This window comes from Amblyomma mixtum, chromosome 1, assembly GCF_055824585.1.
Source record: "Amblyomma mixtum isolate Tamu chromosome 1, ASM5582458v1, whole genome shotgun sequence".
Classification (NCBI taxonomy): domain Eukaryota; kingdom Metazoa; phylum Arthropoda; class Arachnida; order Ixodida; family Ixodidae; genus Amblyomma; species Amblyomma mixtum.
In genome coordinates, this window is record NC_143012.1 from 27,900,697 (window position 1) to 28,140,119 (window position 239,423).

A 239,423-nucleotide genomic window follows, 5' to 3' on the forward strand; every position below is an offset into this window, starting at 1 on the left:
GTAAAAGCATTGGGAAGTTCCTCAGTACATCGAACTTCAATGTACCCGGTCCTTCGATATATCGAACGGCACGACGAGGGACCCTGCAAGTGGATCTTTTCCTAGCTGCACTCTTCGATCACTTTTCGCGCGTGGACACAGGTCGGCTGCCTGGCTTTGAGATGTGGACATTGGGTGTGTTTGAAGGTGACCTTCGATCTCTTGTACTTGTTTTCCCACAGCAAATCTCTGTGATGCAGGTAAGCCAACCTATCTTAAAGGGGTCCTGCGACGTAGATAAAGCATGAGGTTTTAATTCTTTGTATACAGAGTAAGGAACATCGCGACTCGTGAACGCCCAAAGAGACCGCCGAAATCGTAATATTTAATATTTTGATCTCCAGAAACGCTCGTTTTGAGCCGATGGTGTCGCAACGCAGCGGTCATTTGCGGCAGCGGAAATGAGATGGCATCCAGATTGGGCGCTGCCTTTCTGATTGGTTGGGCGTCCAGTTTGAATACTGTTCCTTTATACTTGCGAAATGGATCCAAAATATTATGTCTCTGAGTACTGAAAGCTTTTCGTATGCCACAAAAAGTGGAAAGAAGCAGTGAAAGCGAACGAAAACTCACAAGAATAACGCTACACGGGAGACACTTTCGATTACGCTACCAACCTTCGTGGGGGCGAGCGCTGTTCAAAAATAGGTTCAAACCGCACCAAAAGGCAGCGAAAGAAAAAGCTAGTGGACACACCTTGCTCAAAATTGTGAAGAGCACGTCGATGCAAGGAGCGCTTCACTAGCCTGAGAGCAATGTCTGTATTCTCGCTTTTAGAATAGGGTAGGCTTATCTACTGCCGTTTTCTATATACCGAATTACCATTATATCGAACTATTTCGCGATCCTCTCTCAGTTCGATATATCCGGGCGTGACCGCAATGGTTTCGTGACTGCTGCACTGCGCGCGACACGGGGATGGGAAACACCGGCTACTGCTAGCCAACTTGAGTGAAAGCAGTTTGCTTCGATATTCCTTTCCTTCTCGCTGCTCGAAGTTGGCTTAGATTGATGGGCTGCAACTTTCTAAAGACAGACAGGCTACTTTCGCAGAAATAAAATCAGATGAAAAAAAAAATGGCTGAGGCTTAAGGTTCAGCCTAGTCAGATGCGAAGCATATTGATGGCTAGGCTTGGTAATACATGGCTTTCCTTGGTTGAATACTTGGTCATTTTAATACAACCACTAGAAGCCTTCGTCGTGGGGGAAGACAACGGCATGGCTACAGCGGAACGCCGACTAACCCCGAGACGCGCGTTGGGTGAGCGCCTGCATTGCCACGGAAGCCGCGTCCGCCTGCCCGGTGGAGCGAGCGTTTCACCTACACCGAGTGTGAACGCGCGTTCGAAATGCGCGGGAGTGCCGCTCGAGGACATTCCGGCGTCTGTGCGATGGCATCGTTCTCCCTCTCCCAGCGCGTGACGGCGATCTGTCGCGACGTCATCGTGTCACGTGGTGTGGCATCATCGTGTCGCGTAATTTGGAGGCGCACAACCACAGCGACGGCGCGAGGTGGGCCCCCGTTTCTCCACTGTCGTGACGTCATCGTGTCACGTGGTGTGACGTCATGTATCACGTGATTTGGAGGCGCATAACCACGGTGAAGGGCTGAAGTGGTAGCTAAAGTAGTATGCTTCGCATAAAAATCAGAAATAAATAGAGGTACCGCCACCTCCGGCCGTTTTCGTAAGCCCACTGCAGTGGCGTCAGGTGAGCTTTCTGATGATGACGATAAATTTCAAGTACGCAAGGACGGCTTTTCCTGTCAAGTCAAGGTTCCTGCCAAACTAATGCCTCATCTCTTCCCAACGCTCCATAGTTGACATTCGATGACGTCGTGACGATGAGTTTTATTGGGGCAGGGCAGCTTTGGGTAAGGGGCGCCATGACACAATATATTTCTTTTGTGGAGTTCGAGACTAATTTTATCAGCATTTCGCCCCAGAGAAGCTGCGGGCCTCAGTCCAGGGGATGTCGGCACCCATTTGAAACCGGCGGGTACTTGTCGGGGCTTGGGATCGAAACCCGCACCTCTAGCACATGAGGCGGATAGCGGTTGCAGTAGGTGAGGTTTTTCTTGAACAAAGCAAAACACGACACGATGGACTTTATCCATCGACCATTTGACCAACACAGTTTCCACCTCGAGTTATTGATCAATTCGCTCTCGCCCTACGATGTACGATAAGCATGCCGTCCCGGTTAGCTCAGTTGAGAGAGCGACTGCTCCGGTGAAGCGGTTGTCCCGGGTTCGAGCCCCGGACCATGACGATTTTTTTCTTTAACTAAGAAGTTTCTGAGAAAGTTGTATAGCTTTCCTTTGTAGCTGTATGGCTGCGCTCGGATGGATGTCAATGAGTAATTACAAAATATTACAAATCTACTCCACCTTGGGGGATTCCCCTGAAAACGTTTGACCAACACAAGTGCTTCTGGTTTCTATGGCAGATACCGCGGCTGGCAACATCTGTTCCTTCAATTTTTATTTTTTTTATTACCAATACATAGCCACTAACAAAAACAATAATCACGCTCGCAAATGCTTTTGAAATCATAACCGAAGAAAAAAAGAAACGCTGAGATGTCAATGCGGCACAGTACCTTATGAATCTTCAAAGCATGGTCCAGAAGAAGGGAAGAAAAACTAGTTGCACTCACAGACGGTTATCAATACAGGAAGTTACGAATTTTAGTTTACTACGAGACCTACGTTCACGCAAATTCCCCACACAAGGTTATGTTATCGCTGTAGTGCTACTCCTTGTAACGCTGCGAAGTTTAACATAAATACTAATGCTAAATCTACTGACAAGCTCGCACGGCAGTCACCACCGTAACAGCAGTAAATCGACGCAATCCCAACAATCCGAGCGGCCGGCGCGCCGCGGAGCGATTTCGGTTTCGAAAGCCGACGCGTGATGTCCTCACACGCTCCCAGATGGCAGCACAAGCCAAAACGCACCCGTGACGTCAGAGTTGCGCCGCCAGTCACGTGGGAGGCGATTTCGCGATGCGAAAAACAAGCAGAAAGGCTGAGGAAGCGGCGAGTCGCGCTCCTCTTTCTCCATCACCGGCGGCAGCCGCGACCAGGAGCAGCGACGCCGAAGCAGTGCCCAGGAAACCGGCTTCTCTCCCGTGCATTCCCATCTCCCTGTAAAGCCAGTGTCTTTCACAAGTGGCCTGCGGAGCGGACTGCCGTCATGCTACCTGTCATCCTCATCGGTATCGTCGCGCTGCTGTGCGTTCAGGTTAGTGCCGCCTTTTTTTCTCATGTCAAGCAGGGACTCGTTTTCCCTTCAGAGCATCCGACACTACGGTCCGATGCTGCCCATTCAAATCGCGAGGCGTACGCTCGACACTAGAGGCGGGACTATCCTTGGCGGGAATCCGCCCTTTGTGTACACTCGGCTCTTCCTCGCACTTTTCCGAGCAACGCTTCTAGTCGAACCGTGTCCAGTTCTTGTTTGCACCCGGTAAACAGTGACGGCTCAGCGCGGAGCAGAATCGCGGCGTCGGAGAGGGAATCGGGATTACCCGGCGATGTTTACATCGCTCTCGGTGTGTGTTAACCTTACTCTTGCCCGCTTACGGAATCTTTGCTAGCTGTTACGAAAGTCACATGGTGCTCCCAGTCTTCCGAATCGTCGTCACAGCCAATGAAAAAGCACACGCGCACGTTTCTGTGGTAACCGCGCCGCTCCTCAGTCGAGCGGTCTTACCTTGACACAGTCTTCGAGGTAGCGTGAGCCAAGGTTCTTTTGTACCGCGCGTTCCGTCGGGCTGTGTTGTCGGAACGACCGCTTGCGAACGCGGTAATCATTAGTAGCGTGCTTCCTAGTTCCGTTCGCTCGTCAGTAATGAGAGCCGCTACAGCGGTTTTCGCAGCTTACCTGGAATCCGGTCCCCGTCGCTACAGCTGGGAAGTGTCGGATTGCTATTCTCGCGTGATTTATCTGTAGCCTTCTCATCCCCGTGTGCCCCACACACGGTCTTAAAGCCCGGCAGCTTTTTTTTTTTTTTTTCCTGCGGCCGTCGCCGTCTCCTTTGAAAACTGCATGGCTCATCTTTATAAAAAGCCGCTCTTATGCTTTCGAAGAACTGCCCACAGCTTTTCGGCACCACCGTCCTTAATTCAGAACTCAGGGGGGGCGAAGCCTCTGTCTTATAACAAAAAAACATCAGTTTATATGAGTAGCTGCTAATCCGCAGTGCATAGCCTTTATTGGCCGGTTAGAAGACTGGGCTCTCTAGGAGGGGTCGTATCTTAGGGAACAACGCGCTGTACCGGTGTACAACGGTAACGCGGTACACTAAAGGTGTCTAATGGCTAGGTGACACTTGTCACCACCCCGATACAGAGGGGAGGCTAATGACTACCCGGTGGGCTCTGAAACTCCCTTAGACGTGCTGTGGACGTCCTGCGGACGTCGAAAAGAGTTTGTATCCATTGGGTATCAATCAAAAATCACGTAACGCGGTCCCCTGACCTGAGCGTTCAGTGTACGCTCAGTTTTACGAAATCGACTGCCCGATAATAACTTTGCAAAGTATGTAGGTAGATATGGAACCCTCTTGCTGGCTGCCGGTTTAACGAAACCGTTTCAGAACAGCGATTGTTTCGTGCAGTAGCTTATGAGCTGCATTCCGGCCACTTTTAAGCGTAATCCGAGTGTAAGTTGCCGTCGAGCACAAGCCCGAAGCGATTTGAGTGTTTCCGTGCCTTCGTTGCCTGCTCAGCGCAGTAGCGGTCGAGACGTCGTTCGTTGAACGGGCGGTATCCTCGTTATCAGTAGAGGCGTTGTTCTGCAGTCATCTCTGCTTAGTAAGGGAACCTTCGGGTAAAATACGGCTGAAAAAAAAAGTGCGATGTGAAACTGAAAGTTGGTCCTTGTCTTGGTTGTAATTTCCATTGCTGTTTTTGTAAAATGACAGCGACTGACCTGAGTTGACGTCTTCGCCCCGCAGCAGGCAGTTACCAAGACAAAAAAAAAAAAAACTATCAGAACAGTGGTCCGTGCAGTGCACTTAAAGCGCACAAAGATTGGAATACAAAGGGACGGAGCAGCGGAAACAATGTTATCTTCGTTGCTTTCTTTGTCATGCAACTGTCGCTTCGTGCTTCGTTTTGACTCTCACTGCCAATCGATCGTTGCGTCGTCAAAAAAGCTGGGCTGCTGTTACAATGTCGGATTGCGTCTTCCTTTAGTGCTCGGTTCGTTTTGGCGTGTAAAACGACTTCGGAACTTAAAAAGGATTGCTAGAGACACTGGAGACAAAATCAGTCCAGTATCGGTCCTCGTAAACATTTCATTTTATAGGCACCTTTCTGACACTGCTCGACGTTTTTACGACGGCCAAAAATTCGTGCATATCTGAGAAAATTGGATTCAAACGGTTTTCCCCATCACTCGATTCAGACTCGTGGCGTCATGATTCAAAAGGACTCCGTGATCACCGTCAGTAAAGTGAATATCGATGTTGTCTAGCCTCAGGGATCCGCACTGTAAAAACTCTTGACGTCACCGCCGTATGCTTACAACACCGGCCCGGGGGTGGCGCAGCCTGTTCCCCCCTTTGTATAGCTTATAGAAACTCCGTTCCCGCGCTAATCTTGCGACACATACTAACTCAGTTTGTCCTTAGTTACCTTCATTAAGCCGTAACTAGTTGTAAGCGCGATCGGATGCACTGCCCGTTAAGTCTGCTCCATCTAACTACGCCTGTGCTCCGCTGAAAAATTCAGCGTAGGAACCCGGTTTAGCGACCCGTGTAATGAGGGAATCGATTTGCGCCACACTGCGCTGTCTCAGAAGAACCGCTCACCGTTGTTGCTTCACGCACTGACATCTCTCCGAACGCGCAGTCGACCCGGCGGCGTACAACAGACGACAGCGGGTCTTACTCAAGCACGCCTTGTTCACGGTTCACAAGACACGGGCCGCTTACTTCACGTCTGCTGCGTCTTGCGTTTTTGTCGGCGCGCGGTGGGGTCAGCTCCGTAACGAAGCCCCCTACAGCACAGGTCAATGGCACGGCCAGGAATCCAAGGACTAAGGGTCCCCGGAACGAAAGGCCTACGCCAAGGATTGCATAGGGCAAGTCCTTAGCGCTGCGCTAATAGGCGGAGTGCAGAGGTTTTTGTGTTCTCACAAAGTAGAATGTTTTGTGAACCGAATGCCCACTTGTAGAGAAGTTGAGCCAGCCGTGACTTCGCCTCGTACGGTCTGGGCTAGAGCGGATGTTGCGTTATTACAGGATTTCCTGCACTGGTCGTGGTGAAGAAGGGAAAGGGTTAAAACAAAAATAAAAGTCTGGGCGCGTGCTCACGTCGCCCGTGATGGACACGAACTTCTAGAGTTGAAAAAGTTATCATTCAAGTTGTTAACTCCGTGATGTTAGACAGGAAGTGTTTAGACCGAACGGCGGAAGAAAGCTGCTGTCTGGCGACGAGTCCGCCGGATCCTCAAAGTGAGAAAAGATCTGCGGGAATGACTAGAAGGAAGGACTTCCGTTTTTTTTTTCTTTTGTTTTCATCCGTTAAGAATTGTGACACCTCCGACGTTCCGTCCACGTCCACCGTTGCGTGCGAAAGTTGCCCTTAGATCCGGCTCCGTTGCGGATATCTATGCCGATGTTTCGCCAATGTCTTTCCGAGGTATGAAACCTAGTTCAGAAGAGCGTGTTGTCGGGCTAGTTGGTTCTGCATAGTATATCAGTGAATTGCGCAACAACTTAGACAGGACACAGGAAGAAACACATACAACAGTTCACGAGCGCTCGTGAACTGTTGTATGTGTTTCTTTCTGTGTCCTGTCTAAGTTGTTGCGCAATTCACTGATATACTATGAAACCTAGAGCTCGCGTTAGCAAACCGTGCCCCGAGTGAGGTTCTGGCCTACTGACGTCTAGTGCTTCAGCTGCACGTCGAAAAACAGATCGGTCGAAAAGTAGATCTTTTGAACGTGTGGGGTAAATTGACCATTTTTGTCGGCAAAGGGTAATTGGCTTCCTCTCGTACATACTTGACTACAGCAGCGCGCATCGCCACATTTATCTGTGCGATTTCATCGCGCTGGCAACGTATACGAAGTTTAGAAGTTTCTGGGAAAAGGACAGTTTGTGTTGGGTGCCACTTCCACAAAGTTCGCGACCTGCAGGCCAGAAAATACAATTCTCGCGCCCTCTTGTGTCGATATTTTGGATTTTCATTCGAATAGCAAGAACCGAACTGACCTTGGTTTGGCCTATAGCTGAGGCGGTAGAGGGCTGGCCAGCCACTTACATGTTGCTTTTACCCCAGCCTCCTATTTTTTTTTCGAATGGAAACAAGAAATAAATAAAAGTAGCTCACCCTAAACGACTTTATGGTTATGGGCGATGATACGAGCTCTTTGAAACAATAAGATGAAACAACAAGACTAAACAAGAAAGTGCTCGAAAAGCAAGACCGTATGTATGTACCGGAGCCGCAGTAAATCGAATCGGACCATACTCGATTTTTCAATCGATTCGCTGGCGTGCGTCGTGAATCGCCAATGGTCAACACGTTTTTTTCCTTGTCCGCGGTTCGAGCTCTCTGGTCTATGGTGGAGTTAATGAGTGGCCATACCGTTGACCTTGTCCCAGTTATAAGCAGGCGTACGTAATTTAGGCGCGCCATTAGCTGGACGCTGTTAAAGAAAAATCGAAAACCTAAATGCGATAAATATTACCCGCACTGCACGCTCTGTAGCATTGACAAAAATAAAAACCTCAAGCGGGAAGGTGTAATGTGCGGGAGCTATACTTTATATATATATATATATATATATATATATATATATATATATATATATATATATATATATATATATATATATATATATATATATATATATATATATATATATATATATATATATATATATATATATATATATATATATATATATATATATATATATATATATATATATATATATATATATATATATATATATATATATATATATATATATATATATATATATATATATATATATATATATATATATATATATACCGGGTGTCCCAGCTAAATGCAACCAAACTTTTAAAAAAGGCGAAGTGTCCTAGTCCAGTGAAACCAGCTGAGGGTTATTCATAGTCGCGTGGCCTAGTCCTGAGTATTTTTTCGCTCTTCAAAGTTAATTAATTAGTTAAGTTCAATTAGCTAACTTTTTAATTATTGGCTTCAGGAAGAAAGTGTCAATGAAAAAGTTTTAGATCGCCTCGAAAAACCCCTAGTAGTGCTGTTTCCGTCAAGTTACGATTTACGTAGCTTTATTTATTGGCCTTAAAAGAAAGTTATCACGTGACCAGCTGCTCGCTCACATCTCTGCCTAATGTGCACCCAAAGTCTCATCGAGGAGAGGACTTTAAAAAAAACGGATTTTATTCTTTAAGGCGCGTCTTGGGACGTGTAAGTGGCAAAGTTGTCATGTGGAAGCTCTTTCTTATTGTGCGGGTTATGGTTAAAGGCCGGCAAAAAAACTACTTTACGTAAATATTACTTTGCTGCAAATGTCTCAGTAAGCTGTTTCTCAAAGCGATCTACAACTTTTCCATTGACACTTTGTTCCTCAAGTCAATAATTAAAAAGTTAATTAAGCTTAACTAATTAGTCAACCTTGAAGAACGAAAAAAATACTGTAGACTAGGTCACGCGACTCTAAACAACCCTCATTTGGTTTCAGACGGCTAGAACAACCCATGTTTTTTAAAAGCTTGGTTACATTTAGCTGGGACACCTGGTATATTTATATACGTGCGGTCAACTTTCTGTGGCACTGCAACAGAGGCTATTCAGGAAAGGAAAGGAGACGGGCCTTTGTCCCCGTGTATTGGGGGGTGGGTTGTTCGGGCTAGTAGTTCGGAGGGGTAAGTCGGAGAGACGGTAGGGGGTCAGTAGGGCTGAGTGGAGTCGCTGGATAAGTTACCGAACTGTTACCGAAGTAGAGCTGAGGTAGCCAGCTCCCCACGACGTGGAGACGAAAGCCCGTCTCCTGCGCTTTCCTGTCTAGCCTCTGCTGCAGTGCCACAGAAAGTTGACCGCTACATAGTGCAGCATTGCACACCGAGACGAAGCTACAAACACGCGGAAGAGGAACGACTGGCGGACGCGACAGGAACAAACTCATCCCGAGGCTTTCTCTGCGTGTCTCGTAAACACTTCGCGGGAGCCGAGCGCCACGCGTTAACTTTGCCTTTCGCTGCGGAAGCCGTGATTTACGTTTCTTACGCCGAGTGATTCGTTGTTCCGGTCACGACCTCTCTGTCTCTCGGGCAGAGTACACTGACGTCAACGTTATGCGGGGGAAGCGAGCGTGGTCATATGGGAGCTCATTAGTAGGAAACGAAAGACGCAAAAGCACATGTGTAGTAATAGAGGACGTTTCGGATGTGTACTACGGCAGCCTTGTTCCCAAGAAGACGAATGACCCAGCGATATACGCTTGAGGACGAGCTGCTAGAGTGGCACGCTCTTACGCAGCTCTTTGAAGATTACAGCCGCTACGATTACAGGGCTTGCGCAATTGTCCGCGGACAATGCTCGCAGCGACAGTTAGTTGTTGCCTACGACGCGCAGGCAAGCGCGACGTCTTTGAAGATGTGCCGGCGCGGAGAGCAACGCCTTTATAACCGCGTTCGAGGGGGCCGGTTAAAAAGGAACGCACTATTCTTTGTCGTTCGGCGTCATTGTGTTGGGACTGCAGCGCTGGAGTTCCAAACGAAACGACTCTTAATTGCCCGCTTCTGTCTTGTGTTCCTCTTTTAGTATAGGCCATGCTTCTGTTTATTGTGCAGAGACGAGTTGTGCGCTTCGTATCTTTGGGGAGTGCGAAGCGATTCCGAGGTGGATACATTAGAGGTTCATTTCATAAACTGCATTGAAGCGTTCCTTCACAGCTTGTTTGTAGAAGGTTCAAAAATAAATACTCTCTCTTTGGTTATCCCATTCTGCAGCTCCACATTAACGGCAAATTGGCTCAGTTTACTAGCGTGAAAAGCTTATAGTAAGCCTTGTTTGACTGACTCGCAAATACAAACAAAGAGGCGTTATTTTCAGGCTGGTATTGGGCGCAGTCTTGCTTTAAGATGCGCATCAAAGGTGATATTTAGGTTGGATGTAGTACCGTAGTTCCCAGTATAGAGGCCGCAGGGCTCATTTTTGGTTAAAATAAATTTTTTTACTTGATTGTCTGCACTGGACACACATTCCTCACCTATACCGGTACATGGTCCTCACTCGGTGCATAGCCCGCACCAGGCTCATAGTATCGCTTTTGGCATTTCATCCTGTACTGTAGTCGGATCCAAGTCCAGAAAAGAAAGCGGCTTTTCCCAGTCAAATGACCCCCTTCCAGCCAATGGCGTCGGCCGATTCTCATGAACCTGCCAGAGTGACAATGCAGGGAACGGCAGATGAATGGGGATAGTCCCTAGCTCCCTGCATTGTAGGGGATAGTCCCTCGCTGCATTGTCCCGCTACCAGGTTCATGAGAGTCGGCCGACGCCATTCGCTTGAATGGGACCATTTGACGCGGAAAAACCGCTTTTTTCTTGAGTTGTATCCTACTACAGGCGATACTGAAAAAGGAAATGTCGAATAGTCCGCTCTCTTAGATAGTCCGTGAAGCCCGAAATTTTAACATGGAATCATGTAAAGTCTGCGGACTGTATACTATAATTTACGGTACACTTCCACAGAGCCCTCCGGGTCTTCGCTCGAACTGTTCGCAGCGAAGAAAGCGAAACTTGAGAACTGCTGGCAGAGGTGACGTGCCCGTGCCCGTGTCTGAGCTGCTTGTGCACTCTAAACACGTAATACACCTATGTGTGAGTAATACGGGAGTAAACTCTCCCTTTTACTCCCTTTTTTTACTCCTTTATAGTATGTATCGTAGCTACAGTGGCGTGTAAGCACTATTTCTACAGCCCAGCGATTTATAAGAGCCAGAGTCTCGTCACGCGTCGTTATTTTGCCGCGTATAGGGCATCGCTCGAGTTCTGCGCACAAGATTGACGAGCACTGTATGCATGGTATTACATGTGGCATTCAGAGTGATTGACGTCCTCTTGAAGGACAAGGGGTAATCAGTGTTCAATACCCAAGCAAAGGAGATGTGCTAACACTGGTGGCGAATAACAAAAGCTGTTCAGAACAACAAAGGCACGGTTTTAACATTCTCGAATACAACACTGGCAGCCTCTGTGACGTATGTCCCAAAGCCTTACTGAATGCCTAGCATTCGTTACCTGCAGAAGCTCCATGTAAAAGGGAAACTTTGCATGGACACTTAGGTACAGAGAAGTTTTCAGAACATATCTAAGAGCATATGTATGTATCATAACGAGAGCTTCAATGCAAGTCGTTTATTCCATCTAGGCTACCTTCTTGTTCCAGGCACATTTTGGGCAACATTGTGTTCTCTCCGGGGTGCACCAGATATCAGAACAGTGTCAATGGTTTAGGAGTCAAGGAAGAGTTATGTTAACGCGGATACATGCTTGAGGGAGTGTGCAAGAGGCATAGTAAGCCTAGCGAGGCCTATTCGTCATGATGGTCACACTTGAGTTAACATACATGCATAGTACAGCAGCATGTACTGTTTCGCACATATATGTTTATTTATTTATTGCATATTACATCCTTCCCAGATTCTTGCCCTTGAGATGCTTGCCCAGCCAAGGATGGCTGCTGAAGTTACCCGACCCTCTTGAAAAGCTTTTATTAGTAAGCCGCTTCTTAAACTTTTTTTTTTCGTTTGTCATCTAAGAAGTACTAACTATTAGGCGGCGCACCACCGATGATTTATCACATTTCTATAAGAGTCTGCTAGGAACTTTTCTTAAACCCTGAGCTAGGCGCATGATGGCCTTAATTGTCTGTGCCATAAAACCCAACACAATAACAACTTTCCAGGACTAAGGAGGGGAGGCGATCCATACAAAGTGAGAAAAATACAAAGCGAAATACAAACAAGCTTCAAACAATTGAAATGTATATGCTGTAGTACTACACAAATAATTATAGCAGCGACGAAAACTCGTGACTAGATGCTGCGCACGTTATGTTAGCCACAACGGTAAAGCCGCCGCGGTGGTTCAGTGGTTACGGTGCTCGACTGCTGACCCGAAGGACGCGGGTTGGATCGCATTTAGATGGAAGCGAAATGCTAATGAGTGCTTCGCCGAATAAGTACTTCACATCGCAGGCATTCCTAGAGAAAATGTGCGCTACCGGACCACAGTCATTTATCTCGCGAGGACTGAGGGATATTCGCTGTGCAACTTTCAGCCTCGCGTGAGCCGCGGACTTCGCTGGAGGGCTCGGGGCTGAACTGGGCCGCCCCTCCTCTCCCCTTTGTGTTTGCTCCGAGGCGGGTGTTCGACCCGGATACATCTGGGCCGGAGCCGCATATCTCATTAGGCACCCACTGGCCACCGAATTCGCGGGGGGGGGGTAGTTTGATCAGACGCCATCGGCGGGGGTCACGCGATGTCGTTTTCGTTCGCCGGTTGGCCTACGTCGCCGAAAGCGGCCGTGACGTCATTCAGCTCGCGGTGACGTAATCTTTATGTTCCTGAAGCTCCGTGCGTTGTAAGTGTACGGAGACTGCTCCCGTTTTCCGATTTCGCCTCTTAGCTCCTGGTCTCTACGGGCGGATGATGGGGGCGGGGTGGAAATCTAGATCGTGTTGAGTTGACCTGCAGCTGTGTGTGCGAGAGCTTCTCTTTTTATATTTTTTGGGCCTTGCACAGAGCTATTGAGAGGGACCATTTGCAGTTTATGGGGTGGCACGAAGCTGCTTTTGTATTAATTTCGTTACCTGCAACCTCGTGCTGATTCCAGGGCGTTTAGAAAGGCTAAGCAGTCGTCAGGTGCGGAAACAATGCACCGTTCCGGTTCGTGCCTGCCTGTCGGCTTTCTTTCCCTCAAAAACGGATATGGATGGGTTCGCGCAGTCCAAAAATTGGTGGGATAAAGAGAAGAAAAGAGCGGATGGTACAGATCTCAGCTCGGGATTGGATATTTGCACTCTTTCATCTTTTACCAGCCTTTCTCTTCTAGGCATTTGTTCGTTACTGCGTTGGAGGGAGTGAAATGAGAAAGAGGAACTGTAGTGAAGGGCTCCAGATTTAATTTCTACCACCTGGGGGTTCTTTAACGTGCGCTGTCATCGCACTGCACACCTGTGCTGAAATTACGGTGTTGGTGAAAAGTATTTGAAACTGGGAAGTTTGGGACACGTACTGAAATTGCGGCAAATACGTGGGCGTTATTGGCGAAGGAAAGGCGCCGTAATTGTCGCAATCCGGGCGGGCACCTGAACCGCCCCGTGTGAGAGAGGGAAAGAGAGAGAGAGAGAGAAAGGTGAGAGAGGACATGAAAGAAGGCAGAGAGACGAGGAGGATTCATTTCGCTCCGGATTAATTCTCTCGGCAGCCAAACGCAGCTGACCACGGAGCCACCGCGGCGCGAGTTCGAAAAGATGGCACGGATCGGGGTCTTGCACTGAAACCCACAAGGAAAAAATCGCAAGAGGAAAACAAAGCGCCTTCTTTGACAGAAACATACACGGCCGCGAACTGTTCAAACATTGCACGGTAACACCGTGTGTCCTTCCTTGCTTCCGTCAACGCAATTCCAGGAAACAACGGCGCGGGTATCGACGCATCTCTAACTGCGCTGCTATTCCGAGGAGCGGGGGGTATCTGGACAGTGTGTTGGCGGAGCCGCTTTTCCACGTCGATATCGAGCGGAAAGCACGAACTCTCCCGCCGACTCTCTTTGGAAGCGTGCCCGGTAAGAGATCCCCCCCCCCGCTATATACGCGCTGCTGTGAGGGAAACGCAAGATTAGGCGTTAAAACGCCGCTCGACCGGCGATGTCTCTTATATCGCGCGTGCATGCAAAGCACGACTTGTAGCACACCTGAGTGAGCACTCGCGCCGGCCCGTGTCTGTGTTGCGATGCATCCTGGTGGATGTCGCGCTCAAGTTTCAAAGTTCTATTTAGTGGTGCATCAACTCCCCGCAGCAATTATAGACGGATACCCCTTATAAAAATGGTCTATAGATAGTCTATAGACATCTTATAGACTATGATGCTTGGTTTAGGTTTGGTTGGTTTATGGGGTTTAACGTCCCAAAGCGACTCAGGCTATGAGGGACGCCGTAGTGGAGGGCTCCGGAAATTTCGACCACCTGGGGTTCGTTAACGTGCACTCACATCGCACAGTACACGGGCCTCTGGAATTTCGCCTCCATCGAAATTCGACCGCCGTGGCCGGGATCGAACCCGCGTCTTTCGGGTCAGCAGCCGAGCACCATAACCACTGAGCCACCGCGGCGGCTATAGACTATGATGCATTCCTATAGATATTTCTTTTTGTCTATTCACTGTCTATAGATTGTCTATAGACAAAAGCCTGCTATAAGTGTACGGCCATAAATCTATAGATTGCCTATAGACTGTCTATAGCATTTATATTGTCTATAGACTGTCTATAGGCGATCGTCGGCGGTGAAGGCCTCCAAGGCACTGCTCCGCTTCTTGCGAACGTCTGGCCTGCACGATAGGCTGTGACTTCAACGAACACTGACTTTTTAGAGTGACTTCAATTTTCTGTTACTCCCCTTTCTCTTTAATTTTTTTTGTATCCCCCCCCGCCCTTGTAGGGTAGCAAACCGATTATTCTTCCGGTTGATGATGATGATGATGTCCTCAGGCTTAATGTAACCTCCCATGCCTTTCCTCTTCTACCTCCTCCTCCATAGACAAAAGTCTATGGACAATCTATAGACTGTCTAAAAAAATTGTGTAAGGGAAAACTCAAGAACGAAGCGGCTTTTCCCCGTCAAAGCACCCCCTTTCAGCCAATTGCGTAGGCCGATTCTCATGAGCCTGCTAGAGTGACAATGCAGGGAGTGGCAGATGAAAGGGGATAGTCCCTCTCTCCATGTTAACAGAAAGGAGTAAATAGGGAGTAAGTTGTCCTCTAGCGCGCTCCCTTTTACAACTTACTCCCTTTAACTCCCTGTTTAGAGTATGCATTCCCGTGCGCTGATTCACATTTAGAGTGTACGTTTTACCTCATTGTGAACAGTTCCAGTGGTGGAGCCGAAACGTCTTTCCATCTCCTTTCTTTCGGTCGGCGCCAATTCTACTTTCGTATAGTGCTCCTCCTATTCGCCTCGGCACGGCCGTACGTATTGTTACGGGCGCGCGCGTTCCCACGTCGGCTCATCGCCTTCGTGTGTACAACTTTCCTCTCCGCTACTGTGCTACGCGAGTGATACCAATATTTCGTTGCCTGTAGCCATATCACCTCGCACGGCCTAACCGGTCCGCATCAAGTAGACGATCGACGAGCTTCGGACGTCCATGCCAAACACAACCACAATTCCTTCCTCGCCGGCTACTCCCGGAGAGGGTTAACTGGTGCAGGAAAGCGAAGACCCGTTGTGCGGAAAGTTGTCTGCGAGAGTCTGGGTGCGACAAATGGTATCGACTGTATGGGGAAACAAAAAAAAATAAAGCGGGGAGTGGGCGGGGAGACAGAGAACAAGAGAAAAAGAAGTAGGAAAGTCAAGAAGGAATAAAAAGATAAACAAATAGCAGAAATAAACAAAGAAAGAAGGAAAGAGACAAAGTGCAAAGGAAAGAATGAACGGAAAGGCCGGGTAGCACACTGCATACGCGGTCTAAGATTGACGGGTGGGAAAAAAACGAACAAACAGAAAACACGCCGGTGTATTCCGAACGGTAGGCGTGCGACCGCTACATCGCTCGTCCGTTTGCGGCCTCGTCTTCCACAAAAGGAGCCGTGTCCGAGAAGAAAAAAAAAAAAAAACACAGGACTTGGTGCTCGCTCGTCTTCGGCCCGCGCGACTTTCTCTCCGCGGTGGTGCAATTTTCTCGCGCACTGCGCGTCGTATTTTCCTGCTCGGTGAGAAGCTACGCGTCCTCAGCTCACCGCGACGCCTCTTGGCTCCGTCTCCTCCGCGTACTGACTCGACCGCCCCGTCAATAGAGGCTCCCGAACGGCCTGTGTACCATTAGTGACAGCTTTTCCCCCGTTTGCTTTCTTCGCTGCCGTGTCGCTCGCTCAGGTCCTTTCCAACGATGACGACGAGGAAGAAGTGTCGGTGTCAGGGGACCCCCGCTGCCGGGGGGGCCCGCGTAATTACGTCGTTGAGTTTTTCCGTTACACCGGCCCCTCTCACTTTGTCTTCACCTTGCGGTGACCTCCGTCTTTCAGGTCTCGCTTGGCGGCACCGGATGTTGCTTTGAACGGAGCGCAACCGTTTCCGCCCCTTTTATTGATTCCATTTGCTGCGTGCTTTCTTCGAGGGAATTAAATGACCGTCAATGCCTCGACAGGTGATATAGTGGCCTAGAGAGTTGCTTGTCCAAGCACGACCTTACAGCTCGTTTGTATCTTTTGTTAGCTTAGAGAAATGAAAACTGGTTTGGTGTGTGTGTGTTGGTGTGTGTGTGTGTGGGAGGGGGGATCTTTTGTATTGTTCGCTACCGAGGTGTTGGTGTGATTTATTATCCTACGTAGAACCGGTATTGATGTGGTCCTGAGTGGTCTCGTGACCTCGACACTGGAGCGTGAGCGAGGAAATACGGAGCACCAAAAACTATGCTTCAAGCAGAACGTGTGCACAGCTGTCTGTTCTAGTTAGGGTGGGCGAAGCTCCGTCCAGACGGGCTGTAACTGAACTGGTTAGTGTATTATGTTTGGTTATATTCGTAGGTCGAGTTTGTTAGAATAACACCGTGAAGGGCGAATAAAAAACTGAAGTAACATATACGCTGTAAGAGTAACATGCGTTGTCGTCCAGTTCATCCCAGCAAGTCGCGCTTTAGTGCGTTAAAGACCGTGCATATTAGTACACCATGTGTAACTACAGTAGTATACCCTGTGTAACTACAGTAGTATACCCTGTGTAACTACAGTAGTAGTATACCCTGTGTAACTACAGTAGTATACCATGTGTAACTACAGTAGTATACCATGTGTAACTACAGTAGTAGTATACCCTGTGTAACTACAGTAGTAGTATACCCTGTGTAACTACAGTAGTAGTATACCCTGTGTAACTACAGTAGTAGTATACCCTGTGTAACTACAGTAGTAGTATACCCTGTGTAACTACAGTAGTAGTATACCCTGTGTAACTACAGTAGTAGTATACCCTGTGTAACTACAGTAGTAGTATACCCTGTGTAGCTACAGTAGTAGTATACCCTGTGTGGCTACAGTAGTAGTATACCCTGTGTGGCTACAGTAGTAGTATACCCTGTGTAGCTACAGTAGTAGTATACCCTGTGTAGCTACAGTAGTAGTATACCCTGTGTGGCTACAGTAGTAGTATACCCTGTGTAGCTACAGTAGTAGTATACCCTGTGTAGCTACAGTAGTAGTATACCCTGTGTGGCTACAGTAGTAGTATACCCTGTGTAACTACAGTAGTAGTATACCCTGTGTGGCTACAGTAGTAGTATACCCTGTGTGGCTACAGTAGTAGTATACCCTGTGTGGCTACAGTAGTAGTATACCCTGTGTGGCTACAGTAGTAGTATACCCTGTGTGGCTACAGTAGTAGTATACCCTGTGTGGCTACAGTAGTAGTATACCATGTGTAACTACAGTAGTAGTATACCCTGTGTGGCTACAGTAGTAGTATACTTGAGCAACACTTGTTTTTGGGCTAGTTGGTAATACATACTTCTGAAGGAACCAGCGCACAAAACACAACGGACAAGAAAAAGGTGGTACACGACGGACAGGAGCGCAGGAGCACGACGGCAGCGCTCCTGTCCGTCGTGTACCACCTTTTTCTTGTCCGTTGTGTTTTGTGCGCTGGCTCCTTCAGAAGTAGTAGTATACCCTGTGTAGCTACAGTAGTAGTATACCCTGTGTAGCTACAGTAGTAGTATACCCTGTGTAGCTACAGTAGTAGTATACCCTGTGTAGCTACAGTAGTAGTATACCCTGTGTAGCTGCAGTAGTAGTATACCCTGTGTAGCTGCAGTAGTAGTATACCCTGTGTAACTACAGTAGTAGTATACCCTGTGTAACTACAGTAGTAGTATACCCTGTGTAACTACAGTAGTAGTATACCCTGTGTAACTACAGTAGTAGTATACCCTGTGTAACTACAGGAAGGAGCGGTAAAGTAACATAAATTAGTTTTTCTGGCTGTTTCGAAAGCTGTACTTGGCTATCTTCTGTGCCGCCTGCCTACATACATTTAGCCGCTGTGGTAGCTCAGTGGTTATGGTGCTCGACTGCTGACCCGAAAGACGTGGGTTCGATCCCGGATACGGCGGTCGAATTTTGATGGAGGCGAAATCCTAGAGGCCCGTGTACTGTGCGATGTCAGTGCACGTTGAAGAACCCCACGTGGTTGAAATTTCCGGAGACCTTCAATACGGCGTGTCTCATAGCCTGAGTCGCTTTGAGACGTTAAACCCCATAAACCAAACCAGCCTGCCTACATTGAATACCTCGTTCAGTACTTGCGTCGACGTTATCGCCTCCCACCAAAACATGCGGTCTCATAACTTGTGACGTCGTTATTATCGCGACTGAAAACTGCATGATTATCTAATGCGTGCACATAATCGTACGCTTGCTTCCAGCAGACAGCTTACTCACTTCAGGCCTGACGCGCTGTACAGGCCCGAAATTGCTAGTACACGAAAACTCTAACCGAGCGCCTTTTTTCCCTCCGATGAATAAAACGAGCGGACAGTCAGAAAGAAAGACGTCAGGCCTCAAGAGCGGGCTCAAGAGGGCCCCTTTATAAGCACGCGGGTAAACATCTCAGCGAAGAGCGGTGCGTTCGCCAACGAAATAGCCGCACGTTTCGGCGCTCGGCCGCCGGCCGCTACGGTGACGTACTACTTTTAACGACCGTTACATAAAAGCGGGCACTTCGCGTTCACAGAGCGAGTTGCTGCATGGCCCCAAGACACCGCGCCGCAAGGCATATACACTGGCTGCCCTGAGCGGCGAGCGGCCTGCAATACCGCCGCATGTGCGCATTTTTCGCGCTTGCGTTCCGTATAGCGAGATCTTTGAACTCGCTTGCCGACGAAAGGTGTGAATGAAGCTTTTATGCGTGGCGCTATGTGGGATACCGAAGGGATCTTTAGTCACGCGTGCCTGTTGTGGAAGCTGCGTGAAGCAGAACATTCGATCGCTCATGGGAGGCTTGGGAGACCCTACTGCGCTTCGAGGACCCGGCCAAGCAAGCCATCGCCACCGGCCGGGCTGCCAGCGTCATGAGCCTCCGGGACATGAACGTTTGAGTGCAGTGGGGCCGTGCGGGGGCCCAAGGACCGACGTGTCCAAAACTCCCTTGTTACAAATAAAGTTTTCATCATCATCATCATCGATCGCGTATAAAAGCTCTGTATTTTTCGGCCGATAGTAAAGCGCAGAAACAGAGAAGCTGCAACTTGTGACACCGTCGCCGCTTGCGTGAACTGATCGCCTGACGTCATATTATCTTGCAGGTGATTTTAGTCGTGTTGATTTCGATAAGCTAGCTTAATAACTGGGAGACCATGCCAATCACTAAGCCTGCATTACCGGGCCGATCAAAGCAGGCAGATTTTTGATAGTAAATCCGAAGCGTGTCCGCCAAGGTGTCTATAATGACATCACGGATTGCGTCAGGCACATAGGCAAGATTTTTTTTTTTAGGGGGGGGGTCTTAGGACCGTTCGTTGGCCGCGTTCCTTCACAACGCATTGCTCGCACTAAGGGAAAATACAAAATAAATCGATGCAGAACACAAGGAAAAAATCAGTTCTCCCATATTCGGTTTCAGTTCTTCAGTTTGTATTTCTTTTTTGTTGGAAAGGACCGGGGTTACTAACTGTTGAAACTGCTTGACAAGGCCCCTGACATCAAACAAACGGTGCAGTCATGTCAGTCATAAAACTTTATTACCAGCACTGCGAGTGATGAGTTCTGTCGACCCCAGCAGATGGCCCTGAGTCGGTAATAGAGCGGGTTTCAAGGTAACAGCAGTTTATAAATATAGATCAGTATACATGGAAACGCACTGTACAAAGCTATAGAAACTTATGCAGCCTTTTCGCTCGTGGACAGAGCTATCATAGTTCATGTCACATAACAGCAAACGACACTGAAAAACAGTACTCAGTATCGGAATAGATTTTCATGGTATAAACGACCGGTACACTTGTTAGATTGTCTAGATGGGTCAGTGTACCCTGTGATCGACAGGTGCCTGCAGAACATGTCTTCTGGAGCGCTATTTATTCTAACAGTCGGTTTGAATTTAACATGGTTCACAGACGGGCAAAACAGCCAGGAGTCTTTTAGACTGAAAGATTAGATAGCAAGGGATGGAAACGTAGCGGACGTCGGGAGAGGATCAGCTCGAATAACAAGACTGTGATTAAGGGTTGATGTACGCTACATTCCTGGGAGAATTTTTTGTCCTGTGCTTTGATGGGATGGCTTACGTTTGATGAGAACAGCGTACGTTGCTTTGACATCTTTTGACTCTGCATCGCATTCATTACGAGCTAGCGTAGATGTTATGCCGAGAGCACTTGTATAGAATGTCTGGGCTGCGAATTTCGTTTCCCTGTTGTTCAGTCGGACGCGGTGGTGACCCGTAACGGTCTGGCAGATTACAGCTTCCAATTTAGCTCCCCGTGAGAGCAGGTCTGCTGTGTAATTATGGGGTACCACGTCTACCCGAGTGAGGCTTTCCCAAAGTTACGAGCTTATTTACCCTGTCCCGTGTCAGCTGTGGCCACCGTATCTCCGCAAACTACTTAGTCTCATCCGCCCGCCTAACTTACGTCTCCACGTATTAAATCCTGAATCACTGCCGTACTGTATTCGTATACGACTCAAGCACCAAGCGCCAAATACCCTTCAAAGGCGGCCCTCTGGCCAGTGGCGTCGACCGATTACCACGACGTCGCGGTTATTCCAGTTAATTCGTTGTTAACCCCTCTTCTGCCTACCAGCGTTCTGCAATGTCACGCTAAAGCCGTGTGCAAGTCAAGAAAGAAGCGGAAATTACCTCTTAAAGGAGGGCCTCCAGCCGATATGGCGTGGACCGATTTTCGTGACGTCATGGTTAATCCGTGGCTAATCTGCTGTCACGCTAGGATTAACCCCTGATTAACTGCTAAGTCTTGAAAATCGGTCGACGGCGTTGGCTGGAGGGGCCTCGAGGGACATTTGCCGCTTAATCTTCCGAAGCGATCGACAGCCTAAGGCTTAAGGTGACCAACATCTAATTAGATGTTGATCGAGGTGCTCCTGCGCTCTGCTCTATGCTAGTTGCTATTTTTCCATTGGTACTACAGCGTTGGTTAAACGGCTCGTTTGTTCCCACTGTGATAAACTCTGCCAAGGTGGGCTTGGGAAACCACAAGACCAAAGATCAAAGGAACATGGAGCTGCAGCTAAGACGCGGCGTACACTCGCGTAAACGCGGTATATTTCTCGTTTCGCTGGCCACTCCGGGCGACTCTTCCACGGAGCGTCTATCGTCGTCTGCGATCAGCGGTGCAGCAGAAAAGGGGAGGGGGAGGGGGGAAGGCGAACTTTATAAAGAAGTGGGCTTGATGCTGCTGTGAGAGCGTATAGTAAATTTCCGCGTGCTTTCCGACCCGACAGCTGAGCCGTGGGCGCGCGCGCGCGCGCTTGCTCTCGACAGGCCGATTACGCTTCAGCCGGTAGCTGACAGCCCAATTGCCGCTCCGCACCTGGCAAACCCGTCCGTGCTCTAGTATAGCCCTCGTTGCAATTCCACTCGAGAGAAGGTCGCTGTAGTGGCTCGGGCCACGATTGAGGCGTCGATCGGACGCTGAAAGCCGAACAAGCAAGCCCACTCTTGTCGCTTGTCTGACTTGACACGAGGCCCACATAATCGCAATTTTCTTTTTACCTCCGAAAGCCACACGCACTGCGAAGCGAAGGTTCGGGATGGCTGCGCGCTAATGGTTCGCGTCAGCGTGTCCTCGTAACGGTGCTTTGACAGGAGCCCGCTTTTGTCATTGTGTGCGGTAGTTTTTATCGTTGAGAACTAAGAACTAATAAAACACGCACTCTAAACAGAAAAATAAAAAGGGAGTAAGGTGTACACCATTTTTACTCCGATAAAGGCGTATTTGTGTTCAGAGTGCATCAGATGATTTCCTGGGCTTCTCTCTGCACAACGGGAATCAACTGATGCGAGTACAAGCGGTTAGGAAGCCGAAAAGATGGGAGTGAAAAAAATGACAGGTGAAAACAGACCCAGCGTCTTATATCCCATCTGCCCGCCCTTTTGCGTTCACCGTGCGAAGCCGTGTCAGACGTGTAGCGTGTATACGTTCATCCAGTGCCGCAAAGCGCTGGTCCCTGTTTAATTTAAGCGACACAGAGACGGGAAAGGGTACACCGCTAATGGCGGATGTACAGGCCTTTCAGGATGAATTTTTAAGCCTGTTACCCCGACTAACCAGTGAAGACACTGACATCCTGTCTGCCGACTTAACAACAGCGGAATTTAGAATACGCTATTGATGAGCTCAACTTTGTGAAATCGCCAGGTCCCAACGGGATTACAGCGGAATTTTATAACGCGTTCAAACGCGAAACTGCTCTCGTTTTGCAACGCGTTTATGAAGAGTAATTTAGAATTGGTATTTTACCACCGTAATTTTCTCGTCCACATGCAGTACTTATACCGAAAACTGACAATCCTGCTCAGCTCATATCTGTGGCTTCCTTGCCTGAGTTGTGATCTGCGACATTTCTTCAAACGTGGTTCACTCTCCTAATCGCGCGTCGCCGATTCTTTCGCTAATGCTTGCTTCACAACCTTCGTGTTGCCTCACTGTGTCATGTTGCTGCTGATACCTCTCTAGATGTATCACTTTACCAATTTGCAAAAACTATGCGTGCATTGCTGAGCTGTATTAAGGCGAAAGCCTTTAATGGCTCATACTGTCGTCCGTTAGCCGAGGGTGTCACACCTTTGGCAGCGTGTTAACTCGGGAACTAAAAAAGATAGGAGAAAACAAATGGTTGCTTCAGGTAGAGGGGTGGAAAAATGAACCTAGAAGCCACGTTTGATGGCTGTAGAGTAATTAGTTAATTAATTGTAGTCAAAATTGCGTCGAAATAACGCAGGCGTCGATATAGCCACGGGAACGGCGTGACGTCACATCCACATGAAGTCGTCACGGCATAGTGAAAATTGTCACGAATGGTGGGGAAAAACGCCGGATTTGTGTCAAATTAGATGGAAAAATGTGTAATGAAGTGTAATTAACATTCAGGGTCGCCGAAAGATGTATAATTTGAGTGTCGATATAGCCACGGGAACGGTGTGACGTCACATCCACCCGAGGTCGTCACGGCATAGTGTCCTCGGCTTTCGCCTCTAAACACTTTAGTTGCCAAAGTGTCCTCGAAATTTTTCTCTGACATTTCGACAGTGGAGCGCCACCTTTTCTCGGAACGCAGTAAAAATTTCGCGGTCCTTTCACGAAGTGTGTGCGTTAACAAACGACGTAGATATCTTACGAGTCTCAATTTCGTTTACATCTTTTTATTCGCGCATGCCCACACCGTTGTTGCGTCCGCCCTCAGCTCGAAACGCACTCGCGGTGTCAGGTCGTTGCCGGCAACCATGGGCGGCGCATTTTTTCGGACGGCGGCGATAACTGCCTGTAGCAAACTGTGCGATATGGGTAACGTGTTCATCGACATGGACTTTGCCCGCTCGGTGTAGTGGTTTATAGTTTCGGAGACCGACGAGCGCGCTTGTGAGATACGCGGTCGGCAAACTTGTCCTTCCGATAGGCAATCCACTGCAATCCCATTCCCGATAAGGCTCGAACGGCGACGGCCCGGGAAGTTGAAACACCGGACGAGCTCGTGTCGTCCTCCGCTGACGCGTGTCCCTTCATGTCCATCCCTGTTACGCGATAGCGTATGCAGCTCGTTCGGTCGAAAAACCGTCGGCATAGTCGGCGGCGCGTGTCGGAAATATTTGGGGCTGCGTAAAACAAATCGTATACCACGGTAATTTGTAATTCTAGTGATTGATGATTGATTGGTGTGTGATAGGCGATGACGATTTAGTGAAATCGTTGTTATTGATTAATTAAAGAAGTGAGAAAAAAATGCAAAATTGGAAAAATGGCCGTTCAAAGGTGTCACAATGCTAAGAATGAAAAGCCAGTGGTTGATAATGGTAATTAAGAAAATTTAGAGTAATTTGCAATTAATTGAAACAATTGAATAAAATGAGAGGCGCATCAGCATCAGATGACGCACCAAACGAGCTATCGCGTCAACTCATAAGCGCAGCATAGGAGTCCAAGGGTTTTTTTCTAAATTCCTATCTGACGCTTCAATATGGTGCATGCCTTCGTAGTTTATTTGCTTTTTCACTTTCTCTTGCTATCCCTTATAAAAATGGTCTATAGACAGTCTATAGACTTCTTTCTTATTGACTCTATAGATATTTCTTTTTGTCTATTCATAGTCTGTAGACTGTCTATACATGAAAGTCTACTAAAAGTGTATGACCATAAATCTATAGATCGTCTATAGACTGTCTATGGCATTTGCATTGCCTATAGACTGTTCTCTACGATTTGTCTATAGACTGTCAAGAAAAATTTTGTAAAGTTCGTACTTATCAACACACGAATGTACCCTCTCATGCTTTGTCTGATTCGGTCTGCAATATTTTGTAAATAAAATAAGCAATAGTTGTGATTTACTACCCATACTTTTTTGTAAGGGATAACGGACGTCTCTTATGCTCACTGGATGGAAATACGATGCCGTAGGAACTTTTCCCCATCCAGCGTCTCCAAAACGCCTCGCCCAGTGTCATGTTGTATATAGCCGCTTCCCATCGCGGCCATACGCGCCGTGTGTGCGCGGTGCAGATAAGAGCTCATACCGTGGAGTACACAAACAGGCTCCCCTATTACGGATGTTGCTCGTTAGTGTGAGGCCTTTCAGAAAATGAAGCAATAACAGGGCTCGCGCTGGGAGACGGACAGATACCAGCTGCTGGCTGTCCCAGGCCGGGGTTTGAACCCCGCGTTGCGGCCCCTTGTGTGGCATACACCAGACCCTATTAGGCGCAACTGCACCTGACAACCTGTCTGCATGCGCGGGTGTGTGTCCGTATCCACTTTCGCGATTCGGATTCCGCAGTACGACTATAGATAGACATGTCTGTCGCTGCGTGTCAGCTGCAGCAGACAGACGCAAGAAAAATAAAAAAATAAATAAATGCTGGAACGTTTGTTCCATGTCGAGAGGACACAGATGTACAGGAGGAAGGCTTCTCTTTCCATCAACAGCAGTACCCAAGTTTCGTCTGTTTATTAAGTACGCTGCAGTCTTTTTATTTTTTGCCTGTTCCCTTATATATGAATGTATTTCGTTTTGTTTGTTGTCGTGGTAAACGCTTGTTTACAAGTAACAGGAGGTCCCGACACAGGCACTGACTCTAGGACCTCCTTCTGTTTCTGTAATGAAGGCAAGAGGGGATGGAGAGTTATTTCTGTATAAGGCGTATTTCGATCATAGTGAGGATAAACTATCAAAACGGTCTGGAGCCTCGGGAGAATTCTAATCAAGCGAGCTCGTGAGTGATTACCAGCTGTAATCACGCGGTTTAGGCTGTTAGCACGCGACTCGGAATATTTCCTTGTAAAAATTGGGCAATGCTGCAGCTTGGTCGAATTGGTCGGCAATTTTTTTGAATGAGGACAGGCGCATCGGAAGCCCTGGGACTTTATCAGCGCTTGTCTTTTTTTTTATTTATTTAGCAAATACTGCCGGCCTGTGTTACAGGCCTTAGGCAGGAGTGGGGTACAAGCATATTGATAAAAAATGACGAGTACATTGCAAAAGAAGCAGATAGCGAACAGAGCAAAAAACAGAACATACAACATAAAATTGAATACAAAGGCAGAGAACATGTAATTACATCGAACCCGGCAGCAAACGAAGGGATCGGACTTGGCCCAAAACAAGGATACATAAGAGCCTTATACATCCTTCAGAGCTTGTAAAAATAAATTTACCGATTCGCAATTGACAACCTCAGCAGGTAAACCATTTCACTTAGTGATAGTGTGGGGAAAGAACGAGTACTTAAAGTCATTTGTTTTACATGAAAACGCGGCAACTTTCTTAGTATGGTAAGAGCGTGTAGGGCGTCGAGATGTGTGCTCAACTAAAATTCCTTCCTCTATTGTTAGTTTATTGTGATAATACAGATAGAATAACTTTAATTATATCGCTTCGTCGGCTTGTCTTTAATGTCCCTATGTGTCTGGTGCGCTGTTCTTCACTTAAACATTTATTCTAAGTCGCGAGACGCCTGTTCCGCTGTTACATGTATCTTGTCTAATTTGGTGAACTGGGAATCAGCTGTTACTGAAAAGTGAATTTCTTCTGGGCTCCCTTAGCTGGTCACCACATTTTGCGTGTTCCGGCCAGCAGAAAGTTGCTACGGCAGTAAATTTGAAGTCTTTTCGACTAGGGAAGAAAAGTATTAGGACTAGTAACGCTATGATGCGTACCGTAAAGCCGTGCCGAAAGCCGTGCCGGAACTCGTTCCGAAAGCATATGGTGTTACAGCACTTCAATGTATTCGCAGGTTCGTACCCGCAAGCCCGTGTGTCTTTTCGCCCTCCACTGAAAAAAACAAAACAAATAAAACAAGAAGCCCGAAGGAGAGGCGGATAAATCTCTGTGCGTTCGCTTTCCTCGACCTCAATTGCAGAGTGTGTGTACGCTCAACAATGCACCCACCATTGCACGGGCGCTGGTCGAAGTGACGCAAGACAGATTAAGCTCAGATTTCCTCCAACATAAACCTTGAGTTGCGTTGGAAGAACTTTCCTCAGCTTTGCATTCGCGCGAGTGGTTTTGTGCTAAGGACGTTTATTGACCGCACAGCATCGCAAAGAATCCCGCGTGCTTTCCGCCGGCTGGCAAGGGAAGCCAGTAACATTTGAAAAAGTACGAGTGTTGTAATGAACGGCGCCAGCGGACCGGTCCCTGCCTTGTTTCCAGGACTGAAGGAAACAGAAACAAAAAGCACTTGCGCGAAACGCGATAAAGCAGTTTACCCTGAGTCACCGCCCCCTAAAAGGGCTGTACAGACACAATTTCGAACACACAAACAAGCGATATTTCTTTCATGGGCGTCTGGAGTGACGTCAAGGTACGCTTGCTCCAGTTAGTGTGACGTCATCGAACCCAGTGTTTGCTCTAAGTAAGACCCAGTGTTTGCCGGCAACTCTGACGTCATCAATATGTGATAGTCCAGGCCGGCCGGTCGACCGTGACGTCATAGCGCACTTCAGTGCTGGCGCCGACCGAAACCGAAACTGGCGATACGAAACCGTTTCCAGTTAATTATGAACTCTGCGCCCTGGTGTTGTGAGCTCATTTTCATGATTACTTAGCCCGCTAGCCACTTAATTGATCGCTTTTAGTTTATTAATATAGCAACCGTAATGTGGTTGACCTGGAGTCTATCCTCTCGCGAATTTGTTTCTGTTATCCGTAATGGCGGTAGCGCACGATAAGTACGTCTACGGTGTTTGAAAACAGTGGCACCGGTCGGTGTTGCCATTCGTCTCCGCTAAGTACTGCTTTTCCATCAATGCAACTGGCCCCGTACTGCGCACCTTAATGATGCGTCATGACACCAGCGAGCAATAAGATAAGTGAATTTCGATCGGCCTTCTTCGTCGACAGCTGCACGCTCCTGTTGACGCCCGGCTTCGCAGCACCTTTGTTTCACGGTTTTCTTCGGATATAAGCACCTTCCAGTGGCGACAATCACTGTTTAGCGGAGAGAGAGGGAACTAAACGTTTGACATAAAATATCCACGTTCCCTCGGCAAAGCCTCCATGGCTGTGGGGCGCGCCCAGGCTCGGTCAAGGTGTTCGGCATTGCGCGTATTGAACCGCCGGGAGAAGGTTTGCCAATACACGTGGCAGGGAGGCCAAACAACCCGGAGGGAAGCAGGGTGTGTGTACAGTCAGCGTAGGAAGCGGTCGTTGCGAAAGAAGCCTCGTCATCCGTGACGCAGGCAGCCAGCGAGCTGGTTTCCGCGGCAGCGTCACCCCTCCCCCCCCTCCCATTCTCCTCCCCCACTCCTTCCATGGCGCTGGCGGCAAGGTTGTTCGGTTTTCCTGCGTAGCCGCTTGCCTCTGCTGTGGGTCGGCGCACCGACACTCCGCCGGCAATAGTGTTGGTATAGGAGCCCAACGTGGCCTCCGGGATCTGTTACGTGTGGGAAGAGGTCCTCACTCTCACCCACTTGCGGAGGACGCGTTGGAGTAGGGCCCGTATAACAAGCTCTTGCTTCCCGCGCAAGAGAGGAAATACAAAACAAAGCAAAAACAAACCGTTTCGAAGGACCATTCAGCGGAATGCAGTTTCGCTTTTCCGGTTGTACAGACTAGAACGTGCCCTTTATTTTCTCTCAAAATTGTTTGGAATACTTCAATTCCCTTTATTTCTGGAGCTGCCTAAAATTTTTCACCGGTCTGTTTTCACCCAACGCGGTGGCTCAGTGGCCTTTGCTTCCGGCTGCTGATCCGAAGGTCTCGGGATCGAATCCACACTGCGGTAGTCGGAGTTCTATGGAGACGAAATGCAAAGGCGTCTATGTACTGCGCGATGTCGGCGCACGTTAAATAACCATTGCAGGAGGTGTGACTTAATCCGGAGCCCTCCACTACGGCGTCCCTCACAGCCCATGCGGCTCTTCGGGACGTAAGTTTTAATTAAACCTCACAATTTGAAATTTACCGGTCTCCTTATGGACAGGATCGCTCGGGCCAGCCTTATGGACTTATGAGGGGTTAACATATGGCAGACATCTCTCTAACGTACCCCTCCTAGGGTTTAATTGGAATTTGTACGCATTGTCTATGTGCCTCGTCCTTTTAATGAAGGCGTTGCACGCAGCGAAACCGGTGAGACCCATGCTACCGGACGGAAGACTGCATGCCGTAGAATCAACATGCTGACAAAAAAAAAAAAAAACGAAAACAACTTTGCTTTTTTTAGCTTCCTCGGCTTCATTAACCTTATCTCGCCGCTTTCCACGGCCTTCTTGGCTGGCATCCTGTTTCCTCCTATTACGTTCTTATAGCGGATGCATACATGCTCGACCGTTTCCGTATCAACAAAACGCACTTTCGTGTTGGCAAGCACCTCCTCGTGTAGCAGCATTCGCCCTTCCATTATATACAGGATGTTTCACCTAAGACTTTCTGCAATTTTTAAAAATAAGCCATTTGAAATTGATGCGCGCTTTTTCTGGCATAGCATTGTCAGCGGTGTAGTGCATCATAATGCAGCTAAGACGTGCTAACTAGCAGGCTTATTAACCAATATTTAATAGTTAACTTTTAAACTATTACCGTCGGGCTCCTTAATTATTGAGAGGCATGTAGCCTACCGTAAGTAATGTCCATATCCGTTTTTAGAATTTCGAGAACGCGATTATCCTCGGCGCTGTGGCCCAACAAATTTCGCCTACATCGCGCCAAAATACATGCGGTTTGAGAAGCTTGCAGGCAAAGCAACCTCTCCAGTGAACCTAACTCGTCGAAATAGCCAAAATTTGTTGGGCCACAGCGCCGAGGATAATCGCGTTCTCGAAATTCTAAAAACGGATATGGACATTACTTACGGTGGGCTGCATGCCTCTCAATAATTAAGGAGCCCGAGGGTAATAGTTTAAAAGTTAACTATTAAATATTGGTTACCAAGCCTGGTAGTTAGCACGTCTTAGCTGCATTATGATGTACTACACCACTGACAATGCAATGCCAGAAAAAGCGGGCATCTAATTCAAATAGCTGATTTTTAAAAATTGCAGAAAGTCTTAGGTGAAACACCCTGTATAGCCCCCACGACCACCTCTTACGTGCACTTTTCTAAATAGGCACTCGATTGGAAGAGAGTGGAAAAGTTGGTTCTTAGCGACGAGTTGGTTAAGAGTCAGAGTGCCGGCGACTGCTTCGTCCCAGCGCCTCCTATTCCCCAAGGTCGGAGTATCTGTAAGGAGGGAAAATGTATTCGGCACACGAACGGAAAATACACGACACCTCATAAGCTCGACGTCCGCTCTTGTATGCTGCTTTCTTAATCCGAAGCTACCGTTTACAGATGGTCGCTATTTGTATATTGTGTAGCCGCTAATCTCATCCGCCTACTTTCTGCCGCCTCCTGCTATTCTTGCCTTCTCTTGGGGTCCACTCCGTTACCCTTAACGACCATCGGTTATCTGTTATCTTCTTGATTTCGACTAAGGTGTCATTGACTCGCGTTTGTTCCCTCACCCACTCTGCCCTCTTCCTGTCTGTTAACGTTGCGCCCATCATTTTCCTTTCCATATCTCACTGCGTTGTCCTGAACTTGAGTTGAACCCTCTTTGTTAGCCTCCACGTCTCTAAACCATAGGCGAGTGCCATTAAGGTAGAGATGTTATATACTTTCGTGTACCATAGCTCTCTGCGTTATTCTCAATTTAACCCTTCTCGTTATCCTCCACGTCTTTACCATGGGCGAGTACCGTTAAGATACGGCTGTTATGTACAGGGTCAGTCAAAAGTTCCAAGGCCACAGGATTCGCTTTTGACCAGCATAGTCGGGCAGTTGAGATACCCTCGAAGCTCAATATATCTGTAGAGAATAGAAGGAGGATCGTTCTACCATCTGAGAACCTTGATAGCTTTATCAGAATCTTACGTGCCAGGATATACCGATGAAAAGCGGACCATGTGGCCTGGGAACTTTTGACCAACCCTGTACTTTCCTGTATTACTAATTGTCTTTCACTGTTCGTTACCTGAGCGGGAATGAAAACAAAGAAGGAAAACGATTCTGACTCAAACGTCGACGTTGAACGTCTTCGTCCGTAACGTATTGTACTATTCCAGCCTGCCTTGCGTGCATGAGCCATCCGCGCCCGCAGGTGTTTGCTCTGCGCCGCCCAAACGACTTCCTCGATCTTTTCAGCGGAGGGGCGTAAATCGTGCCTTCTCTGTTGCGGCGGAAATTACGGTACGCGCCAGCAGCTGCCGCGCGTGCCTTCGGCGGTGCCGTGAACCCCAGGGCACGCTTTCGCCCGGAGGCAGGAAACCAGCGGCATCAGCTGCGTGTGGTCATAGAGCGCGGAGGAGGGGAGGAGGCTTCGTGGCTCGCCAACCCTCGCGGCACGCTGTAATGACGCTGCCAGTAGTGAGAGTGAGTGGGAGAGTTTTGGGTCCCGTAATAAAGGAAAAGTCACCGCGCCCGCTTTACGGTCGTGGCCGGCCTACACTCGGGTGAATGCGGTATATCCACGGGCTTAGCTGCCTGTGGGTACACAGCGTGCCGGTCGTGTGTAGTCTCTCTCCGTTGTATGTAGCACACAGCTGCCCGCATGCGGCGCTGGACGCGTGCGCCAGTGTTTCACGCCGCGATAATGAGCTCGCTGTTGACTAGCGCGCGAGGAGCGGAACAATCGGACGTGTTGGCTAGCCTCGTTCGCTGACGTTTAATTTCGTCAGAGCCGCCGGTGTACAGTAAGCATAGGCGAGAGCTTTTTGCCTGTGCTAGTTGGTTTAAGTGAACCTGACAGTGCAAAAACAGACAGTGACAAAGACACACGTAGGGACACGCGTGTTATGGCACTAAATACGGATGAGATCGCGTATAATTCGTGGTTTACGAGGCGCTGACGCGCGTGTGAGAGCCTGAGACATGTACGAATGCTCGAATTGTGTGTGAATGTGAGCATTGTATGCTAACGCTGAAACGCCCTTTCGCGTAACCGGGTGAGGCGCGCCGTATACAGTAAGCACAGGCGAAAGCCTTTTGCATGTGCTAGTTGATTCAAGTGAACTTGATAGCGCAAAAACAGACAGTGACAAAGACACACGTAGGGACACGCGTGTTATGGCACTGAATACGTATGAGATCGCGTATAATTCGTGGTTTACGAGGCGCTGACGCGGGTGTGAGCCTGAGACATGTATGATTGCGCGAATTGTGCGTGAGTGTGAGCATTGTATGCTAACGCTGAAGCGCCCTTTCGCGCAATCAGGCGAGGCATGCCGTATACGTGACACGAAGTACTGAAACATGCATGTATCGCTGTCTGGACATCCGTTTTCGTATGGCTCGGATGATTTTAATCCCGTACCTGCCTCGTGGAATGGAGTCAGTGACTCAAGGGGCTCTGCTGAGCTCGGAACTGGGTTCTTTGCATCTGGCATTTCGTTGTTTCGAACTAGAGTTCCTGAGCCTGCGGGTGTGTGCATTACAAGGTTGCCCTGAAAAGGGCGAATGAATGGCTAAAGTCGGATACAACTTAAGTCTGCAGTGAAGCTTCACCCACATTCAGGACCGGCGCACAGAATTCCTCCACGACAAAAAAGTAGTCCGTTGTTAAGACTTCTCTTGTCCCCTAAACGAGAAGCTAATCACGAGAAAAAAGTTACGAGGCCTAGAATTTTGATTCCTGGCTTGTTTAATAAAGTTAATCACTAAAAATCCGATTTCGTTTACTTTTGTGACTGGCCGGCGGAGTAATACAGTACGCGGCGGACCGTAGCCCAGTGTTACCAACCGCTGTTTATTTTTTTTTTAAGTTGTATCCTATGCTATAGAGGTTGGTTGTGCGCTTAGTTTCAGGGTGCCCTTGAGTCTGACTACGAGGATGAAGTTGGATGTGGTGAGAGGGATAGCAACATAGAAACTTTGCCGGAATCACCATTACTCTTGTCTCTTGCTCTGCCTTTTGCCCGCAGTGTTCGCAGCCTTCCGCCCTTAGCAACAACTTATACATGGTGTTCACGAAGGCGCTCGGCAGATGTCTGTATAAGAGCAAAGCCAGCTCAGTCATGGCGGGCGCCAAAATTTCTGCACGTACCGTTCCACCCGTTGTTTTATTATCCATACGCTAAATGTAATGCGTTAACGTACTTGCACCGCTATATGAGCACCGCTATATGTAATGCCCCATACCAGGGGCCTTTGAGGTATCAAATAAAAAAAAAAATTAAGCGGGATGCCAGCAGGCAATCTTTCCCTGGCTCCTCTTGGCATCAGCACTCGTCGCGTACTGCGCGCTGTGGCCTCGAGGATGGCGTTGTGTGTTTTATAGTAGAAAACGCCCTTCCGTCGTTCGAGAGGCTATACGCCGTGCGGTTGGACGGGCGCCCGCAGTTTGTTTTCTTTCTGTTTATTTTTTTAGCCGTATCGTGTTTATGGACTTCAGAGTGGCCCGTAAGGAAATGGGTGTCCGCGTTCGTTTTCGCTGTCCCCGTCGTCAGCCGTTCTTCGCGAAGGTCAAGTGCAGCCCAGATTCTTATCAAGACTCGGCTACCTGCCCACTTTTCAGAAGCTGGTACGCAACTGCTGGGTCGCTGGTAGAAACAACTTAGGCTTAGGTTAGGGTTAAGTCCGCGGCTCCTCCTTTTTCAGTTCATTCGTGGTTGGTTATACGTAGTACTACTCCCGGTTTGCATGTTCGTGGTCACAGAAATGACCCTGCGTCTCGATCGTGTGGTAGATATTTGTTTCTTCGCATCTTCCCCCCCCCCCCCCCCCCCATACACACACCGCCCGCTTTATTTATTTTTCAGAATCAGAATCAGTTTATGGTAATAAAAAAGAAAATATAATGTGGACAGATTTATGCTGAACGAGGTCCTGTAGTCAGTGACTGTTCTGGGGCCTCCTTGTATTATATGTAACCAGCGCTTGGTTACATATTCCAATCTCACACATTCTTGGCACATTACTGGCACATATTTCATCTTTCGGTGCGTTGTCATGGTAGAGGAGCTTTGAAGCGCTACCCGCTGACATGCTTCGCAGCTACCACCCAATGAGTGACTATTTGACCATGAGTTCATTTCACTTCAGGGCAGTATACTCGCCTCGCTTATCATCGCGCGCTTAGCGTTGTAAAGCTCTTCACAGTTTAGTTCACTTTATGGAAAGTTAGTCTGCAGTTGGAAAACGGCATGGTCCTTCTGCTGAGCCACTGACAAAATCGGCTGTTTTGGCCGCCATAAGGCGCAGGCGACCAGTGTCACGTTATACATGTACAGCTGACACTGAGTGGTGACAAGAAACTGGACAGATCAATTGTGCAGTAGCTGTTATACTAACCCTTACAAAAAGTTTTAGAGACTCTATAGCGTGTCTATGGACTTCTGTCTATAAAGTCTATAGACTGTCTATAGACAAATCTTAGAGAACAGTCTATAGGCAATACAAATGCCATAGACAGTCTATAGGCAATCTATAGATTTATGTACACGCACTTTTAGTAGACTTGTCTACAGGCAGTCTATAGACTATGAATAGATAAAAAGCAATATTTATAGGAAGTCAATAGTCGATATAAGAAGTCCATAGACTGTCTATAGACCATTTTTATAAGGGAAAGATGAACGGTACGGCGAATCTTTAATCGAATGCCACCCATGGTTTGAAGCGGGTCCCTGTAAGTCAGGGTTGCTGATAGCTCGGAAGAGGAGTTCCTCCTAACGACCTTGGAAAATCGTCTGCGTTCACTTTCCGGCCTATTGTATGGACGTCAAGTACCGAGCGAGGTATATTGTCGTTAGGTTTGAAGTTGCGGGTCTATATATGTTCTCGATCATCTTCATCGAGAGGGCAAGTATATAACCTTGCACCTCAATCAGTATAGATCATTATCGAGACCATTGGAAACTCTCATAGGTTGACACGAACAGTGAAAGTATGCGGCGTTCTGTACGACCGGCTGCTGTCTCCTGCCCCTCTCCGGGCTGTCAGCAAACTGGTTATTTAGCACACCATGTCGAACTTGTATGAAAGGATGAAAGGCTTTAGAGAGCACAGCGCATTCCTCTCGGCACTCTAGAACCGTAATGTTCACTCTTTTCACTCGAACTTTCACTAAAGCCTGTCCCGCCCTTTTTTGTTGAGTTGTTTATGAACGCAATTTTTTCGCATGTCGTAAAACCACACCATAACAGTCAGGATTTATGCAGATCCCTCCTCGGAACGCTTGTAATTTTCTGCTGTTTATTTTCAGTAACGCACACCGTTTGTTTTCAACGACAGTGTTAACTACTCATTGCGGGCGCAGGGCAAACTGTAAAAGCAAGACTTCGCTGCACATCGCAAGGTTAGGCCGTTTCCATCAACATGTTCATAACAGCACCTCACAATATTCCACAGTTGCCTCACAATAACTGTCAACAACTCACCCATTTGCTTTAAGTGGCAGTCTTTAACTTCGCGTTTCGAGCTACCCTTATAAAAATGGTCTGTAGACTTTCTGTAGACTTTTTGTGCACTCTATAGCCATCCTTAGACTTTTCCTTTCGTCTATAGACTGTCTATAGAATTTCCTTTCGTCTATAGACTGTCTATAGACGAAAGTCTACTAAAAGTGTATGGCCATAAATCCATAGATTGTCTTAGACTTCATAGACCAAAGTCTATAGACAGTCTATGGACTGTCTGAAGAAATTATTTTGAGGGTATAGTCCGACACAACTCAAGAACAAAGCGGCTTTTCCTCGACAAAGGACCCTCTTCCAGCCAATGGCGCCGGCCAGATTCTCGTAAATCTGCTAGGTGAAAATGCAAGGAGAGGACTATCCCCTTTCATCTGCCACTCCCGGCATTGTTACGCTAGCAGGCTCATGATAATCGGCCGACGCCATTGGCTGGAATGAGGTCCTTTTCCGGGGAAAAGCCGCTTCGTTGTATCCAACTAGAGGAAAAACTTTAAAAGCGAGATTTTGCTACGCTTCGGAAGATTAGGCAATTTCCATCAGTATGCTCATAACAGGATCTTGCAATATTCGACAGTTTCCTGAGTTAAAAGTGCTGTCCAAGGAAGCCGGACTTGGTTTCGTGCAAAGTACGTGGCGACAAGATCATTTGAACAGCACACGCCACAAGCTCAACTTCGTCCACCGAGAGTCTGCAACTCCTTTTTTTTTTTTTTTCGATCAGTTCGGCGAACGTGGACGACACAGCCTGAAGGCAGGTTTCGGTGCTATATACCCGTCGGGAGCCCGAGAATCTAGCTCGTCTCAAGTGCGCAGCTCGTTTTTTTTCCTCGCCACCAGCTGTTTAAATTTCAAGACACACCACTCCAGACACACCGTGCTTGTCTCTCCAAAAGTCAAGGAAGGCAGAGTGCGTGGCCTGGGGGGCCATACGCTTCCGCGACTGACTTCGCGCTCGGCGCTCACGCATACATATATAGTGGAGCAGCTCAGCTTGGCGGGGGTGCCCGCATAATCTGCAACGTGGCGGACGACGGCTCGTGCTGTGCATCGGCGCGCGTCACGATATGCAAATGAGGCTCCGTTCGCTGCCCGATCTCTCGGGGAGAAAGGAATGAGAAGGCGCGCTTGTGATGGACGACGTGTTCGGGTCGTCTCTTCTGATAGCGCGGGCATCTCTCTTGGTCTAAGCCCCCCTCTCCTTATTGAGAAGGTATAGCTACCTGGTCCCCCCCCCCCCCTTCCCGCTTTCCATATTAAGAAGGTATAGCTACGTGGTTCTCCTTTCCTGCCGACCTCCTCCTCAAGCCCGTCATTGCGTGTGAGGGCTCCCTAAAGGGTCAAAACTTAATTGCCACCGCATTAAGAAAAAGCTCAGATCTTTGTTTATAAACCTTGGTTATAATCGGTTTTTGATGTCCAACTTGATTCCACTCTGGGTAGTGATTCGTGCAGTAGGCTACGAGGCGGCCTTGTATTGCGCATGTGCTGAAGTTGCTGTTTTTTTTTTTTTTACCCTTTAACGAAGAAAAGGAGAGCCACTAGCCGTACGATAAACCTTGTGGTCACGCTGGACCAATCACAGATGCGGCGGAGAGGGAAGGCGGAGCGTAAGTGTGGAGCGTAAGTGTGGAGCGTAAGTGTGGAGCGTAAGTGTGGAGCGTAAGTGTGGAGCGTAAGTGTGGAGCGTAAGTGTGGAGCGTAAGTGTGGAGCGTAAGTGTGGAGCGTAAGTGTGGAGCGTAAGTGTGGAGCGTAAGTGTGGAGCGTAAGTGTGGAGCGTAAGTGTGGAGCGTAAGTGTGGAGCGTAAGTGTGGAGCGTAAGTGTGGAGCGTAAGTGTGGAGCGTAAGTGTGGAGCGTAAGTGTGGAGCGTAAGTGTGGAGCGTAAGTGTGGAGCGTAAGTGTGGAGCGTAAGTGTGGAGCGTAAGTGTGGAGCGTAAGTGTGGAGCGTAAGTGTGGAGCGTAAGTGTGGAGCGTAAGTGTGGAGCGTAAGTGTGGAGCGTAAGTGTGGATACTGAGCGTGGATACTCAGTTTGGCCACCCTATAGGGACCTCACGTTGATCACTCGGCTTCATAGGCTGGATTGCGTCTGCTTTGGCTGTGGATTCTTATGGCCGTCGCTTCTGTAGTGCTTGTTGTTTTACACAGCCTTCGTAAGCGTGATCCTCCCTGACCAGCACGGTCGAAGCGAGGCTCATCGTTGTCGAACCTGCCGGAGCAGGTCTTATGGGGGGAGACAGAACAGGCTAGTTTGGTCGACGACCTTGTAGACACAACTCCGACGAAGGCCGAAGAGGGTGTATTTGTGATGCCTATCACCCGCTGAATAGAGCGCGAGAACTTTGTATTTATTTTGGATACGAGCGACGTTGTGCCCTCACATCATCGGATGCGCGTATCTGGGAAACTGTCTGCAAGTAGACTTAAAAAGAGTCTGTAGCACGAAGAACTGTAGCATGAAATGGCTAAAAGTGATAGTGGGTATCGCATGCGTACGTCTTGTCTGCCGGGTTACGTGCTCGTTACGATCACCATCGTCGTCTGCCGTGGAGTATAATCCAACGGAGGAATATATCCTCGGTTGGAGGATTTTTAACTCGATGATTTCATAACTCGTATTGGGCTGACAGTTTTATGCCCGAGGAATTATCAATTCATCCTTGTGTGTAAAGCAGGAAACCTTCGTAAAGCAGCGTAAAAATTCTTCGTAAAGCAGGAAAACCTTATTTCATGAAATTTCTCCTCGTAGCGAACACATTCTCACCTTGTATCAGCGATCCCTTGGGGTTGTGACCTTTCTCACCTTAACGAAGACAAAAACAGCATCTTCCATGCCGCGTGGTTAAAAGCTGCGCACCAACTTCGCTCACTTGTTGAGTCGCGCGACAACCGGCTTGAAACAAGCGGCCCGTGTCCACACGTGGTTATAGCGCACAGACTCGCGTTGCCGTTTTAGCAACGCATGTATTCTTTCGATTTTGTACACGACCCCCTGTTGCGTCCGTCCGGCGACCCTAATTGCCGACCATCGCAGTCCGGCGCGAACTGCACGCGCTGTATGCGCACAAAGCACTTCCCCGGCCGGCCGCCTCTGCGCGTTCTGCGAGCTTGCGTTAGGCTACGCGCACGTATGAGCGCGCTTTCAGGAAACGATTTCGCGCCGGGTCGGCACGAGTCGAGGCCCGTTCCGCGCAGGATGGGGCGTGAGGCGCGCGAAGGGGTCGGCTTGTTAGTTGCGTGCAGTGCAGTTGTTGCTCTGCCGGTCTAGTCTCAACGCCAAATTTGTCTGGCTCCATGTATCCACGAGCAACCAGACCGCTAACCAGGTTGCAGACAATAAACTGCGCGCCTGTCCTGAGCTAGCAGCCCTAGTTGATCTAACCAGGAAGACGGATACAAGATCCGCGTATACCGTTCCACCACTCGCTGTCGGCTTGGTTTTCGTGCTTAGTGGTCGGTTCGACGGAGCCTCGGAAACGGGCCTTAAGCGCAACACGGCAGTCGCTATAGTGTTCCACTTGGAGTTTCTCGCTCGAAACCACGCTCCAGTGAGCGGAAACCAAGCGATGACGAAAAGCAACGCGTGCGTATGGCTCCGTCTTGAAAGGGAAGAAACAGGCGCATTTCTCTCTCTCCGGCTTTGTGGACGTCCTTGCCGATGACAGGCTGGCTGTGTGCGTGATTGAGCGGACCTTGAGTCGGCATGGCTTATGCAATTGTGTTTGAACGCGCGCGGAAATGCGAGTCCGCTGGCGATTCGTTGCATTCTTTCTTCTGTGTAAATTGAGAGGCAAAACGTGACAGCGAGTGAGATACACACGCGCCATTTCTGGGAAGGCTCCTAGCGGGTCACGGTGTTGGCTGGTGAAACTAAAACGCGCTTGTTTGTTCTCTCGATGGTAAGAGCGATAGCGAGATTCCAGTTTCTCTCTCAATTTCACGCATCCGGTGACCACTGCGTCGCCGTAAGCTACTGTGCCTTCTGCGATCACGGGCGCGGTGGCCTGGTAATTGTAGATAAAGTAGTAAGGTGTGCTAGTTGACGATTTAGGAGGGGGCTAGTTGACGATTTGCGAATGAGCTAGTTGGGTTGCTAGCTAGCAGGCTATAGTTGAGTTTCGAGCGGGCTAGTTGATTACTTGCTCGTGAGCTATAGCTGATGACTTGCTGGTGGGCTATAGATGACTTGCTGGTGGCCTATAGCTGATGACTTGCTGGTGGCCTATAGCTGATGACTTGCTAGTGGCCTATAGCTGATGACTTGCTAGTGGGCTATAGCTGATGACTTGCTAGTGGGCTATAGCTGATGACTTGCTAGTGGGCTATAGTTGATGACTCGCTAGTGGGCTATAGCTGATGACTTGCTAGTGGGCTATAGTTGACTTGCTATGTAGTTGATGACTTGCTAGTGGTCTATAGTTGATGACTTGCTGGTGGGCTATAGCTGGTGACTTGCTGGTGGGCTATAGTTGATGACTTGCTGGTGGGCTATAGTTGATGACTTGCTGGCGGGCTATAGTTGATGACTTGCTAGTGGGCTATAGTTGACTTGCTATATAGTTGATGACCTGCGAGTGGGCTAATTGAAGCATAGTTCCAGCGTAAAACATGGGACGCAGAAGAGCAGACCAACGATTGTTCACGTCGACTCTGGTTCTGTGTGCTCTTTTACTTTAGTACAATGTTTCAGAAACCCTTCGGAGCGTTTACAACAAGTGGTGCTATCGCGCTAAGCGTTACCAGCAGCTCGCAAAGTACTGGCGAAATTGTTTCCTCAAAGCAGTGCGTAGGCGCCGTATATCGCGACGCATTCAGCTGACGTAAGTGCAAAACGCAGCACAGTCACCGCCGATGCGTTGCAGGTTATATTGGGCGCGGCCGTAGTATTACCGTAGTATTAGAGTAAATCACGACGTACTTTGGAAGTACACAAATGAAGAGTTGTACCAAAGAGGGGGGGGGGGGGGGGGGGGGCTGTACTATTTTAGCTCAGTCATCTCAGCTTTGACACTGAGATAGTGATGCAAAACTATCGGAAAATTGACTATCGATAGTATCGATAGTTTTTTGAAACTATCGATAGTGTAAAAAAACTATCGATAGTGCTATCGATAGACTATCGATTGTCTTGCTATCGGTAGCGGTACTATCGCTAGTTACACTATCGATAGTAATAATATTGATATTATGCATTTGTTGGCCAGCGATATATCCAAAACATTTGCGATAGCTGATTGGTTTCACGGTCTCATGAGTATTAACGGTCCTAAGATACTCATGCTCTGAGGGATGCCGTAGTGGAGGTCTCCGGGTAAATTTCGACCAGCTGTGGTTCTTTAACATGCACAGGGACAGTCCGGAAAAATGCCTGGAACTGCATCCGATGAAAGAACAAACAGCACAAGTTGTGCTGGCTTACAGGACACCATCGTGCACAGCAGACGTCGTCTTGCTGACGTAACCTCTGCAGAAATGCTTTTCGCACACATGCTTCGCAACTAGGACATTCGCACGCTAACATTTTATCCAACAACTTGCAAAACTATCCATAGTACTGTCGATAGCGCACTATCGATAGCCTTTCTTACCATCGATAGTTCGATAGTGAATCAACTATCGATAGTACCGGTAGTACTATCGATAGTTTTGCATCACTACACTTAGTCCCATCGTGCGAAACCGCCGCGGTGGCTCAGTGTAGTTACGGCGCTCGGCTGCTGATCCGAAAGACGCGGGTTCTATTCCAGCCGCGGCGGTCGCATTTCGATGGAGGCGAAATTCTAGAGGCCCGTGTACTGTGCGATGTCAGTGCACGTTAAAGGACCGCAGGTGGTGGAAATTTCTGGACCCCGCCACTACGGCGTCCCTCATAGTCTGGGTAGTTTTGGGACGTTAAACCCGCATAAACCATCAACCAAACCGGTACATTGTCATTCGTTATCACACCGCGATACCACCGTTAGCAATTTCTCCCCCGCCATCTGCAAACGGAAGTTGTAAACCATAAACCTAACCCTATTCCGATTTGAAGCACTGTCTTTACCATCGAACTCGGTACCATCGCACTCTTTACCATCGCACTCGGTACCATTGCACCCGATACCATTGCACTCGGTACCATTGCACTCGGTACCATTGCACTCGGTACCATTGCACTCGGTACCATTGCACTCGGTACCATTGCACTCGGTACCATTGCACTCGATACCATTGAGTAAGGCTGAGATCTGGGCGAGTTGGTATGCATTCATACTGGTGAACAGCGCAAAAAAGGCGGGACAACAACAAGACAAGCGCTGACTATCAACTGGGTTTATTGAAGGACGGAAGGGTGTATATACAAAAACATAACACAAAGAAGTAAGAGATAGTGTGAATTTGATAGTGTGTTTTGATTTTCACGGCCCTTTTCACACTATCTCTTACTTCTTTGTGTTATGTTTTTGTATATATACCCTTCTGTCCTTCAATAAACCCAGTTGATAGTCAGCGCTTGTCTTGTTGTTGTCCCGCCTTTTTTGCGCTGTTCACCAGTATCGATACCATTGCACTCGATACCATTGCACTCGATACCATGGCACCTGATAGCATTGCACCCGATACCACCGCACCCGATGGAACAACGTCTTCACTGCGCGCTGCGCGCAATTACTAGACGCGTGGCGGCTTTTTCCGTGAGCACGAATTAATACGGCGATCTCGTCCGGCCACTGGCACGGCGGCGGCTACGGTCGGTCGCTCCACCACGTGGGTCATCTTCCCGGCTGTCTAGCCAGGCCTGCCGGACGCAGTGCTAGCCACACGGGGGCTCTATACCTGGTTGCGATCAAGGCAAAAGCAAAGGAGCTAAAAGAACGGCCGACCGCGAAACCTGTTCCATCGCCGTGCCGGCGCAGGGGAACCGCGCGGCCGCACGCCGGACGTGCGCCGCAGTCAACGACTGTGAAGAGCGTTGCAGGCACAGGCGTGAGCCACAGACCAGGCGTCCACTTTTGTTGCTGTCCGGCCGACGAACGAAGCAGCAGATGGGATCGACCTCGCGACCTTCGTAGCGGTCACGGGAGGCCGACAGGGAGCTCTTTTTCTTCTTTTTTTTTCTTTACTGACGTCACGTGACACTGCTGCGCAGATTGCGTGCCGATTTTGCTGCATCTAGCGACCTCTGACGACGCACTGGCGTCTACTCAATTGATGTGCAAACCGTCTATACTCCGTCTCACAAGATGTTTGCGGGTGGCGCGCACTACATTAGTGTGTTCCTACGCGCCTGTCGCCCCGCCAGTTACTGACAGGTGGCTCCATCCATGTGAAAAAAGGCGTACTAGTAGGTGGCTTCTTTCTACCACTAGAAGTTTAGCAGTTCTATCACTAGCAGTTTTAGCACCGTTGTACAGTAAATATATATACTAACTACAGTAACTATACCACCGTATACGGGTGATTCGGCAACGGCAACGCGTTACAGTATTGGCTGTACGACTGCCCGCGACTGTGTTAGAATTCTCTACTGTCGACTCTCGTTACGAACGCGGCCGGAAGTACTACTCGGGAATTCGATGAGTATATAGTGATGGTTTAATTCAGCGTTGGAGTTGAGGCACCCGACCGCGAAGCAAGCGAGTACAACTTCTTCGGTTCTTCGTAGTTGAACAAGTATTCCTTCACGTGGATCGAGTCGTGCTGGTAGCTTCTGCTGGAGTAGTTTGTTCCGTGCTTCTGCCGGACTATACGGGATGTTGCCTTTGCTTAGCTCTTGATGTTCATCTACCTTTACCACTTTCCTTCCTTCCACTACTCGTCTCGGTCTGGGATTTGTCTCCGCAAACCCCGCAAGAGGCCGAGGCCCGAAACATGCTGGTGATGGGCCTTTCTTCGTATAGTTTCCGTAGCCGTGTATAGGAGCGTGTTTTTCCCTCCCGCACCGAGAAGAAAAAAAAAAGCTAACACAATGTAGATAGAGCGTTCAATCCGCGGCCACACTTAGGCAAATCGATTTCCTCCCAAAGTCCCGCGCCGACAGACGCCTCGCTCGCAACCACCAGGAAAGTAAGTTGTACGCCGCTTCCAACGTGCCGCGCCTATCGATGCTCTGCGCAAACAAAAGAAGGGTGGCCGATTCGTGCTACGTGCGGAGGCTGTAGCCAGTTTCCCCTGGCACGCGTGAAAGAGCCTCGAAAACGGCGCAGATTCCGTTAACCCGGTTTTCCCCTTTCTTTCTTTCTTTCTTTCTTTCTTTCTTTCTTTCTTTCTTTCTTTCTTTCTTTCTTTCTTTCTTTCTTTCTTTCTTTCTTTCTTTCTTTCTTTCTTTCTTTCTTTCTTTCTTTCTTTCTTTCTTTCGCTCTTTCCTTCTTTCTTTCTTTCGCTCTTTCCTTCTTTCGCTCTTTCTTTCTTTCGCTCTTTCCTTCTTTCGCTCTTTCTTTCTTTCTTTCTCCCCCGCGTTCCCTCCCATTCTGTCTATCTCTCTCTCTCTCTCGCATTCTTTGATGTTTCAATGCGTTGAACGACGGGAAAGTTTCACCGTTGACAGAAAGGCCTCTGCACCCGTGCGAACGTCTTGTCTTCGTGAAGGAAAAGAAACTAGGCGCTCGCGTTCGTCGACTTCGCTCCGGATTTTTTTTTCATTTCGGCGAGTCCTGTTCGCACGTTGGAGCATTGACTTCGAAGTCAGTGGCGCAACTCTATGGGTTTTTCATGTGCCGATTGTTACATCCAAGTGAACGAAGTGAGGAAAATATTTGACGTTGTAGGCGCTTTCCCTTAGCACTTGCGCAGCTAACAGTATTAGTTAGCAGTATTAGTAGACCTTCTTCGCTGGGAAGGTCAAATAGCCTTGCACAACCGCTTACACGTGCCCCCTATTCTGAATGTCAGACGCTGTAGCGATCAATGAACGAGGTGAATGCCACGGTGGTGCCCTAGGACTGGTTTGCGCCTCACATTGGGACGTGTCTCGCAACTCATGCCATCGCTGGACGTCGTTTAGACTCGAGAGAATTTACGTTACTTGGTTGTTTGTCAAGCGTGTTTTAGCATTAGTCCTTTGACGTCTGACTGCACCTGGACTGTGAGGCCGTATGTGAGGGGTCGTATGTTAATCACTTGCGGCTCATTAATCCTATCGGTCGCCGTTTATCGTTTCGATTTGAAGCAAACATTTTTCCCCCTGAATAGTGTGTCCAGGCGTCAAGAAAGTCAGTCCGTTAGTTTTCTAACGGCGCACACGTTTTTCACACGCACCTAAAAAATTTCCTACGAACTGTCACGATAGATGGAAACTGTAGCATTGAGAATTGTGAAATTAAGGCTCTAGGAACCGCATCTTTGGAATCATATGCTTATGGAATCGCATGTTTATGGGTCCACATGTTAAATTATTGTATAGATGTGATTTTATTCATAGTACTGTACACTGCCGCTGTATGCCGTTGAATAGGGGGCTCGAAGCTAGTCAAGTAGACACTGCCACTTTTTCGTGTTCTGCTCTTCCTCTTCTTCGTATAAGATCCGCCGCGGTGGCTCAGTGGTTATGGTGCTCGGCTGCTGACCCAAAATACGCGGGTTCGATCCCGGCCGCGGCGGCTAGAATTTCTTTGAAGGAGAAATTCTAGAGGCCCGTGTACTGTGCGATGTCAGTGCACGTTAAGGAACCCGAGGTGGTCGAGATTTCCGGAGCCCTTCACTACGGCGTCTCTCATAGCCTTAGTCTCTTTGGGACGTTAAACCCCACAAAACCAAACCAATCTTCTTTTTTTTCGGAAGAAATAAACGCGTCGATTAATTGATTGATTGATTGATTGATTGATTGATTGATATTAAGGCACGCCCAGGTAGGAACTTTCAAGAAATCGAACTTGACTGCGTACAGGTTTACCGAGGCATCGCTTAAGCACAGGCGTTTCTTTTTTTATTAAGATGCTTCCAACAAGAGCCTCGCCCTTTCGCTCTTGCTCATGCCCACAACCGTTGCCGTCTAAAGTCATGGCTCGCACCGACACGCGAGTCCAAATGCGCGCCTTTGTCCTTCGTAGTTCACTTTTTGCTGCGCTTCCTTAGGCGGTCGTCCTAGGATCGCTCCGTTTGCCCTACAAACACACGTCAAAAGTCAAGGAAATAGCATGTAAACAACTCTTATTGCGCAGTGGACGTAAGCGATCTCCTGTTTTGCCTTGCATCGCATTGATTCGTCGCTACATATGCGCGGGGTAAAGTTTAGACAACTTGTTTGGGGCTGAGAAACCAACCTTACCTTGTGTGCGTTCGCCACCTTCTTGAGGTTGTGGGAAACCTTTTACAGATGTGGCACAACTTGAAGCTATAGACTGTGGTGTGCACATCCTCGCCCACTTTTGGTTGAGAACTGCATTTGGAGAAAGGTTTCGGTGACGAAGTTTGCACCACAAGTCGCCCCAATATGATAGTCCAGACTACAGCTCATCTGGTGCTTACTGCAGTCACCCAATGTGACAGCCCAGACTAGCGTGCATCAGGTGTGGAGACGACTTGAGGAGCGCATCGATTTCGGGCACTTGCGTTGTTATGCATGGAGTTTGCGATGGCACATGTTAGTGCACGGTGACGCAATTGCTAAAAGCTTGGAGGGCTATGCTGAGCGCTGTTTTTTTTTTTTATGTTGATAGTGTGCTGCTTCCGTTATCTCTCCCGCCCCATCCTCCCGCGTTTTCGAGACATGCATCTGTGATGTCTGACTGCAAATGCTGCGTTCGAGGTATATGTGCACGCGTCTCTAAGCGGCTTGTGCCGAAGTGCAGCTGCACGTGGAAACCTATGTGTGGATGGCGGGTTTCGGAGTCGGTGCTGGCGCTCAGGTGCAGCCCCACGGAGATACGAAAGCCACGCAGACGCCAGAACCGCAGCTGGGAGCCGACAGCTATTTTCGGGTTTTCCGTCATTTGCTTCGCAGAGCACCGCATGCACACATCATACAGAAACGTGGCTGGCTTGTCTCTCTGCATGCGCGTGTCTGCTGCACTGGCCCTACCGAATGTCAGATTGACTGCTGATGTCCTTCTTAAAGCGTAAGCGGTATGAGTGCCATTCGACAAAAATCCCGGCGTGTGTCTCTGCGTCGCCGCGGAGTGAAGCCTCCGATGAGGTAGATGCACAGTGCTAGCATAGCTTGCGTAGACGCCCCTATGTTCAGAACATGACTGGTTATGGTGCAGAGGCAGCGTCACCTTTTAAGTGAGTGGGCAGTTAAACAATGACGTCATAAATTTTTAAAAATGTAACACCATAGCGTATGTGTCTTTTTGGCGGGAAACGGAAATGCTCGACTACTACCACAGCTGAGATAGCGATCATTGTGTCTTCCTTTGTCAAATCGCATCTTGTGTAGCTCTGAGTGCGAAGTATGATAAGCTGGTTGCGAGCTGTGCATAAATGGTATAAGAGTTCTGTAAGCGCTGTAAAGGCTGCAAATGTGAAGCATATATCATCAGCGAGCCATAAAATCCCGTAAATAGAAAAACATCATTCTAAAAGCCAGAGAATCATTCTGCCAGAGAATCATTCTGCCAGAGAATCATTCTGCCAGAGAATCATTCTGCCAGAGAATCATTCTGCCAGAGAATCATTCTGCCAGAGAATCATTCTGCCAGGGAATCGTTCTGCCAGGGAATCGTTCTGCCAGGGAATCGTTCTGCCAGGGAATCGTTCTGCCAGGGAATCGTTCTGCCAGGGAATCGTTCTGCCAGGGAATCGTTCTGCCAGGGAATCGTTCTGCCAGGGAATCGTTCTGCCAGGGAATCGTTCTGCCAGGGAATCGTTCTGCCAGGGAATCGTTCTGTCAGGGAATCGTTCTGTCAGGGAATCGTTCTGCCAGGGAATCGTTCTGCCAGGGAATCGTTCTGCCAGGGAATCGTTCTGCCAGGGAATCGTTCTGCCAGGGAATCGTTCTGCCAGGGAATCATTCTACCAGGGAATCGTTCTGCTAGAGCTATAGGGCTGCTAGGGCTTAGGTCTAGGGCAGGGAAACAATAGTATTGCACTGACTACGTGTACTGCTAGAAACGGGAAATGGCTGGATATGTACGGTGATTAACGTAAAAGACTACAAAGAAATGAAAATGTCCGGAATCTGTTCTTGTCACTTCGCCTGTTTCTTTGTTTCGTCCAACGTGCAGCTTTTGTCAAACCTCGTTGTTTATCACGGCCAGCTTACACTGCCCCTAACACGGTTCATGAGTTTGGGCGGTCGATGTTTTTATCGCTGTACAGCTTCGCTATAATCACGTATGGAAATCGTACGCCGACTACACACGCCCGCTGCAGCCTTCCTTTGCTAGTCAGGCTGGAGATCGAGGAATAACTGCAACCGCTTGGGGCGGGCGCGCGTACTGGCTTTCTTATGCATACCGCAGCTTCCGAACTATAGTCCGCTCCGCACCATGTGCATATACACAGTCCGCGAGGTTTAGCTCCAGCTTTGAAAAAAAAAAAAAAGCTTTCAGCTTGTCCACACCCGGTACGCGGTCCGGAGGGGCCAGGTGTAGTGTGTGTGCATAGAAATTGACGATGTACAATCATTATGAAAGGTTGCAGCGTATCTCGTTCACGAGAGTAGCTTTAGACTTGGAATGAATTGCAGGAAAGGCGTAACACTGTCTAGGACTCCTCATAGATGGCGGTAGCCGCACACTGGTATCGACTAGGTCCTTCGGACGCTGGACGGGCCGCCTTCTTCGGCTGCTTCATTCTTCGATCGGCAATATGCGCCCATGGCCTCCTTGGCTGCTTTCGAATATTGAAGAGCTTCTCGCCGTCCGCCTCCTCCGTTCAGCGTCCGGCTTCCCTCACCGTTTATGATGCTCATCTTCGTCTGCTCCTCTTCATGCCTGCTCTCCGACTTCAGCGTCGCGTTCGGCCGCCTTGGGCGCTTTCTCACCTTCGTGTGCGGATACATAAAACTTGCGTTGGACACGTGGCGACCCTTTATCTCTTAGCTCATTCTACTCTGTTGCTTGGCTGCGGCGGCAATACTATCGCCGAGTATTTAGAAACGCAGAACTAAGGAATGAAAGATGACGGAGGAATAATAATGGAGTAATTACTCATTGACGTCCACCCGAGCGCAGCCATACGGCCACAAAGGAAAGCTATACAGCTTTCACAGAAACTTCGTAGTTAAAGAAAAATTCGTCCTGGTCCGGGGTTCGAACCCCGGACCACCGCTGCACCGGAGCAGTCGCTCAATGAGTAATTACTCCCTTATTAGAAATCTACTCCACCTTGGGGGATTCCCCTAAATGTTTGGTCAACACTGTTCCCACTTCGAGTTATTGATCAATTCGCTCTCGCCCTACCATAAGCTTGCCGTCCCGGTTAGCTCAATTGGTAGAGCGACTGCTCCGGTGTAGCGGTGGTCCCGGGTTCGAACCCCGGACCAGGACGAATTTTTCTTTAACTACGAAGTTTCTGTGAAAGCTGTATAGCTTTCCTTTGTGGCCGTATGGCTGCGCTCGGGTGGACGTCAATGAGTAATTACTCCCTTATTAGAAATCTACTCCACCTTGGGGGATTCCCCTAAATGTTTGGTCAACACTGTTCCCACTTCGAGTTATTGATCAATTCGCTCTCGCCCTATCATAAGCTTGCCGTCCCGGTTAGCTCAATTGGTAGAGCGACTGCTCCGGTGTAGCGGTGGTCCCGGGTTCGAACCCCGGACCAGGACGAATTTTTCTTTAACTACGAAGTTTCTGTGAAAGCTGTATAGCTTTCCTTTGTGGCCGTATGGCTGCGCTCGGGTGGACGTCAATGAGTAATTACTCCCTTATTAGAAATCTACTCCACCTTGGGGGATTCCCCTAAATGTTTGGTCATGACGGAGGAATACGAGGAATTAAAACAGTGACCCGATGGCTACCAGTTACAACACACAGCGCGAGAGGATGCGGCGAAGACATCAGGAAACGAAGCTTCTCCGCACCGCCGCTGGTTAGGATCCCGCCGAGTTTTATTTTTTTCTTTTCTGCTGGATTCTATTGGGACGGAAAATTTCGGAATAGTTCTTAAAGGTTCGGCGCTATGTTCGGCTTCAGATTCACCGTCGTCATCGATTTCAGGTTCGGCTTAATGTTCCGCTTGAGGTTCGCTGCAGTTAATTCCGGACGATGTTCGCCAGGATTTGCCGAGAACGGGTGGCAGAAGCATTTCATGCTTAAATGTTAGTTATCATTTCGGAGCACACTGTCATTTCACGTTGGGTATGGTATACTCATGCCTATAACTTTCCTGGAATGATTCAGCAACTACGGTTGATCCTCGTTATAACGAAGTTAAAGGAACCCGACGAGTACTTCGTTATAGCCCGTGTCGATCGAGCTTCAAATAGGAATCATCATTCCTTCGTTATATCCATTATATAGCTGTAAACCGTTTCGTTATAAGGAGGTTCGACTGTAGCGCCATCTGTTAGTCGCCAGTAGCGAAAGTCGCGTAACTCAGTGGGGATATTTCAAAATTGTAATTTTGAGAAAACTAGGAAGTCCCGAGAGATTCTGCGTGAACATAGTGATTATCATGACCTACTTGTTTCCTTCGCTCGTACCAATTATTTCCGATGCCCGCAGAAAGTTAACGGGATGTACAGTCTTCGTCAAAAGTAACCAGGCTGCATGGTTTGCTTCTAGCTCGTACAGTGGAGCCCTTACAGCTTCCCTGAAGCTGAAATGGGCGTTAAAAGTAAGGACTGAGGGTATTCTTACCTTCCAACACCTTTTGATCTTTAGGAAAGCCACAAGGGCTCCACTGTACGAGCTAGAAGCAAACCATGCAGCCCGGTCACTTTTGACAAACACGGTACGTAACATACAAAACTCCCGCCGTGATTCTGAGTGTTCAGCGCCACGTGGTTCGCGGTGGCAGCCGTGCGGACTAGAATCGTTTGTCCAGATTTCCTTGGCTTGATCATGGTCGACTTGGAAGCTAAAATGCTCTGCACACCGTTCCGCACAGCGAGAGATTGAAACAGGTATAGTCCACGTACAGTATTCCGGAAAATGCGGTACTTCGCTTTCGGCTTCGACTGCAGAAACAGAAAAAAAAAGTCTATATCCCCGTCGCACCGATATCCGGCGCCCACCGCCGCCTGTTCGTCGGGCCACTGCGCGGAAAGATTGAAGTGGGCTGGAACGGAGAGAGGGAGTGCGGAGTGGAGATAGCCAACGAGTGTAAAATATACAAAAGGCTTCAGAAAAAAAAAAAAAGTGCCCGCTGTTGTTGAAGTAGGGCGAAAGATTGTTTTCGCCAAGCCAGAAAAGGCATCGATTCAGCCTCGCTGCGTAGATGGTTTCCAGATGACTGCACAGGCAGTCCCGTATGTGTGCGCGGATTTTGCCTTCCTCTCACTTCTTCCCACTTTTTTCCTAATTTATTTTCTACACTGACGCTGTGAGGGTTTCCCGATTGCTCAGCGTCCACATTGAGCGCCATGTTAGGCGACACTTCACCGTTTGTGAACTCATCATCGTAAGAAAGCCTTGCAAAAAAAATAATAAAAAATGTGGACATAGATATGTGAATGGACCAGACGACACAGAGCCCTAACTTTCACTGTTCCGTATGGTTTGTTCGCATCTTTATCCGTGTTTTCTTGCTCGGTTTATGAATAAAAATGCACTTTGTGTCGGGTCAGTGACTGCTCCACTTATCTGCGAATTGCTTTCGTCTGTTGTTCTGGTTAGTATGAAAATGACTGCGCTTGGTGCAGCCCTCAGAAGATTGAGCATGTGCAATAAAGAGCGTACTAGGACATCTATTTGGGTATTATGTTACACAGGGGAATTTATGGGCGTCTGTTTCGAAGGGCGGTGTGGGGGGTTGTGCTGACTTACGCCTTTCTTGAGCTGTCTTTGCCATAAAAAGAAAAAAAGCGTGCCAACAAGTTTCCACTACGAAAAATTCATATCTCGCATTGGGACGGGGTTTCGGTCGCTTTCCCAACGCCCATTTGAGTCTGCCATCGATAGAGCAGCGTCTTGTTTTATTTCAATGCGTGTTTGCTAAAGTTCTTACTGTGCACGTCCACAGCGTCTGGCGTATAGAAAATGTATTGAATGGAGAATGCGTAAAGTCTGGTTTATCGAGTGTTTTGTGACCCAGAATTGTTTTGCTTCAGTAAAGGAAGAGTGTGAGCAGTTAGCTGCTTCAGAATGGTGAGCAGACATCAGGCTTAGGCGTGTGCGAATAATTCGGAAATTTAGAAACCTCTGTGGCTTAAGACTAACCTGAAGCGCCAATCTGAAAGTCCGTCAAGAGTAAAAGGTTGTTTCTTACTCCCTGCTGCGCGACGGCTTGTACTACGTGATTGCATGCATGTGATTTCATTTCTTCTAAGGAGAGTTGCGGCCACTTAGTTCGAGTTGGAATGCAGTGCGCGTCCTAGGACGTGCAGATTCGACTGTACAATCTAAGTTATTACATAGAACCGAGAGGCTCGACTAAATCGTTGTGTAGTCGACTCTCGACAACTTGAACTTGAGCGGTACCGAAGATTTTTTCTAATTGTGCTTAGCTAGAACTAACGGTAGGTCTTTTAAAGTGCACTCGAATTCGCATTAACCGGGTTTTCGAATTAAGCGAGTTCAAAGCAACAAGATTCCGCTTTATAAACTTACTTTGAGGTTAATAACTTCAATCGTCCGCTCCACTGATAGTATGCGAACATGTGGGCTGCATTCCAGGCAGTTAGCCGGAACAGAAATGGGATAAAACGCCACCCCTCGAAGCGTGCGATGGTACTTGTACATCAGAAAGTGTTCAGCAAAGAACAATTAAAAATAAAGTGTGAACCGAAAGGCCGATTGCCGCATGTGACCCAACCCCGACTGCCTCGTGTGTTCTTTGCGTATGAGTGTGTAAGGTGGTCTCCTTATTTCTCTTGCAGCTCCTAGTCGTAATTTTTCTGATGACCTCGTACGGGTGTTCTCTCGTCGGGCTCTGCCATCCGAAAACGGTAGGCCACATATATATACGTGTATGCTGCATATTGTGCGTGTACACTCAAGGAAGAGGCAATCTTTTGTGCACGCATGTGTCGTCGTGCTCGGCTTCTGTAGTGCTCACTATATAAAACTGGCTTTGCTACCTTAATCGGCACCCATTCAATGTGTCTGCGTGCGCGTCTTGCTTTGTGTGGCTGCCTTAGTGTTAGGAACCTTGGCCTGTGTATGCTCGTGGCTATTTTCTGATATCTGCAGCATGGAAGTTGGGCATGTTTTACTATGTCCTCCTTTTTACGCACTGTGACGTCCGCACACTGTGACGTCCGCACACTGTGACGTCCGCACACTGTGACGTCCGCACATCGTGACGTCCGCACATTGTGACGTCCGCACACTGTGACACACGCATGTTTTGCGTGGATTGGGAGAGGTGGTGGACAACTCAAATCGATCAGTCCTCCAGCTTATGCCCAGTTACATACTCCAACTGATTATTCTCTCCTGATGCTATGTCTTCACGCACTGAAAATAAGTGAAATGCATACATATATAGACATGTTTGCTTACACATAAAAAAAGTAACAAAAACGGGTTAGGGTTCAACACCACGTAACTGGCACAATAACTGCCAAGATGCGGCGCATGGCAGAAGTGATAATTCAGCGTTGGGTCTACGCTGCATTAGGAAAACGTAGACGAAGCGCCAGTTTCTTAGTCTGCCGGAGATCGAGTCGATCGCTTTGGCACACGTAGTCCACTTGTAGGCAGAAATAATATTATTGCAGGCGACTGACACACCGAACATGGGCTCCCTGAAGATTTGCTGGTCTCTTGAGCTTCAGTTTTCGTGTGCTGGCGTGTAGGTGGCGACAATTCATCCTGGTACACGCAATGTCAAAATATAGCTGTATACTGCACTACGACGCACTGTTTTTATATATGCCAGATTATTCTACAGCTAATTCCAGTGCAACGTCCTGACGCGGAACCACCTTGTATCAACCGGCAGTGCAGTTCTTAGAATGAGCACGTATGTAGAGTCAGCACTTAGACGCTTGCTCGCGAGAATCGCAGATCGTGAAGTTTGCCGGGCCTAACGGCAAACTGCTTCCAAACAGCAGCTGGAAGTACCACGGAATTCGAGTACACAGTCCCGAGGGAGCTCTTGTTCGACGCGAGACACAGGATGACTTTTTTAAAGGACAGTCCTATAGTGGCCGCCCGTATGGCAGAAGTCGTGGCCGTGGTGTGTTGTGTTCATGTAGAGTTTTCTTCCCAGGTTGGAGGACGCGTGTGTGATAAAAGCGGGGACCGCGCCGTTACAGTGCTATATCTGTACTGTATTGGCTACAGTGGAACAGTTGGGACAGCTGGGATAGTGAAGTGTGTGTCTCATGCAGTGCGGTACTGAGCATCCAATGTGAGATGCTTTCCGCACTTATAAAGATTCGTATGAGTGATCAGGATCCCCGGGTATGTACCGGAATTAATCTAAGTGAGCTTGCAAATCAGTAATTTTTGCTTGTCAAGCAATCAGCCATGCTCATCGATACCGTGACCTCAGCCAGAGAGAGGCATGCCACCTCACTTAGACATGGCAGGAACATAAACAAAAGAAAACTTGCTATTCGACTTCAGAACAAACGCTTGCCCCCACCGCACTTCTCTCCATCCCTCACATAAGCACACCTTCCTCTTATCATTCAAACGTGTCCATTAGCACTGGAAACTCTGTCAGATCGTTCTCTTTGTTTTCCCTATAGTCGTTCTCTTTGAATGTGCACCCGGAGTGCGCGGAACACTTGGTAATGCAGATGGCAGGGATCAACTGTGCCAGGGAGGAATCCCCCATCTGGGCATTGAGCGAGTCGGCAGAGAAGCCGTAAAGGAGCAGACCACTCGTACCGCATGTGCCTCGTATACACACACGCGCAGTAGAGTCAAGGGCCGTGTGAAAGGATTTTACGGCAGCTTTTGTCTATACCGCTGTTCAGCCTGTGCTCAGGGTGGTGTACGCAACCGGTTTATTGCTGCCGACATAATGGGCCGTAAATTGTACTTTGTGTTCCTTCTCTCTATTCATTTCCTGTCTTCTCTTTTTGACGGTGCCCAGGCACGAAGCGCTCGTATTCAGTGCATACCACTCGTGGTCTGTAGAGGAACACGACGCAGTGTGGCATTCGTGCCGTACTCTGATGCTCTCAGGAGAAGTGTGGTTGTTTTTGTTGTCTGAGATCCTTCATTCGTGAGTCGCGGAAAGAAGCACTTTCCACGTCGGCCTCCGAGTATACTGCCCGCTCTGGGGAAGTTCCTCGGCGAGCGGCCGATAAGAACTGGTTCGTTATCTTTCGGCTGCCGTTCCCGCCGGGACAACACCGATATCGTACGCTTCCTTTTTACTTTCGTTCAGCCGCGCAGTGGGGTACGTGTTCGGGGTCCTCGTGGGAGCCCTTCCATAAACAGTGACGGCTTTATTTATTATTTTGCGCGCATTGTTCGGTGGGATGCATATGTTGGAGCATCTGAAAAGGTCATTGACCTTAGAGCCTTGAGCTAGACGGAGTTGTTGCTGATTGATTCCGCGGCGCCACTTATGACGCAATTTGTGATCGTTCGAGTTAATATTTTAGAGGTAGTTTCGTACTTCGTGCTCCGTGTGTTTACTTTCGGCGATGTAATAAACTTTAGAAAAGCTTTGCTGTGGGATATACGTACGGGGGTCCGACTTGGTTGTTGACACTGTCTCGGAAGTTTGCATCCACTGCGAAAGATGGCGCCTCTTGCAAATATTACGCCAACCAGTCGTGTCACTGTGTACTGCTCTAGCCTAGTAAAACGAAAAAAATTCGAGACAATGTATGTCACACACTCACTTGGGGCTTCCTTTGTTTTGCGGAGCTCCCAAGGACAGCTTGTACTGCTGGTAATACAACTTTTAAATACATCGCGGTAATACAGGTCTTGATTTCTTCTTATACGCTGCAATTACAGAAACAAACTTGTTCCAGTATTAGAGGTCAGAGATGGAAGTATGCAGGTTCTGTGTCTTTCTCGTCTCTAAGATATACATACTGCTCAACAGGTAGGCCACATGGCTTCAATCTGTCGTGCACGCCCAGCTTTCTTGGACATTAATTACTGGACACCACCAAGTAGCGCCATCTGTCATCCGACTGTGGCGAACACCGCCTTAATGAATGCGAATATCTTAATTTGTAATTGGAAAGAAAACTGCAGAGTGCGGTGAGATTGTGCACGAAGATGTTGGTACCGATGGCCTTCTCTTCCTGTGCATTGCAGAATCTAGCTGGCTTATAAAATGCTGCCTGCGCTCGCAAAAGCTGGTTCTAACAGCCATAGGAGATCAGTGCGGAGTACCAGTGATTCTAAATTCCCGCGATAATTTTTGATGATCCGCGCGATGCAGCACGTCGTGGCGGCCGTGCAAGCTATATAAGCGTTATTTAGCCCGGGTTTTCTTGGCTTTGGCTGCGCTTTAGTTCGCGCCAAATGCATTCACAAGGAACGCAACCGGGGAACCCCGCTCAGCCCAGATGCGTAGCGCAGCAGCGGTATAGCAGCAGGCCTGCGTAGCGAGCGGCGCGTGCAGTAAGTACTCCGCAGTATTCAAAATGAGTACCTGAATGCTCCCGCCTACTGGCGTAATCCCTTCTCTCGCACGACGACCCAATGGACGTTAAGACTCCCATGGACATCCCGCGGACGTCCAAGGTAGAAAGTTCCAGTGCCCATTGGGGAGAGGATGGCGGAACAGGTGTTCTGTATCTGTCTAGCTCATCATGCGCACGCATAGTGGGCGGAGTGGGTGGGGGTTTTGCAGGGAAATTAACTTTACTTATTTACGTGATAGCTATATCATCACTTGGGCGCTATCACGGGGATACATATAGCTAGCATTCCACACAACAACTTATTTGCTTAATAGATATAAATGAGTACAGCACTTGAAGGACACAGCGAAAAAACAAAAAAAAACACAAAAGCAAGAGTCCCATGCGCTGTGAGGACGAAGTGACAGAACAAGGATATCTTTAAGCGAGCACAGTAGTATAATATATATATATATATATATATATATATATATATATATATATATAATGTAGCGAAAGCCTGAAGTACTTGACTGCTTACAAGAGTATATAGCGGAGTATACGCTTCGTTCGATGATCACTCCTGAAGAATTTCCCATATATACTTCGCTGTATATATATATATATATATATATATATATATATATATATATATATATATATATATATATATATTGCAATTGACACACGGTGGAAAAACAACTGTCTATTCTAACGTTTCGGCCAGGGTCTGGCCTTCGTCAGAGTGATCACTCTGACGAATTGCAGACCCTGGTCGAAACGTTAGAATAAAAGCAGTTGTTTTTCTACCGCGTGTCAAGTCAATTGCGTTTGTGCGTGTCAGCACACAGTACGCCATGTAGCAAGAACTCGCGCCCTTGTAAGGGTGTCCGATGCTTGTGCCAGATCGTGAGCAAAGGGGCGGGTCGTTACACAGTTCGTGAGCGATGCGCGCTGTCAGGGCCAAGATCCTTCTCTTAAAAACCAGCTCAGTATCCCGCAGTGTGCTCGTGTACGTACACGACGACTGCCCGACACTTGCACACCACTTCACAGCAGGGAACCTCGGCCTGTGCTTTCTTTTTTCCTCTTTGCTTTGTTCCGGGCGATCTCTCTCCATTAGCTCCCTGCGAAGACAGCTGGTATTGGCGCGTGTGTGGGACAGCATCCAGCTGTGGCCCGAAACCGGTCTTCGGAGCTCCTCGGCCGGCACGACGCCCCGCGGTGTTTGTGGAAACAATGCCTGACCGAAGGGCGGTTTGAAAGGAGAAATACAAATGTCGCTACAAAGAAGAAAAAAAGGGGGGGGGGGGGGGGGGGGAATGCAAAGAAGCTTCCCAGCATGCTCCGAGCTGCATAGCCATGCATTTAGACGAACGTCAATTTGGGCTAGATGGTGCATTATTTGAGACAGAAATGGTAATAGCGCTAGAGCAAGACGCACACAAGAAAGACTGACACAGGACATGCGCTAAGGACATAGACTGACACAGGACATAGCGCATGTCCTGTGTCAGTCTTTCTTGTGTACGTCTTGCTGTAGCGCTATGACCATTTCTGTCTCAAATAGCCATGCATGTTGCGTCGGGGTGGTTGAACAAAATTGAAAACCATATATTATCATATCATACGTTATCAATCATAGAAGAAAGCAATAGTCGAAAAAGTAGGGGGGGAGGGGGGTAATGCGCGTGGTCAGAGTGTATAGAAGCCCAAAGATGATATGGAATTACCCATGTAGGGAACTTGCGATGTTGCGAAGACGTGTTGCTGCTGTTGTCTTTTCCTGCACAATCTTTTTCATGATGATGAATTTTTATGCCGCAAGGACAACTGTGGCCAAAGAGCACCACGACATGATTTTTTCTTATACTCAAGTTGAGGTCAGAGACCCATTTCCCAAGCATTTCACCCCAGATAAGCTAAGCACCAGGGGAAATCTTGTACCCATTGCGTCACCGGTGAGTACCGGCAGCACTGGGGATCGAACCCCACACCTCCCGCATGCGAGGCTCAAACACTAGGCCACCGCTGAGTCGACAAAAAAAAAAGAATTAAGGCATAGAGCTAGTTTTTTCAGCTACGGGTTTGGACAAACCGGAGCGTTAAGTGACACTGCACCTTGTTCATCGCTGTCGTAATGGATATAGATGAACATGCATAATTGTTGCAGTCCTCTGGATGCTCGACACATTGCCCTAATTTCGCATAAATTGCCGCCGCAGTGGGCAGTTTGTCCTGCAGCTCTCGCTGCGAGCAGCAATACGCTTGTGCCCTGTTAGTCTTCCATCGGTGCTTTTCCAAAGTCCACATCTTCCAGCCTACTTGTCGATCGAGTGACCGAAAGTGCAGCCGTAGCGGCGCGTCCTCCTCTAGGCCGGACTGGCGTTCTGCTCTCTGCGGTCTAGACTCTTTGAGCAGTTTTCGTGGCAGTCATGCTCACTATCTAATGCGCTAGAATCGTTACAGGAATCGCACGACACTTGGCTGAGACGGTTCTAATGAGGTACCGAGGCTGGGATTGTTTCAAAATCACCGTACGAATAGCTGTAACTTACATCCGATATTTCGATGCACGAACCAGTAATCCTCAATGATAATGGACAGGCGGACATAAGCAGAGAAAGAGAGACGAAGAGAAAAAAAAAATTGGACGGGACGCTTATAAATTCCTCCTATGACGCAACAGCGTTGAAGTAATGCTCTTATGTGCAGTACTGGTCATTCTCAAGTTTACGTTCGTATGTCCCTGGGAGTCCCCACACCAGTCCTTCAGCAATGGTGCAGCGGTTAAGGGTTGCGCCACAGCTCTGCGATGGAAGGTGCTGCCACCGGTGGGGCTTGTGCGACCTAGGTTCCTCTTCCCTAGTAACCACTTGCGATCAGTCATTAATTTCAGTCAGTGTGCTCACAATCCACTGGGGAAGGTTGCGATGACGCCACACGATCACATGACCTCCGTGGTTTATAACTAGGTTGCTTCTGGGTGGCCATCTGGGCCACCGTATACGCCACCGTATACGCCACCGTATACGCCACCCTATTCTTGGCTCACAACGCCGATTTAACACTATCGCGTTAAAGTAACGGTGCTATTTTGAGAAAACGCCAACTTTCCTGCGTCGCCTATAAGTTGTAACGCTATATAGCTGCGATCCTGAGTCCAGTTGAGCGCCTGCGGGTAGTTCATGCACAGACATCCGCTGTGTCCCACACAGGAGCCTTATACCGGCGCTGACGAACTTCCGAGACCGCCCCCGGAATAGACTAAAAAGCCCCGGCTGACCTGTCCTCTCTCTGAGGCTATTTCGTGCCTCGCGTTACTGAGCTACGCCCCTCACCCTCGCCGTGGAAGGAAGAAACAAGTGCGGATGCCCCCCCCCTCCACCTCGGGGCCTCCTTTGTTCTTGCGCGCGTATATATACTATACAGGGCTTCTTCTTCCGAGAGCTGTCGTGCGCGACCCGTGTCACGCGTCGCTTTGTTCCTGGCCGAGCGCTCCCTGTGCGGGCGGCGTCGACGTCGCCGTGGTGTCGCGGCATTGTCCGGCCGCCGTTGCCTTTCTTGGCCAGCTCAGTCGCGAACGAGCCGCGCACGGCTTCTGCACTGCGCTATGTAGTGCTGAGAAGCGCGCTTTTTTTATTCGTTTTGTTTGTAATTACACTGCGAAAGCTCTGGGAATGGTGACAAAAAAAATTGCGAGGTAAGAAAAGCCGGCAGTAAGTGTCTCACTCCTCGGTGGACACCTCAACTGCGCCTCGAGGAAAGCGATTTGGGGGGCTGGCATACTGGCGTCTAGCACTGCTGTCAGTAGTTCAGGGGAATACACAGCGCCAAGAAGAAAACATGGGCGACGGGAGCGACCGGCATGTTCAAAGGCTGGCGTACACTTGGTAGCTTTATTCTTAACGTTCCGAAAACATATACAGGTAGACAGAGGGCGCTAGAGGGCAGTAAGCACTAAGGTAAGCACAGAACGAAAAATACGGCATTAAAAAGACCACAGAAGCGCAAAGAGCGACGTGTCAGAAGATAAAGGTCACAGCTAAAGCCAAATCCAGAAGGTTCAAAACAAAACTTTTGACGGTTTGTGCAAGAGAAGGTCCGTTCACTCATACATATTTGTGCAATCTCCGAGGTCGTACGCATGCTAAGCTTTAGTCGGTGTTCTTATAAGTGAAGCAATTGAGGGGCGATCAATTGAACTGTGCTGTCGTTCTGCAGCCTGGCGCACTAACTGTACCATTATAACCACTACTGCAACATGTAACTTCACTAAGCCACTATCATCGCTAGAACCCAATCACTATCGCCTGTCACTGAACTGTCCTTACAAGGTTGTGTAGCCGGCGTTTCGTTGTAGCCGGCGTTTCGTTGTAGCCGGCGTTTCGTTGTAGCCGGCGTTTCGTTACAGCCGGCGTTTCGTTACAGCCGGCGTTTCGTTACAGCCGGCGTTTCGTTGCAGCCGGCGTTTCGTTGCAGCCGGCGTTTCGTTGCAGCCGGCGTTTCGTTATAGGTGGTGTGTTACTGTTTCATGGAGGTTTCGTGGAGATGGAGTCTTCACACAGGCGCCTGACATCGACGACGGACAGTTCTTGCCGCCACGGCCCTCCTAATACTCTTGCATTAATAGGTGAACGAACTGGGCGGAAGGAAATAAATGTGACAGCTGAAGGCTAACAAGCGGTTGGGCCGTCGGTCCGGCGGAGACAGCGGCAGCGCGTCTAATAAAGCAATTTTGCAACTGCGACGATCCTCAGGAACTTATCAGGTCCGGTTTACGAATGCACACCAGTACAGACACAAGAAACACGAGGAGCTCCTGCAGTGCATCCACACTGCAGGAGCCTGCAGTGTGGATGCAAAAAAAAAAAAGAAAAGAAGAAAACATTAAAAGCTAGCTCTCTAAAACGTGAACAGCCCCATTCAAATCTCCGGCGCGCTTACAACGTTTCGCGCAATTCATTACTCTGATTGATCGGCCTTCTTTTTTTATTCGAGCTCCTGCCCGCGTATAGTTCCGAATAGAGCATCAGCACAAGGATTCAAACCAGGTTTTCCAGTGCTTTCTTTAGTTCGTTCGGCCGGGAGTCGGCCTCTCGGATCGTGTTTACGAAAACACCGGCGGTCCGTGGCTTATCGCGCGATAATATCACTCGAGCCGTGTCTGGAACGAGTCGGCGGAGTTCGCGGCACCCGTGGAGCGTTGGTCAGCATAGAGGTCCCCTACCTACGAGCCATTTAGCGAGCTCTGCAGGAACAGCCGGCCTCAAAGCATTATCTCTATAAGGGCCTGCCCCCAGCACTCTCGTTGACAAGCGTGCAACAACGGACATGTCGGCCAGGTAATGTCACAGCGGAGGCACGGCTGCTTTGACGCAAGACCTTTGCGAAACTCGAGTGGTGAAAACGCTCGTATCGGAAGCGGCCACTGCGAGCGCTGCAGTGCTCTCGAAAGTAGATACGGCGAACCTATACGGGCCAGGGTCGAGCGCGGCCGGCGGCAAATTAATTGCCCCGTCCGAACAAAGAGCTCTCTCGGTGCATCAGTGTGATTGGCGCGGCGAGACGTGCCCAGCGTACCGCGATAGCAAAAATAAATAAAAAAAAAAAACTAAGAAGCAAAGGCAAGGAAAGAAGAAATAGGGAGAGGGGCAGGGAAGACCCGAAAGACTCTATATACAGACCTCGTAAACGGAAGTTTAGTGTGTCCTTTATGGAGTAATAGTTTCAGAACCGCGTCTCATTTAAGCGTGTTGACGCTGCGCTCTCGGTGAGTCTGTTGCAGCATCCAAACTGGTCGCCCATTTGGTATACCAGCGGAGCTTGGCAAGATTAAGTTCCGCGACTGACGCTATCGATATTGATTGAGTAGGCTATTGATATAACGGTCCAGTCGCTCCTTCCGTTCGAATCTCACTCACGTCAAGAAACTTGCCCAATAAGCATGACACTTTTTTTCATCGCACTGCTAGCGCCTATTTAGCAATCCAGCACAAATTATAACATAGTGATTTCGGCAAACGGAAGTCACCGGTTCAGCACTGACGCATTCTACATGACAATATCGTTCAGACTGTACGCGACATCAGTGGTTCAATATTCGTGAATAGGTCAGTCAGAAGCGATACCTGCAGAAGCCGGGTCGTCCAGACTCATCATCTCAGAAGAGGCTGCAGTCCTCGACATATGTCTTGGCAAAATGGGATTTTCTCGACCTCATTACTACCGAGAACTTTGTGTAATGCGAATGCAGGGCGCATGTGCTGTATCCACGATATGGTGGCTTTTCCTTCCCGCTATTGCTCTCAATCCTGTTCGAGCGAATGAACTAACGCATCCATTTCGTCGAGAAGTGCGTTCGGCGCCGTTTTGGCCAAGATCGTGCTGGCCTGGGAACTTTTTGCGGCTGGTCAAGCATTCTGGTACTCCCGTTGGGACTAGCTTCCACCGATTCGGGTGGTCTGACGGAAGTGCAAGACACTATCGTTGGCCGCTTCTCACGCCATTCCCTTACGAATTTTTTTAGACAGTCGATAGACTCTCCATAGACTTCTGCCTGTAAAGTCTATAGACTCCCTATAGACAAATCCTAGGGAAGTCTATAGGCAATACAAATGCTGTAGACAGTCTATAGACAGTCTATAGATTAGCGACCATACACCTTTATTAGACTTTTGTCTTTAGACTATGAACAGACAAAAAGAAATATCTATAGGAAGGAAATAGTCTATAAGAAGTCTATGGACTGTCATAGACCATTTTTATAAGGGCTGCGTTTGCAAGCGCATCGGCAACCAAGATTAAGAACCCCAGGCGGTCGAAATTTCCGGAGCCCTCCACTACGGCGTCTCTCATAGCCTTAGTCGCTTTGGGACGTTAAACCCCATAAACCAACCAAACCAAACGATTATAGTTCGTTCATTTTCTGTAAAGCCAAAGGGAAGCAGCGTATTGATGCGGCTCTTTCGCCGTGGTTATTTCAAGTACGATGGACCGCCTAGTGCACTGCACGGGCTCGGGCCGGCCCAAAAGCCCGGGCCCGGCCCGCGGGCCGGGCTGGGCCGGGACATGATCTGTTTTGCCGGGCCTGGGCCGGGCCCGGGCCTGAAGTTGCGGGCCCGGGCCGGGCTCGGGCTTAAAGCTGCGGACCCGAGCCAGGCTTGGGTCCGTACAGAAACGTCTGGTGCCCGACTATTCATTCACTATTGCAGAGTAAAGTACACAACTGCGGCATTGCAGCAACGACACGGATGAGCTATGGGTTATAGTACGCGCTGAGAAAAAAAACTAAGCTTTATTCATTGACTTATTTATTTCCTTCTTTCCACGCCGCGGTGGCTTAGTGTGATTACTTAGCCGGGGAACCAGGGTTTGCTCCTAGCCTTGGCGGCCGCATTTCTATTTAGGCGGCAAGCATGACAGCCATGTACTTTGTAGTATCATTGCTCATTGAAGAAACCCAGGTGGTTGAAATGATCCGGAGCCCTCTGCTTCGGTGTCTTTCACAGCCTGAGTCCCCTTGGGTTCTTAAGCCCCCAAAAACATAGCTATTATTTTATAGCTATATTTTTCTCATGTGAGAAAATTCACAAACTAAAGCGCGTTTGGTTTTCTTTTTGATCAGCTGACCGGAACGTTTCGTAAATGAAATAGCCACAAAAGCTCGCGAGAGTTTGTAAATCTCATCTCATAACCGCGTCTATCCCTCTTCGTTTCTTCAGCCTGGTTGTCATGACAAGTGTTTTGTCCTGTAAGTTATCACGTGGTTCGCGCGTTATCTTCTGCTCCACCAGTAAGAGTAAAAATTTAACCGGTCTTAACAGTCGTCGCCGTAGCTCAGAGGTAGAGCACCGGACGCGTAATTCGGAGATCGTGGGTTCGGATCCCACCGGCGGCATGTGGTTGCTTTTTCTTCTGCTTTTCAAATCAATTAGCTTTAAGCGATGACATATTCAGTAATATACTAAACTGATCAACACGACAAAATAAATAAATTAATTTAAAAAAAATCCCCTGGCCCCTTGGTTTCTGTGGCTGTTGGCTTCTGTCATATTTACAACGAGCCCCTCATTCCCCTTCCTTGTTTGCTTAATTGCTAAGCGAGGGCCTCGATTCTGGCAGCCTTGATGCCATAGGAAGCATAAGAGGGTTCTCACACAGTTTCCACCCTCTCCGTTCGATGACGTTCTACGTCACACCCGCGGTAACTCAGGACGTTCTACGTCCGCCGCTTATGGGCGTGGGTGGCGCTGATGAACACTCTCAAAGTTAGGTTACTTGTAAACATAAATACCCCCGAAAGCAGAAGGTTTGACAGCCGTCGCCGTAGCTCAGAGGTAGAGCACCGGACGCGTAATTCGGAGGTCGTGGGTTCGGATCCCACCGGCGGCATGTGGTTGTTTTTTCTTCTGCTTTTCTAATAAATTAGCTTTAAGCGATGACATATTCAGTAATATTCTAAACTGATCAACACCACAAAATAAATAAATTAATTTAAAAAATCCCCTGTGCCCCTTGGTTTCTGTGGCTGTTGGCTTCTGTCTGTTTACAACGAGCCCCTCATTCCCCTTCCTTGTTTGCTTAATTGGTCATGGATCGTTCGTAATCCCAAAACATACCAATACAGAAATGTTTAAGATGCTTATAGTCTTCAAACACCGTGAAATACTCAAGCCTTTTAGCTTTTCGTTTCCGCTGAAAGGAGTTCGGATATGAGTTCAACCTGTGAGATCGCGTTCACTAAAAAAATGTCATGCCACTGCTTGCTAGGCAGCTTTAATGTTTTTACTTCGCGGGCGGCAAAATATAACTGATTAAAATCATGGGGGAGTGCAAAGTAGTCTATTACGCGCGTATGCAGCCCTTTTTGTTTGGCTCTCAGAACTTCCGAGTTTATCATTGAATACGTACACGAGATCACTGACCAAAAGACAGGCCTGGCGAGCACTACCCTTAAACACTTCCTTCTGGGTTAAAAAGAACCAACTTTCTGCAAGCCAAACTGTGGTTTCAAAGCCTTTGTCGGCCAGTTTCTTATCGGTCTGGTAGCAGTCTACTTGCTCAGAGTGAGCAGTATAGCTCAAGCGTTACTGTGAAATGGGCCGGGCCGGGCCCGGGCTGGGCTTCACTCCAGGATTCACGGGCCGGGCCGGGCTCGCTAGAGCGATAATATAGCGGGCCTGGGCCGGGCCCGTGCTTGAAGCCGCGGGCCTGGGCCGGGCTCGGGCTTCAGGTCTCGGGCCCGGGCCGGGCTTGGGCCTCAGATTGAGGCCCGTGCAGTGCTCTGGGACCGCCATCGTATGTGGTCATCGTCCATGCACTGACTGAAAGCGACGCGGAGGGCGAGACCGACGTCCTTGCTTGGTCTTCGTTATCGGTCGCCTCCTGTGGCTGCATTGCTAAGTGCCCGACGGGGTTCCCCTCGGAAAAAACCGGTCGCCACGGTTATACCGGGAGCACAGCGACTTGCGACACGGGGACGGCAGCAGTCGCTTTCGAAACGAGGCTCAAGCGTGTGCATCGTTGACACTGGGGGGACGCATAACGACCGTCTGCTTTTCGTGGCTTTGACAACTGACGCGCATAGCAAGGAGAAAGGCTGCGTACGCGTATAAACGCAGCGAGTTTCGTTGCTTGCATGTAGTATAACCCTCTATGCTTATAGGACACAACCTCTCGCGGACGAATGTCGACGGACTGCAGGCACTAAAGAGCGGACTAGAGCTCCCTTCCCAACCCTTGTTTACTTTATTTTGCGTCTGCAGAACACCTACATTAGAGTTTTAGCCGCACCGTATACGTTAAACACGGCAACTACGGCAGCTGCTACCGTATGGCAACTGCCGTACGGTAGTACGGCAACTGCTACCGTATTTGAACTGCTACCGTGTTTGAACTGCTACCGTGTTTGAACTGCTACCGTGTTTGAACTGCTACCGTGTTTGAACTGCTACCGTGTTTGAACTGCTACCGTGTTTGAACTGCTACCGTGTTTGAACTGCTACCGTCTGGAGCTGCTACCGTACTGGAGCTGCTACCGTACTGGAACTGCTACCGTACTGGAACTGCTACCGTACTGGAACTGCTACCGTACTGGAACTGCTACCGTACTGGAACTGCTACCGTACTGGAACTGCTACCGTACTGGAACTGCTACCGTACTGGAACTGCTACCGTACTGGAACTGCTACCGTACGGAGACTGCTACCGTACGGAGACTGCTACCGTACGGAGACTGCTACCGTACGGAGACTGCTGCCGTACGGAGACTGCTGCCGTACGGAGACTGCTGCCGTACGGAGACTGCTGCCGTACGGAAACTGCTACCGTACAACAAACGTGGCTAGGCAAGCCGGGCAATGGTAGCAACGCCAACACATTGCACCGTCCCCGTGCTACGTCCCTGCACAGTTTAACCCTTTCATTTCGCTATCATCACAATATAGCTGTGTTGACGGATTAATGCACGTCTGGAATTAAACAGGCAGGAAAAAAATTGCGACAAGTCCTGCTAGCGGACTTGGCTTCGACGAATGGGTGGCAGTTCCCAGGAAGACACAGCCTTAGCAGTGCATGGCAAGACTGCGCGTTCGCCCTAGCGCGACTCTCTTCGCACCGGCACGCCCGCGTCGCGACAGCTGTTCCACAAAGGCAGCGAGCCGAGCACGCCCGTCATTACGGCGAGGCCTCCCCCGTTCGTCTTCCGCCGCCAGGCGCATTGTTCCCAGTCTCGGAGGCCATCCCCCCCTTCGTGCACGGTCGCTGGCCGCCGCCACGGCGCTCATCCCGAGTCACGGAGGAGAGGCCAGTTCGCGAGTGCGTGCCATCCCGAGACGAGATTACGGCCCTGAAATGAAAAGCAAGAGTAGAGGGCTCTTTCGCGACGGGCTGGCCTTGGGGAGACGTTGTCCTAGGCATTGCGTGGCCAGGTGGGCGCCGAGCGAAGAGATGGGGGTTTCTGAAAGCGCCAGGTGTCGCCGGGACGTCGGATGCCCGAAGGTGTTCTCGTGTTACCTGCTTGTAGAAGTATCCGCATATTTCGCATCCTTTGTTTGAACATTCTCGTTCTCGTAGAAATGGAGGAAGGGTCATCGGAAGGCGCGGACCTTAGCAGAAAAGAGGCAGTCTGGATTGCGCAAGGCCACCGCCGCCTCTGCTGCCGGTACGGGTCGGAACGGAAATTGAAGGTCACCGCGTGGCCGACATATGTCGCTGGAGCGTTGGAAAATTAATGTTTGGGCTTGTAGACGCGTCATCTAGTGCCTAAAAAAATTTCTAGTAAATTGTGGCTCCTCGTGCGTGAGCAGTGGGGAGAAATATCGGGGTGTGAGTTGAGTAGGGGGCCGGTTGTGGCGCCGATTGCGTGGTGTTAAAAGCGGGGAAAGCATGTTGCAGAACGAGCGCTAGCGTTTAGTGTAGCCTAGGGCTCAGATCAGACATCCGAGGGACGTCCAGCGGGCGTCCGTTTTGAAAGTCTGTTATCCCTGACTTGTTGTCGAATACGCATTAGGCAGCCGTCGGGCGTTCACAAGAAATGCATATCCACATAATTGTTCTCGTTTGTCGAAAACGTGCAGTATAGTTATGTGGTTTCAGTAGCGGAAATTTCAGTGCAACGTATGGCCTATTTGGTCATGTAATTATGTCTAGAATATGTGTTAAAAGGGCCGCCGCGGTGGCTCAGTGGTTATGGTGCTCGGCTGCTGACCCGAAAGACGCGGGTTCGATCCCGGCCGCGGCGGTTGAATTTCTTTGGAGGAGAAATTCGAGGCCCGTGTACTGTGCGATGTCAGTGCACGTTAAAGAACCCCAGGTGGTCGAAATTTACCGGAGCCCTCCACTACGGCGTCTCTCGTACCCTTAGTCGCTAACCAACCATATGTGTTAAAAGGGGCTTTTCTGGCCACCCATGAGGTATGAAACAGCGGCTTGAAAAGCTGCAGCAGTCATTTTTACTGGCAGTGCTTATATATCATGAAAAAAGGGTTGCAGTTGTATTGCCATCTGTTCTTGTGTGGCGTTGAATTAGTCACAATACATGGCTGTGTAAAGGGGAGCAGACTTGTTCATGTGCACCCTGTACATGTTTTGCTTCGATCCTATGTGCAGGCATGCGAGCATGACCCAAAGGTGTCGGTGGAAGTCTTCTACGAGACGTACTGCCCAGACAGCCGGAACTTCGTCCTTGAGGAGCTCAACGGAACGTATGCTGAGCTGTCCAACATAATTCAGCTTCAGCTTGTCCCATATGGGAAAGCGTCTGTAAGTTCAGCTGCGTGCTTTTTTATTTCTCTCTTGCATGTCCACAGTACCACTTCCCTCTGTCTGACCAAGTTTTAAGTCGCTCAGTGTTTTCTATCGCTTTCTCCGTATCCATGCAGTTGGTAAGCATTTGGTTCGTAATAAAATTTCAGTTTACTTTTCTCGTGTAAGTATGCCTCCTTTCAAACTTAACTTCAGGGATTTCATAAGCGAAGGACTTCGCTTCATTGCTGCTTTTTTTTTTTTTTTGCTCTTTGTATCCAGAGGAGAGAGCTTCCCAACAAGTGGTTCACCTTCGATTGCCAGCATGGAGATAAGGAGTGCTATGGAAACCTGCTGCAGGTGAGCGGAAGTTCCTTCATTGTTAATGGTAAAGTACAATGTCGCTCTATATAAAAGGGAACATGGGAGCTCGTGGCCGACGCTCTCCGCGAAGCGCTGCCGCCGAGAGCCAATCAGCGGCAAAGGCGCATGCTTTCATACTGAGCGACCCTGCACGTATACGTCTTCGTAAGCAGCCAATAGTCTGTGGTGAAAAAAAAAGAAAATGTCTGGTTTAATTGCTGCTTGAACTACAGTAAAACTTAGATAAACCTAAATCGGTTTATTCGAAATAACGGTTAATGCGATGATTTCAGGTATTCTCGAAATTTATTTTGCTAAATTTGTTGCTTAATTCCAGCAGCCAGAGTGCGCCCCTGATTGATTGATTAGTCAATTTTGAATGCAGCCTCCGAGACACCCCCTACGCGGGGTACGCAACGCGTGCTGTGTGCCGTCGCTGATCTCGGGAGTAACGCTCCGTCTGCAAACTGGCAACCACGATTAACGTAACCGTTTCCGGTTTCCTCGTTTACGCATTTCAGGGATTCGCCTGTGTTGGGTGCTCATGAGTTCGCCTATTTCGGGTGAAAACGCGACCATTTGTGCGCTCCCGTTTATTTTATCCGTTTTTCGCTTCCTGAAGCTTGCAGCGAAGTGCGTCGTTGCGCTATAGAAATTTCCGCAGCACAGACCTTAACCTGCGTCTAAAGCACAGATAAAATTGTACTTAACTAGGAAGCTAAACAGTCAGCCTGTTCGAAAAGGCAGCTTATCGGTCTTCGCATCCATTATCGAGCTTTTCGGTGCTGGAGCGTTGATGTGGAGCTCGCTGTAGGAATTGGGTCCGTGGGTGAGCTTTGCCGTTCATTTAATTAAATCGAGTGAGATTGGCGAATGTGTTCTGAGGAAGCTGAAACCACAACTGAAACCCCGGCGGCCGGCGACGACGGCGACTGCGTCTGTGAGCTCCCTTTGTTGGAGCAGTTAATAGCGGCTTTTAGAATAGGGGGACCCTATCGGTTCGGGGAACGGGGGAAGAGCGGGGCCCCAGTGCGCATGCTCAAAACAGAAATTCAAGGAGGCACTTAAGAAAACTTACGTGCGTTAACGCGAAAGCATTTCTGCTTCCATCATGGCGCCATCTGCTGGGCCAGCGTCGTACGTTGCGAGGGAGATTTTCAGTGGGTGCCGCATGATGGCGCTACGACACGCCAAGCAAGAAGTAAATTTTTCGGAAACGTACTTTTGTACTCGGTGAATTGCGGCATCTTAATTACTCATGTACGCTTCCAAGACAGCTGTGCATTCATTAGGCGCGCCTTTATTCGGCTGCAAACGTCGAATCGCCGTGGCGCTGTGGAATCGTCCCCGTGTCGCACGCCACAGGCCCGGTTCATATTCCCCGCCTAGACCCAAATTTTCTTTTTTCTTTATTGACAGTTCGTACCTTTCTGGATTATAATTATATTATGGTTCGGATTGCGGATTATAGTTTGGATTGTTGAATTATGGATTGGCTTGTTGCATGGTTATGGATTGGCATGTGGATTGGTGAAAGCGTGACACGCCACTCACGAGCCATAAAAGGCTTCCGCCTTAACCCGAGGGGCATTACTGTCCTGCGCCTGCGCACTGGCGCCCCGTTATTTCCCCATCCCCATAACCAATAGGGCCCCCATTCTAAACGTCTTCAATGATTAAACGTCGACCGCTGCTCTATTTTCAGCAGTGCTGATAGCTCCAAAGCCCTTGGAGTTTGCCTTTTTTGTTTTACTTAATTTTCAGATTGCTTGAAAACCCGTTTAATTCGAATGTTCCCTGCGCTCGACAGACTTCAGTACTGTATTAATTGTGGCATTTGCCATAGTATGCATTCACCTCCCTTAACACCAAATTTGTTGCGCGCTGCCTTCTGGACTTCATACCTGTGCCTACTGAGGCCAGAGCTGCGTGCTTGATGGCAACTGGTCAGTGATACCCGAAAATGCTCTTTCCAGCTGCAGATGCACACACCAATGAAATGCATTTCAAAGGCGATGTCCTTGCATGGATATCTGCACTGTTTTAATATTTTGCACATAATGTGAGGTTTTCGGCAATGAAGAGCCTTTCACTTCTATTTGGCTTCAAAGTCGAAGAATTCTAAATGTTCCAGCACAGATTTTTCAGTTGCATGCAGTGGTAAATGCTAGTGTCTGGCTACCTTTAGATTTCAGATCATATAGCAATTTTTGGTTGAAAGTTTTAGCAGCCAATAGCAGGCCACAAAATGTTCAGTGCTGATGCCTTGTTCTCTGATTGTCTGCTTTTTTCAGACATGTGTCATCAAGTACTATCCAGACCCCAGCGAACACTTGCCACTTGTAGTCTGCATGTTTTCATCCAAAAATCCTAACCGGGCATACGACGCGGTAAGTACCTCCATTGTAAATGTTTGCCTGCTGCAGACTGTCCAGTGTCCATTTCTCAGTCGTTCATACTAAGCAAAACTGTCTTTTACCTAGTGGCACAGAATACCGGTAAATTTCTGTTGGACCAATTAAAATATCACTGAAACACTTGAGATGTCACAATGGTTGAGCAAAGTGTTATTATTGGCTAGTCGGTAATGATACATTCGTGCAGTGCAAAGACAGGAAAAGGCTAAAACACAGATCAACACAAGTATTTGGCACGTACCCCAGGTGGTCAAAATTTCTGGAGCCCTCCACTACGGCGCCCCTCATAGCCAGAGTCACTTTGGGACGTTAAACTTCATAAACCAGCCTAATAATTTTAAACGCTGTGTTCGCTGTCCTTTCATATTTCGTTGCACTGTAGGAACCTTTCATTACGTCATTACTGAAATCAGTATTTATGATAAGAAGGAAGCTACAAACATAGTGCCTTAAGTATTACCCAGTTGAGGCTGCCAAGCTTCGAATATCAACAGTGTTGAATTCTTGTTTTTGGCATCGATTGGTAAGGTGCATTGCAAGTTAGTTGAGCGAGAGCTTGAGAAAACAAAAAGCAATTAATGAGATTTTCTTCTTTGGTCTTTTATTCTCCAAAATATGCAGTGTGCCAGGAAGCAAGGGTTCGACATTGAAACTCTACAAAAATGTGTGTCTGGCAAAGAGGGCAACGACCTTCAGCTGAGGTTTGCTGAGTGGACTGAAAGTGTGAATGGCAAAGGGCGGCTAGAGTTTGTCCCCTGGATTCGCATGAATGGGGTAAGTAGAAAGTTGGAATTCACAAATATATACTGATCATGCGTGAATGTGTATGCTTTGATTCCATGATTAGTTCTATTAGCTGTTTTTACAGGCATTGCAAATACATTTTGTAAATACATTACGTAAATTCATTACGTATTTACCATTGAGAATTTCTGCCAATATGCTAGTGTTTGTTCAAACTGGATGATTGGGTAAAGTTAACCTGTACTTCTGATATGAGTACATGCAAGGAAGTCTAAAAAGGTGTCAGTCAAGAAGTCAATGTCCACAAAATAATTTAGGCAGTGCATTTCAGGCATACATATAAACAAAAGTTGTCTCGGGATGAAGGGTACTCAGTGTTCCCCAGTACCTTCACGACAGAAGCTCGTTGCATGTTGAGTACTTGAGGAGCGTTATAGTTGTTAGTTCTGATACTCCAGAATAATTAATATGGGTCATGCTTGTTTGCTTTACAGCATCCAGAAGTAAGTGTTTGTAAGCAAAAACCACAAGTGTTCAGTGCAGACATCCACAAGTAATAAATCAGTAAGCTGAGAGTCAGCTTGAAAACCTCTGAATACTGTATTTCTCTAATGAAATCAATTTGTGGGCCTTCACTGAGGCCACTTTTTTATCATATTTTCTTTTCTTTCACACAACAGAAGGACAAGATGTATGATGCATTCAACAATTTCAAGAAAACTCTCTGCGAAGAGTACAAGAGCATGATAGACACACTGTGCACAGGAGTAAGTACATATGTTTTCGTTACAACTCTCATTCAGTGGCTGGACTTGCATCAGTAATTTTCTGCAGCAAGGCAACAAGTTAGCTATGGAGTTGGTTTGGGCTGCTCGCCAAATGCAGTCATGTAGGAACCCTTATAATAGGGTCAAGCTTTTTTCAAATGCAGAAATGATGTGAATTTATGAAATTGTCACAATATATTATCTGTCTCAGCTTAATGTGGACAATTTCTTGAGAAGTGGTGGCTTAGCGGGCCACCTGGCAAATGCCAACATGTAGTCAAAATTGGTCACAGCAAAGAAAATACGTAGTGCAGTGTCTGGCGTGCTGCCAGGTCCAAGGCTATTTTTTTCGAACTGCTTCCAAAAGTGTAAATTTTTGTTCCCTCATAGCTAGTTCCGAATGGTTAGGCCTTTACCTTTGTGAACTGGGAAGAATTTGGAGTTGAAACATTAGTGCATCACTTCATCATTGGCAGCAACAGCCTTGTTTGCCTACACGTTTAAGGCAGTAGATGAATGACCTATCAGTATGATAGCCTTCAGCAACAACTAGAATGGCAGTGGATGCTATCACTTGCATTGTACAAAATGAAATGCAACTGCTAGCAAAATAAAAAAAAAAGTTTTTACTGATCTTTTGTTTACTTATGAACTGATTGTAGTCCTATGTCTGATTCCTTGTGAACCATAAGGACCTGCACAGCCCTGAAATATCGGGAATATACTTGACTTGGCCAGTGTCCTTATTTCATTCAGTATTAATATGCAACCTGATAAGGAAAGTTTTTCATAAAACTATTAATTAATTAATTATATGAAACATTACATAACCTTACATTGCATACACTGCCTTGAGCTTTGGCAATGCCATTGGCATCATTAGCACACATTCTTTGGAATTTAAAACTGGCCACTTGGACTAGATTAGAAAGTTTTGCAATGTAGAATTATTTACCCAACAGCTATTGAAGAGCAGTACCAATTCAGAGTATGTTTGGTTCGCTTCGGTGTTTGTGGTCTGGTTAGTGTCAGAATGTGCGAGTTCCAGATGAGGTAACTTTGTTCTGAGGTGCTCAGAAATTGATTGTCAAATTCCACTGTTTTATGCATGCACGCTTAAAAGCACCCGAGCTTTAGTAATTTTGTGTTCCTTCATTTACCTCCTATGTTAAAGCACATTAAATGACAGAACATGCATTTTATTTTTATGTAGACTGCTACACATTTTTTTTTTACAGCTGTACATGTATGGTGCTTGAGTATGACAGTTGCACATTTCAGTCTATCACTTAATGATCAGTAATGATCATTATCAGTAATGATCAATGATGCAAGTACACGTGCAATAGCTAGCAATGTGGTAAACTTCTGAAACATTTAATGAACACAGAGCTTTTCTGTTTTTTGTCTCAACACAGGATAGCCCAAGGACGCAGCCAATTGAACTGCCACAAGCCTGTAAACTAGTCCTTTCCTAGGGGACAGTGACATGCCTTCTTAACTGCAACGACTGTTGATCATCTTGTTGACTATCTCGACAAAAACGACCTCTTTTTTTTGTCTGGATGGGACCAGTGGCAACAAGTATTTGAACTGAAACTGGGCATCATCGCACAATTTTGTTTTCATTTATATGCTGCTTCTTTTTTTTTCAGCAAAAGCAACGTACTTGAGCAAAATCCTTCTATTGCATTCATTCATTTATTCTCTTTTCCAGTCACACTCTTTTAAGCAATACAATGTACAATGTACTGAAGCAGTGAACTGTTACAAAGCCTTTCTTTGTGTTGACATTCCTTCACTGCTTAAAGCGCACATTGTAATGAGGATACATGAGCATGTAATAGCATGGTTAACCTTCATGTGAAGGTTTGAGAGATTCTGTGCATATCCATTTCTTGCACCTCATGTACTGGAAGCAAATTCTATGTCAAGCACCATGTTACAAAATGTGTTGCTATATTAAGACAACTGTGTTTGCTATGGCAGTGACTTAAGGAGTGTTGGTCTACCCAGAAATTGTAATGCGCAGTTCTTCCCAAAAGTACGCGGGCCACTTTGAGTGCAACTGATGAAGCCTGAAGCTGAAGCCTGAAGTGTTGCTTCCGACACCTTTAAAGTAATGGCTGTGCTACTCAAGAACTACTTCACACATCAGTGATTTTTGCAGTCAGATACTAAGTGTCCTTTGTACTTTTGGCAGAGACTGCGCATTGAATGCTTGTGATGTGCCAGTGCGTGCCCAGAACCACCTTTGCTGGCAATGTGGCTCTGTGTGCATGTGCATTTCCTTTAACTAACATACATGTGAGTTGTTCCAAGGTTGGTCTGGTTTTTCACATGACGCACATGTTGAAACCGCTTGTAGATTTTTTTTTTTTTGCTTGCGATGGAGTGCTCTCCTTTGATTACAGAGTAGCTTAGTAGCAGCAGTTTTGTTATAGTTGTGATCTCACTGTATGTGTTGGTATAGCTAGCCTGGACTTCAATATTCGTGTACATATTTAGCCCCCTTTACAGTGCACTTAGCAGTTTGCAGTGTTCATGTGCTGGTCGTTGTGTACTGTCTCTGTTAACTTCCTGCATGCCCAGCTAATCCGAGGCAATGTCAAAGCAAGTGGGATAACTGTTAGCAGGCCATGCACATCACTTACTACTCTGTTTTCTTGTTTATTTACTGCACATAAATGCAGGGCATGACTTACATGGATGCAAGTTTTAACACACCAGTTTCTAAGAACACATCACGTCCAGACCTCAAGGTTTTTGTGCCCAACTCTTGATTGTAATGCTACTGTAATCATCCGTGTTTTCAAAGTTATCATTGCACTGCAATGTTCTGGTGCATTTTTCAGATGGTAGCAATGCTTGTGATACATGCTTGCGTTTGTCTTACACTAGCGAACAAAAGTAGCAAAAACGTGTTGCGTGTTTTGCGTTCATGTTCTTCAAAACTGTCGAGCTAAAGCCACGCACTTGATTTGCACTCACCAGTGTGCTGTCACTTGCAGTGAACATACTCAAAGTAGCCCTTTACAGCATTTTTATTTTAGATGTGATTTTAGTGTTTTAGGTTTTTTAAGCTTTTCTGTGTGGTACCTGCATCAGACATTCCAGGCCGAACAAAACTGTTCCACAATATCGCAGTACTGTCCTGTACACGCACATTCACTGTAACATGCAGGGTGTGATTGGAAGATGGAATAAAACCATTTTACTTTGCTTTTTCTTTACACCGTGTGGTCTGTGAACTGCTTTTCAGTTCATAGAAACAGTGCTAAGAGACAAGGGACGAGCAAGAAGATGGGACGAGCGCTGTCATCCCTTGTATTTCAGCACTGTTTCTACGAACATGACCTACCAACTAACTCAAGTTTGTTTTACTACAGTGGTTCTTAGTTACCATTTTTTTCTTTAAAATTCGGCACTTGTTGACAGTAGGCTTGTGCGTTTTTTAGCTGGTCTTGTGACCACATTTTGAGGAAGGCGTGCTGTAATCTCTGCGTAATGCCTGTTTCACATGCAAGCGAAAATGCTAGCGAATCCTGTCGCCGCGGCGGAAAAACCTGTTTTGAGTCGTCGCTGCGATGAGCGGCGAGGTTTCAACAAGTTGGAAATTTTCGCTGCGACACGCTGCTCAATTGCTCAGTCACTTGCATGTGAACCGGCCTTAAGTTGTACAGAAATTCAGTTTGTTAAGAATAATTTACAGCCTTCACTGTATGAAAGCCATATGCTTCTCCTCTGATGCCCCTAGTGATAAAACATGCTGGCCCATCTCTGCTTTCTAGGAACCCACCTCACTTGATTACATCACGGGTCCCCAGTCTGCCAGGCGAGCATTTTTCTCTCTTATTGTTGTTCTAAAGCGTTGATATAACCACCCAGTAACCAATTTACAAAGACCGGCCCGTATATTTTCGGTATAGTCGCCGCGCGCAGGGAAGGGGTGGCGGACGGAAATAGTATCCGCGTGCTCCGGGGATAAATGCAAAATAGTTCATGCGGCCGAGCAAGCCTGCAGAGCGCGCAACGATGGAGAATGGGTGGACACATTAGTTTGAAAAGCTGTTGAGGGCGCCGCTGACCCTGGGCAACACTGTGACATTGGGCAACTATGGCTTCTTATCGGCGACGGCCGCGCACAGCAGCAGACGCTCCCCGCGGCGCTGGCAACCTTATCGCACGCCGCTGGCTGGCGTTGTCGCTCGGCCGCGGTGATAACGCTCTACCGGCTACGAGGGGACGCGGCGCTCGGGCAGCGGCGACGAAGCCCCGTCGCATCGACAGCCTCGGCTCGAGAAGGGGACGACGCTTCGACGGCTAAGCCGGATGATTGTGCAGCGTTGAAACCGACTGGCGAGGTAAGTGAACTGTGGTGTGGAGTGAATTTCGTCCTTTCTTTGGGCCGGGCCTGTGTTATATGCGCGATCGGCAACCAGCTAGTATAGACCTTTCCAAAAAGGGCTCCCTGGGCGCTGCCATATTGTTCCCTGGACTGCAGTGGGCACCTCCCGCTAGCACGGTGGAAGCGGCGAAACGCCTCCTCTCTGGACTGCTAGAAACCGGTTCCGCCGCCGGAAACAATATGGCAACGCCCAGGTTGGAAAGGTGTATAACGTGGTCGGCCACTAAAAGCAGTTCCCGCCAATAATGCGGTTAGTCATCGACCCGCACTTGCATGCTTTTCACGACGCAGCGTCGGCAAAGGCGTGTGACTGCTACACAAGTCAATGTGTGGATTCAGCAGCTATGGCATTTGCAGATGACAGAGAAAAGAGCAGCAGCAACTTGGTTGACACGTAAAATACAAGCAGAGCGGAATCAATTGTCCCGTTCGACAGTTCGGGATCATTCTGCCGTCATAACGTAGTGCAGCATGTATCCATGTCGCACCGTTTCACATAATTATGTTCAGTTTGATGTGATTTGTGGTTTATGGCGGTTTAACGTCCCAAAGCGACTCAGGATATGAGGGGCTCCGGAAATTTCGGCCGCCCGGGGTTCTTTAATCTGCACTGACATATCGCACAGTACGCGGGCCTCTAGAATTTCGCCTCCATGTTTTAATGAACACTGCAAACACGCGGCCGAATTTCTAAAAATTTGCAAATTCAGTTTGTAGCAGCAGTCCGTTCACGGATGAGAGCCTGCACCGAAGTGACTGTCGCCGAACCCGCGCCCTTGCGGTGGAAAGTAACTACGATGCCTGCATACGTAGTACGTCGGCTTAATCAACTTAGGTTCATTTCAGCGCGTGCTGTTTGCAAGGGAAGAGCCGACGCACAAAGCTCGTAAAAGTGTATGTGTCGCGACAATTGCGGCAATTAGCCGAGTGGCAGGAATGCAGCGATATGTCGGGTGCTCAGCATGTGAGGCGCCGTATATACGCACTCTGCTCACCCTCAATTTTTGTTGTTATGTGTGCCGACACCGGCGCCTTTGCCGCAGCCAGGGCATCACATGGAGCTGCGGCGATTTTACTATTAGCGCGCACGTGGTTTAGGAATGTCCTAAACAGCTAAATTCTGCGTTTAGCGAAACACGTCCCACTATAGCGAGCATCCGGAAGCTTTCAATTAAATGTCGCCAGGTAGCTAAGGCGTCCGTACGTTTGCGGCTATTCAGACGCTCAAAAGCGTGCTAGCTTCAATAAACGTCAGTTTGAAACGTTTGTAACGCATTTTAATTAGGCTATACAGATATTGTGAGTGTTAGGTTATGACGGTCTGCGCATTGTAGATAGCTATAATGCGCAGTGGCTTATATAGCCTGTTTTTTCACTTGGCGGCCCAATCGTAGGCGGCTTGCGACGATTAGGCCTTTCTTGTTTTCTTTGTCAGCTTCTGTGCAAGTAAACGGAGCTCTTGTTTGCGAGATAAGTGTTGACAGCTCCTTTTTTTTTGTTTTGCTTTCCTGCCAGTACAACCAGTGAAAGAAGGGAGAACTGCTCGTAAGCTGGGTAATGCTTTGACAGCGTTGCGAGTCTGAACTAGTTAATTTCTGCATCCGCGGTGACGCGATTTGATGCGGTCACTCTTATACAGTGAAAGTATTTGCATGTCTCCAGCGGCCCGCTACCTACGATCAGACACCGATCGTTTTTACTGAGTCAAAAAGTATTCCATTCTGGTTGACAGTTTTTGTAACGTACACGGCTGAGGTGCATATAACTCCCCTTCTTTGCGGACTGTGTTCGAGCTGAAATGGCGTGAAAATGGCGCAGTTCGAAAGCCCGTATGCAGCGGTCTCGATTTACCGCGCCTCGTGTCATCTTGATTCGTGCCATTCATTACAAAACAAGCGTTTTCGAAGTGTAATTCGAATGAACGCCTGGTGTATAGCCTACAGGCACTGCTTAACGTCGGCGGAGTTTAGGAGAAGGGGCCTCGACCCCCCCCTCCCTCCCATTAGTATTGACAAGGAATCTGAGACTTTCCGCGCTAGAATGTGGAGACTGCATGAATCCGAAGCAGGCAACCATTTTTTGTTCTTCTCGTCAATGGTGATCGAAGCATTCCGTCTGCATCTAACGTTTTGAAAATTTCACCGCGATTTTTGGCAACAACCACTAAGTGTCTTCTTAAACGTGAAACGGACAAAAATAAAAGGTGGACAGAATGTATTACTCAAAGGTCGGAAGAATAAGGGAAACCCGTGACCTCATACCACGAGTCAGTATAGAGCTGGCCGCTCAACTCCAAGGCTACCCAATAACATTGGGAATCACAGTGCAGTCTTCTCCCCCCGGCAATCTTAACGAATAAAGAAAACTGCCAGCCTCACCCATTCGCGTTTAGATTTTTTTTCTTTCTCTCTATCTTACCAGCCTTGAGGAGAAGATTAGTGATGTTTCTAGTTTGCGCTATATTTATTTATGCAGTTCTTTGCACACTATAACACCTCTTTGTCTAAAACGATGCGCAAAACATGCTGTCAGCCGATTTCTCCCTTTCCCTCTTTATTTTCCTCGCCACTTGAGCTTGAATCACCGGAGAGACCCCTTCGACAGAGCCAGACCTTAAAGGGGCCCAGAAACACAATCTTAGTTAACTGCCTGTTGATTGCATACAGTGAGTTATAATGGTGCTATTAGCGTTGGTAATGCCGCTTACGTTCCGTTTTTTAATATTTTAATGTCCTCCCAAAAACAACTTCATGGCTCTGATGGTGTCGCCACACAGTGGCGGGTTTTTAGCAGCGGATATGACATCACCTGGCGCGAGCTTGATGATCGGAAAAACAGTAAATATACTGCAAATTGTATGAATAAATGACACATTTTGCACCTTTCTGCGTTTTATAATAGATCAACAAAAACAACTTGTCTGTCTTAGATTAAAGCCCTGCGAAGCAAGTAAAATAAAAATACACCACCAGGGGCACTCTGGCATGGAAACGACGCTGCCAGTCTCAGCAAGAACGAGTTACAGAGAGCAGGCAACCATGGAGTACAAACTTCCGCGACGTGCTCTGGCTGGCTGTTTTGATTGGTTGCGCCCGGTGCCGTCATTGGGAGAGCGAAATAGGAGTGGGAAGCCCCGCCAAAATCGAGTTGAGGGCAGTGTTTTGTTTGCTTGTATTTTGAAATTTATCCACTGAATAACTCCCGTTCCTGTGCATCGATTCCTGTAATTCTTTTTAAGTCAGCATCTGTGTGACATAAAGAACCAACCTGAAGTATAGCCGGTATCCCCCCAAGCAGTGTTTCGCAGCCCCTTTAAGGACTGCCTACAGGGTATGCTTACGTTTGAAATCTCGAAATATTTCGGGACCAAACGTTCTTGTTGGTCTTTATTCTCAAAAGCCTCGACAATGTTCGCTCTAAGGGAAGGCGACTTGCGTTCGTACAAGCACTGCCTACTTATGTCCACACTAGATGCGGAGCAGACTGAAGTTCTCCCAGCCCGCCCGAGACCGATCCTCGGACCATTGACCAATTTTTATTTAGCTATGAAGTCGTAAGCTGTGGGGATTTTCTTGAAGCCGTATGCATGTCTGCGCTTGGGTGGTAGCTAATGGGCGACTATACTCACTTAGTTACGTCACATCTCTTTATTTTGGGCCAGACACATCCAAATCCCTCGCCCACATGTCCATTAGGGCTCACGGCACCTATAGAACGTGGATTCACTTAGAGTATGTGGAAGAACGCTACCTCTGTAGATAGACGCAACTCCACAAACTTTTCATGCTATTAACCGGCACGCATGCTGTCTTTTCCGCGCAATACCATAAGACCTGGCGGCTCGATTTTTGTTCGTGGTCTTAAGTAAGCGATACGACAACCGTTTTAAATCAAAGTTCACCTGAAAGTGTACAGATGCATTGGTAAGTTCACGGAACGCGGAAGCCACGAAAAAACTGAAGTTACGCTTTGTCGTGGCTTCCGTTAGCCGAAAACTTCCGACGCCACTTGTACGTACTCGGAACAAATTAAATGTCATAGGGTCCTCGTTACACTTGCGTTACAACTGCGGCAAAATCTGCGTGTTTCCACTGGGCTCGTAAACATGCAAGTGACACACACAACTTCCATTTGAAACCTTTGTTGAATCTAGGTTACTGCACGCTTCTACATAACACTACTGACGATGAAACAGACGGAGAAGCAATCATGTCTACTTCTTCGTCAGTAGTGTCGTGTAGTAGTTCGCCGTGACCAACACGCAGAACCAACTGGCACCCGTTTTAGCACTGCTTGCATTGTTAAGTGAGCACTATACAACATGGGCTCCAGCCCCAGAGGTCGCGCGTTGTACAAGTACCGTGTTTCGTTGTCTGAAGGAACTATTTACATGCGTCGACGAGCGATGCACAATGACAAGAAGAAATTTTTGCAAATTCACCTATCGCACTCCAAGCGCACGATAAGAATGGCATCTCGCACGCGCGTTGTCTGTTACACTCGTTGCTGTCGCGTTCTTATCGGACGGCCGCATAAATAGGGTGCTGCCCTTATCGAGTTGCCCGCGTCCGGCTTTCGCATATACACAGTTCGCGGCCTTATCCTTTGTCACGTGCGCACTTATTAGCCGCGGAGACTGCGCAATAATCTGATCCCGCAGAGCATTGTGAGTTCGGATAGAGCTCTGCCATGTATAGTGTTTTAGCATATTATAGCGGATGTACAGTCGCTGGCAGAATAATATCGACCACACTTTTGGGGTAGAACTCCTCACGCGTTATCTTCTTACCCGCTGCGCGTTATCGGCTACACATCGCTATCGACTACATACCGCGACCAAGTCATCTGATCCCAAGGTCACGAGATAGAATCCCAGCAGCGGCGGCCGCATTTCAAAATTAATTGCTCTTTGACACGCATGCAAACGAATGTGGGCCTATAGCATCTCGCCTACATAGGAATGCGACCGCCGCGGATGGGGTCGAACCCGTGACTTCCGTGCACTGTGCGATGTCAGTGCGCGTTAAACAACTCCGGGTGGTTGGACTAACCCGGAGCCCTCCACTACGACGTCCCTCATAGTCTGAGGCGCTACGGGACGTTAATCCTATACAGCCAAACCAAATTTGCCATAATCCTGCGTGCCGACCGATTGAAACCTACACACATTTTTCTATATGGATATTAGCCGCATTGAAAACAAGACAGAGGCCGGTGAATTGTACGATCTGTCCGGCCAACCCGCTGCTGTCAGCTTTTGACGGCCGTTATAGGCTCAGTAGTCAGGCTCGGAAACAGAGTGGGAAACACGTTGGGACATAAGTTGAAGAACAGAAATCCATCACAATGGCAGTTATTTTCTTCTCCGGCCATGTACCATTAGAGTCATGTGGTACCATTGGCATGCAGCGCCAAAGTGTGCGCAGCAGCATACTCGCTATCAGCACGCGTTAACGGGTGTGATTCGACCGTTCCTCTCCAGAGAAGTGTTTGTCAGAAAGAGGAAAGGAAAGGCAAGAGCAAAGAGTAGTTGTTCCTAAGTGCGCTGACAAACACTTGACAAGAAGCTGCCGTTGTCGTCGAGACAGAGCCCGTACTTGATGTCGCGCAGTTTCAGAGAAATTTATAAACACTGACATTGAGTGGTAGTGACATTGAGTTGTGTATACCGCGACCACGTCATCTGATCCCAAGGTCGCGGGATCGAATGCCAGCATGCAAAAAGTGGCAGGCTTTTAACGTAGTTAAACCGAGTAGACGTGCGAATGCACGTGTTCATTCTTCGCATCGTCTTTCTGGCGCCTGCGTGAGTACGGAACCGCGTTTCTCGCTCTTCTTCACATCCTTTCTCCATTAGGCGACAGCTGACGCGACGCCATCCTCCCATTGGCTACAGCTGGCGCGCACGCTTCTCCGAACTTACACGAGTTTCTTCCCATTGGCTGCAGCTTACGCGACGCTCTTCCGAATACTTTACAGACTAGAATGGAATTTTGCGGAGAGGCCACTGAACCATAGAGTTTCTTACTATTACCTAGAGGGAAAGCTGGCGAGCCGTCTATGGGAGTTTGCATGGCGACCCCTCGAGACCACTTCAGCCACCATGGGCGCTCAAAGCATCATGGGGCGGTGAGCTACTTGTTGCGGGACTGCAACTTTTGGCCAAAAAGTAATAGAAAAATAAAGCTGTTTGGTAACTACAAACGTCCTAACATTCAATATCTTGTCTAATGATTGCAACAAACGAGCAGAAAAGCATTTAAGTGCAAAGTTTGCCCAAAATAAGACGACTCGCTCTCCTATTGGCCTAGTAATGAACACTATAAAAACTAATATTTCGTACTTAACAGGCGCACTTTTAAAAGTAAATATGTTTTCAAAAAAGATGTTGTTGCTTAAATACTTTAAGAGGTTTTTTAGTGGCATTTCGGAAAAGTGAAACCTTTTATTGGCGTCGTGTGTCGTCGCGTTTTCACTACTATAGGTTTTGCCCACTGCGTTCGCGCGAAAGTCGTCTGCGCACACACGAACAGCGTTTTCGGAATGAAAAATCTTAGTAGTGCCACTCCGTGTTCCCGAAAAATTACGACTGTGCCGCAACAAGTAGCTCACCGCCCCATGATGCTTTGGGCGTCCATGGTGGCTGAAGTGCAGCGCCGCCAGCTTTCCCTCTAGGTAATAGTAAGAAACTCTATGCACTGAACGGTTGAATCGATTTCAGCTCGTCGCCATTTTATTACGCCAAGAGAACGGGCATAATTCCGCGGGTTGTAGCCGCCTCCTCCTCAGCGCGCTCTAGCGTTACGATGTACTTTGGTCCTTTCAAACTTTCCTAATCGTTATAAAAGTGTTGATTCCAGGAACATTGAGCTTTTCCCTGATCCAACTAGTGTCTATCCAGGTTTGATCAAATTTATCTACTAGTGCAAAGCGAGGGCGGATTGTGTGATGAAAAGGAAATCCTGAATGCAGCCGTTTAAAAGTGTACGCGATTTAGAACTGACTTCACTGACAGTAAAGCGACAGGCGGCGCTATTTATTTTATTTTTATTGATTTATTTAATTACATACTGCAGACCATGGTTAGGTCCTGGCAGGAAGGGCCCATAAATATAATGTAAAATCATGTCAACAAGAAATACGCTATTTTGATAAATTTTGAAAGCCCGAGTGTGCTTTCGGCGATTAGACAAGAAGCAGGCCGCGGTTGCTGACTGGCTACGGCGCTCTGCTGCTGAGCACCATCTCGAATGTTCGGTATCGGCTGCACCGTGGTGGATGCAGAATGCAGCAACGCTGGCCACATCCCGTGAAAGTGACTTGTGGTGATGTGGTCTGTGAATGGGTGGTCACGAGGCGGGAAGTGGGATGGGGCAATTGGTGTGGATGTCATATGCTTAATTACGTGCGTCACTGTGTAAAGATGCAATTTTAAGCCTCTGAATACACTTGAATTATTTTGACAGCCTGATGGATTCTGCGCAGGGGCGAATTTAAGCGGAGGAGGGGGAGGGGGGGGGGGATTTGCCCTTACCTCAGGGAGAAATTTTCTATAGGCAAATCACTGAAAAAAAAATTTAATGAAGTTCTAGAAATGCTTTGCGGAAATAGGACCGCCCCCTCCAAGAGTCATCCATGAACCCAACCCTAATACTGCAGCAAGAAAGTCAGTGGAAGCATATATAGACCGGTGGAAGCGGCGGCGGAACCGGTTTCTGACAGTCCAGAGAGGAGGCGTTTCGACAATTTCCTCGCCCGATGCAAAGGTCTATATGTATGCAACATTTTTTCTTTCGTTTGCGCTCCAGGTGAACCGAGGTGAATCAGCCACCACGGAAGAACATCTTTTACGTGGACCAGAATGGATGACGAACCAGGCTCGTCCAGCGCGGCGTGCAAGAGGAGAGGAGGCCGACCCTCGCCTCTGAGGCCCCGGAATAGTCGGTGCTTCCGCCTGAGGGCGCGACGCGCGGGCATTGACGGAAGCGACGCCTCGCGGTCGTCGGTGTCACCACCGCATTCATCGGCGGAGGAAGAACTGCCCGAGCGGGACTCGTACCCTCGCGAAGTCCTCACTACGCTCGAGTCGCTCTGGAGGGAAGGGAAGTTGTGCGACGTCGAGATCGACGCTTCAGGCGAGGGCACCATCCAGGCGCACAGGTACGGACGTAAGACTCAAACGGGACACTCAAGATCTGACTCCATTCGATTTTTTGTTCTCAGTAAGATATGCTTCATGGGTCCTCCTGGCTACGCTGGCGTTTGTCCAGATGCGAAACACGCACTTACTTTAAATTTAAAATTAGACTTGAAGGCGCATTTTTCTCTCCCCCCCCCCCACATTCAAATCTGTGACGTAAAGACTGGAAGGGACTCCGTGATCACCGTTAATGTAGCCAATGTCAATGTTGGTGTAGCCTAGCCTCAAGGATCCGCGATAGAACTGTCGCAGTATGCTTGTGAATGGGGCCGGTGGTGGCGACACCTGTATTTGAAAATCAAAAGTTGGTTTTTGAGGAAAGGAAATGGCGCAGTAACTGTCTCACATATCTCGGTGGACAACCGAACCGCGCCGTAAGGGAAGGGAGGAAGGTGGGATTGAAAGAGAGAAAGAGGTGCCGTAGTGGAGGTCTCCGAAATAATTTCGACCTCCTGGGGATCTTCAACATGCACTGACATTTGACCTTTTGGCCTTTTCTAGCTTATAAAACCTCCGTTTCCCCTTGGTCCTCGAGCCAGATCGATGCTTCCGCACTACTGTCCACACCCGCTCCACATTTTTTATAAGCGCGATGACAGCTGCTGCTGTCAAGTCCCTTTATAGCCAGATGTCTCACTGCGTAGCAGATAACTCAGTCGACGGTTACCACCGCGTAACACAAGATTCAACGAGAGCTGTTTGCGGTGGTGGTGAATGCAATATTGTTTATACATTATTACTTGTCTTCTCCGGGAGAGTGCGCGTGACGTCACTGTGCTCGGAACACTCGCACGGTACGTTGCCATGGCGCGTTGCAGTGGCGTCACTGCATTTTGACCAGTCGGTGTGGTCCGGTGTTACGCCAGCGCCGCGGAACTGAGACGTGCACTAAACAGCTGTCTCAGTAAAACAGGGTAAATTAATCTAGCAACAGCGACCTTTTCTTTTTTTTTTTTAAACTATGTGGGTCTAATCGGTGCAGGATGATGGCGGCTATTGGCTGTGAAAGCTTGCAGGCAGCATTCCTATGGAAGTACGAAAGTGTTAATAAGGTGAATTGTTGAGCTAGTTGGTGCATGATCACTTAAAATCGGCAGCAGAGAAGAAACAGACGTAAGGGAGAAGCACACATACGTGGGCGAGGCTGCACTGACAACTGAAGATCGATTAGGAACGCAGCATAATATATACCGGAAGAGTCAACGCATCGAATGAGTCCTTATCATTATCTGTTTGCACCACTGCGCAGGAAGATCTTTCTTAGATAGACACACCGATGGCGCACTGACGCATTGTTTTCCGGATTCACGGATTGCCAAGGCTTCCAAGATTTCTCGAGTCAGCTTGTCTCGGTTCTTTTTCAGTATCTGCACGTGATGTAGATCAGCAGGGCTGGTTTCTTCCTTGTGTCAGTTTTTTCTCTGCTGCTGGTTTTAAGTGATGGAAAGTGCTCTCTTTAAAAATGTGCCCCCGCTTCTTAAAAAGACGCTGAAATGATTCTAAAGGTCATGTTTTAGATCAACATATCTGCAGAAGAGCTCTTTGTAAGTATTCGGGTCAAATTTAAAACCTCTGCGTGGAGCCTATAATGTACAAATAATTTTAAAAATTGCCGCTCGTAACCGATTAGGGCGGTACCTCACCCGAGTCTTGATTTGGGCTTGTTGGTCAGAATGCATGATAGAAAGCAGCAGCGCGAATAGACTAGGACGAACACAAGACAACGGGACTGGCGCTTATATGAATGTTCGCACTTATATGGGTGTGCATAGAGGATTGAATTGGAGAAACTTCATTGATCCAAAAGATCAGTGGGGTGGGATTAATGGCCCCTAACGGAGGGCGACCTTTCCCACCCAGTCCGCAAGATTAGCTTGCGTGTCCTTGTCCGGCTCCCTCAGGAGGTTCCCGGTTCCTGGGAGGGAACCGGTAGAAGGTCTTTTGGAGGTGGCTTTTCCTTACAGTCCCGCGGGTTGTGTTCGTCTGTTGCTACGTTACCGCACTGTAAGCAGTTGGGATCGATGGGTTGCGTGGTAATTTTAGACAGAAAAACGGGGGTCGTGACTGTCCCAGTTTGGTATCTACGTAGGTTTCTGGCCTGTTGTCTGGTAAGGTCCGGCTGAGGTGCGCGTTGAAGTTTTCGGAACCTTAGAGGCACCCGTCGAAATTTCCGTCGCACACCGATAGATGGCGCCACCGTCCGCCTTCCTCCCAGGGTCGTGCTGGCGGCCGCCATTCCGTACTTCAGCGCCATGTTCACCAGCAACCTGCGCGAGTCGCAGACGCACCGGGTCCGCATCCAGGACGTCGGCCTGCGTCCCATGGAGCTCATAGTCCGCTTCGCCTACACCGGCCGCATCGAGGTCGACGAGAAGAACGTCTGCCAACTCCTGCTGGCAGCCAACATGCTGCAGGTGAGGGCCTCTCCTTTCCTTTTCCTCTGATGTACAGCGCGCGCGAAAACTTACCCCTTCCTCCAAAAGAGGCGCCCGTGTCCTTTGCGATCTTGCTTTCGGTGCATGATAAATAACCCCGTGAAGATGGTAGAAATGAATCCTTAGCCTTCCACTACACTAATCACCAATACGCCTATATGGGAGTAAACTGCCTTCTAGTGCACACCACTATAAAAGGGAGTGCGCTAGAGGAGAGTTTACTCCCTTTTTACTCCTGTTTATAGTGCACGGCGCCTCTTTCTCCCTTCTTGCAGTCCCTCCTTCATCCTTTCCCTCGCGGTGCATTTCGGGAAATTTCTTGAGCCTGGCATGTGCATCGTCTACCATCGCCCAGTATCCGTGGCGTAGCTTCGTAAACACAAAATAATAATAAAAAAAAACTCGCGGTGACGTTGCTTGATGAGCGCAGAGAAATTTGCTGACACACCATGACTTCTATAGGAGCCCATGATTCGGTGCAGTGACCGCTGTTATGCTGTTGTCTGTGGTCGAGCTGAACAGCAATTTTTTTGCTTAGTTGATACACTATAGTGTTCAGTTTTCGTGGCGAATTGAGCTGCCGTTGCAAACTAGGAAAGAGGGGGAGGGATTTAATTTTAATTTTGAATGTGGGTTATCAGTTTGCTTTTGGGTAGACTGAGTTGGCTTGTGCAGGTGTTTTGTTTGCCCGCAAGCTATTTTATCATTTTCCTCATGCGCTAGCGGGAATGCGGACTCCTGCTCCATTTAAAATTTTTGTCGTTGTGCCTAGGATAACAGCATGCGCGCCTTTTTTTTTTTTTGCTGTGTGCAGTAGATGTGCTATGACATGTACGGTAATTCCCAAGCAGCACAGATAATTGGCCCAATATTGGAAGCATATTGGCAAAGGACGGCACTACAAAGGACTGGAAAGAAACCATCCATTTGCAATACTGGACCCATTGCTTGCGCTGCTTGTGAAAGGAATATAGTCGAGGAAAAGGCACTGCATAAGCGGAAGCCATATACAAGCAGAACGATCCGGGTACAATGGGGCGAAGACTGTCCCGGTTCCGTTATACGCCAGCGCCTTTTCCTTCGGCTACACACTGTAAATATGAAGGGTTGCAGTTTGTCCTGCAACCCTTGCTGCTACTAGCAATACGCTTCTGCCCTGTTATTTATTTATTTATTTATTTATTTATTTATTTACAAGTACTGCGGTCTCAAGGAGACCTAGCAGGTGGGCATGTGTACAACATTTTCATTTCATTAACATCAAGTGATAAGTTATTCTCTTGTGTTTGACATGGGGGGGGGGAGCAGCAAAAAGTGAACAAAAATTAACAAGTTCGCATTTCAATTTTGCACAATAACGACCTTCGCATAATCAGAAAAAAATTGCACTTGCATGCGCTACTGCGCAGAAAAACACATAAAGAACACAACTGAATGAAAAGACGGGAAAATGGCACAGATAGAATATTACGTTACACAATACATAAGTAGCGCGTGGTCAAAATTGTCAGTGGAAAAAATTTCAGCCGGCAGGTCGTTCCACTGACTAACCGTACGAGGAAAAAAGGAATTTTTAAATAAATTAGTGCGTGCGTGGAAAGGCAGCAAATTGTGAGCGTGACGGTGTCTTGATGCGCGTGGCAGGTATGGTTCAATGTACGGCCGTCCGTTGAATTTCAGTGACTTATGATACATCGTGTAAAGAAATTTAAGTCGTGCTACAGATCTTCGTGACTCTAAGGTAGGTATGTGGTTGACAGCCATGAGTTGTGACGGGGAATCTGTGGACCTGAACTTGTTAAAGATTGAAAGCACGAGCTGATGGGCGAGTTGGTTGTACATGATATGATTGAAACAGCGCAAGGCCGAAGGCCAAAAAGAGAGCAGAGGAAAGGAGGAAAAGGACAACACAGCGCTGAACTAGCAACTGACATTTATTTGGCACGCTGCGCGTATAAATACATTCAGGCACCAAAATAGAAAACCACGCATAGAGCAATTCATACACCAGGATCCCTGCAAGCAAACACAAACTAAGAAGTGCGATTCAGGAAGCGAAGTTCTTTTTGTGATAAAGACACTGATGCAGCACTTACACATGTATCACCATACTTCTTGATATTCGAAGCCTCGATAATTTCCCGGCAAAGCTGGTCTTTGTTCCTAGCAACAACTCGGCAAAAATTAAACTGTGGGGTGCAATCACATTCACGGCAATGCATGCTAAGGTTACGAGACTCTTTGTTATCTACATTGTTGCGGTGCTGCCTGAGCCTATCATTTAAGCACTGTCCTGTCTGGCCAATATAAAACCTATTGCAAGTGAGAGGAATGGAATACACGACATTTTTTTGACACTTCACAAATTTGCATTCATGGTTTTTGGGGCAATCGGGGGAAGTTTTCCCTGGGTTGTTGACACGCGTACACAAGCTAGATAACTTAGCGGGGGCCGAAAAAACAACATCCACTCCGACTCTTTTACCAACACTTTTCAAATTATGTGATATCTTGTGGATATAGGGAATGGCTGCTACTCGCTTACTTGTTTGACGTTCAGAACTGGCGGAGCATTTCAGTATCTTCAACAAAACTTCGGCCACAGAAGAAAGCACGTGAAGCGGATAGCCACTAGCAGTAAGCCTCTCTACCTGGTTACTAAAGCTGCTTTCGGTTAGATGTAGACAGGATTTTGTAAGTGCACTCCTGAAGCTTGACATGACAATTCCTCTTTTAACAAGCTTCGAGTGCGCGGAACTGTAAGGTAGCAACGGTTTATTGGCCCTAGGCTCGAAGGACCAGCACACACTGCAAGGTGAAAACTTCAGGCTCAAGTCTAGAAATCTAATTGTGTCCTCTACAGGAACTTCATGAGTTACGTCCAAAGGGACAAGAACAGCGGAAAATACACCACAAACTTTGGACACTTCCCTACTAAAAGCTTCGCGGTCACAAGTCAGTAAAACAAGATAGTCATCCACAAAGCGACGAACTGCCGCAACAGCTGTGCCATTTAAGCGGTTACTTAATTCTCTGTCATGCATTGCTAAAAAGAAATCACTCAAAATTGGAGCAATGCAGGAACCTATGCAAATGCCCTTCTTCTGGATAAAAATTCGACCTTCCCACTCTGTATACGTGGATTCAAGGTAGGCTAATAACATTTCTAAAAAGCTCTCGACCGACATGCCGGCTGCGTTTTGAAAGCGAATGGCACCATAATTTTCAATTACGTCCCTAATGCACAGAAGGAGACTGTCATGCGGAATAGAGTAGTACAAGTCCTTTACGTCAATAGAAAAAGCACACAGTTGCTTGTCATGGTAGTAGTCTAGAGTGCTAATCACGTCAAGGGAAATTCTTAACCTGGAAGGGATCGTCAACTGGTAGTTGTGTTAGTTTTTCTTTCAGAAACTGTCCTAAACATTTTTGCCAAGAGCCTTTCTCGGAAACAATGACACGGAACGGCACGTCAGTTTTATGTGTCTTAACAGTAAAAAACATACTCAAGCTGGCTATTTTACAGGTATTTATCGAGGTAAACAGCTTGTCTAAGTTATTCTGTTTACACAACTTCTTGACCTTGCATTTAGACTTCGAAAGACTTGTTTTACTCCCCTCCCTACACACCGACAGGACGGCATCCATTGCTTTTTTGTTGAAACTATCCTTAGAGAGAACGACAAAACCCCCTTCCTTATCTGCAGTCAACAGAACCAAAGAATTGTCACGTAGGTAGTCCACAGTCTTATTGATGGGTAGGATCTTAGCCGGATTCCTAGGGCGCGATAGAACGTCGACACCTTCTGAGATGCATCTGCTGGCCTCAGGAGCTGGAGCATGTCCGGAAATATGCCTTACCATGGCAAGAAGTTCTGGTGCACTTTTTCGGGGCTCAACGGCGAACTTTGGGCCAAGATCCAGCACATGACGCACATGGGCCGGAAGCGGAGCGCCGCTCAAGTTGTGAACCTGGCCTACGAACCCACGATGTTTCTTCGGGACGAGGTTACGAAGCGCGGGAAGCTGCTGCTGCCACCAAACGTCTGTGGTGTTGTGGATAAGGCGCGTTAGTTCGCGCCACTGATTCTTCCAACCAGCTGGCTGAGTGGAGAGTTGAAGAAGAATCCGTAGGTGATCCTGGCACAACCTGGCCTGTCGTAGCCACTCCGCTCTCAAAAATTTGCACATCCTTGTGCCATGGCTGACTGAGGGCAAGAAGCCCCCAAAAAACGCCAGCACTTCGGGTGGAAGAAACTTTTTCCGAATGCAGAATCCTAGCGTTCTGGACTTGCAGTTGGCCACAGCGATGAATTGCACAAGGCGATGTGGTTGAGAAAACCATGACGAAAAAACGGGGCCCCTTGTACTAGAAATGAAGCTTGAAAGCACGAGCTGATGGGCGAGTTGGTTGTACATGATATGATTGAAACAGCGCAAGGCCGAAGGCCAAAAAGAGAGCAGAGGAAAGGAGGAAAAGGACAACACAGCGCTGAACTAGCAACTGACATTTATTTGGCACGCTGCGCGTATAAATACATTCAGGCACCAAAATAGAAAACCACGCATAGAGCAATTCATACACCAGGATCCCTGCAAGCAAACACAAACTAAGAAGTGCGATTCAGGAAGCGAAGTTCTTTTTGTGATAAAGACACTGATGCAGCACTTACACATGTATCACCATACTTCTTGATATTCGAAGCCTCGATAATTTCCCGGCAAAGCTGGTCTTTGTTCCTAGCAACAACTCGGCAAAAATTAAACTGTGGGGTGCAATCACATTCACGGCAATGCATGCTAAGGTTACGAGACTCTTTGTTATCTACATTGTTGCGGTGCTGCCTGAGCCTATCATTTAAGCACTGTCCTGTCTGGCCAATATAAAACCTATTGCAAGTGAGAGGAATGGAATACACGACATTTTTTTGACACTTCACAAATTTGCATTCATGGTTTTTGGGGCAATCGGGGGAAGTTTTCCCTGGGTTGTTGACACGCGTACACAAGCTAGATAACTTAGCGGGGGCCGAAAAAACAACATCCACTCCGACTCTTTTACCAACACTTTTCAAATTATGTGATATCTTGTGGATATAGGGAATGGCTGCTACTCGCTTACTTGTTTGACGTTCAGAACTGGCGGAGCATTTCAGTATCTTCAACAAAACTTCGGCCACAGAAGAAAGCACGTGAAGCGGATAGCCACTAGCAGTAAGCCTCTCTACCTGGTTACTAAAGCTGCTTTCGGTTAGATGTAGACAGGATTTTGTAAGTGCACTCCTGAAGCTTGACATGACAATTCCTCTTTTAACAAGCTTCGAGTGCGCGGAACTGTAAGGTAGCAACGGTTTATTGGCCCTAGGCTCGAAGGACCAGCACACACTGCAAGGTGAAAACTTCAGGCTCAAGTCTAGAAATCTAATTGTGTCCTCTACAGGAACTTCATGAGTTACGTCCAAAGGGGCAAGAACAGCGGAAAATACACCACAAACTTTGGACACTTCCCTACTAAAAGCTTCGCGGTCACAAGTCAGTAAAACAAGATAGTCATCCACAAAGCGACGAACTGCCGCAACAGCTGTGCCATTTAAGCGGTTACTTAATTCTCTGTCATGCATTGCTAAAAAGAAATCACTCAAAATTGGAGCAATGCAGGAACCTATGCAAATGCCCTTCTTCTGGATAAAAATTCGACCTTCCCACTCTGTATACGTGGATTCAAGGTAGGCTAATAACATTTCTAAAAAGCTCTCGACCGACATGCCGGCTGCGTTTTGAAAGCGAATGGCACCATAATTTTCAATTACGTCCCTAATGCACAGAAGGAGACTGTCATGCGGAATAGAGTAGTACAAGTCCTTTACGTCAATAGAAAAAGCACACAGTTGCTTGTCATGGTAGTAGTCTAGAGTGCTAATCACGTCAAGGGAATTCTTAACCTGGAAGGGATCGTCAACTGGTAGTTGTGTTAGTTTTTCTTTCAGAAACTGTCCTAAACATTTTTGCCAAGAGCCTTTCTCGGAAACAATGACACGGAACGGCACGTCAGTTTTATGTGTCTTAACAGTAAAAAACATACTCAAGCTGGCTATTTTACAGGTATTTATCGAGGTAAACAGCTTGTCTAAGTTATTCTGTTTACACAACTTCTTGACCTTGCATTTAGACTTCGAAAGACTTGTTTTACTCCCCTCCCTACACACCGACAGGACGGCATCCATTGCTTTTTTGTTGAAACTATCCTTAGAGAGAACGACAAAACCCCCTTCCTTATCTGCAGTCAACAGAACCAAAGAATTGTCACGTAGGTAGTCCACAGTCTTATTGATGGGTAGGATCTTAGCCGGATTCCTAGGGCGCGATAGAACGTCGACACCTTCTGAGATGCATCTGCTGGCCTCAGGAGCTGGAGCATGTCCGGAAATATGCCTTACCATGGCAAGAAGTTCTGGTGCACTTTTTCGGGGCTCAACGGCGAACTTTGGGCCAAGATCCAGCACATGACGCACATGGGCCGGAAGCGGAGCGCCGCTCAAGTTGTGAACCTGGCCTACGAACCCACGATGTTTCTTCGGGACGAGGTTACGAAGCGCGGGAAGCTGCTGCTGCCACCAAACGTCTGTGGTGTTGTGGATAAGGCGCGTTAGTTCGCGCCACTGATTCTTCCAACCAGCTGGCTGAGTGGAGAGTTGAAGAAGAATCCGTAGGTGATCCTGGCACAACCTGGCCTGTCGTAGCCACTCCGCTCTCAAAAATTTGCACATCCTTGTGCCATGGCTGACTGAGGGCAAGAAGCCCCCAAAAAACGCCAGCACTTCGGGTGGAAGAAACTTTTTCCGAATGCAGAATCCTAGCGTTCTGGACTTGCAGTTGGCCACAGCGATGAATTGCACAAGGCGATGTGGTTGAGAAAACCATGACGAAAAAACGGGGCCCCTTGTACTAGAAATGAAGCTTGAAAGCACGAGCTGATGGGCGAGTTGGTTGTACATGATATGATTGAAACAGCGCAAGGCCGAAGGCCAAAAAGAGAGCAGAGGAAAGGAGGAAAAGGACAACACAGCGCTGAACTAGCAACTGACATTTATTTGGCACGCTGCGCGTATAAATACATTCAGGCACCAAAATAGAAAACCACGCATAGAGCAATTCATACACCAGGATCCCTGCAAGCAAACACAAACTAAGAAGTGCGATTCAGGAAGCGAAGTTCTTTTTGTGATAAAGACACTGATGCAGCACTTACACATGTATCACCATACTTCTTGATATTCGAAGCCTCGATAATTTCCCGGCAAAGCTGGTCTTTGTTCCTAGCAACAACTCGGCAAAAATTAAACTGTGGGGTGCAATCACATTCACGGCAATGCATGCTAAGGTTACGAGACTCTTTGTTATCTACATTGTTGCGGTGCTGCCTGAGCCTATCATTTAAGCACTGTCCTGTCTGGCCAATATAAAACCTATTGCAAGTGAGAGGAATGGAATACACGACATTTTTTTGACACTTCACAAATTTGCATTCATGGTTTTTGGGGCAATCGGGGGAAGTTTTCCCTGGGTTGTTGACACGCGTACACAAGCTAGATAACTTAGCGGGGGCCGAAAAAACAACATCCACTCCGACTCTTTTACCAACACTTTTCAAATTATGTGATATCTTGTGGATATAGGGAATGGCTGCTACTCGCTTACTTGTTTGACGTTCAGAACTGGCGGAGCATTTCAGTATCTTCAACAAAACTTCGGCCACAGAAGAAAGCACGTGAAGCGGATAGCCACTAGCAGTAAGCCTCTCTACCTGGTTACTAAAGCTGCTTTCGGTTAGATGTAGACAGGATTTTGTAAGTGCACTCCTGAAGCTTGACATGACAATTCCTCTTTTAACAAGCTTCGAGTGCGCGGAACTGTAAGGTAGCAACGGTTTATTGGCCCTAGGCTCGAAGGACCAGCACACACTGCAAGGTGAAAACTTCAGGCTCAAGTCTAGAAATCTAATTGTGTCCTCTACAGGAACTTCATGAGTTACGTCCAAAGGGGCAAGAACAGCGGAAAAGATGAACCTGACTGCTCGTCTCTGAACCATTTCAAGTTTACGTTTATCCTTTAAGTGAAAGGGATCTCATACTGTATTCTAATTTTGGCAATATGTAAGTTCTGTAGTTCTGTAGCCGGGTCTTCCATCGATGCTTTTCCAAAGACCACATCTTCCAGCCTACTTGTCGAGTAACCGAAAGTGCGGCCTTAGAGCTTCGTCCTTCTCTACGCCGGACTGGCGTTCTGCTCTTTGCGGTCGAGACTCTTTGAGCAGCCTTCGTCGCAGTCATGCTCACTATCTAATGCGCTAGGATCGTTACAGGAATAGCACGGCACTTCTTGGCTGAGGCGGTTCTAATGAGGTACCAAGGCTGGAATTGTTTCAGAATCACCGTGCGTATAGCTATACCTTATATCCGATATTTCGATGCACGAACCGGTAATCCTCAATGATAAAGGATCCCATCAGATCGCTGTTCCATCATGCGGGGCGACGGCTAGTTGTATACTCCGGCCGCTCGATGGAAACGCATCATCGTGCGGCTGTGGTTCTCATCTGCTGACTTAATGAGGAAGAACGCGCAAGAAAAAAAACCGCTGTGGCTTAGCTTGGTTAAGCCCGGTAATTGCGAAAGCAATATCCGTACCTACGCCATGGTACAGCTGGTAGTATAGCTGGTGGTGGTGCTTGTGGTTAGACTTGTGGTGATGCATCGGTTATACAATCCAATCCACTCCAATGCAATATAATCCACTCCAATCCAATGTAATCTACTGTAATGTAATGTAATCCAATCCACTCCAATCCAGTGAAATCTAATCCATTGTAATCGAATGTAATCCAATCCAATCCCATCCATTCCAATGCAATGCAATCCAATTCATTCCACTCCAATCCAATCCTATTCACTCTTATCCAATCCAATCTAATTTAATCCAATCTAATGCAATCAAGGTCTACTGAAGGTGACCCCTGGTGCCCTCCATTTAACGATAAGCAATGTAGACAAGTCTGTTTAGCGTTCAACAGCTCAAGGTCAAATGAAGGTCAATGATGGTCGCCGCCGCGGCACGATGGTGGTCACCCCGCTAAGTGCAAGTAGTATTGCTTTCGCAATAAAAGAGAGTAAGCTGTCCTCTAGCGCGCTTCCTTTCCCCCGGGTAGAATATGCGGAACGCTCTCTCTTCGAAACGGAGGCATATTCCCACCGCAAAGCAGAGTAACTTGATCCAGCTAGCAATGGGGGGAGGCTTTTAAACCCGCTGCCGGAGGTCTTGAGGTTAGCAAATAGAGGAAATTGAAACGCCGGTTAAAATCTTCGTGACCGCTAAAAATTCGTATGTTTTGGACAAGGAATTCGTTTCCGCCGCCAACCGTGTTCCATATTTCTAGTGATGCAGATCTGCCCAAGTACTCGGCCCGCATACCCTGCCCCTAAAAGAAAGGGCTCTAGAGGACAGCTTACATTCTTTTTAGTCCTTACGGACTAAAAAGAAAGGGCTCTAGAGGACAGCTTATACCCTTTTAGTCCTTCCAGGCTAATTTCGTGTTTACTCCCATATGGGAGTAAAAAGGAAGTAGGCTGTCCTCTAGCGCACTCTTTTTGTCGTGTCCGGTCGCTGTGTTGAATGCAGCGAAAGACGCACACGGTACTTTAAGACTTCGTTTATTTAAAGCCGATGAGGGTGCGACCAGCGTCGACCGAGGCAGGAGCCGAACTGGCCGCCCGAAGAAAGGAGGGAGCGGAGAAGCGTCCACGGGAGGGAGTGGCTTCCCAAAACAGGAGGAGGATGCGGGGGGCGCACCATGGGGGGGCATCTGGCGACAGCGTGCGACGAAGGGCAAGTGGTCGTTAGGAGGAGGATGCGAGTGGTCGTTAGGAGGAGGATGCGAGTGGTCGTTAGGAGGAGGATGCGAGTGGTCGTTAGGAGGAGTGCGGGGGCGCACACACACAAAAGCAATAAGGGGACACAACACTTCCTTCCCCCTTAGAAAGTTGCCTGGTATCGTGCAGGGGGTCGGCGCTCACGCGTGGAGGCGCGCTGGCTTTGTGCGCTCGGGGGAGAAACACTTGTAGGCTGGCTGTTGTTCGCTGTGTCTCCTAGGTCTGTCCTGGGCGAAGTCTCTTCTTCCGGGAAGAGGTGCCAGGCTATGTGGGAAGATGGTGCACGTGTTCTCTCCGCTGGCGGACAGCTCTCAGACGGCGTCGTAAATCTACGCAGCTGGTTGAGATGTCGGCGTGCTACTGTGCCATGTATGTTGACGAGCCAAGAGCGCAGGCCTATGCGTCTGACAATTGTAGCTTCCTCCCAGCGTGGCTTTTTCAGAAACTGTCGGGCGAGGACGCGCTGCCCCTCATTAAGCGTGCCGCAGCGCGGAATTGCTTTTTCTTCCCGGAACGTCTCTGCCTTTGGCTCGGGGAGGATGGCTGTGAGCTGGGTTCGCATTTCACGCTCGAACATCATTTTCGAGGGGGTCTCGCCTGTTGTGCTCTGAACCGTCGTGTGCTGCTTGAAGAGAAAGCGCGCAAGGCGGCGCTGCAGCGAGCCTGTCTGATCTCTTTCAAGGGCGCGTTTTAGCTCGGCTACGTAGCGCTCGGCTTGTCCGTTTGTCGCTGGGTGGTAGGGGGCCGATGTAACTGATGAGATCCCGTTGTCGCGATAAAACTTGAGGATCTCCGCAGACACAAACGGTGTTCCGTTGTCCGACACTACCTTGCGCGGCAGGCCGAACGTTGCAAATAGTGATCGGAGGTTGTCAATGACTGCTGCCGAAGTCGTCTGTCCCATTTGCCTTATCTCAAGCCACTTTGTGTAGGCATCTACGACCACAAGGAAAGTGCAGCCCTCAATTGGTCCTGCAAAATCAATGTGCAGTGTGTGCCATGGTGTGTCTGGCTTTTCCCATTCTGGGACAGGAGCTTTCGGCGGGGCGCTCCGGCTGCTCTGGCAAGGCTTGCATTCTCGCACCACTGTTTCGATGTCGTTGTCAATGCCAGGCCACCACATGTAGCTTCTGGCACACTTTTTCATTGCAACGATGCCCCGATGTCCGGCGTGGATGAGAGACATAGCTTGTGCGCGTAGTTCTCTCGGAATCACAACTCGGGACCCAAATATGATACAGCCGCGATGGGTGCTGAACTCTGTAGCTCGCCTGCGGTAAGCGTCGAAGTTGTCCCCTTTGAGTTTATGCACGTTGCCTTGTTGAACAGCTGTGTAAACTGGCCGGAGAGCTGCGCACTTCTGCGTAGATGCTGCAACTGTGCCTGCTGTAAGCGGAGGTTCTGGCAGTGCTTCGAACATCAGAACGTCTCCTGGTGGAAATGGTTCGTCAACAGTTGCGTCTAGTGGCAGACGGCTTAGCGCATCGGCGTTTTGATGTTTACTCCCATTGCGGTAGACCAGAGCGTAGTCGTACGCTGAGAGTTTGATGCACCAACGTGTCATTCGCGGAGACAAAGTTGGTGGCATAGGCCTTTGTGGTCCCAGAATGCCCAATAGCGGTCGGTGATCGGTTATAAAGGTCACCTTCCGGCCGGCAATGTACTGGTGAAAATGTGTCGCCGCGTAGACGATGGCTAGCCCTTCTTTGTCAAGTTGCGCGTAGTTGCGTTCTGCTTGCGACAACGTACGTGAGGCGAAGGCGATGGGAGCTTCCCTTCCTTGCTCGTCAGTTTGCGATAGAACCGCGCCGACTCCGTACGGTGATGCGTCGCAAGCCAAAAGCAGAGGCTTCCTTTCGTCGTAGTGGCGGAGGACTGTACATCTTCGAATCAGGTCTTTCAGGGCATCGAATGACTGCTGATGGCGTGGCGACCATGTCCATGTCACATCTTTCCGAAGGAGTTGGTATAAGTCGTTGGCCACGGTAGCTCTTTGTTCCAAGAACCGGTCGTAGAACGTCAAGAGTCCGAGAAAAGCCTGTAGCTCCTGCTTGTTTGTTGGAGCTCGTGCTTCTGTGATCGCTCGCACTTTGTCCTCGGTAGGGTGAATGCCTTCCGCATCAATTCGGTGTCCCAGAAATTGCACCTCTGGCACCGCAAAACAGCACTTCGATTTGCTTATGCACAAATTAGCGTTTGCTAGCCTTTCGAGAACGAGCTCTAGGCGCACTGCATGCTCTTCAGTGGAAGTGCCACTGATGATGACATCGTCAAGGTAGACACAAACTCCTGGGATGCCCTGAAGCACTGTCTCCATGAATTTTTGAAATATGGCCGGGGCTGCAGCTACGCCAAAAGGCAGTCGCTTGACTTTGTACAAGCCTTTCAGTGTGTTAATTGCCAATAATTCAGCAGTTGACTCGCTCACCTTCAGCTGCTGATACGCCTGGGTGAGGTCCAATGTGCTGAAGACTCTTGCGCCACGTAGTACACTGAATACTTCTTCAGGTGTCGGTAGCGGGTAAGAGGACGCTTTAGTCGCAAGATTGACGGTGCTCCGGTAGTCTCCGCAGAGGCGTATGGTTCCGTTCTTCTTGCGAACTACGACAAGTGGTGTGGCCCATTCTGAATGCTGCGTCGGCTCGATGACACCTTGCTGCTCCAGTTTGTCCAACTCTTTTTCAACTGAATCTCGGAGAGCAAACGGCACCGGCCTGGCCTTCAGAAATTTGGGTTGCGCGTTGTCCAACAACTCCAGTGTGACCGGGGGCCCTTCGTTTCCTGGAATCTCTTCCGAGAATACTCTTTCGTATTTCTCTTGCAGTTGCTCAACCATGTTCTGGCTCGGCGTCTGGTGTATGCCGCATATCATCACGCCTAGTGGAGAAAACCAGTTTCTCCCTAGAAGGCTTGATCCTGTGCCCTTCACAACAAGCAGAGGTAGCGTATGGGTCTGGCCGTTGTAGTTAACCTGCACGTTGGCAGAGCCCAATAGTGGCAGATTCTGTCCTGACCACGTTCGCAGGTGCGTGTCGTCTTGTTGCAGGGCGGGTGCGTCAGATGGCCATGAAGTTCGGAACGTGTCCTCACTGATCAGAGTACAGGCTGCGCCGGAGTCCACCTCGAACTTAATCAGCTGGTGATGTACGCTTACTTCTGTAAAAATCTTCGGTCGCGTGCCGAGATTCATGGTGTTCAGGTCGTACAACACAGATGGTGTTGCTGATGTTGTTCCATGGAGATCAGATAGCGGCGTATTCTCTGAGGCGTTGACGCTGTGATTAGGCTGGGAAGGTGACTTTATCTTGGCAAGTCTCCGTTTCGTAATGCATGCTCTTTCGATATGCCCTCGCTTGTGGCAAAAATTACACGTGGCTGACTGGAATCGACATCCCTGGGGGTTGTGTTCGTTGTCACACCGCCAGCAGCGTTGTGCCTTTTTGACCGATTTTACAACAACAGAAGGCTTGCGCACCTGGTTGCTTGTCTGGTGTACCGGCTCGGTGTTCCGGCGAATCCCTCTCTGCTGGTGACCGGCGCTCTCCGCTCGAACGGCGATGTCGTAAGCTTTGCTGAATGTGAGGTCCTTCTCAGCGAACAGGCGCTGCTGCAGTGACTCGTCACTCAGTCCGCACACAAATCTGTCGCGTAACATCACGTCCAAGGGAAGCATGGTGGTGTTAGCAGAAGAAGCTGCGTCTCCCTCCTGCCCGGTAGCTGTTGTCGACAGCGTTCCAAAATTGCAGTCGGCAGCGAGCTTCTTGAGCGCGGCTACGTAGGCGCTCACAGTTTCTCCTCCCAGTTGATCTCGTCGTTGGAAGCGAGCCCGGCTGTAGACCTCGGATGGCCTTGGGTCGTAGTGCTTTTGCAGCGCTTTTACGATGTCGTCGTAAGACACTGCCGCTGGTGTGCTTGGCTGAATAAGGGCGCAGACAGTATCGTAGGTCTGCTCCCCGCACAGCGTCAGCAGGTTGGCCCTCTTCAAGGCTGGGTCTGTGATGTTGTTAGCTTCAAAGTAGAACTGAAGGCGTCCAACCCACGATGACCACGATGAGCCGTTGAACTCTGGTATCTGATTGGGAAACCCTCGCGTAGCCATGGCTTGTCAATAGCGTTGCGTAGCGCGGGTCGAATCCCATCCTCGTCGCCACTGTCGTGTCCGGTCGCTGTGTTGAATGCAGCGAAAGACGCACACGGTACTTTAAGACTTCGTTTATTTAAAGCCGATGAGGGTGCGACCAGCGTCGACCGAGGCAGGAGCCGAACTGGCCGCCCGAAGAAAGGAGGGAGCGGAGAAGCGTCCACGGGAGGGAGTGGCTTCCCAAAACAGGAGGAGGATGCGGGGGGCGCACCATGGGGGGGCATCTGGCGACAGCGTGCGACGAAGGGCAAGTGGTCGTTAGGAGGAGGATGCGAGTGGTCGTTAGGAGGAGGATGCGAGTGGTCGTTAGGAGGAGGATGCGAGTGGTCGTTAGGAGGAGTGCGGGGGCGCACACACACAAAAGCAATAAGGGGACACAACACTTTTATATAAAGGGGTGTTCTAGAAGACAGCTTACACCCTTTTTACTCCTTTCTGTTTAGAGTTGAGCAGGGAATCGACAGCAGCTTACTCCCTTTTTACTCCTTATAGACTGATTTTGTGTTTAGAGTTGAGCAGGGAATCGACAGCAGTCGCATAAGTTGTTTTCTCCAGCTGCTTCTTTTATCAGTGTGCCCTCTCTTTCCTCTGTGGCGTGGACAGCGCAAGTGACTCTCCGAGCGGCACCCTTTTAGGTGCAACGCGTAACAAACACCTGCTGCAGATTCCTCGAGCGGCAGCTGGACCCCTCCAACTGCATCGGCATCGCCGAGTTCTGCCAGCAGCACCACATAAGCGACCTCCAAGACCGCGCTGAGCGCTTCGCCGAGCAGCACTTCTCCATGGTACGTGGCTAATTAAACATCCAATGGATGGTTGGATGGGCACTTGGTATGACTGCACATTGCATTGTTGTCACGTGACATCGCTCTCAACTGACTGGTGTGACGTCATACGGATATGATGTCAGAACTGAATACTCTAGACGTTACCTAATTGCAATAATTAGCATTTAATGTGCATGTTAATCAGCGTTAATTACCGCAGCGGTGGCCTAGTCGTTTGAGCATCCTCCTCACGTGCGGGAATTGCGGGGTTCGATCCCCAGTGCCGCCGGGTACCCACCGGTTATGCAATCGGTACAAGCGTTCCTTTGCCTGGTGCTCGGCTTCTTTAGGGTGAACTGCTTGGGAAATGGGCCTCTGAACCCCACCTTAATACCTTGTGCCATGGCGCTCTTTGGCCATAGATGCCCTTGCGCCATAAAAAGCAATCATCATCAATTAGAGTTAATTACGTCATCTTCATCACGTGACTCGTCGGATTGTGGAGCCACATGGTGCCGTTTCCTGCGGACACTTTTTTGGCCATGTCCTTGAAATTTGTGAGCCATATAATCTGGCATTAATAATTTTACGCGTTGGGAAGAAGCGGGATGGGGTGGCTCCGGGGATATCCATACATTATAGACACGGGCTATGTGCACGATCGGTCACGTGATCCCCTCTTCCACGATGACGACAACATACTTTGCGCGGGAACCTTCACGTTAACAGCTAGCGGTGCAAAAGAAAAAAAAATCACCAAACGCTCATCCAAATGATGATCAGAATGTCAGGGCTAGCCGGTCGTGCGAAACGCTTCACCGAATGCGTAACCAAATGACGTCTTTATTAGCGGCCATACACATTGTTTTGCCATACTACTTTGCCTGCGCCACGTGATGTGGGCGAGCCTCCTGCATTGCAAGAGGAATTCGCGCACGCGGTGTGACAGGATACGGACCGTGAGATGTTGCTTCGAATTAGCGGTCTTGGCTTGCGGAAGTATCCCGCTAATCGCAAAGCGAAACCTCACAGTGTAAGCAGGATTGCTCACACGTCATGTTTTAAGCGCGGGTTCAGGCAAAGTCTAGGTGGCTTTGGTTCAGGCAAAGCGTTCAGGGCAGTAGGTGCGCGCAGTACGTTGTACACGCAGTCAGTCTTGCTCCGAGGACTATTTGTTCCATCCTTTAGCGCCAGCTCCATAATGCATTACTGGGCCTAAGGTAAATTAACGGCACAAAAAAGACGCGAAACTGCATCCGTCCTGTCTGTTTTTCCTCTTCATATCTTTCTTTCGCGCTGTTAGCTTTGAGTTCGAATAACAGGAACCAACTAGCCGCGCAACTTGTTTTATTGAACTACTGGACTACAACTTCGTTGCCACAGCTGCGTAGTACGGACTGTGAACATTACAACAATTCTAGATGGTCCTGTTGGGTAAAGTTCGTGGTGCGATCCAACAGTTAAGAGACGACGAGAGAACCGACTTAATCCTCTTGCCTCTGCGCTGTTGTACCGCGCCTGCCAAAGAATTTTCCTACCTGGGCGCCGCCATATTGCTCGCTGGACTGTGTTGTGCGCACCCGTCGCTACCACTTCCACCGTGCTTACGCCGGGTGCACACAGCAGTCCAGGAAGCAATATGGCGGCTCCCAAATTGGAAAAACTACCGCATTACTGCCTTTGCCTGCCTTTCCTCGATCCCCCCTTCCATAGTTACAGCGCAAAAGACAGGACAAGAGAGGACGACAGAACCCAGCGCTGACTCGCAAATGTTGGCAAACCAGCCAGTATAAATACTCCACTGGCGGCCAGAATTTGAAACGGGAAGATACAGTTCATGCGCACGAAACATCGACCTTAAAAAGCAACTGACACGAGTCGACATTCACATTCAATACAGGCTCTTTCTTTCTCTGACAAAGCTATCGAAGGTGCGCTAATACATTACGAGAACGTGGTCATGTACCGTGATAACGTGAAACCGCGATGACAACATGAAGCTTTCTTATCATCAGTGCTTCAGACAATGAAATAGCCTATCTTGAGTGTGAATGTTGACACGTGCCAGTTGCTTTTCGAAGGTCGATGTTTCGTATGCATGAACTGTACCTTATCGATTCCAATTCTGGCCACCAGTGGGGTATTTATACCGACTGGTTTGCCAGTCAAGACTTCAGTTGCGAATCAGCGCTGTGTTATCTGTCGTTCTCTGTCCTGTCTTTCGCGCTGTAACTATACAAGTTCGTCACCCGCTCTAACTATGGAAGATCGTCGCCAACTCGCCCAGCAGTTTGCTTTATCGATACCCCCCCCCCTGACTGTGCAGGTGTGCCGGATGGACGAGTTCCTGTCCCTGCCATGGGCGCGTCTCTTCGAGTTTCTCCGTAGGGACGCGCTGAACGTGCACAGTGAGAGCGAGGTGTACGAGGCTCTGGTGCGCTGGGTGCGCCACGACGAGGGGCAGCGCGCCGGCGACCTGGAGAGGGCACTGAGGAATGCCGTGCGATGCCACCGACTCGCGCCCAGCTTCCTGCGCCGCCAGCTGGACAACTGCGCGCTCCTGCGCGGCTGGCCCGCCTGCACAGACTACCTGGCCGACGTCATACGGGTGAGGGAGCCACACTCGAGAACAGCGCTTACTTTGACAAAGCAAAGCAGAAAGAGGGACGCAACATAACGAAACAGAAGGACGTTCAAAGTGCGAAGGAACAAGTCTGCCTGCCTTCTTTGCAGTGAAGACCTACATAAAGGCGAGTCCCGTCAGAGCCACAGTGTGACAACGCAGTCTTGAGTCCCTTCTTCAGTTCCCTCTTGTGTAAGCGCTTCTTTCACCTGTAGGTTATGCACCAGTCCGCGCACTTTTCACATTAATTGCATGCTCACAGGCAGCACATTAAATCGGCCCAATTACACTTGGCTCATTGCATTATCAACGAACACTTTCGCGCTTGAAACACAATTTAAGAGCAGGGAGCATGCCCCGAAGCCTGTGCTAGTCAGGAACATTCCCTTTTCTTTACGCCCCATTGCGTTCCCCCCCCCCCCCCCAACGTCCATAGCCCTCCTCCGCAGAGTGGCGGACCAGCTATAGCCTTGGTAGTGACAGGTAGTGCAGTTTGTTGGGATAGTTTTGAAGCGAAAAGCTTCACTATGCTAGTCAACACCGCGCTTCGCGCGAGCCGGCGTATGTCGGCGCACGAGTGACGTCACGCACGGCACAGGCTACTGCGCATGTGCGCCGCCGCTTCTCCTCCTCGCCACCGTTTGACCTTTCGCCGCAACCGTGCGCATTTGAACGGAGGGGTATACCGGGTGTTTTTTTTAGGTCCAAAATTTTTAAAAACGGTAAATTGCTTTTGATTTATTTTAGCACTGGGGCTATACTGGAGGCTACAGCGGGCGCCAGGCAAGAGGAAAACTGCTTTAATTAGTTCGCTGATTAACTAAATATGTTAATTAACTTTTCTAATTTTTGTTTTAGGGGATATGTTGTATTCGCAGAATTGGAGATCGTCCTCTAAACAGTCCAAGCGAGAAAAACAATTTTAATTAAAAAATTTTTCACGCACGTTACGAGGCGCGAAAAAGTCACCCTGGTAGGCATCTTCACACCGTAACGCAGCGGCGGAAGCGCCTCTGACGTAATTCACTCCGCCCTGCGCTTTGCGTCACGCGTTCCGGACTGGCGGCCTGGGCTATCGCTGCTTATCTCGCTTCGCTCCGCGGCCTCACGGAATGCCGCGCTGGAACAAAAACGCATTGACACAAAGTGCAGGGCGGAGCGAGCTACGTCACAGGCGCTCACAGACGCTGTGTTACAGTGTGAAGCTGCCTACCAGGGTGACTTTTTCTCGCTTCGTTACGCGCGCAAAAATTTTTTTCATGAAAATCTTTTTTCTTGGCTGGACTGTTTGGAAGACGATCTCCAATTCTGCTAATACAACATATCCCCTAAAATAAAAATTATAAAAGTTAATTAACGTATTTAGTTAATCAGCGAACTAATTAAAGTAGTTTGCCTCTTACCTGGTGTCCGCCGTAGCCCTAAGTATAGCCCCAGGGTTAAAATAAATCTAAAGGAATTTACCTTTCTTTAGAAATTTTGGACCTTCTAAAAAAAAACACCCGGTATAAGGCGCGCTTGCCCATAGAACAGGCGCATGCTGCCGCGCGCTATGCGTCATCGTTTGACGTTCGCCGCAAGCGCGTGTTTACCTCGGATCACCGCAGCTTTTCGTTTCGAGATATCCAGGCTTAACCTTAGCTAAGCCCCAGCCAATTTTATCAGTGATGCTTAGTGCTAAGTGATAATAACGTTCTTCCTCTTTCTCTCGAGAAACCCTTAATGAAAAAAAAATAAATTACGTTCAAAAGTGGCTGGCAGGCTACTCTGCATCTCTTGGCAGCTGTGTTTCAAGCGCTACAGTTATCACGAGCGACCAACTGGACCAAACAGCTATATACCGTGATCATTGCACTTTGTTTCGGCTGCACCTTCGCATGCACCGTACTTCATCGCGCTTGACCTACTCCCCCCTTTCAGGACCTGACGCTGTACCGCGGCTGCAACTGCTGCGACGAGCGCAGCCCCGGCGTTCCCTCTCTACTGTACGTAGCCGGCGGATACCTTCGCCGCTCGCTCAGCTCCGTGGACTGCTTCAGCGCCGAGTCCCAGCTGTGGAGCGCGCTTCCCCCGCTGCCCCTGGAGAGGAGCGGCCCGGGAGGCGCCTTCCTCTCCGGCCTGCTGTACGTGGCGGGCGGCCGCGTGCTCAGGCCCCCGCGGGATCTGGGCGAGGACGTGGCCGTCGTCCACTGCTACGACCCGGCGCGCAACGAGTGGAGCGAGCGCTGCCCCATGCAGGTGCCCCGACACAGGCTGGGCGTCGCCGTGCTGGACGGCCTCCTCTACGCTGTCGCCGGATCGCACGGCACCAACTGCCTCAGCAGCGTCGAGAGGTGAGAGCGATTCTAGCGGCCCTCGATGAAGACCACGCCACGCCAGTACACTCCACCCCATGGAGCACAGTTAATCGGCCCAGTATTGGAAGTGGGTGGTTTCACTCTGGTCTTTGTAGGAGTGGCCGTTGCCATACATTTCCGATATTGGGCCGATGAACAGTGCTGCTGAGAGCCACTCTCACGAGGTGGTAGCTGGCAAGCACTGTGCAGCTCTGGTTCCAGACTTTCCTTATGCACTGTCTGTATGCTGGAGGGATAATTATGCTCGTAGATGGCAAACCAAAACAGCGCAACGGGAACAAAACCGAGCAGACCGCCGAGCAAGCATATCAAATCGGTAGACTTGGAAGAGCACGTTGGTCACATCCGCCCGACGTCCCCGGGGGGAAAAAAAATCTCTGCCTCTCCCGTAACCGATAGTAGATTACGCATGAAACACGAAGCGTACGGGGACACGACGAGACACGCAGGCCTGACAAGAATGTATACGCAGCGCGTTCGAAACTTGTCGTGTCCGGTCGCTGTGTTGAATGCAGCGAAAGACGCACACGGTACTTTAAGACTTCGTTTATTTAAAGCCGATGAGGGTGCGACCAGCGTCGACCGAGGCAGGAGCCGAACTGGCCGCCCGAAGAAAGGAGGGAGCGGAGAAGCGTCCACGGGAGGGAGTGGCTTCCCAAAACAGGAGGAGGATGCGGGGGGCGCACCATGGGGGGGCATCTGGCGACAGCGTGCGACGAAAGGCAAGTGGTCGTTAGGAGGAGGATGCGAGTGGTCGTTAGGAGAAGAATGCGGGGGCGCACACACACAAAAGCAATAAGGGGGCACAACACTTCCTTCCCCCTTAGAAAGTTGCCTGGTATCGTGCAGGGGGTCGGCGCTCACGCGTGGAGGCGCGCTGGCTTTGTGCGCTCGGGGGAGAAACACTTGTAGGCTGGCTGTTGTTCGCTGTGTCTCCTAGGTCTGTCCTGGGCGAAGTCTCTTCTTCCGGGAAGAGGTGCCAGGCTATGTGGGAAGATGGTGCACGTGTTCTCTCCGCTGGCGGACAGCTCTCAGACGGCGTCGTAAATCTACGCAGCTGGTTGAGATGTCGGCGTGCTACTGTGCCATGTATGTTGACGAGCCAAGAGCGCAGGCCTATGCGTCTGACAATTGTAGCTTCCTCCCAGCGTGGCTTTTTCAGAAACTGTCGGGCGAGGACGCGCTGCCCCTCATTAAGCGTGCCGCAGCGCGGAATTGCTTTTTCTTCCCGGAACGTCTCTGCCTTTGGCTCGGGGAGGATGGCTGTGAGCTGGGTTCGCATTTCACGCTCGAACATCATTTTCGAGGGGGTCTCGCCTGTTGTGCTCTGAACCGTCGTGTGCTGCTTGAAGAGAAAGCGCGCAAGGCGGCGCTGCAGCGAGCCTGTCTGATCTCTTTCAAGGGCGCGTTTTAGCTCGGCTACGTAGCGCTCGGCTTGTCCGTTTGTCGCTGGGTGGTAGGGGGCCGATGTAACTGATGAGATCCCGTTGTCGCGATAAAACTTGAGGATCTCCGCAGACACAAACGGTGTTCCGTTGTCCGACACTACCTTGCGCGGCAGGCCGAACGTTGCAAATAGTGATCGGAGGTTGTCAATGACTGCTGCCGAAGTCGTCTGTCCCATTTGCCTTATCTCAAGCCACTTTGTGTAGGCATCTACGACCACAAGGAAAGTGCAGCCCTCAATTGGTCCTGCAAAATCAATGTGCAGTGTGTGCCATGGTGTGTCTGGCTTTTCCCATTCTGGGACAGGAGCTTTCGGCGGGGCGCTCCGGCTGCTCTGGCAAGGCTTGCATTCTCGCACCACTGTTTCGATGTCGTTGTCAATGCCAGGCCACCACATGTAGCTTCTGGCACACTTTTTCATTGCAACGATGCCCCGATGTCCGGCGTGGATGAGAGACATAGCTTGTGCGCGTAGTTCTCTCGGCATCACAACTCGGGACCCAAATATGATGCAGCCGCGATGGGTGCTCAACTCTGTAGCTCGCCTGCGGTAAGCGTCGAAGTTGTCCCCTTTGAGTTTATGCACGTTGCCTTGTTGAACAGCTGTGTAAACTAGCCGGAGAGCTGCGCACTTCTGCGTAGATGCTGCAACTGTGCCTGCTGTAAGCGGAGGTTCTGGCAGTGCTTCGAACATCAGAACGTCTCCTGGTGGAAATGGTTCGTCAACAGTTGCGTCTAGTGGCAGACGGCTTAGCGCATCGGCGTTTTGATGTTTACTCCCATTGCGGTAGACCAGAGCGTAGTCGTACGCTGAGAGTTTGATGCACCAACGTGTCATTCGCGGAGACAAAGTTGGTGGCATAGGCCTTTGTGGTCCCAGAATGCCCAATAGCGGTCGGTGATCGGTTATAAAGGTCACCTTCCGGCCGGCAATGTACTGGTGAAAATGTGTCGCCGCGTAGACGATGGCTAGCCCTTCTTTGTCAAGTTGCGCGTAGTTGCGTTCTGCTTGCGACAACGTACGTGAGGCGAAGGCGATGGGAGCTTCCCTTCCTTGCTCGTCAGTTTGCGATAGAACCGCGCCGACTCCGTACGGTGATGCGTCGCAAGCCAAAAGCAGAGGCTTCCTTTCGTCGTAGTGGCGGAGGACTGTACATCTTCGAATCAGGTCTTTCAGGGCATCGAATGACTGCTGATGGCGTGGCGACCATGTCCATGTCACATCTTTCCGAAGGAGTTGGTATAAGTCGTTGGCCACGGTAGCTCTTTGTTCCAAGAACCGGTCGTAGAACGTCAAGAGTCCGAGAAAAGCCTGTAGCTCCTGCTTGTTTGTTGGAGCTCGTGCTTCTGTGATCGCTCGCACTTTGTCCTCGGTAGGGTGAATGCCTTCCGCATCAATTCGGTGTCCCAGAAATTGCACCTCTGGCACCGCAAAACAGCACTTCGATTTGCTTATGCACAAATTAGCGTTTGCTAGCCTTTCGAGAACGAGCTCTAGGCGCACTGCATGCTCTTCAGTGGAAGTGCCACTGATGATGACATCGTCAAGGTAGACACAAACTCCTGGGATGCCCTGAAGCACTGTCTCCATGAATTTTTGAAATATGGCCGGGGCTGCAGCTACGCCAAAAGGCAGTCGCTTGACTTTGTACAAGCCTTTCAGTGTGTTAATTGCCAATAATTCAGCAGTTGACTCGCTCACCTTCAGCTGCTGATACGCCTGGGTGAGGTCCAATGTGCTGAAGACTCTTGCGCCACGTAGTACACTGAATACTTCTTCAGGTGTCGGTAGCGAGTAAGAGGACGCTTTAGTCGCAAGATTGACGGTGCTCCGGTAGTCTCCGCAGAGGCGTATGGTTCCGTTCTTCTTGCGAACTACGACAAGTGGTGTGGCCCATTCTGAATGCTGCGTCGGCTCGATGACACCTTGCTGCTCCAGTTTGTCCAACTCTTTTTCAACTGAATCTCGGAGAGCAAACGGCACCGGCCTGGCCTTCAGAAATTTGGGTTGCGCGTTGTCCAACAACTCCAGTGTGACCGGGGGCCCTTCGTTTCCTGGAATCTCTTCCGAGAATACTCTTTCGTATTTCTCTTGCAGTTGCTCAACCATGTTCTGGCTCGGCGTCTGGTGTATGCCGCATATCATCACGCCTAGTGGAGAAAACCAGTTTCTCCCTAGAAGGCTTGATCCTGTGCCCTTCACAACAAGCAGAGGTAGCGTATGGGTCTGGCCGTTGTAGTTAACCTGCACGTTGGCAGAGCCCAATAGTGGCAGATTCTGTCCTGACCACGTTCGCAGGTGCGTGTCGTCTTGTTGCAGGGCGGGTGCGTCAGATGGCCATGAAGTTCGGAACGTGTCCTCACTGATCAGAGTACAGGCTGCGCCGGAGTCCACCTCGAACTTAATCAGCTGGTGATGTACGCTTACTTCTGTAAAAATCTTCGGTCGCGTGCCGAGATTCATGGTGTTCAGGTCGTACAACACAGATGGTGTTGCTGATGTTGTTCCATGGAGATCAGATAGCGGCGTATTCTCTGAGGCGTTGACGCTGTGATTAGGCTGGGAAGGTGACTTTATCTTGGCAAGTCTCCGTTTCGTAATGCATGCTCTTTCGATATGCCCTCGCTTGTGGCAAAAATTACACGTGGCTGACTGGAATCGACATCCCTGGGGGTTGTGTTGGTCGTCACACCGCCAGCAGCGTTGTGCCTTTTTGACCGATTTTACAACAACAGAAGGCTTGCGCACCTGGTTGCTTGTCTGGTGTACCGGCTCGGTGTTCCGGCGAATCCCTCTCTGCTGGTGACCGGCGCTCTCCGCTCGAACGGCGATGTCGTAAGCTTTGCTGAATGTGAGGTCCTTCTCAGCGAACAGGCGCTGCTGCAGTGACTCGTCACTCAGTCCGCACACAAATCTGTCGCGTAACATCACGTCCAAGGGAAGCATGGTGGTGTTAGCAGAAGAAGCTGCGTCTCCCTCCTGCCCGGTAGCTGTTGTCGACAGCGTTCCAAAATTGCAGTCGGCAGCGAGCTTCTTGAGCGCGGCTACGTAGGCGCTCACAGTTTCTCCTCCCAGTTGATCTCGTCGTTGGAAGCGAGCCCGGCTGTAGACCTCGGATGGCCTTGGGTCGTAGTGCTTTTGCAGCGCTTTTACGATGTCGTCGTAAGACACTGCCGCTGGTGTGCTTGGCTGAATAAGGGCGCAGACAGTATCGTAGGTCTGCTCCCCGCACAGCGTCAGCAGGTTGGCCCTCTTCAAGGCTGGGTCTGTGATGTTGTTAGCTTCAAAGTAGAACTGAAGGCGTCCAACCCACGATGACCACGATGAGCCGTTGAATTCTGGTATCTGATTGGGAAACCCTCGCGTAGCCATGGCTTGTCAATAGCGTTGCGTAGCGCGGGTCGAATCCACTTTCTCGTCGCCACTGTCGTGTCCGGTCGCTGTGTTGAATGCAGCGAAAGACGCACACGGTACTCTAAGACTTCGTTTATTTAAAGCCGATGAGGGTGCGACCAGCGTCGACCGAGGCAGGAGCCGAACTGGCCGCCCGAAGAAAGGAGGGAGCGGAGAAGCGTCCACGGGAGGGAGTGGCTTCCCAAAACAGGAGGAGGATGCGGGGGGCGCACCATGGGGGGGCATCTGGCGACAGCGTGCGACGAAAGGCAAGTGGTCGTTAGGAGGAGGATGCGAGTGGTCGTTAGGAGAAGAATGCGGGGGCGCACACACACAAAAGCAATAAGGGGACACAACAAAACTGTACCGGCGAAAGCGTTTTCCGCACCACTTTCCGTATGTGACACTGGTGACGTCACCACTGGATTACGGCACACATAATTGAAGTAATGACAAATTATTAATTAGTAACTAATTATCAATTAATGACTAAATACCAATTAACTGCTAATTAACTGCGCTTAAGCTTCGCCTTTAGGAGTGGAACGCGACAGCGTGTTGTAGGGCTGCCAGGCAGTCCACGGAACGCCACCACCCGTTCGGCGCGATGCCTTGCCCTTTGAACGCGACGCTTTTTGAGGAAAGGAAACCACTACGTGACATCGATGGAGGTGCTGGCCTGCACAACGTTACTAGAACCAACTACGTAGTAACGTTGGGCCTGCAGTCCTGATATGCCTCACAATGTGGACCCTGGTGTACAGACAACGCCCGTCATGCATAGCCAGCATCGGTAGCCACTGACTTTCCATGGACAGCCGCACGAAGGTGTAGAAGACTGGCTGGACGTGTACGACAGCACCAAGCTTCGCAATTGGACGGCCCTACCAGAATGTGGTTTGAAAGCCACGAACCTATACCCTGTTGGGACTGGGTGTCCGAGCCAGGAAACGGTCGAGGCTACGGTGAGTCAAATGACTTTTATGTACAGTATGTACAAGGGCTTTTGCATGATACAAGGGCCAAGAGCACCACAGGCTAGCACAAAGAAGGGCGGCCCCGGCGGCGAGCGTAGCTCCGGCGTGATGGCTCTTCTGCTGCCCGTCTGCTGCGCGGGTTCAGCGCGGCTCCGTTTTTAAAGCCGCCGGTGTCGGTTGCGGCAGCCAGCAGTTCAAATCCTCCAATCAGGTCACGGCACTGGCCACCATTCAAATTAGACCAATGGTCGAGAGGCGACTGCCGGCGAAGCGCCGTAGGAGTTCGCACCGACGGAGAGGAGGGGAGGAGGAAGGGTCCGTGCCCGGCGCCGGCGTGGCGGATGATTCACGCTGCAAGCCGCGACATGTCCGAGAGTCTGGGCCTGCTTTGAGCGACGGCGGGCGCGCAGCGCTGGTTTAGACAGGCCAGCCAGCGAAATGTGGGCGACCGCACAACAACCCTCACGACCTGGGCGACCTTCAAAAAAAAAACTACTGGGAACGTTCACTAGCGCCGTGGCGAAAGAACGTAGGTCCTGCTGCAGTCACGAATTCAACACCCGAACGAGACCGTGAGTGCGTATGTGGAAGAAATGAAACGCCTTTTCAGGCGCGCTAACCCTGACAAGACGGAAAGAAAGCTCACCTTTCTGATGCGTGGCTGAAAGGAGCAGCTGTTCGCCGGCCTGATCCGGAATCCGTCAAACACCGTCGGAAAGGTTGCTTTGCCTGCAAGTTTCCCGGAACTGCATTTATTTTGGCGCGACATTAGTTAACCAGCCTGCCGCTTAGCGTGTCTTAGCTGTATTGATGTACCACACCACTGACACTGCTAGGCCGAAAAAGCGCCCGACTCAAAAAGCCTGTTTTTGTAGCGAGAGGTATACATTACCCGCAGACTCGCCGTATCGCTGTGAGCCTTCGGCGCCAATTGTGCGCATGCGCGAGGAGCCGAGTGACGTCACAGCCGCGCAGCTGGTGCGCCGCTCGCCTCCGACCGAGCAGCCGCCGAGTGACGTCACAGCTGCCGGCGCCACTCGCCTCTGACAGAGAGATGATGGTGATGCGATGGTGGAAAAAAAAAAAAAAAAAAAACATTGTCATGGAGGCCAAGGAGAGCGAGGCTGTGCGGCGTAGGAGACGGGAGAAACTCGAGTCGTCGAACCCCGGGGTTGTAGCCTGGCAGTTAGCCAGCCTACAACCAGGGAAATACCGTACCTGAGCTAAACCACTCCCATTTGTTTAAATGTGGAAAGTCCTAGGTGACACACACTGTATAACCCGGGTAGCTGCACAAAACTTGCCACGAACACTCAGCCGTTGTGTTTGCGTCGCAGGTACGACCCGGCAACGGACGAGTGGACCAGCGTGGCGGGCCTTTCGCTGGCCCGTTACGGCCTGGGTGCAGCGGTGGTGCATCGGCGGCTCTATGCCGTGGGCGGCTGCGACAGCGCCACCAAGTTCGGCCTCGTCGAGCGGTACTGCCCCGAGGAGGACCGGTGGGACATCGTCGCCCCACTCAAGGTGCCTCGCAGTGGAGCAGGCGAGTAGTGAATTAACAAGTTTTTAACTTCGTTTCGCGCCGAAACGTCGTTTTTAATTTTTTGTTGCTTTTCCTTTTGGTCGGCGTCCTTTTAAGTTTTATTAGTGCGTAAGCATTGTATGGCTATGTTTGCACGAGCTTGTCCGCATGATTACGTCCGAACGAATGGGCTTATCCGAAAAAGAATGGTACCATTGGATAGAACATCAAAAAATCTCGTACGGGAATTCGGGCGGGGGGGGGGGGGGGTTAAGGTGGGTTAATTAGTTAATTAGAGCCAAAAATGTCTGAAAAGTGGGCGGGGCCGGAGCCGGATTTTAAAACACCGGAAGTGTGGGCGGAGCCAACGCAGGCGCCAAATTTGAAAGCGAAGCGCGAAGTTTGAAAACTCAGAGGGGCATCTGATGGTATACTTGATTAAGACAACTAATTGTGGTATCGATAAGTGATCGACTTCCGGTCACGTGTCTCGACGGTCACGTGTTATGTCGACGTCTTGATGTGACGTCATGCTTCCGCATTTCTCCAATGCGGATGCCACAGTGATCTCTAACAATTTTGTGATTGGTCCCGACCAGATGAGATTTCGTCCAAATCTCAATGAAGTGGCAGACGTCTCTCAAAGGAGACGCTTCAGCAAATGGCATCGACTGATTTTTATGATGTTGAGGTTAGTCCAGGATAAATCCCCTGTAATGCTAGCATGACAGAGAATATGTGGACAGAGGATAGCGTGACAGGTGATCTTGGCACGCTACAGCACCCCTTGCTGGCCAGCTAATAAGTAGGCTGTGACAATGGGTAAGACGTTATTATACATGATTACCACGTGGTATTCTCCTATGACCGCTAAATAATTCATAATCAAATTTCTTTCTCGAGCTGTTTAGATTTCAACAGCCGACCGATAACTGTGACGTCAAAGTGTGGTTAGAGGTCATATGAGCCATTGTTCGGCTGTTATGAGACCGAAACAGCGTGATAGATAAATCCGATTATAAATTATTTAGCAGTCATAGGCGAATACCATATGGTGATTCATGCGTAATACTGCCTTCTGCATCATTTCAGAGAATAAGACATGTCACCATAATTAGGTGTCCACACTCCTTTAAGCAATTTCACCGTCATACAGTGGGCTTCCCCCACCCGTTTCTAGAAAATCTTTCCCAGCTCAACTGGTTCATAGAACAATTTCCAGTTGGTTCCAGTTGGTACCAACTGGAACCCAGTTAGTTCCAACTGGAACCATCTGGAAATTGTTCCATAAACCTTTGGGCTGGGAAAGATTTTCGCCAGGGTCGCGAGGAGGATTTTTATGGTGCAAGGGCATCCGTGGCCAAAGAGCGTCATGGCACAAGGTTTTTTTTTTCTTCTGTCCATGAACAATTTCCCAAGCACTTCAACCTAAAGAAGCCGAGCACCAGGCTGTGGAAAGCTTGTACCCATTGTATCACCTGTGGGCACCCAGCGACACTGGGAATCGAACCCCGAACCTCCCGCACGCAAGAAACCGGCCCTAACTGAAACCAAGGGAAAGCGTTGTATGCCTCATCGATAATGATGCCCAGCATCAAAGTTGACCAGCAGCATGCAGTGGTCCCAAAAACGCCAGATGACGTCACTAAGGTATCAAAGAAAAATAAAATTTCTTCCAAAGGTGCGGGAAATTGAATCCAGGACTTGCAGACTGCGAGGCGAGCATGCAACCCATTGAACACAAAACCGTCCTGCTTTTTGGCAAACAAGCATGTGTCGCCTTACGACTGTCACGCTAATAAGTACGTTTGTGATTAGAAAGGAAGGTAAAAAAAAAGAAAAACGAAAAGAAACAATGCTTTCGCATTAAAAGCATATAAGCAGTCTTAGTGCTCTTCGTATCTTTTTTCTTAAATGGAGGCGTTATTGTAGAAAGTGACTGGCAGTCATAAGATGTGATAGTCATAAGATGTGATGAAAGAAATCATTGTTAGCAGTATTGGTTGTGTACCGTCTTTGCTAAAAGTAACCAGGAAACAGTGGTTTGTTTCTTAGCTGCGTAGTTAAGCACTTATCACAACCCTTAAAGGGGCCCAGAAACACAATCTTAGTTGACTGTTTTGCCTGTTGATCGCATACATTAAGTTACAATGGTGCTATTAGCGTCGGTACTACCGCGTATATTCCGTTTTTTAATATTTTAATGTCCCCCCAAAAACAAATTCATGGCTCTGATGGTGTCCCCACACAGTGGCGGGTTTCAGCAGCGGATATGACATCACCTGGCGCGAGCTTGATGATTGTACAAACAGTAAATATACTGCAAATTGTGTGAATAAATACAGAAACATTTTGTCACCTGTCTGCGTTTTATATTAGATCAACAAAACTTTTTGTCTTAGGTAAAAGCCCTGCAAAGCAAGTAAAATAAAAATACACCACCAGGGGCTCTGGCATGGAAACGACGCGGCCAGTCTCAGCAAGAACGAGTTACAGAGAGCAGGCAACCGTGGAGTGCAAACTTCCGCGACGTGCTCTGGCAGGCTGTTTTGATTGGTTGCATCAGGTGCCGTCATCGGGAGAGCGAAATAGGAGTGGGAAGCCCCGCCAAAATCGAGTTGAGGGCAGCGTTTTGTTTGCTTGTATTTTGAAATTTCTTCATTGAATAACTCCCGTTCCTGTGCATCGATTCCTGTAATTCTTTTTAAGTCAGCATCTGTGTGATGTAAAGAATCCACCTGAAGTATAGCCGGTATCCCCCCAGCAGTGTTTCGCAGCCCCTTTAAGCTCTGCATCCTTGCAAAGTCTTTTGGTTTTTATGGTTTCAGTTTTTCATCAAAGGTAACCATCGAATCGAATCAAATCAACTTCAACATTTTTCAACATTGGCACAATGTTGGTGGCTTTCCTGACAAAAAGTTATGAACACAGCTTCGCGACACTTCGACAATTTGCAATGGCGACAACTTGCTTCAGGATTTATATTTACGAACTAAGTTATAGTACTGCGTTAAATGCTAGGTACAGGTATGACACGCGGCTCAAGCATTAGCTTTAAGGCCTATTTTGCAAATTTTTACCGCGTTTCAGTCCGAAAAAGTACTCAAAAGTACACAATACCCTCGGCCGCATAGGCGTATATCCAGCAAGCAGGGAGGCCTCCATGAATCGGAACTTTGTGCTGCCAAGGCCTTTGTCCTTAGCAGACTTACGTACTCGCTACCGTACCTTCACTTTTCCTGTGTGGAGATCGACGCCGTGGACGTTCTTCTGTCGTGTCCATAAATATGCTTTTGGTATTCCCTCCATGCATTCACCGAACACCTTCTTCTTACCAGAATCCTCAACACCCGCCCCGAGATGGTAGAGGCTCATCTCACATCAGTACGCCGGTCTTGCTTCTACCACCACTGGTCGGCATATACTTCACTCCCTAGCCATCGACTTTACCTCGGTTACTTTATCCAACCACACTATCCCCTACCATATTCATCAACACCTACACATCCCCTTTTTGCCCAAGAACTCATTTCCAATATCAAGGACTTGCTCTATGTCGATGCGGCCGAGTATTCCTCTGGCCTCTCATATGCCCTTTCAATTCGCACATGTACGAACATTTCCCCAACCAACCTGCCGATTATGCGGCAAACCAGGTGATTTCCTGCATGTACTGCTCACGTGTTCCATTTACACGTGTTCCATTTACACGTGTTCCATTTTCACGTGTTCCATTTTCACGTGTTCCATTTTCACGTGTTCCATTTTCACGTGTTCCATTTTCACGTGTTCCATTTTCACGTGTTCCATTTTCACGTGTTCCATTTTCACGTGTTCCATTTTCACGTGTTCCATTTTCCCCCCTCAAGAGGTGACACTCACTGGGAACAGCTGATGTCAAGCTCAGCGCTACAAGACCGAAGACTCACTACCACCAGTTCCAATAACAGGCTGGCCCTCCATGAGCTGGCATACCATTTGTAAGGGAGGGACCCCAGGCATTGAAGGGGGCTCTCCCTCACCTGTAATTTTAATGGCTGATAAAGTTTATACCACGACCACCGTCCAGCCCAGTCCCTCCTCCTAAAACACTCCAACCCACTCTATCCCTCTTCTTCGCAGCTCTGCACACGCAGGCCTAGCTGGTAACAAGGTGGCGGCTCATGCCTGTGCCCGAGGTTTCGCTGTCCAGGCGCCGGCCGTGAAGTCTGCCTTCAGCCACGTGGTTCCGCTTACTGCACGGGACCGCCTCCTCATCTTTCATGACATATGTCACCATTACTGCTTAGTCATCTTGTATACGCCCCTGCACAGCGCAAAACCTCTACGTATTGCCAGGTTCTGTGGCATCTGCTTCAGACTCGGACTTGTCCACCTCCTGCCTTCTGCCACCTCACCCACACAGCTATCTATTACTCATCAGCTTGTAATTTCTGCCTGGCCAGAGTCAACCTCGACCACATCATGTGGGGCTGTGTTCGTCACTCCCTACAAAAATTCCTCGGTATTCATCTAAAGGAGCAGTGGGAAGCTGCCTTGCACAGCACAGCCCAGTGCCTGACCTCCAGGACAATACCCTGGATTGGGCTCTGAGGGTGGTGGAGGCCAACCCAGCATTGGAACCCTCTCCCTCCCCCGCTGCCCCCTAGCCTTTTGGGATAAGCTTGTCACTCGCTCACTCACTAGAAATTAGTCAGTCCAAATGAGTTGTGAGTCGTAATGAGCGTTCCCTCTGGATTAGTCTTGAGTCTGAGTGAGCTCAAGTGAGTTGCAAGCTTACATGAGTTTGAGGTCATGAGTTCGAGTGAGCCCGTACAGGTTGACCAAACTTTTTTGAGCGAGTCTGAGTGAGTGTTCGTGACTTTGCTGATTATAGCCTTGACAGCATATCCAGCAGCCAAAAGACCAGGCCAATACCTGTATTAATACCAGTGTGCGGCTGCCACCCTACAATGCACCACGCTTTTCTGCAATGCATTCATGTCTACACCTACTCTGACGACGAGTAAGACCAAATTCTTTTCATTGATTAAACGACGATACTGATAGCTCTCGCTATCAAACACATTGCGCGACCACGTAAATTATTTTTTTTTAAATATAAATAGTCGGGTTGCTTCATTTAATTTGAGCCGTAGGACATTCGTAGAGCAGCGGTCGTACGCCTGTTTGGACTTCGGAGTATTCGCCTTTCAGTCTGCGCATCTCTAGGCAAACTAACATCTAATTTCTCCGACATGCTTAGTGGTTCGTCCTCGATGGAGGTGCAGGTGGACAACTTAAGCATTCTTTCAACGCCTCGATGAGCACACGGGACCTGATCATTTAGTCTCCTGGCGCTCGTATATTCGCCTCCTTCCATCAAAGGTGAAGGAGAATAGAGTTTTCACGACCCGTTTTCATTCAAAGGCTGCGTGTAAGTTCCTCGTGCTCTCCAATTTTTACTACTGTTTTATTCACGACTACGCCGAATTACAGTGGCCACTGAGTATGACGTGAGAAAGCACTAGGCTGCAAATTAGCTTGACTATTGCCTAAACACTGCCTTGGTCCCACTATCTTTCAAGCGGCACCATTTGAAACCAAGTGGTTTTTACAAACGGTCCCACTTGCTTTCAAGTGGTTTGCAAAGTGGGCTCAGCTGGGCACCAAGTGGAACCACGTTCCATGTGAACATTTGCAAATTCAACAAACAAGGCAGAACTACAATATGATTCTTAAAATAAGAGCTGTCAGTAGCATAGCCTACTTAATTGTAATGATCATTTGCTCAATCACTGCAGAAGAAATTGTATGAAATAACTGCACTCAAGAGGCAAGTGCCACTGACCCCAGTATGAGTCTCATAAGTAGGTCTCATATGCAGTTTTCAGTTTTAATTCTCCTGCGAAAATGTTGGCACCAGGCTCAGCACCATCATGTAATCCTCACAAATCGGTTTTCCTTTCGCCTTTTGCACCTTAGTATTACGTAAGTTGAATAAAGGCACAATTGGAACCATCTGAAAATTGCATGGTTCTATTTGAAACCTGCAATGTGGCCCCACTTGCGAAATTTTCATCTTGGTAACTTGTCCTACGAATTCGCTTGACTCTTGCCTTACTTTGTCCTTCAAGACAATTTCATTTAAACTTTCGTACAACGTGACGTTCTCCCAGCCACACCGTATCCAACTCATTTCATCTCAAAGGTCGAGGCTTTTGGTCTCTGAAGACCAAATGGGTATTCAAAAAAGACCCGCTTGTACGGTCCGCCTATTGCCAGCCAGCAATCAATCGCCGGAAAGGCGCGGCTTTTGACTGCACGATCTTAAGCGCGCCTTAATAAAATACACCGTCAACAATGTCCTTACCAACGTTACTAGAACCTACTCATTTGTTCTAGTAACGTTGGTCCTTACTACGAAAACCGACCAAGGTTCTTGGACCGACAACGTTCTGTGCTGCCGCAGCGACTGCAACACTCGCTCCCGAGGCGCATACGTGCCGGACAGCTTCCCATTGCCTAGTATTTCCGCGCGGACGCTGGCTATAACAAAGCTTTGTCGCCGGCATTTCCTCGCGGACACCACTTACGTCTTGTTACCGCCGTTACGTCGAAATCTCCGCAGCAGTCCACACTCCAAACAAATTCTCGACTCATTGACGGCACAAACTGTCTTCTGCCAATCCGCGCCTCCGCGCGCGCGCGCTGCCTCCATAGCCTCGAATGCAGAGGCTTCAGCAGCTATGGAAGATTGTTTTCGTTTTCGTATTCGCACATTTCGCTTCGCAGTCCCGTTAGCTTTGTTAAAATATTTTTTCTCTAAAATCACTTAATTGTCTACGAATAATTGACTGCGCAAATTAAAAGAATTGCGCAGAATGTACTTCTGCTCGACCTTGCCGCCTCGCTGGCCTCGCTAACAGACGAATATTTCGAGTTGGAGTGCGCTTGACGGTCTTGTCGTTTTGTGGTACTGTCGTACTGCTGCCAGAAAGGACCAGTTTGCTGTTTGGTTAAGTGTGTGAGAATTTGTGCACCCAAGAACTATGGCCACAGGTGGAGATGCGGCTACGCGGGCGCTATACAGTGCGATCGCTGAAGAGGCGGCGGCTCAAGAGGAGGCTCGTGCCGAGGATGTCAGACAAGCAATGCTTCAAGAGCGCTATGAAAAAGTTAATGCTGAAGTCGCGACCTACCGAGAACTCGTTGACAGAAAAGAGGAAGCTTTGCAAGCCATGGGCGAAAATGTAAGAGCTGAAGAAAAATGCCTCATCGCACTGGAGCAGAAAATTAAGGAACTGGAAAAAGAAGAACGCGCCATGGAGGCGCGGCTTCGAGTGGAACAAAAAACGTCATCCGTTGAGCAGTGGAAACGTAATGAGAGGGATTTAAACACATCTGACCGGCAAATGAGAAGGCTGGCGTTCAAACTGAAATCCCATCACGGCATACTGCGTTTGGAAAGAGAACTCGCGCAGCTAACGAAAGAGCGTGACACGAAGAAAGAGGACGTGAAAGCCATTGACGCGGAATTAGAAAAGGTCTACAACGCTGCAAGATTAAGTAAGGATGACCGTAATGCACTCGTTGAGCTTGCCAAACTTGGTCGTGACAATGCAAAACAAGGAAAGGAGGTTGAAAAATTGACAAACGACATAAAAAATTTGGAGTCACAGAAGAGACAGCTGCAGGACAGACCATGTGCTCAAGCAGAAGCCCCAAACACGGTGATGTCTTCGGCGCTTGTTCCCACCCCCCCTTCTACTCCGAGTACGCCCAGCCTAGTGCCTCTGGACAGACAAACTTCATTACACTTTGCATCATCCATTTCGTCAAACACTGCGCAGCAAAACTTGAGCATCAGGCCTGCAACGCAAAGCAAAAACTTTGCACCCGGCCTGATGCCACCTCCAGGCCTGATCCCACTGCCCAGACCGAAAGCAGCAAGAAGTGCTGTACGTCCAGTGAGACCTGTAACGTGCAGTACTCAGCCAGCACCTTTAGCATGCCTGGGGGATCTAGGTGCACTACTAAACACATCTTCTTCACTTCAAGCTCGAGAGAGAGAGTCAGCCCCACCTCGCACCAGTGCTGGCAGTCACACCCCTCCAGGTGTGCCAAGAAAAATGCCTCGAATTGAGCTTTCTCCAGTACCCAAGGTGCCACGTCTGCATCATCAGAATCGCCCTGGTGAACGAGCAGAGCTTTCGCCGATGGCTAGAATGGTCTCGGCGCCTGACTACCAGCGCGTCCCTCGTACATCGACGCAAACTACAGCCACTTACTCACACACTGCAGTTAGAGCTACCTTGCCTTTTGGACAGCCAGTGTCCACAGCAGCGCATCGTGGTGAAGGCTCTTTCCCTAGCCCTTCCATGGCTGGGGATCACCAGCAACGTCCATCCAGAGTGAAGCCCCCTGGCACAGATCGACTTGAACAGCGCCCCAGTAATATGCCGGCAATGGAGAATATCAGCTTTCGTGCTATTTCTCAGGACACGGAGAGCCTGCCTTCGCAGCTCCCGGCTTCGTCGTCTGCAGGGAACAGTCCAGCCATACAGTTTCTCGAGAGGGAAGAAGCAACAGGGCCCTCAGAAGTTTTGGAAGGCGGAGGAAATTCGGCGCTCTCGGGGGCTTCCAATAATGGCTCTGAACCAACCGGTTCCGTCGACACTGCCTACAACTTGTTCGGCGATGATGATGATACTGGCGGAACCAGCTTCTTCTTCAACATAGATGGCGTAGGCGGTGGTACCCCAAGATTTACCTTCTGATCATATCTTCATTGCCAAAGAGCCCAACAACTACTGACAACGGCAATTTGACTCCATGGCCTGCAAATTGCATTTTTATTGTTGCTACTGTCAGCTTGAGCAAAGTCTGTTGGAGTATAACTAGTTCACCTACTGTTCATGAGCAGGTGGAAAAGTTTATTTTCACCCACCTGTTTCGTTTCAACAGATTAAAAATTATTTTAGTTTCGAGCTCCAGCCAAGTCGGTTGGAGCACTAGTTTGTTCACTTACTGTTTATGCACGGTGGGAAATGTAATTTTCACACATTCGTTTTGTTTTTGTTGCATACTACTTTACTAGGCTGCCAAGCAATACATCCAAGTTTAGCATTAGAAATTATACCCAAATGTTTGTGTTCATATGTATGGCTAATAAACTTCATTAAACTTCCAATTTGCTTCTGCTGTCACTGAGTGGTGACAGTATTGCCTGGTGGCAAGCATATATTAATCACACTGAAACGTGAACATGTGTGTTCACAAAAAATGTGATGCTTCGTGGGCAAACTGTCACCACCCGAGTTTACTTTTTGCAGTGTTGTTGTTTAACAATGGCATTTCCTGCCTTGCTTCCAGCACTTAGCATGTATGCACACCAAAGCTGGATATAAATAAGAAATAATTGATTATGACGAGGAAAGGTGCAGTAACTGTCCCTTGGTGGACACCCCAACCATGCCAAGGAGGGAGCGAAAGATGGGGGTGGAAAAGGCTCCATAATGGTTGGTTTCGGGTCAATTTAGACTGCCTGAGCTTCTCCGATTTGCACTGACATCGCAGAGCATAGATGTAGATCACTGCCAGTTTCTTGCAACCAAATTCACTCTGTGATGATAGTGAGTCTTTATGCCGCAATGGCATCTGCGGCCAAAGAGCGCCATGGCACACGGTATATTTGTTTGCTCAAGGTAGGGTCGAAGACCCGTTTCCTAACCATTTCACCCTGATTAAGCCAAGCACCAGGTCAGGGGAGGCTTGTACCCGACCGGTGTACTGGCTTGTACCGGTGGGTACCCGACGGCACTGGGAACGCACCCCACACCACCCACATGCGAGGCGGATGCTAAACCACGAGTCCACCACTGTGGTGGACTCGTTTCTTACTTGGAGTGCTTTAGTGCATGGCAAAACACATTCTCAGTGGCCACAGAGTTGCTCAGTGCAGAGGGTCAATGTACTCAATAAGAGGCAGCTGTAGCTAGATCAAGGCGAAATGCAACACTTTTTGTCCACCATTTACTTACTTTGAGAATGCATGCGAACTACCTTCGGATAGCCAAACTCAACCCTAAATAGTTCATTACGGAGTCTTTTTTCATCCGAGACAGCTTTGAGATACAAAAGTTTTTGTAGCATTCAGTATGCGTCTATGAACATGGTGTAGCGCTCTTTACTCACACATCAAACCACTGTCAACGGCTTTATTCTGAAATCTTGAAACTGTGTTGTCTGCCAATTAAGGCTGCCAGTAGAGCATGGATTATGGGATACGAGTTTGCAAGGAAAAATTTATTCCTCTGGAGTCAGCCAAACCAACTTTAACTGTCCACAACTGTACATCTACGATGTGCATTTGGAGTTGACAGGCCTGCCGCTCTACAGGTTTCCGTGCAATTTCCCAACACTTGAGGTAGATAAAACAACCAAGGCGATGAAAATAAAAAGCTACAAGCGTATTACAACCAACACCTCCTTTTCGAGCCTCGAGTTAACAATTTGGTCGCCTCAGCAGCATGGAGTCTTCAAAAGGCTACGTAATTGAAACTGAACACCTGCATTTGCATTATAGAGCCTATTTATTTATTTCTGTTCTCTCAGCACTGCAGTATGACAGAGAGGGAGTGTTTAAACGAATGAAAATACAGGTAGAAAGAAATTCAAAGAATATTACTATTCTGGGATGTACAGTCGTCTACACACCTGCCTAGAACGCTTGAACGGCATAAAAGGGAGTACACTTGCATGTTTCACGAATGGCCTAGGGCTCGAAACAAGACCTTATCATGCATACACATTTCAATGCATTGTGTTTAACTCCTCATGTCTTTAAAATCTGTCGGGCTTGCCAGGCATCGGCGATGGCCATAAGTACACAACAGAGTGCGCCACTCGAGAGCTCAACAGGTGTGTGGACGACTGTACTTTTTCCCACCTCCAGTGAGCTTTTTGTTGGCTTGGAGAAATGCTCAGGCTACCTCGAATTGCAAGAAAAGCGAAGTAATTTGCAGTTTTCTACGCTCTCATGCACAGGAACTGTTGCCTTTGGCAAGCACATTTATGTCATCGGTGGCTACGACGGGCGGGGCCAAGTCAGTTCAGTCGAGCGTTACGACACGGACCGCGACGTCTGGGAGATGGTGGCACCCCTCAACACACGCCGAAGTGCTCTCAGTGCAGCAGTTTTGGATGGAAAGATCTACGCATTAGGTGAGTGATGGAGACCTTTGATGCCTTGTCAGTCTGCGAAGTCGAGGGCAGTGCCAAACCTAGAACTACAAGCTTTGCTAGCACAAAGGAGTAAGCGCTAAAAGTTAAAACAAGAGATGACGACATTTCATGTTTTATGGCACGTCGGCTGCTTGAGCCATCTCGTGCCAAATTGTGTGGCAGATTTAAGGGGGGACGAGGGTCTTAAAACGAACTTTTTATTTATGGCTAGAATCTCATGAAATTTTGTACACAGATGCATTTTTCTCTTCTGATTCCAAATATGTAATCATAATCGAGCTGGTGGTCTTAATCTTACAAAGTCTAGAATGTAATTAGGTAATTTCTTACGCAGCTTTAATGAACTTTCTCATTGCATTTTGTTGCTTTTATTTATATGAATTGATAGCCAGAGAGTTCCCATACCTGATGACATTCTTCATTTTTCTCTAAAGGCATGTCATTCTGACATACTACGTCGAGAGTAAAAGGTCACAGTATTTGACACTGCAACACGTAAAGCTAATTGTAAACTGCTATTTATACATGGCCTAAACAAAAAAAGTAAGAATGTCATCAGGTATGGGAATTTGCTGTCTATCAATTCATGTAATTAAATGCAACAAAATGCAATGAGAAATTTCATTAAAGCTGCCTAAGAAGTTACCAAATTACACTCTAGAATTCAAGATAACTACTGATCTAAGACCACCAGCTCAATTATGACTACATTTTTGAAATCAGAAGAGAGAAACATATCTGTGTGCAAAATTTCATGAGGTTCTAGCCACAAATAAAAAGGTCAGTTTTAAGACCCTCGTCCCCCTTAATGTTAATGTATTTATTTATTAAACTGTTATTTATTAACTGTAATTTATTAACACAGGATTATAAGCAGGATTAATATCCTGAGGAATCTCGAAAACTCATAAAACAAGGTTGTGGCTTGAACAATAAAGATAGTGGACATGATGTCTAGATCATTTGGGCTTCATTTGACCGCTGGCCCTCACATACCAAGGCCCGAAAAACAGCAGTCTCAGAAGGTCAACACAATATTTATTTATTTATTTATTTATTTATTTAAAACATACTGCAGTCATTGAAGACCAAGCAGGAGGGCAATACAGGTCATAAGTAAACGCAATTCAGCGCCACCCTTAGCAAGCAATCACACACACAAAAAAAAAACACAAGCAATCATAAGTAATCAACAGGTCAAAGCAGTCAAAGCAATCAAATGCCCAGCATGCAGTGCAAACACAGAAAAAGAAAGAAAAAGAAATGAATCAGCAAAAAGCGAAGAGTAACATCAACCCAGAGTTTTTCGTACTCGTTCTTCGAAAACATTTACATCATGCGCAGAAAAAACTTCTATTGGGAGTGCATTCCATTGTGAGACAGTGCGCGGAAAAAATGAGTTCTTAAACCTGTTAGTACGCGCAAAGATTGGTTCCAGGTTGTAAAGATGGGTGTGCCGAGTTTGACGACCCTCACGTGGATGAATGAACAATTGCGCGTTGATACCAAGTTGGTGATTGCAGAGCCGATACAGAAACCGCAGCCTGGAAATCTTTCTTCTGCTTTCTAAGGTCAAAATGTTGTTAGCACTCATTAGAGACGACGGAGAATCTAATCTGTGGTATGAATTGAATATGAAATGAACTGCCTTTCTCTGTACCATTTCTAGTTTATTTACGTCTTTTTTCAAGTGAGGGTCCCATACTGTACAGCCATATTCCAGTTGAGGTCTGATAAGGGTATTGTATGCAAGCAGCTTAACATTGGAAGGGGCCGACCTTAATTTGAAACGAAGAAACCCTAGTTTCCTAAGGGCTGATGTACAGATTTTATTAATGTGGCTGGTCCAGTTCAAGTTGTTAGTTATCGTAACACATAAGTATTTACACTCGTTGACCTGAACTAATGGATATTCGTTGATTTTGTACAAAAACTGAGCCGGAGATTTCTTGTTAGTTACCCGAAGAAGGACAGATTTTTCTCGGTTTAATTCCATAGAGGGTGTACGCCGTAGAGGGTGTAATAGAGGGTGTACGCCCACAGAAGCCCACATGCACGGCACAAGAGAAGGAAATAAGCCACTGCACATGTATAATCTGCTGTGTAGGCCAAAAAATTGGTCGGTTTGGTTGTTTAGCGCATAAAAATTGCAGAAACAAAAAAACGAAAGAGCAAACTAAACCAGAGACAAGTGGCCCACACCAAGCATGACATGATTGCTGGCAGCAACACAAAATTTGAGTTGCATCTATTGCATAAGAAATCTGCACTTCTTCCAGAGTAGAGCAGTTTTATATTTCAAAAGAACAAAATATTTGCGCCAGCTTACGACTTCCTTACCCTGGGAATTCCTCCTGTAGACCTTTACATGGCTATCAGGGCAGGCGGCTTTTTGACCATGGCGAGTATGCAGGGACCTGATATCCCAATTCCTTCCAGCTTTTATAGGAGGCATTGGTGGGAGCCTCTTACTCTTGAAAACAGCAGCCTTTGACTTCTTTTTACTGTAACTAGTATTTCAAACGATTACCTGGTGAGACTCGCCGACTCATGTGGTACAACGGTGACGTTGGACCGATTGTTGCAGGGGGCTACGACGGTCAGGAGTACCTGTCCACCGTGGAAGTCTACGACCCCTCCGCAGACACATGGACTACGGGTCCTCCCATGCCTTCTTGCAAGAGCGGCCAGGCATCATGCTCTTTCCCTGCCCCATGCGTCCTCCATAAGGTCTTGTGACCCCGGGCCAACCTCTAGTGTTCTCTTCCCGAAACCAGTGAACAGCACCAGTGGCTAAGCTGCTGAGCTCGAAACATGTTGGACACTTTGTAAAATTAAAAAGGCCTATTTTTATTGCTTTTTACCAATCGCAGCGACCTTTCACTTCCTTGGAGCAAGTTACGAACATCAGAGGACTAGCACGGCGCAATTGCTCTACCACTGTTTCCATCCTTTTCAGATGCTAACTCCACCTGTGCCATTTCTACTAAACAGAGCAACTGGGGATGGTGGACGCCGCAGTGACAGATTGATAAAAGCTCCCGTATGGTGTGTAGCCTTTGGGCACAATTACTTCTGCCGAATCCACACGCTTGACAGGTTTGTTCTCAGGTCATACAGAATTTAGTATGCCCACGCAGCTGATTAAATTGTAGGGTAATTGGTAGATCCATATCTGAATGTAACCAAGCATCATGCATTTTTATTTTTATTTAATTAGCGCGCTAAAACAGCAAGTATTATGTCATCCTGTTAAGCAACGTGCCCATAACCAACAATAATTGAGTTCAGTAGGTTATTGAGAACAACTATTCACTAGCAGTGCAACGATGCCGAACTTGGTAGTGCTAGTGAGAAGAATTAGTTATACTCTGGTGCCAACAAAATGAAATTTTATTAACTATCACTGGTCACGCTACTCGGGTTAGTATTGCAGCTAAGAGGATGGTTGAGAGCCGCTGGAGTCTGATGATGGTGATGACCGCCTAAACGGATTCAGCCTTGAGGCCCAACTTTGTGATTGCTCGCTGCAAGACAAACACAATGAAGACTTATTGAACCCACTCACAACAACAAATCCTGTTAAAGAAAATGAAAAAAAAAAAACCAGAAAAGTAGACTTACGTAGTTGCTTCTTCCTGCTGCTTCGCTTCTTCTTTTACTGTTAAAAAAGTAAAAAGGTAAAAATTGCAGCAATCACATTTTCTTTAAAAGCTCCGAGCAACTTTGAAAACAACTGCAGTACACTGGTGTAACAGATGCTGTTCTTCCTAATAGATCAGCATGACTTATTGATTCATCTTACAACCAGCCAATTAATGCTTCAGCTGCATTTATTTTCCATAGCGGTCAACTACTCAACGTGATAAGATCCAAGAGAGCCAAGCACTCTTAACACTCCAAACACAACTGCGACATGTTTGTTTTTGCATCCAAGTAGCAAAATGGTGATCGGTACAGTTTAACAGCATTGGCTGACTGCTATTTAGTTTTGAAACATTGGCCGTTGGTTTTATCGGCGATTTTCACAACCTAGAAGGGGCACCTCAAGTAATCCAATATGGCGACATTATGGAAAACTTCTTCTGTGGGCAGCCTAGGTACAACCTCGTTTGTTTTAAAACTTCGCTTTAAGAGGGTGTAAAGTAGCAAATTAGAGACAAGGAAGAAATCGCTGTCTGGCAGTTGAAAATGGGCAGCGTTAAAGCGGGGCAGTAGCTAGACTGTCGACTTGCGCTTCGGAGAGAATTTAAAAATGACACTAACAAAGGAGACAGTTGCACAGCGGGTGAATGGCATAGAGGAAATGAAAAACAAATTACTGGCTAAGCTAGGTTACGGCTTGGTTATAACATTTGACAATAACCTTCACGTCCATTTCTTTCTCTGACGCCATTCCGCCAATCAATCCCACCCCCCACTTGTCTTGCCTTGGCTGTGCCCCGATCCACTTGGGTGCCAAAGCCAAAGCAAGCCAAGGAAGAACTACAATGGGTTTCAGTTTCACAACATATCACGGTGGGCTACCATTTACTGCCTTCACCACAGAAGAAAGAAAACTGACTCACACTTCAGTTCTTCCAAGTAATCATTGAGGAACTGGTACTTGAGAGGTTTCGGCTTGGGAAGGGCGTCCTCATAGTCCATGAGCTTAGCTTCAGCTTTCCAGAGAGTCAGACCAAACCAGTCTGCCTCTTCTTCCTGCAAGCAAACAAAGGCGTGTTAGACTTCCTCCTGTACACATCATGCTATTGGGCAAACAAATCATACAGCTAATGCAGCAATCACATAAAACATAATCTGAACATTGCTTTAGTATGCTCATCAGCACACAAACTTCCAGTGCAGGACATCTACTGGAGCCAGTTTGGATGTGATGTAAAACTTGCATTCCGCTATGATACCACCTCTTTTAGCTGTCCCCATCAACAAAGAATGCTACTGCAGGATATTTCATCCTTTTTTTAATGTCACTTAAGGTTTCAAGTTTTTTTTATTCACAGAAATGCGTTGCAGAAATCAGTGATTACAAAAAAAATGAGTTACAAAAAATGAGGCACATTAAAATATCTAAATTATGACGTTCACACCATCTATATGATGATGATGACTGTAAAGCAACTGATGTACATTTGCTCACAATGCGCTGATACGCTTTCTGGATACCTGTCAGCCATGAAAAAAAATCTAAATGTCTGTGCCCTTCACATGAAAGCACAACAAATGGTATTCCAAAAATTTAAAGAAGACACTTGACCTCTGCCTTAAGGGTATGATGCGATAGCTTAATGGGTTTATGATCATATATACCGAGTCAGTCATTCTCTACTTTGCATTCGTAGATCCCTGGGAGTCCTCATGCACCTCCTGACGCAGTGGTGCAGCGGGTAAGCGATGTGCTGGTTGTGCAACCCGGCCGCCAATCATTAATTTAACTGCCACCCGCCACAGTGAGTAGTTTGCTTATTGATGGGTAGGTTGTAATGGCGCTGCAATGTCATGTGACCTAGTGGCCCCATCTGCCTCCTAGGTTGCTTCTCTGAGACTTTTCCATGAATTTTTGTTCACGGTCAATAACGCCAATGACAGCTATGACACCGGTCTGTGACACAAGCTCCTTAACACTATCGCACTAAGACGCCAGGGAACTTCGCTACATGGCTTGCTTGGAAAAGCAGCTCCCCTGTTAGTACGACCAATAATAATGATGCAAATGCTAGGCCTGCACATCCTCTCCCGCATTACAAGCACAGCATTATTTAAGAGTTTAAGTGCTCTAAAGAAAAGAATTACTCATTCTTTAGACATTATCAGCACCTCCACAGTCTGAAGGCAAATGATATCCAGCTGGCAGTTATATGCCATGCACAGAATCTAACATCACTTGTGGTACATTTGCCAGTCTGCTGGTCGAGTAACAAGTGCTGTTGCGGTGTTGTTGTTGTAGCCTTCCAATTTCGATGCAATGTCAATGAGTACACATTGACCGTGTGTGTGTGTGTAAAACAAAAAGGCTACTAAACAACTCAAAAACTTCTTTATCAAGATCTGGTTCTTGAGTGTGAATAGGGTATGGTTGTCTAGAACATTAGCCGCCACTAGCACTTGCAGCCTGTGTTTTGCACAGGTACCAAGGGTATCCAAAAAGGCAAGCCTACTCACCGATACAATGAAGTCCTTGTACTTCTCCAAGATCTCTTTCTGCTTCTTCTCGTCGTTGTGATACAGATCTTTCCTTGCCAATGCAAGCAGCATCTTCCGCCTCAAGTCCAGTGCCAGCTGAGAATGTAAGTCTTGCACCGGTGTCTAAAAAAAACAAAAAAGTCTGAATCTGAAGACACCTGGACATCTTGCACAGCACACTACACAGAAGGTGCAGACACATCAACCGCAAGATGCAAACACTTCAGCCCAATGAGCAAATGCAATGATGAAGACACCTGAGAATAAAAACATTTCAGATCTTTATTTTTTTCCTGCCAGTGCAGTTTTGCCAATCAGCAAGTGTCACGACCTTCCAGAGCCAATGTCATGCCATGCCAACTGTCCAGTGTCCAACAACAGTTAGAACTGAAAAAATGTCAGCGACTCTAAACACAAGTTGGCCTAGATTGATGGATTACCATCTCCTAACGACAAAGAGGTTACTTTCACAAGAAACAGAGCTTTTACAAAGGAACGGCAGGTCCCATCAGAACCATTTTTTTCACAAGAACACTTCTAACAACAAAGAGTTACTTTCATAAGAAACAGAGCTCTTACAAAGGAACGGCAGAGCCCATCACGATCAGCTTTTTGCACAAGGACACCAAGTCTGGTGAGATTTTTTTGTTGGTGTTGTATAGAACATGAAACAAATGATTACAGGCCTAAATATTGAGGTACGTCTTTCTCAGCCAGTGCTCTCTAACTGCACAAGAAAGAAGGCAAAAAGAAAGACAGATACAGAAAATTAAATAAGGGAAACCGATGACTTTATGTCATCAGCACCATCGTCACGGTGATGTCACCAGTAGACTATGAGAGAGTGACATCTACAGCAAAAAAATATGAAATTTCTTCCGAAGGTGTGGAAAATTCCACCAAGGACTTTCAGGATGTGAGGCGAGTACACAAACCATAGGCCTCAAAACTTGCTTCTTGGCGAATAAAGGGGAACATAGTGTATGTGTTGCCTTACGACCGCGCACTACAAGTATGTGTGTCATTACAAAGGAAGGAATCTATAATAAACCTCTCAACAGAGCTCACGATGAGACTCTGCTTTCACATTCAAAGCACGTAAGTAGTCCTAAGTGTGCTCCGTAATTTTGCCCTTTTCAACTGTGCTTGCACTGTGACGGCGCCAATAAACAAATTCCACGGGAGAGCTGTCCAGCACTATAGACAAAATGGGTTTGTAAGCTACATTCCTAACTTTTTAACAAAAGCATTACACATGACTCCACCTGTGAAAAAATAAACGTAAAAAGCAAGGAATGAATGCCAATTAGCTGTTCAGTGAAACAAAAACAGCTGACACAGGATATGTTGTTATTTGGACGAGAATTAGGCCTACATAGTAGGACAATAATGTCGCAAACCTTTGTAATGTTTTTAAAAAGTTCACAGAAAAATGGATATGCATATGACGAGTGCAATTGATTGAATGAACAGCTGCAGGTGCGATTTGAGTCTACGCTGTCTTTCCATGCCTGCAACTGTCATCCAAATAACAATGCGACCTCTGTTGTGCTATGTTCACTAGCTCGATGACATCGAAGAATCCAGTCTAAAAAAATGCTATGCATACAGCCTTTCGTCTAAGGTCCCCTCTCACCTTTAATATGTAGAAGTCGAAGCCATAATGCTCATTAATCAGTAGCTGTGTTCTCTGGGTGACTGTGACACGCATGTACTTGTCGAGGATCTCGCTGTAAAGCACAACTCGTCGCAAGATTGGTTCGAAGTACTTGACGTAGCAACCAGTGGCACAGGGCTTGTAGCCACGCACGATGCCCTCTCCGCCCCAGATGCCCTCTCGACACTCCTTTGGGTACAGCACGGGGATAGGTCGCTCCTCCGTCCTGAAGCTGAAAATGGCACCAATACATGCGGTCAGCCCTGTTCCACTTGGTAACTGTGTACTAACAACTTGCAGTGACAGGAGAACGGAGTGTTGTATGTAATCTTGCCCACTCGAGTCTTTAATCTACACTAATTCCCACAGCTTCTTGCCAAGACTCATCCGGCAACAGGTTTCGTACTACATTTAAAGAACAATCAAGTATTCAAGGAAGCGAGCGTTGTAGTTGGTTTAAGTAGTATGGCGGTCTAAGGTCACAAAGTTAACATGTCCTTATGATGAACAGCTACCGTCTAGCTCGGCAAAGTACTCTTTTGCAGTGCTTATGATCTTGCAGTGTTCCCCATGAATGTTAGTTCACAAGTGCTTCAAGTGGAGATCTCGCCAGCCTTGCAAATGCTACCTCCCATTGTCCAAGAATCTAATATCCCATCAAAGTTTCTATTCGACGCATTTATTAGTCTAGCCGCCTGTTAGTAGTCTATGACCAAACAGGCTATTAGTCCGGATATTGAAATTTTCGCTAGGGATATCGGCCATGAGAAACGACGCAGATTAACCTCCGGGATTAACCTTGAGAACCCGCGCACAGTTTCAGATTGGAATTTATCTCCCCACCGGTGTTTTTGGATCGGAAGCTTTTATGGACGCGTTGCAAAGTCATCTTCAGAGTGAAGCAGATGTCTGTTTTTAATGTTTTTTGGAAATTGTTTTCTTGTACTATTGCTTGTATGTCTGTATTGTTATGCATTACCTCTCCTATGACTAAGTGAAAAATAAAAATGAAAAATAAAAATCCTGGCCGCGGTGGCCCAGGTGCTGGTTCGGGACATTAAACCCGACTTGCAGCGAGCTGCTCTCGCTGTCAAGCCATCCAGCACCACACGCAATGTATACTTGTTGCTTATATAGCTTAAAACACAACCAGGTGGTTAAGCCTGCGCCGTACACTGCAACCACGCGTAATATCGAGAGAGATCACGTAAGGACATCGGCCTCCGCACTCACACTCGTTTCAGTCTTGGGTTCCACACATATTTTTCGGGAGGAGGTTTGTAGTGAACGGGCGCTGGTTTCCTCTTCATGTCCTCCAGGAATCGGCGGTAGTGGGCCGGAAACCGTTCGAATATGGGTACGAACTTCTTAGTTGAGGACATCGTGCCTTGGTAGTGCGCGATTTCACGGTCACACAGCCGCCATGTGCTGCGAAGCGAACAAAGTAAACAAAGCGCAAAAGATGATCATGGTTGTGGTTTCGTCATTGTGAAACTCGCTGTTCGTAAGTTCGTGTTCAAAAAGAAACTGCTAAACAAACACTTCGGTCTCGAAATAAGCCTTAAGGTTTTAGTAGCACTAATTAGGGGTATTTTTAAAAAGAAAAAAATTAGCGACGTTTATAAGTTATAGCCACAAGCATAGATACGAATATGCGCCTCACGATCTGACGGCCGACTTCATTTTGTAAGCCAAACGACCAAACCAGCAAACGACCAAACCTTTCGGATCTGTGGTGTTAGCCGTTCGTGCATCGTTTAAACGACTGAAATTTTTCATGTTACTGCGTATTTGAGTTCGCCGACCGCTCAGAATTGTGCTGCACTGCCGAACGCGCTGTCCGAGCTTCTGTGAACCTTCAAACGTCGCGCAAATTGCCATGGAAGTGCATCGTACCTGTTGAACAAGGATTGCAATGTCAAATATTTATGCACCTGAAAAATCGCCTTCCCATCGTGATTTTCGGGTAAGCTGCCCGGCTCGTTGGAGTCGTCATTTTACGTCGTACGTTGCAGAACAATACTGGCGGCGATGCTGTTAAGAGGTGTCGCCAAGCTAATTAGGTTACCCCTCTAAAACTTCCACCGATGTGACGACAGGAGTGCCGTGGGGCCCTTTCGGGTCAGCGTTTTGCTCTGGCGGTTTTTCGGAAGCTTGACCCCAATTAAACGCATGACGGCGCATGCAAAACTGCGCGACAAACAACTCGTGGCGTACCTACCTGAATACCGCTACCTCGTTCTGACCTTCGCGAAGGCAGTCTGCGATGTTTAACAGGGAGCTTAGGTCGGAAAAAACTACGTTCATCAAACAGCGTCGTTTACGAAAAGTTCTTCCTTTGTTATTTTACTTGAACGCTGTGTTGTTGCTAAGACGAGATCATCGCGTGTACTAATGATACTCTTATCGCCGCGGCCGAAGTTTTCTTTTTGTGCTTGTTTTTTTGATGAATAGAAAGGCGGCGACATTAGGCAATCACGCCGCAGGCTGATGACACCTGGTCCTAGACGTTTTCGTCTAAAAAAAGCACTGTCACGTTGCGAATATTTTTAACCGCGTCACGTAAAGCCAAGTGCGCATGGAGACTTACCTCGGTGCCGGTGAACTTCGAACCTCTTTCACTGTTTTCTTGAAATCCGGCCGTAGTAATTAGAAATAACAGCAAAAAATTGCGCCGATCGTTTGACTTCACTCATTACGCTCCGCGTGCTGCGGTTTAAATCGGTTTTATGATTTTCTATGCTATGGTGTTATAATAGAACAAACTTATGCAATTTGTTTTGTTCTTTGCAATGTGTTACATAGCGCAGTCATACTAACAAGGTTCTTTGGTTGTTACCCGCTTAGTTGTGCTTTAATGTCGTCTACGTTTTGTATGTGCATGATTGTCCTCTACTGCTGCATCACACTTGGACATGACTGAATGCCCAAAAGTGTGTTGTAATTTGCTTATGTGGAGCCAAAATAATGCTTTAAGGATTAAAATCTAGTCTTTGTTTCTTGTATGCTATCATTAGGTTTTATTTCAAGAGAATTGTTGATCAGAAAGTGGCAAATAATAGAGTGTAACCTAAAGACCCATGTTTATAACTTTGGTATCTCCGATTGCACTGCAGGCAGCAAGAAAGTGCAGAGCCTGAATTTCGGCTTCCCAGCGCACTGATGTTAGCAACTGTTGCATATGCTTTGGGCACTTGAAGTTACTTGGGAATGACTCATTGTACTGGCTTTTGTTTAAAGTAACGTTTACATAATTCTAGTTTATGAAAACATGAACCAGCCAAGCGAAAATTAAAAGTTGAGAGATTCTTATCCAGTGTGCATGTTTTGTTGGCAGACACCTGGATTGACATCCTTCGTCTCATTCCATTTGTTTTTGTTGTAGGCTAGAATCATCTTAGGAAAGGCCTGCGTAGGCTGTGCTGGGGCGCTTGCTGCCTTCATATTTCAAACTATACTTCCTTTAGTACGCTGGCACTGAGACTTCCAACTCACCGGTTTTGCCACCGTCTAAAACTGAAGTACTCGCACACCTAATTCTCACATGGCCTAACCATGCTAAATTGTCCGTCATTCTTTTTAACATTGCTGACGGTTAAAATACTGACACTTTGATGGTTTCTGCCTGTGTATGTTGGCACATCTGTTTGTGGAGCTTGGCAGATTAGGCTGCTTGTTTTTTTTTTTATGGTGACAGCTGTCTTAGTGACGTTGTCTGGGGCTTATGATCTCTGTTAGTAATAATAATAGCAATTATGACTGTTTGCATATGAATACATGATGCCAGAGGCCTGCAAAAAAGCTGCCACATTGACAGTTTTGAAGAAGCTGCAGGTCCCTGCTCTGGCAACTTGACGTAGTAATCAACGAAACATCTCAATATACATGTTGAAGCCGTATTCATAGAATATTGGTGCATACAAGGAAATGAAGCCATCAGAATTTTAAAACACCATTTTACGAAGGATGTACAAGTTATCTGTTATTGGAGTTGTTCATCAGTATCTTATGTTGTAACTGGAAAATGTGTATGCAATGTATGAAGAAGTTATGGTGATGGCCATGGCTTGCAGAGCACCCACTGTAAGGGGTGAACGGGCCGAACCGGGCAGGACGCATGCTTAATCGACAGAGTGAATTTGGGCTTCTTGCATTATGGGAGGGTTGCATTGAACGACAGGAGTTTAGAAAGAAGATATAAAGTGTGTGCTTTGTGTCCTGTATGCAGGAAAGAACAGCATATGCGCACACATGGCGCTGAGCTTATGTAGTTATTTTTTGCGTCCTTGTGTTTTGTGCTTTGCTTGTGAACAGGACTTTTCTTTGACCTTGAAGTACCAACTAGTCCATCATCTCACTCTTGTTTCATGTTCAGTGTTTTTTCTTCCTTAGTTCTTTAGTCTGGGTCCTGTGTTTCAGTGTAACAGTGCAGCTCTTATGTAACGCAAGTTATCGCTTGTGTCCGTTCCCCAGTCGCGCAGCCTTACATATTTTGGTTATGGCCTACTGCGCTGTCGCCATTTTACCCCAGAGGTACCATCTAGGAAACTATCGCTGCAGTATCCTGCATTCAGCTTGTCGGAAATGGAGGCATGGTCAGGATGGGCCGGGAATAAATGTTTTATGGGGAAAGGAACCATGATGTGAGGGAAGGAATGATGGAGGAAGTGGATGGAGATGGAGGGAAAGAGGTGCTGCAGTCTGGTGTCCAGATAAATTTCGACAACCTTGGGTTTCTTTAATCCTTTAATGCTTGCAGTTTCCCCTCCGAAATTTGATTTTCCTGCCTAAACAGATCGCGAGACCTCGAGAAAGGTAGTATGGTTTACTGTGGAACAGCAAGTGTTTTGTGGGCATGTACAAGACATCGTACTGATCAAAATGTTTGGAAATTGTAACATTGGTGCACCTGGATTTGTGTAATGATTACTCTATGGATGGTGGTGGTGGTAAAACTTTATTTCCCACTGTAGGGGTCCTGAAGGACACTCGGCTAGGCGCCGGGTGTAGAGGGCAGCTCCCACGTAGGCACAGAGAGCCCGAAGCTCTCCGCCGCCGCGCGGGCCTCCTGGACAGCCCGAAGCTGGTCGTGAAGTGAAGCACTTTTTAGTACTTTGTCCCACTGTTCCTTGTTCTGGGCGTAGGCGTCACTTGATGCACAACCACACAGCATATGGGTCAAGTCTACACGTTCACTGCACTGGTCACACACATGCTGTCCGTTGTAGTCTGGGTCGATGTGCTTCATGCGCCAGGGGTTGGGGTATGAGTTCGTTTGGAGCAAGCGTAACGCGACCGACTGGCTGCGGGTTAATTTCTTATCCGGGAGGGGAAACGCTCGTCTGCCTAGATAAAAGCGCTTAGTGAGCTCGTTGTACGTGAATAATTGATCCCTGTACTCGATATGTGGAGTAGTGGGGGAAACCGGAGGGACGCGGCCGATGAGCCCTCGCGCCGCCTCGTGTGCGATCTCGTTGAGATTCCGCAGGCCACCCCCTAAGCTGCCCATGTGTGCCGGGAACCGTACGATGGAGTGATCGGTGATGTTACTTCCGCCTAAGATTCGTAGCGTCAAGGGTCCACATTATTTCGAAGATCCACATGATGCTAGAGATATAGAAAAAATCTCGGGAAAAGCTGCAACATGATCCCGGCGGGACACAGCAGCACGTGGTTTAGCCGCACTTTCACTTCTTCATTCAAAGGGGCACTGAGGGCTGATTCATTCAATTTTTGTTCTTTGTAAATTCAGTCCTCTGGCTCTTTCTGGTTGTGTTGATGCTTGTGCACGAGTAAGGAGATGCGTTTATTGCTGAGTAAATTGGATTTGAAAATGGGAAATTTTTTTTTTCTCTCCACTCAATTCAAACTTGGGATGTCAAGAGTGAAAGTGATTCCGTGATCACTATTTGCAAGTGAATGGTGGTGTAGCATAGTCTAATTGATCGGCACGCAGAAAACTGTCTTGTTGCCGCCACAATTTGCGTGCAAAAACGGCCGTTGACGATAACAGCCGTATTTAATTTTCGTAAGCTATCTGTTTCATAAAAGCTCCGCTTTCGGCAAAAGTACTAGTCTCGTTGTCACCAGAACGCTGTAATGTGCCAAAACCGGCCAACTTGAATGTGTCCTCAATGTCCGTTTAAAGGGGCTGCGAAACACTGCTTGGGGGGATACCGGCTATACTCCAGGTGGATTCTTTATCTCACACAGATGCTGACTTAAAAAGAATTACAGGAATCGATGCACAGGAACGGGAGTTATTCAATGAAGAAATTTCAAAATACAAGCAAACAAAACGCTGCCCTCAACTCGATTTTGGCGGTGCTTCCCACTCCTATTTCGCTCTCCCAGTGACGGCACCTGGCGGAACCAATCAAAACAGCCTGCCAGAGCACGTCGCAGAAGTTTGCATTCCATGGTTGCCTGCTCTCTTTAACTCGTTCTTGCTGAGACTGACAGCGTCGTTTCCATGCCAGAGCCCCTGGTGGTGTATTTTTATTTTACTTGCTTGGCAGGGCTTTTATCTGAGACGAACAAGTTGTTTTGGTTGGTCTAATATAAAACACCGACGAGTGACAAAATATGTCTCTATTTATTCACACAATTTGAAGTATATTTACTGTTTGTTCAGTCATCAAGCTCGCGCTAGGTGATGTCATATCCGCTGCTAAAACCCGCCACAGTGTGGGGACACCATCAGAGCCATGAATTTGTTTTTGGGAGGACATTAAAATATTAAAAAACGGAATATACGTGGTATTACCGACGCTAATAGCACCATTGTAACTCACTGTATGCGATCAAATGGCAAAACAGTCAACTAAGATTGTGTTTCTGGGCCCCTTTAAGCGATCAGTGACTGACCTATGAATTATGAGAGTAACTACCATGCATCACGTTTGGCTGTCTGAACTCCAACAGGTAGAATGGAACAACCAAGCACACAGGAGCAGCCTGTGCCCGCTGGAGGGGGTGCAGAGGCCGTGCCAGCCGCAGAGGGCGCCCAGCCAGCTGCTGCGACTGCAGACGCACAAGTGGATTGCCGGACTGAGACAACGACGACGACAACGTGCACCTCTCCGACCGTTGAACAGCCGCCACAGTCGGTCTATCACATCAAGTGGGTCAGGTGGAACAACCAGAAGACACCCATCATCACACAGGCAAGGAGCAGTGTGCGCTTGCTGTACGCGCAGACCGTTGGTCGCTGCCAGGGGTTCTCAGTCTGGGTTCCGCCGTTGGAGGGCTCACTGGGTTCCTGGAGTACCTAAGTCCATGCATGCCTCAGCCCCTACCTTTCCTTTTTTCCCCACTTTATTCTAGGACTAATCTTACTGTAATTGTTTATGGCTAATGGTTTTTCATTCTACAATCAACATCCCCTTGAGGCTGTATGCCCATGTTCATGGATGCGACTTCAACACTGTCAAATCCTGTATACAAAGTTCAAAGCAAACAAACGTTAACAAATGTGAACATAGTAAAATGTGCTGAAACCTGAAGAATCTTGCATACAAACACATCAACCCAGGCATGCGAAATGAACGCACAAAATTGTTCTTGAAGTAGATTCCTTCTTCGTCTTTTGCAGTAGTGCTGGAGTGGCTCATGTGAGTGTGCGTTCTTGTTTTGAATGCCTGATACAAAACTCGCTGATTGGTCGAGAAAGGTCACGTGACCCTGTGAGGTTATCGCAAGCTGCCGTGAATGGGCTACTCTAATTGGTCGCGAGAGGTCATGTGACCTTGCTACATCATCACAACCTTCCCACTGTGGCAGGTTAAATGCCGGGCTACTTTGTATAGCGAATCATTTATTATTGTGGTAGCATTAGAGTTATCATCACACAAAAATCCCTCGCGAAACTCGCTGGTTGGTCGAAAGGTGTCACGTGACCCTGTGACATCATGACCCACTGTGGCAGGTGGCAACCTGGCTATTGGACTGTGAGTACCCTGCCAATCGTGGCAGGTGGAAATGAATGATTGGTTGAGAGAGGTCATGTGACCTGGTGATGTTATCACAACCTGCCCGCTGGGTTGTCAGCAACCTAGCTTCTAGGCAGCAGCCTAGCTAGAGGAGCAAAATGAGAAAAAAAATGTGATATATGCAAATGTCGGGCACTGTCCCAGCACAATGGGTACCTGCCACTGCACAAGTATGGCAGTTGATGGACTGACAATTGCAAAGAAACTGATGCAAACACATACGTAGAAGTTGAAACAGGAGCTGTGACAAATTTGATATCTAATGCTATCGCATTCTGCTCTTAAGGAGACTTCAGCGTCCCCATTGCTGATTTGTTTACACAGCAACGTCATGTGACAGGAATCAAAGGAAGTACACTTGACTGAGACGTTGAAAGCAGTGTTGAGTCACAGTGTGAATATGCTATAAGGACCTGTCAGAAATCGCATAATTAATCATGAGAGAAGGTGATATTTTTTTTCTGTGCAATTCTGTCGTGGTCTTCACAGAAATCCCCAAACTTTTCTGAGGGGCTGTCTGTGTGTATGTTCTTGTATTAGGCAAGAAGGGACACAAGCACAGACATGCTGATTTCTTCAGCACATTTTAAGGCGGAAGCCTTTAATGCCTCATCGTTGTAAGCAGAAGTTGTCGACAGAAAATGTCACGCTTTTCAGTTGGTCGAAACGGTCGTGGCGTCACAGTGCGTGAATTTCAAAGGGGGCCAATTGCACTTTGGCTACTAACCATGCAACCAATTAAAGGGATCGTATAGTGATGCTACAAGTTAGTGGGACTTACTTAACCAATTAGCCTTTCTAGTGAGACCAGATAAACAAATAAAACAGAGTAGGAAATTTTCCGAGCTTGAGAATCGAACCCCGGTCTCCGGAGTGCGAGACGAGCACGCTACCACTTCGCCATGCCAGCTCGATGATTTGGAATGAACAAAGGCGCGTCTAGTGACTACGGTGTCTTCGTTGACTCCCATCTTCCTCCCTTCCCGTTACGGGAGGTTTAGGTGTACACCGAGATATGAGAGACAGATACATTTCCTTTCCTCAAAAAACCATTTTCAAAGGCGCGTGTACTGAATACGGTGTCTTCGTTCACTCTAATGTCCCTCCCTTCTTCCGGTGAGGTTCAGGTGTCCACCGAGATATGTGAGACAGATTCATTTCCTTTCCTCAAAAAATAATTTTCAAAGGCGCGTGTACTGAATATGGTGTCTTCGTTCACTCTCATGCCCCTCCCTTCTTCGGATGAGGTTCAGGTGTCCATCGATATATGCGAGACAGATACATTTCCTTTCCTCAAAAAACCATTTTCAAAGCCGCGTGTACTGAATACGGTGTCTTCGTTCACTCTCATGTCCCTCCCTTCTTCCAGTGAGGTTCAGGTGTCCACCGAGATATGGGAGACAGATTCATTTCCTTTCCTCAAAAACAAATTTGCCGACGAGCACGGCCAAGTTCCGCCACGGCTTGACTAGCAACCCAAACCCCAGCCTCATGGACGAGTTCAGGCGTCTAAACGAGCATCGCTTGACTACAATCACCCAGCGGTGCAATGCGATCATGGAAGCATCACAGCTTCCACTAGCTTGTGTGAATGTACATTCACTGTCGCTACACGGTCAAGACGTCGCACATGACCATGTCTTGGCTCGGTGCAAGGTTCTCTGTCTAACTGAAACATGGATGAATCCCTTGGTGGCACCAGTTGAGATCAAAGGCTTTCACTACGTTACAGGAGCAAGTCGTGCTTCCAACCAAGCAGCGGGAGTTGCCATTTACGCGCACCCAGACGTCAACCTAACACCGCTACAGTTTGACGACTTGCACTTTGATGTGGGGGAAGTGTGCGGTGTCAAGCTCGAAAGTGGGCTTAACGTGGTGTGCGTCTACTTGTCACCTCACATATCTCAACGGGCTGGCCATGAATTCATGGGACAAGTGCTACCAAGCTGGTTCAAGTTTGGCCCAGTGATAGTGGTAGGAGACTTCAACCAGGATGCCAGAACGCATCAAGACTTCCTAGATGGAATGCAGAAATCTCTGGGTCTGCACTTGTCTACTCCACGGGACAAAGCTACCACCAAGTACGGAAGCTGCTTGGATTTGGTCTTCAGAACCTACCCCAGCGTCAAAGATCTAGACTACATATCACTCCACTTCAGTGACCACAAGGCGGTAGTAGTCGACGTAGACCCGATAAAACATAAAGAATTCACCGGGCATGAGCCATCTGCGGAAATCTCCCCCGACCTAAACTTTGAGGAAGTCCTGGATACAGCCGAAGTCGAAGCAGATAAAGAGACGCACTAGGGGAGAAGTGAAATGCGCCTCTGAAAGTGTGTAGTTTTAATGCGCATTTAAAGTATACAGCCAAATAAAACACTAGTCAATAACAAACAGCCTCTCAGTCAATGCCTAACAGTGCTCCAGGAAAGGCTTCCGCCTTGAAGCAGTTTAGTGTGCCAAAGTGCCCCCTGAACTTTTTGCATACCTCTTGGGTTCCCCGAGGGTAGATATATTTGGACCCCTGGTGTCAACATGCCAAACTGTTGACGCTGGGGAGCAATTGCTCGTCTTGATGCGTTTTCCCAGTGACAAATTATAGTGACAAAAAAATATATTTACACGCCAGCTTACATATTGAAGGGACTGGGCCACTATTCAAAGGTCAGGGAACTTTCTTTTAGGGGTGACGTTTTTGTTTTTTGTTTGCACTGTTTGTGATTAGAACAGTTTGCGATCAAGCATTGCTAGTACCTCCTCCAATGACACTTTTTTCGATGCTTTAAATAAATCATTTGTTCTTGCTCTGATACTAATAAATGTAACTCCCCTGCTGTGATTCAATATAGTGCAGTGCAGGTAACTAATGAACAGTAAATAAAAAAACTCCTCTTTTTTGTCTCTTCCTTTATGTGCAGAATGAGAATGGGCCCTGTCCGCTGATCGCCATCATCAACGTGCTCACTCTGAAGGGTCTTATCAAGCTTCCCCACACGCTGGACGTTGTGACTGTCGAGCAGCTCATGGAGCATCTCGGTGACTGCATACTGTCATCCATACCCAAGGTACTTTGGAACTGGTCTGTCTCCTCAAGCTATTGATAGATCGTGTCCTGGCGCGGCCGGTTATCGAGAGTGAACCTTTGGTAAGGGCAAAAATTGCCTGAAAGTGGATGGCATGCAATGATGCTTCAGAGGAACGCGGGGCAACTCTGTCTGGTTGCAGGCATTATTCGCTGGCTATGATTGGTTCATTACTTTCTTGTGCAACATTACTTTGATATGTGAGTACCGTTGAAATATAAAGAAAGCACGGCGAGCGCTGACCTGGTACATCAGTGCGAAGTGCCGCTTGCTTTGTGTGTGATCTCCTCGCTCTGCATGAAGCCACCAGACTCGGCAACTTAAAAGTGAGAGTGAACATAAGTTGTCGAGCATTCACACTCTTGCAAACAGCGTGGTGACCATGTCTTTAGAGGCCACGGAACGCTTGGCCGGAAGAATGTGAAAGGTATGGGGCATGGCATCTGGTATGACGATGCCATTTCCTTGGGCACATTTTTAAACATAAGGCTGGTTGGCTTTGGGTCAAGCATTTTTGTTTTCACTTGACCTGGCAAACGTTTTTAAAATCTGAGAGCATAGGAGATTCTGCGTCACAAAAATGTATGCAGACCCTCCGTGTTGACGAATTTCGGAGATTGTAGGTGGGAAAGAAGTTTGGGGACTTGTTTGTGGTTTTCTCTGCAGTGGATGCAGACAGACTTTTGATAGAGTCTTTGGAGGGCAATCTAGGAGTTTAGGGTAACCTATTGCTTCCCTTGAATGTCCTTTTTAAGTCGCGTTAAATGCACACACCTGCGTGAATGATTGCCATGCCTGCGTTTAAGTCCTCTCCTTGTAGAGCTGATCACCTTTGCATTGTGATCATTGTGTGTGGTGTTATCTGCATTGCTGAGTGCTGTATTAAGTCATTTTCACTGTTGTGCGAGCGCGTAATTCATCGAAATTTCTGTGTATGCCCATCGCGTGCATTCCTTTCACTGAGGTGATCTCCTTTAACCATGTTTGGTAAATTACACTGGTGCAGAATTTCATATTCGATAAATTGCACTGGTGCGCACAGGCTATCTACTGTGGGCTTCTGTGCACCGCGCTGGTTTTGAGAAAACTCCTGTGCAAGTTTACCAATGATGCCATTTGTTGCGGACCTATAAGGAATACACTTTCACTCTAAATAGCTCTAGATGTCTCAGATAATGTCTATAAGAGGAAATGTCTACTGTTTATTTGTATGCCGGGCGCTATTATTTTTTGTTCCTTTACACACCCACCCTAATTTTTTGTTTATTTGTATGTGAATATTGCAAAAGCTAGATTTATTAAATAATTGTGTTGCTGGTGCATACTGCAAGCAGCTGCAAGTTAAAAGAGCTGAGAGATTTTTCATAGCGTTTTTTTCTTCTTTGCTTGTGTGCTTTTCAGGACATTCCAGAAAGTGCACAGCTGAATTATGAGCAGAACATGCACGATGCCATTGCCATCCTGCCCAAGCTCCAGACTGGCTTGGACGTAAATGTTCGATTTACAGGGTGAGTACTTGCGCCTGTTCGTTATTATTAAAAGATTTCTCGAACAGTAATTGGTGGTATTTGTTGGTAAAAGGGCATCTGAGTCCAAAGAGCACCTGAAAGATTTCCTGAAAGCATGTTAGGTTTGTTGGGCATGAATTGTGGACTGTACAGTGGGTAGTGTAGTACTGTACAGTTGTAGAAGTAAATTTTTTCATTCTTGTGAATTTTGAACTATTAACTTCAAAGCGCTGCAAAGTCATTCTAGTTCTCCTGTGAGCACTGTGCTTATGTGTCTGTCTTCCATGCACTTCGCAATATTTAACCATGCCTGCAGGATTTTTCAGCAGATATTTGTAGTATTAAAGGGACAGTGAGGAGAGCTCTATCAATATTTTTTTTACAGTAAAATCCGATAGTTTGGCATTTCATGGCTTTGTTGCCACTTGACCGGCAGCGAAAGATGCATTTATTTCTAAGAAATTTGGATTCGGAGTTGAAAAAGTTTTTCCCGCCGCTCTGATTCAAACTTGTGATTCTCCTATGACGACACAGGACTAAGTGACGTGAAACATGACGTGCACATGACGTAACGCAGACTTCGTGATTTCTGACGGCCAGCAGTGCGGCCTGGCAGCAGCTGAAAACAAAGCTACCACCGGCCGCACGTTGAAGGCATCTATCGGCTATTGTGGCCATCGCTACCGTCGCTTCGTTTACATTTGCACCGGCGTTTTGCCAGCGTTACGATGGATCCCGTTCTCGAGGTCGTCAACTAAAGACACCTTTAGCATACCGTGTACCTTGTTACCGTTAGCGGAATACCGGGAGCCGGCCTACCGCCGGTGATCAGGCGCTGATTGGTCCCGATGCTGCAGGAGCGCGCGTAGCTGCCGGATACGTGGCGCCATCTGACGACATCAAGGAGATTTGCGCATGCATTGGCTGTGCCTCAGTGATTCGTGGCTTCTCGTGTTCTAGTGTTTCTTGAACCATTGGTTCTAGCAACACTGTTTTGTCCTATGACGTCATCACGCTTGTACTTGCGAGTTTGACCTGTGGCGGCGATACCTGTATTTTGGTTCTTGCTCTTTTCTACATTACAAGAGCTTTGTTGTCAGTATGAGTGGCGTTTTTGTAATCAGGAGCTGGTATTCTGTCGATACAAGCCAGCTTCAATTTCTCCTCAGTGTCCCTTTAATAGAGCGTCATAGTATCACAATGTTTTTAACGATGTCATAAGTGCTACCGAGCTGCAGTGATTTATCTACATAAAAAGTGTTTCATTGTTATGTTCTTTACACTTTTCAATAGATTGGCATCTCTCACCAATAGTTTTTGTGCATTTGTTTTATTTTATTTTCCTACTCAGCTCAGAAATAGGTGCCATTATTTCGAATGATTTTTTCAACATACTGTGAAACAAACAATCCTTGTGCAAAACCAATGTTAACAAACCTAACCTTAGCGGTTACTTCTATTGAATCTGCTTCCAAAATTAGTGCTAATGCCCTCTGAGGTTATTGCTTTCTCAGCTTGATGTCAAATGATTTCTCTTGGTTGCTGTATAAAAAAAAAAGCAAAGTACAGAGGATTAAGTTTGATTTAACAAACACTGACTGCTCATCTGAGGTACATGGCAACTGTACTGTGTGGCTGGCATGCTTATTCTCCAGGTTGTCGAGGTGATCAGTGTTATCCTCTCTTTGTTTGCAGTGTAAAGGACTTTGAGTACACACCTGAGTGCATCGTGTTCGATCTGCTGCGAATTCCCCTCTACCACGGCTGGCTTTTGGATCCCGAATGCCCCGAAGTGCTGGCGGCCGTTGGCAACTGCAGCTACAACCAGCTTGTTGAGAGGATAATCAACAACAAGTCTTCTACAAAGCCTGAAGTGGTCACCGAAGGCATGCTGTTTCATTTTAATGACTCTGGTTAGGTAGCGTGTTGCCTCAAGAACCATGCAGTGATTTCACAAACAACTTTGTGTGGGCATCTTTGTTGTTCTTGTTGGTGATGGTGGTAAAGAAAGCTGTTTTGAATTTAGTTACTAGTACACATTGTTCGAATTCTTTAGTTACCAGTGCACTGTGTTCCTTAATAGGGAGACTAGGCGGTTAGAAGAAAGAAAGGACTCAGCAACTGCCTCAGTATGCATGCATACCTGAACAGCACCGGGATTTTATCAATATTTTTTTCAAATTTGTTTTCAACAAGTGAAGTAACTGATTAGAGCCAGTATTTCTACTTTTAAATGTCTGTCATAAGAAAGTACACGTGCTTAGCTTTATTTTTAGGTGTTGCATTTAAATTTAACCACGGCATTGTTTTCTTTTAAGAAAATAATGAAATAACTTCCAGAAAATGCTCATTTTTTCCACAAAAAAGAAAGAGTTAAAACTCTGTGCATGCCTCGTGGCCCCGCAGGTTTCAAAGGTGCATTCTAACTGACGTCAGTGGTTGCTTGTGTGCAGCTTTGATAGCGGAAGCGTTCTTGGAGCGGACAGCGTCGCAGCTCACCTACCATGGCCTGTGCGAGTTGAACTCCACGCTTGCGGAAGAGGAGCCCTGCGTGCTGTTCCGGAATAACCACTTCATCACACTGTACAAGCGGAAAGTGAGTCTGCTCATTGCCTGTACATCCCCGAAGTCTTGTGATAACCACTGTTTTTCATAATTTTCCCGTGTGGTGGGGCTGAGCGAAAGGGCCCAACAGAGGAGCGCCAACGTTTGAGCTACCATGAGCCTGCAAAAAACTGGTGGGAGGCTAGGAATAGGCTCGGAGACGCTGAAATCCAAAGTTTTGACTGCAGATAACTCCGCCTCTACTTAGCGCAGTGAAGAAATTCTTGCTGGAGGATATTCATGGATCGGCGTCCTTTAATGTTCCAGGCATACCGCATCTTTATTAATGCGAGAGTATTATATGGCTCTGTCATGTCAGCAAAAAGTGTCAGCAGATTTGTCGGCAGGATTACGTCGTTCTTTGAAGATAAATGCGTGAAAGTGTGATTGCGACAGATAGCGTGTGATGAAATTTTGCCCTGGGAAAAATTCGGTTGATGAGGTGTAATTACATAATTAATTAAACAGACACAAAAAAACACTTAGACATCAAAATAGCCATGGACATCGACATAGTACACGGATGTCAAAACAGCCACGGACATTGATATAGTATGTGGACATTTCGCTTTCGCATTGCTCTAATGCGGATCGCTGCGGTGATCTCAGAGTTTTGGATAAAGTTGCAGGGTCCCTTTAAAGCTTGAGAAACCAAGACTAGACTGTGGTAAAAGTTTTCAATTCTAGTATTGTGCGTTGGAGGATTCTGTGCTTTTGTGTATACTGATAACTGCATATGTGGTAATTAAAGGAAGGAATCTTTAAAAAGAAAGATTTGCCCGTGCCTCTTTCTGACATTACTGTCCGTACTGGGAGCAGCGGCTGTCATTTCTTGCTGCAGTTTCGAGCCATTTCCTTTGCATTGAGCTGCACACTCAATTGCCGCAAGCCTGAAGAGACTAGAGCGCTAGTTTTATTTATTTTTTTCATCAAGTTGGCAGTGACTTGACATTCATGCAGCTCACTTTACCAAAGGTTCAACCACACATTTTCTAATGAGGGGTGATCAAACGAGAACTAGAAGGAGCAAACACAAATCAAGGAATAGACAAGTAATTGAGCACAAAAATAAAGCGTTTGGACACGGCCTTCTGTTTACTTTCGTTTTGCTTTTGAGCGAAATAAAAATAAGAATAGCAAAAAAGATTTTTCTCATAATTTTTTGGTCAGAATCATTTCTAGAATGAATTTTTGTTTTCCTTGGCAGGTATTTGTTCAGCCACACGGTTCAAACTTTTCTTAGGTCCTGTGGGCTTTTGCACTTTGTTGAAGCGTTTGCGTGTCTGCTGGCAATTGCGAACGTGCCACGTGACAGGCTTCAATGGCATCAGTGTGCATGTGGTGCTCGTTATTTCAAAGATTTCTCCATCCATCGAGCGTTAGATAATGTTGTGCCAGGCTGGAGTGAATTTAAACACCTTTCTCCGCCCCCTCCAGGACCGCATGTACCAGCTGGTGACGGATCAGGGCTTCCTCAACGAAGCGGACGTAGTCTGGGAGACGTTGATCAACTGCGAGGGTGACGGCCAGTTTGCGGACTCTGATTTTGTCATCAACCCCCCCAAACCGCGGTGCCTGACCACCGAGCAGCAGATTGACCAAGAGTGAGTGGGAAGCCATGTCTCTCTTTTCTCGTTGCTTTTGTTGTTTTTTGCATTCTTTCCCTCTAATATGTTAATAGGGCGTAGACATGGAGCTTTTGTACGTCGCATGTTTTCGCTTGAAAAATTCAGACGGTTGTGAAAATGAACTCAAAAAGCAAAAGTGCTGTGGGACTGATTAATCACAGGCCATGTTGTCATGACAGAGATGTCAAGATTTTTTTTTTTGTTCTGGTTCGAATACGTACCACTCGATAATGATTCCTACGTGCGCGAAAACGTTAAAGCTGCGTGCCAGCGAATTGTGAATATTGTTAAGTTACATTCCGCTCAATGCCAGCTGTTGAAGCTTGTTTGAATGCATCCTTAAATGCCGAGGAAAAAAATGGTGCGCTTTGGGGGCTTTTTAAATATCGCGTCTGGGTCCCTTTAAAAGGTAGCGATTTCTTCAAGCATACCTGTTGTTTGGGAACGAAATTGAAAGGGTGAATAAGGGGGAAGAAAAAGACAAAAAAAAATGTTTTGTTGCCCTTTCGCTCTTTCTCAATGGGGAGTCACACTTGTTCTGCTAATAACATGCGCTCGCATCTGTCTTCTTTATGCCTGTGACATTTCTTTGATGCATGGCTGCATCGTGCTGTTGGAGTGGTAAAAATGTGAGTGGTGATCACCAGTGCTTGTACTTTATTGCCAAGCTTTATATGTCAGATATTTTCTTGAGAGGGCACTCCCTCAAAAGGTGCCTTGCTATTCCTGAAGTTTTTAGATTCTGTGAAAAATTATCTCCCCATTCGGGGAGAAGCGTGGGAAGAGGTGTGAATTTGTCATGGTGCAAGTGGGGCTCGGGGATGAAGGGTGTAACAAAGGAAGGGACTATGCCACTGTGCACTGGTATTGTCTTTGCCTTACCCTTCATACTTGAGAATACGGAAGTTGCATAAGCATGTCAAAGCACCAACTAGCCATAGCCAAACAGTCCATCGTGGCCAAGTGAATTCATGTTGTGGTTGGATCTTCCGTATGTTTGTTTCAGATTTTGCTAAGGCAAAATGGTCAATGCCTTGGTCAATGGTCAATGCCTTGCAGCCATGATAATGCTTTTGCAGACAGGTGGAGTGCCTTTAATGGCAGAAAATATAGGTTCTGGTGGTAGTGGTGATTACTTATTCATAACTTGCGCAGCATGTCAGAACTGTGTGTCGTATTGTGTATGCGTCAAATTTGAGCAGTGCAAACAGTCTCCTGCTTAATCTTTGCCAGTAAAGCTGTCTGCTGAGCTAGTTGGTTCACTATGCCATATCAGAATACATGTAGCGTGAGGAAGATGGTGAAAGACAGCAGAGGGACAGGTCAAGAACGAGAAAAGCGATGGACGGAAGCGCTTGCACCCGTCCGTCTATGGAACCCCTCTATAGTAAAGTTACTCGGACCAACAAATATATGTTATATCGGGGTCTTTACTGTGTCAGTTGTGGGTGATGGCATGGCTCTGAGGGTACTGCCTGGTTATTAATTGGCTGCTTTCTCAACACATAGTGTTGGTTTAGAAAATAAACACGATTGAAATACCTTCCATCCTTCTCTGATCATCCCAGTACCTCCTAACAATCTATTTTCAGCTGTCACATTTTCGATTTCATTTACATCTTGCGAAAGTACCACATTCGCACTAATATAACGGGGCTACGAGTATGACGAGTTTGATGTTATGTGAAAACTAAAGCTTTGCGGGTCACGGCGTCGTCTTCCGCGGTCTCGGTGTCATCAGTAGTTTTGCGCGCGACACGGTCTAGCGCGGCAAAACCACCCACATGGCTATGGTGCCGTTGTGCCTCCACTTATTGCTGCTGCTGCCTCATGCGCTGCATGCTCTGCCTCACGGCTTCCAAGGTTTTCGATATGTAGGCGTCTCCTCGAAGCTCACGAGCCTCATAGTTAAGCCATGTCATAGAGTGCTGTTTTATTGTCTTCAGTGTCCATTTGCCTCCGAATGTTGGCTTTGCAATCCTAGACTGCGTGCGTGCCGCGATATGATCATTATGTGGGAAGTACGTCAGCATAGCCGGACGCTCTCAACTAAAACTTTTTCTTTATTAAGGTATCTCTACCAGTAATGAAAAAAATAAATGTACAGTCTTCTATGGAAGGTGAAATAGGGCCACAGTTTTACTTTACTGTATCCGAGTTACTATTGCAGGGTTCTACTTTAGTAAATCTGTGCCAAACATCCTGAGAAAACAATACAGGCATGGTCACTAACGAGAGGACGGAGAAAAACAAGGCAGGCTGGGGAAAAAAAACAAACCTAGCAGACGGGACGGGTAGGCAGAGAAAGCAAAAGCGGTATGACGCATGCACATAGACTTGCAAACAGGACAGAAGAGTACAGACATATCAGATGTGGTCACTTGTGTGATAAGACGAGCATACTGATGAATGGCACAAGGTAGATAAGATAGATAGACACTCCTGTGCTGTATGGCTTAACCGTTGTGTGTAGAGCAGCACCACAGAAGGTGCACTTTTAGTCAAGGCTAAATTAGGCACATAAAACTATGGAATGTGAAACATGGGAACGACTAAAGAAAAAAAGATCACGTGTCAAAGAAGTGATACAGTGATTGACCATGCTTTTTTTTTATGCTTGAGTAAGAAAGTGATCATCCCCCCCCCCCCCCCCTAAAAAAAGAAAATGCGATAATACATATATAGGTCACATGGTGCTGATGACGTCACAACCTTCTCAGTCAGATTCATAGAGTGCTGGCAGTCCTCATACCTGTACCGTAAGGCCCGTGTGCAGTACCACAGTGGTGCATTGGACCACCTTCCATAATGTGCAGATTGTGATGATGCCACAAGGTCACGTGACCTCTCTCGGCTATTCAGGGGATTTGAAATTTCGCAGTGCTCACTGATTGGTCAGTTGGGGTCACGTGACCCGGATGACATCATCGGGTAATTCACCAATCGGGGAATTTCGTTATGGAGAACGCATACATTTTTTACGATAAGACAGCCTAAATGCTATCACCTTAAAAAACAATATAGCAATTCTGCAAGTTACATTGCGCTGCATGAAGTTAGGTTTGCTTAGGACTTTTGAAGCAGGTTCATGTCTTGCAGCCTTGTCTATGCAATAGTTTGTTGGTTCTGGTGCTAGTTAAGAAGTGTGTATATTTTGATAGAAGCATCTAAGAGTGCTTCTTGAAGGTTTTAGGTTCAAAGAGAACCAGCTGCATCAATACCGTTGCACATAGCGGCATGAATTTAATTAAAGGGAACACTGAATACAAATTGAAGTTCGCTGGTTTAAAAAGATTATTACCACATTATAACGGGAGAGATGCTACTTTAACTGAAGTTAGAGTTTCTTATAACCGAGAAAATGAAATAAAGGTGTCGCCTCTTTGACCGATTTTGAAAAAAAAGCTAGGCGGAGTCGACACAGTTTTTTGAGTGCAGATCCCAAAGGCTGAACTACTCCTGCCATTCACTTCAAAATGGTGATCGTCAAGTCCTGTTTGGTGTAGACATCATAAATTTGAATGGAGTGGTGGAAAAAGTTTTGAATGAAATTTTCTCGGCAATAACTCATCATAATTTCAGCATAATGAGAAAGAACTATGGAATTTATATTTTTTAGAATAACGGTCAAAAGGAGTTCACCTGACTCGTCAGTCATTTCAAAAAACCTATAAAGTTTCATCTCTCTCTCTCTGTCCTCAGTGTCCCTTAAGAAGGGTGCTGGCTGGTGTATTGATTGGTTGAAGCTAATGGTGACATCATTATTATTTTTTTTTTTCATAGACTAAGTTCTAGACTGGTGTCTTAACTCCATTTCATGCATCAGGTGCAACGCCATCAGAGCTAGCGCTCTTGTTTGCGCTGCCTACATCCACGATCAAAAAGTAGTGTGTTCCTTGTGGTGAGAGAAAAATAATAAATGCTTTGCGTGCAGGCTTATTACATGGTACACTCATCATGAGTGTGATTAGATGCGCTCTTATTGCTGATGACCCGCTGTCACATCCTGCTGCCTTAGAACACTTGGCCACAAAACAGGCACGGAGTAACACGCCTACCTTTATTGTTTTACGGTGACTAGTTCCGTACTTTTCACGACGTTGCGCCTGATGTATGAAACGGAGCATAGATGTTTTGAGCATATTGTGCCCTGGGTAAACAGTGTAGGTGATCACTTTTCTAGTACCATTCCACCTTGGATGCCACATTTTGACTTTGTGCTGGTAGGAATGAGGCACGTTGAGAGTAGTGTTGTGCCTGGAGCCAAGGCAACTGCTGGTGGTCTTTGCAGCTACCTGGTTGCCTTGAGCTTGCAACAGGAGCAAGAGAAAGGCGACCCTGAGTGGTCCCAGGCTCGCTGCAACAGCAACGCCATCCGCGCAGAGTAAGCGGAAAAAACACACGCAAACACAGTTCTCGCTGCACAGCACGCACAACCCCCTTGTCTGACATGAGCATGAGCTACTACTGCTGCTGCTGCTGCCCGTAACGATTGCTAGTGGCGACTTTGCTTGTTAGCCCACTCAACTCGTTATTTAATCAGCTAGCAGTCTTGTTGGTTAAGAAAATAGAAGACAGAAGGAGGACCACGAGGACGGTCCTATTCGTAAATTTGTTAAATGTAGGCTGTGGCCTCTTGACAGCAAAGTTCCTAGAGACTGCTGTGTTATGGCTCTGGTTCACAGTATGCTTTATCAAAGATTGGGAACTGAAATCAAGAAGACGAGGTTAATATTGTGTAGATAGTTTTCTCACACGTTACCTGTGTTTGTTTGATTCAAAACGAGTACGAGCATCATTGTCTTTTTGCTTAAGCACAGGATGTGTTTTATTAAATCGCAGTATTCATTTACCATTTTGTTTATGGTTGTGGTATCTTCAATACGGTAAAATGTACACCCCCCGTCAAAAGTATACAGCCCAAGGGGTTTGCTTGTGAGGCCTGCAGTCAGCCTCATTTTGCATTCTCAGCAACAGTAATCTTTTGAGAGAGGAACGGCTTTGCGTACTCAATCCTTCCAAGGTTTGGGCTGCTTGATATGCTAGGGAGCACCGCTATACAGCTTACAAGCAAACCCCTTGGGCTGTATACTTTTGAAGGGGGGTGTACATGTACAGCCTCTATGTACGTGCATGTGTACATAGAGGCTGGCTGCTGTAAGCACAGAGGTTTTATTGGACGTCCATCGGTGATGTACGGCAAAGTATCTTAAGCATAACACTTGAAGTGTAGTCCACTGGAAGGACTGCATCAGTTGCCGACACCACAACATTTTTTTTTAATGCAGTCTCTTGAATTCTGACAAAGTAGACGCTGTGGATGCAATCGTTGGTGGCCATTGTAAAATCCTGTGATATGCAAGTTAGTTCTCTCAACACTGTGCACACTACATCCCTGCTCATGTCGACAAGGGGTTGAGCTAGCAGCTAGCACTGACTGCACCCTTCCTGGGCGCTTGTGGTTCATGCGTGCAGGCTTTTGTGGCATGGTGTTGGATTTGGTTTCTTTCGTCGGAATGAAAAAAAAAATTAAGGCTGCTGCTAATCGTAGTTCTTCCGTTCGATTTACTCTCTTTTAACCATCATTTGTGACTGCTCGTAGTGATTGTAATCGTTTATTTCGGCCAAAGCAGCTCATTTCATTATTTTGTTCTGTTCTCTAATTTGCTCTCTTTTACCATGTGTTTGAGCCCTACCTGTGTGTGTACTGAAAATGCCTTTTTCACCATGACTTTGTTTCACGGTTTACTGGTGTGCATGGCAAAACAATTTGTTTCATTGCTGGAATTGTTCCCCTCTTGTTTTGCTTGTGAGAATTCTCGTGCTGAAGGAAATGTTTTGTGTGCCATGTTTACTTCCATAATGAATGCACTTTTTTGCCCGAAAAACATCTGAAAATTTGAGTGGGTGTGTTTATTGTGCAGGGTAAAATATTAAGAAAAAAAACTGTACTTTTTGACAGCCAAAGTAGGGGGTGTGCTCATTAAGCGAGTGCATCTATTATGAGAGTATACGTGGTAATCTGTGTCCAGACTGCCCTAACAGTGTGTCTTGCACAAATAAGTACATGTGTGTGCGGCGCGTGTTTGTGCCATGTTGCACACAAAGAACTAATCGGGTCAGTTTTCAATGTTTTTTTTTTTTCTGCTTGAACGGGTAAAAAAGGGCCAGTAAATGAAACTTGTGCTGGATGCCATTATGTTGATGTCTGTCTCAAACAGGTGTTGATGTCAGGTCTCATGAAAAAGGCAGCAGCACTGTGGGGCTGGTCTTCGATTTGTTGTTTTCATATCTTTGGTTCTCTTGGTGTGGCTATTCCTTTCTCCTGCAGCATGCTTCTACTGTGCTTGCTCTGAGTGATTTTAGCAGTTATTTTTATATGTATAGCTGCGGAGCAAGAATATGCTGGAGTGAAAACTTCAGCAAGTTGTGAGTGTGGGCACATTGGTGTTGCATTTCTTTTTTTTTTAAGGGTGGTAACTGGTCTTGAAAAAAGAATTTTTATTAATGAAGTCACAGTTACGAAATCTTCAGGGAATGTGTATTTTTGTGTGCTGATTCTAAATATGTCATTTAATTTCATGTAAAACAATTCCTTGAGCACTTATGCACTTTTTATGCAAGTATTTTGCGGAGAGTTATGAAGAAAATTTGCTGCGGGAAACTCGCTGAAATGTATGCCAGTGGGTTCTCTTGGAAATGTATGCCAGTGGGTTCTCTTGACACTAAGGAATACAATAAGGGTGAAATTGTCTTGCTTCATATCGTAGAACTTAAGGTATAGAGTTTTGAAGTTGTCGCTTCAGAAATGAGAAGGAAAGTGTGTATTCCTGTTTCTGAAGTGGCAGCTTTAGTACCCTATAACTCAAGTTCTACGAGAGCCAGGATGGTAATTTCGCCCTTATTGTATTCCTTGGTGTCAAGAGAACCCAATGGCATACATTTCAGCGAGTTTCCTGCAGCAAATTTTCTTCAAAACTCTTCGCAAAATACTTGCACAAAAAGTGCATAAGTGCTCAAGGAATTGTTTTACATGAAATTAAATGACATATCTAGAATCAGCACACGAAAATACATGTGCCCTGAAAATTTCATAACTATGACTAAAATAATAAAATTTTCTTTTCAAGACCAGTGTCCCCCCTTAAACCAGGCAGCACGAAACGAGGTGAATGATGACACATTTTCGCGCATACTCCCGCAGTTGATGTGGGAGTGCAGTGCACAGTAACACTCTGATATCGTTCATTGCGGACCTACGCAGCATTTCACAAAACTGCCAATGACGGACACCCTCCCCACTGGTCCCCGTGTGACTGATAGTGCTTTGTTTTCCTGTTGCATTGCATGGAAGCTTAGGTATTGAAGCACTGTAGTAGTGCTGTCCCTCCTCTCACGCTGTGCGCTTTATGAAAACGGGGAGAATCCTCCCTAATGCAAGCACAGTCGGGCAGACACATGGTGTCCCATAAAACGTGCATGCATCAGTGTTGCCTGGTGGTGCGGTAATCAGCAAAACCTTCCGACTCTGCTCTTCAATGTGGAAGAGATAGCAGAAAGAAAAAAAAGGCTGTTAGATAAGCTTCCCTCGTGCTCAGAGTTGCAAATTCAGAGCTTCTTGGCAAAAATTTAGCCCCACATAAAGAGATGTGGCAGGTGTGTAGACAGCACTGTCTTTTCACCTACAGAATGTCTCCAATTTTATCAGGGCTGAACGGAGTTCGTTTCTGAATGGTGCACACTCCGTGTTTGCTATATGTAGTTACAGTAGTTACAAAAGCCAGCCCAAAAATTGGCACAGAAAAGTATGCAATAATGCCCTTCTAGGAAACACCCAAATGTGAATATGACATTCCGGTCTTTAAACATTTGAGTGCCAAACTTTTTCATCAGTATAAGCTCATGCATTCTTAGTAGCTGCTAGTCATAGATATGGCGCAAGCTGCAAAATGTGCACATTCTCATGTCGGAGCAGTCCAAACGTTATGCTTATACACACAAAAAAAAAGAAAACTGCACAAAAGTAGGGGTGTGCGAATATTCGAAATTTTCGAATATATTTCGAATATGATATTTTTAGTATTCGATTCGAAATCCAAGTATTCGTGTTCTTTCGAATATTCGTATCTAGCCGAATATTCATTGTAAGCACCGGCGTTCATTTCGGTCCGCAAGCCCTATCGACAGAGACATAATATGGCGGTGTCCAGAGCAATGCGCATGGAGGAAGGAAAATTTTTCCTTCCTCCAAGGGCCATGCCGTAGCTGACTGCACTGGTGAGCTTTTTTGTGGCTATACCTGCGAAGCTGCTATAGTCAGAGCTGTGCACGAAGTACCTCGCAATACGTGCCAGGTCAGTGCCAAGTGAGAGGGCATTTTCTGTGGCTGGAGGAGTCGTTTCAGCTAGAAGGGAACTACTTCTGCCTGACCATGTGGAGCAGCTGGTTTTCCTTCACAACAACCTTTAATGTTCATCCCAGCAACGCACTTTTGCGCTGATGGCATGCTAGCCTTGATCAATGCTGTGTACTAGCCATCCTCTCTGATATTTCCACTCTTCTAAGAATAATGTTCAAGACTTTGATACTTTTTGTGCAGCCACACACACCTTTTTGTGTTCATTTAATCATCGATAGTTGAACTGTGATGTTCTTGGGTGCTCAAATAACTGTTTTGTAGTGATTAAATGCGTCAGTCTTTGATTATTCGATATTCGATTCGATATTCGGAACCAAGTATTCGTATTCGGTTCGTATTTGAAAAATTTGATATTCGCACACGCCTACACAAAAGTAAAAAAATTGCAATGCCCTGACTGGTACGGCATTGGACATTGCATATCTGGGTTGTTTGCCACTGCAGAACACTCTTAAAATAATGCATGACCCATGAAGAATTACTTTGCATTGTGCGATAAACCTCATTTGAACCTCAGTCTTATTAGTTCAGAACCTTGACCTCATATTCTTGCTCTGCCTCAGCTTAGAGCCCATGCAGTTTCAAGGCTTTTGTTGTTTTTTGGGGGTTGGTTTTCCTCACTGTGTTCTCCGCGTGCCATGGTGCAGTGAGGAGCTTGCAAAGCAGCTTCAGGAAGAAGAGAACCACCGGGCTGCATCCAGGTCTTCAGTGCGCGGCGGAACACCACAGGCTGCTGGCGGTGCCGCCTCAACGCAGCAACAACAGCAGCAGCAGCCCAGGCATAATAATAGCCCATCGTCTAAGAAAGACGTAAGCTGAGCACTTCTAACCACCATTGTGCGACAACTTTAGGCAATGGGTTCTTCTCGGGCAAATGCCTGGGGGTGTCTGTGGAAGTTTGTGGCAGGCACACATTCCAGCGAATCTGATCTTAATAAACTTAGTTCACTGCCAACTGTACAAGTTTTCCTTGGGACTGTACTCGTGTAGTATATGTTCTCTTATAGCTGTGACACACGTACACCTGTGGCACTAAAGGGACACTGTGGATGACGTCATCTAATTTATGTCCTTAGTAAAAATTGATTCTGATGCTCTTTCTAGATATGTTGACATTTGTCTGACAGCAAAAGACGCATGTTGTCTACAAAATTGCATTTGAAAACTGCCCCACCAGTTGACACTCAATTAGACTCGTGACGTCAAAACTGAAAACGACCCCGTGATCATCGTTTAGAAAGGAATGACTATGCAGCATAGCATCAGGGATTCACATATCTTCAGGGATCTGCATCTGGCATCGAAACTGAAAAGGACTCCGTGATCATCGTTTGAAAAGGAATGACGGTACAGCCTAGCCTCAAGGATCTGTGTCCGCTAAAGTGTCATGATACACTGTGGCACTACAGTTTGCGTGTGAAAATGGCAAGTGGTGGTGACACATGTATTTAGTTTTTTTTTGTTTACTTTTCAAGCTTATAAAAGCTACATTTGTAGTGAAAGTAGCGCCTTTGGCATTAGAATTAGAATTTGGTGATCTATCAATAACGGCCACCTACAACTTTGTCCATGGTGTCCCTTTAAATTTGCTTTGCCATTATTTCCAGAGTCTGTGCCACATGTTCAGATTTAATGCCATTAAATATCACGGTACCACCAAGAAACCAGTTGTACAGCTTTATCTGTATATGTAACATATTAGGTGCCATGAATGAATGCAATGCAGTAGGAACCCCGGTGTTGTGTTTTTCACAGGACCAAAAAAAAACAGAAAACACAGTAGCCGAGAGGTATCAAGAAAAAAAAATGTACATCATTGCCTGCAGTTTTTGTCGTTTTTGTTTTACTTCTACAGAGGGGAACATGCTTCCCTGGAATTCACAAAGCTCTGCGGCTCTCGCAATTGTTCGCATACACACTAAGTCTCGAACGCTGTGGACTAGATCTCCGTCTGCCTGAGCAGCTGTGCACGGAGTTTGCCGCGGCATAGTTTCATTTTCGCGCCTTCAGTCATTCGCACTCATGACGCAGCTGCAATGAACGTGCGCTGGCATAAAGTAGTGTGGGCAGACAAAAAATAAATAAAAATGATATTGACCAGCAGCTTTACCATCAGCCGCTACAGGGTTCACGCCGTCCGTAAGTGTGCTCGGCATTTGCTAGGGTGTAACATGCCGGAAACCGCCAAACATGGCGACAGCCTTGCCGATGGAATCTAGAGTTGCGCTTTGGCCCCATCACCAAAATACCATGTCAAAATGTCGGCGTGGGGCGAACCACTATCGCGAAGTTACAATTGTGATGTTGTAACCGAGAAAGCTGGCGGACTAACACCCGAGTTTGTATTGCATCGTTTGTATGAGATGTTGGATGAGACTGGCTCACGAAAACGTGGCAGCCAGGAAAACGCGACACCCCAGAACATAACAGCGGGGTTCTACTGTATGATGTAAAGAGCATCTTGCCACTGATAACGTCGATGTTGAGTGAGACGTAGGGAGGAAGTATGGTGGGCATTACCAATCTGTGTGGGAGGCAGATAAGTATGATTATTCTGCAGAACAAAGGAATAGCAGTGAAAGTGGCGCAGTTCTGTACATGCTAGTGTTCACAGCGTCACAGCGACAAAGTACCGTAATTTCCGGTATACAGTCCACACCTGGTGCATAATCTGCCGAGGCTAGTTGTGACTGTAAAACTTTTTTTAATAGATTGTCTGTGCCCGGTACATAGAAAACACAATTGGGCATTTCATGCTGTATTGAAGAAGAAAATGCTGTTGTAGTCGGCACCAGTAAATACTACTCCGCAAAGCCTACAATTTTCACTCTTAAAGGTGCACTGAAGAGGAATTTGAACTTGTCTTTTTGCCGCGGGAACTCGATCTACACGTTCCGAGCTTTCTTAGAAACTGCGATTTACTGCCCTGTGTGGCCGGTTTCCCCAATTGAATTGAATTAACGTCCGGCTCCCGCCTTTTTTTTTTAATTCTGTCTCGTACGGTGGGCGGAGTCGACCAACGCGTGGAGCGCCTTTCACCCAGTCCCGTGGCGGCTTGCCGCTCTGCCATCGGCGGAGTAATACGTAGTAGTCCGTAGTAGCAAATAGTCCGCGCGTATTTTTATTTTGTCGGGCTTATTTTGCGGCTATATTATCTGCGAATGAAACTATTTATTCACGGAAACCTAAAAAACAAAATAAAACGAAAGCAAAGCCTCCACGGGACTGGGTGAAAGGCGCTCCACGCGTTGGTCGACTCCGCCCACCGTACGAGGCAGAATTAAAAAAAAAAGGCGGGAGCCGGACGTTAATTCGTTTTAATTGGGGAAATCGGCCACACAGGGCAATAAGTCACTGTTTCTAAGAATGCTCGGAACATGTAGTTTGAGTTCCCGCGGCAAAATGACTTGTTCAGAATCCTCTTCAGTGCACCTTTAAGCACGTGCAGCCCACGGGCTGTACACGAGAATTTACGATGCAGTTACTACTGTTGCTCAGTAGTAATGGAGTGCGTGTTGTTCTTTCTTTTTTCCCCCCCCATTTTTCCTACCCCGTTTTGCAGTGCACAATCCTGTAGTAGGTGGGCTGTCTCTCACTCCAATGCAAATCACGCCAGAATGCAAGATAAAAAAAAAGAGACTCTTCTTCACCCGCTGGTGCTGCTGTTTACATTGTACATAGGATAAGCAGGGAGGGGGAGTGTGTGCGTTTTCTCCCAAACTGAGATTATGTTTGTGGTTTAACGTGCGGGACTTGACGGACAAGAAGCTCCGAGGTTTCCCGCCAGTTTGTTAGACCTTGTTCAGAAAGGGAGCACAAGGCTGTCTTTCGTGTTGTTGGCAGCTTGAATGCTACAAAAAGACTTGTTAGCCAAGAAGCCGGTCAGACTGCTGCATGACTGTGCTGCTGTCTTTTTATCTCGAATTATAGAGGTACAGTAATATATGGCGCTATACAAATACATATAAATACACACGGGTTAGCAACAAGGTGTTTGTTTTGGCTGAAAACAAATGCAGTAATACTGCACGCATGGCAAGTGGAACCGCGGCCTGTTTTTTTTTTTTTTTTCTCTCTGTATCATGTTGACGTTATTAAAGCTCTCATTCGATGACACGCAGTCTCTGTGGGGCTTTATTACGGCACAGACATGTTTGTTTGTAGAATTTGTGAAACATGAAAGTTGAATTCAACAAACACAAATATGTGTTTGTTGAATTCAACCAGATTATGAGATTCTCAATGCATACAACTTCCCGTGGTTTGTGCATTGAAAGTTGCCTTGAAGATTTGTTTTGAAACAGTTTAGGAATGTGTTAGTTGCGGAGTCATACAACTGCGTAAGTCATGAATCGTTCCAGAAGCTCACAAGTCTGGATGGGAAGATAGCGGAGGTTTCACAATGCAATTGTAGTGAACTAAACACCTTGCATATAATCTTGAGGTGTGCAGATATTAGAGTCTTAACTTCAGTCATGTTTAGTTATTCAATTAAATTAAGATAAAATTGATTTCATGACACATTTGAATAAGTACATGACTAGAACCTGGTGTGGCCTATGAGTCTATGCTTATTTACATTGCAGATCTCGGAGGTCGTGATGCTACACGGTGCTAAAATGTGTTGAGTCGTGCTGTTTATTTCGTTTTTCACCTGCTAACACTTTTCTTATAAAAGTATTGCCTGTGCAGAATTTGACTCCAGAAATGTGTACGAATGTAAAGTTTAAAAGATGGGGCAGCACAGTTCGAAATACAAGTACTTGAAAAAGTTGATCTTGAAATTAACACACAAGGTGTATTTTCTACATTTTACTTTTTTCATGCTGGTGCGGAAATGGACAGTTCTGAAAAAATGCTGCAGTCAGGATGACGCATTTTCTTCGGAGTCGTTTTTTAATCTCTGTGCAAATCGCTGCTGAAGTCACGGTTGTACTAGGCAATATTTAGTATAGGAACTTCTTGATCCTTGTGCTGTGGGACCTCCTTCGATATAAACATTCTTTTTGTACGTGGCTTTGTTCTCATATGATTTGCACTGCCATGTGCACTTTTTTTATGTGCCTTATTGTAGCCAATATCTGTGAGACTGTCCGTCGTGCTAGGATGGTATGGACCGCAAAAAAAAAAATTTATCAAGCACTGAGAGCTTCAGTGCACACAAAAGTGCTCTTGACTAAACAAGGTGCTCAGTGCAGGTAACTTCAGTTAATTAAAGTGTGCTGCTAAGCGAATAAATATGTTATGAAGAAATGGAAAGGAACTGCATGAAGGCAAGATGATGAAGATAAGACAAACGCTGACTAGCAACTGAAATTAGTCAAACGTTGATGCTTGTTGTTGTTGTTGACACTCTCTTCATCATCCTGTCTTCATGCTGTTTCTTTCTGTCATGTCAAACCCATTAGCCTGCAGCAGTACTGTTGTGAAGAAAGTGAGCAGGATAATTTGTCTGCATCTATCGTGTCTTCCGTTTCTTGATGCACTGTTCGCACATTTCGTGTGCAAATGCTTAACTGACAAAATTTTGGTGGATTGCTGTGGTTATAACAGGTTTTATCATGCCATGTGCATTTACTGATTTGCTGCAACACCGTTGCGCTGGGCTGTGTATCTTGTGTCACACTCCTTAAGCTGGATAATTTTGGGACTAGAAGATTGTGCGCTAAAAGGTAAATGCTGGTTCTTATCAGTCTGCATGCAATATCAGCTATACATACTATGTACACAGTTATGTGCATGTATTCTGATGAGTGGATGTGGAAGGTTTCTTTTTGCTTGCTTGTTGTTGGTGTAAAAAAAATGACAGTTTCAATCTAAGCACTGAAATGATACATGAAAAATGAGCATGCGCATATTTTCCAAACGGTGTTGTCGGCTTTACAGCAAATCTTCCCAATATGTCATCCTGCTCATGTAAACAGTAACGTTTTTTTGCATACCTAGACGTGCGGCCACTTTTATATGCAGCATGTGCCGACCAGTGACAAGCCTATTAGATAGTTAGGTACAGAATATTGCAGCAGGTGAAGTGTGCTGCAAACAAAGGAGGCATAATGCCACCATCCACCATAACAAAATGGTAGAACGGCAGAGGAAGGCAGTACAGCTTTCTGAATTTTTTCACAGCGGAAGAACTTATCACGGTCCAAAGATTGAACCCAGTAACGCTTCCAGACTCTTATCACTCCAGCTACTTAGACATGAACCCAGGCGGTAGACAGACTGATCAGGTCAGGCAATCCTCCGAGGTTTAATTTTTGGACCAGGGCAAATTTTTTTGAAACAAAGGACCTGAGTAAAGTGCATCTTTTCTCACTAGTCCGAGTGGTTGCGTTCAGGTGGAGGAACTCATTATTCCCTCATTAAGTTTTTATATGCAAGTAGCGCATCATGGAGGAATACTCTTTTGACAGGATAACTGGTTCTTACCCTGAAAGATACAAGATTGTGCGAAGACGACAGGACAACTTTCCAACTTTAATGATCATTAAGTATTAAACCAGGCAAGCCATTGAAGCACCAAAATGTTAGAGGAACTCCTGAGGGATCATGGAACAACTTTCTTTTTTGCGGATGTACACGATGCTATAAATTCATTAAAAAAAATGCTCTTTTGTGGTAGAGAGTAGACGTGATGCTCTGCAGACAGGCGTAACACGTGCCAGAGACTGAACCACGTTGCAAGGTGTCTCAGCCATGTATGTCTCTTCTCGTCCTTTTTGACTGGTTCTCCTCTTCATCATGTACGAACTGGCCCAGATTTACACTCTTCTGACCAGTCGTCATGGTGTAATGTCTTTTCATGTACCAACTAGCCCAGATTTCCACTCTTCTGACCAGTTGTCGTGGTGTATGTCTACCAACTGGGCCAGATTTCCACTCTTCAGACCAGTCGTCGCGATGTCTCTTCTTCATGTACCAACTGGCCCAGATTTCTACTCTTCTGACCAGTTGTTGTGGTATATGTCTCTTGTCATCCTTGTTCTTTTTGACTGGTTTTCCTCTTCATCATGTACCAACTGGCCCAGATTTCTACTCTTCTGACCAGTTGTTGTGGTATATGTCTCTTGTCATCCTTGTTCTTTTTGACTGGTTTTCCTCTTCATCATGTACCAACTGGCCCAGATTTCTACTCTTCTGACCAGTTGTTGTGGTATATGTCTCTTGTCATCCTTGTTCTTTTTGACTGGTTTTCCTCTTCATCATGTACCAACTGGCCCAGATTTCTACTCTTCTGACCAGTTGTTGTGGTATATGTCTCTTGTCATCCTTGTTCTTTTTGACTGGTTTTCCTCTTCATCATGTACCAACTGGCCCAGATTTCTACTCTTCTGACCAGTTGTTGTGGTATGTCTCTTGTCATCCTTGTTCTTTTTGACTGGTTTTCTCTTCATCATGTACCAACTGGCCCAGATTTCTACTCTTCTGACCAGTTGTTGTGGTATATGTCTCTTGTCATCCTTGTTCTTTTTGACTGGTTTTCCTCTTCATCATGTACCAACTGGCCCAGATTTCCACTCTTCTGACCAGTTGTTGTGGTATATGTCTCTTGTCATCCTTGTTCTTTTTGACTGGTTTTCCTCTTCTTCATGTACCAACTGGCCCAGATTTCCACTGTTCTGTCCAGTTGCCGTGGTGTATGTCTCTTCTCGTCCGCTTTGACTGGTTCTCTTCATGTACCAACTAGCCTAGATTTCCACTCTTCTGCAAAGCTTGCCTTCTTCGCCAGCAGTCTTTTCACATTTGCACTCCTCAGGCTACATTTTGTCTTAGTGCAATCACATCCATCATAACATACAGAGTGTGTGTGCTGTCCCACTGCCCGACAATGAACTCTGCTTTCCAAGAGCTTGTGGCCTTCTTTGGTAACCAGTTGTCTTCATATATGTCTCTTGTCGTCTCTGTTCTTTTTGACTGGTTCTCCTCTCCATCTTGTACCAACTGGCCCAGAATTCCACTCTTCAACCATCCGTCCGCAGCATCAGCTGAATGTTATGTCCAGGAGCACTACCTTCCGCCACCCTCAGGTTGCACGCCTCTCCAAAGGATGGCGGCATGTCTCTGTGTGATACCGGCTGCCCGCGGTACGCAACACTTGCGACACTGTCACTTCGCCTTTCTCGCAAAGGCTGCGCGTGTGCCACTCGGGCTCTGGGACATACCTTGGAGCTTTGTGCCGCACACTGGCTTCACTTATCACAGGACAGGAAGACGCTGTTGCTGCATGCGTTGCTCTGGCGACAGCGCAGCACGTAAGCACCAAGGAAAGACAAAGTTTCGGCAAAGTTTGTTTAGATTCTGCTCCGTGTTCTTCCTCTGTTCTTGCACCAAGGTCACCCGCAGCACGCCGACAACGGGAGCCAAAGGTATTTCATGCTTTTGAAAAATTGATAATATTGCTGCAGGCAAAATCTACCTTTACCTTTCTGTTTTGTGAAATATCAGTTACTGCATTTGCCAGGTGTCATAAAAGAAAGTCCCGTTCGCAACATAAAAAATGCTAAAGTCAGCTGAAACATTGCTAGGTCTAGCACACTTTTAGGAAATGGTGCAAGTTTGGTATGTACGCAGTTGTGTCTATAGCGCCTTAAAGGTTTGACATCAAAATAATTCAGGACCTTTTGGCAAGTTTTCACATCTTCCACAAGGGGCCCATAAGATACTGTTCAAAATTTACACAAGCTGGATGTGTTTAGTGACCAAAAAATCCACCCATAACAAAAGAAAATCGTGCAGCGGCACATAACAGAGTGGAGAGTTTAGTGAAAAAAATGCGTCATTGAAAATGTTTTTAAATAGAAAGCATTACCTGCAGTATACATCAGGCTGTTTGAGCTTGTGAACCGCATTTTCGTAACTTGTGTTTGTGTTGTGAGAAACAAACATGCCACAGTGAGGATGAGCACAGTTATCTTGCAGAACCAGGAGTCTGTGATGAAAATTTTCACTCTTTGAACCTCTTGCTGCATCCTCACTAGGCTGGTTTCGTGAGCAATCCTACAGCCTAAGAAATTGTTATCGCTGCACAAAATCGTGGGCTAGCACCATCGTGTTCCATCTGTTGGCATTGATTGATTGATTGATTACGAACATCTTATTTCTTCAATGTTCTCAGAGCATGTGGGTGGGCTCCCTGGTCCTGTAGTCCATTGGCTGCTGCTGCTGCGCTGGCCCTCCCCACCAGCCAGTGCTGACGGTCAGGATCATCGCTGAGCAGAATAGCCTCCCACTGCTCCTCCGAGGGGTTGGGAATGGGGTCAACTAAGGGATTGAATTCGCATGCCCACACCATATGGTAGAGGTTAGCTACCGCTCCACAATGTGGACACTGTGGAGAGTATAGTGTAGGGTACCACTGGTGTAATTTAGCTGGTGTTGGGTACGTGATGGTTTGTAGTCTCCTAAGGGTGTTCTCTTCTTATTGAGGGATTTGTGTGGTGTTGGGTACTCCTTTCTGGCTGTTCTGTATGGCGCGAGATTGTCAGCATACACTGCTAAACCTATTAGGTCGCGGCACCCTTCATGGTCATCAGGGGGAAACACCCGGTATAGAAGAGCTCGGGCATGCCTGTGAGCGGCTTCGTTTCCTCCTGGTAGTTCCAGGTGACCGGAAAACCAGATGGCTGAGGCTTGGATGGGTGGATGCTTAGTCAGCAATGACAACCCTGACCTGTGAATTAATTCGTTATTGAAGTTGCAACAGGTGTTCTCCGAATCAGTGAGCACAACGGCGTTGGGGTTAGATGCTACAGCTAATGCAATAGCTGCCTCCTCTGCGTGAGTGGGGTTAGATGTTTTCACCGAGGCGCAGTTCACCATCGACCCTGAAGGCGTTGAGACCACAATAGTCATGACTCCATTCTTTGGTCCTGCTGCGTCCACGTAAAGGGTGGTAATTTGCTTGTCCCATTTCTTCTGCAGGGCTTCACCTCTTGCTTTCCTCCTCTCGGTGTTATATGCGGGATGCATATTCCGCGGAATGGGGTGCACGTTTATGCGTCTTCTCACATCGCGTGGGACCTCTTCCCTTTGGTCAATTGTATAGGGCAGATTAACATGGATTTTATCGAGCAGTTCTCTGCCGGGTTTTGTAAGTGCGAGCCGATTCAGTTGTGAGAGCCATTGTGCTTCCCACATCTCTTTGAGGGTATTATGTACTCCTAGAGCCATGAGCTTTGCCGTTGGCGTGGAGTTCGGTAGCCCCAGTGCCGTCTTGTAGGCTTTCCTGATGAGTACCTCCAACTTTTCAATTTCCGACCTGGTGAGGTTAAGGAATGCCGTCCTGTACATTATCCGAGAGATCACGAAAGCTTGCACTAAGCGGATGGTGTCCCTTTCCTTCATGCCATGGTGTTTATTTCGGATAGGATGTATCATGCGGAGGATTTGCTCAGTGGATGTTGTAAGCTTCTTCATAGTGGTGGTGTTCAGTCGCCCCTGCGGGATATACTGCCCTAGGATCTTGATCTCCGTGGGTTTCTGTACTGGGTGGTTCTCTATATACACCGAGATGTTCTGCGCTAGGGGTGTCCTCGGGTTCTTCAGGATTAGCAACTCGGACTTTTCCGGCGCACACTGGAGGCCTCTCTCCCTGGCGTACCGGTCCACCGTGTTGGCTGCTGCTTGAAGACTCTCCTCAATCTCGGCGTCACTCCCCGAGTTGCACCAGACAGTGATATCATCCGCATACAATGTGTGTTTGATGCCGGGGATTTCGGAAAGAAGGCCTTGTAGATCTTTCATTGCCAAATTGAACAAGAGTGGTGACAGTACCGCCCCTTGCGGAGTTCCCCTCGGGCCTAGAGTGATGGGATCTGATTTTATTCCTCCGAAGTTTATAGTGGCTTGCCTGGCTGATAAGAAGTTTTTGATATAGTAGTAGGTTCTTGCGCCACAGTTGGTATCGGCGAAGCTTTGCAGGATGTTTTTATGTAGAACGTTATCGAACGCTCCTTTCAAATCAAGTGCCAGGATGGCCCTTGTCTGTGACTTGGGAGGTGCCTCAAGGAGGTCTTTGTACAGGTACAAGAGGGCGTCCTGTGTCGACAGGTGAGGGCGAAAGCCGAATTAAGTATTAGGTAGGAGGTTGTTTTCTTCTAAGTATCTACTCAGTCTCGTGTTGATGACCCTCTCTATGAGCTTCCCCAAACAAGAGGTCAGCGATATCGGTCTTAGATTATCCAGTTTAAGGGGTTTGTTCGGCTTCGGAATGAACCGAATCTCGGCTGTCTTCCAGGATATTGGTAACATTCCAGTAGCCCAATGCTGTTCGTTGAAGCATTCCACCAGTGAGGTGATGGTGTCATCGCAATAGAGCTTCACTGTTATCTGATCTGGACCTGGAGCTGCATTTTTTCTCATGGCCGTGATTTCTGCTTTGATTTCTTCTTTCGTGAGTGGGATGTCCAGCTTGGGATTTGGCAGTCCAGAATACTCCGGCTGTTCCACGACTTGCTCCGTGCATAGATACCTGGTCTTGAGCTTTTCCATCAACTCTGTGTCCGCACCCGGGGTGGTGTGTACGATCTTCGTGAGCCTGTCTTTAGTGGCCGACTTGCTGCTGCTGGGGTCGATTAGGACACGTAGGAGCTTACAAGTCTTTGACACACCTAGCTTCCCCTGAATACCATCGCAGAGCGAATTCCAGTTCTGTCTGGTTAAGGATATGGCATAGGATTCTGCCTTTTTTTTTATCTCCTCTATTTTTTTCTTGAGTTTGCGGTTAAGCCGTTGTCTGCGCCATCTCTTTGTCAATGAGTGCCTCGCTTCCCATAAATGTAGAAGGTGCGGATCGACCGCTGGGCAATCTTCTGTCGTGCAGACCTCTTTTGTAAAGGCTTTCAAAGAGTGCACCTCATCTTTAACCCATTCCTCTAGGTCGGTAATAGGGTTTGCAGTAGATGCCTGGGCCTTTCTCCACCTGTCCCAGTTCGTAACTCTTGCGATACCTATTTTGCGCTGGCATGCGTTTGTGCTTATCTCCAGAGAGAGTATGAAGTGATTGCTTCCCAGGTGCTGTTCGGTATTCTTCCAAATGGCGTTTTGTATGTTCTTGGTGAATGTCAGGTCAGGACATGTATCTCTACTGACACTGTTTCCCAGCCTCGTAGGGTAAGTGGGATCGGTGAGGATCGATAACCCCTCTTGCGTCACTACTTCTTCCAGTTGTCTGCCTTTTGGTGTCGCCGCCGGGTAGCCCCATGAAGGGTGTGGTGCGTTGAAGTCGCCCCCAATCACGCAGGGGGCATGGCCCGCTAAGGTCGGAAATTTCTTTATGAGGGAACCTAATTTTGCGTGCCCGTCTTTTGGAGGGCTGTAGACATTCAATACGTGCGTGCTTGCCGCTCCTCTTTGGAGAGGAAGAATAGTTATATAGCAATGCGCAATGTCCAGCTGGAAAGAATCATGCAATATGGCAGTGTATAATTTGTGCACTAACGTGGCAGTAACTGGTTGTGCTGATAAGTCACATAGTCTTGGAGTTTAATAGGCATTAGGTGGGGTTGTTGAATTAGGATAGCTGCCGGTGGGCCAGATTCCTGAGATAGAAGGAGATGAAGAGCAGCCTGCTTTCTCCTGTATCCCCGGCAGTTCCACCGCCAGATCTTTACTCTAGGTTTGGCTGGCATGTTGAATCCGTATCGGATGGCTCGTCCACGTGCATTGTACGAGCGAATTTCGACTTATGTCTTTTATACGCATGTTCCTTCCGAAGTGCAGAAATTGCAGTCTCCGTGTATCGTCGGTTGTTTGCAATCTGCTCTCGAATTTCTTGGAATTGAGCGTTCACATAAATTGGAAAAGCTTGAAATTCCTCCTTGAAGGACCTCAGTTCTTGGATGATTTGTTGGTAGACCTCGCCTAAGGCAGGCTGGGAGCTAGGTACTGCCTGCTGTTTTTGGTTTTCAGGAGTCTGCTGAGCTGCCGGCGTTACTGCGTTAGTAGTTGCTCGCTTAAGCTCTTGGTTTTGGATTGTTAAAGCGCTCACTTGTTTTTTCAGACCTTCTATCTCTTTTTTGAGTGCTGCCAACTCCGTGTTATTCTGAGGGGAGGACGAGGGGAGGGGAGGCCACTCTGCAAAGCTCACCTTCGAATCTGAAAGCTGGCCCGAGGACGTCTTCAGCACCCCGGTGGGCTTGATGAGGTTCTCCTTCCCTTGTTCTTTACCCGCCTCCACTTGACTGGCGTTCTGGTTGGAGCCTGTTGCCCGGCGTCTTGAGCTCGAACGGCCGCGAGAGGCGGAACGAGAGTGGGAGACTGATGACGACGCTCCTCGCCGTCGCTGTGCAGGCTGCCGCTTCTGCCTCGGCCTGCTCCTGCCTTCTTGATCTTCAAGTTTCGATGTTGATGACGCATTTGATGACGCGGTACTAGCGTTCTTGTTCAGCGGTCTCTGGAATTTCTCCTTGCAGTCTCTTGCATAAGTCTTGTGTGGGCCCTTGCACAGCGTGCAAACGGGTGTGCACTCGTGCGTCTCATCTGGACTCGGCGTTCCACAGGTTTGGCAAGCAGCCCCCTTGGGTTTCGGGCAGACATCTGCTCGGTGACCTGGCGTTCCACAGTTGATACAAGCAGCCCTCATTTTACGGTAGATGTAGCAGCGGCGCTCTGACCACCCGTAGCTGACCGTGAAGGGAACCTTCTGCCCGGCGAAGACGATGACTGCCGACGTAGTCTTGCCCAGTCGGTGCGCTCCCAGGATTGTATGGCTGGGTGAGGAGACGTCTTGGAAGATAGAGTCATCACTCACTTCAGGCCTGATATTATGTATTACACCCCTGCAAACATCCTCTGGCAAGGCAACGTAGGCGGTGACCGTTAAATGTGTGTGTTTGTGCACAAAAGATCAAACTTTTAAAACTAAGCGGAAGGTAGCTCAATTTAAAAAACTTATCCAGTGGCATAGAAATGGCCACTATGCTTTCGCGCAGCAGTTGTGGGAAATCGGAAACAAACTTTCTTAGATCAGTAATGATGCATGCTCACTGTGAAAAACAAATTTCTTCATTTACTTTCAAGGAAAGTCGGCAAACTCCTTTAATATCCCTTTTGGTTGAAGGCTGCTGCTTGATGCTGTGAACCTTAGCAGGCACACGAAACACATCGGCAACGCAGTAGGTTAAATGCCGCAAACAAAGGAAGACTTGCAACCCATTTAGAAAAGAGCCTCCAATGAGACACGGCCGCAACCGCCTGGAGGTCTCGTACATTGGATGAACTTTATTATTCTCAGCAGTCGCCAGGCACTGCACACGCTCCGTTACGCCAGGGCTACATTTCACACCACCATTTGAGTTGTTTCTCAATCCATTTGTAGAGACTACGGGACAGGGACGAAGAGAGGAGGAGGGTTTCGAGTGATCCCTGAAGGAGAGAGTTAGTTCAAACAAAGCACCAGGGCTTCAATTGTTCCTCTCCGTGCCATCCTGGTTGGAGGAGTTGCGGTCGTTTGGGTTGTTCATCTGGCGCCGCAGCTGCTCGACAAGCTCGGGATTGGCAGCCTGCATCTGGGATGCCAGCTGCTGGCCCCTGCATGTTGTATGCGCAGAGAAATGTTAACAGAATTATTAGGCAATATCAAAGCAATAGAATGAAAAGAAATCAAACCATGAGAAGACATTTCAAGGAGACACAAGCACAGCGACCCGCCGCAGTAGCTCGGTGGCCACGTTTCGACAGAGGCACCATTCAAAACCATGCGTGTGCTGCGCACAACCCTAAGTGGTCTAAAGTTGATCCCAAGCCCCTTCACAACAGCGCCCCTCGTAGCCCCTGTGTTGGACGTTAAAGGTGCACTGAAGAGGAATCTGAACTTGTCTTTTTGCCGCGGGAACTCGATCTACACGTTCCGAGCTTTCTTAGAAACTTCGACTGTGTGGCCGATTTCCCTAATTAAATCGAATTAACGTCCGGATCCCGCCTTTCTTTTTAAATTCTGCCCCGTACGATGGGCGGAGTCGACCAACGCGTGGAGTGCCTTTCATCCAGTCCCGTGGCGGCTTGCCGCTCTGCCATTGGCGGAGTAATACGTAGTAGTCCGTAGTAGCAAATAGTCCGCGCACATTTTTATTTCTGCAGGCTTATTTTGCGGTTATATTATCTGCGAATGAAACTATTTATTCATGGAAACCTAAAAAAGAAAATAAAGCGAAAGCAAAGCTTCCACAGAGCTGGTTGAAAGGCACTTCACGCGTTGGTTGACTCCACCCACCGTACGGGGAAGAATTAAAAAAATAAAGGCGGGAGCTGGACGTTAATTGGATTTAATTAGAGAAATCGGCCACGCAGGGCAATAAGTCGCAGTTTCTAAGAATGCTAGGAACGTGTAGATCGAGTTCCCGCGGCAAAAAGACAAGTTCAGAATCCTCTTCAGTGCACCTTTAAACCCTGCAATTTACAACTTTTACAAACCCGACTGAAAGGCAGTAAATTTGTGTCGTGAGGAGATAGCAGAATGGCAGTAGATAACTACGATTCTAGACAAGCAGCTTGACCCTGCACGCAACTGTCAACTATAACTGCTGTATCAATTGATTCATGACCGACTGGCAGTTTTAACTTAATTTTAGCCAAAGCGAAGCAAACAACTGAGCACACTCTACCCGACTTTTAAGCATGCAGCTATCTGTGAAGCAGGGAGGGACTCTCGTCACACGCCTGCGTGGCTACAGGAATGCTGGCGTAGCAACACTTACGCTTGGAGGAGTGCGTCCAGTCCGCCGCCCGTATTTTGGCTCAGCCCTCCAGACATGAGTCCGCTCATGCTGTTCAAGACGAGAGATCAGAATGACAAACAATTAAAACTGCCAGCCTGTCTCGCAGCCGAGGGCTCGCTTAACGCAAGAAATGCTTCCTCTCCATGACATGCCGCTGTTCGTTCATTGAGGGCCCAGTATCGTTGCACAGCGGCAGCATTGGCATGAGCTGTCTCGCTTCTAGTATATCCCTCTAAGCAGTTACGCACTACTAACTCTCGCAACCATTCGGTTCAGTCAAAACACTTAATGCTCTACTGCTACAGCAATGGAGGCATCTGCCCGGAGTGCGGGAGGCACAGAGTTTAAAATCCTGCAGTGCAACCTGTTAACCGATGGGCATAAGCACCGCACGGGCAGGCAGTTTGGCGTTCTCAGTGGATGAAACTCATCATCATCATCAGCTTGACTACACCCACTGCAGGGCAAAGGCCTCTCCCATGTCTCTCCAACTAACCCTGTCCTTTGCTAGTTGCTGCCACTGTATCCCCGCAAACTTCTTAATCTCACCCGCCCACCTAACTTTCTGCCGTCCCCTGCTACGTTTGCCTTCTCTTGGAATCCACTCCGTCTACTAATAGGCCACTACACAGTCTTTGATTTTAAAGCGTGCGCTCTTAGCTCGTTTCTCAGTTTTGCGACGTCGGCACCACACCATCCACAACACTGACCTTGGCAGCATGCCATGATAGGTACGTCAATAATGGCACCGCACGTTTTGAGTGGAGCACCAGCAGTGATCGCTAGCTTAGAGCATCACATACCGCAGCTAATGCTAATAACCATCCCGTGAGTTTTTCTCAAGATCTGCTGTCTCAAATTTGATCACTCATAATTATTACAAATGCCGATGCTTTCTGGTAAGTAGTTAGCAGCCCTTGCCGTGGATTCCAGCGACTCCCTAAATAACTTTGTATTATATTACCTTCCTCTGCCTTTGGATAGGAACCTCTGGGTTGGCACACAGAGGAAGTCAACAAAACCTCACTCTACTGACCATTTCAAAAATGAGACATTGACAAACCAGTGCTTCATATGTGCACTAGGTACGTACTGCAGGTAGCATTTCTTTGTTGGCTTTGCCTAACACAATGTTGCATCATTTCTCTCGTTCAAAATGTGACCTTAAATTATCTGCACTAATGTCAAGCTTACACAGCTTACATAGCAGAGTGTTACTTGCTGGTCCAGAGGCAGAGTGCTCATTGCGTTCCGAGCTTGCATTTTGTTAAAGGCACTTCACACTTTCAGCAAGACATGGAACCAGGCATTAGAGTACAACTTTAGTGCGGCTTGGCAGCTTTGGCATTTTGCTGCTGATCCCAAGGTTGCAGGATCAAATCCTGGCTGTGGTGGCAGCATTCGCTGGAGGCGTAATGCAAAAAGACGTTCATGTGTTATGCAGTGTCAGTGCACATTAAAGATTTCCAGGCGGCCTAAACTTATCCTGAGCCCTGCACTATGGCGTCCCTCGCAGCCCAAGTGTAGCTTTGGGACGTCAAACGTACTTATGTTTACCTGCAGCTTACTGAGTAAAAGCAACTTATAGCTGCCCCCGTCATTCATGAAATGGTTGCTGGATTTCAAACAATGTTTCAAACAAAGGAGACTTACATGTTTTGCATGCTGGGGTCTTGCATTAGCGTGGCGGCCTGGGAGGGAGACAAAAAAAACAAACAAACGTGAAGATGTTTTATAGCACCCCGTGTGGCATATTTCACTCCGTACATTCCTGAGCCCACCTAACAGGTCAGCAACTGCAGGTATGTAGAAAAGTATATACAAATTTATGAATTTTGGGTGAAAAAAGAAAGCACACGCTTAAGTTCAGGGAAAGATTAGTTGAGAATAGAGGGGGGGAGGCAGGTCTTGGAAGCCATAGGCATGTGCAGAAAGGAGGCAAGCGGGGTGCATATATTTTGTCTGTTCTCTGCTATCTTGAAAACAGGGATGGGTGCTACCATAAAATTTGAACCCCCCCCCCCCCCCCCCCCAATGGAGACATCTGTGCAATGTTTGAAGCCCAAAGCGTAGAACAAGAAATGTTCAAAAGGAGAAACTTCCCGATGGCACAAACATATGCAGGCAACCAGAAAGAAAGCCATGCAAACAAGAGGTGCCTGTGGTACCACATTCTACCCCCCTTGTTTCCCTAAGTGCTTACCATGTTCATGAGGGTGGGGTTGTTCAGCAAACTTCCAAAGTCTAGGCCGCCACCGCCACCGCCGCCACCAGAGGGCCTACGCATGTCTCCGTTGCCCGAGCTCTACAAGCGTGAGAAATGCAATCATTATCGTCATCATCATCATCCTAACTACTTCCAACAGACCCTGTCCTGTGTCAGCTGCGGCCGCTTTATCCCTGCAAACTTCCCAAATGCATCCGCCCACATGACCTGCTGCTACTCCCTGCTAAAACTGCCTTCTCCTCGCATCCTCTACTGCAAAACAGGTATGACCACTGCCTGAGTTAGCAACAGTATGATGTATTCAGCCACGATGTGAGGTAATGTGGTGCAAAACTCTCTGCTGCCACTGTTATTAACCAACCACAGGATGCCAAGACTGCTGTAATCATAATGAAATGATCTGAAGCCTATGAATTCACTCAGCTGTGGAAGCGCTGATGTGCTCCGACTGGCCCTTGCCCTGCCATATGTGAGGCTTAGCACAGAGTGCAGCGACACGTCACATTAGGAACTCCCACTATGCCTACTGCAGAGAACAAACAGGTGAACTAAGACATACGGCGAATTGTTAGGTGCTATGCAGTGTGCAATAAGCATGAAAGGAGAGTGGCAGAGTGAAAGAATGAACAAAATGAGTGCTGGTGACAGGACTAAGAAAGAACCGTAGGGCATTGCTTTTTTTTTTTCCTTCTCTAGCACTGTTCCCATATCAAACAAATTTCATCCTCTTAGCTCTTTCAACGTAAAAATAAAAATCCATTTCTGCTCAACTGGCTTGGCAGCCACTGGAACAGGGGGCAAATGATGGGAGCGTGCTTACATTCACACAGCAAGGCTGCTGACAAAGAAATTCTCTCTAAGCCTAGTTCTGAACTTTGCACCTCTTAACTGCAATGCAGGCACAAGGATCGCTGCAGTATCAATGCTCTTTGTGTCGAGTATGTTTGAGTTGATAAAACTGGCACCTTAAATGTAACTCTGGGTTGCTCTCTTTTATGTAAACGACTGTGGCAAACCTTGTGAAACCAACGTGCACACTGCAACTGAAGGCATCAAATTACGTCTGTACAATCTTACATGTGCAGATTACAACATTTTGATGTCTATTTTCAGTGCAGAGTTAGAGGGTTATAGAGATAGTTTTGATATTTTGAGCAGTTCCTTCAAAATGCGGGAGCATAAATCAAGACTCGACTTCAATCACTCACTAGGTTCTTTCAAATGTCCCCAGATCACTCAAGGTCGGGCAACAACAGGCTACTAAAGCATGTATGCATTCCACACGTATCTGAATAGGAAAAAAAAGAGCTGGACAAAAGCTGAAGCTTTGTTCAATTTCACGTGTTGAGCACATGGGTCAAGGCTCCTAGCAAATGCCGGTAGGCACAGTGCCGTTTTGTGTAATTTATTTTCTTGGGACCTCAAGGGTCTTGCATATAACCATTCATGTGTTTCTCAAGTGTAGCAGCTGCAAAGGTTGGCCAGCCCTTATTTAACTTATTTTTCACACATCAAATACACTTGCAACTTTTTTTATTTATACCTCAATGAAATCTGAGCAGGTGGTGAATGAACCCGAAGTCCTCGGACCCTGGCAAGTCCAAACAAGCGGACGTTGTGCACAACTCACCGCCATGTCGCGGAGCTTTTCCTCGGCGACCCGCAAATTGTTGACGTAGCTCTGGTTCTCGGGATCCAGCTCCACGGCCTTCTGGTAGCACTCCTTGGCCTTCTGGTGCTGGTTTAGACTTGCATAGGCTAGACTGTGGAGGCACAGAGACATTTCAGCATGCAGGAAGAGGAGAGATGGCTATAGCGTTATAGAAACTGGCTACGCTCACCCTATTCGGCCATATGCTTTGCTATACTTGGGGTCAATCTCCAGTGCCCGCTTACAGTCCTCGATGGCGTCCAGGTGGTTATCCAGCTTGCTGTGGGCTGCAGCTCTGTAACAATCACAACATCCGTACCCTGTCAACAAGTGGTCACAAATTAGTTTATGTCACGAAAGAGCAGCATACTTTTAGCATATTTTATGCACATTTTCTTTTGCGGAGTCTGCCGGCTGTGTAGCAGTCTCTGTCAGCGAAAAGCTTGAACACCTTCTAGTCAGACCCTTATCAAATGCATCTGTGGAGTTTGGAATGGTGAAGCTTTGGACTGCACGATGCAATTACTTCAGCTAAGTAGCGTCTCATGTGGGGGAAAAAAAAAAATCGAAGCACACCACACTTCATCTCAATGGCCTCGAAGCAAAATTCCAAACACTTGTAGCCCTGAGCTTCATTCTTCAAAAGTGTCATGGGATGCTCATTACAATGCATGTGAAAACACTCCTCTCGACTAAGTCCAAGAAAACTCAGCTTTGTTGATACCGTAAACTTTGGATGAGCTAGTTAGGAAGATGGCGCTACTTTGCCAGGATGACAAAGCGATAGAAGAAAACGTCTATACTCCCATTGCCAGCTCTTGTGCAGTACAACTGTCCCAACATGTTGGCTTTCTATTTCTTAGTGGTTTAACACGACTATGCTTGCACTGCATTAAGTACACTCTTTGAGATCTATGGAGCGCCATAGCTAGGAATTTCATTATTAACCCTTTGAAGGTTTTTGCCGTATATGTGCGGCGGCGGTTTTCTGTCCCGCAAGGTCTTTGCCGTACGGGTACGGTTTCGATCTTCCGTTTGAAATTTTGCGCCAAAAGAACAATGCGTGCTCACTGGGGGGTGCTGCCACCTCTTACGACTTACAAGAAGTGTTTGAATTCTGTGCTGCCTTCTTACGGAGATAAGCAGAACTTATGTCTAGCTTTAGCACGGCGGCACAGACTGCGGCAACACCCCTTTTGTAGTTTTGGTTTCGTTGCGTGATCGCAACGGAGTCGCGCGAAATTTGAGTTTTCTTTTTGTCAGCACTATCTTGCAGGGGCTGCCGAAGTTGATTTCTATCTTTATTGGCGCTGCTCTTAGCTTGCTTATCACCGTTGCTCGCGGGGTATTCTCGCCCTCTGTGGCAACGCGCCTACGCGGTTTCAATTCCGCCGCGGGATCGCAACGGAGTCGCGCGAAACGTGTTTTCTCTTTGTGGGCACTGTTTTGCAGAGGCGGCGAAAGTTGATTTCTATCTTTATTGGTGCTGCTCTTAGCTTGCTTATCACCGTTGCTATTCTATTCTATTGAACATTTTCCAGTTGTGAGTGATGCTGTCACCAAAGTACTGTTCCTAATTTTTTTTTTACTATTTATTCTCGATTATATACATTTTGTAGATTCAAGATCCGCAATAAAGTAATTTGACCACCTGGGAAAGTTTTCTTCAAAATAATTCGACCCTCAAAGGGTTAAAACACAATAACTCTACAAGTGCACAGCGTTGATGGTAATAAGGGGGATGCTTTTGGACACGCGTGCAAACTGCAAAATCAAATTTTGGCACTCTTAACACCCACCTGTTGCAGTAGTAGACAGCATTGCGTCCGTCCAAGCTAATGGCTTTTGTATAGCACTCCAGAGCAGCTGTGTACATTTCGAGCTTCATCATGTTGTTGCCTGCAATGAAGTTGCCAGTGCACTTTTAGCTGTGGCCACTCCCCTCGAGTGTCACAGAACGAGCGAATGAAAACAAAGCGTCCGACTTCCCACAGCAACGTGAGTGACTGCCAATGCGCACCCACCTTCCTGCTTGTACTTCTCAGCTTCAGCTTTCTGTGCTTCAGTTGGTTCAGGTACATTTTCATGGCTAGTCTGTACCTGTGGAACAAAGTGCAGGGCAGTATATTGCAAACTAGCATTCCTTGCATTAATATTAACAACAAAGCACGGTAGATATATCTGTAGCACTAAAAATAATTGGCTTCTTGAAGTAACTTATCGCTGACTACAAAATCTGAAAATTAGTCAACAGGCTACTGAAGTCCGTGCAGTAATAACAATGGGGCAGAAAGCAGGATCCCACAATAGGGGATATTCAAAATTCCGCAAGTGCGCTTTCCCGCATAACAATGTTGCCCCCAACAAGATGGCTGACCATGCGTTTCCAGCTGAAACAAAGCAAGAAAGACTGGTTTTTTGTTTGATTCTTCCAAAATACGTTTCTCACATTCTATCCACACCTTTAGCGCCTGTCCTGTAGACCACGTAGTTCATTTATAGCGAAGTCGGCCATCTTGTCTGGGGCAGCATAGTTATGTGGGAAAGCGCACTTGCGGAATTTTGAATATCCCATAATTGCAGCACACAAATGTATTCCACTTGCTGTCATTTTGTGTTGATGAAGTACGGCAGCCCATGGTAAAATGTAGAGACAGTGACTGAGGATTAGCCTGACATTTCAGTATATCAAAAGACTGCAAGGAATTGCCCCTCAAAGCATATGGACATGAGCATATGGGATGAGCAGTGGACTATGGTGTACAGACGATGGCGTCTGCAATCAGACATAGCTTTTCAGGCCAGGAAGAAATGTGCAAGTGATTCTAGAAATGTTTTTAAACAGTTCGGAGTAGCTCAGCCCAGCAGGTTGGTCACAAAAAATGGCATATGCCAGCCCACAATCCGTGCTGCACAGACATAGGTCTCATTTTGGAGGCCACATTATAGCGAATGTTGGGAACATTCCAAAACAGGTGCCAAAAACAGTGGCAAACGCAATGTCTAATTCTTGGACTCTACACAATCCTCACTGGTGCAATTCGAATCAATGCAGTTCACCAAAACTGACTGATTCATTTTCATGATATTAGACATGTAAAATAGGTTTGGTTGGTTTATTGGGGTTTAACGTCCCGAAGCAACTCAGGCTATGAGGGACGCCGTAGTGAAGGGCTCCGGAAATTTCGACCACCTGGGGTTCTTTAACGTGCACTGACATCGCACAGTGCACGGGCCTCTAGAATTTCGCCTTCGTCGAAATTCAGCCGCCGCGGCCGGAATCGAACCCGCGTCTTTCGGGTCAGCAGCCGAGCGCCGTAACCACTGAGCCACCGCGGCAGGGTAGAAATATAAAATATAAAATAGGAGTGACGTCAGACACACTCCGTATTGATGTGAAGTTAACATCAACAGCATGTGCTGGGTAGATTGGGCTTACGTACACCTAAACTGGATAATTTACTGTCCTACACTGTTGGAGAAAAAAAAAAAGGAAGGAAAGTCGGTTCTTACATGTTCTTGAGGAAGTGCGTCACCAAAGATTTCCAACAGTGGCCTGGACACGACGAGGCTCTCATTCGTAAGGTCCTCAAGGCTGACTCCATAGGCAGTCTCTAAACATTGTACTGCAACTGCAAAGACAAGCTCTCAATGCGTTTGCATCACATAACTATAAGCCCCCTATGCAACAGCAGCTGCTTCTGCATAAATGTGCTCATGTGCAGCCACTAAAAAATATTTGTTAATGAACACATACTGCGAGGACACGCTAGAAGTCTCAAGTCTCAGCTAGTTGCAGCGGGAATAAAGAAGCACAATTTCTAGCTCTGGTAATGTTTGTTTGGCAGGAAAATTGAATTCTAAAATTTTCCCATCACTCAATTCAAAAACACAATGTAAACACACACACAAAAAAAGGACTCTGTGATCACTAATTTGAAGTGAATAGTAGTGTTGCCCAGCTTCAGGAATCCGTGCGCAAAAATAACTCGACACACCATAGTTTGCTTGAAGAAACGACCAGTAGTGGCAACAACTTCACTTCGTTTCTTTGGCCTTTTCTAACTCAAAAAAAGCCCCGTTTTTCGGTGAATGTAGTCTTTGTCATTAGAACACAGTAATCTATCTGTACACGCCAATTCCAGTCTGCCTTCAGTGTCCGATTAAGCCTAATGAAATGCATCATCTCCAACCAGTGTTTCACCACTGTACAACTGCCACATTTTTGCCTATCTCGACTGCATGCCTCCCCTCTCTCCCAATAACAATGTTATTTGCAGTATGTGGAAGAAAACTTCGCTGCTGTTAAAAAACAGCGTCAACACTTGAGACGGATGTGTTTACTGAAGAAAAAAAAATGTTAGAAGTGCATTAAGTACCAAAGAGACTGCTATTTCCTCATAACATACTGCTCTCCTATTTTTTGTCAGCAGCAGGGGCTGTGTCAAGTCAGCAGAGCAGCCGAGCGGATGACTCTGCAACTGGGAAGTGCTCTGTGCGCATGCTCGTAATTTCATCAGTTTTTCCACTGCGGTCCTTGGTGGGGTGCTGGATGACCGTCTGGTCGACATTGCCGTGATAAATGGGGAGAGCTGCACTCAGATTTCAGGCATAAAACGCACCTTCCACGCTTTCCTTGGCATCCGCGCTCAAGTCGGCTGTCTGGAGTTGCTGACGAAGGAACTGCACTATGGACAGCACCAGCCTCTTCACGTGCGACATACCCAATCCCTGGAAAAAAAAAAAGAGCTTGAATTGCTTTCATCCAGTACTCAACACGATGTAGACAGCAAGAGAGGATGGTTATAAAGACAAGCGCCCTCGGTCTCTCCGGTGAATGAAAATAAGCGTGCACAGGCTTCGGCGTGCCGTAAATGGCTGTCAACCAGTATGGCCGAGAAAGCGTATGCAGCATGTGCACTTTACTGCAACCGTACTCACTGGCAATGAACACGGCTGTCTGCCTTCATGTGCCTCATGATAAAAGACTGCTGCTACTCGGCACGCTACACTGCATCCAACAGGTGGTCTGGAAACCTCGGCCAAGCTGGCTTGTTAATATTTGGTTAGTTGACAAAGTAATAGACAGAAATTGGCCACTTCGCTCAGGGTTTCGCAGATGCAGAGCTCAAGCCAGCTGCGTACGGACAGCAGTATTTCGTAAGAGTTTCTAACGCGACTTCGACGATAATGTGAAACGAGGGAGGCGGTAATGAGGCCCAAAATTTTCATGCTTCAGAAAAAACAAAATGACGTCACTCATAACCTGCCTCGCATCACTGGCTTACATTCGACGCATTTTTCACGGTTCCAATCGTTCATCTTTGGTATCAGTATGTCACAGTGTTGTAACGAGTACAGTTTGTAAAATGACGGGGCGACAGGTTCAAGCGTAGATGCCAGTTCGCGTACTATTACTGGATTACAAATCGGCAGATACGTCGCAGTAACTGGACACCAAGAAGCAAGGAGAACGGCAACAAGCAACTAACTAATGCAACGAATGAAGCTCTTTCGGTAAAATGCGGATAAGGACGAACTGTTTACTACCGCCGTACCGGCATCGCTTTGGGAACGGGTCGAAAAAAATCTCATCAGGCTGCACATTACTGTCACTAGTAAAAGCAGCTGTCCCCATCTGCTTTTTTATTTTGTTTTTCTTATCTGATGCAGCGTCAGTTCCAATCACTTTGGGACACGTGTTAATACGATGGAGTAGGTAGGTACCCTAGCTAGTGTCAGTCGACCTCAAAAGCGAGGGTTCAGGTGGACGCGAAGCGGCGAGATGGCCTCAGAAGCACTAATCGGTCGCGTTAGTAAAACATATTGACAGCAGGTGGCAAAAATCACGTAACAAAACTGGGAACGCAGCGTTCTGAGGTAGTGAAGAACGTAAACAAGCGTCATTCATGTAACTCGACCGTAGCGCAACGACCCTTGCGTTTCGGGAATGTGTAGTACACGTACAACATTCTTAACAAGATCAACCCCTACGCTGAAGCTTACGATCGCGAAACAAGAACCAGCGAGTAAAGGGGAATAGAGCGGCAAGATAGAATGATTCTCGCACCCCGAGATGGTGTACCCCCCCGAGACGACTGAGCGAAGACAGTACGAGATCCCTAAAAGCGCATTTTAGCCGCCTCTACTGCATGGACAGTCTCAGAAATATCCCGATGAACGCTACGCGCACCGACAAAATCGGCTACAAAAGCCAAGATCAGACACTAAACTGCAAGAACATACCTTACTAGCCGCAGGCCCGGCGTACAAGGCATACAATACTGACAAGGCGTGACTTTTAATTCATTTATTGTGCACGCCAAGTAGAACAGAGGCTTGGCACCACTTGACTCCGCGCTGTTGTAAGGTAATGTAGCTATGTTCGGGTTACTGCGCTTGTAGAAAGTAATTTGTAAATTATAATTAAAGTTGAGAATACTATGGTCGTTAATAAATTTATTACTGCTAAGATAAGGAGTCAATGGCTATTATAAGTATTATAAACTTTGTTGACTTGTGGCGCCGCCTAGGCAGTACTCATTGATTAGCAAAAATGTCAATGCCTAAATGTCAGCCAGCAAGAAATGTCGAGGCGGTCGGGTGTGATGGGGCGGAGGTAACGTTCGACCGTTTTAACTGGTGAAGGTAATTCTGTAGCTGGAGTTAGTGTGTATGTGGTGTGTTTTACGCCTATAAGGCATCTGTCCAACAAGGGTGAAAACAAGAAGCGTCTTTAATTTGTGCTGTGAAACGTTGCCGTCGTCGTTTTTGGTGCTGGCCCGATATGTCGCGCCGGATGAAAGTAACGCAGCGTCTCTCTGCCGTGTTCATGTGATCGACTAAGTGCCGGAAAATTTTTATCTGTGACGTGAAAGAGGCGAGGTCTGCTTCCGCCACAACAATGTTCAACGGCGCAGACGTGCTTGCCAGGCCCACCACACAGACAACGGCGCCTAATATGCCGCCTATGTTCGCGTTTTGCGAACACACACCAAACACGGAGCTCATCGTCGTTCGGCACCATCGCCGCAGTACGTCCGACGACTTGAAGCTCGATGGAGAGCAGCAACAGCAGAAGAAACGAGATGTGGCGTCGTCGTCGTCATCCAGTGCGTCAGTCGTGCCGCCTCAGTCTCCGGAGAAGGTCAGGACGAAGTTGATGTCAGTGTGGAACAATGTGCGCTACGGTTGGACGATGCGCAAGAAGGCCAACTTCAGCGATGAGGAAGCCATCTGGCTGTTGGGTATCATGTACCACCGCAAGATTCAGACGAAGAGCTCGGCCGCCGCGCTCTGGTCGAGCTCCTCGTCTCTGTCTTCGCAGCGGTCGTGGAGTCCGCTTGGTCAGCCGCTCGAGCCAGCGACCGACGACGACGGCAGGCTGGCGAGCTATGAGCTTTTCCTCGAGGACTTTTCGAGCCGACTGTGGTTTACGTATCGGCGCGAGTTTCCCGCCATACCGGGCACGGACATCACCTCGGACTGCGGCTGGGGCTGTATGCTTCGCAGCAGCCAGATGATGCTGGCGCAGGCGATTCTCACGCACTTCCTCGGCCGCAGCTGGCGCTACCGCAAGGGACGCCAGAGTGAAGCCTCCGACTTTATGCACCGCACGGTCGTCAGGTCAGTTTCCGCGGCTCGTCGTGTGTGTGACCCGTAAACGTACCGCATACATCTGTGCCCCACAACGCCCGTTACGATTTTTTGTTTCGATGTGTATGTGTTGTATTCGTGGCCGTACTGTGTGTCATCAGCATCGGTCTTATTTTCTCTCTTCGAAAGAGATAAAGTTCGTTCTTTGACCCTCAAGCTTGCTCAGTGGGTGCGTGCTACTAGACGGCTGCGAAACAATAACAAGCTGGGCGCGTGTCCGTTCCCCGCGTCGACGCGATACTGCTGATGATGAGTAAAAGAGTGTGGCCACGAATTCATCTTTCTACCCCTAAAATCAATACAATTTCCTTTCTTTTTAATAATTGGCGATACTCTGACAAGAATTTGTTTTTGTTTCAACTGAAGGTGCATGTGTTTTAGAAGAGTGTGGATAAATCGCATGTTTCGCTTTCCATCTTGTCGCTGTTCGAGCAGTGGTCTGCCAGTTTGGCGAACCGCAGCTTTCATGCCACAAATGTAGTTGACATGTTGACTGCTTTACAGATTCATGCGTATGACATATGGCAATGCGTATGTCCGATTTCAGACACTCTGCGGGCTTTTAATAGGTCCATGGGCCCTGCGAATTGTACTAATTGGTGTTAGCAGTTCTTGCTTGCCTTTATGATGGTGGATAAGGAATTACCTGCGAATATCCTCAAAAGATCCGCTGGCGGATATCCGGGATGGTTATCTGTCAGCGGTCTAAATAATCTTATTTGTACTTCTGTCAGAGGTCTGTGCGAGAGCCGTTGGACATTGGTGGATCTCCCACGGATATCTGTATATCCAGTGAAGAATATACTTCGGGCGTCCGGTGAATGCACACTGGTTGATTGGGGCAGTACAGTACAAATGCTCGCGGGTTTGGTTGGATTTCAGAACAACATTCTAATAGGATTGCATGTTGCCAAATCATCAAAGGCATTTGGTCAGCAGTAAGGTTTTACCATATTAGTTGGTGTATTCATATAGTAGGTAGTGGCCAAGTATTACACCTGGGCACCACATCTTGTTCTGGAGAGCCATTGGCAAAAGTTGTATGTTTACGCTAAGAGACAAGGAGAGCATTGTCATTACCAATATGAATGAGAAAGTTAAGGTAGCCATAGAATTCTGCACAGATCTGGACGGTAGCTGAAATAATCAGGATGCTAATGAAGAAGCCAGTGGTGTCGAAGAATTGGACATCCCACAGGTCACGAAAGAAGAAGTAAAGAAAGTTTTGCAAGTAGTGCAAATGGAAAAAAATGGCAGATGAGTGTCAGGGAACTGCAACTTCGACGAAGGACAGTGGGCACACTGTGTTCGGAAAGACTTGCTACCCTGTATAGGCCGTGTCTCATGACCTTCGAACATACTGGATTCTTAGGAGAATGCTAACATCAGATTAATCCATGAGAAAGGGAACTTCAAGGACTTCAAAAATTAGACCAGTCAGATTACTGTTCATTGTTTACAGGGTATTTAATAAGGTAATCGCCAGCCACATTAGATCAACCTTAGATTACAGTCACCTAAAGGACCAGGCTGGCTTTGAGAAAGGTTACTCTACGATTGACCATATTCACAACATTTATCATGTGATAGAGAAATACACAGAATATAACCAACCACTGTATGCAACTTGAGAAGAATGGCGCAACAAAAACAAAGAACTGCACGTATATGTTGGGTTCCTCTTTCAACATCCTGTTTTTATCGCGCTCTTCGTTCCTTTGACTCTATATAAAGCCTTCATAGATTACGGGAACGCGTAACCAGGGTGTAGAAGAGGCATATATAAAAGTACTGGAATCTCTTCACTGGTTGCACAGCAATTATTGCCCTCCAGAGGGAAGTCTATAAAATACCAATCAGTAATGGTTGGTATTTGGTAACCAACCGATGGTAAAATACCAATTTTACCAAGTAATTGTAAAATACCAGTTCAAATTTAATATTAATATAAGGTAAAGCCTCACTGCAAGAAATGAGGAGGCACTGAATATGTAAATGTGGACTACCTTTCTGGTTGTGTTGACGTGCTGCTCTGTCCCATGTTGTAGTTGGCAGTGTCGTCCCACGCAGTAACTGCAAATTCCCTCAATCAGACCGAAAATTCCAATTTATGGTCTTTTCTTTTCCATGCAGCAACTTGAAAAGTCCAGAAATTTGGAAAAAGTACGCAAACTTCGGTTCTTAAAATCTGCCTTCACTCTGCGTTTGCACAGTTCATGTTAGCAACAGGCACATGTGACAGATGGTGGCAACTGTCAAGCACACACTTGCTACTTCGCAGGCACATTTGATGCCTCGTGAGACAGGATTACGGCCTATGTCTCCAACATGCGTTTGTTTTCAACCAGCAGCAGATGAATTAGCACCACTCTCCAGAGGGCACCACATCTTGTGAAAGAGTCAAATTCCCTGAAACTCTCTGCAATTCCCTTTTCACCAAATTTACCACTTCTCAGATTCCCTAAATAAGGCGAGAAAATTTCTCAAATAGAACATTACTGGTGGTTGTTTAAACTGGGACATCTGTGTTGCATTCCCTTAAAAGAAACATTCTGGAGCCCTTCACTATGGCATCCCTCATAGCTTTAGATACTTTGGGATTTTAAACCCTATAAAACCAAACCAAACATTACTGGTGGTTGGTTAAACTAGGACATCTGTGTTGCATTCCCTTAAAAGAAACATTCTGGAGCCCTCCACTATGGTGTTCCTCATAGCTTTAGGTACTTTGGGATTTTAAAGGGACCATGAAAAGAATTAAAAGACGCTTGTAAATGTTAGAAGTTATGCTCAGAAGCACTGACACCAAGTATGAGTCTTCGGAACTGAGCCGGCAATTTATTATGGCTTTTTAAAAATCGCGTTTTTTAAAATTCGCGGGCCGATTGGTGTCTTCGTAGGGAGCGATTTTGAAACCAAAACCGGGAAAACAGACGTCACTAGTCCCATGACGTCGGTAGGCCACCACACGCTGTCATTCGCTCGAGCCGCGGCAGCTACGACGTCACGGGCACACTTCCGGTAGCGGTGAAAATCGTCTGCTCGAGGCGCCGCGCGACCCCCTCGGGCAAGCGCGGGCCAGGGCATTGCCTTCACGCATATGTTTCCAATTTACCTCTGCCGCCTCTTTCTGCCCGGAGTTCGGGAGCAAAGAAAGCGCCGAGACCTGAGAGACGCTGCCGACGCACGCTGCTCCTCGGGAGTGCGACAACCGGAAGCCGTAAACCGAACGTCAGCGAATGACGTATTCATGGGCGGAGCCCAGTCCCGGAGCTGTTTTCTTTATTTTTTCTTGGTGCTCCGCGCGTATGAGTTGAGGGGGGAGAGGAGGAGCGTGATTTTTAATCGTCTATAACTTCGTTGTTATTCATGCTAGCTCGAAAATTCTTTCGCTGGGGTGACGAGTGATGGATTGCCTATCTTTACGTAATCTCAATTAATTTGTTTCATAGTCCCTTTAAACCCTATAAAACCAAACCAAACATTACTGGTGGTTGGTTAAACTGGGACATCTGTGTTGCATTCCCTTAAAAGAAACATTCTGGAGCCCTTCACTATGGCGTCCCTCATAGCTTTAGATACTTTGGGATTTTAAACCCTATAAAACCAAACCAAACATTACTGGTGGTTGGTTAAACTGGGACATCTGTGTTGCATTCCCTTAAAAGAAACATTCTGGAGCCCTTCACTATGGTGTTCCTCATAGCTTTAGTCACTTTGGGATGTTAAACCCTGTAAAACCAAAGCAAAACATTCCGCTACACTTGCTTGACCTGGCGTGTTTAAGTTTTCAAAATGTTTTTAATCTACCTTTTTTTTTTATCATGCCAGGGATAAAGATACTAAATGTTTCTTTTCGCCCAGTACCATGTTTTACAGTAGTGCCTTCTTGCCATAACCATTGAAAGCACCACTATTTTGAATTAATTAACATAGTATTGGTCAAATGTTTAGGAGAAACCCCCAAAGTGAAGTAGATTTGCAATAAGGGAGTAATTAACATATTTTGCTAATTTATTTAATTACCCATAGTGCCCTTAGTCACTGCAAGGAGGGGGGTATAAAAAATACAAATGGCATAGCGGCGTCAGGCATATAAGTAATCAAATCCACGGCAAAATAATAAATGCATAAGGCATAGAAGTATATGGAGCACTAGAAAATTGAAAAGCAGTTATTCCAGCATAGAAATGAAGACATTAGTGAACAAAATGTAGGCGGCCTTTGAAGGTAATTTGTTCCATTTGCAAATTGTTGTGAAAAAAAAAAAAAAATCTGTGTGATCACCCATACCTTTAAAATGTAGTCTGTGAGGCATAAGTATTTCTTCTTATCAAAACTGACACCACAATGGTAATCGCAATTTACGTCGACGGATTTCCAAGTGTTGTCACTGCACTGCTTCTTTCAAACCCTCTTCAGAAATATTTCCTGTGAATGACGGACAAACCTAGCACCTAAATTCGGGCCCCTTTCTAATTTTTCTCACTGCCAGGGGGCCCATTGTGTGCAGGCCTATTCAAGAATTGATCTAACATTATTCTCACGCAATAGTAATAAATTTTTTTTAGGCAAGGTTGTCTTAGTGGCCTAGATGGAGGAGGGCGAAAGGCACCTGACCTGCCTTATGTAGCCTAAGAGACGGAATGCCTAACACATGTGGGCCATGACAACAATCTGCAGCAGAAAGCCCATCGAGTACTGCTCACCAGATTCCAAAGAGAAGGCCTGCAGGGGATCGTAAGGAGGCTTTGTGCTTACACTAGGAGGATATACGTAATCCTCCAATGTTTTGTCTGAAATCTTGCACTGCTAGATTTTGACAGTCCCAGAGGCAGTGCTGATGGTGGGTACAAACCCACTGTGGAGATCCTACGAATGTCAGTTTAGTCTTTCACATGCATTTAGTAATGGCAATTCCTATCTGGTTGATAACATGCAAAGTGCTGATTCACATCCGAAATTCACGATCTGGAGCAAGCATTCAGGTTTTCGTAACGTACAACTCAGTTACATTGCTGTTGTCAACTTTTCTTTGCTGTTAAGTTAGTAAAACTTGCTCAGTGACGGGCAGTCCCATGACCAGGTATAATTTGGCTACTTCTCTTTTAACTTCTCAAGGTCGCCTCCAGTTCTTGGTCACACACTGAAACAAAGCAGTAGATGTACCCATGAAAAATTGTTTTTGATAATATCACCTCCATTGTACGTCTGAGCTAGGGGAGCGGAATAATACTTATCATTTTGTGGGCTGGCTTGCTGTCTTTTGTCATTAGTTTAATGTCGTGTAACTGCTAAGCTTGGTGGGACTGGTGGACAATCAGAGTGGTTCTTGTGTTCGCATCTTTTGTGCTGAGTATTGGTACAGGGTCTGCGGGCACTAGTGTCGCACTAGCTAATGCCTGCATCCAACAAATGTTAGTATCCCTTGTAGCCTAAGACACCCCTCTAAGCGCTGGAGTTCATTAAGTTGCTTTTGGTCATCTTGCACCTACCAGCCGCCTGTGATTCCATACTAGCAGGTGCTGGGCAGTTGACTGCATTGTGATTGTCTGGAGATTATCTTTTGAAGAGCATTTGGTGCTTTGTTCTCGAATCGAATGCAGCTTAAACAGAAGGTTTTTCTTTTCCACTCTTGACAGGTGGTTTGGCGACAGGACGGCGGACGCCAGCCCCTTCTCCCTGCACAAGCTGGTGCAGATGGGCCACGAAAGCGGCAAGCAGGCGGGCGACTGGTACGGCCCCTCCAGCGCGGCCTATATCCTCAAGGAGGCCCTCGAGGGGGCCTGCAAGCTTGACCGCATGCTGTCCGACCTGCGCATCTACGTGGCGCAGGACTGCACCATCTACCTGGAGGACGTGCGTGCGCTGTGCCGGGGAGGCTACAAGTCCAATGGGGCACCGGGCTGGCGCGCCCTGATCGTCCTCGTGCCTGTGCGCCTGGGCGGAGAGACTTTGAATGCAACCTATATTCCATGCGTCAAGGGCATGCTGTCGCATCCCAACTGTATAGGCGTCATCGGGGGCCGCCCGCGGCATTCGTTGTACTTCCTCGGCTGGCAAGGTATGCTGTGGAGTTTTCCCAGGCCTGCTCTCATACACAGGGCTGTTTTGGCGGCAGTTTCTTTATTTTTGAGAATGCTGGTTCATCTGAGAAAACATGTTAAGGCGAAAGCCTTTAATGCCTCATCGTTGTCGACAGAAGTTTGTCAGCAGAGGTGTCACGCTTATCGTTTGGTCGAAATGGTTATGACATCAGAGTGCGCGGATTCGGAGTAATGAAGTCACCCACGGATGCCTCACCCCCTTTTGGAGCACACGACAACTAATAAAATAGTTGTTGTCCGCTCCGACAGGGGGCGTAAGGCATCCGTGGGTGACCACATTACATACCTCACTACTGCAAACAGAGCCATGGATATGACCGAACTCATCGAAGCAGAGAGAGAGTCGTGCTAAAGAAGCACTCAAAGTCGGCAGTCAAAGTGTGTAGTCAAATAAAGCACTAGTGCAGCGCAAAGAGTCTCGCAGTCAATGCCAAACAGTGCGCCAGGAAAGGCGCACTGTTTGGCATTGACTTTGGAGAGCCAAAGTGCCCCCTGAATTTTAGCTTGTTATGTTTCTCAGTAAGTAGCTCAACGTGTGCACAAACTCTGGCGGTTGGTTACATATTCATGAATGGTGTGGCTAAATGAGTTTGTTGTGTGTGTTATGGATAGCCTGAAAGTTCAGCTAGAGGGGAGAACTTGGGATGCAGTATGCTTGGAGGAATGCTGCCATTGGTCGCAAGAACTCACTGCAGCAAGAATTCAAGACACCGCGTCTAGAAAAAAACAGAGTGGGCACAAACTTCGTTCTGGCTTCCGGCTTCGCTGTAGGTTTGCGACTTCCCAAGGGTCTGCACTGCAGCAGGCGAATGGGGGAGGGTGGCAGTCAGCAAGAGGTACAGCTTTGTTGCCTTCTATCCTTTTTAATTTGGCTTCTACCTCACCTTAAAAAAGTTGTCATGAGCGAATTTTTCCTGGATAGTACCTTACAACCAATAGTGTGCAACAAAATTTTCAAGCAGCTCGGTTTAGGGTTTGGTTTAGGGTTCAAGACAGTTGCCAATTTCAGCATTGCATTTGTGCTTCATGAGTTCTTACTAGCTGAATGTGTCTGTTTGTATGATGTAGCCTCTCATTTATGCCGATATAGTGGTTTGTGTGAGGAGCATAAAAAGAAGGAAAGAAAACAACCACGTCTATGGTCAAGCTATGAATTGTGTGAACAAGTTGCACGCTTATTAAGTTGATTATTACTTGCTCATTTGTTTGTTTACCTCTCTTTTTCTTGATTTTGATATATCAGCTTTTGCTGCGTGTGCAACATTTGAATTGTAACTGCAATTTTAAGGAATTGTAACTGATAACAATCACCTGTAAAGGCATAACTTTAAAAAACAATGGGCCATAGTCTTCAGGGTTTGATCTGGGGTGGTCCCATCAACCTCCCGCTGCAAAGGGAAGGAACTCAGACTCATCGTCATCGTCATCCTGTGTTATTCATGAGTAGACTTCCCTAAGTATCAAATGTTTGTGCCTCTTGAAAAGATGAAGAAAGGTTTTCGCTTGATCATTCATTTCGTCACTAAAGTGAGGAAACTTGTCACTTAGATTAAAATACCAGTGTTTTTTTTTTTTGTTTTATCGAGGATTTTTCCTGTTGACTGTTGTGCAGGCGAAAAGGTGATCTACCTGGACCCTCATTACGTCCAAGAGGCCGTCGATGTAGGCACGCAAGATTTCCCTCTCGAGGTACGCATTTTCGCTACATACCATATTATTGAGGATATAGTGTTGTCCGCTGCCTCTGTTCCACACCTTCTGCTTTTTTTTTGCCCTTATTACATGTTCATAGGCTCCTGCCAGCAGCATAGATTCGGTAAAGTTGAAAGTTTATTGATGGTTTAGGATACACAAGGAATACACATAAGGAATAAGCTGTCAATTGCTTAGGTGTAGAAGCTTTTTTAGATATTCACATTGAGACTGAAAAAAGAGCCGTAACAAGCACTGCATACTGGATAGGCAAGACGTGCAGTTTTGTTTGTAAAACAACATAAAGGAAGCCATAGAATCTTGAGATTTAATGCTTTTCTGTGTAATCTTCGGACATACCTGTGCCATCATCATTGGCTCCAATTGTCCAGTTTTGCAGAGGTTGTATTTTTAGCGTTATGGATTTAAATGCTCTGTAATGTGGTTAATGATCTGCTTCTACTGATGACTCACCATAGATTCTAGTTTTGCTGCAACATTCGGATGGTGGTTTGCTTTCTATGGAGAATAATCACCTAGGCCTTTCATAGTTGTGTAAGCAGGTGGTGCAGTCTAATTTCTTCTTGTTCATTGCATTTAACTTGGAGACTCGTGCTGGTTAGAGCAAGGAACCCGGCTTGCTCTTTTCTTTTTTAAGGCGAAAAAGCGCTCATACTCGTGGCCATGGCTCTGCCCATCCGTCCGTTACATCTGAAGTGAAAGTCGTAGCTAACACGTCATGACTAACTAGCCATTAACCAGTCATGACTAGTTATGAACCAGTCATGACTAGTCAGTCATAACCTATCATGACTAGTTAGTCATTAACCAGTCATGGCTAGTTGGTCATCAGCTAATTAGCATTTGCTACTCATGACTAATTAGTCATGAACTAACACAAGACTAGTTAGTCATGAGTCATGACTAATTATTCATGACTAGCCAATCTAAGTCGCCCGATAGCCGCCTCGTGTGTGCGTACGGCTGTCGTCTCGGTGGCAAGGCCTCACGCACTTTAGATCGTCAAAGTGCCCCCTGAATTTTTTTTTCACAACCTTTGTTTCTTGCTGTACTGAATATTAAGCGAGTGTTGCATCTCTTCTGGACCTTTTCTGAAGTGTTGTTTTCGTTGCAGTCCTTTCACTGCGCATGGCCGCGGAAGATGTCGTTCTTCAAGATGGACCCCAGCTGCACCATGGGTTTTTACTGCAAGACAGAAGAAGAGTTTGAAAAGTTTGTGAAAGATGTGAAGCAGGTGAGTGGCATAGCACATTCTTCATTGACCTTGAAATACGGCTTTCAGTGGCAAGGTCAGGGCCACCAGTTTTTGGAAAACGGTTACAAAAATACTGTAACACTGTTCGACAAGAACACTCATGTTGCTGCTGTGTTGAGCGTAAGATGTTACGCTTGCCTCCTGATTGTGGATACGGAAAAAGTTTGGCTGGTGGGAGTGGATGAAGAGGTCCATGGGTTCTTAAATCGGATTTGAAGCCACCGGCTGTAGGTAGACTATTCCTCCTCACTTCACTGTCTAGTTCACAGCCGAGTTTTTCTTTTCTTGGCATTTGCTCCATTACCTTAACTACCACCGGCTATGTGGTGGCCCAAGGTGGGTCAGAATGAGTTTAGGCTCACTGTGACATGGACAAAGTCTTAATTGATGAGGACCATTTATACAAGACCCTGAGGGTGTGCGTGTACTAGGGTAATGACGCTATGCACATGGTCGAGGATGGGTTAGATTTTCCAGTTTTTATATTTTTGTGTTTGGAAACATCCATGGACCTTTTTAGATGTTCATTGCAGAGTCCAGTTTTGGGCTGTTTTTTTTTTTTTCTACTGATGAATTGCCGCCTTTTTTTAACCCTTTGAGGGTCGAATTATTTTGAAGAAAACTTTCCCAGGTGGTCAAATTACTTTATTGCGGATCTTGAATCTACAAAATGTATATAATCGAGAATAAATAGTAAAAAAAAAAATTAGGAACAGTACTTTGGTGACAGCATCACTCACAACTGGAAAATGTTCAATAGAATTTCACGAGCGACAGTGATAAACAAGCTAAGAGCAGCACCAATAAAGATAGAAATCAACTTCCGCCGCCTCTGCAAGAGAGTGCCCAAAAAGAGAAAACACGTTTCGTGCGACTCCGTTGTGATCCTGCGGTGGAATCAAAACCGCGTAGGCGCTTTGCCACAGAGAGCGAGAATACCTTGCGAGCAACGGTGATAAGCAAGCTAAGAGCAGCGCCAATAAAGATAGAAATCAACTTCGGCAGCCCCTGCAAGATAGTGCTAACAAAAAGAAAACTCAAATTTCGCGCCACTCCGTTGCGATCACGTGGCGAAACCAAAACTACAAAAGGGGTGTTGCCGCAGTCTGTGCCACCGCGCAAAAGCTAGACATAAGTTCTGCTTATCTCCGTAAGAAGGCAGCACAAAATTCAAACACTTCTTGTAAGTCCTAAGAGGTGGCAGCACCCCCCAGTGAGCACGCATTGTTCTTTTGGCGCAAAATTTCAAACTGAAGATCGAAACCGTACCCGTACGGCAAAGACCTTGCGGGACAGAAAACCGCCGCCGTACGTATACGGCAAAAACCTTCAAAGGGTTAATGGTATAATAGGGTACTCCAGTGTGGTCTAAAGATACTTAAGTGTTTTATCTCAGCCTTTTTTGCCAGCTAGAGCTTTTGATTTGCAAATAATTAGTGCACAAATGGTCGTATTTAGAGCTGCGCTTGTTCAAGGAAATGCCATCGCCCTTGCCGAAAGTAATGGAAGTTAAAGGTTGCAGCCATTGGATAAAGACTTGAAAACATGAAATTTGACTTCCAAAAGGCGGGTTGTCATTTTATCGTTTAAATATTGCTCCGGGTTGAGTGAGAGGATGATGGACATCGCGCGATCTGCCTGTCAACGGCAGCGGTGGGACTGGCGCTCGGAACCGATGGTAGCCCTCTAATCCTACCAGCAAAGAGATGTTGGGAATCTTCCTTTGTTGGATTATCCGCCGCTGCCCTGACTATGCTGGGTATGGGACAAAGCCGCTAAAATGTGTGGCTTGGGCTGCCCTGGCAAGGCAACAATAGGGGATATTCAGTAGGCATGAGGAATCCCTTTGACCAGAATAACCAAGAAACCTGTGATGTGCGGACATATACAGAGCCTTTATATTGTGTCAGGGCAACACTGCACTCGTGCTATCTTGTGTTATCATGCTCTAAAAGAGAAAAGTAACCCAGACGAAAGGGACTGTATCATACCCAGTGGACAGTGAGATTTGATAAGGGGTTTCCTTTCTTCTGTGCTTGCAAACTTGTGCTATTCGTTTCTTTTCCGCCACCTTGAACTGATAACCTGAATAGCGTGGAGTTCTCTTGATAAACACGACATTTTGCTACCAACAGGTGACCTGCGTACAGAAGTCAGAATTTTTTATTTTTTTTTTTCAAAAATGCTTTCACTGTCAGATTACTGCTGTTCTTAGTGATCATCATTATCTGGTGAAGACAGAGACCCTTATTGAAGGGCATTTAAATATCGGTGTTTCACTCACTTCTTGCGGTATATACCACACGTCGCGGCGACGATGGTGCGCTGGCAGCGCTCGAAGGTGCAGTCATGGCTCACACGTTCATATCACCCGTAGTTATGCAGGGGAGTGTTCAGATCATTCAGAATTCTGCGCATTGTATGCAGTGCATTCTGGCCGTGGAATTTTACAGATTCGTATCATCCCAGACTTTGCATCAGCTGTGTTCGTATCATCAAAAATGTGCCATATATGGGAGGACTGCATGCGTAAAACAGCAGGCTATATATGCACACCCTTCATATTGTACATATATGCGCTATGTGTTTTGCACCGTGTTTTGCACTGTAAACTTTTCAATACATGCTGCAGCATAACCCAAATTTGCATAGTTGTAAAAATCGAGGTACTTTTTTCTAAAATGGAGCCATGGAAACCGACCAACTTCCCAAAACTTCCTATATAGTAATTGCATGCACTCCAAACAAGGTAGTCATTGCACGCTAAAGAACCCCAGGTGGTCGAAATTTCCGGAGCCCTTCACTACGGCGTCCCTCATAGCCTGAGTTGCTTTGGGATGTTAAACCCCAATAAACCAAACCAATCCAAACAAGGTAGTAATGGGGCGACAGATTCTGCTTGTCTGGTCTGTGATGCTATTTCTAAGCAGAATGCAAAGGAATGCATTAACTTTGCAAGAACACCGATCCCATAGTCACTAAAAGTGCCACCCGTCTTCTGTGTGCACATCTCTAAGACCACTGAGTGTGAACCTGTGGCCTATTGGGACACCGCTAGTCATAGGACGGCATGGAAGACAGAACGTGTCTCGACAGTTTGAAAAGGAATTAAATGGGCAAAAAGGAAGCATAGTAGTCATATCAGAAACGTCTACACACACTTTTCTCTTGAGCCATAAAATGTATGGCTCGGGCTAGGTTTTGCGAGATGAAGGAAGTGCTCCTGGTTTGACCAAATTGCCTTCCAAGGAAATAGTCATCAGTAAACAGTTTGAACACTTGTGGCAGTACCACTCTTGTTGCTGTAAAAAGTGGTCACACTACTGAATCTACTTCGAAGGGTGCCTTGTGATCGAGTTGTTGAGCTACTTCTCTGCAAAATTAGGCTGTGGAAACTTTGCCCATGCTGTGTCTCTACCTGGATTATCCACATGGAACATTGAGGAGAATTTCTCATTTTTCCTTCTCACAAGAGAAAGAAGTATGTTGAAAAGTTGTGTTTGCAGTATAGTAAACCTACGTACAGTTTGTTTCTTGTGAACAAGGTTAATTATATGGAGCTTTGCACCTGGTAACATTGTTTACTTCTCTGGCAACAGCTACACACGTTTATAGGTACTTGTAGGATAGATGTACCACTCTGTTTCATTGTTGAAAGAGACAGCACTTTTGACTGTTCATTTCGGTCTTGCCAATCTGAGCCAAAGAAGGCATTGACGAGTTGAATATGCAAGCCTCTTTCAGAGCTAACAGCATGAAATGCTTTGAGTTCCCGTTCTTGGTAAATTTGAAAAACAAAAAGTGAAGTTTTCAGCCTGAGCTGGATTTGTACCGGTTCCACAGCATAGCAAGCAACTTCGGTGAGTGACGCTCTAGACCACTTGTCCGTCGTCGAAATGATATGTAGGCATGTTGTAAATCGTATTTCTGTGTGCATTACTAGGTCACGCACAGGGTGACTTCCTAAGCGAAGTAATTAAAGCAGTGATTTAGGTTTAATCGTTAACTAAATATGCACAGACATAAACCAGTGACGCCACTTGCAGGGCACTTGCTGCATGACATGACAGGTGGCACTGCCTACCGCAGTGAGGTCAGTATATAGATAGAGGGAAAAAAAAATAAATCATTGGAAATTCGAATATGGAGTATTTAGGGAGGCAGTAAAGACAGGCAGTTATAGTGACTGTAATGACAGCAATATGAACCGGTAAAAATGCAGCTTAACACGAATTTATTTTGCCTATCCGTTCATGCACTATGCTGCTGCAGTGCAACAGTCGAGTACCTCAATCGGAATCATGATCTAATGATATGCTTGAAGAAGCACATTACGCTACAATGCTTCCAGTCATGATGGCTGAGTGACTTTGGCATTCAGCTGCTGATCCCAAGGACGTGGGTTGGAATCCTGGTCGTGATTTCGCTGAAAACATCTACCGTATTTTCCGGTGTATAAGACGCGGCTTTTTTTCTAAAATCTTGCTGGTGCGTCTTATATGCGAATTTTTCATCTTTTTTTTGCGAGTTCATCGATTACTCCGGTTCATGCTCAAGCTTTTTTCACCTAAAAAATATCACTACCAATAACGCGGTTGTAACACGGTTAATACTTCAATACCAGGACCGCCGTGCGCGACATTCTAGGTGATCTTTATCATGAAACAGCGGGGATGACGACTTCCGGGATCACAAACGCGCGGCTGTTTCGGAGGCCCCAAGCAAAAGTAATGAGAAGCGCCAAAAGATGGTGACAATCGCGCTTTTCGCCATTGTCAAGACAAGCCAGCGTTCTTTTTTAGTCACCCTTTGCAACTTTTTTTTGCTTCATGTACGCAGTGCATGTTTCAGCCGAGTTGCTTCCAGAAATGGATGAACCTTTTGATAGCACATCTGAAGATGAAGACTTCGAAGGTTTCAAGTAGAAATAAAATGTTATGGACATATGGGGAGCTGTATCGTTTTTCCTTTCTTTTTTGCTAAAACGTGGACGGGTATGGCATGAGTGTCGCCTTTTTCGATCACTTAGCGTTGCTTAAGGATTGCTCACAGGTACGGTGCATTTCAAGATAGTCGCGCAAGCGTGTTTAATTAAGCCTCACTAGCCTAACTGGGTAAACTGGGGTGCGTCTTATATATGAACTTTTTCAGTGACAGCTTGCATATATGGCAGGTGCGTCTTATACACCGGAAAATACGGTATGTTCGGTGGGACATCTGCACACATTAAAGAACCCCAGCTGGTCTAGATTAATCCACTTGCTGCATACACCATACCGCAGATGTGCAGTGCACCAGTTGTAAAATACATACCGTACTACTGCAAAGAATGTGCGTCACTCGGCTTTAGTTGCCGCCTCCCTTTGTTCTCGCAGCTGGCAGTGCCACTGGAGTCACGGCACGAATACCCCGTCTTCCTCGTCTCCGAGGGAAGCTGCGCGGATCACACAGACACGTCCGAGACTGACGGAGCGGCCTTCGCGCACGTCTTGCAGGGCTCATTCTCAAGGGAAGGCTCAGACCGCCGTCACTCGGAAGAGTACATCATACTCTGAGCACTTCTCTTGCGGCTTGCTATCATTTGAGTCATTTTGTAACCCACCCTTTCCACATTTTAATTTAGTGAGCCCGTTGGTGCTTGGTGCAAACACTGGCTTTCAGCGTTGCTGTGCCCCGTGTCAAGGCAAGGTAGAACTAAAAGAGGCAGGTATGATTGTACAATCTGTGCTACAAGGAAGGCATGTAGTACTTGCATTGCCTGTTGCTGTGCAGTTGTTGCCTGCGGTGAACAGGTAAACTTTCATGCTGGCTTTCCTTGTTTCCTGGCTGGTTGTGGTGAAGGTCACCATGGGTGTGGTTGAATGCAGGAATTCTGAAGATACCACAGTAGTACTGCCATAGGTAGACTCCAGATATGAGCTGCTGAGCACGTTGTGAGTGATGGCCGTGTGTATCTCGTAATGTGGCAGGAACATTCAAGCCTGTGCATAGGCGGAGGCAAATACAAACAGGCACTGCACATAACCGAACATTGTATCTTATTTTTCCACCAGTCTAATAGCCGTTGCCATACCTGTTCGGTTAATGAGTGTTTTGATGCAACATTGTTTTTAGTATGTTTTAGTTTATTTAATACAGGAAAAAAAAGTAATTGTTGGTACGAGCACTGTCTCTTGGAACTTCATGGGAAATCAGTGTTCGCAGAGTAAGTTACCTGAAGCCAGTCTTCCTGAGTTTTTATGATAACCTTTTGTTGCATTGCATGTTATGTGGAAATTTGATGTTGTAGCATTAATGAGGATGATGGCCAGTTTATTATTGAACCTAAAGGATTAAACTTTGTGAGGTGTGCTGATCTGTGCATATAGCTTAATAACAGTGCCATTGCGGTAATTGTATCTAAATGCCACAGTAGGAAAACATCGAACGCTGAAATTCTTGCTGCTGCATTGAGGTCATTCAGTCGTTAGTTTATTGAAGGGTGCCAAGTATAAAAGGAGTACTTTCAGAGGTATGAGGAAAAAAATTTACAATTAAACTTCATGGAACTGTGCTGCTGTGAAGATTACCGGTGAATAGGACAGCAACATACGGTCTGATCTCTGTCATTTTGTGATAAGCCTGCTTGCAGCTAGAGAGGCTTTGCGACATCATTGTAGATGGAGCTGATTGTCAATTTAGACCTGTTTAGAAGCGGGATCATGGGTATGTTGCATTTCTGCTCGGGAAGCTATTACGTTGTTTTTATATGTATTTACGTTTCTAATAGAGCAAGGAAAACATGTACGGTCTGAACGCGTATCATAAAACTACCCGTAGCTTTGCAATGGCTGCTTGATAAGTGAAACGTGCTGGGAACGCTTTACGGAATCGTGATTCACTAAATTCAGTGGAAAATAATCCTGGCCTCCATCCGATAATCTCTGTCGTAGCTTTAGTCACTGCCTTTCAACAGAAAGGTGTCTATGGTTGTGGAAATGTCTGGATTTTTAGCAACAAACATGTAACCAGTGGGTACATAGCGTGTAGAAGTTGTTAGCAAACCGCTGTTGTGCAGCTTATGCATTGTGAGACCAAGAAGCTATTTATGGCAATAACAGGCAGAGCTAACGCCAAGAGCTGTTGGCAGATGTTTGGAGTTTTCATATCACTAATATAATCTAGCACTGCAGTCCCTCTAGTGCAATCGGGTAGCGTGTGGGCAAAATTTCTTTTCATCGTGTTTTAGCTCTGGTGCAAAGGTGTACGCATAAGTTCTGTATGCAAATGTGTAGAGACTGGGATGTGTGCGCTTGTCAAAATGCTTGTTGGCTTTTATTGGTTGGAGTGTATATATTTTAGCGATATTATGCCATGCCACACTGCGCAAATGTTTCTGCTTGTGCAAGGTGTGGCTACTGTTCATGATTGATTTCCTTGTTACCTAGATTTGCGTGATATATGCTTGCAAAGTGACTACCATTTATACACACACTGATCAACTTCCAGTGCAAGAGATGCACACTGTGGTTATCTGTCGTGTTGTACCTGTTTTACGAACTGTTTAAATATTATATTTTTATTTCAATAAAACGTTGCCATCTGAACGTAACTGTTTTTCTGGGTTGGTGCAATGTGAGATGTGTTGCACCTTGTTTAGGGCGACCCAAAGGTTTGCTTTTGCCGTCATTAGTAGCATCTGTGGGACCTGGGGCAACAACAATGCAAAGTTGAGCAAAGGTTCGCTCTTTTAAGGCGAAAGCCTTCAATGCCTCATCGTTGTCGACAGAAGGTTGTCAGCAGAGGTGTCACGCTTTTCGGTTGGTCGAGATGGTTATGACGTCAGAGTGCGCGGATTCGAAGTAATGAGGTCACCCATGGATGCCTGACGCCCCTTTCGGAGCACACGACAACTAATAAAATAGTTGTTGTTCGCTCCGACAGGGGGCGTAAGGTGTCCATGGGTGACCACATTACATACCTCATTATTGCGAACAGAGCCATGGATACAAACGAACTCATCAAAGCAGGGAGAGAGAGAGTTGTGCTAAAGAAGCAGTCAAAGTCGGCAATCAAAGTGTGTAGTTGTAATGTGTAGTCAAAGTGTGTAGTTAAACAAAGCACTAGTACAGCACGAACAGTGCGCCAGGGAAGGCTTTTGCCTTGCAGCACTTTAGAGAGCCAAAGTGCCCCCTGAATTTTTCACTTTCTCATTACATTGCACAAACTGACCAGAGAAAGTATGTCACTCTAAGGGAGTACAGACGCTGAATTTTGGTGCTGTATTCTTTTTGGTAATGATGTGTTTAGCTTGCGTGGCCCACAATGTTGTTTGCCCATGGCCAGTCAATAATTTGTGATTGAATTTCCTTTGCGACAATGACTGTGACGTCAACATTCAGTATATGTCACATGAGGCATAAAATAAGTTCAATATGATTGCTGCTGCTTCATTTATTGGCATTTTTTCTCTTGAGGCAGAAGCATTGTAGTAAATTAAGCTAGTAAAGGAGAAATTACATCGTCATTGTTTTACGCCTCACGTGACCTATACTGAGTCTAGATGTCAGAGATTGTTCAGACGTTGAAACCGAAACTGTGTGGGAGGAGAAATTCAGTGATGGCTTATTTACTGGTCACAAGTGAATACCACATGCTAGTTGATGTATATACTAATGTCTTGCGCACTATTCCAAAGAAAACACGCAACCAAAATCTTGCTACCTGTATTCTTAGAGTGGCATTTGGAAGTTGTGTTAAACTTGGCAGTGAAGTCTATGTAAATGGCAGTGGGTCAGGTAAGCAAGCCGGATTGTTTTTTGCAAAGAGGGGTACAGTCAAGCCCACTTATAACAATATTCAAGTGCCATGGAAATACCATTGTTATAACAGGGTTGTGCAAAAAAAACACAAAAGATTACAAACCTCAGAGCATTTATTGACAGTAATTATCCCAAGGGGTTTGATTGTTCTAATGCCTGTAAAAGCTCGTTAATTTGTGAAGCGGGGACCGTGGGCAAGTCAGCGAAGAACAAGGAAAGATGGGACAACGTACACGCTGCTGGTGCCAGCCGTAGCTCAGAATGTAGAAACAAAGAAAAATGCGTCTGTGCATTTTTTTCTGTGAGCGGCGCACCCCTCACAAACGTTAATAATGGACTGCTGCACCAAGGCTCCCTACTTTCTTCTCTGCATGAGCCTTTTGCTCAGGGGAACGCATCCGTCGTTTCTCCTGCCTGTGTCATTGCGACACGCAAGCATCCTCGGCGCGCCCTGTGGCAGAATTTCTGAGTGCATGGTCACGGGTTCTTTTGCTTTCGTGGCATCGCTGCACTGGCTCAGTCCGTTGGTTGGCCCCACACACGCGCACTTTTGTGTTGTAAGCATGGTTTTGCTGGTGTGGTTGTAGCATTTCCTTTTTTTTTCTAATATGGTTGACACTCAATTACCAGATTTAATTGTTATAACCAATAATGGGCCTTGACAGCATTGCTATAAGCAGTTAATTTTACCATAGAACACTTGGTAAAGCTGATGGTGCTGCGACTGACCATTGTTATATCCAATATATTGTTATAACCAGCATTGTTATAAGTGGGCTTGACTGTATTCTTCCTTATACGCCTTGGCAGGGCTATGTGTACATGGTCGAGTTGTGCAAGTGGCAGGTAGGACATTTGGTTGAATTTCTAGGTTTAAGTTCATTGAAACGACGTCAGATGCCCCACTTCTTCGCTCGCAATTCATTTATTGATGCTGCAGTCATAGCTCGCCTACAGTCCTTCATATACGAGAAGTGAAGGTTCACTGACATGATAGAGTTGGGTCGCGGAGTCAGCTCGATGTGAGCACAGAAGAGGATGTGAGCACAGAAGAGGATGACCTTGCTTGGCTCAACTCACTGTTGTTGATTTAACCTGAGCGCCGCCACTGCCCATACTTTGAAGATTAAGAATTTGAAGATTTTCGGCATGGCTGGAGAAAAGAGAAGATGCCAAAAAGGAAGATGCCAAAAGCACAACTGCAGAGCCGATTTTCACTCGTATGAGTGCAAAGAGCATCAGATGCAGTGTCCACTGTAGAGGCAAGATACATGCTACCTATTTTGAGCCACATAACTAACTTACCCTTCATCTTCCAGTTTTTGAAGCAGAACTTACATTGCACGTATATGTATACCAGAGACATACCTTTGCCACATAAAGCTTCTGTGGTGATCTTTATTGCGTGGTTAGTTGTAACCGAATAGTAAGCGCCAAAAGGGCCCTTTATGTGGTTTGGAACGGTGTGTAATTTGCAGCACGTCAGGTGCACAGTTATGATATGGGACACTGCAGACTTAAGCAAGGAATGCAAACTTCGTCGTGATTGTAGTTAGTTGGTTTGGCAGATAAGAAGAAACCACGCAGTGCTAAGCTTTGCTGCTTTGGTGGCAGTATTATGTTATATGTTGTGCATTATGACTTTTGTAGAGTTTTTAAAGATGTGTTCGCGAAATCTCAGCATAATTTGTGCACGAATGTGCCCACATTCAAAAAGCTTAGCTCCTATGCTCAAGTTTCCTCATCGGAAGACACTTGTCAGGCCATTGACTGGCTGAAACCCCGCTGCTTATCGGTGCGCATGTGCCAGATGAGTAGGGCAACCTGCTGGGGAACCGCTTCGTCCGGCCTTAGCTGTCTCTTTGTGAAGCCGATTCACTTCAATTATTTTCAAGTGTGCATGACTATTGAGAGTAAATTGCCCCAAGGAAAAAACCAAGAGCTTTTTTTCACACTTTCCACAGTAACCATGGTGACCACCCTCTTTTGGTTGGCAGTTCCTCTTCTCTTGCCATATCTTCTTTCCACAGTAGCCACCACTGTCAAGATGGTTCCATTGGTAACAACCGTTTGGTTACTCCTTCCGACACTCTCGCCATGCCCTCCTTCCAGGATTACTGTAACCACCTTCACGATGGTTCCATTGGCAACAGCCCTTTGGTTACTCCTTCCGACACTCTCGCCATGCCCTCTTTACAGGATTACTGCCCTCTGGGTGTTCCTGTGGCAGCCATCCACTGCTGGTGCCTTCTTACGCTCTCCCCACATCCTCCTCATTGCACAGTGACCGCCTTCCAAACGGTCTAGAAGAGGGCTTAGCCAGGCTGGTTGGTGCATGTTGATGGAAATGACTGAATAATGCTAATAGAAGGGACGGAAGGGGACACAGACACTTGCATTGATTTTAAGGGGGACATTTGCGTTCTCTTGCATGACGATGTCTTGTTAAGGTGCACTCCAAGGCTATTTTTGGCGAGGAAACCAGGAAAGGATCTTATTCTCACGAGACTTTGCTCCTGGACATGATGCTCAGGTTCTCAGTGTAGGACCTCACCTACCTCCGGGTCTCGGAGTGCAGAATGCAGCATGTTTGCTTGGCATGGCTTTACGAAGGCACGAGCCCTCCGAATAAACGGAGAATGTCCGGAGGCAGATAGGAGATTTTGGGAGAGAATGTGAGGAGACGTGCCCAGCACGTGACTATAGCCAGAAAATTAACACAAATGACGGGATCGGAAGCATGTGTCTGTGTTCTTCTCTTTCGTCCTATCTGCTATCTCTGTTTTCAAACAAGCCGTCGCGGTGGCTCAGTGGTTATGGTGCTCGGCTGCTGACCCGAAAGACGCGGGTTCGATCCCGGCCGCGGAGGTTGAATTTCCTTGGAGGAGAAATTCTAGAGGCCCATGTACTGTGCGATGTCAGTGCACGTTAAAGAACCCCAGGTGGTCTAAATTTCCGGAGCCCTCCACTACGCCGTCTCTCATAGCCTTAGTCGCTTTGGGACGTTAAACACCATAAACTAAACTAAACTGTTTTCAAACAGTTCCTGTGGCAACCAGCCTTCGGTTACGTACCACGCGTGCTTTTTGCGGATCCTGAGCCATTGGAGCGACGCACCCGGATGGCTGCGTGGGACAGCAGAAAGAAGGCACTACGCATGTTGACCAGAGCCAAGTAAGCACACTGTTTGCTGCCCACACTGTTCTCAAGAGTAGCTACCTATTACGCAGCTTTCAGAACCCACTCTGTTCAGCAGGGAAGGCATTGCGTGCAGCTGCAATCCACTCTAGACGCCACAGCACCATGCCTTCGAACATCCCAGCCACCGGGGCGAGCAAAACCAGCCGGCAGGCCTTGATATGTTGGCGGGGATTTACCTCGCTTTAGGATAGACACCACTACGGTGCTGCGCCGCTCTTGCGGAACGTTCTGTCTGCACCAGACTACGTGGAATGTAGCGAGGAGAGTGGGGTGCTGCTTAGAGTTGAGATTGCAGAGCATTTTGTTGGCAATGCCATAGGCACAGGGAACGGTGTGGCACCGGGAGCGGTGTGGCACTAGACGGCGTTCGAGGACGTAGCTCAGCTCGTGGGGTGTCAGGTCAGTACTGCAGCTCCATAATTTTGTTCTGGAGGTGCACACACACATCGTGGGAGGCGCTGGGCTCACCAGGGCGAGGCTCGCTGAGAGAGAGAGACAACTTTATTGCCATATGTCAGGATTTAGGGCAGATGGGCTTGGTGTGGCCTCCTTGGAGGGAGCTGGCAGTAATGTCCCAGAGGATGTGCGCCTGGGTGGCGATTTCTCCTTGGTTACAGTTTTGGCAGACGGGGTCGTATTCCCTGTCTGTGATGAGTGAAAGCCTAGAATGGCTAAGGATGGAGTGTGCGTCTCCAAACTGCGGAGCAAGGTGGCTTGCCCTCTATTCAAGTCGGGGTGGGGACTTGGCGTCTTTTGGCGCCCTCACTGGTTCACGTGCTTCCACTGACACGTGTCTTTTCTACAACTTTCTAATAAGTTATCTCTAAGGCAAAAAACTATTACCCTACACTAATTTCCTATGAGCTAAATTAAATAAAAGAACATGGCAGGCAGTTTAGCAGTGCTAAGTCCGAAATATTGCACAAAAGTACGGTTTTTTGGTGGTGGTGGTTATCATCGCTGTCACGCACCTCAAAGCGCGATTCCGGTGTCCACTGACCCAGGGAGCCTAAATCAGCGTAGTCTATAACAGTGTTGTCAAGGCCAATGCCATTGAACCCAGTGAACGCCGGTGGCCTATTGAAAAAATTAAAATTGTAAAATTGGTTTTTCAGGAAAGGAAATGACACAGTAACTCACTCATATTCACTCACATCTCGGTGTACACCCGAACCGCGCCGTAGGGAGGGGATAAAGGAGGCAGTGAAAGAAGAGAGAGGTGCCGTAGTGGAGGTCTCTGGGATAATTCGACCACTTGGGGATCTTTAACGTGCACTGACATTGCACAGCGCATGAGCGCCTTTTGCGTTCCGCCTCCATCGAAACGCGCCCACCGCGGTCGTATTCGAACCCGGGTACTCCGGCTCAGTAGACGAACGCCTTAACCACTGAGCCGCCGCGGTGGGTATATGTGCTAGTGCGTCCATCAACAAGCTCGCAAACTTGAACGTAGTTTGCGTTACTGTCCACGGGAGTCGCGACAGTCATTAATCGGCCATTAACCTTTAACTTTCACTTCGAATTTGGCTCTACCAGACCGCCGGATTTCAAACGGTAACTGGTATGATAAAGAGCTCTGACATTAAAACAGTATGCTGTCACTGTCCAGCACGAGAGAACACATTTACGAACGCATCGTGGGCTTTTTATGGAGAGAGGCAGTGACAGACGCAGCGCTGTGTCATGTGAGAGCTGTATGAGCCCGCGCCCCCACTAGCATGACAAACTTAAAAAAAAAAATATGGCAGTGGCTTAGCTGTGGTTAAGCATGGATATACAAGCGAAGAGGTTCAGTTACGCTTGGTTTGACGTCATGGCTGTCGCAGTTCGCGCACAATGCACTGAGCACCACGATAACGGTGGAGCGTTCGGCCGTCCACACACTGCCTGTACGGAGGCGGAGGAGGAGACGCGCGTGTAGTGAATATGGCGCTGCTTTAGAAGGTTGCTTTAGAGATGTACTGTGGTGTCCAATCCTTTCGGGTGTACACCAAGATTTGAGAGCATTTCCTTTCCTTAAAACCAATTTTCATTTCATTTTCCTTAAGGCCCTTACGTCGCGGTTTGAGTATCCACCGAGATATGCGTTTCCTGGCGCACTGTTTGTCTTTTATCTATTTTTTTTTATTTCTGATATTTTAATTCTTTCATTCTTTTTTATTTTCGTTTCTGTGCTTATTTTTATTCTTTTTTTTATTACGGAGTCGGCGGCCACTTGCGCTGCGCGTGACTTCACTCGGTTTCGCGCATGCGCAGAATATGGCTTTTGCAGCACCCGGCATACGCGAAGCTCGGATCCGACCTTCGTAGTGAAGCTTTTCGCTTCAAAACAAACGAAGAACTGCAGGGCGGGTCGGGAGCCTTTACCACCTTTACTTCTTCACAACGCAGGGCGCGCGTTATCGTCCGCATTGGTAGATCTTATATCATCGTCGTCGCCACTGCGCTGTAGTCACCGCTCAATCGTAGATCCACGTATTGTGCGGTTTCTGTGCTATCGTAACTGTAGTGCTTGCGCAGTGCTTCGCTGTTTGTGCCAGTACGTTCGCGCCGAAGACTGCACGATGTCATATGGTCAAGACCTTCTATGTAAGTAGTGTCGGATGCTTTGTCGAGAGAAACGCGACGCTTGTTATCGCAAAAAATCAGGAGGAACTTAAGCGGCTAAAGTGGTGAAAGGCGAAAGCCTGAGTGCTGCATTCTGCTACGCGATTGTTCACTTCACTTTCTGTTGGTGCATTAATTAACTGGCAATTAATGACGGTTAATCTTTGCCTTTAGGAGTGGAACGCGACAGCGTGTTGTGCGAGTCCACGGAACGCCACCACCCGTTCGGCGCGATGCGCTGCCCTTTGAAAGCAAAGCTTTTTGAGGAAAGGAAATGGCGCTGTAATTCTGTCATCTCGGTGGACACCTGAACCGCACCGTTAGGAAGGGAGGTTGTGAAAGAAGAAAGAGGGTCGTAATGAAGAATATGTCGGTGGACACCAGACGAAAATTGTATTTGAGGAAAGGAAATTGCGCAGTAGCTGTCTCACATATTTCGGTGGACACCCGTTAAAAGTCGCGCGCAGTGACGTCACGACCATTTCGACCAATCTGAAATGTGGACAAATTTGCTAACACGTCTTGGTCACGACAGTATGAGCCATTGAAGGCTTTCGCCTTAAAACTAGTACATGATAGGTACTCCACTATATGATAGGCAGCCGCCGCGGTGGCTCAGTGGTTATGGCGCTCGACTATACTAACCTGAAAGACGCGGGTTCGATGCCGGACGCGGCGGTTGAGTTTGGATGGAGGCGAAATTCTAGAGACCCGTGCACTGTGCGATGTCAGTGCACGTTAAAGAACTCCAGGTGATCGAAATTCCCGGAGCCCTTCACTAGGGCGTCCATCATAACCTCAGTAGGGCCGCCGCGGTGGCTCAGTGGTTACGGCGTTCGGCTGCCGATCCGAAAGACGCGGGTTCGATGCCGGCCGCGGCGAATTTCGATGGAGGCGAAAATCTAGAGGCCCATATACTGTGCTCTGTCAGTGCACATTAAAGAACCCCAGGTGGCCGAAATTTCCGGAGCCCTTCACTACGGCGTCCCTCGTAGCCTGTGTTGCTTTGGTACGTTAAACCGCCATTAATCAAACCATAGCTTCAGTCGCTTTGAAACGTTAAACCCCTATAAACCATGTGATAGGTACTCGCTGTTTGGTTGTCAGTAGACGGCGTACTCGGCACACGGAATCACTGCGATTTTCCTAGGGCACAACGACGATTAAATACGGAAAGCGTCGGCACCTTTCTTTTTGTGGGACTGAAATCAGAATTGATTCATCGAAGATCGAAACTAAACCTCAGTAAATTCTGCCCCGCTGGCCAATGACCGGCTTGAAATTTAAAGTGGAGCTAGTCCTTTTCTCTGTTCCGGCTCTTGTGCCAAATGTCAGAATGCCGGGCAGTGTGCAGTACACTTTCGTTGTTCGCACATTTTGTTTCGCGATCAAGAGTGCACCAGCAGGATTGTAATGTAGGAATTATTTTTAGAAGAAATAGCCTTAAAAATTGCCTTCTTTCCTTGTTTAGGGATGGCAGGAAAGAGAACTTAGAACCCCAGTTGCGAACATCACTTTGTGTGTTGGTAAAATTGTGTAATGGTACTATTCTTTTTTGCTCTTGGACTTGTGAGAAACATATTTAGATGATCATGAAGATTAGCTAGTGTATTAGCTATTTTCCATCTGCAATCAGTACGACTGAAGAAAAATTAGCCTTGAATGTGGAGGGGGACTCCAGACCTGACACTACCAGTCCTAACCACTGCTGGAGCATGTTTACATTTCGGTTCTCTGTGCATTTTGTGATTTTCTAAATGACGTAAAAGCCACAAACACCTTTTCACTTTTAACCTGTCGTGTCGGACACTTCATTTATGAACTGAGCATAGAAAATAAGCTACGTAACAACTTTGTAAGTTTTAAATCTTAGCACGAATTTTTAGCAGTGTCATCATAGACTGTAAATAAATGCACGGAGATGAAGATAAGAGCAAACATACTTTGCATTTCTTTTCGATCTGATGATGTATTGTTATCGTATAACGATGATTAACGTACATGACTCTTCGTGTCTTAGCATTCCTCATGGCAGTTACTGTCCTGAAAAAGATTCTAGGGGACTACTACCTAGTAGCTATTGACAAGTGACTCTCGTTTTTTTTTTTTTTTGGCATTGTATCTGCAGTTTCAGATACCTGCACTAACTGCAACTGTTGTCATAGATATATGCTGTTGCTTTTGCCGATTGCCTCCCTTTACCAGCAAGAGACACTGTACCAACTAAGAAAGTGTTTTTGCAGGGCTTGCTAGGTGGAGCAAGTCTGAGTCAGTGCCTGCTGAGGAAGCGAAGTGCGAGGCTCAGAGCAGCAGCAGCCAGGTAGCCGAGGAGAAGCTTCAGGATGATAAGAAGCTTGAAGTCTTACTTAAGAGTGATGTGAGTGTTGCTTTTTGTCACCTCAGTGCTTCATTGACCTCTGTGTTTTCGAGTGCATCATTTCGAAAGCAGCCACTGCCCGCAAAGGTGATATCATGTTGATCGTGCTTTTGTCTCTGTAATTACTTGCACATGGTTTTTTGTGGGCAATGTGGGATTGGTGTTGCTGCTGCACTGTATGCAATGACAGGTATGCCTGGCAAGAGGATTTGCAAAATAAATGTGCACTTTTTTAACCACCATGCCTGCCTGTGATGCACCTAAATGCGTAAGAATAGTATGCATGGCACATTCAAGCAGTTCTTGCTGCGCACTGGCTTGCAATGTTGAATTCTGCACATTATCTTTGAATGTGTTATTGATGAATGAACAGTACTGTTTGTGCGGCGGTGGTCGTGCTATATAATAATGAGAAGCAGGCATTATGGAGCATAACTATCCATCACTGCAGCTGGAATTTACGGTGGCATTGGCTTCAGTGCCTGCTCAACAAACAAGGTCTTACATTATACTTTTGAGCACGCTGATAGTAACAGTTAAGAAACACTGTATTGTTCCTTGAGTTATTTCTTCATTGTAAAAAAAAAACTCCTTGTTACATTTTCTGCAATGATATCACTATAGAGGGCTTCCTGCAAGGTTTACCTTGTCCTCTCAGTTGTGTGCTCTTTGTTGTCTTTATAGCATCCCAGCAAACCAAAAACCTCTCAGAGATGTCTAGCTAGACATCTCTGAGAGGTTTTTGGTTTGCTGGGATGTCATAATTGAAAACTTCTTTGTTTACCTTCTGGCCAATAAGAATGCAATTCAGGCAGGAGTGATGGACATGGGGTAGGAAAGAAGGGGGGGGGGGGGGGGGGGAGTGCATTACAGCTGGCACAGTCACACCTTCATCCTGGGGAATGGGGAGATGCGAGGGTGCTTTTTTGTGGACATAGTTGGGCTGTAGAAGGCTTTCACGTTAAGATTGACTTTGCTTCAGGTCTTTAGAAAGGTTCTTTGCTGAGAATTTCGGTTTTTAATTTTGCTTTGCATTTGGCTTGTCATACAAGGTTTCGTACATGTTTTATTTCTTTGTAAGTGGGGCATGTTCACTCTCCTATTAATTTCTTTGTGTTTGTGGTCTTGTGCTGTGCAGTTTATTGATGATGGGTCAGCAGATGGGCCCTGGCTCGGCCCTACCACCCTACCCCTGCCAGGGGCACCGGTCGCTGTCCCTGTGCACAAGCCGGAAATCGCGGTCGATGGGCGAATTATCAAAAAGGAGCCGCTGGATAGGCCTGACCTGAGCAATTCTGTATCACGCACAGCTATGCAAAAACTGTCTGTGGCTGACCTGTGCACAGGCCCAAACATACCAGGTGAGCGGCCCATAACGGGTTGGTGAAGCAGCTCATTGTTATAAAACTACAATGCCGATCTTTTTACTATATAAATATTTTCACTCATGGGCGTCCGGAGGGGGGGGCAAGGGGGGGCGGCTGCACCCCCCTGGAAAATCACTCACTCGAACCGTGAGTGATGGCCGCACGTCAGGGGCGGCGGTGCGCTCAGCCAAAAGAGTAAAAGCGGCCCTGCTTCCACGCTTTGGGTCACATCTGCAAAGTGCCGCGTCCGGGGACGCGTCGTTGCAGACATACAGCGGCACCGGCGAGCATGTGTTTCGAGCCGTCTTGAGATGTGTGCCTGTTTCTTTGATCTCTAGAGATAGCGACACGGAGGCAGACAGTGCACACCCCGGCCACCGATGAATTCTTCAGGAGGGAGGGACAAATCAGCCGTGTCCATCCCCGCTTTGTCGGACTGCTCAGGGGCAAGCGGGCGATGAGTTGGCGCCGCCGCCGCTCGCTGTCTCCTCCGATCCACGGGAGAGCGCAGTTCGGTACAAGCGCCGCTTTCAGAATTTTCGGCAAAGGGGATTAGCTGCTTTTGTTCACGGCGACGCAGTCTCCAGAGGCGCCCCCACACCAGCGTTCCTTGCGTCTTCTCCGGAAACCAGCGCCTTTGGTCAAGGCAGCCCGATGGCGCTTGCCTGGCTCACCTGTCACCTCTGGCTGGGCCTCAAATCCCAACAGCGCCCATGTACTGTGCGATGTCAGTGCATGGTAAAGAGACCGTCCGTCCCTCATAGCCTGAGTCGTTTTGGGGCTCTGAACCTCATAAAAACACACAAAACAAATTTTCCGACCGGAGTGGCGAGTGTCCCTTCCCCTCGGAAGTCGCGCGGCGTTCCTTGCGTGTGCTGTAATGATCGGAGGCCCAGCCAGCGGAGAACGGCGAGACAGTCAGGCGTCATCAGGTATGCGGCCAAAAGCGCTGCTGTTTCTCGGAGAAGACGCAAGGAAAAGCTGGCCTGGAGGCGGCTTCTGGCTCGGCGTTTGCGGGGACAAAGGCTCTAATCCCCTTCGCCGGCGATGCTGAATGCGGCTCTGGTGCCGGACTGCGTTCCTGGGGACTGGCAGCGGAAACAGGCGAGCCAGACCGGCGTCATCAGGCTACTGCGACGGAAAGCGCTGCTGTCCGGGGGAGACAAAAGAGACACTGCGTGGGGCAGCTACTGGCGACGGCGTCGGCGTACACAAAGACGTCTAATCCCTTCGCCGGGAAGGCTGAGCGCGGTGCTTCTCCCGGACTGCCCGTGGACTGACCGACGAGACCCAGTGGCGACGACGGCGGGGCGGCGGCGCCGCTAACTCATTACCCGCGTGCGCCCTGGGCAGCAGACAAAGCCGAGGGGCGACACAGCTGATTTGTCCCTTCCACCGAACTGAAGAGGTCACCGGTGTGAGCGGTCAGCGCTCGCGTCCCCATCGATCAGGATCGTCACTCAGCAGCAAACGACCTTTGGGCCTGGGAAAACAGTTCGCGACTCAGAGACGCCAAGTTCCTCCTTGCCCGTGTATGTGTGTGTCTGTGCGGTGTGCGCCGTCACGTGGGGAGGGCGGAGCCAAAGAAGACGCTAGCAGCCCATTGGACGCTCAACCCGAGATCAGATTCCCTACCTGGGTACCTGGGGAATCTGAACTGCATTTAAGCAGCAATCTGTGGGGTGCCAGATCATCCTCCCTCATTTTCTGACTTTGGTCTCCGTGCTACTGTACAAAATGTAAAATAAACCTTCCAGCTTTGCTATTCCTCCCGAAGGCTTCCCTCCGTAGTCTGGCTGCTTCGTCCTAATGCGGTGAAGACCCTGGTCCCGATCTCCGAGCACAACAGTGCGCGCTTCTTTGTTTGTGCTTCGGTGTTTTTAGTGGCCGGTTGTCAACGAAGCTGAGAACAACCAAGACAGCGGACGAGAAAACGACGAGCGGCGAGTAGTGTGTGTGCAAATACTCGACTGTGCGGTTGCGCGAGCAAGATGGAGCGAAGTGTATGAAGCTGCGAGCGTGCATTTATCTTGTAAATAAGTTTTCGCTGCATACATAGTCATTTTTTGTTTTCAACGTACGCATTCAACCGTTTTTCCAATCAATGTGTATATATTTTTAACACTACCAACCCCGAGGAACTCCATAGCCAGCTTTGTCTCGCGCGGTCCCGAATGATGGATATTCGACGCTTCTTCAAGCGTCAGCGGTTGTCTGACGAAGCATTATCCAAATGCGCCCCTGCAGATTCTGGTGTGACATGTGACAACGGTGTAGCATTTGAACAGAGTGATGCAAGCTTTTATCACCGGACAGTAGCTGATGTCGTCGACTCCATGGAAGGGACTCTGTCAACAGTGAGTTCAGGTGATGCAGCAGGCCGAGATGATTCCATTTCTCCTTTCTTGGGATTCAAGTCCGGATTTGACCAGAGCGATGCAACCTTTCATCACCGGACAGTAGCCGGCGTCGTCGTCTCCATGGAAGGAACTCCACCAGCGAGCTCCGGTCACGCAGTAAGCCGAAACGATTCCCTTTCTCCTTGCTTGGGATCGAAGTCCGGAGACAACATCAAGAAAACAAATAACTTGCCTCAAGAATATGACTTAGGAGAGTTTCTAGGCAAAGCTAAACTCACTGGCATACCGGACTTTTTGAAGTTACGTCTTCTTACTAAGCCATGGTCGCCAAATGTCACATATGATTTTAAGAAGGATGTAACACCTGGAAAGAGGCCTTTTAGACATCAGTGGCTGGGAGATTACGCCCCCTGGCTTGCGTACTCAGCGACAGCGAAAGGCGCCTTTTGTCGTTTTTGCGTCATTTTTCCTCCGCGTGTTCACCGGGGTACTCAAGGTAGTTTTATCGTGCGCGCTTTCAGTAACTACAGAAAAATGCACGAGGCGTGCAGGGATCACGTAAAATCCCAATGGCACCAGGAGGCAATGACGGCCTCACAGAACTTTATGGATGTGATGAAAGGCAAGCAGCTACCCGTTGTACAGCAGCTGAACAGAGCACTGCACGCGCAAGTTGAAAGGAACCGTGAGAAACTATTTCCAATAGTTTCCACCATTGTCTTTTGCGCGACGCATGACTTGCCGATTCGCGGCAAGCAGTCCGATAGTGGAGTCTTCAATGATCTGCTTGACTTTCGTGTAGAAGCTGGAGATACTCTACTTCAGGAGCACTTCGCTTCTTCTGCTGGCAATGCCAAGTACACTTCTGTCCGCGTCCAGAACGAGATCATCACAATCTGTGGCGACATCCTGAGAGAGCAGATAGTTACCGAAACTAACAAAGCGTTTGCTTTTTCCGTTCTTGCTGACGAAACTGCAGATATTTCAGGAAAAGAGCAGATGTCTATAGGCGTTCGCTTTATTGACAAGGCGGAAGTCGAAGTGTGCGTTCGAGAGCAGTTTTTGGGATTTGTAGAGCTGGAGCAATTAAACTCCGCTTGCATCGCCGCGGCAATCTTGAAGCTTTTGACGAATGTCGGACTGATTCTTTCGAACCTCGTTGGACAGGGGTACGATGGATGCTCTACAATGGCTGGAAAAGAAGCTGGAGTGAACAAAATTATACAAAAACAGTTCCCGAAGGCACTATTTTTCCACTGTGCAAGTCACAAACTAAATCTCGTCATCAACGATTTGAACGACGTCTCTGAAATTCGAAACACAATTGGGATAATCAAACAAACCATAAACTTCTTCCGCGAGAGCGTGCTCCGGAGAAAATTGGTGCCCAACATTCCGATGCTGTGTGAGACAAGATGGTCTGCAAAGTACAAGTCTATTAGGATCTTCTCTCAGCATTACGTGGCCATAGTCGAAGCACTCGAGCAGCTCGCGTCCACGGAATCATGCTCGAACGCTGCAACTAGACAACGAGCTCACATCCTCTACTGCGCAACAACAAGCTCATCTTTCATCGTCTGCTTGCATATTGTAGCGAAGTACAGCGCTCGGCTCGAACCAGCTACGAACATTCTGCAAGGTGTATCCATGGACTTCCATTCTGTGCATGGCCACATCACTGAGCTACAACGTATTTTTCGCGGCCACCGGACAAACGCTGTAGAGGAGTTCTCTAACATCATGAATGCAGCAAGGGAGGCAGCCAATCACTTAAATGTGGTGATATCTGTACCAAGACAAGTCTCTCGTCAGGCCCACCGAGACAACTACGGGATTCAGTCGCCAGAGGAATACTACCGTGTGGCAATATATGTGCCGTACTTGGACTCCCTCACTGCTTCTTTAGCTCGGCGCTTTTCTGAAAGCAATGAGAGGAGCTTCAAACTTCTCCAGCTGCATCCATCAAAAATGAAGCACTTGAGCCGTGTTGAGTTCGCTGTTCTCGCCGAAGAACTCCAGTGCTTTTACGGCATCGACAACTTCAAGGAAGAGGCCATCTCTTGGTACGAGATGTGGTGCAACAAAACTGGGGACCCATCAGAAATAACTTACTGCGAGCTTCTACATCAGGCCAAGACATTCTTCCCTGGTGTTGCAAAAGCCATTGAGGTGGCTCTGGCTTTGCCAGTTACTACCTGTACGGTCGAACGCTCCTTCAGTACAATGAGGAGAGTGAAAACGTGGCTACGCTCAACGATGACAAACGACAGACTGGACGGCCTTTGTATGATGAGTGTGCACCGAGAGCGTGTAATGAAGCACAGAAATGAATTTATCACCAGTGTCATCACGCAATTCGCCCAGAAAAATCCGAGGCGTCTACAGTTTCTGTTCAAGGAAGACTGACTGAGTGACTGTCGTTGCGTGTTTGTGAACATATTGTGCTGTGTGCTGGTCATCAATCCGGGTGTGTCGAGAACCCGTATGCAGCAAGACTGAGCACTCTTCTCCACGAAGTGATAGTATCTTTTTGCATTTTTATTAATTTTAATTGTTTCTTCATTGATAAACTCCATTGTATCTCTCCTAGCCTCGCTTTAATTTGCTGTTTGTAATTTTTCTTTCATGCGTGTATTTTACTTATTTATTTTATTTGTATATAAATAAATAAATTTACTCCGCAAATAGTGCCTTTTTGCTACGAACATACCCCCCCCCCCCCCCCTCCGGCGCCAACAACCAATGGGGCCCCCCCCTGCAAAAAATTCTGCGGACGCCCTTGTTTTCACTGTATAAGCTCTGTTAGGGAGAAGTATTGCGTTGCTCAAATATAGTTCCACTGCGTTATATGATTAGCATTGAAAGCTGGTATTAGTCTTTTCATAACATGGATGCTGTATCAAGTGCTAGTGAGATCAGAGTTCAGGAATAAAAATCGGAACTCTGATCTCACTAGCGCTTGATACAGCATCCATGTTATGAAGAGACTAATACCAGCTCTCTATGCTAATCATATAACGCAGTGGAACTATATCTGAGTGATGCAACACTTCTCCCTAATTAAGCTTCAGGATACCATCCTTATTTTCCAGCAACATAATAAGCCCATCCCAAAGAAAACTTATTCCGCTGCCACGGTGGCTCAGTGGGTTATGGCGCTCGGCTGCTGACCTGAAAGATGCGGGTTCGGTCCCGGCTGCAGCGGTCGAATTTCGGTGGAGGCGAAATTCTAGAGGCCTGTGTACTGTGAGATGTCAGTACGCATTAAAGAACCCCAGGTGGTTGAAATTTCAGGAGCGCTTCACTAGGTGTTCCTCATTGCCTGAATCACTTTGGGACTTTAAACCCCCATAAACCATGAACCATAAATCATCAGGTTTTTATTCCACTCAGTAGTGTCTGTGTGAAGACATGGCTTGGATTAGTGAAAACCTTAGCCAAAAAATGTTAGCTCTTTTGTAAAGTTAGCTCTGTGTGCGTGAATCTTGTTGAGATTTTAATCTGAACACGTCCTTTCTGTTTGTATTATTCCCTGCAGAAACAGGACAGCTGCTGTTCTTTCAGCTTCCTGACACTCTGCCTGGCCTGCAGGTTGCAGTGCAGCCTACCCAAAAGGAAGGAACTAAAAACTTTGTGAAAATGGTAAGCTTACTTCAAACTTTTGTCAGTGCTTTGGTATGCGTGTCTCTGAGCTAGAGGCACTGATTGTTTTTTAAGGCGGAAGCCTTTAATGTCTCATCGTTGTAAGCAGGAGTTGTCGACAGAAATGTCACGCTTTTCAATTGGTCGAAATGGTCGTGACGTCACAGTGCGCGAATTTCAAACAGGGCCAATTGTACTTTGGCTAGTAATCATGCAACCAATTAAAGGGATCGTATAGTGATGCTCCAAGTGGCACTGAGTTAGTCCCACTTCAATTAACCAATTAACCTAATTAACCTTTCCAGTCACACCGGAAAGATAAATAAAACCGAGTAGGAAATTTGTCGAGTTGGGGAATTGAACCAGGGTCTCCGGAATGCGAGACAAGCACACTAACCACTCCGCCATGCCAGCATGATAGTTTCAACAAAGGCGCATCTAGTGAATACGGTGTCTTTGTTTACTCCCATCTTCCTTCCTTCCCTTACCCCGAGGTTCAGGAGATATGCAAGAGATACATTCCCTTTCCTCAAAAACCAATTTACCCACGAAAGTCGTCCCTGGCAGTGTTGCAAGACACTGTCGCGTTCCACTCTTAGAGGCGAAGCTTAACATTTTTACCACACATCAGTGACACAAGCAGCAAAACCGCGCTTAAGGCTTCCGCTTCACCGCACTTTAGGTCAACAAAGTGCCCCCTGAATTTTTTGGCAGTTTTCATACTTACAGTGCTTGCCACTATTGTGCAAATGCTAGTGTTTTTGTTGTACTAATTTATGGTTAATGAGTCACAGTCAAATCAAGTTAATGAATCACACTGTTCACTGGCACAGATTGAAACTATTGACACCTGTGAAATGCAAAGAGGAAAGTATCCGGAGAGACACTGGCAAAAACTGGGAACTTACATACAAAAAAAAAAACATCTTGAAACCCTTTTTTTAGATTATGCTTGCACAGAAGTGTACATGAAGTGAAGCTTGTAACATAAGCCTACGCTGTTCTTAGACCAACTGTATACAGCTTCACTTGCATTTACAAGGAGAAATGTGACATCACACCCGAGACAAACAAAAACTAATAGCTGTATGTTCTGACACTGTCTGTTCAGCTTTCGAAGCAGGCTGTTAGGAATTCAAATGAAAAAGCAACGATAATGTTGTAGTTATCACCATGACACGATTTACGTAATTAGAACTTTGCAATACTTCAGTATGTCATTAACCCCACTATCCAACTGGTGAAACATCTGGAAAGTGCAACTTGACAGAGGCCGGCTTCTGGTTCCCCCAGTATTTTCGACAACCGGATAGAAGGTTTTGTTCTAGAACTCACGATATCCTACAAGTACATAGGTGTTCACGTAACTGATAATCCATTATGGCAAATATATTTAGACTGCAGTGCCAGCAATGCCAATCCCATGCTCAAGTATTGAAGATTTAATTTCTGTATGGGACCTCCCTTCTTAAAGCTGTTACTCTATCTCTGGTACATTGAAAGTTGAATTATGCGCACTTGATGTTGGTTCTTGGTCTTCAATATTTCGTTTATTCTTAGGTCTTACTTTCTTAAAGGAACACTGAGGAATTGATTCTTTGGTTCTGTCTGGCTATGTTGAAGTTTGCCTGGCAGTAAAATGTTCATTTACAAGCGGGACAATTGGATTCAGAAATCTTCCAACCATGCAATTCAAACTAATGACGTCCTTACCAAAGAGGACGAAGACATTTCATCTTCATATTGGCACTGTTCAGTGCACCAGCAGAGTTTGTTTGTGTGCACGAGCAGAGAGAGATGAAGGCTTCTACTTTCGTTAGTTTTTCTTACAGTGCTGCAAGAAAAAAAGCCCGTTCCTTATCACCATTGTTGTCCTCCGTGCAGGAAGAAGAGCAAGTTCACAATGGCCAGACTAAGCTGAAGGATTTTCCCGAGGGATACATCGGCAAGCTACAAGTGATGAAGTCTGGTCGTGTTCGATTGGTACTCGGTTCTGTGGCACTCGTTGTGGACATGGGCACCAGTATGACTTTTCACCACGAACTGATGTCCTTGAGGGTGAGGGAAGGAGTGGCTGACATCTGCATTCTCGGACAAATTATGCACAAGTTAATCTGCCTGCCTGACATGGAACAGCTTCTGCAAGCAGCAAAGCACACTCCTGAGGTTAGCTTTTCCTAAGCAAGGCGTTGTACATAAATTGATTAAGCGTATTCTCTTCTGTCCATGACGAAGCAGAGCAGGGGGTAGACAATAGTAATTGTTTGCCCAATGCCTCGTAGACACAGATGGCATGGCTCATGTCGCCTGCATCATTCAGGGAGCAAATTTTATAGGCGTTGTAGAAACTGGCGCCCATTATGCCCCTGCTTTTATGTCCATGCTTAGAGTATTTTACATAGCTCAGCTGGAGAATGTTTCCTTTTTTTTTTCTTTTTATCACAGTTCTGTTATTGTATTTGAGTTTTGTTTGTTTGCCTAGTTACCCTAACTTTATTCCAGCTCACTTGCCATCTCATTTGTTACTCTGGCTTATCGTGACAATACCATATCTTATCTTGTTCATAGTTATGGCTTTGTTTAGCTTTCATGTTCCCCCCCCCCATGTAATGCCCTACTGGGCCTTTTGGGGTACTCCAATAAATAAATACACAATATAAACCAGGGTCTCTGCGATTGCCGCATTGTCACTTTGCCATATATTTTGTTCCCTGTGCACACTATGACATCATCTACCGAAGGGGACGGGACAGCTAATTCTACAACGACAAATAAATAGGAGGAATAGAAGGAAATAAATAGTCTCTAAAGCAATTATTGATGTAGGACTATTGATATGTGGTTAGGCAGAGTGTGTCGTTTGATGACCGGCTTGTCGGAGCAGCTACAGAAGGCTCTCCGGAATAAGAAGTCCAGGAGCACTGATTACAGGAATTTGTCTTTTGGTATGCAAGTGGTAGTGAAGCAGTCTGTGCAGCCAGCGAAACAAGGTAGCACAGATTTAGGCGGTTGGGGTAGTGTGTCACAAAGCTGATAAGCGCTCACTCTCTGTCTTTTGAGCTGTATGTGTATGTTAACACTTGCATACAACACAACAGCGATATCTGAAGGAATCTCAGCACGCAAGCTTATTTTTAACCTAAAAGCAAGAGTACACTGCACGCATGGTACACTCCCCCTCATTAGTTCCTTGCAGCGCTATGGAAGATCTCCTCAGCCAATCAGGACAGTGCCTTCGCCTCGTCGTATGCAGATATAGTTTGAATTTGAAGGCAGAAATAGACACCGTTTACATTAGGAATGGAATACGGATGCTTCCGTACGCTTGACGGAAGCATTTTGCGGAGTGTTACAGTATCTGTCTCATATACAAACGGAGACGCAGCGATAAATTTAGCCTAGTGCCTCGAACTGGTTTTTAGAGCAGTAATCATTTTTGTTAATGAACCTACATTCTTCTTTATGCCTAGGAGTGGCAGATTTTGTTGCTTATAGATGATGCTCTGCGTGAGATCGGACAGGACGAAAGCCGGATGCCATATTTATGACCGATCAACATTCTTTTTGAAAAAAATCAGTGACAATGAATTTGCTTGATCCACAGCCTGGGGTTGGAAGCCTGTGTTGGAAACACTTTGAGCGTACAGAAAAGTCGTGAAGAGGCTCCATTTGAAGCACACCATGCTATCCCATATGTTCCACAGCATCGGAATATCACCTGTGCGCTCATCATAGCTTTGGTAATGCTGAAAGGAAGCACAGAGATGAATTACAGTGACGCGCTTGTTGTAGCTGGAGCCTATCACTGCCTATCATAAGATAGGTACAGCTTGTTTTTACAATGCTTTCAGCAGCAGAGCAAGCTAAGCACGCCAGGCTAGCTTCATTGCATGACACCGATGTGGGGCGGAATATGAGTACATGAGAACGAGCGCACCCCACGTTCACCTTGTTGCACCGAATAATTTTGAAGCAGATGAGCTGTGTTCAATATAGCCAGTACTTTGGGATATCGGATTCGACTGTACAAAATTCCTTATGGCACTTTGGCCACTGTAGTAGGATACAACTTAAACAGCAGTTGCTAACACTGGGTCGCAATCCTCAGCATCCTGCATTACTCCACTGGCCAATCACAACAGTAAACGAAATCAGCTTTTTAGTGTGACTATATCCAACAATCCGCGTATCAAAATTCTAGAGCTCATAATTTTTTCTTTAATGTTTGACTATATAAAACAATCCACGTATCAAAGTCCTAGAGCTCATAGTTTTTTTATGACAATCTTCTTGTTTAGGTAACAAGGAGCGTTTAAGCAGCGAACTACTTTTTCGTCGAGGAGGAATTCTGTCGCGGAGGCTGAATGTGGGTGGAGCTTCGCTGCAGACTTAGGTTGTATCCGACCATACAAGGCGTCTTCGCACGCGGAAGCATAACAACACGAAAAAACGAAAGAAGCGTAACACCACGAAAGAATCAGCAATTGGCCGTTTCCACTTTTGCACTGCCTTTCGTTGCCGTTCTGCACTGAAGCATGCAAAAGAAAACATCTGATTGGCACAGTCCAGGTTCTTGGTCAGCGCTGTTTATGTTAACTAGGAGTGTGTGAATATTAAAATTTAGTTCAGTACAAAAAAAAATTTCAGAAAATGATTAACAAGAAATTGCTGTTGCCCTAGTTTCTTCTTTCTTTTCCAGAATAGTGTATGGTCTTTTCAACCAAAATAAACAAAACTTGAGTGACTCAGCTTCGTATAGAGAAACATGTGCATAGAAATGTATACTAATTGATTAGCATAACAGTATCCAACCTGCAATGTGGTCATGCAAAATGAAATCCGTGAAATGATAACACTGGCAACAGTAAAAAAATCCTTAGAGGGCACTGCGGAAAATGCATTGGAGTAATGCGAAAGCATTGACGTCACCTCTAATTCCTCTAGAGGCCCTATAGAGAGAGAGGTCCTCTTTGCTTCTAGTTGCTCCTTTTTGCCTCTATGTCGATTGTGATGTCATATCTGACAATCGAATCACATAATTCACCATAAACTACAGTTAATGCACCTTACTCTACTTAATTCACATATAATTCACAATTCATTCGATTCACACTTAATTTATTGTTGTGTCCCCTTATTGCTTTTGTGTGTGTGCGCCCCCGCATCCTCCTCCTAACGACCACTCGCATCCTCCTCCTAACGACCACTCGCATCCTCCTCCTAACGACCACTTGCCCCTCGTCGCACGCTGTCGCCAGATGCCCCCCCATGGTGCGCCCCCGCACCCTCCTCCTGTTTTGGGAAGCCACTCCCTCCCGTGGACGCTTCTCCGCTCCCTCCTTTCTTCGGGCGGCCAGTTCGGCTCCTGCCTCGGTCGACGCTGGTCGCACCCTCATCGGCTTTAAATAAACGAAGTCTTAAAGTACCGTGTGCGTCTTTCGCTGCATTCAACACAGCGACCGGACACGACAGCGGCGACGAGAAAGTGGATTCGACCCGCGCTACGCAACGCTATTGACAAGCCATGGCTACGCGAGGGTTTCCCAATCAGATCCCAGAATTCAACGGCTCATCGTGGTCATCGTGGGTTGGACGCCTTCAGTTCTACTTTGAAGCTAACAACATCACAGACCCAGCCTTGAAGAGGGCCAACCTGCTGACGCTGTGCGGGGAGCAGACCTACGATACTGTCTGCGCCCTTATTCAGCCAAGCACACCAGCGGCAGTGTCTTACGACGACATCGTAAAAGCGCTGCAAAAGCACTACGACCCAAGGCCATCCGAGGTCTACAGCCGGGCTCGCTTCCAACGACGAGATCAACTGGGAGGAGAAACTGTGAGCGCCTACGTAGCCGCGCTCAAGAAGCTCGCTGCCGACTGCAATTTTGGAACGCTGTCGACAACAGCTACCGGGCAGGAGGGAGACGCAGCTTCTTCGGCTAACACCACCATGCTTCCCTTGGACGTGATGTTACGCGACAGATTTGTGTGCGGACTGAGTGACGAGTCACTGCAGCAGCGCCTGTTCGCTGAGAAGGACCTCACATTCAGCAAAGCTTACGACATCGCCGTTCGAGCGGAGAGCGCCGGTCACCAGCAGAGAGGGATTCGCCGGAACACCGAGCCGGTACACCAGACAAGCAACCAGGTGCGCAAGCCTTCTGTTGTTGTAAAATCGGTCAAAAAGGCACAACGCTGCTGGCGGTGTGACGACCAACACAACCCCCAGGGATGTCGATTCCAGTCAGCCACGTGTAATTTTTGCCACAAGCGAGGGCATATCGAAAGAGCATGCATTACGAAACGGAGACTTGCCAAGATAAAGTCACCTTCCCAGCCTAATCACAGCGTCAACGCCTCAGAGAATACGCCGCTATCTGATCTCCATGGAACAACATCAGCAACACCATCTGTGTTGTACGACCTGAACACCATGAATCTCGGCACGCGACCGAAGATTTTTACAGAAGTAAGCGTACATCACCAGCTGATTAAGTTCGAGGTGGACTCCGGCGCAGCCTGTACTCTGATCAGTGAGGACACGTTCCGAACTTCATGGCCATCTGACGCACCCGCCCTGCAACAAGACGACACGCACCTGCGAACGTGGTCAGGACAGAATCTGCCACTATTGGGCTCTGCCAACGTGCAGGTTAACTACAACGGCCAGACCCATACGCTACCTCTGCTTGTTGTGAAGGGCACAGGATCAAGCCTTCTAGGGAGAAACTGGTTTTCTCCACTAGGCGTGATGATATGCGGCATACACCAGACGCCGAGCCAGAACATGGTTGAGCAACTGCAAGAGAAATACGAAAGAGTATTCTCGGAAGAGATTCCAGGAAACGAAGGGCCCCCGGTCACACTGGAGTTGTTGGACAACGCGCAACCCAAATTTCTGAAGGCCAGGCCGGTGCCGTTTGCTCTCCGAGATTCAGTTGAAAAAGAGTTGGACAAACTGGAGCAGCAAGGTGTCATCGAGCCGACGCAGCATTCAGAATGGGCCACACCACTTGTCGTAGTTCGCAAGAAGAACGGAACCATACGCCTCTGCGGAGACTACCGGAGCACCGTCAATCTTGCGACTAAAGCGTCCTCTTACCCGCTACCGACACCTGAAGAAGTATTCAGTGTACTGCGTGGCGCAAGAGTCTTCAGCACATTGGACCTCACGCAGGCGTATCAGCAGCTGAAGGTGAGTGAGTCAACTGCTGAATTATTGGCAATTAACACACTGAAAGGCTTGTACAAAGTCAAGCGACTGCCTTTTGGCGTAGCTGCAGCCCCGGCCATATTTCAAAAATTCATGGAGACAGTGCTTCAGGGCATCCCAGGAGTTTGTGTCTACCTTGACGATGTCATCATCAGTGGCACTTCCACTGAAGAGCATGCAGTGCGCCTAGAGCTCGTTCTCGAAAGGCTAGCAAACGCTAATTTGTGCATAAGCAAATCGAAGTGCTGTTTTGCGGTGCCAGAGGTGCAATTTCTGGGACACCGAATTGATGCGGAAGGCATTCACCCTACCGAGGACAAAGTGCGAGCGATCACAGAAGCACGAGCTCCAACAAACAAGCAGGAGCTACAGGCTTTTCTCGGACTCTTGACGTTCTACGACCGGTTCTTGGAACAAAGAGCTACCGTGGCCAACGACTTATACCAACTCCTTCGGAAAGATGTGACATGGACATGGTCGCCACGCCATCAGCAGTCATTCGATGCCCTGAAAGACCTGATTCGAAGATGTACAGTCCTCCGCCACTACGACGAAAGGAAGCCTCTGCTTTTGGCTTGCGACGCATCACCGTACGGAGTCGGCGCGGTTCTATCGCAAACTGACGAGCAAGGAAGGGAAGCTCCCATCGCCTTCGCCTCACGTACGTTGTCGCAAGCAGAACGCAACTACGCGCAACTTGACAAAGAAGGGCTAGCCATCGTCTACGCGGCGACACATTTTCACCAGTACATTGCCGGCCGGAAGGTGACCTTTATAACCGATCACCGACCGCTATTGGGCATTCTGGGACCACAAAGGCCTATGCCACCAACTTTGTCTCCGCGAATGACACGTTGGTGCATCAAACTCTCAGCGTACGACTACGCTCTGGTCTACCGCAATGGGAGTAAACATCAAAACGCCGATGCGCTAAGCCGTCTGCCACTAGACGCAACTGTTGACGAACCATTTCCACCAGGAGACGTTCTGATGTTCGAAGCACTGCCAGAACCTCCGCTTACAGCAGGCACAGTTGCAGCATCTACGCAGAAGTGCGCAGCTCTCCGGCTAGTTTACACAGCTGTTCAACAAGGCAACGTGCATAAACTCAAAGGGGACAACTTCGACGCTTACCGCAGGCGAGCTACAGAGTTGAGCACCCATCGCGGCTGCATCATATTTGGGTCCCGAGTTGTGATGCCGAGAGAACTACGCGCACAAGCTATGTCTCTCATCCACGCCGGACATCGGGGCATCGTTGCAATGAAAAAGTGTGCCAGAAGCTACATGTGGTGGCCTGGCATTGACAACGACATCGAAACAGTGGTGCGAGAATGCAAGCCTTGCCAGAGCAGCCGGAGCGCCCCGCCGAAAGCTCCTGTCCCAGAATGGGAAAAGCCAGACACACCATGGCACACACTGCACATTGATTTTGCAGGACCAATTGAGGGCTGCACTTTCCTTGTGGTCGTAGATGCCTACACAAAGTGGCTTGAGATAAGGCAAATGGGACAGACGACTTCGGCAGCAGTCATTGACAACCTCCGATCACTATTTGCAACGTTCGGCCTGCCGCGCAAGGTAGTGTCGGACAACGGAACACCGTTTGTGTCTGCGGAGATCCTCAAGTTTTATCGCGACAACGGGATCTCATCAGTTACATCGGCCCCCTACCACCCAGCGACAAACGGACAAGCCGAGCGCTACGTAGCCGAGCTAAAACGCGCCCTTGAAAGAGATCAGACAGGCTCGCTGCAGCGCCGCCTTGCGCGCTTTCTCTTCAAGCAGCACACGACGGTTCAGAGCACAACAGGCGAGACCCCCTCGAAAATGATGTTCGAGCGTGAAATGCGAACCCAGCTCACAGCCATCCTCCCCGAGCCAAAGGCAGAGACGTTCCGGGAAGAAAAAGCAATTCCGCGCTGCGGCACGCTTAATGAGGGGCAGCGCGTCCTCGCCCGACAGTTTCTGAAAAAGCCACGCTGGGAGGAAGCTACAATTGTCAGACGCATAGGCCTGCGCTCTTGGCTCGTCAACATACATGGCACAGTAGCACGCCGACATCTCAACCAGCTGCGTAGATTTACGACGCCGTCTGAGAGCTGTCCGCCAGCGGAGAGAACACGTGCACCATCTTCCCACATAGCCTGGCACCTCTTCCCGGAAGAAGAGACTTCGCCCAGGACAGACCTAGGTGACACAGCGAACAACAGTCAGCCTACAAGTGTTTCTCCCCCGAGCGCACAAAGCCAGCGCGCCTCCACACGTGAGCGCCGACCCCCTGCACGATACCGGGCAACTTTCTAAGGGGGAAGGAAGTGTTGTGTCCCCTTATTGCTTTTGTGTGTGTGCGCCCCCGCATCCTCCTCCTAACGACCACTCGCATCCTCCTCCTAACGACCACTCGCATCCTCCTCCTAACGACCACTTGCCCCTCGTCGCACGCTGTCGCCAGATGCCCCCCCATGGTGCGCCCCCGCACCCTCCTCCTGTTTTGGGAAGCCACTCCCTCCCGTGGACGCTTCTCCGCTCCCTCCTTTCTTCGGGCGGCCAGTTCGGCTCCTGCCTCGGTCGACGCTGGTCGCACCCTCATCGGCTTTAAATAAACGAAGTCTTAAAGTACCGTGTGCGTCTTTCGCTGCATTCAACACAGCGACCGGACACGACATTTATTTAATTTGAAATTCATTTAATTTGAACTTAATTCACAATTTATTTACTCTAATTCACCTTTAATTCATTGGTTTGGTTTATTGGGGTTTAACGACCCAAAGCGACTGAGGCTGTGAGAGACGCCGCAGTGAAAGGCTCCGGAAATTTCGACCACCTGGGGTTCTTTAACGTGCACAGCACACGCGCCTCTAGAATTTCGCCTTCAAGAAATTCAGCCGCCGCGGCCGGGACCGAACCCACGTCTTTCGAGTCAGCAGCCGAGCGCCGTAACCACTGAGCCACCGCGGCGGGCTTTAATTCATTCCAATGTATCATGAAGTGACACTGTACCCACATTAATCCACCTTAATTTATAATTTATTTACCTTAATTCGCTGTAATGCTCCTTAATTCATCCTCATTTACTACTGCCGTTTCTATAATTTGTTATTATTGATTAGATTTCGATTAACTCCAAAGCCTCCATCGTTTCACCTCCGTATTCATTTCGGACGTTCAAATCTCGCGCCGCGCGTTGGCTCCGTCCACTTTTTTGGTCACGTGGGCCAATCACGTGGTACATTGCATGGTGTGTCACGTGGCACCGCACTTCCGGCGATTCAAGTTTGGCGCCACTCCCGGCCCGACCACGCCCACTTTTGGCTCTAACTAATGATCCGATCGGCACCAATATTTTTGCGCCGCATCCTCACATCATCCTCCTTCGATTATAACCACTTTTGAGACGATATCTCTTCATAGTTTCCCACAATCGCTGCGGACACGGTTTTGATGACAGAAAGCCGCCGGCATAGCCTAGTAATGTTTTCGCATTAATAACGCTATGACCAGTAAAACCTCACTAATTCAGAGTTGAAGGGAGCGGAAGAAACACCCGAGTTATTCAAAGGTCAATGCATAAATTTTCCCGTGCCCTCCCCCCCCCCCCCCCTCCCAAAAATATAGCTGCGACTTAGCTCAGCTAACCCTGGTCATGCAAGCAAAAGTCAGCTTGCATACCCAGCGGGAAATCACACTTCGGCTGCAGTGCCGCGTGTCTGCCACAAAGTTGTCAGCGCCAACGCATGCAGGATTAGATCTCTCTCTCTCACCACCCCACCTAACTCAAAGTGGGATTCAGGCGTCCACTGAGCTAGGGAGCCAGTTATGCGCACTTCCTTTCCTTAAAATCGTGGTAGACTAAAACGTCAGCGCCAACTCCAATGAACACAATACTTCGGGCTATGGCTTCAGTGCCGCGTTTCTACCACAACGATGTCAATGCCAACGCATGCAGCACACATCTGTCACTACCGCCACATAGCTTAAAGTGCGAAAGGCGTCCACTGTCTAAGGGGGTGGTGGTGGTGAAAACTTTTAATTACTAAAATAGAGTTTGGGAGCCACAGAGTGGCCCCGCTACATGGTCGGCGTCCCTAGTCCGGGACACCGCATGACAATGCCCCGTCTCTAGCCCGTTTCACCAGAGCCCTTTGGGACTCAAGCGAGGAGCAGTTGAGAAGGGCAGTCTCCCATGCCTCTCTGGAAGGGGTAGGGGAAGGGGGGAGGTGGGGATTTTGAGTACATGCCCACACCATGTGGAAGATATCACAGGTCTCCCCACAGTGTGGGCATCGCCCATCCGTGTTAGGATCGTAATGCTTTAAGATTGCAGGACAGAGTAGAGTACCTGTCTGCAGGCGCCTTAAAGTTCGCTCCTCCGTCTTACTCAGCCCCTTTGCAGGGGCCGGGAAAAGGCGGTGGATGTCGCTATAATGCGTTATAATTTCCTTGAATCGCAGCAGCGGCTGGTTAGTCTCCGAGCCAGAAGAGCTGGGATGAGGAGCCCGGTGAGTAAGCGCTCGGGCAGCCGCGTCAGCGGCCTCATTACCTTGTAAGCCCTGGTAGCCAGGAGCCCAAATGATTCTTTTGGGTGTTGGATCAGTGGCAGTCCGTCTTAGAATACAAGCAGCTAAGGGGGAGATCTCCCCTGCCAAGTAATGATCACATGCTTTTAGGGAGTCCGTAATGATGATTCTCGAATTGGCGTGGGCGGCAGCAAGCGCTATCGCTACTTCCTCGGCTCGCATTGAATTCGGGGCTCGAAAAGAGAGTCCATCAACGTGCATTTCCTGGTGAACGACAGCGGCCGTGTAAAATCCCGTGGGCGATGGGCCTGCTACGTCTACATATTATACACCAGGTCGGGAGCCGTGTTGTCTCTCAAGAGCCCGAGCCCGCGCTTGTCGCCTGTTTACGTGCATGTCGGTGTCCATGTTACGGGGGAGCGGGGAGACCCAGAGCATATGGCGCCACAGTACTGGGATACGCTCCGCCTCCTCTGGAGTGCAGTCGTGTTGGATGTGTAAGAGGTTTAGCAGGCGGCGCCCAGGGGCCGTCTGCATGAGCCGCGTGTATTGGTTCACGAGGTGGGCCTCCCGCAGCTCCTGGTAGGAGTTTAGCACCCCCAATGCCTTGAGTTTGGCAGTTATGCGCCTTTCCTTTGATTGCGAAGCTGCCGCTCTTCATCGGTTTGAATAGGGTGTCCACTGCCCCAGGGGGCCAGTTATGCACTTCTCTTTCCTTTGCTTTATGTAAAGGTCTCATGAAGGTGAAATCCGCAAGCACGGTGACCTTGGCTTTACCTAGCGTAGTGAAACTATCGCTTCACTGAAGGACTATGACCTTCCGTGCCCCCAACATTACATTCGCGGAGGAAGTTGCTATCGCACTTGCAGCTGCGGATCCAGCGTCCCGAGTGATTATCACCGACTCAAGGAAAGCAATTTTGAACAGGGCCAAATTCCATATCGTGCCTTCCAAATTTTACACAGATGTGAGTACCGGGATTTCCCAACCTGGCGCACCATCATCTGGGCCCCAGCACATGCGGGGATAGAGGCAAATAAGGTAGCGGACGCTACCGCCCGCGCGCTTAACCACCGGGCATCGCCTCTCTCGCCGCCTGATCCGGCTACTGATTTTAATCCGGCTATTACTTTTCGGGAGATCTCTCTCCTGTATCAAAACGCTCACGGCCGATACCTACCCCCCTGTAAAGGCCTCAAGAAGGCAGAGGAGCGTTGGCTTCTTCGCCTCTACACCAACATGGTACTGTGCCCGGCAGTGCTCAAACATTTCAATTCGGCCTTTTCGGGCGAGTGTCCACACTGTGAGGAAGTGTTTGCGGACACGTATCACATGGTGTGGGCATGCCCTGCCAATCCTGCTTTCCCACCCCACCCCACACGAGAGGACTGGGAGGCTGCCCTGCTCGGCTGCTCAACTCTCCAGGACCAATTAACGAGCCCTGGTGACAAGAGCCCGGGCCGCCGCGGAGGCCACAGGGGTCCCGGACTAGGGATCCCTCCCAGTGATTGTGAGGGCCGGGTCCTTCAGGCACGGTCCAAGCAATACCTCTCTTGTACATAGTATAAAAAATTACCGACGATTACGTTACTTCCTAATGCGAAATTTGAGCGCAGCAACAAGCTGTTTCACCTTTTCGATAGATTGAGGCAAAGAAATCGAGCAACACATGTATGCGCTATCACAGAGTTTTTTTTATTTTTCACACGTATTCCTTTAACAAAGATTCCACTAACAGTTCTTGACAGTCATGAATGAAGCTTTGTGGTCGGAGAAATAGACTGATATATGTTCGACTTGGTACACCAATGCTTGATTCTCAAAGACGAGATCTATACAAGTGCCTCGCGAGGTTGTCACAGCCGTGGGACGCGTTACGAGCGAGAGGAACGGGATGTTCTCCCGCATAAGTGTTAGGAAATTGCTGTTTGTCTTTATGTCAACATTAAAGTCCCCCACTACTAACATCGGTGTGGATCGATGGACGGTTAATGCGAGTTGCAGGAAGTGCACGACGTCTTTCGTGAGTGCGGTAGGGGCGAAGTAGGCAGCTACTACCAGCAAGCCGTTGGGCAACTTTGCGGCGCACAGTTCGCCAAGTTCATGTGAAGTGCCAAACATTTCGAGTGGTATTGCAGAGAGACCTGTGCGCAAGTAGATAGCGACTCCCGCCGCTCTGTTGTGGTCTCTGCGAGCACCACAGCAGTATAGGAAATGTATGATTTCGAGAGGCTCTTCGGGATCCATCCAGGTTTCAGCAAAGCAAAGTACAGAGGAATGGCGCAGAATGTGATCGTGGTGTACGTCCTTGGCATGTGCGGCAAGGGAGCGTACGTTAAGAATGTGGCTGTGAATGATGAATCAAGTGCTGCCAGCGAATGACGCGTCCATTGGCTGTCTGCGTGTGTTACTGATGTGTGGTTAACATGTTAAGCTTCGCCTGTAAGAGTGGAACGCGACAGCGTCTTGCAACGCTGTCAGGGAGTCCACAGAACGCCATCGCCAATTCGGCTGTACGCCTTGCTGGACGGTAAATTTATTTTTTGAGGAAAGGAAATGTATCTCTCTCGCATATCTGGGTGGACACCTGCACCTCGCCGTAAGGGGAAGGGGGAAGATGGGAGTGAACGAAGACGCCGTATTAGCTAGACGCGCCTTTGTTCATTCCAAACCATTCAGCTGGCATTACGGAGTGGCTAGCGTGCTCGTATCGCACTCCGGAGACCCTGGTTCGATTCCCCAACTCGACCAATTTCGTTCTCGGTTTTATAGATTTATGCGGTCTAACTAGAAAGGTTAATTAGGCTATTTCATATTTACATTATTGCATTTCTATCCATCGTATTCTGTCATTAACCTTTGAATTGTTGGAACTGTCTAGGATGTTCGACACAACGTATATGAAACGAGCAACGTCATACTGAGTGGGGAAGTGCGTGGTGGTGGTGGGAACGCTGCTTCGTACTTATCTGTTTTTTTTTTTTCAGCAGCGTCTCCTTCCGCGGACGCTGTTGTCGCTGCGGCGCGCGTCTTTCTTTTCTTCTGACCTCTTCATTCTCTTCTATATTAATTAGGCTAATTGATTAATTAAGCAATTAACTAAACTCAGTCCAACTTAGTTGCAGCATCACTATACGATCCCTTTGATTGGTTGCATGGTTACTAGCCAAAGTACAATTGGCCCCATTTGAAATTCGCGCACTGTGACGTCACGAGCATTTCGGCCAATTGAAAAGCATGACATTGGGGGCGGAGCTGGTTACGAGGCCGACGCCGACGACGACGCGAAACCCAGGAACGAACGCCAAAGAGCTGCGCTCTAATAAATGTTTTACACTACCACGGAGCCCATCTGGGCTCATGCATATGCACGTGTTATTAGTACAGTATGGACTGTACTACTAAAGCGCACGAAAGAGGCGACCCTTTCCCTACCCGGTCGGCCTGAGATTCCGCACTCATAGCATTGAGCCGACGGTGAGGAAAGGAAATGGCGCACTATTTGTCTCACTTATCTCGGTGGACACCTGAACCGTGCCGTAAGGGTAGGGGTGAAAGAGGGAATGAAAAAAGAAAGAGGTGCCGTAGTGGAGGTCTCCAGAATAATTTTAGGTTAGGTTTATGGGGTTTAACGTCCCAAAGCAACTAAGGCTGTGAGAGACGCCGTAGTGGAGGGCTCCGGAAATTTCGACCACCTGGGGTTCTTTACCGTGCACTGACATCGCACAGTACGCGGGCCTCTAGAATTTCTGATCACAGATCCCGCGACCACCACGGGAGTCGGGAAAAGTGTGGCCATCCGGGGATATTCAACGTGCACTGACATCGCACAGCAGACGGTAAAAATTGGTAAATTGGTTTTTGAGGTGAGAAAATGGCACAGTATTTGTCTCACATATCTCGGTGGACATCTGAACCGTGCCGTAAGGGTAGGGGAAAAGAGGGAATGAAAAAAATAAAGGTACGATAGTGGAGGTCTCCGGAATAATTTCGACCACTTGGGGATCTTTAACGTGCACTGGCATTGCACAGCACAGGACGCATCTTGCGTTTCGCCTCCATCGAAACGCGGCCGCCGCGGTCGGGTTCGAACCCGCGGGAACTCTGGCTCGGTAGACGAGCGCCTTACCACTGAGCCACCGCGGCGGGTCAGCACACGGGTGCCTTTGTTTTTCGCGTCCACCGAAACGCGACCGGGTAACCCTGGAACTCCGCGACTCAGTAGCCGAGCGCCTAACCACTGAGCCACCGCGGCGGAAAAATCACTAAACGCGATTATGGGTTAGAAGTGCTTTATACCCAACTGCAGGTCGGGCTACCAGAGACGTCCGGACCAAGTGTCACTTTTTAAAGTTCCGCGGGAGCTTGCGCGCCTAGAACTTTTGCCTCCCTGCGGGCAATCCCCAGAGCAGAGAGGGGATATTGGAACCGAGCGACCACGTCTGCGCGAAGCGCTTTCCAGGGCTTATGTTATCAATCGTACTACGCAGAGTCAAGAAACTGGTGTGCCCAGTATTTTTCCCGGGTGTCCTAAATATCCCGCAAAACAGACAAGTTCAAGAACGGCTCAAACGAGTCTGCATCCACGTGTGCCAAGCAGCCAAGCAAGCGGTCCGCACCCGCTGCTCTCGCATGGGGACGGCCTGTGAAAAACAAAAGTACGCTGATCCATCATCGAGCCATCAAAAGAAACTGCGCACAGGTGGCTGGAGTGCATTATGTGCGTCAGGTAATCAAGAAACATACCCTTCATTCCACCATGAAAATTGGAGGCGCCTCCTCATTGAAGTGCAAGCTCAATCTTCATCGACATTCGTGATGCTTAATATTTTAGGTGCTCAGCGTTTCCTGTATACGCCAGGGCAGCGGAGGAATTAATTTCGCTCGGCGATCTCGTGGTCACTTTCCACCCGCTGTACATTTTGGTGCGACAAAACATGGTGGTATGAAAGGAAAAGGACATGCCGGTAACGTTTATAACAAATATGCAGCTGCATAATTTGGTGGGCCCTAGGAGGCTCGATGGAGAATTTCTTGACCCTGCATTATTGAGCTAACAAGTCGCTTTGCCATGCAAACTGCAATGATTCGAAACTGACAACCGGCAATCCCAGTTGAGAGTCGCTTAAGTATTCTACCTCTGCGCGTGCACGCCGGTCTTTCCTTGGGGAAGACAACAGCTCGAACATCGTCGGTGTCGGCGTGAAAGATGAGCTTGGCAGGAGGAACGCCAGTGGAATTCCTACTAACCATTTTCGCGTCGCGTAGCTGAAAGTGCACTGCACTATAGCCGTTAAAAAATCGCAAATGCACACTTGGTTTTCCCGGCTGCGGAGGCAATATTTTTGATGCAGGCGAAATAATGAAGCGCCCTTGAGGTTTCTCTGCACATTAAAGATCTCCAGTTGGCCGAAGTTAACCATGTTCTCTACACGGCGGACGCCATCACGTTACCCCTACAAGTTCTCTTTCCACTCTAGGCGAGCACTCGTTTGTATCATGGCTTTGTCATTAGCTTCAAAGCTCTTGCCGCTTAAACACGTCAGAACCTCCAGGATAAGGGTACCGACGCATTTCTGAATGTAGGCGTGGGCTATGTGGCCCAAATGAGGGAGCATGCGCGTTGCGACCGACATTTTATATTTAAGACTCAGTATAGTTAACTATGCTCTCACCATTCGTGCGGATGAACGAAAAAATGGCTGAGGCTTAGCTAAGGTTAAGCCTATTCAGATGCGAAGCATATTGGTGGCTAGGCTTGGTAATACATGGCTTTCCTTGGTTGAATACTTGGTCATTTTAATACAACCACTAGAAGCCGTCGTGGGGGAAGACAACGCATGGCTACAGCGGAACGCCGACTAACCCCGAGACGCGCGTTGGGTGAGCGCCTGGATTGCCACGGAAGCCACGTCTGCCTGCCCGGTGGAGCGAGCATTTCACCTACACCGAGTGTGAACGCGCGTTCGAAATGCGCGGGAATGCCGCTCGAGGACATTCCGGCGTCTGTGCGATGGCATCGTTCTCCCTCTCCCAGCGCGTGACGGCGATCTGTCGTGACGTCATGTGTCACGTGGTGTGACGTCACTGTACCACGTGGTCTGCACGGCGCGCAACCACAGCGACGGCGCGAGGTGGACCCTCGGCTTCCTCTGTTGTGACGTCACGTGGTATGTCACGTGGTGTGACGTCACTGTACCACGTGGTCTGCACGGCATGCAACCACAGCGACGGCGCGAGATGGACCCCAGTCTTCCCCCGTCGTGACGTCATGAGTCACGTGGTGTGACGTCACTGTACCACGTGGTGTGCACGGCGCGTAACCACGGCGAAGGGCTGTAGTGTACCTCTAGTAATATGCTTCGCATAAAAAACTTCGCAATGAACGCATTCCGATAACGATTTCGGAAGGATCGCAGGGCAGCATCTTCGCTGCTTTACTTGCAGGGACTGCATGAATATGCAGTCCCTGCAAGTAAAGCACGATGTAGCCCAGAGCTATTCGGTGTCGACAGCAGTTTCAATCCTGTGCATTGCCGCACTACTAAAGCGCACGTCGCGCTCAGTATGAGCTATAAATCGCGCGAGCGCGCGGCTGAGCGCTCTGCAAGGTTGTACCGTGACGCCGATCGTGCCGTGTTTCCGAGTTATCTGGAGAGAGTGCACGTCGCGCTCAGTATGAGCTATACATCGCGCGAGCGCGCGGCTGAGCGCTCTGCAAGGTTGTACCGTGACGCCGATCGTGCCGTGTTTCCGAGTTATCTGTCTAGCTATAACTCGGAAACACGGCACGATCGGCGTCACGGTACAACCTTGCAGAGCGCTCAGCCGCGCGCTCGCGCGGCTATGAATTAGAAAGGTATGCTATGAATTAGAAAGGTATGCTCGACAGTTGGAATCTCAGAGATGGGATAATAGATGCGATAATAATAATAATAAGATAATAATAATAATAATAATAAGATAATAATAATAAGATAATAGCCGGAGTACCCGGGTTCGAACCCGACCGCGGCGGCCGCGTTTCGATGGAGGCGAAACGCAAGAGGCGCCCGTGTGCTGTGCGATGTCAGTGCACGTTAAAGATCCCCAGGTGGTCGAAATTATTCCGGAGACCTCCACTACGGCACCTCTTTCTCTCTTTCTTCTTTCACTCCCACCTTCCTCCCTTCCCTTACGGCGCGGTTCAGGTGTCCGCCGAGATACGTGAGACAGTTACTGCGCCATTTCCTTTCCTCAAAAACCAATTTACATTTAATTTACTGGAGAGAGTGCTGCTGTTCTTGCAAACGCGCATCACCTCCACTTGCTTGCTTTCACCTTCCCCCCTCGCTTAGTCTTGTTGTAATATCAGTTTCGAATGTGATAACGATAGCCGTCGATTGATGCCCAAACTTCGTGCTCGGGCCCGTCTCGATTGACACAGTCGGTGATGTTTAGTGTGCCACTTTGCGCTTCATCATTTTACTGCACGAGCAATGCTGGACTGAAGTGCCGCAGGCTAATATGCGTGAAAGTGGCTGCTTGTAGTGACCAGAATAAAGAGCAATACGTTCGTCAGCTCGGAGCATGTCCCGGGTGCCCAATACTGCTGAAATCATGTCTAAAGCAATCGCATCGCCCTTCTTGCACGAAAGAAGCGCTCATTCCTTGATAAGTTTCTCGCGCCATGTCTGGTAGGTGGCAGAAGTGCTGTATCATCTTGCCCAGCGCGCTTGCTGTAACAGCCGAACTCTCTCCCGATAACTCGGAAACACGTCATGATCGGCGCCACTGTACAACTTTGCAGAGCGCGAGCACGCCGCCGCGCCGAAGGATCGCGCAACACCTGCATTACGGCCGCCGCAGCTCGCAGACAGGACAAGCCCCCATCGCGTGGCGCCGTCTGTCCGCGTTTGAGAGAAGCGCAAGGAGCAGCGAACAAGATACCTGGTCGCGCCGCCGGGCGCAGCGTCAGCACCTAAATATGTTCATACACCGCGGACAC

At 47.5% G+C, this 239,423-nt stretch overlaps 8 protein-coding genes across 14 annotated transcripts; 6 read left to right on the forward strand and 2 right to left on the reverse strand.

The window, feature by feature from the left end:
• Positions 1–3,048: 3,048 nt before the first annotated feature.
• LOC149365848 (gamma-interferon-inducible lysosomal thiol reductase-like) lies at positions 3,049–75,757 on the forward strand. 2 transcript variants are annotated; one of them, XM_089546775.1, is made up of 8 exons: positions 3,049–3,288; positions 52,319–52,387; positions 68,099–68,251; positions 68,516–68,593; positions 70,891–70,986; positions 71,635–71,787; positions 72,438–72,524; positions 73,943–75,757. In XM_089546775.1, the coding sequence occupies exons 1-8, from the start codon at positions 3,241–3,243 to the stop codon at positions 74,000–74,002; spliced, it is 744 nt and encodes a 247-aa protein (XP_089402901.1). In that variant the 5' UTR covers positions 3,049–3,240; the 3' UTR covers positions 74,003–75,757. The 2 variants fall into 2 exon arrangements, with proteins under 2 accessions (XP_089402901.1, XP_089402896.1); XM_089546770.1 differs by lacking the exon at positions 52,319–52,387 and having other exon boundaries at positions 3,053–3,288.
• A 965-nt stretch (positions 75,758–76,722) lies between these two features.
• Positions 76,723–128,813, forward strand: LOC149365849 (kelch-like ECH-associated protein 1). 3 transcript variants are annotated; one of them, XM_089546724.1, is made up of 9 exons: positions 76,726–76,888; positions 84,751–85,092; positions 87,348–87,546; positions 102,270–102,419; positions 104,728–105,009; positions 106,945–107,357; positions 114,536–114,741; positions 125,749–125,925; positions 128,534–128,813. In XM_089546724.1, exons 2-9 carry the CDS (start codon positions 84,794–84,796, stop codon positions 128,683–128,685), a joined length of 1,878 nt encoding a protein of 625 aa, XP_089402850.1. In that variant the 5' UTR covers positions 76,726–76,888; positions 84,751–84,793; the 3' UTR covers positions 128,686–128,813. The 3 variants fall into 3 exon arrangements, with proteins under 3 accessions (XP_089402856.1, XP_089402863.1, XP_089402850.1); XM_089546730.1 differs by lacking the exon at positions 102,270–102,419 and having other exon boundaries at positions 76,723–76,888; XM_089546737.1 differs by lacking the exon at positions 84,751–85,092 and having other exon boundaries at positions 76,724–76,888.
• On the forward strand, positions 116,019–124,475 carry LOC149365850 (uncharacterized). Its single transcript, XM_089546748.1, has one exon. The coding sequence runs from the start codon at positions 121,752–121,754 to the stop codon at positions 123,477–123,479; it is 1,728 nt and encodes a 575-aa protein (XP_089402874.1). The 5' UTR covers positions 116,019–121,751; the 3' UTR covers positions 123,480–124,475.
• A 508-nt stretch (positions 128,814–129,321) lies between the features above and the next one.
• Positions 129,322–135,244, reverse strand: mRpL28 (mitochondrial ribosomal protein L28). The gene is made up of 6 exons (XM_089546781.1): positions 135,020–135,244; positions 133,766–134,018; positions 132,109–132,252; positions 130,515–130,647; positions 129,571–129,607; positions 129,322–129,473 (listed from the first exon to the last, which is right to left on the reverse strand). Exons 1-6 carry the CDS (start codon positions 135,166–135,168, stop codon positions 129,383–129,385), a joined length of 807 nt encoding a protein of 268 aa, XP_089402907.1. The 5' UTR covers positions 135,169–135,244; the 3' UTR covers positions 129,322–129,382.
• A 209-nt stretch (positions 135,245–135,453) lies between these two features.
• Positions 135,454–163,135, forward strand: LOC149365852 (ubiquitin carboxyl-terminal hydrolase MINDY-2-like). 2 transcript variants are annotated; one of them, XM_089546754.1, is made up of 10 exons: positions 135,454–135,752; positions 140,711–140,952; positions 144,696–144,842; positions 146,262–146,368; positions 148,064–148,254; positions 148,822–148,964; positions 150,410–150,576; positions 154,892–154,984; positions 159,667–159,829; positions 162,582–163,135. In XM_089546754.1, exons 2-10 carry the CDS (start codon positions 140,716–140,718, stop codon positions 162,594–162,596), a joined length of 1,263 nt encoding a protein of 420 aa, XP_089402880.1. In that variant the 5' UTR covers positions 135,454–135,752; positions 140,711–140,715; the 3' UTR covers positions 162,597–163,135. The 2 variants fall into 2 exon arrangements, with proteins under 2 accessions (XP_089402880.1, XP_089402887.1); XM_089546761.1 differs by lacking the exon at positions 154,892–154,984 and having other exon boundaries at positions 135,455–135,752.
• A 10,087-nt stretch (positions 163,136–173,222) lies between these two features.
• Positions 173,223–184,986, reverse strand: LOC149365853 (small glutamine-rich tetratricopeptide repeat-containing protein beta-like). Of its 3 annotated transcripts, none has more exons than XM_089546800.1 (11): positions 184,863–184,986; positions 183,239–183,347; positions 182,130–182,248; positions 180,641–180,716; positions 180,416–180,515; positions 178,807–178,911; positions 178,596–178,728; positions 176,942–177,043; positions 176,392–176,429; positions 174,718–174,786; positions 173,223–173,551 (listed from the first exon to the last, which is right to left on the reverse strand). In XM_089546800.1, exons 2-11 carry the CDS (start codon positions 183,336–183,338, stop codon positions 173,425–173,427), a joined length of 969 nt encoding a protein of 322 aa, XP_089402926.1. In that variant the 5' UTR covers positions 183,339–183,347; positions 184,863–184,986; the 3' UTR covers positions 173,223–173,424. The 3 variants fall into 3 exon arrangements, with proteins under 3 accessions (XP_089402926.1, XP_089402931.1, XP_089402938.1); XM_089546805.1 differs by lacking the exon at positions 184,863–184,986 and adding an exon at positions 184,687–184,844; XM_089546812.1 differs by lacking the exon at positions 174,718–174,786.
• Atg4b (Autophagy-related 4b) lies at positions 184,884–202,933 on the forward strand. The gene is made up of 5 exons (XM_089546790.1): positions 184,884–186,242; positions 191,915–192,336; positions 193,992–194,068; positions 195,207–195,326; positions 200,723–202,933. Exons 1-5 carry the CDS (start codon positions 185,521–185,523, stop codon positions 200,900–200,902), a joined length of 1,521 nt encoding a protein of 506 aa, XP_089402916.1. The 5' UTR covers positions 184,884–185,520; the 3' UTR covers positions 200,903–202,933.
• A 6,641-nt stretch (positions 202,934–209,574) lies between these two features.
• LOC149365855 (DNA-directed RNA polymerase III subunit RPC4-like) lies at positions 209,575–222,337 on the forward strand. The gene is made up of 5 exons (XM_089547054.1): positions 209,575–209,938; positions 212,200–212,333; positions 213,472–213,694; positions 219,599–219,702; positions 221,587–222,337. Exons 1-5 carry the CDS (start codon positions 209,914–209,916, stop codon positions 221,881–221,883), a joined length of 783 nt encoding a protein of 260 aa, XP_089403180.1. The 5' UTR covers positions 209,575–209,913; the 3' UTR covers positions 221,884–222,337.
• Positions 222,338–239,423: the final 17,086 nt, after the last annotated feature.

Excerpts from the sequence above, each read along its gene's own strand:
- LOC149365850 (XM_089546748.1), top strand. The coding sequence starts at position 121,752 with ATGGCCACAGGTGGAGATGCGGCTACGCGGGCGCTATACAGTGCGATC.
- Atg4b (XM_089546790.1), top strand. The coding sequence starts at position 185,521 with ATGTTCAACGGCGCAGACGTGCTTGCCAGGCCCACCACACAGACAACG. Across the intron at positions 186,243-191,914 it reads ATGCACCGCACGGTCGTCAG|GTGGTTTGGCGACAGGACGG; the intron begins GTCAGTTTCCGC and ends CACTCTTGACAG. Across the intron at positions 194,069-195,206 it reads CGCAAGATTTCCCTCTCGAG|TCCTTTCACTGCGCATGGCC; the intron begins GTACGCATTTTC and ends TTTTCGTTGCAG.
- LOC149365855 (XM_089547054.1), top strand. The coding sequence starts at position 209,914 with ATGTCATATGGTCAAGACCTTCTAT. Across the intron at positions 212,334-213,471 it reads AAGTCTTACTTAAGAGTGAT|TTTATTGATGATGGGTCAGC; the intron begins GTGAGTGTTGCT and ends TGTGCTGTGCAG. Across the intron at positions 213,695-219,598 it reads CACAGGCCCAAACATACCAG|AAACAGGACAGCTGCTGTTC; the intron begins GTGAGCGGCCCA and ends TATTCCCTGCAG.
- LOC149365852 (XM_089546754.1), top strand. The coding sequence starts at position 140,716 with ATGGAACAACCAAGCACACAGGAGCAGCCTGTGCCCGCTGGAGGGGGT. Across the intron at positions 146,369-148,063 it reads GTAAATGTTCGATTTACAGG|TGTAAAGGACTTTGAGTACA; the intron begins GTGAGTACTTGC and ends CTTTGTTTGCAG. Across the intron at positions 148,965-150,409 it reads TCACACTGTACAAGCGGAAA|GACCGCATGTACCAGCTGGT; the intron begins GTGAGTCTGCTC and ends CGCCCCCTCCAG.
- LOC149365849 (XM_089546724.1), top strand. The coding sequence starts at position 84,794 with ATGGATGACGAACCAGGCTCGTCCAGCGCGGCGTGCAAGAGGAGAGGA. Across the intron at positions 102,420-104,727 it reads CCGAGCAGCACTTCTCCATG|GTGTGCCGGATGGACGAGTT; the intron begins GTACGTGGCTAA and ends CTGACTGTGCAG. Across the intron at positions 114,742-125,748 it reads GGTGCCTCGCAGTGGAGCAG|GAACTGTTGCCTTTGGCAAG; the intron begins GCGAGTAGTGAA and ends TCTCATGCACAG.
- LOC149365853 (XM_089546800.1), bottom strand. The coding sequence starts at position 183,338 with ATGTCGCACGTGAAGAGGCTGGTGCTGTCCATAGTGCAGTTCCTTCGT. Across the intron at positions 178,912-180,415 it reads GCTGTCTACTACTGCAACAG|AGCTGCAGCCCACAGCAAGC; the intron begins GTGGGTGTTAAG and ends TGATTGTTACAG. Across the intron at positions 173,552-174,717 it reads CTGGACGCACTCCTCCAAGC|GGGCCAGCAGCTGGCATCCC; the intron begins GTAAGTGTTGCT and ends TACAACATGCAG.
- LOC149365848 (XM_089546775.1), top strand. The coding sequence starts at position 3,241 with ATGCTACCTGTCATCCTCATCGGTATCGTCGCGCTGCTGTGCGTTCAG. Across the intron at positions 3,289-52,318 it reads TCGCGCTGCTGTGCGTTCAG|CTCCTAGTCGTAATTTTTCT; the intron begins GTTAGTGCCGCC and ends TTTCTCTTGCAG. Across the intron at positions 68,594-70,890 it reads GCTATGGAAACCTGCTGCAG|ACATGTGTCATCAAGTACTA; the intron begins GTGAGCGGAAGT and ends TGCTTTTTTCAG.
- mRpL28 (XM_089546781.1), bottom strand. The coding sequence starts at position 135,168 with ATGTCCTCAACTAAGAAGTTCGTACCCATATTCGAACGGTTTCCGGCC. Across the intron at positions 130,648-132,108 it reads ACAAGGACTTCATTGTATCG|GAAGAAGAGGCAGACTGGTT; the intron begins GTGAGTAGGCTT and ends GTTTGCTTGCAG. Across the intron at positions 129,608-130,514 it reads TTACTTGGAAGAACTGAAGT|TAAAAGAAGAAGCGAAGCAG; the intron begins GTGAGTCAGTTT and ends CTTTTTTAACAG.